This window comes from Mus caroli, unplaced genomic scaffold (assembly GCF_978045245.1).
Source record: "Mus caroli unplaced genomic scaffold, Mus_caroli_1 scaffold_3, whole genome shotgun sequence".
Classification (NCBI taxonomy): domain Eukaryota; kingdom Metazoa; phylum Chordata; class Mammalia; order Rodentia; family Muridae; genus Mus; species Mus caroli.
This window is the reverse complement of record NW_028227258.1, coordinates 17,001,574-17,254,683: the sequence shown is the minus strand read 5'-3', so window position 1 is coordinate 17,254,683 and position 253,110 is coordinate 17,001,574. Positions and strand designations below refer to the sequence as shown.

At 39.8% G+C, this 253,110-nt stretch overlaps 2 protein-coding genes, 1 long non-coding RNA gene, 1 other non-coding gene and 2 pseudogenes across 5 annotated transcripts; 4 read left to right on the top strand and 2 right to left on the bottom strand.

Annotated features, from left to right (window-relative positions):
- Positions 1-14,470: 14,470 nt before the first annotated feature.
- On the top strand, positions 14,471-33,180 carry Gtf2b (general transcription factor IIB). Its single transcript, XM_021158136.3, has 7 exons — positions 14,471-14,575; positions 20,769-20,875; positions 27,770-27,903; positions 29,242-29,388; positions 29,521-29,650; positions 30,908-31,189; positions 32,778-33,180. The coding sequence occupies exons 1-7, from the start codon at positions 14,559-14,561 to the stop codon at positions 32,909-32,911; spliced, it is 951 nt and encodes a 316-aa protein (XP_021013795.1). The 5' UTR covers positions 14,471-14,558; the 3' UTR covers positions 32,912-33,180.
- On the bottom strand, positions 22,160-22,264 carry LOC115030671 (U6 spliceosomal RNA). The gene has a single exon (XR_003836277.1). It is a non-coding gene; the product is annotated as a U6 spliceosomal RNA (small nuclear RNA).
- A 14,703-nt stretch (positions 33,181-47,883) lies between the features above and the next one.
- Positions 47,884-144,626, bottom strand: Pkn2 (protein kinase N2). Of its 2 annotated transcripts, XM_021157819.3 has the most exons (22): positions 144,243-144,626; positions 111,045-111,345; positions 96,566-96,720; positions 87,973-88,090; positions 86,653-86,798; positions 86,350-86,563; positions 78,777-78,962; positions 77,495-77,604; positions 68,163-68,306; positions 67,777-67,852; positions 66,941-67,115; positions 66,611-66,737; positions 66,053-66,183; positions 65,862-65,937; positions 65,693-65,784; positions 59,719-59,895; positions 57,246-57,308; positions 55,987-56,063; positions 55,084-55,226; positions 50,763-50,870; positions 50,476-50,556; positions 47,884-50,387 (listed from the first exon to the last, which is right to left on the bottom strand). In XM_021157819.3, the coding sequence occupies exons 1-22, from the start codon at positions 144,288-144,290 to the stop codon at positions 50,184-50,186; spliced, it is 2,952 nt and encodes a 983-aa protein (XP_021013478.1). In that variant the 5' UTR covers positions 144,291-144,626; the 3' UTR covers positions 47,884-50,183. The 2 variants fall into 2 exon arrangements, with proteins under 2 accessions (XP_021013478.1, XP_029330791.1); XM_029474931.2 differs by lacking the exon at positions 68,163-68,306.
- On the top strand, positions 51,459-51,577 carry LOC115030794 (small nucleolar RNA SNORA17; annotated as a pseudogene).
- LOC147005434 (uncharacterized) lies at positions 144,442-145,247 on the top strand (annotated as a pseudogene).
- A 9,648-nt stretch (positions 145,248-154,895) lies between these two features.
- LOC115030630 (uncharacterized) lies at positions 154,896-161,371 on the top strand. Its single transcript, XR_003836235.2, has 3 exons — positions 154,896-155,056; positions 160,523-160,733; positions 160,857-161,371. It is a non-coding gene; the product is annotated as an uncharacterized LOC115030630 (long non-coding RNA).
- The last annotated feature ends 91,739 nt before the right edge of the window (positions 161,372-253,110 follow it).

Genomic DNA, 253,110 nt, shown 5'->3' with positions numbered 1-253,110 from the left:
GATGATGATGGTGGTGGTGATTTGCTATTTGGGAAGCCGGGAATGGAAGCTGAGCTTGGTAGGGCATCCCAGAATTATCCAACATTTTTGAGGCACAGGTATGAGGATCAAGAGATTGGAAAACAGCACCCTTTGCTGTGAAACTCTATCTCAAGCAAACAAAAGAATGACCAGACACTAAGTGTCCATTACACTAAGAAGGGTTAAATTATTGTACATCATTGGGCGTGGTGGTGCATGCCTTTGATCCCAGCACTCAGGAACAGAGGCAGGTGGATTTCTGAGTTCAAGGCCAGTCTGGTCTACAGAGTGAGTTCCAGGACAGCCAGAACTATACAGAGAAACCCTGTCTCAAAAAAAAAAAAATGCCGTCAAGGCAAAACAGAAGCTAAAAAGGAGAGAGAACTGAAAAGATGGCTCAGGCTTAGGAGTGGATGCTGCCTTTGAAGGACCAGGGATTATTTCTCCATCACCCTTGTCAGATGGTTTACAACCACCTTCAAATCTATCTCCAGGAGATTTGACGCCCTCTTCTGGCCTCTGCTGGCATCTGCACCCTCCTGCACAACCCAAACACAGAAATCCACATTTACACATAATTAATACTAAAGTAAAAACTTTTTTTTTTTTAGGAGAGAAGCTTTCTGCATGGCCATGAAATTATCTCAAAGATATATTAAGAGAAAGAAACTTACAGAATAACATCTTATAATTTAGCTTTTTAAAAGGTTACCTTCAGCAAATGACTATGTAAAACTAAATTCATGGCATTTTCTGTATCTACTGTGTTGTATGATTTTGCTCTAATAATTTATATGAAAACACCCAGTTATAAAACTATATGGAGTTAGCTTTGGGAAAGGAGGTGGGAAGGAGTTGTGACCAGCAGCGCTGAGCAGTGTAGTGAGGAAGGATTTTACTTTTCTTAGCTTTTGTACAGAGACACTTTATTTCGTTTTAAAACCAGTTTATTTGGGGGAGGATACTGCTCAGTGGTAGAGTGGTTTCTTGCCACAGTTTATTTACTTGACAAACAATGATTGCAAGCCTACCATATTCATCAGTCCTATGTACGAGCTGTAGCTGCTAGGAATACTGTAGCAAGCAAAAGAAACAAAGTTAGTACCATTTACAACCCGCATTCCAAAGATGGGAACAGGGCAACCGACAGGCAGGTTAAAGGGACAGTAGTTGGTAAGTGCTAAGGAGAAAAAACACAATGGGGAAGGCAGAAGCTGACGGGCCAGGTACGGAAGGACATTTTTTGCAATGTTTTTGCATTCTTGCTAGTAGGAACAAATAAGAGTACATACCAGCAAAGCCATGCAAAAAAGTCAGGAGGGGAGTAGTCTGGCCATCTTGCTTTTGCCTGCTAAGTGGACATGTCTAGTCAGAGTTTGGTTTCCAATTTAAAATGATACTGAAAGGATGTCTCAACTGGTGTTGCCCAAGTCTGGGGAAATGCACCTTCCAGAATACTATCATCAAAGAAAATGGATCCATTTCTAGGGACTATTGCTACAACAGTGAATAAATGTAATATGAGTCTGGCCTCTGAGGTCCTGGCTACACTGGCAGGTGTTTACATCCGTGTCTGACATAAATATTGTCGAAGATGTTCCTGATGGCCTTGGTTGTGATAACAAAGATCCGGAGGGGACGTTTCGTCCATTATTGATGAGAGTAAATAGGCTATAGTGTCTAGTCAAGGATTTTGGCTCAAATCTGTTGCTTGAAAAGAAAACCTGAATGAATGAGATGTTTGTGTAAATGAAACATGACCCAGTGAAACGCAGCGTGCACAGCACGGTGCATTAAGACAATATGGGTGCGTTTGGCATGGATTTAAATTATGAAAATTAGACATGAGGTCATGTATAAATATTAATACCGTCTTCCTTGTGCTGAGAGTTTTACATTTTCAGGAAATGAGGGACAGCATCAGGCTGTCTACAATGACTGTCTCAAATTAAGTAATCTGTTCTTCAATTTCTGTGATAGACAATTAAACAGAGACGCATCGTTGGCTTGTCCCTCATCCAAAATGGGATCATACCTGATTTGGATTGTCTTGTTTTGTTTTAATCTGGGAATGTTTGTGTATACATAATGGGGTATCTTTAGGATGGGATCCGATTTCAAAGACATTCTCTAGTTTTATATATACAACATACACATAGCCTGAAGGTGATTTCATATGTTTTACATAGTTATACTCATGGCAGAACAAAGTCTCGTGTATGAAACATTCTGTTGGTGACATACTAATAGGATTTGACATCATTTGGGTTTTGGAACATGTCAGTACTCAGATAGTCATACTGGGTACCCTTAGTATGTATTTGCATATTATTAAACTCAGCTCAAAGAAATTAAGATAAGGAGTTGCTATATAGGTGAGGGCAAAAGCTCCCTGAAGAAGTGAGACTGTAGGCTTGCATCCAGCTCTAAATACTTTTTCTTTCTTTCTTTCTTTCTTTCTTTCTTTCTTTCTTTCTTTCTATCTTTCTTTTTTTTTTTTCCAGTTCCCAATTAAAAAGTGCTTGAGAGTCTGATCTGTCACAGTCCGGTTTAGTTGTGTGAAAGCGAGCCCAAGCTAAATTTTTTTTTCTTTTAATTTATTTTTTATTAGGTATTTTCTTCATTTACATTTCAAATGCTATTCCAAAAGTCCCCCATACCCTCCCCCACTCCCCTACCCACCCACTCCCACTTCTTGGCCCTGGCGTTCCCCTGTACTGGGGCATATAAAGTTTACAATACCAATGGGCCTCTCTTTCCAGTGATGGCCTACTAGACCATCTTTCGATACATATGCAGCTAGAGTCAAGAGCTCAGGGGTACTGGTTAGTTCATATTGTTGTTCCACCTATAGGGTTACAGACCCCTTCAGTTTCTTGGGTACTTTCTCTAGCTCCTCCATTGAGGGCCCTGTGTTCCATCCAATAGCTGACTGTAGGCATCCACTTCTGTGTTTGCCAGGCACCGGCATAGCCTCACAAGAGACAACTATATCAGGGTCCTTTCAGCAAAATCTTGTTGGTGTATGCAATGGTGTCAGTGTTTGGAGGCTGATTATGGGATGGATCCCCAGGTATGGCAGTCTCTAGATGATCTATCCTTTCATCTCAACTCCAAACTTTGTCTCTGTAACTCCTTTCATGGGTGTTTTGTTCCCAATTCTAAGAAGGGGCAAAGTGTCCACACTTTGGTCTTTGTTCTCCTTGAGTTTCATGTGTTTTGCAAATTGTATCTTGTATCTTGGGTATCCTAAGTTTCTGGGCTAATATCCACTTATCAGTGAGTATATATCATGTGAGTTCTTTTGTGATTGGGTTACCTCACTCAGGATGATACCCTCCAGATTCATCCATTTGCATAGGAATTTCATAAATCATTCTTTTTAATAGCTGAGTAGTACTCCATGGTGTAAATGTACCACGTTTTCTGTATCCATTCCTCTGTTGAAGGGCATCTGGGTTCTTTCCAGCTTCTGGCTATTATAAATAAGGCTGCTATGAACATAGTGGAGCATGTGTTCTTCTTACCGGTTGGAACACCTTCTGGATATATGCCCAGGAGAGGTATTGTGGGATCCTCCAGTAGTACTATGTCCAATTTTCTGAGGAACCACCAGACTGATTTCCAGAATGGTTGTACAAGCTTGCAATCCCACCAACAATGGAGGAGTGTTCCTCTTTCTCCACATCCTTGCCAGCATCTGCTGTCACCTGAATTTTTGATCTTAGCCATTCTGGCTGGTGTGAGGTGGAATCTCAGGGTTGTTTTGATTTGCATTTCCCTGATGATTAAGGATATTGGACTTTTTTTTCAGGTGCTTCTCAGCCATTCGGTATTCCTCAGGTGAGAATTCTTTGTTTATCTCTGAGCCCCATTTTTTAATGGGGTTATTTGATTTTCTGGAGTCTACCTTCTTGAGTTCTTTATATATATAGGATATCAGTCCCCTATCTGACCAAGCTAAATTCTTATTAAGCTGAGGTGTAGCTTGTATCACATGACTCTGGAACAGCATTCTGAAATTTTGAAAGATTGTAGCTGGCGTTTAACATAACCCGAGGAGGAGGAGGAGGAGGCATGTTCAGAATGGGTATTTATCAGAGCACTTCAAAATTAAATCGTGTTGTGAAAAGACTGAAGTAGAACAGGCGACCCAGAGGTGAGCAGGTATCATAGAAAACTGCATACAGGGGAGAGCACTAAGTAAGAAAGTGGGCACAGCCAGCTCGCTGTAATGGAGAATCCCGCCAGCAGAACCACATTAATTTTTCTTCATTATTGTGAAGAACAGTATAGGTAATTCTTTATAAGTTGCATGAGTAATGCACGCGTGTTGAAGGGGGTCGTGTGTGCACGTATGTGTTCACTCTGATCACTCTTACCTTACCTTTTGGGAGGGACATGGTCTCTCACTGAAACCAGCAATGACCAAATGGCTAGCCAGGCCTGTTAGCCAGCTCCAGGGCAATCTGTGTGTGTCTCTGTTCCCCTGTGCAAAGGTTAGTGACACCTGTGCCAGGTCCGGCTTTGTCACATGAGCCTTGGGGATCCAAACTCAGGTCCTGAATCTTGCATAGTAGGCTCTTCACTGGCTGAGAGCAGCTCCCATGCCCCCCGGGTAATTGAATTTTAAAATACAGCCTTTCCTTCTTTGCGTAGCATATAAACCTGTAGTGACTGGGTGTCTGCTCTCTGCGGATGGATTATTCACCAGGATACAAAGATGCTCCAGCACTCTAGTGGTTACTGCATTTGCTTTCCAGCAGCTGACCGAACAGAATCCGCCTCGGAACACATTGTTTAGGAAACGTCCTCGGGACAGGGATTGGCTTTAAACGATAAACTGCACTGGGATGCATACCGTTTCCTAATCCAATCGTAAAGCAGCTTCCTGATTTAGAACGCCGCAGCTAAAGTTACAAGCACCCTACTTTGAGCATTTGTCTTGCTGGTAGGCTTTGTGCAAACGTGGATAACATTGCGCGGGGCATTTCTATGAATACAGTATTTCCTATTTCCATTCCCTCACTCCAGTTCTCACAAGAAGGATTACCGGCCTGAGGAGCTTTAACAGATAAATGGTTTTTGGAGTCTTTCCAGGTCAATTTGGAATGCTGAGAAGTGACTGGGGGAAAGAAAGAAATGGCATCGCAGTCACACCCTGCGGGCATATTTCAACACCTTTGGAGTTCTGAGTTTCTAATGAGATGAGAGTATTTGGAACTAGGTAGTCTCTTTTAGTGTGTGGTTTTCATGGACACAATAGTATCTAATATTAAAATTCAGTCTCTGCCTGGAAAGATGGCTCAGCGGTAAAGTGGAAATCAACGCTTGTAGTGGCTATTCCTGGTTGTCAACTTGACTGTCTGGAATGAATTACAATTCAGAATTGGAAGGCTCACCAGTGATCCTAATCTGGAGGCTGGGAGATACAAGTTTCTGGCCTGGATCCTGGCATGGAGATCTTGAGGCATAGTGGCAATGAATTCCAGAAGATTAAGACAGGGAGACCTCTGATTTCAAGGTCATCTGGGACAAAGCAAGTCCCAGATCCAGGCTTGGTGGCACACACCTTTAATCTGGGACATACCTTGTGCTGGAGACCTACACAAGGACATTGGCAGAAGGAAGGCTCACTCCCTCTTCCTTGCCTGCTTGCCTTGTGGGACTGAGTAACTGTTAGATCCTTGCACTTCCATTCACAGCTGCTGCTGACCACTGCTGGGGAGTTGGACTACGGACTGTAAATTCCCTTACTATAGAGACTACCCATAAGTTCTGTGACTCTAGCGAACGCTGACTAATACACTGCCCTTGCAGAGTTCCCAGTACACACATTAGGCAGCTCACAACTCTAACCCCAGGTCCAAGGATCCAGCAACCTCTTCTGGCTTTCAAGGGTAGCTGCAGCTCACAGTACCCAGGTGCACATAACTAAAAACAAAACAAATGTTTGCGGTTGTTACTTTTTAAAAAAAAAAAAAAATATATATATATAGCTTTAACAAACAGGCCAATAGTGGTGGATCATGGCTTGAATCCCAGGACACAGGAGACAGAGGCAGAAGAATTTCAAGTCTGAGAAGAGGTCACTTACAGGAGTAAGAGACTCTGTGACCAAAGAGAAGGAAGTCTTTCTGAATGGGCACGGGGACAAACAGTTCCAAAGGCTCCCCTTCAGCTGCTCGTCATCTGATTACTTGATTCTTGGGAAAGATTGTAGGAGCAAATGTTATCTAGACTAAATAAATGTACTTAAAAACATTTGGAGGAAATTATAGTCTCACCATTCAAATTCATCATGATTTTATTATTATAAAACTGGAGACTTATTATTTGAGAAAAAAATATGAACTTCGAGATACAGGAAACAAGGCAGGGAGTGGCGGTGCATACCTCTAACCCAGCACTTGGGAGGAAGAGGTAGGCAGAGCTCTGTGAGTTCCAGGCCAGCCTGGTCTACATAGTGAACAGCCAAGGCTATATAGAGACCCTGTCTGAAAACAAAAGATACAGAAAAGAACAGTAAGTAGGGAGGCAACATCAACCTGCAAGGCTTAGCAATTTACAAGGCTAGGGTGTTGTGGGGGTAAGTGGGGGGGGGAGAGATGCATGTACAGAAAAGCTGGCATCCGGCTGCTGCAAAGTGCTTTGCGGAGCAAGACAAACCATTTCCTAGAAACTCCCCGACTAGGATGTTAATTAGCCAGGCTCTGTGGGAGGTGTCTGTGGGACAAGGTCAAATCTCAGTAGGGGATTTGGGGGGGGGACTACCAAATCTCAGTAGGAGGGTGTGTGTGTGTGTGTGTGTGTGTGTGTGTGTGAGTGTAGGGTCTAATCTCAGTCGAAGGTCTATCTGTGGAACTTCCTAATTTCAGTTGGGGTCTTCTCAGTCCGGGTGCAGTCTTGGCAGAGAAGAAGTGGCAGTTGGTACTTTGTGCATACAATGGCCACATTAGTACTTGGATGGGAAGGCTTTGCCATTCTCCTGAGTCTGAAGCTTGAGAGTCTGACCCAGCCATGCTCACTCATGTCAGTACTGCACATTCTCTCGGGACTTCATGTACTCTCCACAGCACCCTTAATGTAAAACATCTTTTTGAAAATCAGTAACATGAACAACCCCTTTCGGGGTGCTGTTTTTTATCACATCCATTTAAAAGGGTCCAAAGAAAACTACCGTTCTATGAACACTGAAATGCATCTTCCCCTCTGATTCTGTAGGAGGGCATGCGGCAGGTGACGGCTCTTAGTTACAAGCCGTTAACACTTAGTCTGCGTGTTATCACCTAGTAGGTGGAGAAGTTGGAGGCTTTCACAATGAAAAGCCGGGTTCATTCTCCTACGGAGAACAAGCCACAAATGAGATTTCCAACCAATCAACAAACAAACAGAGCAAGCAAATTCAATACCACATTTGCAAGAACGCTTATCAGTGAAATGTGAGCCAGGGATGTTGTAGATAAGAGACCACTGAGCCTGACAAGCGCAAGTGCCCTCGTGCAAACTACTGGCAAGGGTATTTTGGATTACAGCTGCCTCATGAGACCAAGAGCATCTGATTGCTGGGGGGAGCGCTCTGATTAAATTCATCTTTGGATCTTTGTTACAAGGTATTTGAACCTGTTTCTAGTTAGGATATGGCTCAGCCCTTAGCGTTCACCTCTAATCAAAGAACAAAGAAGGTACAAGTTAGTTGGTAGAAAGAAGCACCCATGTTTGAAAGTGATATCTATATCAGGTATGAAAGTGAGTGGCAGAAAAAGTGACAGAAAATCAGAGAAAGATCTGACAGAATAAGAAACATCCAACTCTCGTGAGAAGAGAGAGGAAAGGGAAGCTACTTAAAGGAGAGACAGACAGCACAGGAGAGGAGAGTGCAGTCCGGAACACAGGAGAATTCCTGGAGAGCAGTGCAGGAGAGTTGAGAGGGAGAGTAGAGCAGCACAGAGAGGGAGAAGGAGGCAGGATTACCAGGAGAGTTTCACAGAGACAGATTGAAGAGAGAACAAGCTAGACACAGGGAAAGACAGGATGAGCAAGAGAACGAGACGGAGCTGGAAGGTTAGAAAAGATTGCTAGAGGTAGTTTGAGGCCAAGCAGAGCATTTCAGAGGCCGAGAGAAAAGTCAGCTGGAGCTTGAGCCAGAACAGGTGAGTTGAATCAGCCAGCTAGAGATCAGAAAGAACTAGGAAGGGGTGAGCTTGATCAGGAGTAAGTCTCAGAGCCTAAACCATTGTAGGCCTAGGTAAGATTAGATTGTACAGAAGGTAGAAGCTTCCAGGACTAGGCCTAGGTTAGTAGACAGGCAGGAAGCCTCCGAAATGACAATTCTATTAAGCGAATAAAGGCTAGTTTTACAGACCTTCAACTCCAAGGATCTAAACTTTGGTCCAAAGTCTGTATTAGTAAGGCAGCGGGCATGGATTCTGAAGCCAGTTTGTAGGGCTTCTGGTTCCAGCTTTGCCATTTACAAGGTGTGGGGCTTCAGGCTGACTACTTAACGATTTTACACTTCAAATCCTCCATCGATGAAAGGGGACAACCATAAACGGTTGTTGAAGATTTAAGGAGATAATGCCTACAGCTTTATATAGTTCTTGGCGCACAGTAAATTCTATTAGGCTGGTTGCTGCTATTATGAATCTGATTTCTCCATTTTCATTTCACCTCCTCCTTAAAATAAAGCTTCATAGACCATATTAAGGAATCAAAAAGATAATGGACATTTCTACAAATATAATTTGCATTTCCCAAGGTACGGTAATTTTAAAGCCCGACAGAAGGAAAGGTAATGAGACATAGCAAGAGGAAGAAGTCCTCATCCTGGAGTCTGGCTGGGCGTCTGTTCTTCCTCATTCAAAAGAGGATGCCTAGGAATTTCCTAACAAGTGCTTGCCGGTCCTTGGCAACGCAAGATTATCATCTTAGCCAAAATCCCCATCCCAAACCCCCAAACCCTTCAAAGCAGACGTTTCTGTACCAGTGTTTTTGACAGTGAGGGTTTGAGATACATGCCTATGAACTGTCAGAATAGTCTGTCACAGCTGGGCGTGGTTTAAGGTTTTAATCCCAGCACCGGAGAGGCAGAGACAAGAGGATCTCCAAAAGTTCGAGGACAATCAGGGCTACATAGTGAGGATTAGGTTCAGCTTGGGTTGTTTAATAAGCCCTTGTCTCAAAAAAATAATCTAGGGGCCAGAGAGATGGCTCAACGATTAAGAGCACTGACTCCTCTATCAGAGGTTCTAAGTTCAATTCCCAGCCACCACGTGGTTGTCCACAACCATCTGTAATGGGATCTGATGCCCTCTTCTGGTGTGTCTAAAGAGAACTAATGTATACTCACATACATAAAATAAATAAAGAAGTGTTAAAAAAAAAAAACAATGAATAATCTAACAAGACAGGATGTGGTGGAACACACCTTAAATCCCAGCACTCCAGAGGCAGAGGCAGGAAGATCTCGGTGAATTTGAGGTCAGCCTGGTTTGCTAAGTCCCAAGACAGCCTTGACTACATAGAGAGAACCTGCCTTCAAAGAATAAAATAAAATAATAAAAATAAATTTAAAACATCAAATGTTAGTTTAAAAATAATATGATAGTCTTGCATATTAATTTACATAAATACTTAATTATCACCAGAAGTTGTAGTCAAAACTAGTCTGAGTCACTGATTTCTAGGTGATAAAACTCAGTTTATTATGTGTGGTCTTAAATTCAAGATCAGAAATAAAATCTAAACACAAGCTGGGCAGTTGTGGCTAGAGCCTTTAATTCCAGCACTTAGGTGGCAGAGGCAGGCAAATCTCTCTGAGTTGGAGGCCTGCCTGGTCTTCATGAGTTCCAGGATAGCCAGGACTACACAGGGAAACCTAGTCTCAAAAAAAAAAAAAAAAAAAATCAAAACAGAGCGATGTTGCTATGTTGCTATGATTTTACAAACTGTTACACTAACAAAGGAATCCTTGCAAGGCTGCAACAAATGTTAAGACTTTGAAGGTGGGCGGAGGAAGGTTGGCAAGTGCTCGGCCTCTCCCTCCCAGGTCTGTTTTGTTTCCTTAATGGTTTCTTCCCTCAGCAAGCACTAGGCTCTCTGCTGTGAAAGCACTTCTGCGAATGCACTGCGTCCTTATTTAGTCCTCAGAATACGCCCAACTGCCATCTTTCCTGCTGCTCACCACCTCAGATGCTCTCTGCGGAAATACTACTGGGTGTGGTGGAGTCCCGCAAACCCTTTGTCCTTGTCACGGGTAAAATGTGTCATGACAGGTTTTGAACTCGTCTCAATCTTAAGGAGGAAAACATCCCATGGAAGGAGTCTGATTTTTAACTTGGCACTAACACATGATGGGTGGAGGTGGGGTAACAGGCTTCCCCATTCCGAACCCGGAGTTTAGTTTCTATGTTCCTGTCTCTCACGCTTTTTCAAAAAGTAAAATTATTTTCATTCAGTATACTCTGATCATGACTTCCTCTCAATCATCTCCCAGATCATCTCCACTCTTCCAACTACAAGCCTTCTCTCTCTCTCTCTCTCTCTCTCTCTCTCTCAAGAAAACAAACAGCCTGTAGCAGTGGTCCACCGCTTTACTCTGAACATTTGCGAGACAGAGACAGGTAGATCTCTGGGCGTTCCAGGCCATCTTATTCTACATAATGAGTTCCAGGACAGTTAGAACTATGTAATAGAGAGAGCTTGTCACAGGAAGAGGGAGAGGTAGAGAAAGAGAGGGAGGGAGAAGGAGGGGAAGAGAGAGTAGAGGGGCAAAGACAGAAAAAGAATAAATTTAAAAAGACAAACAATGATAAAACAAAAATGAACAAACTAAAAGGAAAAAAAGAAAAAAAAAAAACTAAGATTACAAAAACCCAAGACATGCACACATACACACATATCATAAAAACTCAAAATTGGAAACATGATATGCAAGCAAAAGGCCAGGGGAGAAACGCCCTAACAAAGCTATATGAAACCAAAACAAGCAAAAACAAAACAACCAACCAACCAAAAACTCTAAAAAAAAAACCCCACCTTTGGGTTACTTTGTGCTGGCATTTACTGCTAGGGGTGGGGGCAGAGGACCCTCACTAGGTGTGATTCATACTTTTTAAAAGCTAATTAATTATTTATTTTAATGTTTTTGAGAATGTGTGCATAGCCTACTCTGAATTCCGTTATAATTGGGTAAACAGTGTTTTCTTAGGCTGTGCCTTATCCTTGGAGACTCCAATTTACAAACCGCTTTTGAGTCTATTTTGTTGGAGGTGAATGACTGCATCCCCTGGGTGGCTCTGTAAACTACCCAGACAACATAGAATGATAAACGACTTATTCCTTGGAGTATAAAAGGAGCTACTCCATACATCTATGGGGTGAATTGAGACTGTAGGGGCACACAGGTGAACTAAAATCCTATCTGGGAAGCATAGCCTAAGAACTGCCCAGACACACTAGACCCAGGAAAGAGTATAACTCCCTTACTTGGACCCAGTAAGGCAACAGACACCTAACAAATTGACATCATGGCCACACAGCAACCTGCCATCTGATACCTGCTATACAAGTCAAGGACCAAGAAGCAGAGGACTTCTTTACTACCCCCATTCAGCTCAGCTGCAAACCCTTTGTTATTCGTCCTGTTCATTTACCTTTCACCTGTCAGGACCTGTACCTGAACCTATTTTCCCTTCAGCCCAGTTCAGCCTTCACCCTGCATCTGGAACCCTCCACTTCATACTCAGACCCTGACTTGAACAGATTCAGCTTCAGCTTCAGCCAAGTCTCTCTGTCTGCTTTGTTGTTAACACAGACTCGCTCTCAGACTACTTCAAATGCCGCGTCAACTCTGATCAGCGGCTTTAACATGCTGATCCGTTAAGCCACACATATGCATATAGGTATACAGAGATAATTAACCGAACGATAGGATAGTTAACTTTAGTAGCTGGGGTTGGAACTAGAGAAACTGCATTCATTGGCCAGATTAAAACTGGCTGGATTAAATGACACCTAAACTGCTGCCATGGAAACCACTGAGTCTTGCTAATTTACTGTTATTCAATACATTCTCATACCGTGGAAAAAAACCAGGTGTCGCAGTCACTCTCCTCCCTCAAAACAGAGTCAAAGGCCACATGTAAAATGGTTTCCTAGAGCAAGATATTACAGGCATCGATCATGTGCTTACAGCTTTCCATAGACGAGACTGGCCTCAAACTCATTATGTATCTATCCAAAGACGACCCCCGAGCTCCTGCTCTTCCTGCCTGAGTGCTGACAGTGCAGTCTGCACTATCACACCTGTTCCCTGCAGCGCTGGGGATTGAACCCACGCCTTCATGTCTTTTAGGCAGTCTACCAAATGATCTACATTCCCAGCACCTCTTGTTCTTTCAAAGGAAGCTAGTAGCTTCTGTTCAGCTCAAGAAAACAATGTCTGGCAGCCAGACAGCAGTGGCACATACATTTAATCCCGACACTACGGAGGCAGAGGTAGGTAGATTTCTGATTCAGTGGCCAGCCTGGTCTACAGAGTTCCAGGACAGCCATGGCTACAGAGAATTTCTGTTTTCAAACAAACAAACAAACAACAAAACAAAAAACAAAAGAATACTGAAAAGAATGGGTAGGCTTAGAGTTTTCAAAACCTTCTTTAATTATGGTTCTTTAAGACTTCAACCTCTGTTGTAGTCCGGCATCCACCAGAGTTAGGGAAAAAGAAAGGTTAATAGGAAATAGGGGTTGTGGACATGCTTAGAAATGGTTCTTTGGAGCTATTCAAATATCCGTTGTCAGCAGTCTGGTCTACTAGCAAACTACCAAATCAGCAACAGCAGTCCAGTACACCAGTCCAGTATATATGGCAAACATGAATCCGTAGCAGCCGCTAGGTCCAGAGGAAACCATGAGGTTCCACCTATCAGCACAAGTCCACAGAAGCAGGAAGAAGCCGCTGGAATACCACCATAAATTCTTTGGTGCATTTCTCACTATGAAGTCACAACAAGCTAAGATCAGCGAATAAAGCAAGGCGAACCAATGCAAGAGCACTGTCTGCTGTCTGTTGGGTTATACTCTTTCCAAACATATGTCCTCTCAAGCATCCACTGTAGCAAAACATCACACGCCCTTTCACTAGGCAGTTTTCAGAAAAACATCCTGTGCCTGTTCTCAGCAAAACACCCTCACATAAGACAGTTTCCAGAAAAACATCACATGAAACAACTGAGTCTCTAACAAAACCAGAAATTCCCACTTCAACAAATGTCTGCTTAATGGCATTTGATTTCCATTAACAAATAAAATGCTTACTGAGTTTTCATCTCAGTGGAAGATACCCGACTTGCAGTTACCTTAATTCAGACTTTGTCGGGAATGGTTTATTTACAAGAAAGGAGCATTGTTGCCTTAAGGTAAGAGGACGAGCTGAGACAAGGTCTAGCTCTGCAGGTCAGGCTGGCTTGGGATTCATGACCTCCTACCTCTGCACCCTAACTCCTAGAATTACAAGGGTGACCCCCAAGACCTGCCTTGTGAGTTTAGCTGATGAATGCATCTGGGCCCTTGTATAGCCGTTAGCTGTTTTATTACATTTCCTATACTCAGTTTTCAGTCAAATATTCGATGATGATTGGGGAAAGACAACAACATGGGTCATAGCAGGGCTGTCTCTTGCAATTCTAGAAGGGTTTGTGAGCCAGACACCCTCCATGAGATAAAGAGCATGTAGGAACTTTGAATCATGTTGGCCAATGCCAGAGCTTGAATTGATACCTACTCCCGAAGACAACACTAATTTCTCTTTTTATTCCAAATTCTTTAGTCAGGGCAAATGAGACATTTAATCAGAGAGGGAAAACTGACTTGAAAATAAAGGAAAGGAATGGTTTGATGTGAGGGCTTTGCCCCTTTCAACCAACCTGGTTTCCTTGTGTGTTGGTTATTTTGTGTTTATTTAAAGGTGTTTTGTTTGAGACGAGGTCTAACTCCAGATCCTCCTACCTTCTTGGTGCAAGAATACTTGAGAGTATCACCCGAGGAAGCAACTCCCATTTTAATTTCTTCTGTTTGAGAGCTAGCTCAGGCGCAGCACATTCTGAGGCTTCTTGGGTTGATTTTTTGTTTTGATTTGTTTGAGACTGTGTGTCTGTGTCTGTGTCTGTGTGTCTGTGACTGTGTCTCTCTCTCTCTCCCTCCTCCTGGCTGTTCTGGAGCACCCTGTGTGGGCCAGGCTTCACCTAAACTCACAGAGATCCTCCAGCCTCTGCCTCCGGAGATCAAAGCCAGGCTTCACGCCAGGCTTTGAAGATTTTTGCCTATCAACCAGCAGCTGGGAGCCACGCAGCAGCAGCGGAGAGAACCAGGAAGTACACAGCCCGCGTCGTCAGGGACCGAGCACTTTTTAGCCCTCCTCCCGACCCGTAGCCGCGCGGAGTGCGCGCGAGCGACTCGCGCATAAAAGCCCGGCTCGGGGCGTCTAGGAGCCAGTGCTGCTTCCTGCTTCGGACGGAGCTGTTGGCGGAGCCGCGAAGATGGCGTCGACCAGCCGGTGAGTGCAACGGCCTCGGAGCGAGTGGAGCGGGGCATCGCGGGGCCCAGGCTCCTCCAGAAGGCCGCCGCGGGTGTCCCTTACCCACCTGAGTCATCGCCGCCCGGGTTTGACCCTGCGGATCCGCACGGCCCCGGCCTCAGTCTCCGGACCCTTCAACCGTCTTTGTGTCATGTTGATATTTTCTGTGTATTTTCTCCCTTACGGCCCATCCAGCCGGAGGGGGATGAAACCCCCTTTCCGAAGGGCTGGAAAAGCGACGTTCCAGGTCCCTGTCGATCTGACAACCGCAAAGAGAAACGTAAGCATTGGTTGTCTGGTGGCAAAGGGTCGCCAGCCCAGTGCCCGCCCTCCCCCCAAGTGGAAACGAAAGCACATACGGAGACTTGATTCATTCTCCTAAAAGACCCCCTGTCCCCACCCCGAAAAGTATCATTGCGTACTCTGAAGGAGATGCTGTCTTCAGAAAATTAATTACATATGCTGGAAGTCATTTTAAATGTATTTTAAAAACGTAGTTTGCTTAATATCTACAGGAAATGCGTGTTGTGACCGCAGAGACAGCCTTTAATCTTGTGACCTGCAAAATGCTTTGCAGACCCTAATTATATCTCTTGTAACCACTATGAGGTAGATATTAGTATACTGGCATATGTGTAAACTGAGTCATGCCAGCGTGTTGACCTTTCACGCGCCTACTATACCTATTATGATTATCAGTCCACTGGTCTCCAATTAACACAGAATGTACTGAAAGTATCAAATTAAGTTCTGCTCTTTTGGCACTTTTTTTTTCTGAGGTGGTTACTATGTGTGGAATTGGTAAACGTCACCGGGGGAAGCCATTATTTACAGAAACTTGGCCTTTCTGGGAACCTCCAAGTCTGCTGTTATAAAAAGTGGGAGGTGGGCATAGGAAGCCTCATGAACTTATTGCGTGGAAGCAATGGGCAATCTTGTTTACTGATTTTATGATTTAATTAGATTAATTATGATTTAATCATTCTATCTGGGTGTGGTTTTGTCACGTAAGGCTTCCTTGTATCGACATAGGAACCTTCAGCTTCCCAAAATACTATTGAAATTTCCCATGGGTGATGTGGAAGCTGAATGTGTTCATATGTAGGCACAGCTTACCATCTTACGGAAAAGGAACTCCTGTATTCTTGAAACACAAGTTGTAGTGTTTAAATAGTACACATAGTAAAATCACTGGTTACAGTTTTTAAACTTTTCTTCACTTAAAAAATCCCTTGAAATTAATTTCTTTTCTGGACAGCTAGTGTTTGATTTTGAGTTACTGGTCTCGAATCTTCTGTCTCCACCTTGAAAACTGTGGGATTGCAGATCTGCCCAGCCCTCGTCCAGCTCTTAAGTCTGTGTCATTCCTGTTACTATCAAGTTTTGCCACCGGTGTGAATAGAGAGAAGTTGCCTGAGAGTTTGTCATACCTTGAGGGCGAGGGCGGTATGTAGGCACTAAGCATTGGCACTGGTTGGTGTTCTCGAGGAGAACATGTCCAGATTGATGCCCACTCTTTACTCTGACTTCAGTAAGTAACTTTTTGGCTGCGATCTGTAAAATGAAGATTGTGCCTATCTTTTAGGATGTTGTGCACATTGAGCGTTCAAATGTCTGTGGGGCAGGGGAGAGGGCTCCATGGTTAGGAGCACTGGGTGCTCTTCCAGCACCACATGGCAACCCATGACCTCCTAACTCCAGTTCCAGGGCATCTCTTCTGTCTCTGTCGGCACTAAGACACACATGCAGATAAAATGTCCATATCTAAATAATTTGTATAAATAAATAATGTTTAAGGCAGTATCATTTAAATACTCTGCAAAGTTTTTCATGTTTCCCTCTTTTAAATGTTAGGGATTGAAACCAGGACTTATATATACTAGGCAAGCATCTTCCCACTAAGCTCCATTCCTAGCCTCTTTACCTACTTTTGTCTTTGAGGCTGTAGTGTCAGCTGTCTTGGAACTCCAATGTATAGTTATCTGCTGACAGCGATTCCCAGCCCCTTGGCCTACTATTTAATCTATCTATCTATCTATCTATCTATCTATCTATCTATCTATCTATCTATCTATTGAGACAGCCTCACTCTTATAGTTCCTAGGGTAGCTTTGAATAGGTAGCATGCCTAGCTAGTTCTGCTTCCTGAATACTGACATGTTCCATCACAGCTGGCTTGATAGACTTGTTAGTAGTGCCAAACTATGTTAATCCTTAACATACTGTTAGGTTAATTTCCTGCTTTGTTTATTGAGAGCCACTCTTAGTTTGCTAACATTTTACTTTATTTCTGTAGCTTTTTGATTTTTATGAAATACTTAATTTTATTTTTTATGATTTATTTTTTTTCTAACAAATTTGCAGAACAAGTATAAAGCAATTTCTGTCCTCTCCCATTTTTCCAATTAGAAGACTCCAGGATATGTTTTAATTAAGTAAGTAAATCTGGTGATTATTTAGTGAGTTTTTTTTAAATCAGTTTTCCATGTGACTTAGTTGTTGGTAGTTAGGGAGAGGGACCTACCGTGAAGGGCACTTGTTGCTTCTGCAGAAGACCTGCACCCACATGGTAACTCGTTCCAGAGTATCCCTGGGAACTAACCATTCAGGCAGTACACCTGCACACACACAGGGAAACCACCTATAAAACAAAAATAAATATATCCTTAAAAATAAATCAATAAAACACAATGTGGTTGTTAGAACATTTTGAATTGTACTAGCTAGCAGGAGAAACTTGATCCAAAACCACAGAAGCATAGTTAACTATAAGAACAATTGATTTTGTGTTTTAGGTGTGTGCTTTCCATGACTGTAATATATAACCATTTATTGTATCATGTAAGTGAATTTTAAAAGAAGACTCACCCTTTGGAGAACTAGTAAGATTTTGCTGAGAATCTTTGCTACTTTTAAAAGCTTGTTTTCTCAAATCATTTAAGGTTAATCAACTTCCTCAAACTGTTTTATTGTTTGAGATAAAATAAGTAAGAAAGTTACTAATATCATGAGCTGGGCCTTGTGGCACATCCCTGAGATTTCACCACTCAGGAAGCTGAAGCAAGAGGAGTACTCCTAGTTTTACACCAGCCTGGGCTGTATAGTGAGTTTGAGGCCAATAGGACTACAGACAAAAAGAAAAGAAAAAGAAAAGTATTAATGTTACTAGTATCATAAATCTAAGTTAATGTGATAGCTTTAAAGTTATATTGTTCTGTTTAAGTTAGTTTCTGAGATTAACATGCTATAACGGATCTCATCGTTACATTCTTACGGTAGTATCATTGCACCTTATTAGTCACTTATCCTAACCTCCACCTTCTTTCTGGTTCACTTATCCCAAACAGTATTCCCTTCTGCCCTCTCTCTCCCTCTTTCCTCCCTCCCTAAAATCACATCCTTCTCTCTTATCGGCACCTTTTTATCAGGTCCTATATTCATATGTAACATGTCTACATATGTGTGTGTGCACATGTAAAGTTGAATACAACAAATTCACACAGGAGAGAAGCATGCTGTCCTTGTTTTTGTGATTCTGGCTTATTCAATTAATCTGTTTTCCAATTGCGCCTATTTTCCTATGATTTCAGTCTTTCAGGCTATGTATCCACACCACATTTTCTTTTTTTTTTTTTTTTTTTTTGGTTTTTCGAGACAGGGTTTCTCTGTATAGCCCGGGCTGTCCTGGAACTCACTTTGTAGACCAGGCTGGCCTCGAACTCAGAAATCTGCCTGCCTCTGCCTCCCGAGTGCTGGGATTAAAGGCGTGCGCCACCACGCCCGGCTCACACCACATTTTCTTTACGCCAGGCTGATTCCATTTGATAAGCTGTATTATTACTATGCATAAACGTGGGCGTGTGAGTATCTGTGGTGTGTTCACTTAGAACCTTCAGGTATCTGCCCAGGAATTGGGTAGTCTTAGATGGTTCTGGTTTTAAAAATTATATAGTATTTAAGTATTGGGGGGAAGGGCATGTGCCAAGGTGTGAGTCAGGACAACCTGCGGGATTCTGCTTTCTCCAACTTGGTTAGAGGATGACTTATGGGAGTTGGTTTTCTCCCTTCACCACGCGCTATGATTTATCTTGTGCACCTAACCCTTTAAAGGGTCTCCCCACCTCCCACCCCACCCCCACCAAGTTGCTAGTCAACTGGTATAGCAGATAGGCTAGAGTACTTGTTATAGTGAGCAGATAGGCTAGAGTACTTGTTATAGTGAGCAGATAGGCTAGGACACTTGTTATAGTGAGCAGATAGGCTAGAGTACTTGTTATAGTGAGCAGATAGGCTAGGACACTTGTTATAGTGAGCAGATAGGCTAGAGTACTTGTTATAGTGAGCAGATAGGCTAGGACACTTGTTATAGTGAGCAGATAGGCTAGGACACTTGTTATAGTGAGCAGATAGGCTAGAGTACTTGTTATAGTGAGCAGATAGGCTAGAGTACTTGTTATAGTGAGCAGATAGGCTAGGACACTTGTTATAGTGAGCAGATAGGCTAGAGTACTTGTTATAGTGAGCAGATAGGCTAGAGTACTTGTTATAGTTTGGAGCTGCTAGTATTGGGGCTATTTAAGCAAACTGTTGGGGGACTAAAGGAGGAATAGTTGGGAGAAACGTTTGAAGGGGCTGGGCTGGGAACTGGGAGGACAGGGAGTTAAGAGAACTGGTTACTATTTGTAAGAACTGGAGACAACATTAAAACAAACAAAAAACCAGGGGGGGAAAAAACAGTAAAAAAACCCTCACATTTTAAAAGTCGCAGTGGCTGAACTTAAGCCATCAGGCCTGGCAGCAAGCACTCTATCCACTGAGCTCTCCAGCCCTACGGTTTGTTTTTTGAGGAAACTATTGTGATTTCCATGGTGGCCACCACAGTTTATCTTCCCATCAGCAGTGTGTGAGAAATCCTTCTTTCCCTCATTTGCCATCAAGTTTGTTGTTTCCTAGGTGATGGCCATTCTGTCCGGGATGAGATAAAAGAGCAGTTGGCATTTCACTTCCTCAGTGGCTAGAGATACGGAATACATTTTCAAATATTTATTGGCCATTTGTATTTCACCTTTAGAGAACTGTCATTTTATTAGTCTAGCTGTTGGTGGGATGGTTTGTCCTTTTGGTACTCAGTGTTTGGAGTTCATGGAGTTCTGGACAGTAATCCTGGGCCACTGGCAGTGGCTCTCCTCCTGGAGTGTAGTTTCTTGACTCTGCCGGTTGTTTCCTTTGCTCTAGAGATGCTGGTTAATTTTTTTCTCTCAGTCACTCTTTTCAGTTCTTGGGATTATATCCTGTGCTATAGGAACATTTTTAAGAAATTCCTTTATCATGTCTGGAAGTGGTCTTACCTGTTTTCACTTAGTGCTTTCCAAGTATCAGCTCTGCACTGCTCTCTTTTCAAAGACTATTTTATGTGTCTGTGTGTGTTCTTGGTGACCTCAGAGGCCAGAAAAAGGTATCAGATCACGTGGAACTGGAGTTCCAAGTGATTGTGAGCAAGTGCTTGGAAATGAACTTCTGGAAGGAAGAGCAGTAAGTACTCTGAGCCTCTGAGTCACATCTATTGCCCCAAAGTTCAGATCTTATGTGAAGGTCTTTGACCCATTTTGAATTGATGTTTGTGCAGGGTAAGAGATAGGAATCTAGTTTCCTTCTATGTATGGTTAGTCAGGTTTTTTTATTTTGATTTGTAGCTTGTGAAGATATCTGTGTCTTTTGTCTGGGCTGTTCTGGAAGCCTGGGCTCAAGGAATCCTACTGCAGCCTAAAGTGCTGGGACTCTAGGCATGTGTCAGCCAAAGCAAATTGTAAAGACTAACCTCCTCAGTTCTGGCCTCGACTAAGTGAAGTCATCAGCCCTTAGGGTCAGCACAGCCACACCTGACTGTCTGTCTGTCTGACCTAATTGTCTTTCATGTAAACATGTGTTGGCTTTAGTGTGTCATGCTGAATCTGCGGTAAGGGGGCTAGCAATCAGGAAAACACTGTTATTTTCTAACAAGAAATAAAAAGCACAAACCAAATAATTACATATAAATGGAGTGGGTATTGTAAGTTATTATTATACTAATCAAGAGTTTCAAAATCTGTACCTTGCCTATTACCAGAAAAACAATAAAGACTTGTTTCGTATTAGTTGGGAAATATAAAACTTGGTTTTGTTTTCCATGTAGTTTGGATGCTCTCCCAAGAGTCACATGTCCGAATCATCCAGATGCAATTTTAGTTGAGGACTACAGAGCTGGCGATATGATCTGTCCCGAATGTGGCCTAGTTGTAGGTAAGTAGCTATTAAGGTTTTAATTTAAATCGTAATATATAGTACTTTGCTTTTGTACAGTTTTTCAAAGTTTTAATGAGTACATTTTGACAGATCCCACCCCACATACATAAGTCACAGTTATGATAAAGTTAAAAAAAAAAGAAATAGAAATGAGGAAGGGCCTCCAGAGATCCCGTGTAGCATTGCGTGTATATGACCACTGTATGTTGTGTAATGTAGGTGGAAACTTACCAATATGAAATGGAAAGGCCAACTGTGCTTGTGTCTTTAGTTTTAAATGGAAGCGGAAGGTGTGTGTGAGAGATTGATAATCAAATAACTAACAAACATGTAACTTTTGTGCCATTTGTATGCTCTCTAAAATAAATATGGTAGATTTCAGAATAGTAACATTGAGCCTCATCCTGTGCCTTGTTAAAAAAAAGATTTGTTAATACTTACATATGGTATCATGATCTGATTACCTAGTTCAAATGGTTATTGTTCAAAAATGTCACATTCTAACATTTTGCTTTTAGGTCTGAGGATATAGCTACTTGCTTGCCTAGCACATACCCACTCCTATCTCACTGCCCTAGCATTTTCCTAAGTTGGGGCATCGAGTCTCCACAGGACCAAGGGCCTCCCCTCCCACTGATGTCAGACAAGGCCATTCTCTGCTACATATCTAACTGGAGCCATGAGTCCTTCTGTGTGAACTCTGGTTGGTGGTTTAGTCAGTCCCTGGGAGCTCTGGGGCATGTGGTTGTTTGATATTGTTGTTCTTCCTATGGGATTGCAAGCCCCTTCAGCTCCTTCAGTCCTTCCCCTAACTCCTCCATTGGGGTCCAAGTTCTCAGTCTGATAGTTGGCTTTGAGCATCTGTATGTGTATTGGTCAGGCACTAATAGAGCCTCTCAGGAGACAGCCATACCAGGCTCCTGTCAGCAAGCGCTTCTTGGCATCAGCATAGTGTCTGGGTTTGGTGTCTACAGATGGGATGGATCCCCAGGTGGGGCAGTCCCTGGATGGCCTTTCCTTCAGTCTCAGCTTTACTTTTTGTCTCTGCATTTCCTTTAGACATGAACAATTCTGTGTTCAATATTTTTGATATGGGTGGGTGGCCCCATGCTTCAACTGAGGAGTGTGCCCAACCTCTAGATATGATCTCTACAGGTTCTCTCTCTTGTTGGGTATTTCAGCTAATGTCATCCCAGTTGCTTTCCTGGCATCTGGGACTGTCTAGTGGCTACCCCCAGTTCCTCTACTCTACACAGCTCCATTCAGTTTCCTGATCCTTTTAAAAATATGGAACGCTTCACAAATTTGTGTGTTATCCTTGGGCAGGGGCCATGCTAATCTTCTCTATCATTTCGATTTTAGTTTATGTGCTGCTGAATGGAGTACTGTTTTTATTTTTTGAGAGAGAGTGTTGAAAGTAGAGTCAAACAAGACAACCAGAGTAAACTAGAATTGGCCAGGAAAGTCCTAAGGGCCACTCAGATTGGGAGATTGGAGAAATTCATTCCACTTTGGCAGGAGGACCAGTTGCATAACTGTTTGGTGTGTCATGATCATCTATTTGACTTTCATTAGAATTATAAAATAACTTAGAAGTGCTATGATTTGGAATTAGCTGTTTTATCACTGATTCATGTGTGTTGTGGTGTGTATGTGTGTGCATGTGCTTGTAAGCTTGCAGAGGTCAGAGGGTAAGTCACTCTATTGTTTTCCAACTTATGCCCTTAAGACAGCGTCTCTCAGTGAGCCTAGAGCTTGCTGCTATTCAGCTGGCCAGCAAGCCTCAGGAATCCCCATGTTTCTACCCACACTCCACTGCACATGGTCAGCAAGCCTCAGGAATCCCTGTGTTTCTACCCATACTCCTCTACACATGCTGATGTTTTAAAATGGCCGCTCACAATCTGAACTTAGGTCCTCATGTTTATGGAGCAAGGAAGGCCTTACAGCGTCTGAGCCATCTCCTTAGTATCCCTGGCTGGCCTGTCACTCAGATCTGCCTGCCTTAGTCTCCTTAGTGGGATGATCACCACACCTGGTCCTGACCAGTACCTAAGATGTGTGGTGACTAAGCAGGCCAATAAGGCAGAGCTTCTTTCTGTTCATAAAATTGGTCAATCAAACCATTGTGTAGCAGTCCCTGTCCCCAACTACATTTTTTTTATTTTAAAAATATGTTTTATTTATTCTTACCGAATTCCATACAAGTATATCAACCCCATCTCTGATTATTCTCCTCCAGCTCCTTCCAGACCAGTGTTCCTCATCTTGCTCTTTATATATATATTTTAATTGGGTATTTATTTCATTTACATTTCCAATGCTATCCCAAAAGTCCCCCACACGCTCCTCCACCCACTCCCCCACCCACCCACTCCCACTTCTTGGCCCTGTTGTTCCCCTGTACTAAGGCATATAAAGTTTGCACCACCAATGGTCCTCTCTTTCCACTGATGGCCGACTAGGCCATCCCCAACTACATTTTAATAGTGGGATTGTGTTGCTGTAGAACTTCAACAGTAGATGGCAGTACAGTATTTAGGGCATCAGTTTGTTCATAAAATTTGACCTTGTCCATTGCTTGAATGTTGATTTATAATCAGCAAATTATTACATTTGCAGTCATATCTGTTAGAAGATAGAGTTGAGACTAGGGAGTGGACCTGAGTGGTAGAGTGAATGCTTATCTTGTTTAACCAAACATTGTTCAAATATCAATTCTGCTGGAAAAAGAATGAATGGCATGCCTTGTGAATTGGGATTTCACATTAGTATTGCTTAAAATTAGCAGTTCCACTTCCAGTCAATGTCATGTCATGTTCACGACTAAAGTTAAATTCATCTTTTTAAAAGCACTGTAAGTCAAGTAGATTTGAAAAAGAAATGACTCATTTTGACCTTTTCTTCTAAAAATTCAGTTGTCAAAGGTAGGTGCTAGAGAAGTAGGTGAACTAGGGAGAGTGATCAACGGTTCTCCTCGATTGCTTCTCAAACACACACAGATGACATTTATATCTTTAGAATGTGTGCGTGCGCATGTGCTCCTGTGTGTGTGTGTGTGTGTGTGTGTGTGATCTTCATTTATGTGAACTGCTCTTTAGATGCCACTCTTTGTCATGGATTCTACACTGCAGTGCAGGAACACATGCTGGGGAGGACTTCTTCTTCTGTGGACCTTGAGTAAAGCCAGGAGGGTCCTTCTAGGGATTGAGATGGCCACACTGATAGTTTATGTCCACCTCAGTGCTACTGTTGAGGGCTATCTGGTCTAAGTTTACAAAAATCAACATGCAGTTTGAGGGGTAAAGTTAGAATGTTTGTTTCTAGGATACTTAGGGTATGTTTGTGCTTACTATCTGGTAGGCTTCTTGCTCTCAAAGGCTGATTACACACAGGTTTCCTCTTAGTCAGAGATCACAGTATCTAAACATTAGGGCTATTTTATATCAACTCTGTCCTTGAAAACATTGTGGGTTTGTTTGTTTGCTTAAGATTTTACTTATTTATTTTATGTATATGATGAGTAAGTACACTGTAGCTGTCTTCAGACACACCAGAAGTGAGCATGGGATCCCATTATAGATGGTTGTGAGCCACCATGTGGTTGCTGGGGATTGAACTCAGGACCTTTGGAAGACCAGTCAGTGCTCTTAACCGCAGAGCCATCTCTCCAGCACACCCTTGAGTACATTCTGGATTGCAGTTTTCTCCCAGGGAAACTATTCTAATACTGCCTCATTGGATTTTTAAGTGGCAATCCCTTTATATATTCAGATTTTTTTTTTTTTCTGAATAGCCCTGCCTATCATTTACTCAGGTACATGATTTTTGGACGAGTTACGGTTTCATGATGTGCTCTTTGAGTTGCCTTGGAAATGTGATTTTTTTTTTTTAAAGATTTATTTATTTATTTATTTATTTATACACTGTAGCTGTCTTCAGACACACCAGAAGAGGGCATCAGATCTCATTAAGGGTGGTTGTGAGCCACCATGTGGTTGCTGGGATTTGAACTTTGGACCTTCGGAAGAGCAGTCGGGTGCTCTTACCCACTGAGCCATCTCACCAGCCCGGAAATGTGATTCTTATAAATGCTGCTGGGTGCAGTTTTGTCTAAAAGGGAGTGCTTGTTAGTATAAGGCACAGATTCTTGACTGAGTCACTTAAATAAGTCTATGTATTTGGAAAATATACCTAGTAGCCCATTGCTGGGCTTTCCTGTTTATCCTATATACTAGGCCACTTTATCATTTAGTTTTAAAGTCTACTTTGACTATTTAAAAGTGTAGTATAAAACAATCAGTAAAAAGTATTTTTATGCCAAAAGGAAAATGTTATGAATGAAGGATTTTGGCTTGCTGGTGCGTTGTCTCCAAATACCGAGGTAGAATCACAGTAAGTGTGGAGGCATACCCGCAAGCCTCTTCACCTGCATCTTGACATCTTGATTTCTCTCCCTTGAAATATTTGCTATCTGGGCCTGGTGGCAGAGGTCTACAATCCCAGCTACTAGGGAGGCCGAGTGTTAAATTCCTGCCTGGGCTAGCACGAGTCTCAGGCTGGCTTGCACAATTTAGTGAGACCTTGGCACAAAGTAAAAACAAACAGGGGACTTACACTATAGTTGAGAGAACATTTGACCAGCTTAAGGCCCTGAGTGCTTGAAAAAAATAAAATTATATGTGCATACTTTACATGCAACTACACATCTGTAAATGACCTTTGACCTTTTCAGATTTGGCACTTTGGGGCACAGGCCTCATTTCTGTGCATGTTTTTGTTTTTGTTTTTCTGACCTTCCTTGGAGCCGTGCTCAGGCTGGCATGCTAAAATGCCTTGTCACTGTCGCTGGGGTCTTTGCCCTTCTCTGCTTTTTCTCAGTGCATATGGACATGACAGGTGGGGACACTGCCTCGAATGTTGGTGGTCTTTCTCACTCAAACGTGATTGTCCAGGCAATACACTGGTTATTCGCATGTTCTCTGAAGTTCAAAGAAAATCGAATTTATAGAAGCCTTCATTAACACATCATTCCATTATATATTTACCTACTTTCTTAAAGTACATCACTAGGTTTAGATTATAATTGCTCTTCTGTATATCTGCTAATTACTGTATTCTGTAAAAGATTTGACATGGTCTGCACTGAAGTGATCTTTCCCCTCCATTGTCCTTGTCACTGAGTAGGTGCTGCAGAGCCTGGGAACTTTGCCGTCTAAGGGCAGAACACCTCTTTAACGCCCCTGGAAATGGAGGAATCATCTGCTGCCTTCTTAGTTTTCATAGCAATAAGCAGACAGCACTGAGGACTTCTGTCTGCTTTTAAGGAACTTAACTCATTTGTTTTTTACAGACTTAAAAATGTGAAGCTACTGGGGCAGCTAAAGCTGAAGAAATAAGTATAAAAATAAAATAATTGGGACCATCATGATGGCTCAACAGATAAGAGTGGTTCCCACCAAGCCTGACAAACTAAGTCACCCACCTGAACCCACATGATAGACGGAGAGAACTGTCCTCTAACCTTTCTGCATGTATGATATATGCACCCTCACACACATTCAGAATAAGTAAATGTAGTCAAAATTAAGATTTTTATTTTAAATTATTTGTATATTTGTCTGTAGCAGATGTGTGCACAGGAGTCAACACGTTCCTGTGGAGAGAGTGGAGCCTCTAGAGCTAGTTATAGGTGTGGGTGCTGAGGACCAAATTTAGGTCCTCTGGTAAAAAGACATGTGCTCTTAACTGCTGAACCATGTCTAAGGTTCACAGTCTAAGGGCAGAAGAAAACCTCTCTTATCACCTTTGGAAATGGAAATGATCCCTCCATCTAAATCTTATTAATTAAAATTTCCAAAGCTAAGCAGCAGCTTGGTCTCATACTTGTAACCGCTGTATTCATTGACTGTCCATACAGAAACTTTGTAGTGACTGGCAGAGATGAACATGGTGAGTTTCAACTGTCCTGTGGCAGAATTCATTGAAAGAGTTTAGTGGAATAAATTGGAATCTGATACACATTTCAAGCTGTGTGATCTTTGGCCAATTAACCTCGTTTGTGAAGTACCAGTGAAAGTGGTACCTGTGCTTATATAGCTCTGGGGATTCAATGATAACTTTTACTATGGGCACACTGATCAGCATGTGTTTCAGTGTTCAATGCTATCTCTGTTTGCTTCAAAGATGTTTCCAGACAGTGAGCTCTTCCCGCTAAAGCAGTGCCAGTGAGCCCTATTCATGTCATGTGTTTTGATATCACATACCTAGCCACAACCTCTTCTAGAAAAGTACGCCTGTCTGCCTTTTTAAATTCTGCCTTTAAAATTTTATTCTCTCTCTTTACTTGTCTGTCTTTCTCTGTCTTGTCTGTCTGTCTTTTTCTTGAGATAAAGCCTGGGGAATTCACCGGGATCCAGATATTTACCTGCCTCCTCTACCTGAGTGCTGGGATAAAAGGCTTGCACCACCACACCTGGCTTCATTATTATTCTTTGTTGTATCACATAAGGATAATTTTATTATTTTGCTTTGATCTATGAAGCAAGGTCTTCTTATGTATATGCAGTCAGTTTAACCTTGATTTCTTTATTATGGATCAGCCTCCCAAATGCTAGGACTATAGGCATAGACTACCATACTAGCTTTTTCTTTTTGCTAATTTTTAACTAATTTTTTCTTATAAGATTCAGGACACGAATAATGATAGCATACAGTTTACATAGCTCATTACTGGACTGGCATAGTTGGGAAATGCTTCAGAGCAGACATGTAAGACATGGTATCTAAGCTGACTCCCAAGTGTCCATATTAGGATGCTAACCATTAGCCAGCCTGGGGAGCTGAGTCCTATGGCTGGCTGGGTGAATTATTGTGTGCTTACTTTCTTAGGGGACCGAGTTATTGATGTGGGATCTGAATGGAGAACTTTCAGCAATGACAAAGCAACAAAAGACCCATCTAGAGTTGGAGACTCTCAGAATCCTCTTCTGAGTGATGGAGATTTGTCCACCATGATTGGCAAGGTAATAATTCCACTTAGCAGGAAATGTCAAGGGGAGACTAGCTAATAGAAAGTTAGGACTTTTGCAAAAGTGTCACTAAGTGTCACACACTAAGACCCTTGACTTGGGAATAAGATTCACCAGTGTTAGTATTGTGAAAGTCTGTCAACTTTTTTTCCCCCACTGTCGCACTTCTCTGGCTGTGAAATGAGTTCCTTGGTCAGAAGCAATACTGTGTGAAATACCATGACGATAGATAAGGCATTCTGTCAGTCCATGAATGGTGGTTTTAGCAGAGGCCTTACGTGCAGGAAAGGCAAATCCATAACCAGAATAAGTATCTACTCCAGTAAGAACAAAACGCTGTCCTTTCCATGAAGGAAGTGGTCCAATGTAGTCAACCTGCCACCAGGTTGCTGGCTGGTCACCTCGAGGAATGGTGCCATATCTGGGGCTCAGTGTTGGTTTCTGCTGTTGGCAGATCTGGCAATCAGCAGCAGCTGTAGCCAGGTCAGCCTTGGTGAGTGGAAGTCCGAGTTGCTGAGCCCAAGCACCTCCATCTCGACCACCATGGCCACTTTGTTCATGTGTCCATTGAGCAGTGACAGGGATGGCTGGGGAGAGAGGCTGACTGTCCACAGAAGAAAAAATTACAGTCTTATAATCAAAATTAGAAACTTGGCCTGGGATTAAGAGCATTTTGCTGCTCGTTTGGAAGACTTGGGTGAAATTCCCGGCTCACAAACTGTAACTGCAATCCTAGGGGATTCCTCTGATTTCTCTTGGCATCAGTAATGCACTGGTACACAGACACACACACACACAGGCAGACACCTATTACATATTTTTACAAACAACGTTACCATCTTTGTATCAGTTGTGTAAGACTTTTTATGAGGAGATCCAACATCTGTTTACCCCAGATGGGGAACCAGTGATGGACCCAAGTAATGATTCTACCAAAGGCCATACATACCCCACCATAGTCACAAACTTCAATCCTAGAGCTGTCTTCAGGCAGCAGGTCAAGCTGGAGAATCTCTCCAGGCTACGTAGCCAGTTAAGGGCTATATAGTGAGAACCTGTCTCAAAGAAATAAACAAAGCAAGATTGTGTAGTAGGAAAGCTCTAACATGGCATATAGTTCCATTTTCTGTATTCTTGAACAATTGCCAAGATTTAAGTATTTGTGAAACCAATGTCTTTAAAGCATGTTCTCATGGAAGTTTCTGCTTGAGTCACGGGCTCCACTGGACAGACTCCCGGGGCGTATGGAATCAGAATGTTTACGTTACATTTTCATAGACACTGTTCACATTTTCCAAAAATGTTGACCAAGGTTAAATCTTTGTTTTATAGGGTACAGGAGCTGCAAGTTTTGATGAGTTTGGCAATTCTAAGTATCAGAACCGGAGAACAATGAGTAGTTCTGATAGAGCAATGATGAACGCATTCAAGGAAATCACAACCATGGCGGACAGAATCAACCTCCCTCGCAATATAGTTGTAAGTTCTTGTCCACCTCCTTTAAGCCATTCTGACATTTATTTTGCATAATTTAATGAACACATAAAATTTTGATACTGTAAGTAATTAAATGGCCTAGACTTAATTAAACTAAGTTTCTCTGCTTTGAAGGATCGAACAAATAATTTATTCAAGCAAGTGTATGAGCAGAAGAGCCTGAAGGGCAGAGCTAATGATGCGATAGCTTCTGCTTGTCTGTACATCGCCTGTAGACAAGAAGGCGTTCCCAGGACGTTTAAAGGTAGGCTTCAGTGTACCAAGTAGAGCTCAGACAGGCAGGTCGATGCTTAATGACACCGCACAGTGAAGTGATCCATGTACACACCGTTTGCAAGTGGCTCTGTATGTTCTTTGACAGAAAAATGTACAAGACAGGCTTCTTTGCCATGTTCTTTGCAAGCTGCTTATGCAGGTAGCATTTTAATCCCTGTAAGTCAACAGTATAGCTGACTTTTTTTTGTTTGTGTTTTAATTATTTATTTTATGTATGTGAGTACATTGTAGCTGTCTTGAGAGGTACCAGAAGAGGGCATCAGATCCTATTACAGATGGTTGTGAGCATGTGGTTGCAGGGAGTTGAATTCAGGACCTCTGGAAGAATAGCCAGTGCTCTTAATTGCTGAGCCATCTCTCCAACCCCACAGCTGACTGCTTTATGGGAGGCCTGACATCATATGCTGCAGAGGCTTTTGAAGTTACATACATGGCTGGTGATGAAAACCATAGCCAGCATAGGTTTCACATTTGAGGGGTCAGGTCTTGGAAGGGGTCAATGTAATTAGGTTGTTGTTTCATTTTTGTTTTGTTTTTTGAGGCTTATTGTTTGCAGTTTTATGCAAGCTAAGGACTTCTGAGTTAAGTGCTGGCTTTTGTCAAGCTTGTGTTTACTTGGGGGTGGGGGGCGGCACAGGACAAACTCCTCCAGTGTTGTGGTGATACATACACTGCCCTTCACTGACCAGGTCCAGGTTGGGACTATATTCACCATATCCAATGAGCATTTTCATAAGCTTTCCTAAGTCACAGTGAGAGGGATGACTATCACATCTTTTTGCTGTAACAGCTCAAACAGGGGTAAGAGTTTAGCTTATATAACGACAGCATGCAGACAGTTGCAGGTCATCCATGTGCATGCGCAGTCTTCAGCTTGAGTGTTTTCTTTCTTCTCCTTAGAACATTCCTTACCAGGCTGTCAGAGAAGTTGACTCCTTGGAGAAACTTATTGTATAAATTGAACTAGATAAGTTTGTGTTTTGAAAGAAAACAGTCCAGAGTGTGGTGAAAATATAAACCAATATATTTTGAATAAATATGCTCCATAGGAAGTACTGCTGAGAGGATTTAGGGCCTCATCTTTAAGCCTTGATTGAATTTTTTTTTACAACCAGAATATTTTAATAATTTAGTAATAATAAATAATAATTATTACTTAATTTTATAATAAAAAATTATAAAATGAATTGTCTTACAAATTCTTTAAAAATACTTTCTCTTTTAGAAATATGTGCTGTGTCTCGAATCTCTAAGAAAGAAATTGGCCGCTGTTTTAAACTGATTTTGAAAGCTCTGGAAACCAGCGTGGATCTGATCACAACTGGGGACTTCATGTCCAGGTTCTGCTCCAACCTTTGCCTCCCCAAGCAAGTGCAGATGGCAGCTACACACATAGCCCGCAAGGCAGTGGAGCTGGACTTGGTTCCTGGCAGGAGCCCGATCTCTGTGGCAGCAGCAGCTATTTACATGGCTTCCCAGGCTTCAGCTGAGAAGCGAACACAGAAAGGTAGGCGCTTCATCAGGACATCAGCCAATGAGATGGCAAGGCTGGGAGTGTAGGTCTTACTCATAATCTCCCATGAAAAGGGTTAACTATTCAGATCCTTGAAGTATTAACCCATAAGGAGGAAGGATTGGACATAGTCCTATTCACCAAGAGATTATTTGCTTAGTGTGCTTGAGAGCCTGGTTTTTATTCCTAGCGCCTCAAAACAAAACAAATGCCTGAAGAAAATACAGCAGTTTGCTTATAGTGATTATTTAGAGGCATATAGCCTTGTGTACAAGGCTCCTTTTCCAAATTAAATTATTTAATTTTAATATGTGTCTTTTGTGAAGGGATTTACTGGAACCTGCACAGCTTATCAGTGGTTACTCTCCTTGGGTGATGCAGATATAGGCCAGATTACACCAGATTAAAGTAGATAAAGGCTAGTTTATTAGGAAGCACCTCTCAAGTGGGTTCATCCATCTCCCAGGTGGAGGTCAGTGAAGTTACACTTCCAGGCTAAAACTGGCTTTATGTTTAGGCAGAGCGATGACATCTCAGCTAGGATCTGGGATTGTGGTTATACATGGCCAAAAACCGAGTCCCTAGGCGGGCACTCTTGAGTGGAAATCAATGACACGTTAGCTCAGTTTTTTCCGTGTGGAAGTGTTTGGGGAAGGAGGAAGGAGAGGTTTTCCTAGCTTGAGCAGGGCTCCCTACCTAAGAGTTATATCACCCCTTTCCCAGCCACTATTAATTGTCAGTCATCTGCCAGGCAGGGATGGGGCCTCATAATCCTTCCCCATTTGTGTGGTTGGTTTTTATTTGTTTTGAGGCAAGGCCTCATCTATCCCAAGCTGGCCTCAAACTTGCCATGTAGCTGAGGATGATTTTATGCTGTGCTTGGGATAAACACAGGCTTTTTGTACATGGTAGCATATTGTCTTGGCCCTGAAACAGAGGACCTGACAAAAGTGTCTGCCACCACAGGGACATGCCTTGGGTTGCTCCACATATAGCTGTTCTTTTAACAAAAGTCCCTGCTGTTCAATTTTACCAAGAGTCTCAGGAGCCAGATGCTGTGGTGAAAGTCTGCTAGTTCAGGGGGTAGAGAAAGCACCCAGCTGACCTTCCTACTTCATTGGTGTCCCAGAAGGAAAAGGCTCCTTCTCCACACACTCTTGTCTTAAATACTCTCCTTTCAACGATCCTCCTTTCCATTTATTCCTGTTCACTCCCTGCTAGTTGCTTACTTGCAGGATTGACTTCATTTAGGTAGCCCTGAGCCACACCACAGGTACTTGTTTACAGTAAACAGAAAGCTCTAGGGTCAAAGACTGAGACAGAACAGTTAGAAATAGTTCACAGTGTCTGAGTTCACAGTGGAATTAAATATCCTGCAACATATGTCTTTTAGTATTTATAATATACCTTTAAAGAGGCCAATGACTGTTACTGTTTATATTGACTTTGACTCCTGCGTATACCTGTTATATTGTATTTCCCTTATCAATTTTAAAAAGTGAAATTGGAGTGTTGTTTTTCTTCTTGGTATAGGAAAGAGGTGGAGCAGATCAACTGAATGTCTTGTTTTTTTGTCTGTTAGAAATCGGGGATATTGCTGGTGTTGCTGATGTTACAATCCGACAGTCCTACAGACTGATCTACCCTCGGGCTCCAGATCTCTTCCCTTCAGACTTCAAGTTTGACACCCCAGTGGACAAATTACCCCAGCTATAAGCTGAGGCAACTAAGTGTCACACTCTTAATGTACATGGAATATGGAACTTTGTACATAGCCACACAGTGCTGGTTGAGCCGTTAATGAGGAAAAAGGAGATGGTACCCATTCCAGAGCTAAATATTATTGCTTAGTCTTCTGTATGTATATACTAGTGCAACATATTTAATGACTTAAATTTCTTACTGAATCTGCTTTCTTTTTTAGTGACCTAGGAAACAGTATTTTGGAAAGTATTGAAATATGTAATTCTCAAATAAAAATTTAAAACCAAAGTTTTTGTTATAGTATTAATGAAATTTATAATATGCAATTATAAATCCTGTACATTATTACAGGTAATATAGCTGAGAGAGCCTTGCTTTTCATCATTTTTATCTAAGAAGCTTGGGAACCATCGTTAATATCTCCAACACACACAGTGTGAGAAAGAGCATTCAGAGGACACAGAAGAGGCCATGGGAAGTTATAAGCATCAGTATGTGAACTAGTTAAAGCTGTTTTCACTAAACTCAGTCAGAAGGGATGGTAGTAAATTTGGAATGTTTATAAGTCATTTTCACAGAACCAGCTTGTCTCTGGTTCTTAGTTATGTTATTGGGATTTGTATGACGATTACTGGGCCCTCAGAGTGTTTAGAAATTATTTAGTCCCACATCATTGATAATATTCAAAGTATTTTACATGTCAGTGTAAAAAGGTCTCTTATGTAGGCACTTGAAGAGAAAACTAATGAAATTTTGCTGTTTAAGTTGGAATAGGTAACTTGCCTCTTAGACATCACTAAAGTAGACTGGAGGTAACAGTACACAGACACTAGGTCTTCGAGGCAGGTTCAGATCTTGGTCCATAGAAGACTTCTCCTTCTACTGTCAGTCTGCTGTTCATGGAAGGACCATGGGCATGGGACCATGAAGAATAATATTTCTTCCTTAGGTGAAACATTGGGTGCTTACATGGTATTGCACAAAGCTAGGTTAAACATGGAGAGACAGATGCTGGATGTCTACAGTCCAAGTGTAGGACTGACTGCACACTTGGTGATGCAGTTTATTCTAGGTAGCTCAAGCCCATCTCCTACCCTAGAGTAAGACCCATGTATAGTTTCTTACATCACACAGCTAGCGCCCTTGTCTTCCCTAGACTTTAGTGAGGATCACATGGGTCCCAATTGAGAGACAACTGCAACCTGCAACCACAACTAGGTTTAAGAAGTGTGGCTTTGGGGCTGGTGAGATGGCTCAGTGGGTAAGAGCACCCGACTGCTCTTCCGAAGTTCAAATCCCAGCAACCACATTGTGGCTCACAACCACCCATAATGAGACCTGATGCCCTGAAGACAGCTACAGTGTACTTACATATAATAAATAAAAAATCTTTAAAAAAAAAAAAGAAGTGTGGCTTTGGCAATTATTAAGATCAGCCCTCAGGAGAGCTGGAAAATTGAACCCCCAGAAGTTGCCTAGAATTTCATTTCCTTCAGCTGTTTTGCTGTGTTGGCTTTCTCAAGGCTAGGGGAGCAGCTCCATGCTGTAGTAAATGCATAGCACGTGTGCTTGTAACCCCTAGTTTCCACCCTACCTACCAGCTAATCTGTTGTAATAGGGCATTCTAGGTTTTTTCCAGGTGTGGAATGTTAATTAGAAAAATGTAGTTAAGCTCTCTTCCGGCCGGACCAGCACAGAGGTAGCTAGAGCGCAGGGTCAGCTGACACCCGCCAGCTACCCAGGACCCCCGCCACAGGATTTTGAGACTGCTGGTGAGTGGAACACAGCTTCTGCTCCAGTCCAATCACGCGGGACCTGAGACTGCTTTGGTTGGGGAGGCAGAAATCCGGCCTCAGTAGGGCCACAAGCCTCTCCGGTCAGAAAAGCACCGGGGTAGCTAGGGCACAGGGTCGGCTGACACTCACCAGCTACCCACAACACCCACCACAGGATCTTAAGACTTCTGGTGAGTGGAACACAGCTTCTGCTCCAATCCAATTGCGCGCGGGACCTGAGACTGCATTAGTTAGGGAAGCAGAGAACCGGCCTGAGTAGGGCCACAGGCCTCTTCCGGCCGGACCAGCACCGGAGTAGCTAGAGCGCAGGGTCGGCTGACACCCGCCAGTTACCCACGACCCCCGCCACAGGATTTTGAGACTGCTGGTGAGTAGAACACAGCTTCTGCTCCAATCTTTAAACAGTGACAACGACAACAACTAACCCCAGAGATTACCAGATGGCGAAAGGTAAACGTAAGAATCTTACTAACAGAAACCAAGACCACTCACCATCATCAGAACCCAGCACTCCCACTTCGCCCAGTCCAGGGCACCCCAACACACCAGAAAAGCTAGACACGGATCTAAAAGCATATCTCATGATGATGGTAGAGGACTTCAAGAAGGACTTTAATAACACACTTAAAGAAATACAAAGGAACACTGGTAAACAGATAGAAGACAGTAAAGAGGAAGCACAAAAATCCCTTAAAGAATTGCAGGAGAACACTGCTAAAGAGTTACAAGTCCTTAAAGAAAAACAGGATAACATAATCAAACGGGTAGAAGTCCTTACAGAAAAACAGGAAAACACATCCAAACAGATGATGGAAATGAACAAAACCATACTAGACCTAAAAAGGGAAGTAGACACAATAAAGAAAACCCAAAATGAGGCAACACTGGAGATAGAAACCCTAGGAAAGAAATCTGGAACCATAGATACCAGCATCAACAACAGAATACAAGAGATGGAAGAGAGAATCTCAGGTGCAGAAGATTCCATAGAGAACATCGGCACAACAATCAAGGAAAATGTAAAATGCAAAAGGATCCTAACTCAAAACATCCAAGAAATACAGGACACAATGAGAAGACCAAACCTACGGATAATAGGAGTGGATGAGAATGAAGATTTTCAACTCAAAGGACCAGCAAACATCTTCAACAAAATTATAGAAGAAAACTTCCCAAATCTAAAGAAAGAGATGCCCATGAACATATAAGAAGCCTACAGAACTCCAAATAGACTGGACCAGAAAAGAAATACCTCCCGACACATAATAATCAGAACAACAAATGCTCTAAATAAAAACAGAATACTAAAAGCAGTAAGAGAAAAAGGCCAAGTAACATATAAAGGCAAGCCTATCAGAATTACACCAGATTTCTAATCCAGAGACTATGAAAGCCAGAAGATCCTGGACGGATGTTATACAGACACTAAAAGAACACAAACTCCAGCCCAGGCTACTATACCCAGCCAAACTCTCAATTAACATAGATGGAGAAACCAAAGTATTCCACGACAAAACCAAATTCACACATTATCTCTCCACGAATCCAGCCCTTCAAAGGATGACAACAGAAAAAAACCAATACAAGGACAGGAACCACGCCCTAGAAACAACAAGAAGGTAATCCCTCAACAAACCTAAAAGAAGACAGCCACAAGAACAGAATGCCAACTTTAACAACAAAAATAACAGGAAACAATAATTACTTTTCCTTAATTATCTCTTAATATCAATGGACTCAACTCCCCGATAAAAAGACATAGACTAACAAACTGGCTACACAAACAAGACCCAACATTTTGCTGCTTACAGGAAACTCATCTCAGAGAAAAAGATAGACACTACCTCAGAATGAAAGGCTGGAAAACAATTTTCCAAGCAAATGGTATGAAGAAACAAGCTGGAGTAGCCATTCTAATATCTGATAAGATTGACTTCCAACCCAAAGTCATTAAAAAAGACAGGGAGGGGCACTTCATACTCATCAAAGGTAAAATCCTCCAAGAGGAACTATCAATCCTGAATATCTATGCTCCAAATACAAAGGCAGCCACATTCATTAAAGAAACTCTAGTAAATCTCAAAGCACACATTGCACCTCATACAATAATAGTGGGAGACTTCAACACACCACTTTCACCAATGGACAGATCATGGAAACAGAAACTAAACAGGGACACAGTGAAACTAACAGAAATTATGAATCAAATGGATCTGGCAGATATCTACAGAACATTCTATCCTAAAACAAAAGGATATACCTTCTTCTCAGCACCTCATGGTACCTTCTCCAAAATTGACCACATAATTGGTCACAAAACAGGCCTCAACAGATACAAAAATATTGAAATCCCATGCATCCTATCAGATCACCATGGACTAAGGCTGATCTTCAATAACAAAATAAATAATAGAAAGCCAACCTTCACGTGGAAACTGAACAACACTCTTCTCAATGATACCTTGGTCAAGGAAGGAATAAAGAAAGAAATTAAGGACTTTTTAGAGTTCAATGAAAATGAAGCCACAACATACCCAAACTTATGGGACGCAATGAAAGCATTTCTAAGAGGAAAACTCATAGCACTGAGTGCCTCCAAAAAGAAACTAGAGAGAGCACACATTAGCAGCTTGACAACATACCTAAAAGCACTAGAACAAAAGGAAGCAAATTCACCCAAGAGGAGTAGACGGCAGGAAATAATCAATCTCAGGGGGGAAATCAACCAAGTGGAAACAAGAAGAACTATTCAAAGAATCAACCAATCAAGGAGCTGGTTCTTTGAGAACATCAACAAGATAGATAAACCCTTAGCCAGACTCACTAGAGGGCACAGGGAAAGCATCCTAATTAACAAAATCAGAAATGAAAAAGGAGACATAACAACAGATCCTGAAGACATCCAAAACACCATCAGATCCTTCTACCAAAGGCTATACTCAACAAAACTGGAGAACCTGGATGAAATGGAGAAGTTCCTAGACAGATACCAGGTACCAAAGTTGAATCAAGATCAGGTTAATGATCTAAACAGCCCTATATCCCCCAAAGAAATAGAAGCAGTCATTAATAGTCTCCCAACTAAAAAAAGCCCAGGACCAGATGGGTTTAGTGCAGAGTTCTATCAGACCTTCAAAGAAGATCTAATCCCAGATCTTCACAAACTATTCCACAAAATAGAAACAGAAGGTACTCTACCCAACTCATTCTATGAAGCCACAATTACTCTGATACCTAAACCACAAAAAGACCCAACAAAGAATGAAAACTTCAGACCAATATCCCTTATGAATATTGATGCAAAAATCTTCAATAAAGTTCTTGCTAACCGAATCCAAGAACACATCAAAACAATCATCCATCCTGACCAAGTAGGTTTCATCCCAGGTATGCAGGGATGGTTCAATATACGGAAATCCATCAACGTAATCCAGTATATAAACAAACTCAAAGACAAAAACCACATGGTCATCTCGTTAGATGCGGAAAAAGCATTTGACAAGATCCAACACCCATTCATGATAAAAGTCTTGGAAAGATCAGGAATTCAAGGCCCATACCTAAACATGATAAAAGCAATCTACAGCAAACCAGTAGCCAACATCAAAGTAAATGGTGAGAAGCTTGAAGCAATCCCTCTAAAATCAGGGACTAGACAAGGCTGTCCACTTTCTCCATACCTATTCAACATTGTACTTGAAGTCCTAGCCAGAGCAATTCGACAACAAAAGGAGATCAAAGGGATACAAATTGGAAAAGATGAAGTCAAAATATCACTCTTTGCAGATGATATGATAGTATATATAAGTGACCCTAAAAATTCCACCAGAGAACTCCTAAGCCTGATAAACAGCTTCGGTGAAGTAGCTGGATATAAAATTAACTCAAACAAATCAATGGCCTTTCTCTACACAAAGAATAAACAGGCTGAGAAAGAAATTAGGGAAACAACACCCTTCTCAATAGTCACAAATAATATAAAATATCTTGGCGTGACTCTAACTAAGGAAGTGAAAGATCTGTATAATAAAAACTTCAAGTCTCTGAAGAAAGAAATTATAGAAGATCTCAGAAGATGGAAAGATCTCCCATGCTCAGGAATTGGCAGGATCAATATTGTAAAAATGGCTATCTTGCCAAAAGCAATCTACAGATTCAATGCAATCCCCATCAAAATTCCAACTCAATTCTTCAACGAATTAGAAAGTGCAATCTGCAAATTTATCTGGAATAACAAAAAACCTAGGATAGCAAAAACTCTTCTCAAGGATAAAAGAACCTCTGGTGGAATCACCATGCTGGACCTAAAGCTCTACTACAGAGCAATTGTGATAAAAACTGCATGGTACTGGTATAGTGACAGACAAGAAGACCAATGGAATAGAATTGAAGACCCAGAAATGAACCCACACACCTACGGTCACTTGATCTTCGACAAGGGAGCTAAAAACATCCAGTGGAAGAAAGACAGCATTTTCAACAAATGGTGCTGGCACAACTGGTTGTTAACATGTAGAAGAATGCGAATCGATCCATTCCTATCTCCTTGTACTAAGGTCAAGTCTAAGTGGATCAAGGAACTTCACATAAAACCAGAGACACTGAAACTTATAGAGGAAAAAGTGGGGAAAAGCCTTGAAGATATGGGCACAGGGGAAAAATTCTTGAATAGAACAGTAATGGCTTGTGCTGTAAGATCGAGAATTGACAAGTGGGACCTCATGAAACTGCAAAGCTTCTGCAAGGCTAAAGACACCATCAATAAGACAAAAAAAAAACACCAACAGATTGGGAAAGGATCTTCACCTATCCTAAATCAGATAGGGGACTAATATCCATTATATATAAAGAACTCAAGAAGGTGGACTCCAGAAAGTCAAATAACCCCATTAAAAAATGGGGCTTAGAACTGAACAAAGAATTCTCACCTGAGGAATACCGAATGGCAGAGAAGCACCTGAAAAAATGTTCAACATCCTTAATCATCAGGGAAATGCAAATCAAAACAACCCTGAGATTCTACCTCACACCAGTCAGAATGGCTAAGATCAAAAATTCAGGTGACAGCAGATGCTGGCGAGGATGTGGAGAAAGAGGAACACTCCTCCATTGTTGGTGGGATTGCAAGCTTGTACAACCACTCTGGAAATCAGTCTGGCAGTTCCTCAGAAAATTGGACATAGTACTACCGGAGGATCCAGCAATACCTCTCCTGGGCATATATCCAGAAGATGTCCCAACCGGTAAAAAGGACACATGCTCCACTATGTTCATAGCAGCCCTATTTATAATAGCCAGAAGCTGGAAAGAACCCAGATGTCCCTCAACAGAGGAATGGATACAGAAATTATGGTACATTTACACAATGGAGTACTACTCAGCTATTAAAATGAATGAATTTATGAAATTCCTAGCCAAATGGATGGACCTGGAGGGCATCATCTTGAGTGAAGTAACACAATCACAAAAGAACTCACACAATATGTATTCACTGATAAGTGGATATTAGCCCAAAACTTAGGATACCCAAGATATAAGATACAATTTACTAAACGCATGAAACTCAAGAAGAATGAAGACCAAAGTGTGGACACTGTGCCCCTTCTTAGAATTGGGAACAAAACACCCAGGGAAGGAGTTACAGAGACAAAGTTCGTAGCTGTGATGAAAGGATGGACCATTTAGAGACTGCCGTATCCAGGGATCCATCCCATAAGCAGCTTCTAAACGCTGACACCATTGCATACACTAGCAAGATTTTGCTGAAAGGACCCAAATATAGGTGTCTCTTGTGAGACGATGACGGGGCCTAGCAAACACAGGAGTGGATGTTCACAGACAGCTATTGGATGTATCACAGGGCTCCCAATGGAGAAGCTAGAGAAAGTACCCAAGGAGCTAAAAGGATCTGCAACCCTATTGTTGGAACAACATGATGTACTAACCAGAACCCCGAGCTCTTGTCTCTAGCTGCATATGTATCGAAAGATGGCCTAGTCGGCCATCAATGGAAAGAGAGGCCCATTGGACTTGCAAACTTTATATGCCCAAATATAGGGGAATGCCAGGGCCAAAAGAATGGGAATGGGTGGGTAGGGAAGTGGGGGGCGCTATGGGGGACTTTTGGGATAGCATTGGAAATGTAACTGAGGATAATATGTAATAAAAATATTAAAAATTAAAAAAATATTCATAAAGGAAAAAAAAAGAAAAGTGTAGTTAAAAACCAGGAATATAGGATTTGTTTTGTTTTGTTTTGTTTTTGAGGTAGAAGTAAAACAAAATTCTATGTGTGGTTGAGGTCTGGATACCAAATTAAGAAAGAAAAGTCCATTCTGAGGGTAAGGGCAGGCCTGAGTTTGATCCCAGAACTACTCAGGCTTGAGAATGTGCACAGGCCTGTACTTACTCAGTGTGGCAAGATCAAAACTATTACTGTAGGCTCGGGAAAGGGTTTGAAAAATTATTTTTGTGTGGACTCTTAACTCTAAGATGATCATCCTTAAAACCTGGATTCAGGCTGTTTAGTTACATTTTAGCAAATTGTTAATTAGTGAACTTAGCATGGGACACTTTCTGCATAGGTAAAGCAAATCTATTCTGTATATGTCAGCATTTTAAAATTTTACCTGATGTGAACACATTGCACCTGCCTTAAAGCACTGGGTGTTACTCCCTTCATTGCTGGTTTGTTATTACTGAGTTCAGGTAGTTGGCTGTCAGTTTCGTATACTTTCAGTACAGGTGTTTTAGGGAATCTTCTACTCAGACCCAGTTTACAGCCAATTCAGTCTTTATTGTAGTTGGCTGAGATGACACTCAGGTATATGCAGGGGCCCAGGGGTCTTCCCCAATGTCCAGAGCGTAAGGGTTTTGAAGGCAGAAACCATGTCCTGGTATCCCACTAGGCCACTGAGGGGAGTAGGGGGTGGCTTCAAGTAAGCAATTTTACAGAAGCTAAGATAAAAGGTTAGCTGGAGGGGGTTCTAGACAAGCAGGCAATTTAATAAAAGCTAAGTCAGCTGAGGCATCTTGACCAAGAGTTCCTAGAATACTAGAGTTGGGTAATTTTCCATGGGCTTCTCCATCAAGGAGGTCAAATTTTAGTAAAACTTGAAATGGTCTCAGACAAAATACAAGATGGAGGAACCTCTCTCCTGTCCTGTCCTGTCACACTGGCCCTCTCTCCACATTTAATGTCAGAGAAGCCTCTAGAAATTAAAAGATCTGCCCATATTCTAGTAGCTGAAATGGGACTGAGGTCTCTTGGATAGAAACAGTGTGCTCTTTCTATGCAGCCAGACCACAAGGGATAATTTCATAAGAAGTTTGCCTCAGTACTGAAGTCAGCCAGATCTTTCAAGTAGAACTCTGTAAAGAGAATATTTAAAAGCAAACCTTACATACAAGTTCTTAGAAAAAGTGAATTCTGGCCAGGTGGTGGTGGTGCACGCCTTTAAGCCCAGCACTCAAAATGCAGAGGCATGTGGCTACATAGAAGTCCTGTCTTCAAAGCAAAACAAATAGCAGTACATTCTTTTGAGGATTGGAGAAAAGGAGTAAAACCCTTGTCATTACAGGTGTGACAGTATTGCTCTACAGAACACGCATGCAAGTTGGGGGGATGTGAGAGGCCACCCTGAATCCCCAAGAGTTGGCTAGGCAAGCAAGCAGAAACAGATGAAGTCTGGGTTCAGCCAAGAGACCGTGTCTCAATATATAAGGTGGAGAGTCACCTGAGGTCAGCCTTGATCCTCCGCGTGCACGTCCACGCACGTGGGAGCACAAATATGTATGTAGCACACTATATTCATGCAGAAAGAGGTTAACTTTTATCAGCTGGGTGACAAGGAGTTAATAGCTAGAAATTTCCCTTTAGTTATTCTTGCAAACTAAAAACTCCTGCATCTCAATGCCTCTTGATAGTATGCCTTTGTGTTCACAGCAGTAAATATACATTCTCCAGGGCTGTCTTTGGGGCCTGTGCTAATTTTCTATCACAGGTGTGAGATTTACTTTAATTATCATAATGAACTACTAAAGGGGTCAGCCTTGTACCCATCTGGTCCTAATCCAGGCAAAAGGCTTCTATGCCCCAGGCTAATATTTCCAATTGTCAGTGGCCCTGACTTTTCCTGATGCTGGATTTTAATCTCATCTACCATTTGTGGAGCTGCGGAAAGACTTCCTGACCCCCTCATTATGCTCTCCCTACACATATGCCTCAGGATGTCAGGACTAAGTGGCATCACAATAAAGACATCATCAATTGATCTCCAGGTCAGAGAGAGACCCCTGTGTCTTTCATGTCATTCCCTCAGTGCCCATTCCCGGTCTGTGGGAGGGGAGACGTGGCCTTTAAAGTAGTTTCTAGAGGCTTTTGACAGACTTTAAGATATCTGTTTTCCCTCACATACCAATCACTTTGACTCCCTGTAAGTGTGTCTGCTTCCCTACATACCAAGTAAAATACCTAAATAGAAATTGCTTAGGAAAAAAATTTCAACCCTATCTACCTAGAGGTAGTGTTTAGAATATAGGAGGTAGTATGGAATATAAGTTCAAAACTGAGCCACACTTCAGATGCAAGCTTGCTACCCAGATGGCAGCTGGCTGAAAATTGAAGCTCTCACTTTAATTTCATTAATTTGTTATAGCAGAGCTCAGGGAAGAATGTTTATTTTTCTTTTTTAATAATAAAAGGACAGAGGTGAACAGTCTGCTGGTCAAGGCTGGTGGAAGGGCACAACTCCAGACCCTCTTTGGGCACTTTTTTTTTCCAGGAACCTTGGGTGTCAGCTATCACATTTTAACTGCTCTTTGAGTTGTGTGACTTGGGTTTTCTGAACAGGCTCTCTCTATGGAGCCTGGAACTTGAAACTCTTCTACCTCAGCCTTCTATGTGGTGAGATGATAGATAGAGTCAGCAGGCTCTTAGGTTTTATGGCAGCATTCTTATGTCAGCTAATTGATGTTTACATTGGTATCCATATCCCTCAGCACTTCTCCCTTTGCAGGTGTCAGGGCTACCAGGTCTTAGGTTGGAGGTCTACTGTCTGTCTAATCATATGGTTGGTTGCCCATGGCAAGCATCATCTCAAAATACTCACTCAGGAAATTACACTATCTTAGGAGCTGCCACAAAAACATCCCAGTAGTTTTAGGGGGCAATGTAAGACACAATGTAAGAACAATGTGTAGGGGGCATATGTAAGACAAGTATAAGAACAATGTCAGACACAACAGTGTCACAAAGGCCCACTGCAAAACAGCTTTTCTCTGGTAGAACAATTCTTATGCCTTCCTTGGTTTGTACCAGCCTGCTTCTCTCAGGCCTTATTGATGAGATGCTTAGGTTTAAAGCATTTGAGACAGAAAGACTGCTGGTATGCATACAAAATACTTCTGGATAATGTGCTAAGCTTCATGTTCATGCCAAAACATGGTTTTAAAGCAACAAGGACGACAGAATTAAAGCCACTCAAACCAAAACCAGTTTAGTGCTCTTAGTGAATTCAGTTTGAAAACTCAGTTTTTACTCTGAAAAGTCTAGGGAGTAAAATTAATGGAGTTCTCAGGTGAACATATGCCAATTACGCTAAACCCCTCACGGAAGGTATCAAGCCAGATTAGTTGGTCTGAGTCCTCAGAGTCCCCTTAACAGTCTCAGTCAGTACAATTTTGGTTCCTTTTGACTTTATAGCTAAGAGAACTGGAAGACTCAACAATGGACTTCAAGCCTTCTAATATTTATTAACCCAGCAAGTAAAACCTCTACATCCAGCTTCTGTTTTCTTTTTGCACACCCATCTACATTTCACTACACAATGGGGCTGGAGTTTTGGCCATGACACCAGCATTTTAGCTTTGACTTTGAGACTACTGTTTTCTGTGGATGCCAGATTGTGTTCTAGAGATTTTCAATGATGCCTCTAAAAGATTTTTTTTTTTTTTTTTTTTTTTTTTTTTTGGTTTTTACGAGACAGGGTTTCTCTGTATAGCCCTGGCTGTCCTGGAGCTCACTTTGTAGACCAGGCTGGCCTCGAACTCAGAAATCCGCCTGCCTCTGCCTCCCGAGTGCTGGGATTAAAGGCGTGCGCCACCACGCCCGGCTCTAAAAGATTTTAAAGGTCACCAAATACATGGTTAAGCTGTGAAGGCTTTGCCTTTCGTTCGAGGATCTCAAGATTAACTCTAGAAAGGGACAGACCAAGTGGCTAGGCTGGGCTCTACACTGAGGACTAAAAATGTTAAAAGGTTGATGGATGAAATGTTCACATACTCCTAGCAAGCTGAAACCTTTGGAATTGTCACTGTGACAAAATACTTAGTAAAAGGTCATTTACATGAGTCAGTCATGGCGGGAAGCAGATTGTAATCATGAAAATAAGAGGCCAAGGTAGCAGGTTCTATCATGGGGGTAGCCAGGAAACATGGAGGCTGACTGGGGAGGGGCAATAAATCTTATGCCTGAGACAGTGACCCACTTCACTCCACAAGGTCCCATCTTCAGAATGATGACCTCCAACTTCTCAAAGCTGCACCACCATATCAGCCAGTGACCCACATACATGAATCCACAGGGCATTTTCTATCCAAACCCCAACACTGCCCAAGCTCACATTAGTGGTTCAGTAGCATAATCAGGACCATTTTTCTTGCTAATTCCCAATATGATTGGGGGAGTTTCACAAGAGCCATCACATATGTGAGAGTTCATCACTGTTTACTGCATATCATTCACTCTTCCAGGTAACATGGTCTTGTAAAGATCCACAAAAATCTACTGGGATTCTGACTGGAGTTGTGCTCAAAATGTATAGACTAATTTGAGAGAAACATCATACTATAAATGAGTATGTATTTAGATTTTTTTAATGTCTCCCAATAAAGGATTTTTCTAACTTATAGGCAGCTGGTTTTGCTGCTGTTCTAGTTGTTTCTAGGTTATTTCTTATCTTGATGTTATGCTGACACATGACAGCTTGAATAAATCACTACTGTTAGCAAGTTGTGATCCTGAGAGTTTTCTCTTGCCTAGCCTCTCCCTTAGCCTCTTCCTGGTCCTCAAGTGTCATGTGCTGGCCTTCAAGTCTATACATGGGCTGACCTACCTATTTCCAAGTCCCACTTGCTAGGATTCCATGTGTGCCCTAGATGAGGGGGACTGAGCATTCTAGACAAGTTCTTTAGCTGCTGAGCTACATGCCCAGACCCCTGAAGTTTGCCCAGTAGACAATCACAGCTATCTGGAATAATGGCTAGTTCGTTCCTTTTGATAAACAATACAGTAATGATGACAGGTGTCCTAGCTTTAATCCCCAACTGAAAATGTTTCCACAAAGGAAGGATATAAACCAGTGGCCCTCAACCTTCCTAACCCTGTGACTCTTTAATACAGTCCATGATGTAGTGACCCCCATTTTTGTTGTTATTTCCTAAGTGTAATTTTGCTGATATAAATATCTGATATGTAGCCCCTGGGAAATAGTTGTTTGGCCCCCTAAAGCGGGTCTCGGTCTACAGGCTGAGAACTGTTGATGTAGAGGATGATGTAATTGGTTATATTTCTTAATGTTTTTAATAGACACTATCTGTCAGTTTAAGAAACTACTTCCTTTGCTTAAAAAAAAATCAGGAATGAGATCTCTAATTTATCTTTTTTTTTTATTTAATCTATTAATATGGCAAGTAGCCTTATGGACTTCCTAGTAATAAACTACACTTGCAATCCTAGAATGAGCCCAATTTGCTAATGAAGCAGTATCTATTTCAGATGCTGCTGACTCTGACTTGGTCGTATTTGATCCAGTACATTTACTAGTAATAGGTAATAAAATAGGTATCCTCCCCTATTTTATTTAGGTTATGTCAATTTCATAGCACAAAGTGACTTTTTTCATTATTAAAACTCTGAGGTTCAAATCTCCCCCTAGACTGAATTTATTTATATTTAATGCAATGTCATATCAGTGTTTATTTTAGGAGGCTGAATGACATGATGTAGTGCTGGCTGGCACAGGCCCCAAAGTTGCCTGCTACCTGCAGCAGTCTTCACTCCCGTCCACCCGACCGATAATGCCTTAGTACTAGGAGCTATGTGCACACACACCCTCAACTGTACTTTTGGGTATACTAACTCTAATTGTGGGTGCTAAAGCCCTTGCACACCTAGACTACAGCTCAAGACTGTCTCCATGTTTAGGGATAAAGGGCTGCCAAAGTCATTCTTACCTTTAATGAGACCAATAATGCTTGAGTGTTTCTAGTGTCTTAGGGATTCCACCTAGTCAGGCTCTGAATAGCATGACATCAGGCTGCGATTCTGACATTCAGACTTCCACCTTATTTAGGTACTTACCTCTAATCTTGTACATGACCATATGAAATTGTTTTCTTCCTCTTTGGGTTTTCCTTACCACTCATTTAGCTGCTCTGGGAAGATGGGCAGTACTTACACAATATTGTCAGATTTGAAGGTAGAAGTTAGTTTTCATCAGGCCAGCATATAATAACAATGCTCATTATGTCCCAAAGATAAATTTCTAATAGATTATACTTTTAAAAATGTAATCACTACAAAATGGCTATTAATTAGTCAATTTTCTCAAATGTTAGATCCAATACTAAAATGTTACCCTATAACACAGTGGTTCTCAAAGTTCCTAATGTTTCCGCCCTTTAATACAGTTCCTCAGGTTGTGGTGACCCTTAACCTTAACGGTATCTTGTTGCTACTTCATATCTGTAACTTTGCTACTATTATAAATTGCAATATAAGCATCTAATATGCAGCTCCTGTGAAGTGGCCATTTGAACCCCCCTCTCCTACCCCCCAGGATGAGAGCCACTGCTCTAACACGAGGAAGCTCCCATGTTATACTTTACCATTAGCATATTTGCTTCTTAGTCTTGGAAACATCATTGCTTCGCTACTCCTGGCAACTTTCCTGGTCTTGGTGTGTAGTGACAGTGGCCATTCTATGCATGGATGAAAGAAGCTGTACAATACAGACCTAGATGAAATCTCCCATTATTCCAAGTGAAGTGGACAATGGGCCTTCTCCAGGATGAAAAGAAAGCTAACTAAAAATAATTTTCTTGAGACCTCAAAGTACAGCTAACTTTTTTAGCCAACTATTTTAACACAAGGACAATTCTAAAAGGAATGAAAACTTAAAACCAAAATTACAAATTTCAATCTATTTTAAACTTTAATTTGTGCATTTGTGGTAATTTATGACTGCAAAACCCCCCTTTTCTTAGAATGATGTAAAGGCACATTTCATTTGGATGCATAGGGTACCATTCTAAAGTATCCGCTTTCCTTACAAAGTGCTTGAGCAGTCAATACACATACAGTAATAGCAAAATCTATTTACACTCTGAAAATTTAAAATCTGGCTAAAATATATATATATATATTTATTTAAACTACAGAAAAACGAGTGCTTTTTTTTCAGCATAATTGTGTGACTATGCCCTCACCTCTAAATTTTTTAGTGATTGACTTCAATTAAAAAAATTTTTGTACACTGTGTATATAACTCTATGTCAGTTTTTAATGCTAAAAGCCCATTTGAAACGTTGCTTTCTATGCATATTTCAGAACTAACAAAGGTATGCATACTGTACCTCAAAAGTAGTTAGTGTTTTATTTTCAGACTGTGTTAACACTGTTCAAATTAAAGCTAGACAATTATGCTATTTTTTTTTCTATTGTTCTTTTCCAAGGCAACTAACTGGCATTTTAAAGCAACTTATAGCAACATATTGCTTCTCTTTTTAGAAAATTTTCTTCCAAAGGATCTTAAGAGAAAAATAATAATGAATTTGGAAGGTAATATAAAGAATCTCTGGACAATTGTAATCATTCTCAGAGTACAATAACAACAGGCCAATGTATGTCAGCAAAGCTGTTTCAAGCTCAACTCTTCATTACTCGTGCACTTTCCTGCTTCTCACTAACTCAGATTTGGAAAATGGTAAGAGATGAGCTCACTGTGATTGCATGGTTAATTCAAGCGTGGTTAGTTACAATCTGCTGTTCCTGAGGTATCATGGCCCTAACATGCTAAGCACAGAGTTATTAATGATATTACTGAACTGAGGGAGAACAACGGAGTGACAGGCTCGGAGAAAAAAAGGGAAAACAAACAAAAAACCTAATAAAATTCCAGCCGAGTGAAGGTCATGATTTGCAAAAAGACCTATGATAAGAGCGGTAAAAAGCCACGAACGGATCCTCTGAGGATGTGTAGAGTATTTGATCAAATTATTTGTGAGACTTTTGAGGTACAGCTTTAGTGTTATAATAACTTTTTATAAAATATAGACTGTTTTATCAAAAATATTTATACATTCTGTTACAATATATTGCTTTAGCCCTCAGTAACTGCCAATATAAAATCTGGATCCAGCGGCCTAAACTGTACAAATGCACTTAATGGAAATGCTGGAGTTGGAGGTGTCTGCTTGGCCACTGTACAAAAGTGATGACGTGGTGAAATTAAATAATATGCCTACAACACAGAATACATTACAACTTGTACATATACATGTTCACAGCATGTATACCATGATAATCTCTATGGTTTAACAAAGATAGAGTTTCCTTCTACAGCAGACACAAGACCAAAATGTCTAGGTTGAAATACGTGTAGAATGCATATCAATAAAGGGTTAATCAGGTTCACTGACTTTGGAAGACCTGACTGAACATCCTCCACGGTGCCTTGACTTTGGGAATGCATACAGTTAGCATGGTATCTTGGTTCCAGCTGCTCAGAAGTCCTCATTGTTACTGTTAAGTGAATGCTGATGTCCCTATCTTTTTGCAGCACTGTTTAATACACAAGCTCATTTGGCAGGTAGCTCTGCTGGAAAGCTAGGAGGCTCTGCTACATGGTTGGTAAAGTTAAGGCAATAAAGTGTTCTCCTGATAAATATAGAAAATTCATCAAATAGACATCAATACATTCTCATTCTTTTCTTTAAATCAAGCCACCAAAGGTGTACAAACTGCCACATTTTTTCATATTATAGTGATTTCTTAAAAAAATAATTGCCTTAGTGAAACAGAATCACACTTTTTATATTACCAGTAATAGCATCCAAAGCCCTATTTTTTCTTTTGTAAAATATAGTTAAGTGATTAATCTTCCTTCCACTTAAGGCAGGCCTAGGGCAAAGATGGGGACTATAAAAGAGTGGTTCTTCTTCTTTTTAAAAATAGAGTATTGATGTAAAAGTATTTATTTGTAATGGATTTTCATGGCCAATGTTCACTCAGCCTAAACTCCATGAAACTGCTTCCAGTGTTCAGATTTACGTTGAAAACATTAAGGTATAAAACAGTACTGTAACCACATCTTCATGTGCTTTATATAACCTCAGAAGCTCCTGGTGGAACGGAAAGCAAATGCAGGGCTGCTGTTTTCAAGAGGTCTTCTTGTTGGTCAGTCTGCTTGGTCTCAGGGTCTAGAAACTTAACACCAATCAGCAACGTAGTCAAAATCGCGGAACATTTCCTGCTCCTCTTCCAAGAGTATCCTTGGTTCTCGAGGTGGAGTCAGAATAGGTGCTTCTGAGGTAAATTCATCATCAAAGTTACTAACATCTTCCCGTCCTCTAATGGTAGGTACAAATGGTGGCTTTACTTTTTTGTCCATTAGAGCACTCCAGTCGGTTAGCTAGATCACAAAATATCAATCAGCCAGTTTAGTTTTGTGTTCCCAGTCACTCAAGTTTCATAAAAGAACTCTGAGCTTTTACACTTACCCGGAAAAACGGGTGCTTCTTGACATCCTCTGCATCCTTCTCACCAGCTCCCAGGCGCCGCTCAGGATTTCTCCTTAGCAGCTAGGAAGTTAAGATAAAACCAACAAAATGTGTTTCACCAACAGTGACTCTCACTACTTTCAAAGACTTAGAATGTTTTGTTTAGATTTGTCTAAAGCATGCAGTATCTATGAATTTAAGACAACTTCAAAAACTCAACTGGGAAATTCTTTTCAACAAAAAGCCTAAGTTTAAATAAAAAAAAAATATTGATCCTAATTTCTTACCCTTCTCATTATGGAAATGGCTTCTGTAGATAAGAACCTTGGATACCTTACTTCGTCATTTACAATACTGTCAAAAACCTCTTCTTCATCATCACCAGGAAAGGGAGACTAGACAAAATAAGATAATAAGAAAGAATTAAGAAATAAAAACTAAACGTGAAAGTCCTAAGATAGTAAAACATCATATATTCAAAGGAGACCCAGGATTCAGGCAATGACAATGAAATGAAACAAAATAGGACCTGGAGATGAGCTGTTAGTGCCAGCCCAAAGTGTGAAGCTGGGTTCAATCTCCAGGAACTGTGGTACAAGCCTGTCATCCCAACACTTGAAAGTTAAAGGCAGGATGATGAGAAGTTCAAGACTATCTCTGGGCTACATGAGACCATGTTTCAAACAAACAAACAAACAAACAAACAAATAAGCAAGCAAACACTTTAAGAAGTTTTGATTTCAAGCTGAGCATGGTGGCTCATACCTATCAGGAAAACACTTGGGAGACTGAAGTAGGAGGGCCACAGGTGAATCCAGGTCAACATGGACTGTATTGTGAGGCCCTATTTCAACCCTCCCCACAAGAAATGGAGAGGATGTCCCAATGGGACAAAAACAAAAAAATGAAAACTAAATAGTTTAGCCAATCTATATTTTCAACAGGAAAACAAACAAAAATCAGAAACACACAAACAAGAAAACTCTGCCCCTAGAAGCACTGCAGGTGCAGGCGTATCTGCTGTTCACATGTGCATCAAAAGGTGGCAGACAGGAGAGCTCTGACCCATGAACATCCGAAGGATCAGCAGTAGCCTTACATTTTCTGAAAAAAAGTGAGCTTAAGATGACCATAAGTCCTGTGCTGGGCTGGCCCCAATAGACTGGGAGCAAGCAGGAGACAAGAAGAACCCTGCCTGCTGCAGGAAGGAGCCTGAGACAGATGACCCTCGAATGTGGTTGCTTGTATGAACTGGGTGAGGAACCAGCTCTAGATGACACTGGTGCCATGGTGCCTGGACAGCAATGAGGTGCAAGGGGTGGGAGGAGGGCAGCAGGCAGACTATGTCCAAGATGACCCTTGCCAGAGGCATGATGGGGGTAGGGGTAGAGTGCCATGGTTTCACAGGATTCATGAGATGACCCCAGACATTCAGAGACCTGAATAGAGAGAGACAGAACTGGAACTTGAGGGTAGTGAGGAACACCCTGATGTAGGCTGCTGGTGATGCTACCTGTAACCATGATGTGGACCTGGCCTTGTACATAGGTTAGCCCTGTCACTTGTTAGACATAGGGTGGCATGGGTGAGGAGAAATGTCCTCCACTTCTTACCCCATGCCACCATCTGGGCAGGCAGAAGAGCCGGCCCAGATGTCATCAGAGCAGGAAAGCTGGAGAGCTGGCTCTGTCTCATGCCTTCCTCCCCTTCCATCTATAGCAGGGAGGAGAGCTGTCCCCCAGTCATGAGTGGGAGAATTGACCATGTTCCTTACCAGCTGCAACACTCAGGAAATCAGGCCCTGCAGCTTATTTGGACAGCAGGGTAGGGCTGCTGGAAGTGTGCACATACATGCCTGGAAAATGTGACAGCAGGAGAGCCAGCAGGAGAGTGGGAGACCCAGAGGGCTGACCAACCCAGATACCTCTCAGGCCGAGATCTAGGGCTTTGAATTGGTCCAAGCTAACATCTACCCTACCGATGAACTGCTGGAGTGCATGAAGGGGCTGGTCCTGTAGCTCCAAAACTATAGGAGCTCCATGACACAGGATATCATATAGGGCAATGACAGGATATCATAGAGAAGTTCAAGTAGGGTCCTAGTATTGATAGATTAGCAGAAGCCAGAGGCCTTGTTTCAGACAAGAGTCATTTCAATGAACATTTGCCAGCAAAGAAGTGTGTACAAAAGGGTATACTGTGGGACACACTGTGACATGCTACACAGCTTCCATAATAACATTTTTTTCTCTGTTGCAGGGGATATTGTAAGGGTGGAGGGAGGATATGAGGAGAGGAAGAGATGTGTTGGACTGGGGTGTATAATGTGAAATTCTCAAAGAACTAATATGTTAAAAAATAAACATTATCATTGAAGCTTTAATAATACTATAGAACCATAATGCAGACCAATGGGTTTAATTCCTTTCCTAGTTACCTTCCTGTGGAGGCTCTAAAGATAAATGGAATTAAAAGGCAACTATAATGGAATAGCAATACCTCCTGGGTATGTTTAAAACTCAACCAATTAGAAGCCCTTTTAAAAACTATGAAGCAGGAACTTCCTTGCTTGTTTGTTAAGCCACTAGCTTGAACAGAAGAAGTAAAAAAATCAATAGCCTATTAGTTCAACAAGATCTACCACAGTACTTTTTGCATGTTATCTCTAACATAGAAAGCTCTTTTAGAGCGTGAGGTGGGGTTAGAAACACACACACACACACACATATATATGGACAAGGTGTGTACCACGACTCTAGGCAAAAAAAATGAATTATAACAAAGTGCAGAGTTTTGGATCAGAATTAAATCTTAAATGTAACATTTAAAAATATAGCAGCAGGATCATTTCTTTTCAAAACTAGAATAGAGACAGAGTTTAAGTATGCTACAGCCTCTAGAAACAGAATCATGAGTCTTCTGACACCTTAGAAAATAAGACCAATGTATATATTAAGGCTAAATCAATTTTTCCCATTCCAAATACCCATAGCAGCTTGTGTAAACAGAGGTGAAAAATTCAATCTGGATCTTTATTTTCTTAGGAAAATAAATGAGGTCGGATGGATTTCATGTCTGATTCCAAAGCACAAACAGATTCTAAAAATGTCAAGAACAAAATAATCCCAATCCTACCTCACAAGTGCTCCGTGACACATTATTAACCACTTTGTATCTAATAAAATAGATGCAAAAAAAAAAAAAAAAGCTAACATGTACAAAACACATAGCTCTTTAATGAGTCATTCCTTCCCTCCTTTTTCTAGAGAATCTAGTCCAATGTGACACACTGAAAGGACTGTCCATTGGATGGAACTGTTCATTATGGTTAAATGCCAGTAAGCAACACACAGGCTAAAACTTCAGAACCATTTGACACTAAAAAGATGTCCGTTCCCTTATCCAGCCGCTAAATGATTCATGAGTTGGATATACAAGGAAGGTGGCTAGAAACTCCAGAATAAATTTCCAAGAAGTTAAATCCCTCTCAAAGGTTTCAACTGCCTTGTTAAATAATATACTCATTCTATATTCCACTCCTTATTCTTAGCAATTCATAAAAAATATTAGGCCCCTTATTTTCATTTACTTCCTGTTTCACTAATTGAAAAAACTTCTATATATAATTCAGTTATACTCAAAATTAATTTTGTTAATATACAGAAAATGGGGAATGTGTTGATGGCCAGTTCTGTTCTATTGTTTAAAAAGTGGGTTGTAAAAGGGATTCTTGTTTGTTTATCTTTAAAGATAGTGTTTCTCTGTGTAACAGACATGAATGACCTGGAATTCACTTTGTAGACCAGGGTCTCAAACTCAAATTTTGCTTGCCTCTGCCTTTCAAATGCTGGGATTAAAGGTATATGCTAGCATGCCTGGTTTGTAAAAGTATTTTTAGTTATGTATAAGTGTGTCTGTCTGGGATCAGTGTCCTTGAGTACAGATGCCTGTGGAGTTACAGGTGGTTGTGGGCTCTCACAATAGGGTGCTAGGAATTAAATTGGGGTCCTCTGCAGCCATAATACACTCTTAACTGCTGGGCCATCTCTCCAACACTGCTGTTGTTTTTGAAGATCACAATTATTTCTGATATATGTACAGTGAATTTTATATTCATTTATATATATTTTTTATTCAGATGATTTATTGATTGACTGATTGATTGATTGTACATTAATTCAATGACAAGGTGTTTTTGCCAGATTGGTCTCAAATCCATATTCCTCCTGTCTCAGCCTCCAAACATGGTAGGAATATAGATGTGTACCACCACACCAACCTATAGGGTATATCTTTATTAGTCTTCTGTTGTTCTACCCTATAAAATATCAGTTCTGTTAAAATCACAAAACATAACCATTTTACAACACTTAAATATAAGAAGCTATTTGAGGACATTCATAATGCAGTCCACCCATCATATAAAAATCTAAACTAGGCTAGCAAAGATATTGTAGAAACATAGCCAATCATTAGCACTCTATGAATATCTATCAAACTGAGTCCCATCTCATGCATGACATACATGTACATGTCTTTATAAAAAGTATGTGCTTGATCCTTCCAATCATCCTCCATCTTGCCACTCTCCTCCTCCTTGCTGCTTACCTCTCCGACGAGCATTTCATATATAAGTACACCAAGGCCCCACCAATCTACAGCCCTTGTGTACGATGTTTCTGTTAGGACTTCTGGGGCAAGAAACTCAGGAGTACCACAAAATGTGCTTGTCCTATCTCCATACCCCATTCCTAAAGAAGATAAATTCAAGTGTTAGCAAAGAAAAAAAACTAGGCATGAAAATTAGAAGATGTGCTTAGGAAAAACATTGACATTGCTGAATGTGATGGTCTAACTCGAGCATATCAAGACTTAGCCAATCTGTTTTACCCATCAAACTACTGACTCACTAAACATCCACTAGTGCTAACATATCTAAGAAATGAGTTTATGTACTAAGGAAACAGAGTTAATAACAGCAATAAAGTAAAGCTACTAGTGTACAGAGGAGAAGCATATACTTAATTAACATTAAGTATAAAGAGAAAACTATCTTATTGATAACATTGATCTTTATACATTCTCCTGTGATCTTCGATTCGAACTGTCATATTTAATTCTGAATATATAGAAAATAATCTTGAGATAGTTACATCTATTTTTTCCAATTTAAAATGTTAACAGTTCTAAGCCTGTGAGTCACTGGGCACATGTGCTTCACCCTGCACATCCCATCAACAAGCTCGTGCTTAGTGGCTTCTTACAGCCCGGGCAGACTGTCAGCCACACAAAGAGAAGCTGAAGCTCATACTGTAGATTCTGGAGGCAGGAAGCATTTATAACCACAGGACAAAGTCTTAATGTGGTTACTGGTATATATAAGCAATCCAAATGTTGCAGTGGAATAAATTAAAATTAAAAAGTACATTGTTTGCACATATAAATTTGAAAATGATCAAAGAACAAAGGAACAATAATCTATTAGAAAAGGAATTTACAAAGCCCAATTACCTTCTTTGCAAAGACCAAAGTCAGCAATTTTCACAAAGCCTTCTGTATCTAGCAACAAGTTATCCAACTTCAAATCTCTGTTCAAGATGGAAACATGAAAATAAATCAGTAAACCATAGTATAGAACATATTTTTTTTTTTCAAGAGGAGCCCAATTTTGTCTTCTAAGAAATGTTTTTTCCAAGTTATGGCTGGAGATGCTCTCAGATTTTTCTTCTCTTTGTATAGTAGTATAATTTTCAAGTAATTTTTTCTTGTTATATAGATGAGAATATTGTATTTCTGTAAATGTAGAATCAGGTTCAATACCTTTTATTCAAGTTTAAATTTTTATTTAGGTTAATCAGACTTAATCACAATTTGAAGTTTTTCTACACACATGAAAGAATTTAAGCTAATGTTTATTTTTCCAGGCAGTTTCTCTATGTAGCCCTGGCTGTCCTGGAACTCACTTTGTAGACCAGGCTAGCCTCAAATTTAGAGACTCACCTTCCTTTGTCTCCCAAGTGCTGGGATTAAGACTATAATTTAAAATGAACAGAAAGCTATTCAATTACAAATGAAGCTAGTTTACAATAGTTTTTATTAAGTAAACAGAACCATGAGGGAATCTTTACTTTAAAAACATTGTCAGACACTACAATAAACCACTACTTGCAGATGCCTTTTTCTGACCAGCTTCCTCATAATGAGGTTGTTTTCAGAGCAGCACTACTCAGTGTATGCAGGACCAGAGGCTGGCCCAACCTGCTCTGCAGTGTAAGGAGCCAATGCCCAGATAGAAATGGGTCATAACACTAATTCCCTTTTTAGTTAAGGTGATGGCAACCTTTTCTTATGTACTTATATCTTATTGTGCTGGATATCAAACTCAGGGCTTCACACATCACAGTCCATGCTACCCAAGATACTGTAACGAAGGAGCAGCCTGGTACTTTACATGCTGGCACAATCTGTTTTTCTCTATGTGGTAAACTGGTTTATAGAACTTTCTGCAGTAGACAGTTAAATGTAATTACTAGGTGAATACTATCGGTGAACGTGTCACCACAGGCCAACTCTTATGCTCACTATTTTAATTAGGAAATGAGTAGAGGGCCAAAACCAAGAACTCCATCACACAATCTGTATGTTAGGGGAGGATTCTCTCATCACATTTAGGAGAAAACTAAAAAGTTGGTTAAGTACAAAATATCATTGTTATCTTGAATTCTAGTCACATGTAGATAAGCTATTATAAACAAGAAAAATATACTTACCTATAAACAATTTTGTGTTCATGTAAGTACTGCAACCCAAGAACTACACATGCTGCATAAAATCTGTTGAAAGAAATCAAATGTTTAATAAACTTCTCTGCTCTTGAACCCTTTTATACTTCAATGCATAATTCCGTGGTTAAGTCCTCAAATATTTATTTATTCCAACTATCTATAATATATTGTGCTATTAGAGAGGAATTTTGAAATTGAGAAAATTATATGGTTGAATGGGATTCTTTTGGCCTGGTAGATTCACTGAGGTCCCGAGAGGCCTTTAGGTTTGGCCATGTGGGAGGAATGACATTGTGTGACAGATAAGGGATGGAGAGAAAGGGCAGCAAAGCAGCAGCTTTGTTAGCAAGTACAGGCCACTCAGATCTCTGAGAGAAAACCAATAGCGGCGCTGCAAGTTTGACAACCAGTGCAATCCACTGTGGCTAATACACAGGATGGGAGTCTGGGGAGCAGAGCAGATAGCAAGCTAAAAAGAGCTTTTTAAAAATCAAAACCAAATATACAAAATAAAAAGTAATTTCCATATAGGTAAATATCTACTTAATATTTCAATAAAGGTACTATATATGTAGTTCAAGCTGGCCTAAAGTCAGGATTCTCCTGTGACCATTTTCTGAATTGAGGGTCTGACTGTGCCTTCCACCTTAAAGGTTTTAAGTACCTAAAGAGATTCTACTCCACCTTCTGCTCTCTGTGGGCACTGCATGCATGTAGTGCACAGACATACACGTAGGCACTTACACATAAAATAAAGGAAAACCTTTCAAGTATTAAATATTTAAAAAATAAATTATTAGTGACCTCCTACTGCTTGGCTTGCTTTTAAAATACCTTACTATTCATTAGAATTAATTCCTGCTTTCTTATCTGAAAACCAAAAGCTCTGACACTATCACCATCTACACATACCTCTAACGCTTACATGGAAAACCTGATGTGTGAAAGTGAAACTGCCTTAGGAATGTCAGTTGAAATAACAAACAAGATAATAATTCAAAAGTAAAAATCAATCAAGCTCCTCTTGGGTTTTCTATTTCAATGATGTGGGGCTATTGTGGAGAGCGCTGACTAGATTTCCTAGACGTGTGTATGCTATAGGTGAGAGAATGAGAACTGAGAATGGCACTCTGTTGTCTGGCTTGAACATTAGAGAAGATAAGCTTGCTACTAACTAAGATGAGGAGGGCTGGAAGAGCAGCAGCTCCAGGAAATAGTAGAAACACAGAGAGGAAAAGCAACTTGAGATGCCAGTTGAGAATTTTGTGAGCCTTACAAGTGGAAAAATTGGTCCCGAGCTGGATACTATCAATAGCTGGGTGACTAGAGAAGAGACTGGGGTAAAGATGTAATCTTGGTAAGTCTTAGCATCCAGGATATATGGGAGAACTTTTCTAGGTTTCCTCTGGAAAACCTAGAAGTTTTAAGAAGGTATAAAATGAGAACAATAATTTAAAGTGCTTGAATAAGCTAACTTTAATATAAAGTTTAGTTTAACTACAACAAAAAAATGGTTTATGGAGAAGTCTCCATCTCTTTCCTTAGAGGCACTAAGAATACAGGGTGAGCATCCCTAACCCTGAAATCTGAAATCTGAAAGGTTCTAACACAGCATTCAGAAAGATGGTGTACACATCTACAATCCTATAATTTGGGAGGATGACAGTAATGATTTTTGAGGCCAGCCTAGGATACACACCAAATTTAAGGATGGCTTGCATAGCATAGGGAGACCTTAGAGGGGAAAAGGGTACAGAATTTGGAGAATTTCGTGACTGGGAATTTGAAATATTTGGCCAAATTTTAAAATCTGAAGAACCGAAAGTCTAAAACACTTCTGGCTTCAAGCATTTTGTGCAATGGACACTCAACCTATACTATTTTTTTTTTTTAACATTCTTTGAGAAATATGGTAAGCACAGACTTACCTTTAAAAATATACATGTAAGTATTTTAAATAAATAGGAGATATCAAATTTTCTATATTTCAAAAATTCATTGTACTTTGAGTATATTTTTTTTCTTTTTCTTTTGTGTGTGTGTGTGAAGATTTATTTATTTAATGTATGTGAATACACTGTCACTGTCTTCAGGCACACCAGAAGAGGGCATTGGATCCCCATTACAGACAGTTTTGAGACACCATGTGGTTGCTGGGAATTGAACTCAGGACCTCTAGGAAGAGCAGTTAGTGCTCTTCACTGCTGAGCCATCTCCCCAGAGTATAATATACCTTTAAAGTTAGTATTCCAGGATACCATAATCTAAACGTAACCTCAGTTGTATCTAAATTATCAAGTATGAAATAATGGTAACTCACAAAATTTTCAACAAGGACAACATAGACTATAAACATAAAAAAATGTTTTCAGCAACCCCCCCCCCCCCCCAAATTCTAATACTTCTTACAGGGTTTCTATTCCATTAGGGAAGAGTGAGTCAGAGGCCTAATACTCACACAGCTCTGGGTTCAGAGAAGACATCAGCATGGATGTGCATCATCAGGTCGCCACCTGCAGCATACTCCATCACGAAGCAAACATGCTCTTTTGTTTGGAAACATGCAAAAAGGTTCACTAGAAACGGGTGCCTGACACTATTCACAGTCTCAAAAATTCTTTTTTCACACATCAGGCTGTAAGAAAAAACAATTAACAAAACTTGACATAAAATTTCAAACTTTTATGAATTTAAGAATTATAAAAATGTCTTTTAAAATACTATAAGAAATGTTTTATTTAATATATAATGTTCACTGAAAATACATTAATAAAAATTAAAATATTCATAGCAAAACTTAAAGATTATACAAATGACATGAATATAAATTCCTAGCACAAATGGGGCTAATAATTATAATTAATGTAAATTACATTACATACTATAAATTAAAATTTATATTAACTATAATTACTAGTTATAGTTATAACTAGTTTTAGCTAGTTATTATAGTTATTTACTTATTGAAACCCAATTAGTAAATAAAGTTCGTGACCATAGTAATTTCAAGGACAGCATTTATAATTCATCAGCTCGAATATTCAAATTTTTATCTCATAAAATGGGATGCTGAGAGACACCGATAGCCTTATGAAAATTTAATCTAGAAGACTTACTGGAAAACAGAATTCTACATGTTTCAAAAAGAAACCCTTTGAGAACCACACAATTTTCTGTGCTATCATAGAAATGTCTGTAGCAAGCCCTATAACAGGAGGAATTCTTAAAAGGAACATGGCAAAACTCCGTGAATGTGGAACATTTATGTTGCCTAAACAGCAAAAGCAAAAAGATTTTCCCTTCTCCTGAAAACTATTTAATAAATTAATTTTATTTAAAACTCAAAGTAAAAGAAAACTGTCAAGTATTATTCAAATGAATCCTGAGTGAGCTTACTAACTTTATTTAGTACCCGATCAAAGTAAGGGCCAATAGATAAACCTTGCTAAGAGAGAATATAGATTTCTAATACCAAGTAAGCTTCATTTCTGTTGAAACTCGAGAGACTGGAGGCCCCAGGGAGTTTAGAGGTCAGGTGGGGTATGGGGTGGGGGCATCCATGTGGAGACAGGGGTAGGGGGTGGGGTGGAGGTGTGGGATGTGGAACAGTTGGAGGGTGGATGGGCTGGGGTGGGGAATGGAATACGGAGTGTAAAAAATAAATTAAAAGAAAAAAGAAAAAAATTGATATTCTTTTTAAAAAAGCTTTAATACTTTTATTTTAACATTAAGAAGTCAAAGCCAGTGTGATGTCTCAGGGGGTGAGTAGACCAATGCCTGGAACATAAGAATTTAAGGTTAGAGGGTAAAACTAATACCATGAACTTCTGTGACCTCCATGGGTACACCCACACATGATTATGGTCATCAATCATCCTAAAATATTTTTAAATGCTTACACTTTGATTTTTGTTTTCCATATAACACTGCGGCATTCCAAATGTCAAGGTAAACTATTGATATTAGAATCATATAGTACTAATATTTCCTTTTGGGCATTTTTAAAATATGATAAAGTTGCCAGGTGTGGCATGTCTTTAATGTAAGATATGTCTAATCACAGCACTTGGGACACAGAGCTAGCCAGATCTCTGTACGCTAGAAGACAGCTTGGTTTGTATAGTGAGTTATTCCATGACAGCCAGAGGTATGTAGAGAGACCTGTCTCAAAAAAAAAACAACCAACCAAACAACCAACCAACCAACCAACCAATCAATCAATCAATCAACCAACCAAAAAAACCCCAACCTGCCCTTCAGAAAAGATGAAGTCTTTTCTCTGAGTATCACTACATTATTAATGACTTGAAAATTTAAAATACGTAACAATTCAACTTTATTCAAACTTGAATATTTCTAATTACACTCATGTATTTGAGTGTGTGTGCTAGTACAGCCCTACTGCATGCATGTATGTAGTCATCAGAGGGCATCTTGGGAAAGCTGGTTATCTCCTTTTGCCGTGTCCCAAGGATAAACTCCGGTTGTTAGTTAACAGGTGTGCTGGTAAGCACTTTACCCACTGAGCCATCTAATCAGCTCCTCAAACTTTAAATCCTGTATCCTTCAATTGCTATAAGACAGTATAAATCCAATTTCTCCTTAAAACACACACACACACACACACACACACACACACACACACACACACACAAAAGCCTAGCCCTGGACCTATCAGTATATAATGATATTCTTCTAATAAACTGCTATTGTCGGTAATGTTTATTTTTAGATTAAACTTATCTAGTCTCCTTTACTAAAAATGCTTTCTTATGTCTTATTTCCCCGAGTGACCAGTTTTGTTCAGAGTTGACCAGTTTAGTGTTTGTCACTAAAAAGATATGAAAGAATGTTTATACCAATTTTTAGAAGATATGAAATAAATAAACGAATCTTCGTAGAAAATCAAACTATTAATGAAACTAAAGTTTCAGGATTGAACATCATATAACCTGAAAAGCTTTGTTACAAAACAAAACAAACCCCAAAACACCCAAAACAATTTCTGCCTCCACCGTTGTTTTTACTATCTATCACTTGATATGAGTGGGAGTAACAGTTCCAACCCTGCCCACGGTGAGTAAGTCTCAGAGCAGTGCTAGGAAAACAGTGACTAGGCTGGGCATGATGCTTTCATCTAAATATATGTGAATTTAAAGAAACTAACTTGCATTTTATTGTAATCTATGCAAAGTGGCACATTTCTTTTTTTTTTTTAATTAAATCTTTTTATCTTTCTAAAAATTTATTTTCCCTTTCTCGCTCCAGCCCACTCGCTCCAGTCCAAAGGTTTATTTATTATATGTAAGTACACTGTAGCTGTGACACACCAGAAGAGGGTATCAGATCTCATTACAGATGTTTGTGAGCCACCATGTGATTGCTGGGATTTGAACTCAGGACCTCCAGAAGAGCAGTCAGTGCTCTTAACCACTGAGCCATCTCTCCAGCCCAAAGTGGCACATTTCAAAGTAAAATAATATAAAAGTAATATAACCCAGGTAACAAAACAAATTTAGAGACCCAGGATCAATGAAAAGGGGGTTGAGGGACACAACTGAATACCTGGTACACTCCCTTTCTGTAGCCTCTGCACATGAAGGCAGGACAATTGCAAGCTGCAGGCCAGCCTAGGCCACATGAACTTTGTCCTCCCCAAAACAGGAACAATGACAACAAAGAGAGAGTAACACGGAGTAACAAAGAACTTGATGGAATTACTACAAGGAAAAGCTAAGAAGTAAATGTAAAGGATTCTGCTTAGTTATAACTAGTTTGAGTTATTTTCTAGCCATACTTTCAAGTTAGATATCATTTAAAATATATACTGCCCCCTCTTTGGATTTATTTATTTATTTTATGGGCATATGTATGCCTGTGCGAGGGTGTTGGATCCCCTGGAACTGAACTTACAGACAGTTGTGAGCTACCACCTGTGTACTGTGGTTAAACCCAGCTCCTGTGAAGAGCAGCTCTTAATCACTGAATCAACCTCCCAGCTCCAACTGGTCTATATTTTTTGAGTGGATTCTTTTTCATGAGTTGTTCTAGACATGATAACATTTTAAAATTACCTTTTTTTGCACTACCTTCCCTAAATTTCTCCAAGAGTGTGCTTTTATTTAGCATTTCTGAATCCCCTTTTTGGTTTTTATATGTGAGATCTGTTTCCATATTACCCCAAACTAGAAAAGTTTAAAACTGAATTATTTGGGTCACCTGTCAATTTTTATTTAAAGCTAGGTTCAATTTTACCAGGGGCAATGGCCTAGAATCTGGCTCTTGTTCTAGCCTCTGACCTATACTTTTGGATTTGCGGCATTAGGATTATTCCCCCTGAGTTAATTAGAAAGCATCTTTTTACAAGGATCTGGTTCAATGTAGCAAAAAGTAGTATAGATTAAATACACTTTGAAGTGCTTGAGGCCAGAGCTGCTTCTGATCACAGGTAATGAGATAGCATAGCAATGGGTCCCAGATCTTGATATAAAATTCATTTATGCTTCAAGTGTACCTTATATCGAAAATCTGAAAGTAATTTTACAATAATATTTTAAATAACTGTGTATGAAACATTTGTGGATTTTAGCATCACATATCTTCAGTTAAAAAGTTTAGATTTTGAGCATTTCAGGTTTTAGACTTTCCTTTAGATTATGGATGGCCATAATATTAACTAGTTTCTTATTGTTTTAGAAAACAAATGAGTCCTATCTATTTTTAAGAAGATGCAGTTACTATTTTTTCAGGCGTAGGTGTGTACTTCCTGAGTTTATATGCACTATGGGTGTCCAGAGGCTTGTGGAAGTTAAGAAAGTCAGACTCTTGAAACTCAAGTTTCTGGCAGGGCTGCTTGATAGGGGATTTGGGAATCAAATGTAGATCCTCTGGAAGACAAACAAAGTGTTCTTCACAGCTGAGCCATCTGTCCAGTCTCTGCAGGACTTTCTATGAAGATACTTAGTGGTCTAAAAAAAGTACTACTAAATATCACATGAAACCTTTTCTTATAAACATGTCATTTTTATAAAATAATTCCACATATATATGTGTGTATATGAATGTTAAAATATATTCTTGATCGAGGCCAGCCTGGTCTACAAAGTGAGTTCCAGGATAGCCAGGGCTATACAGAGAAACTCTGTCTCGAAAAACCAAAAAAAAAAAAAAAAAAAAAAAAATCTTGAATTCGATTGCTTTATTCCTAAAGTCCCTGTGTTTTAATAGCCATAAAAAGATGTGTCCATGATAATTCCCATAATTAAACTCTTTGGAAGGTAAAGCCCTATACTAAAAATAAATATGAATTAAAAAACCACTAAGTGGAAAACTCAAAGAAATGGCTCAGTCATTAAGAGCACTGGATTTTTCCTAAAGGACTCAGGTTCAATTCTTGTTACCCATGGCAGCTCAATTGTCTGTAACTCATGTCCCAAGGGACCCAACACCCTCTACTTAATATGCACTGCTAGCACAGGGGACAGAAAAAAACCACTCAGACACAATGATAATAATAGTAATGATGATGGAATTTAAGCTGGACATTAGGGTGGACTTTTGAATCCAGAACTAGTGTGACAGAGGCAGGTGGATCTCTGTGAGTTCGAGATCAGTCTGGTCTAATACAGTGAGTTCCAGAACAGACTATGTAGAGAGACCCTGACTAGGAAAAAAAAAAAAAAAACCAACAACAACAACAACAAAAAAACAAAAAACAACAGAAAAAGAATGGATTATTGAGAAGAAAAAACACAAAAGAAGGTCTAGCAAGATGGCTCAGCAGGAGAAGGGCCTTGCTGAGAAGAAGACTTGAATCTGATCCTCAGACTCACATGGAGAGACGCTGGTTTTGGTCTCAACATGACTGACATATGCCTCTGCATGTGTGCACATATATACAGTAAATATATTTTTTAAGATTTAATTTAAATTTTTACTTAGTCACTTTACATCCTGCTCACTGGCCCCCTGCTAGTCACCCCCTCCAACAATCCTTTCTCCAATAACTATAATTTTTAACACATAAAGGAAAATTCATAAAGGTATATTTTAAAACACAGACTATATTAGCCATTGAGTTACTTATAGATTATCAGGAAATGACATTTTATTTGCTTCACAGGTGAAAATGTGATTAGTTTTACTAAGTAAATCACAAATCAGTAATAGTTACATTTTAATACTTTATCAACACTGTAACTTATTAAAATTTAACAGAATTATTTTAAACATTTCCCCGTCTTTACTTGGTATCACCAAACCTGGCTTAAGGGAAAGAAGTGACTGAAAAGAAAAACAGCATTTAATTAATGTCTATTTTTGCCATAGAAGATAAATTTAGCATTATCAAATATTTCTAGGAACTCAGATCTATTGCTGTCTACTCTCTTAATCTCTAACCACAAGGAAAAACTTCATTTTAAAAAACTGACCTGTCTACTTCATCTCGTGCCACAATGTCTCCTTTCTTTAAGGCTTTTATTGCAAACATTTCATTTGTGTGTTTATATTCCGCCAACAGCACCTGAAATAGAATAAAATAACTGAGTTCTATTTGAATTTCCAATCCTATATGTTATTTCTAAAGTGCTGACAGATTACCTTTCCAAAGTGTCCTCTCCCCAAGACAGCACAGCACCTGAAGTCTTGTAGACTGAACTGAAACCTCTGCTGAGCTCTGAAACAGTAAAGATTAAAGATGAGGTCATCAACTCCACTCCAGCCACCAGCCGGCTGACAGACTGACGGACGGACAGACGGACGGCAAAGCAGCGTGCCTGCTCATCCCTTACCTTTTGTCATCAAGCTCTCCAACACCCCAGCAACTTCGACCTGAGTCAGGAATGCTCAGCTCATATTCAGATTTGGATTTTGGACGCAGGTTATTTCTGTCATTCTCAATATTGAAAACAGTTTCTGAACCCTGTAAAATATCAAATGCTCATTAAAATAGGATACTTCAGAAAACAAACTGTTAGATAAATGTCAGAGAAATAATTCCAAAAGTATGAGAAAAAGTTTCAGATTGGCTCATTTGTTCTTATTGTTAAACAAACAGCTCTCCTTCCCCCAAGCATATTATCTTCTTCTAATGTCTGCGAAGCATTGCATTCCTTTTGGACTCTGAATACAGAGGCAAATGGTAACAGTGTTCCAACAGGAAGAATGGGCTATCTCCTATCAATTTCATCTACCTGAGAAAATTCACTTATAAAACACAAACATAAAGGAACCAGGAAACCATAAATTCATACTTCATACTGATAATTTTAATTACAATGTACACTTTAGCCACTATAATAGTTTTATTTTAAGAAGAAATTGTACAAGGAATGTTTAGAATGCCTTGCCTGTCCAGGTATATCCAAAACTCTCAATTCAGAAGATTCATCTATCTCTCCAAGGGAAGAAGCACGAGGTGGGGCTGGAGGAGGTTCAGGTTCAAGATCAAAGTCCAATTTGGTTACTGTAGAGTCACTTATAGAAGACAAAGCAATTTACCAAAGCTGCAATCAAAGTCTTTATTTTTATGTAGCTGCAAAATAAAAGCAAACTAACTTCTTTTAAATAAGGAGCAACAGTTCTGCAATTCCACTTGGAAAGACTGAGACTGAACACAACACATTAGACATCCTAGCAATGGCTATGGAAGATACACTCAAGCCTTCTAAGACAAGTACCTGGCTGGAGGTGCTAGATCAGGAATGCGTGCATCAACGACTGGCACTGTCGCAGGCACCGGAGTCTGAGGGCTGAATGTGCCAGAATGATTTACTGTAGGAATAGCTCGTCTCACTAGTCTTCCCCAAGTGGCAATATTAATATTCATCTGAGGAGCTCTGAGAAATGTTTTGCCTGTAGACATAGTGAATGACGAAAGTAGGATAAGTAGTTTCTTTATACATTACTGAAAACCATAATTAGGGAAATTCATAATTCATCAGTTTAAAATTTATGAAGAACAAATTTGTAACTTAAAACCTTGTTTTTAACTATTTTGTTTTCTATTAAAAGCAAGTGTAAATAGCACAAACAGTTTTTAAAAATAGATCGAGAGTTTGATTTCTTTTTTAACTCTAGTATTACATGTGGTTAAAGTTTAAGTCACCTGTTATGATGAACAACAAGTCTTAGTGATATATGAGTATGCTTCAAATAAGCTCAGAAAGCAGAGTGAATGGGAGATGGTAAGAATCGTGAGTTGATTATTACTGAAATTCAGTAAAAAGTCAGGCATAGGGGTATGTGCCCCTAATCCAAGCACTTGGGAGACAGAGGCAGAGGAATCATTTTAAGGATGTCCTTAAAGACAGCACACTTTGAGGTCACATAGGCTACTAGACTGAAAATAAAACAAAAGCATGGAGTTCTGTTATTCCACTTAAGGATGTGTTTCAGTCCTCCTTTAAAAATGGTTAGGAATGAACAACTAAGAAGAAAGAAGCCACAATTACTTTCAAATTATGAGCTGGATTTTTCTATACATAAAGTACTATGCTTAATCCTTAGTAATTACCTTGTTGTTTTGAAAAAATTTTCTTTTGTCTTTGGAGTTTTGGTCGTCTTTCAATAACTGGATTAAAAAAAGTAACCTGCAATAAGGAAAATACAAGTTGATGTCAACACTGTAATGGACTATGATTCACTAAATCTACTAGATTCCTAAGCTGGAGAACTTAAAGGCACCTTAGCTACAGTCAGTCCAACCCCTTCCTTTTCCAGATGAGAACACAGACCTAGAGGAGACATGAGTTTCCTCAAGGTCACACCCTTATGCAGCAGTGCAGCCAAGAGCTCAACATATCTGTCTCTCAGCCTAACACTCTTGCCATTTCTACATCATGCTGACAACACATACAATTTCTACTGTGGTTATGCACATTAATAAAATACATGTATTACCTCTGCAAACAAAGTACCCTGTGGTTCCAAATAGAGACACATGCCATGCCGCTGGTTGTCTAAAAAATCTTCTAACCTCAGAAATTTTACAGCACACAGAGATCGCCAATCACGCCAATAAACTGAAATTTCCAGTTCACGTGACTAAGATAATTAAAAAAAAAAACAAAACAAACAAACAGAAAAGACATCATTGGACACACACTTGAATAAAATATCACAAAATATATGAACTACAAATACAATAAACAAATTACACACCAAAGTCACACTATTTAAAACAACACTTTGTAATGTTTTTAAACTATATATTACTTTTTCCAGTTTTAACTTAAACTTATATTCAGACAATTTCTGCTAATGCATTTCTAAAGTTTCAAGGCCAGAACCCACAGTGAGAACAATCAGTAATTACAGAAACTCCTCTTTCATTTAGAATCTCAATCTTTCAGCTTTTTCCTTTTCACATGCCATTGCCTGGTGGCCTGATGCTAAGATGTCTCACTGGGTGCCTCTGAAAACCCATGTCTTTGACCCACTCTTAGGCCACACAAGAGAATATACTGTGCTCATCAGAAATGAGAAAACATACTTAAAGTTTTAACAACTTACTACTAAATATACCTTAGACAATAGTTTATAAGTTGGAATCAAGTCATGAACTGATTTCTGCAATGTTATAATTTATGTACATTTTAATTAGAAAACACCAGACTCTTCTACTGTTTTGTTTTTAGGAATTATGCAGATTATCCACAATGTGATATAAATGATTTGCCTTTAGGTTCTACAATAAATTATTTCTTTTATATAAAGATTTTCAATTTGTGAAAATAAGCATCTTATTATGTAAGTCCCTAGTATACATAATAGATTTTTACTTTAAATTATAAAACTAGTTGACAAAAATGAAAACATTTATAAAACTGCAACATGAAATAAATATGAGTCAAAACAGAATCTGCAGAAGTCCTATTATGACATGGTCTTGAGTGTCAGTCATCCCCACATCCCTGCTCAGGATGCTGAGGTTTATCCCAGGTGACAGCAGAGCTTCTGGGAAGTGGATGAAACTTGAAGAGGTAGGGCTTTAGTGGGAAGGGAGGCCACTGAGGGTGTACAGCTGAAAGGTATATTAGCATCCCATCCTGTCTTTCTTGGCTTCTGGCCGGCTGTCGAGAGGTGAGCAGCTATCTTCTTTCATGTGCCTCCACTATAATGTGTGTCTCATGCTGAGTCTAAAAACACTGGGACAAATGACTGTGAATTCCAAACTCTGAAACTATAAGTTAAAGTAAAACTTTTCCTCCTTTGAGATGGTTGTTCTCATGTGTTTTTGTCATAGTGACAATGTCTGGCTAATACAGACTCACTGCAAGCAGAGGAAAAAAATCAGAAAATAAAACTTCTGATATGATTTCAGGACTTCGCCTCATTTCTGACTCATAATTAGTATGGCAAAAATACCTTGGAACTAAAACCATGAGAATATAAGTATTTTAAGATTACCAGTGGTATATTCATAATTGATTACTAATACTATTTATATTCTATTCATTAGAACTACAAGTATTTTAGGGGCTGGAGAAATGGCTCAGTGCGTAAGAGCCCATGCCTGGCAGCACAAAGAGCTGAGCTGTCAAGTGTGGCTATGGGAGCCAGTAATTGCAGTGCTAATGTTGGGAAGGGCTAACAGGAAGATTGATGGGCTTCTCTTGCCAGCAAGTCTAGTTAAAATATGATGAGCTCCACGTTTAGTGACAAATCCTGTCTCTAAAGAAGAGGTGGAACGAGACAGAACAGGAGCCCTGACCTTCCCTTCTGGTGCCTGCATGTTATGCATAGGTTCACACACCTGAGAGCACCCGCACCCATGCATGCACATACATACACAAAGTTGAAATATCTTGAAGTACTTTCTAGAAATAAACTGGAAGAACACGCTGAGGATTGGTAGATTTTTTTTTTTTTTCAAAATCAGGGGAATAGAGGTCTACTGCCTGCCTTCTCTCTTCCTCCACTATTTTGAGCATGAAGACTTGTTAAGGATCAAGATGTCTGAGGCAGAGGGTTACAGATGAAGCAGTCTGATGAAGGGGCACAAATGCCAGTGATGGAGCCACTACTGTCTGCTCTTCACATGGATGAAGTGGAAGGCAGACCCAGCCACTTCATTTTCAGTTGTCCATTCTAGCAACTGTATGAAAACTAACGTGTGAACTGATTTCTTTTCCCCTATGTCTAGTCTGTATGTCAAATTGAAAAACAAATTAGAAATCTAAGATCTGGTATGGAATGTGAAATCACAGAGCTAAGATAAGTCTCTTGGAGTTCTACAAGGCTTCAGAGACAAGAACCTTTACTTTTTGTTACTTTGTACTGTTCCCTGTCCCTGTGGACACTCTTCCCAAAACTGAGAGGTTATCTATGACCCAGATACACTATCAGTATAACTTATGTCATGAACTTTCAGGTTTCTGTCACCCCTAACATCCAGTGTCATTTAGGAAAGTTGGCTAGAGATAGAATGGTAGTTGCAAAGCACCATCGAGAACGACGGCTTCTAGACAGAGATGCCACCACTGTCTAGAATGTAACCCACAGGTGAGTGTTGTAGAGCAAAGAGTTACAGGAAACTTTAAATGACAGGAAGAATGTCATCTGGATAGAGTAAAAGTACAATTCAAAAGGTCTGGGAAATAGGATCTGAGTTACATACGAACTGGCAATATGGGCTAACTATAGCAGCTCCTGCTTCACTTTGCTTTATTGTGAATTTGAATTTAGAATCAAAGAAAACTGCAGAGTATGAGTAAGGAATCTGTGTGGCTAGAACATAATTAGAAAAAGACAAGAGGCACTGAGTCAGCTGTCTGTGTAGCTGAGGTAGGAAGTGTAATGGCTTGAGGAATGACTTGCTGAGAAGACTAGTGTGCATGGGAACTCATGAGAGCCTTCCAGACCCACTTTATGCAGTTTTACTACTAGTACCGCATCTCCATTGTGCTGCAATGAAATCTTTACCAAACTTCCTTTTCAACAATAACAAAAAACACAAAAATTTATGTGGAAGAAATGAGGGTTCATTTGATTCCAAACTTTGGAAAACTATATTTTGAACAATATACAGACATACCATTTCTTACTTGTAAATAAATAAAAGTTAAATACAAGCATTTAACACTTGTGCTCCCAATACTGACATTCTAGGACATAAATATAAATACTAATTAATAACTACTTTATTGTTTTGTATCTGAGACCGGTCTTACTGTACATATCCTAGACTGTCCTTGAACTCTCCTACCTCAGCCTCCTGAGTGTTGGTATTACACGGATGCCCCAGGCAGCACATTCTAATGAAGACAACTGTGGGAGAGTTGTTGATTTTTGATGTTTTTACCTCTAACAACACCATGAAAAAAGTACTGGAACACAAAACTGGTAAAATTTGAGAGCTACAAGTTAAGAAGAATGAATTTCCCCCGCTAAAAAGAAAAAGGGCAAAAAGAAGAATGTTTAATTCATGCTAAAGTTAAAAATATTTAGTTTTGGAAATCCATGAAATAAGAAATAGTGAAATTTCTACAGGAATGCATGTAACAATTATCTGTTTATTGTTCTTTAGTGATTTTCTGAGGAAAAAGTGGGGTTTTTATATCAAGCAAACAATCTGACAGGATTTAGGCTTGAAAAGTCAGCGAGCTACAGAAGGGTAGGATAGCAGGTAAACAAAGGAAGGGAACTCCTAAGCCTTGTAGGACTGCAAGTCATGGGTAACTCCCTATGGTACTTCACACACCTCCCACAGTCTCCCTTTTATTCCAAATTCATTCTTCTGTTGTCTGACTGGACACTTTTTGCTCCCACGTCTAAATCTGAATCTATTTCCCAAACAGAACCAGTGGGCAGACTTTCCTCCTGGTTCTTCCCTCATGGTTGTCCAACTCCCTCCATCAAAGCCAGACTTAACATTCATTTGTCATAACCCTGCTGCAACCGGCTCCAGCCTTCTCTCTGCATTTTAGAGGTAATTGTCTTACTCATTCTGCTAGAAACTTGAATTCTATAATCTGAAGTTCATAGTTACTGACTCTGGAAAATTCAAACAATGGCTTCCCTACATTCCTTCATTCTAAACTTAGTGTGCTGCCCTTCTTGTTCTGTCCATGTGTCTTGACTGCCATAATTCTTTAAAAACTCTTTTTGTGTTATACCCCATATAATTTCTTTAACTCATCTTCAATTTTAAACATTACATTCTCCACTCTTAGGAAGTTCTATTAGTTCTCTTCCCCAAGTGCCTGAGCATCAACTACTGACCAATCACTTTATTCTCTGCCTCTGCTGGTTAGCCATGCTTTCACTCATTTAAAAGTCCACCTATCTGGTTTATCATCCAGTATCACTCAAGCTTTCAAACACTTTTATTATTATTTCTTTAAGCGTTTAACATCAACTGTATTCTCTAGCTCAGAATCCCATATCTATTCTGCTCATCCAGCATGATTATATCCTCTCCTATTTTCAGATTTTGGATTCAAGCTCATGTTGAGTAGAATTCAGCTTTATGATTCCACAAAACAATTTGAAGCTTTTTATTTTGCTGAAAATGATTTATTTTTCAACCTATCAATCTTAGGACCTTTAATGCAAGAAACACTTCTAATTTTTTTCTCTTATAGAAATGAAGAGCAGTGCTAAGTATAAATTTAAAGACCAGAGAGATAGAAAAGACATTTCAAAATGCCTTAACAATGATTTAGAGCAATGATTTTCTAATAACATATGTGACATGGAGAATTAGAGTTAGCTGTATGAGCTGTGATGAAATATGTAACAATACATTTCAAGTTTGCCCCTCCTTCCCAGAGTTGCTGCGTGCTTATCAGGAATCTATTTATGATGTCAATAATGTCGTATCCTCAAGCTATGATGAGTTGAAATAAAAATCATAAAGGCTGAGAGAAACTGCTTTTAGGTGTTTAAATAAAAAATCTTAACTTTTATTTTTATTCATGAGTGTGTGTGTTTATGTAAACATATGTATATAGGTGCCCTCAGAGACAAATGTTGTAGGATCCCCTGGACCTGAAGTGGTGGGTGGTTGTGAGCAGCCAAATGTGGTACTGGGAACCAAACTCATATGCCTTAGAGAGTAGGAAGCATTCTTAGCCACTAAGCCAGCTTTCCTTTCCAGTAACTATTTAATTTCAGTTTAAATTATTGCTTTTGCATAAATTATTCATATTTACCATATTAATACTTGTGAATACCAACATAAAATAACTTATGCGATGGAGAAAAAGATGAGAAATTTAATTAATTGTCTTGTTTTCAAATAGTTTATACTGTTATAGGGAAAATAAGGATAAAAGGGCAGACACAGGCCATGAGGGCTTTGCTTGATCCGAAAAGAAATTACATCTTCATTCTGAAAGCTATAAGCTAGCACTAAAAGTCCGATATATAGGAGGAGAGTACATGAGCTAAATTATATCAGGCAAGTACAGTCAGTTAAAAACAAGGACACCAGAACTAATTATCCTGTGGATGCAAACCCAGTAGGTGTTTGGATAGTAAGTAGGCTTCATCTTAGCTCTACACTATACATTTTTGGAAACTTGGACAGGTCACTGTAGCTACTCTCAGATTTGGTTTGCTCATTTATAAAACATACCCAATAGTATTAACCATTTGGGGAAAACTATAGAAATGCAGGCATAGCACCCAACTTAACCTCAGAACACATTAATTTTTATTATTATTACTATAATCTGCAATTAAATAAATCTACTCTAGCAAAATGATGGGCAGATGTAGAACAAGACAGCTAATTATGTGAAAAAGAACAAAGGCCTTCCCCTCAGAAAGACTTGCCTCTGTGCAAAAGTTTGTATAAATTCTGACACTCTTTTGCTGTGGGGTCTTTGAAAAGTTACTTCAAGTCTCAAAAATCACACTCACCTCTAAAACAATTAGAATAACTGTACAGATCTTATAAGATTACTGAGGATTATATGGGACACTACACATGTCTTTTATGAACTTAGAGGAGTAAAAGACACTTCAGTTTAGTGCGTGGGCATAAATATCTTTTTCAAATCTTTGTCTGTGAAAGAAACCAAAGAACTAGGAAGAGGCCAAAAAAAAAAAAAAAACCCAAAAAAACCAAAAAACAAACCAACCAACTTTTGTTCTTTAAACAATGGGAAGAATGTGAACACATGCAATAAAAATCAGAGGTGACAATAAATGAGGTTAATATAGGTGACAGGAAGGATAAGAAATGGAATAAGATTTCAAGACAATAAGGAATAGAACTGAGGGTAGCTTCATTATAGACACTATCAGGAAAAAGAGAGACTTCTTTACCTAAAACCAAGATATAGAAAATTTAGTAGATGGTAAGAGGAATGAGAAATCTGGGATCTGAAGTTGGAGACCACAAACATTTGTGTGCTGCCTCACTTGGGTGCTGGAAACCAAACTTGTGTGGTCTCGAAGAGTAGGATGCACTCTTAACAGCTGAGTCATCTCTCCAGCCTTTAATGTTCTTAAAGGCTTGTGCTAGACAAATGTTTGGCAACTTACCCATACCCCTAGCCTCTCTCTTATGATCATTCCACAAAGCATGAAATTTCTACAATAGAATTTTGTTTATGTTAAGTAGACTTTGAAATAAAAGATGAGATTTGGCTGGACGTGGTGGTAGGCAGAAGCAGTACAGCCAAGACTACAAGAGAAACTTGTCTGAGAGAGGGAGAGGAACATTCAACTATTTAGTTTCCCATCACTCAAATAATATTTTCCATTAGATTCAAATCAACAGCCTTATCTCAAAGCCTTGCTAAGGCTAAAGAAACATTATTCTGGTTGGGAGAAATTACACTGCTTGAAAACCTGAGGCAGGAAGACTACATGTTTAAGATCAAATTGAGCTAAAAGTGAGACCCTGTCCAAACAAAGCAAAACAAAACAAAACACCCAACAAGACAAAACAAAGAAACAGCCATAACAAAATGATCTCTTACTTTCCTTGACCTCATAGCCCGTAACTAACTGGTAATGTGGTACCTCTCTGCCTCTGCTGTTTTACTTCACATCATACCGCTAGCTCACAGGGGTTTGTTTTGCTGGCAATACATCAAGCTCCCATATGTGTTAGGGAGTTATTTGTTTCCTTTTTTTAGCATACTCTTTGGATCTTAGCAATATGTTTACTTTTCCCCACACCAGGTTTCAGGTTAAGTGTGATTTCCTCTGTGTAAAATAGTCTCTCACTTCTGATCCTGTAATACAGATGATCCTGTTATACAGCTGATTCCTTGTTATAGCTCTTATTAGTCACTTCTGATCCCCTATAATATAGTTCTATTCCTTCACTTCTGTGCAGATTTTAAACTCTATTTACTATTTATCTTCTTTCTCTATAGGACTCTGACTGTTTTGACCAATTACTTCCAGCATCAAGGATGATGTTTAGCATAGATTATAAAATCAGTGAATATTAAGCCTGTGAGTTATACTGCAGCTATGTATCTCCGTAAACTGTATTTCTATAAAATGCCTGGCATATATAAGCTGATCAGTATAAACACAAAGAATGGTCTTACAGATGGATGGGACTGACTTCTGATCTCTAACCAGAGGAACTCTAGAATTTATCCTTCTCCAAAATAATTATTTTCAAGCTCTTGTGATAATATTTTCTTTTCTATTTCCTTGCTGTGGATTCACATCCACTTTGCCTTTCATTTTCCACATACATTTTCTTCTATTCCTACTCCCATAATTTGCTTCACCTCTCTCCCCACCTTACGGTTCTATCTCTTGAATAGATACCTAACAATGTACATGCCCTTCATCTCTTCTCCATCACATTTATTGTTCACATAAATCACGTCAGGTTTCTTTATATGAATTTTCCATGCATGCTACCATGAAACACAAATACCTTAGTCTAGCAAAGTTATCTTTTAAAAGATGGAATCACTGGGCTAAAAATATGTTTTAGAAATGAGATAGTAGACTATTATAGATAGCTCTGTTGTAATAGTAAAGCCTGAAATTAATGAGATAGATACTGAAAAGCCAATGAAGTATAAATTTCTTAAGAGAACTTGAGAGACCAGTTTATGTTGTTCTTTGTCAATCTGTACCTGGAAGTCCCGGGATGCAACAGTAATCAATAAATATTTGATTAAATAGGAGATTATAATGACTGAATGATTCTGAACTGAGAATAAATTCTAGGATGAAAGCATTTGCTGAAAATCAGACTGGTGCTCAGGTACAGAGATTAGTTAGATTAGTAAAATAGTGAAAATGTGTATCTGTAAAAGTTAACTGGCAGACGTAATTTTGAGACAATAAAAGCCCAAACCAGGATGTTTACTTTGAAGATAATCAGATAAATTAGAAGCACCTTACAGATAGAAGCTAGAGGTAACTGGCAGCACTTCCACAGCTACCATAAACGTTTTCACTGCTATCTATAACTTTAAAATATGATAGATAACATTGATCTCCATGTTAAATAGTAAAATCTATTACTTTATTTTAGCTCACAATACAATAAAGGCTGAGTATTTTTCTCCTAGATCAATGGATAGATTTAAATCTAAAATAAAGTTCTTTGCAGATTTGAAGTTATTTACATCATTCATGAGAGACATTTTGACAGATTGGCAGCTAGGAAAATGAATTGTAAGAGCTCCGTTCAAAATCAAGTATACAAATCTTGGGACAGAAGAATCACTGCAGTAAATAGATTGAATATTACTCAACATACAATTCACTACACAATATACAAATAGACTGTATATTACTCAATAGCTGAACACAGCAGTGATTAGGCGCTGAAGTCCAAGTACAGGATGAGGAAAGAACACTGGAGATTGAGTCAACTGAGGTGACACAGAAAAAGGAATACAGAACAAGGCCAAAGCATACACATATATTGTAATATGTGATTTCACCACTGCAACATTTCTAGTTGTATAAACTACACATTTTCAAATTATTGTACACTACAGCTATTTGCTAAACAATCAGATATATACCTATGTATTAAAGACAAATTTATGTACAATCCTTCAGATGAGAAACATAAAAATATGTACACACTTCTAACTTTATAAACTTCTGGCATATGAATATAATACTGCAGGATCTCTGACGTAGAGGCCAGCCTGGCCTACACAGTGAAGTCCATGCTTATCTGGGCATTTAGTGATACCCTGTCTCATCACAAAATAACAACAAAACACAACTTCTAAAAGACTTAAATAAAAAGAACACTATTTTCAAGTAAAGAGTCCTGATCTTACCCTGTCTAGTTCCAGTGTAAACTTCTGGTCCCACGACTGATTTGAAATGGGTTTCCAGCTAGTTTGACCAACCACAGTATTATCTAGCTTCAAAACAGCACAAACATCATCTGTAATTACAATTGTAAGTTGGGTTAAAAACTTTAAACTGTTAAAAGACAATTATCACTAATTTATAGCATGAAGAAACTGAAGACTCTTTGAAAAGGATGTTTTTATAATCAATATTGAACTGTTTGTATTTTAATTGGCTTTCTTTAGTATTAATGAAATTATCTATTGGTTTTGATAAAAACAAACACTAAGTGCTATTTTGCATATTTAAGAATATATCACCCACCCTGCTTATTCCTGTATCTACATTAGTCATCTATTGTCTTCTACTGTGTTTGTTAGATAGAGAACTTACTGACTCAAATGATTCTTCACCTTTATTCCTCTCCCATTTTCCCTCTAAACACAAGAGAGCTCCTCTAGAATGCTGCCCTGCCACCTGCCTTCCCTCCTAGTTGTATGTTTAGGTGTGCTTTATTTATCAATATATACGGTGACATCCTCAGCATGCTCCTAAGCCTTACTCTTGCTTTTCCCAACACCGAATGCAGCCCATCTCAAACGCTGTCTATCCCAGCACATAATCTCATTCACTAACAAGTTCAGTTTTTTTTTTATTACGTATTTTCCTCAATTACATTTCCAATGCTATCCCAAAAGTCCCCCATACCCTCCCCCCAACTTCCCTACCCACCCATTCCCATTTTTTTGGCCCTGGTGTTCCCCTGTACTGGGGCATATAAAGTTTGTGTGTCCAATGGGCCTGTCTTTCCAGTGATGGCCAACTAGGCCATCTTTTGATACATATGCAGCTAGAGTCAAGAGCTCCAGGGTACTGGTTAGTTCATAATGTTGTTCCACCTATAGGGTTGCAGATCCCTTTAGCTCCTTGGGTACTTTCTCTAGCTCCTCCGGTCACCAAACCATTAAAACAACCAAGATGGAATGTACCAGGAGGAAAAATCTCAGTGTCTACGGTTTTCATTTTGGTAAAAAGAGTGATATTCAGGGTTTCATTCTTTCAAATGTTTTTATTTATCATGTAGTTTCATTTATTTTCAATAGAGTAAAATGTGTTTTGTTTGTTTGTTTCCTACTATAAATTTTAAAAATGTAAAATAATGGCAATTGAGCTCTTTGGTCCTGTGTGAACACTTCCCATTTTGCCTGTCCCCATGAGAAGGCCCTTCGAGTGTGTGGCAAGACTTTAAAAGTACGGTTACTGAACTGGACAAGTCATCCGTTTTCAGGAGGTTTCGACTACTCCCACTTTTACTCTTGCTGGTTCTGCTCATAAAAGACGATCTGTTGTCACTTGGACTCCACCCAGGTAGTGCTACCGACGTTGCTTTGGACCGTCCAGGTACATTCTCTAGGATATCTTGGCACCCCATAAGACGAACTTCCAAAGTACCTGTTAATAAACAAATATACAATAAGAACAACAATCGTGATATACAAAGTCATGTCTGTTATCTGTTCAGAAAAGGAAAAAGAGGATGATTTGCTAAAATGACAAAACTCTTTGTACAGAGAATCTGTGAGGAAAGTACCACCCTTCTTAAGCTAAACAACTGAAAACTCTTAATTATGTCAACAGCAACAATTTCTATACAAGAAAAACCAGCACCAGTCTGATTGGTAGGATATACCTGCTACTCTACAACTTGAGAGGACTTTGGGGATAGCCTATGATTCACAGAGCCTTCTAGTCCAGCCTGGGTATCACAGGAGATTAAAACAACAACAGAAGAACAGTTCTTACCAAAGCTAACTCTAGGGCACAAATTAAGTTACATAAAAACACATATAAGAATATTCCTTTTAGGGGCTGCAGAGATGGCTTAGGGGTTAAGAGAACTGACTGCTTTTCCAGAGGTCCTGGGTTCAACTCCCAGCAACCACATGGTGGCTCACAGCCATCTGTAATGAGATCTGATGCCCTCCTTCTGGTGTGTCTAAAGTCAGCTTCAGTGTACTTACATATAATAGTAAGTAAATCTTTTAGAAAAAAGAATATTCCTTTTATAATCAAAGATTATGCAATTACATGGCATCAGCATTCCAATTAGATACAAAGAATTCTGAGTGGCCCCATGAGAAGACCAGCAGTCTTAACTGACCTGGACCCCAAAGATCTCTCAGATACTGAGCCACCAATCAGGCAGCACACAGCAGCTGATGTGAAGCCAATGACACACATACAGCAGAGGACTGCCGGGTCTGGCCTCAGTGAGAGAAGATGCACCTAACCCTTGAGAGACTTGAGGCCCCAGGGAGTGGGGAAGCCTGGCAAGGTGGTGTGGGGTGGGGTAAGGGGAGGGATAGGGACATCTTCTTGGGGGAGGGGAGAGGAACGGGATGAGGAACTGTTGGAGGGCAGACCTGGAGGGGGATAACGACTGAACTGTAAAAAGATTTTAAAAGCATTTAATATCTTTGAAAAAAGAGATGAGGAAAATGTCTATTTTTTAATAAATGCTTAATAAACTACACTTAGTGTGATGCATCTAGTAAAGCGCAGAATAAATCTGGGCTGTGCTATAATTTGTGAATATATATCGTAATTATTAATTTTATATTTTTTTACAACTTGAATCGAAGCTAACAACTCCCTTAGATAAACATAATCATAGTAGAATAAAAAAAGACAATACTTTTATTTTATAAATAAAATTTGAAATAATACTTAAAAAATGTTGCCTTGATGTTCACATTTTAAACAGTACAAACACTTGAAGAAGACTATTTAGTAAAACTGTCCAGTTATACTTTTAAATGATTAAAATTTAATATTTACAGTTTTTAGTTACTAAAAAGAAACTGTAAAACTTGCATTTCTAAATAAGAAGTAGGAGCAAAGTTCCCCAATTCAAACAATTAGCAAAAACAAAAACAAAAACAAAAACAAAACAAACAAGCCCACACCAAGCAATCAAAGCAAGGCATGGAACTGTTGAAAGACACCAGGTCACAGGCAGTGAGGGTCAGTGGTCCCTGAAGGATGAGAAAGTCCTAACTAAGGCTAATCCTATGATGGTCCCAAGACTTTCTAGAACATGCTGCCTTCGGCAGAATCTAAATCATAAGGAGGCCAAGACAACTAGAGAGGTCCTTAGATCTCCATGTTCCTTTCTGTCACATTCACTCAGGTACTAGCCAGCCCCTGTCTGAGAATGAAATACTAGAGGCAGGGAAGGAGATCCTAAGAAAAGACTAGAAAGAACAATATTCTCTATCTACAGGTAGGAACAGTGACCCCACCAACCACAACTGAAAAAAACACCTCTAATTCACAGCACACTACAGGGAGTATTCACAAAGATTTGTGTTGCAATAGTAAAAGTTAATTACTCCCAAATGATATTCTTGTACACAGCAGACCCTAAAAATTATCCACACAAGATCAAACACTTCCGACGTAGCTGCGCCCTAGAACAGAGCTAAGAACGCTTACTTGGCAAGGCAAACTCTGCAGTGCCTGCCTGCCAATCAAAGGTTATTAGGTGAGTTTGTTTTGTATCACTACATTAAACATTAACACATAATGACTTAAGAGACTTGAAGTAGATGTCAGTTAGCAGACAAGGACATCAAAATAATTACATCTATATTCCATCTGTTCAAAGGTTGAAAAGAGACATCGAAGAAATGAAAAAGTTCCAAAGTACAAAATTTCTAGAGACAGAAAGGACATTTGTCTAAAATTTAACAATTATGCACTTGTTGGACTTGGTGGCTGTTTGAGCACTGCAAAAGAAAAGGTTGCCTGACTTAAAGAAAACAGCATCAGAAAGGATTAAGTTACCAGGGAAAAGCACTACCCATATGTGAATTATGATTTGACTTAGAACCATGTAAGTTTAACTGACACTTTTGATAAAAAGCAAACAAAAAGGGAAACAAATAGGTATTTTTAAAAGTTGGCTTAAAGCTCTCAAAATTTTATGAAGCTCATGAATACCAAGTCAAAGAATTGTAAAGTTTATGTTTTAATTTTTCAAAATGTGATAAACAGAAAACACTACAGGCAGCAAGAAAATAACACCACATACAGAAGAACAGTGATTAGGATAACAGGAGCTTTCTCATCAGAAACAAGAGCAAAACTACATTCAATATTTATATCTGATGCCTAAAACCCTCCTGTAATACTGTCCTAAAAAGTGAGTACAGGTCACAATGGTACAAAGATATGTATTTATTAAGAAAGCCATTAACCTGTATACTTAAGATGGGTGAGTCCCACAGACTAACTAGGCAGTAACAAACTTGTTAAGATGGGAAGGAGACCAGTTTCCATCTTTGTTCCCAGTTTGTTAGGTTGTGGAGCAACAAGAGAAGCTTAAGCAGTGGCTATGCTTTCTCTGTTAGTTTTAAAGAAACAACTTGTTGTGCTTGTGTTTTATTTGTACTGTTGTTGTAATAGCAAACTCTCCTCATTTCCAGTAAATACTCAGCTGTAAAAGTTTCCTGGGCAAACTGAAAACATCTGGTTACTCCTTCAAATCCTGGTGGCTTATTAAATATTTCATTAATTTCCATGTATCAGGACATGACAATGCTTACCACCTGCTTTCATTTAGGGCAAAAAAAATTCCAGAGGGAGTTAAGATCTTTATTAAAATATCTAGAGGTTTTATTCTTTTATGAGATGGCATAATTACAATTGCTTATAACCACATTAGAAATAGGGTAAAACTGCATAAACTTCACCTTCATAAACCATAATACAAAAATGTAACACAAGTGAATCTAAGAACTAAATATATTCATAAGCAGTAGCCATGAATTCTATTAGAACAAGTAAATACTTTTTTCCCAATTCAGTATTGCAACAGGTATCGCTGTTTGAAAATGAGGTCTTCTATGTGACCCAGCCTGACCTGGAACCCTTGGTCCTCCTTTCTCAGCTTCCAGGGTTGGGATTACTAGCATGCACCACTATGCTGAGAGAAAAATGTCAAAAAATTCTATAGAAAACAAAACTATGATACAAAAACAAAAAATTGGATTCCTCCATAAAAACAAAATCCAAAACAGTCTTCACCATGAAAGCTGCTGAGAAGGGAAATTAAGGAAAATTGTTTACATTTCTGTAAAAAGACACAAGCTAGAAGAACCAAAGATGACAGCAGTGAAAAGGTGACACAAATGACATACACAGCACATACTAAGATGAATACCAGGAGTTTCTGGTTTATAATTCCTTCTGAAACTTCACTTATGATTTAAGACAAATACCTAAAACCACCGTAACCTCTTAATAAGCAAATCATGTACAAAAATGTAATTTAAAATATCAGAAAGGGGAAGTTGTACCTGTTTAGAGCAGTTTTTGTAGGTATTATAGACATGTAAGCATGCACACACTCACACTCATATACACAGGACTGTATGCACATACACACAAGTACTCATGCACACACAGCAATGCACCTCTAAAAAGGCTACACATTTTATAACTCAAAGTATGACATCCCGGAAAAAGATGAGCTGTAGAGCTGGGAGTGGTGGTAAATATCTATAGTCCCAGAACCTGGGGGAAGGGAGAGGAACAAAATCATTAAACAAACAAACAAACAAACAAGGTGAGGGGCTGCCTGGCAGGCTTGTAGATTGGAGACAAGGTAGGGACTGACAGGTATAGAAGGGAAATATAATAGCAGATAACCATCGTTATCTATACCTGGAAAATGTGCACAGAGTGAGCTATATATACTATGGACCTCAGATCATAATGACGTGCTAGTGCAGACTCACCAACTTTAAAAAAAAAAAAAAAAAAAAAAAATCTGTGATGCCTGCCATAACTCTACTACTCAAAAGTATTACCATAAGTCCAGTGCCATCTTGGAATACTGACTGCATCAAAACATTACACCCCTAAAACGCAAATGAGAAAAAGACGGGGGAAAAACCGTACACCTAAATACACCTGTGCCAGTTTAGTTTGAGATGTTAGTAGCAGGGGAAGTGATGAACACATAGAACTTGGGCTTATGAAGGATCTATTACTTGTACAAATTCTATATGTGCCTATTATAATGTCTCTAAGAAAATCAGGTTATTAATTAAAACTAATTAATAAGTAAAAGACAAATGAGAGAAAGATTAGAAAAATCTACAAAGAGGTCATATCATAGAAAAAATATCATTTGTAGACCATATAGAAAAATAGCAGAGGCAAATGTTTTGTTTAAAAAAAATTTTTTTTTTCAAAGTTCTTTTTTTTTTTGGTTTTACGAGACAGGGTTTCTCTGTATAGCCCTGGCTGTCCTGGAGCTCACTTTGTAGACCAGGCTGGCCTCGAACTCAGAAATCCGCCTGCCTCTGCCTCCCGAGTGCTGGGATTAAAGGCGTGCGCCACCACGCCCGGCTTTTAAAAAAATTTAAAAATTACATTAACTGATGGATTGTTTGTGTATTCATGTATGTATGCATGCATGTGTTTGTATACCATAGGACATCTTGTAAAATCACTCATTTCGCAGGCTCTCAATTATGCTCTGAGATAGGGGTCTCATATTTGCACAGGCTGGCTTCACTCTCTAGTAAGCGCCTTTGTTATATTCAAGAGGTTTTTAACCCTTAGTTTATGGGAGGGAAATCTAAACCTTTTGAGCCGTTGTCAGTATAGAAATTTCTGTTACTCATGGTGGTGCCTCAGACCACACTGGAATTTATGCTAACAAGGTGTCACACAGTAGGTCTCTAGACAGCTTCATAAGGGAGGAAGACATTCCTAGAAAGACTAATCATAATAAGAGGGGTTGGGACTTTGAGTCATCTAAGACTGATGTCCTGACCTCCTATGCAGGGCCATTTCCCTCACACGGTAATGATTCACCCAGCCACACCCACATACTAAAGTCCCAATAACATGAGGACATCTAAAGCTCAAGAGAACTGCCTGGGTGGTAAAAGATACTGACCTAAGAACCAGAGCGCCCTGTTTAAGTCCCTCTGAGGGCTTGCATTTTGCCTTTGGCTCATCCCACTCCCCTCCCCCACCCCCTTTAAATTATTTTTGTAGGTTAACACACTAATGAGCTTCGTTCCGACCTTTTCAAACACGTGTGTGACCGTACCTCATGCTTGCTCACTTCCCTCCCAGTGCTTCCTGGCCCCCTTGATTGGTTCCCTTCATTTCACCCTCTTCTGCTTTATTACATCTTTCATTCTTCTCTTCTTCTACCCTCTTAAGAGCTCTTTATCCATTCTCACGATCCTTTTTCTGGTTTCATCTCTTACACACATACAACATACTCTTAAATCTATGTTCCCCATGTAAGATAAAACATGTGGTATTTGTCTGAGTCTAATTTGTATCCTTTAATATAAAGCTGTAAATGGAAAGTATAGTCCTACATGAGTTTGTTAAATTGTCTCAGAGAATGGAGCTTAATGAATCTGTCAGAAGTGCAGATGACCTAGAATCTGTTGTATATGTATATGTCTGAAGTAAAGGCAAGTGTATAGAATAAGCTTATAAAGTTTAACATAATTTCCAATAATTATCATTAGAATTATTATATATATTTGGCAGTTATTATAAATATAAATGGATAAAACTATATAGTTATAAGACACTGACTGATATTAAAATGATCCAATTCCACCTTAACACAAAGATTCATATTATATCCAAATATAAATTTCATTAATATAGAAAAGGATATTTGCTTCACATAGTAACCACAGGAGAGTCTGGAGATGTCCTATTTAATATCAGACAAGTCAGACTTGTCATCAGTTTGTTTTTTTTAAAAAGACAAAGAAGTCAATTCATGAGAAAGATATAACAATTATATGCATAGATAAAACAGAGCCAAAAACTGAAACACATACAGAACTAAAAGAAGAAATAGAGACAGCTCCAGAAAACTAGCCAGGAATCTCTACCCCGCTTTCAATAACAGCCCTATTAGCATAGCTATAATAATTTGAAAACCAACAACAGCAAAGGAAATAACAAGGGCTTGTGAGGATGCAAAGAACCTCTACGTGCATTGTTTTGGAGAATGTTAAGTTGCATAACACATGTCAAAGTTTGATGACTGTTCAAATTTTAAATACAAAAGAATCATATGACCTAGCAAGCACATTGCTAGATGTGTGTCCTTCTACATTGAAAACAAGTGTTCAAAAAAAAAAAAAAAAAATGCTTCGAGAGGTATTATTCACCAGATCCTGCTGGTAAAAAAGAACGTAAGTATCCAAAACAGAACGTGCTATAAAACTATAACATGGACATCATTCAGTCAAACAATGAATAAGTGTGCTCGGTGAAATGAGCCAGATATGTAAGGAAGGCCCATTTCCATGAAACCGCTAGATAAAACAAGAACCTAAGTAGTGGTGCTGGGGCCTAGGAAAAAGAATGGCATTGAATGAGCACTGGTCTTCTTTAGGGATGATGAAAATGTTCTAGAACTTGACAGTGATAATAATGGTTGTATATTATATTACAAGCCTCTTAGAAAGCTTTCTTTCAGAGCTTGAACCCTTGTGTATGCTAAGCAAGCACTTTTCCACTGAGTTATGTTCCCACCATTTAATTTTTATTTTTAGACAGGGTTTTACTAAACTGTCCAGGCAAGCCTTGAACCTGTATCCTCCTGCCTCAGTATCCCACGTAGCTAAGTTTACATGCTGTGCCATCAGCCCTAGCAAATAGTAAAGTTTACTATATGAACCTAAAATATAATTGAAGGAAAGACCTGTACATATGCCTCTGACTCCAACTATTAATCCATACTCTGATATCATAAAAAACAAGACAGTTACATGCTACACACCGGTTAGCGCTGCTGGCTTGGACAGTGTGCTATACTGGTTCTGCGTGGACAGCATGCTCTGTCGTGGACTCAGGGTTGGTGATGCAACAAGTGAAAGCTCCTCAATGACGACACTGCTTTTGGGGTGATTCTTGGGGAGTTCATTTAACCTTTGCTCTAGTGAATACTTTAAAAGGTCCAACTTCTGACTTGATTCATTAAATCTCGCTTGTGCCTTGTTAGGAAAAGAGATATTGTTGTCATTTAAGCCAGGATATTCTTCAAATAACATAATAAACAGCTAAAAATTGTTTTTAAAATTACTTCTGAAAGCGCTTTTCTGTCTGTTACTTTTCCTGAGCCAAGTAATTTCATGACATTCTTTGCACCTTCGGCTACTGCAAATTCTATCTTAAAATGATGTCTTAATTCTTCCATCCGAAGCTCAAGAGGGCTTATCACAGGTTTTGCTAGGAGAAAAAAAGAAAGAAAATTTACTTATTAATTGAATCATTTTAATCTACTGATTAAAAAATCAGGAGAAAGAAATGAAATATTGATATAAACACAATAGTAATAAGAAGTAAAAGGTTGGAATATAGAATGTTGTTTTAGCCAGCCATTACGCATCTAAATCACACATCTGTCAAAAGGCTTTAGATCTGAAAATACTGCTATATATGACTTAATGAGATAGAAACATAGTGGATATCCACACTAGCAAATAGGGACACAACCACCCCTGGAACAAACTGTTTGAAGGAAAAACCGAGTCTGTACTGATAATGCAAGACTTTTGTTCTTGTCAATATTTCCTAAACAGTATAACAATTTATATCGTGTTTTCATTGTACTAGCTATGATAAGCAATCCCCAGATGACTTAAAAGTATATGAGAGGATGCACAAATATTCTCTGCAGATATTATGATTTATTCCACTTACGACTTGAGCATCCATAGAACTGGGGATCCACTGGGGACTTGAACCCCATCTGAAGATACTGAAAGACAATTGTAGTTTCTGGCTCTACTTTTAACAACTAGCTCAAAAGTCGCATTGGAATTAAAAAAAAGAAAGAAAAAGAAAAATGCTAAACAAAAAAATAGTTTTAAATAGCCACCCACTTCTTAAAACATTAGTTAAAAATATCTGACTGCTTATTGAAATATAGAAATATGTTCTACATATGAAAGACAAAGGGCAAATCTGAAAGCAACCATCCCAAGTAAAAGTAAACAAAACCAACCTCCCAACCCGAAACCTTCTTCCCCTTTAGCCCTGCGTGATTGCCTCGTTTCCTTTTTTAAAGTTTTTTTTTGTTGTTGTTGTTGTTTTTAAAGATTTATTTTTCCATTTTATGTGCATGGATTTTTTTTTTTTTTTGCTTGCATGTATGTATGTGCATCACATGCATGAATGGTGTCCACAGAGGGCAGAAAGGGTCTTGAATCCCTGGGACTGGAGTTAGAGATGGTTGTGAACTGTTGTATATGCTGGGAATCAAACCCAGGTTCTCTGCAAGAGAAACAAGTGCTTTTAACTGCTAAGCTGATTCTCTTGCCCCAACTGTCTCTTTTTTAATGACATTTATTTAGCACCCTATGCTTGTAAAAGACAACAAAATTTAAGTGTACTGCATCACCATTATCAAAAGCCAGCTCATTGGTCTGGACGGCCTGAAGAATCTGCATCCGGATGACTTCTATTTTTGTCTTGCTATCCTGTAGCAGTTGCTGCGCTGTACCATGGAGTTTCCGATCCTATCAAAAATGAAAAGGTAAGCAGAGAAAAGGATCACTCTTTCTTCTATTCTGAAAAGATCAACTGATAACCCAGCAATTGAAAGGGTTAAAAGAACTATGCACAATCTAAGAATAATGTTTGTTTTTTGAGACAAAGCCTTACTATGTAACCTTTGTTGGCCTGGAACAGAGACTAGCCTGACTCTGCCTCCTGCAGTGGTGGAATTAAAGATACGTGCCACCATGGCCAGCTTCTAATCACACACACACACACACACACACACACACACACACACACACACACACCCCTCACCTAGACTTAAAAGTATTACAGAAAAACAACTTTCTGGTTCAGATAACTTGAAATAAAATAAATGAATTGTACTGATTGATCGACTGACTGATCACATTACTGGGGATTGAATCCAGGACCTTATCCATAATAGGTTAAGTATTCTACCATTCACTTAGCTAGAGGTACAAAATGTTTGATTCATATATAAATATATCAAAATGACCACTATAAGCAGTAGTGGTATATCCATAATCTTCTATGTATGCTTTTAGTATATATGAGTCATAAAGGAATCTAAAAGCTCACCTCTAACATATTTTTCAATACACACTATTATTAATTCTGTGATGCTGAGCCTCATTCGGCACTGAGCTAAACCCAGTCTCACAGTGATAATATTAACTAGTTTTCAAGCTATATTTTAAATCTTTATAGACCTACTCATCTGCCCTAAACACTTGTAGCCCGGGACCCAATTATTCCCATTTCTCCTCTCACCTTGTCCTAATACAAGGGTTCTATTTATTCAACTTTCTTTTCAAGGGTCCACATACAAATGAAATCATACAGCATTTTTCTCTCTAAGCCTGGTAAATTTCACTTGTTGTGAAGCCCTCTGGGTTTAGGTATATTATTACAAATATAAAAATGTTACAACTTAAAATTAAAAATTATTTATTTAATTTGTTCTTGAGATAGAGTTTCTCTGTGTAGGCCTAGCTGCCCTGGAACTTGCCCTGTAAATCAGGGTGACTTCAAACTCAGATATCTGCCTGTCTCTGCCTCCCAAGTGCTGGGATTAAAAGCATACATCACCATGCCAAGTGAAAAATTAAAATATACTGTTGTCGTTGGTGGTGTGTGTGTGTGGGCATGAATGTAGTAGCCTGAGGACAACTTCTGGACACTGGATCTCTTGCTAGCATGGGCTGCTAACCCTGCACTCAGAGCATGGTTGCACAGCAAGCACTTTCACCTGCCCAGTCCCCAGACGCTCTTCTTTTGAAAGGTAGCATAGTATTTCATTGCACTTGCATGTATATCATACAATTTATCCATTCATCAGGTAGTAGATACTCTTTGAATATTAGTAATATTTTTAAAAATTCAAAATTGCTATTTTTCTCATCATTGTTTTAACCTAAAGAGGATAAATGTTCCTTTAGTATGAACAATAAAAACTCTTAAAATCAGAACCACAGTATCCAATGTTTACCTTAGTAATGAAACTCCAAACAAATTTAAAAATTCTTCCTGTCTTACTAAATTTTGGTAAATGACTGGAGAGACTGCTACTTTCACTGAGAACCAGAGTTCAATGCCGAGCACACATGCTGGGCAGCTCATAACCATCTATCACACCAGTTCCAGGGCACCATTGCTTCCCTCTTGCCTCTGTGGGCTCCTGGACTCTCATGCATACACCCACATACATATCCATATAATTAAAACAATACATGTAGATCTTTACATTTGAGTTACAAGTTCATAGAATATCAAATACATGGGCAAATATCAATCAGACATAATATTTGTATTTCCTTAAATTAGACAAAAGAACAGGAAACAGGAAAAACATTTTTCCTTTTCTTTTGCTTCTTGAGTGTTAAGAACATGTTTGCTCTGAAACTCATAATTTAATCTGACATGAATCAAACTGTCTCATATGTGAAAATAACTACTTTCTGAAAGCTATTAGTTTCTTCCAGACTGTAAATGGAGATACAGAGCTTCAGCATTAGATAATACTAAAATTATACCGCCCACTACGTAATTATAGTTAAAAATATTTTAGAGCAACAAAAGAATAGTTCAGTATCTCAACTTTAAAATGTAAAATTATGACTAGTAAGAAAACTATGTAATACTATGCTTTTCAATAAAGCCATACCTTCATTATTTTATCACAATGATAATAGTTTTCTCTCTACCTCCCTTCTCCTTCTCACCTCATGTGAGACAGCTTCTTATGTATCCAAGGCTGACATCAGACTCATTATGTAACTGAGGATAGCCTTGAGTCTCTAATCTTGTCTCCAACATGCCTGGTTTATGCAGAGCTAGGGACTGAAAGAGGATTGTGTGCATGCCCGGCAAGCACTGTACCAACCAAGCTATGTTCTCAGCCCAGAGGCTCTGTAAACTATTTTAATATAATACACAAGGGAAACACTTAGACTTCATTTTAAAACCAAATGGACTTCTCGCCCAGATTGGTTATAGAAGACCTACACAAATGTCACAGTGTACAGAGTCTTTTAAAATTGACTTTAGACATCACCTACCATCTTTAGGAGTGTATAGTTAACTACATATCAGTTTTAGGCTTTCCAGTATTCAATAAATTTTTGTTGTCGGTTTTGTGCTTTTAGACATTCCATGGAATTTTATTGAACATCTATTATGTAGAAAGCAATGGATAAAGCTGGCTAAAGGTATACAGGCTGGTTTACATACTTGAGAACTGCTGACTTTTATGGTGATAAAGCCTTTGGGAGATTTTCATTACTTATTAGGGTTAGCCATAGAAAATGCCAATATTTAACTTATTTTGAACATTTTGAACTGAAAAAAAAAAACTTCTTATGGTCGACCTAATAGACTAATTAAAGTGAACACTAACAACAAGCACTTTACAATGCTTGATAATTATTTTGAATGCATATTTCATATTATAAGCAAAAATAACAATACATTTTATATTTTCAACTTTCACATTGTTCTTTTTTTCTTTGACTGAAAATAGATACTTCCCAACAGGAAGGACTGCAGTCTCCACAGGAGGCCCAACCACATCAACTAACTTGAGAGCCCTTGAGGCTCTCAGGACACTTTACCACCAACCAAAGAACATACACGGGCTAAAACTAGGCCTCCCTGCACTTATGTAGCAGATGTGCAGCTTGGTCTTCATGTGGGTCCCAAACAACTGAAGCAGGGGCTATCCCAAAAGCTGTTGCCTGTACGTGGATATGTTCTTCTAGTTGGGCTGTCTTGTTTGGCCTCAGTGGGAAAGGATGTGCCTAGCTTCACAGAGACTTGTCATGCTGGGGGTGGGGAATGTCAAGTGGGGAGGAGAAGCGGGAGAGGGGCAGTGAGTGGGATGTAAAGTGAATAAGTAAAAAATAAACAAACAAACAAATAAATAATAAAATGTTTATACATACAGAGAGAGAGAGAGAGAGAGAACAGATTCTTCTCCTACATAATACATCCTGACCACAGTTTCCTCTCCTTACACTTCTCTTAGCTCCCCAAGGTTACCTCCAGGTACACTCTCTCTCAGTTTCCATTCAGAAAAGAGGACACCTCCAAGAGAACAACCCAACAACCAAATACAACAAAATAAGATACAATAAGACAAAGCAAAATCCCTCATATCAAAACTGGACAAGTATTTATTGTTCTTTACTTAATAAAAAACATTGACAAGGCATAGTAGTGCATGCCTTTAATCCCAATACTTAGGAATGAGACAAACAGATCTCTGAGTTCAAGGCCTGGACAACACATTAAGTTCCAGCCACTCATACCTACATAGTGAGAAACTGCCTCAAATAGATAGATGGATGGATGGATGGATAGATGAATTAATAAATGAAATTTAAAAATAGTTTTGAGGAAGCCATGCTGGGATAACATATGTCATACAAATATATAACTATGCAATAATTGAGCCCATTACTATCTCAGCTTTTCTATCATATTTGTAGCTTACTTTCCATATGTTAATTACCACCATATACTGTTAAAATTTTAAATATGGTCTGTACGAGTCCTAACCCATGAAGCTTCTAGTTTGAAAGGGAGGTAAAGGGTTATTTCCCAATTAGCAAAAAGTATGCTAAGGCTTGGGAATACAAAGGAGGGAGGAAATCATTGTAAAGAACCGTAGATCTGAATAATGGGTTTGTGTACTATCTGAATATAAGGACTGGGCACATCTCCTTAACAAGCCTTATCAAAACCTTCAAAGAGTCAGTGATGCTACATGGAGCCACAAGTGCTCAATTAGATAACGGTAAGAAGTACTACTCCTTACATGATAACATACGATTAAGTGTATCTCATCCCCTGGGTCTTTGTATTAATAGTAAAAACATCTTAGTCATATAAACGATAAAGTAGAAAAAGCTATAGTACACACAGGTAGGAAGTCAAGAAAGAACAGTGTTCAACAGCAGCCAATGGAAGATAAGTAGTAACGAATGAGTGGTAGAGCAGCATTTAGTCTTGTAAATAAGTAATGAGCTTTGTAACAGAGTATGTCAGTACACCAGGTGGAAGCTCTACTAACACATAAGAGCAGTGAAAAGCAAAGCAATGCTCGTGCCCTACATACCATTTACATTCTAATGTTAAACACACGATAAAGAAACTGATCATGTGGCGTGCATGGGTGCACAAGCCTAGAGGAACCAACACTTAGAAAGCAGAAGAGAGCAGCATCACACGCAAGCTTGGAGCCAGCCTAACTACATAGGAAGTTCAAAGATAGCCTGAGCAGACAGGGATCTAAAAGAACAACATTGTGAAGGATGAAAGAAGGAGGATCTGGGGAAAGAAAAAGCTATCCATATCACACATAAACTAATTCAGGTTAGTGGTAATGTACTAAAGGAGACAAGAGTTGGTATTTCATTTGGGACAGTAATAAAGAGCTTTCTGTGAAATGATAGCACCAGAGGGGGAAAAGGGGGGGGAGGGGTGCTAAGGAAATGAGGAAAAGGCATAAAACTATTTCAGAGAAGAAAATACCTACGCAAAGGTCCTGAGTAGAGTGTGCTGGCTATACACAAAGGGTAGGGAAAAGTCGGTGAGGGTACAGGATAGGAGGACCAAACTGTTTCTAGAAGATTACACAGGGGCAAATTTTATGGGACTACAGAACCAGAATAAGGAGTTTGGATTTTTGTCTAAAGTATGATGGAACGTCATTCTGGGCTTTGACCAGGAGGTTGAAAATATCTGACCTAAATTTTGAAAGGGCAAGTCTAGATATTACCACATATAGAATAGGGGATTTTATTACACAGAAACCAGGAACTAAACTGCTGAAGAGGATTGGACTGTGAATCTGAAATTAATCATCCCTGCCCCCAAATTGCTTATTCCCTCTCTTGTGAATTTCTTATCAACGTGAATAGCACATTCAATTCACTCTGCCTTCATAACCACTTAAGGGTCATCATTGACTGTGTTTCTTCCCCGTCCAGATACCAATAGCTTGATTCTATCTCCTTTATTTTTGCTACTACTTCAAGACATAAAGAGTCATTTAACCTGACTCCTATAAAAGCAGACTTTTTAAACTTCTGACCTCCTCACATACACACACCCACTTGCATATACACTTGGATGTGCATATGTACATATGTACACCATACACACAAAGAGTGAACTCTATTCACTCTTAAGTAAATTAGGTTAAAAAATATGCTACTGACTTGTGTTATACCTCTACTGACTACCACAGTTCCTTAACTAGGCTGCTCAGACCACCATCAGACAAAGTAGTGACCCCTTTGTAGAGTTTCATTTCACAGCCCATGCTGGCAGTATAGTAATGGTCTTCCTATCTCAGTGTCCTAAGTGTTGGAATTACAGGCATGGGCTACCAAGCTTTGCTGAATTTAGTTTTTAAGTATCAAATTGCTTTTCAAATTCCTCTGTAAAGACATAAAGGATTTGTTATGGCACTTCAGTGATTCTTCTTCAGGTTTGCAATCACTTGCACAAGCCACTATTATTATTTCCAATTCTTTATACATGCTATTGCTTTTTTAAGACAGGTTTTCTGAGAGCTTATATCCCAGAACCTACCATGAGTATTAAACTAATTCCTCTCAATACTCCACATAATTTCAACTCAATTTTATCTCTAATCTCATAAAAATGTACTTTGATTCTTTGAGAAGTTAACAGTTAATATCAATTCCAGACAGAAGAAACACGTTAAGACTGTCTTGGAGACTACAGCAGTTGCTAATAGGCTTTGGTCTTCTAATTAAGTACCATCAATTATGTGATTTCCTAATTAAAATTCAAAAGCTACTGGAATATTAAATATCTGTCTTAGCACTATGTTCAGATGTGTTTAGTTTGGACCTATGATTTTTGTAATTTATCCATGTACTTCTTTGATTTTAGTATGTTCATAACAGTTAAATTTATCAGTTTGTCCTTAGTCTTACAGGTCTCAAAGACAACTAGTAGAATACAATGGAACTGATGGCCCTTTTATCCACACTTCGACCTTAAATTAACCTATCAACTTGAGACTTTAAAAAAAATCTTATGACAGATAGCACTAATTGGCTTAATTCAATATTAAAATGCTTGCCATCATGTAGCGGAACATTCATAACAACCTTTGATACAAATAAATAAACTTTCCTATAATAAAGTCCAAGAATAAAACCAAGCTAGATACATTAGCAAATGACTATAACCCTAGTACTTGGGTAAGAGGATTGTGGATCTGAGGCCAGTGTGTGCTAAATAGTGAGACGCTGTATCAATAAAGCATTAATCAGAGAAGACTTGGTGAATGCACAGATTTGTGGTTCCTAAAAATGCCGAGAGCCAGTGGCAGTTGAGTGCTTATTGCTAACCAAGACATCTATATAACAGGGGAGCACTGTGGAAGGTGGGGTGTACTGAAATGTAATAACAAGAAGACAGAGAGACATGAATTGTCATCTGTGAGGCAAGACACTGCCTCTGTAAACATAAATCCATATACACTTTGGTGGCTCTAACAGATAGGCCTGTCAATAGACAGGCAAGGCTAAAATGTTCATGGGGTCCTCTCCCTGATGAGCTATCTATTGAACATTAGAAGCATACTCCACTAAGTTTTTAAAATGTTGTTAATCTAGCTAATTTTCATAATTAACCTTAAAACCTTACTTATTATGCACATATTCTTTGTTTATTGGAAAAGTGGGCAGGAAGACATTAGGAAATCATCCTTTTCCCTTTTGCTTCACATTCTTTCCATGCTGGAACAAAAATAAATACCAAAGAGCTTTTATTTTGAAGTTTTAATATCTAATATATGGATACCTACATATATGTGTGTGTGTGTGTGTATGTGTGTATGTGTATATATTATATACATGTATGAATGGATATATACAAACACATACAAATAAAAATACTGGGGCAGAGAGAGGTTTTGATGTGTAAGGATACCTGCTGCCAAAATCTGGTGATCTGAGTTTGATCCCTGTAATTCACATGGTAGAGGGTAAGAGCTAACTCCTACAGTAGTCTTGTGACCTCCACAATCATGCTGTGGCATGCATACCTGAACACACACACACACCATACACAAAAATAACACACACCCCCAAGTTTTGAAAAATGAAGAAACACTGATGTTCATAGATAAGAATGTTTAGAATAACTTGAGATTAGATATGTAGAACTTATAATAAATGCACCTCAGATTTTCAGAATCATAAAATCTATGGAGCCTTATGTTGGAATGTGGTTCAGAGGTCCCTAACAGTTTGTTGCCCTGCCACAGTATATCTGCAAGCACATGTTCTCATTATGAACTGCTCCCTCAACACTGATTGCAAATGGTAGTTACAGTAACAGTCTGAAGAATGTACAACAGTAAGCCAGTAGCGCAAGTGATGCTAGGATGTCAGCTTTCATTTGCCCTTTCCCAGAGCCTGCTTGGTCAGAAAACCCATTTTAGTCTAGTTTTTTTTTTTTTTTTGTAAATAATTTTTTTGTTTTGGTGTAATTTTAGGATTATAGAAAAGTTACAGAGAACTCCATGTTCCTTATCCATTAATTAGGTTTGGAGAGACTACACAATTTTTATACTATTGTTTTAAAAACATTTCTATTTTTTGTCTATATTTTCCAATTGTGCAGCTAAAATTGTCTCCGGGTCACTAGGACTCTAAACTTACCAACTGAAACCATAAACATGTGAAAAATGGAGCACTACGTGGAATGAAAACGACTCCCATTTACACCAGGAGAGCTTTGGAAGGCAGCAATCACCTGCTGACATTAGCAGAGAGCTCGGATTGCCAGATGAACCAAGTCCAGCACTCTGAAAGGCTGACAATGAGAGTCAAATTCCTCCTATTTTGGATCCTGGGATGACAAATGAAATTTTAGGGGGTAGGCAAACTCATATATACGGAGCATATAAATACTAGGGATTTCCTTACCTTTGAAGAGCCATTTGAGTACATCTGTATCATGTTCTCTGCACCCTGCTTTACTTTAAGTTCTATATCCAGTTGTTTCTGTAAGGCCATCAGTCTATTGTTGCTAGTAGAACTACGAGAGTCACTATTTGGAGTATCTGGAGTCCTCGGACAATCTGTGTACAAAATATCACGTGATTGTTACTAGAATCAACTGTTGTTTAAAACTGGGATGTCAGGGTGAATCTGACCAAAATATGTTATCTGAATGTGTGAAAATGGCACAATAAAATCCATTATATCATACAATTGATATACATTAATAAAAATTATCATTGAAAACATAATGTGTAAGTTAATGTAGAGTTTGAAATAAGTTTCAAGTCACTTAAATGAAATCTCCTTGTGCTTACAGATAATAAAGAGTTCAACCAACTCAAACAAAGGCTGAACTACCTTAACTCAGCTCACTCCCTACAGAAGTGACCATTACATGAGTAAGGCCAATGTGGGCTATCTGGTGAATCTGAAACCAGTTTGTGGTAAGATGAGTTATGCCTACAAGTTGTTCAAATACTACACTTAAACTATATACATGTAAACATAATTTGACTATTCTATTCAATAACTAAATTCTCCCTACGTCACATTATTGATGAGAATAAAATATGCAGATATCACACACCCTTTGTCACATTATTGATATGAGAATAAAATATCTAAATATTACATAAATTCTACCCTGGTAATTCTCTGCAAACAGAACTTAGTATGAGTTAAAAAGAACTGAAGTATATAGAAAGTACCAAGCCCTCTGCTGGAGAGAGATCAGGAATGTATTGTTTGTAAGACAGCGGGTGATGTTTAGCCTGGGACGAAGGGAGAAATGATCCCTGTCTAAACATCTGCCTTTAAATGAAATGAAAGCTGTCTTCTTCCTGTTTCGACATGGGTCTGAGAAAGAACCAGCGGATGAAAGGTGATGGGGACCTAAGTTGTATCACGAGATGAATCCTGGTTGTTAGGGCTGCCTACAACAGCATGGTTTGCCTGACGATGTAATAAAGTTCTTTGTCTTTAGAAACATGTATACAAACTTTATTATGTTTTGTTAGAGATGCTGTATATTAAATCCTTTTCTATTACTGCAAGTCAATTACAACACTAAAATATTTACTGTGTAGAATAGGGAGATAAAAAAGACAAGGCAAACATAACTATTACAGGAAAAACTGGATTTGGGATTAACAGCAGAAACTGGAGTAACATATAGACGCCAGGCCATTATAAAGGGAATCTTGGACTTGTTATAAATTTGTACCTGTATATAAACGAGTACAGAGAGGATGGAGACCCACTGAAAACATGAAATAAGGAAACAAACAACAGGATATTTTTGATAAAACCACAACTGAATAAATGTTTCAAAGATATTTTATAGGTTTAGAGCATGGAAATTAGCGTTACTTTTAGATCAACCATTTCCTCTTATAAATATCTATTTTTATTTCTTGTGGAATGTGTTTTTGTCTGCATGTATGTAAGTCTACACAAGCATGCAGTGCCTTTATCTGTTGAGGCCAGAAGTGGGCACTGGACCCCCTAGAACTGCAGTTACAAGTGGCAAAGTGTGTGCTAGGAACGAAACTCAGGCCTTCTGCAGAAGCATCAAATGCTCTCAGGCATCTTCCCAGACCACCTTGATGTGTTTGAGATTAGAAATGTGGTTGACATTGAGTCTTTTCTTCCTGTGTAGGGAAATGTTTAAGATTCTTACCTACATCTAGAGAGGTTGTACATCCTGATCATGTGAGCTTCGGTGCCTCATGCGTGACCTATACTCTACTAAAACATGTTGTTCACAAAATACCCCAGGGAAGCACATACTGCCTAGCTTCTTTTGCTTTGCAATAAATAATCAAAACAAGGTCTGAAGGTCATCCAAGTGGTGTGCAACCATATAGCAATATAATGATCTAGCTGGATGACTACTCAGATCATAGATTACCTTTGGTGTTCATTTATAGCTAGCTGACTCTATATTCAAAATCCATAAAGGTACATTTGTACAGCCAGAGTGTCTGCTTAATGGGACAAAGCTATTTACTTCATTTAAAACAGCTGGGGGAAAGTCAGTTGAAGTAAGCCTAAGCAAATCTATTAATAAAAGTATATTACACAGATGCACTAGTCACTTACCCATTTTCTTAAGCTTCTATCTACAAGTCTACAAGGCACTAAGTACTATTCAGTGACCAACATTTTGGTTTTCATTTGGTATTCATAAACTGTTGGCTTATAAACAAAAGTGCTTCAGAATCCTGCCACCTTCCCTACCTGCTTATTTATATTTTCCTAAAGTCCCTCTTTCCTCTCTACAGGAAGACTTATCTTCTATAGTCACCTGAAACCTACTCAAAATATAATGGAGCTTTCTTATTTTGTATATTCAAGGTAACCTTTTTCAAATGCTATCAACTGAAGAAATTTTGCTTAAATATTTAATAAACCAATGTCAACTCAGGTTAGGTTTCTTAATGCATTACAAGCAACTGACATGGGTAAGATTGTTGGGTGTGACAGCTTTTTATTAAGGTGAAACAACACTGGTAGTAATATTTGTTCAGAATTGCTCCTGTTTTGTGCTTTATTGTCTAAAAGTGGTGCACAGCACCTACTAGGAAATGAGACTTTATTCTGAATATTCTCTGTGCCTAAGGCACACGCAGCTGCTTTTTAAATTGTCCTTAAACTTGTCTTTATCCTGCATCAAGTCTGTAAGTACAATAAGGTACACTGTCAACCATTACACACATCAGACTGGCTAAAAACAGACCCGTGATACCAAGTGCTGGAGAGCATGTGGTATTACAGAATTCCCATGCATTGGCAATTCACATTTAAAGACACTATAGCACATATCATTGCAATCTTAGTCCTAGCCCTTTATTAAAGTGAAGTGTAAACTTTTACTCTTACAAAATTCCATTCATGAGTATTTATAGCAATTTGGCTTACTACTGCCTAAAACATAACAGTAACTCCAATATGCTTGGTCAGTAAATAAACTGTGATACATCTATACAACTGCCTACTCAGAAGAATTTTACAATTATTGATACTTACATACAAGTTGGATTAATCTCAAAGCAATAGGCTAACTTTAGTTCCTTTTTTTATTAGATGTTTTCTTTATTTACATTGCAAATTTTATCCCCTTTCCTCATTTCCCCTCTGATAACCACACTATTTGGTCCCCCCTCCCCTTACTAACCCATTCACTCCCACTTCCCTGTCCTGGCATTCCTCTACACTAATGCATCAAGAGACCAAGGGTCTCTCCTCTCATTGATGTCGTCCCACAATGCCATCCTCTGCTACATATGCGGCTGAAGACATGGGTCCCTCCATGTGTACCCTTTGGTGGGTGGTTTAGTCACTGGGAGCTCTGGGGGTACTGGTTAGTTCACATTATTTGTTCCTCCTGTGTGGCTGCAAGTCCTTCAGCTCCTTTTCTCTAGCTCCTCCATTGGGAACTCTGTGCTCAGTCCAATGGATGGCTGTGAGCATCCACTTCTGTATTTGTCAGGCACTGGCAGAGCCTCTCAGGACACAGCTATATCAGGCTCCTGTCAGCAAGCACTTGTTGGCATCTACAATAGTGTCTGGGTTTGGGAACGGTATATGGGATGGATCCCCAGGTGGGAGAGTCACTGGAGGGCCTTTCCTTCAGTTTCTGTCCCCAAATTTGTCTCTGCAACTCCTACAATGGATATTTTGTTCCCCCTTCTAAGAAGGACTGAAATATCCACACTGTGGTCTTCCTTCTTCTTGAGCTTCATGTGGTATGTGAATTTTATCTTGAGTATTCCGAACTTCTGGCTAATATCCACATTTCAGTGAGTGCATACCGTATGCACTATTATATGCATGTCCTATTGTGATTGGGTTACCTCACTCAGGATGATATTTTCTAGTTCCATCCATTTGCCTAAGAACTTCATGAATTCATCGTTTTTAATAGCTGAGTAGTACTCCACTGTGTAAATGTACCACATTTTCTGTATCCATTCCTCTGTTGAAAGACATCTGGGTTCTTTCCAGCTTCTGGCTATTATAAATAAGGCTGCTATGAACATAGTGGAGCATGTGTCCTTATTACATGTTGGAGCATCTTCTGAGTATATGCCCAGGAGTGGTATAGCTGGGTCCTCAGATAGTACAATGTCCAATTTTCTGAGGAACCGCCAAACTGATTTCCAGCGTGGATGTACCAGCTTGCAGTGGAGGAGTGTTCCTCTTTCTCCACATCCTCAACAGCCAGCATACGCTGTCACCTGAGTTTTTGACCTTAGCCATTCTGACTGGTGTGAGGTGGAATCTCGGGGTTGTTTTGATTTGCATTTCCCTCATGACTAAGGATGTTGAACATTTCTTTAGTTGCTTCTCAGCTTTTCGATATTCCTTGGTTGAGAATTCTTTGTTTAGCTCTGTACTCCATTTTTTATTAGGGTTATTTGATTCTCTGGAGTGTAATTTCTTGAGTTCTCTATATATATTGGATATAAGCCCTCTATTGGATGTAGGATTGATAAAGATCTTTTCCCAATCTGTTGGTTGTCGTTTTGTCCTACTGACAGTGTCCTTTGCCTTACAGAAGCTTTGTAATTTTATGAGGTCCCATTTGTCAATTCTTGATCTTAGAGAACAAGCTATTTGTATTCTGTTCAGGAATTTTTCCCCTGTGCCCATGTCCTCGAGGCTCTTCCCCACTTTCTTTTCTATTAGTTCCAGTGTATATGATTTTATGTGGAGGTCCTTGATCCACTTGGACTTGAGCTTTGTACAAGGAGATAAGAATGGGTTGATTTGCATTGTTATACATGCTGACCACCAGTTGAACCAGCATCATTTGTTGAAAATGCTGTCTTTTTTCCCACTAGATGGTTTTACCTCCTTTGTCGAAGATCAAGTGACCATAGGTGTGTGGGTTCATTTCTGGGTCTTCAGTTCTATTCCACTGACATACCTGCCTGCCACTGTACCAATACCATGCAATTTTTATCACAATTGCTCTGTAATACAGCTTGAGGTCAGGGGTGGTGATTCCCCCAGAAGTTCTTTTATTGTTGAGAATAGTTTTCACTATCCTGGGTTCTTTGTTATTCCACATGAATTTGGAAAATGCTCTTTCTAACTCTATGAAGAATTGATTTGGAATTTTGATGGGGGATTGCACTGAATCTGTAGACTGCTTTCGGTAAGATGGCCATTTTACTATATTAATCCTACCAATCCATGAACATGGGAGCTCTTTCCATTTCTAAAGACTTTGTTTCTATTTTTATGACATTGTTAAAACTAAAACTATTCCTAAGTAGTTGCCATTGAATATGGACTTGAGGAGAAGTATAACTACAAGGCTTAGTAGTAGTGAAGTTTGGGGACGGGAGTTGGCAATAAAGACATTCTTCTGCTCAAGGATTGGTGCCACACAGTATCCATCTTTTCTTTTTTTTTTTTTTATTACATCAAGTACGGCACTAAAATTAACCCTTCACTGACCAACTGAACTCAAGTGATTCTGTTTTGAGACTTCCTTCTCAGTAAGTGTAGGTTATGGTATGTCCACAAAATGTTAACTATCAGGACAGTACAGAAACACAAAACAAAACAAATGAAAACCCAAAACCAAAACCGAAAAAAAAAACCCAAACTTTTTTTGAAATTACATCCAAAAATTCAATTAATGGAGCTGGAGAGATGACTCAGCAGTTAAGTAATGGAGCTGGAGAGATGACTCAGCAGTTAAGAGCATGTGCTGCTTCTTGCAGAAGACCCAGGTTCAGTTCCCAGGACTCAAATGGAAGCTCACCAACACCCGCAATTATATGTCCTGTTCTGTCCTCCTTGGGCACAAGGCATGCACATGGTGCACATATGCATATGGACAAAACACTCATACACATTAAATAAAAAGATAAAAATAATTTTTAATAAGAATTCAAATATTAAGGATCTACACACTTAGCTGTATGCTTATGGCAAACAGGAAACAAATCCAGGGATAGAAAAAAAAAGTGATTTATTATTGGTCACAAAGTCACCCTTAGTGAGCTTACAATTCAAACTTTGCTCAGGAGTGAGGAATTCATTAGACAGTAGGAATACTAAGCAATTATATAACAATCCATTTCATAGATTCACCTTTTATACTATACTACATATAAGATTCAGTTTTAACTTTCATGCCACATTTGTGATAGCAGCAAAATTAAACTTACACTTCTATTGATCCAAGAATGGTTTAATAAATTATACTTTAGTTAGCAAAAACTTAAAAAAAAAAAAAAAAAGCTAAGATTAACTTTCACTTGGGAAAAACAAATACAAACCTCAATTTTGTTACTTGCTTACAAAAAGCAAACAAAAAATTCCTCATATATTGTATTTTGAAGGTATCAAAAGATAGAAAAATGACTTCAGATGAAAAACATGGGCCAGTGAGATAGCTCAGTGGATAAAGCTGTTAAGTGTAATCCGAAATATATCCCTCGAACTTGTAGCTTGTGCACTCCCGAACCTCCCCCTATACAATACAATAAATCATTTTTAAGAGATGAAAACAGGGAACTTAAAACATGCTGTGTTTGTTGGTTTTGTTGTTTTGAGACAGGGGTCTAGGCCTCCCAAGTGCTAGAATTAAGGCTTATAACACCATGGTTAAAAGAACACAAATGGTATGCAGTCACTGATAACGGATATTAGCCCAAAAGTTCCAAATAACCAATATACAATTCACAGACCACATGAAGCTCAAGAAGAAGGAAGACCAAAATGTGGGTGCTTTGGTACTTCTTAGAAGGAGACAAAATACTCACAGGAGCAAATATGGAGATAAAGTGTAGAGTAGAGTCTGAAAGAAAGGCCATCTATAGACTCTTCCACCTGGAAATTCATCCTATATTCAGTTACCAAACCCAGACACTATTGTGGATGCCAAGAAGTGCATGCTGAAGGAGCCTGATATGGCTGTCTCCTGAGAGGTCCTGCCAATGCCTTACAAATACAGAAGCAGATGTTTGCAGCCAACCATTGGACTGAGCGTGGGGTCCCCAGTATAGGAGTTAGAGAAAGGACTGAAGGAGTTGAAGGGGTTTGCAACCCCATAGGAAGAACAACAATATCAAACAACCAGAGCTCCCCACCCCACAAACTCCCAGGCACTAAGCCATCAACAAAAGAGTACATATGGCTCCAGCTGCATATGTAGCAGAGGATGGCCTTGTTATGCATCAATGGGAAGAGAGGTCCTTGGTCCTATGAAGGCTTGACAGATGCCCCAGTCTAGAGGAATTGAGAGAGGGGAGTTGGGGGTGGGTGGGTGGAAGGAAAGGGGATAACATTTGAAATGTAAAATATCAAAAATAAAACAAAACAACAACAAAAAAACCCCACCATGGTTGACACGTGTTGTAGTGTTTGTTGTGTGTTTTGAGACAGAGCTTCACTGTGTAGCTTTAGCTGGACTGCAACCCACTATGTAGCCTAAGCCAGGCTGTCCTGAACCCCTGATCCTTCTGTCTCAGGTATCTAACTGGGCTCCAAAAAGCCTGACATCATTTTCTTAACCTCTTCTTTAATAATGTTTCATTTAAGAGACCAAGGCTCAGAAATGGTTCTTTCCCAAACAGATCCTTTAGAATAGGGTGCTAATTTTTAACTGCGGCTCCATCTTATAGAAATCTATAATCTTTCATGTAAGGTACATTTTGTCTCAACTAAGCATACTTCTAATTTCTATGTGTGCTAAAATTAACATTCCATAAGATTATTCTCTTTGTAAAGAGAGAATTCTCATTTTAAAAAGTATTATTATAAAAGTAGTATATATATAGTATTATATATAATTATTTATATAACTATATATATAATAATATATAATTATTGTGTACAGTATATTTCATGTATATACCAGGAATATCCAAATTAGGCTAATTAAACAGCTACTTGTGCAAATAACTTGTCTCCTCTTTATGGCTTGTTTTGCTTCCGATAATGCTCACTAGGTTAATCTATGTTTCAAATGACAGCTCCACCATTTAATGGCTTAATGGTATTCCCCACATATATAAAACCATGTGAGGAGTGGTGGTACTGAGGATTGAGTTTAGAGCCTTGTGCTTAGAAGGAAAGGGCTCTACCAAGTGAACTATATACACAGATTGAAACCCTAGTTTCAATCCATTTGTTAACTTCAATTGTTTGTACAGCATAGATATGGTAAAAAAAAAAAAAAAAAAAAAAAAAAAAAAAAAAAAAAAAAACAAACTACTGCAAGGAACATAGGGGGCAGTGTACCATCTCTTTCATGTACTGATTTCAACTCCTTTGAGCAAATATGCAGAAGTAAGACTACTGAATCTCATGGCAGTTGTATAGTGGTACAGATGGAATGGAGGTCTTCCCCACACTTTTACCCCTGAGCAGCTTTTTCTACCTTTTGTTTATGAGAAACCTTCATACTCTTTCCCATATTAGTTCTCCTAAGTTGCAGTAGCACTAAGAACACAGAGATTTCCTCCTTTCTGCATCCTTGTACATGTACCCTTTAACTTCTAAATAAATTACCCATCTAAGAGATGGGAAAAAATACCTCTCCATGTTTTTCAGGTACAGTTCTGCAATGATTAGCTATTAAACACTTCAATTTCCCTTTCTTCTAAGAAGTGCTTATATTTAGGGTGTGTTTTGTTGTTGTTTTTTGTTTGTTTGTTTGTTTGGTTTCGGTTTTTGTTTTGTTATCTCCTGCCCATATTTGTGGTGATTGGTAGAGCCCAGAGTCTTATATTATCAGTGAACCACATCTACAGCTCTATGGGCAAGGAAGCACCTGCCTTGCAGAACTAAAGTATCAGTGTAGGGGGACACCCAAGGGGGCCCCCACCTGCCCAGAGGAGAAGAGGAGTTGGGGATGGATTGTGGGAGGGGAGCAGTGAGCAGGATGTAAAGTGAATAAGTACAAAAAAAATTAAGTTAAATTTAAAAATATCCACAAAAACAAAAAAACTAGGATAATGTTCTTTTTTTATTGGTAGTCAGAATTTCTTGAATAATACCTTAATATGTAATTTGCATATATTTTTCTGTAACCTGTGTGTTGTCTCTTCAATCTGTTGTTTCCTTTGTCATGTAAAAACTTTTAAAATTTGTTGCAAAACCATTTATCTATTTTTATCTATTATTATTTTCAAGAAGGCCCTTCTCAGGCTAAGGTCATGAATATTCTCTCCTAGTTTGCTTCTTGTAGCTTATAGCTTCAAATCTTAAATTTAAGTCTCTAATTCATTTTTAATTGATTCAGTGTAAGGGTGCATTATGTGTCAATTTTTATTTTTTCACATATTGATACCCAGTTTTCCAAATTATTTATTAAAGAGGTCTTTTCTGTTGAGCATTCATTTCTAACACTTTTGCCAAAATTGACAATAAATGTATGAACTTATTTCTAGGCCAGTTTACTTTATTAGTTGATGTCTGTTTTATACCAATATCACGCTGTTTTAATTAATATAGCTTTAAAATAAACTTTGAAAACCAGTAATATGATACTTCTAGATGTTCTTTTTTTCTAAATGGTCTTCTGTGGTTCCAAACAAGTTTTATGGATATTTTTCTATTAATAGCTCTGTGAAGAATGATACTGGAGGCTGGCAAAATGACACAAAAAATGAAGGTGTCTACCATGCAAGGTGATGACCAAAGTCTGAACCCATAACTTATGATGGATGGAGAGAACCATTCCTGAAACTGTCTTCCGACCTCTACACACATGTGGCTCACACATACATAAGCATGCACATCCCACTCACTACCAATAAAAGAATACTAAGATTTTGTCAGAAACTCCTATTACATCTATAGATATCTTTTGCCAGTATGGACATTGAAATATTATCATTTTACACCTTCTAAAGACTCAAGCATGCTAGGCAAAGCCTTTACCACTGTGTTATACCCTCGACCGTTTACTTTGCATGTTGTGACATGGTCTTACTAACTTCTGCGGGCAAGCCTTAAATTAAATTCACTTTGTTGACCAGTAGATCTTGAACTTGCAAATCCTCCTGTCTCAGCCTTCTAAGTTAGAAGAGTTTACAGGCCTGTACTACCTTGGTTACAACACTAATTATTCTACCTACGAACATAGGACATTTTTCCCTCTGATTTATGGCATTCAAATTTCTTATAGCCAATATTTAACAATTTGTATTATATGGTTTGTCCATTTCCTTGATTAGATTAAGTCTTAAATATGTGAAATTTTACACTATTAATAAGTAGGATTTTTTAAAATAATTTTTTAAACTCCATATTTCATTTCCTGCTCCCCATCCACCCTCCGACCACTCCACATCCCATACCTCCTCCCCACCCCATCTCCATGTGGATGCCCCCACTCCCCACCCCACCTGACTTCTAAACTCCCTGGGGCCTCCAATCTCTTGAGGGTTAGGTGCATCATCTCTGAATGAACACAGATCCGGAAGTCCTCGACTGTATGTGTGTTGGGGGCCTCATATCAGCTGGTGTATGCTGTCTGTTTGGTGGTCCAGTGTTTGAGAGATCTCAGGGGTCCAGATTAATTGAGACTGCTGGTCCTCCTATAGGATTGCCCTTCTCTTCTCCTCAGCTTCTTTCAGCCTTTCTCTAATTCAACCACAGGAGTCAGCTGCTTCTGTCCATTGGTTGGGTGCAAATATCTGCATCTGGCTCTTTCAACTGCTTGTTGGGTCTTTTGGAGAGCAGTCATGATAGGTCCCTTTTTGTGAGCGCTCCATAGCCTCAGTAATACTGTCAGGTCTTGGGACCTCCCCTTGAGCTGGATCTCAATAAGCAGGATTTTAAAAAAAAATTTGTTTCATTTATCATACTATTAATGTAAGGAAATGCTACCAATTTTGTATTCTAAAACTTTACTAAATTTCATTATTAGTTCTAAAAGGTTATTTTGGGGGGAGATTTTGGTGAGTTAGATGGAAGTCTCTAGGTACGAAATAATGTTGTCAGCAAGCAGAGACAGATAATTCATTTCTTCTTTATGCATTTTAGTTCCTTTCCTCCTTAATTGCTCTGGCGAGGACTTCTAGTACTTTACTGATGAGAACCCTAAGAGTGGCTTATCCTGTCTTGCTCCTGACATTCTAGGAAAAGCTTTCAACTATTTACCATTAATGTGATAGGAACTGTGAGACTATCTCTCATATATGCATGTGTGTGTGTTGAATACAATTCTTACTACTTCTAATTTGTTGAATTTTTATCATGAAAAAGGTTCAATTTTATCATTTGCCTTTATGGAACTACTGAGATAGATTTCCCCCTGTATTTTAAAGTATATGGAAAATGAATGGAAGATTAAGAAATTCTGGGCATAAATAGCAAATATTCATTTCATGTGCCTTGGAATAGCAAATGAACACCTTAATTTTTAATACCAGCCCCAAATGTCCAGGCCTTTATAATAAACAACATTTCAGCATTATATAATTAAGAAGTCCACCTGATAAAAATCCTTACTTTACAAATAGGTAAAACTGTTTACTGTACACAGCAGTAAACAATAAAAGACCCTGTACTAAGGGTCTGTACTAAGCAAGGTAAAAGGCAAGGACTGTCACACAAAGCTGTCTCTTCTGGCCTCCATGTATGTATCATGGCATGTTTGTGTATGCCTGTGCTGAACACACACAAACACACACACACACATAATGCTGATTTTAACAAAATTAAGAAATTTTATTCCAACACACTAAAGTATTAAGCAAAGTACAAACTGACATTGTATACATCTGTTTTCCAATTATCTAGAAAGTAAATATTAAATGTTATCTTTAAAAAAAGCCAACCAACCAACCAAACCATTATCAGTAGAACATAATTTTGGTATTATCCTAAAACTTAATTTTAGGCTTATCCTCTGTCTTATTTAATATTTAAAGTGAAATGACAAAATATGCTTTCATAACAATTACAAAAATAAAGGTACGATTTCAATTTGCTGGGGTTTAAACACTTATAATAGTCACAATTATATGCTGCTATGTCTCAGTTTCTAAAACCCTGGAGAATAGCTGGGCTTGGTGGCGCATGACTTTAATCCCAGCACTCGGGAGGCAGAGGCAGGCGGATTTCTGAGTTTGAGGCCAGCCTGGTCTACAAAGTGAGTTCCAGGACAGCCAGGGCTATACAGAGAAACCCTGTCTCGAAAAAACAAAACAAAACAAACCTGGAGAACATGAGGAAATGTGTGAGCCTTCACTGGGCACACAATTAGTGAGTAATAAACATGGATGGAAATAAATGACAATAGAACAATAAATGAACAAAGTAGCACAGAGAGGAAAAGAACAGTCAGAGAAGGATTCACAATGTTATCAACTTGGCTTCTTAGGGAGCCCATGAATTTGACAGTAGGGCTTAAAGAAGGTCTTTTTTAAAATAAATGTCTGAATAAATGGTCAATATCCTAAGAAAAGAATAATAGTGGCTTCTAGGGCTGAGGACTGAGTGGGAACTGACTGGGACAGAAAGGAATGGAATCACTGAAGTAATGGAGCCTTCTGAGTAGACCTAATGACATCTCTCTAGAAACATTGTATATATTTGTTAAAAAGTCATTAAATTATATATTTCAACATATATGTAAATCACTCACACATTTATCATATGGGTTTTTATTCCACTAAAATTAAATTTTTAAAGGGGACTAACCAAATGGGCCACATTTTGTGTTACTAAAACATTCATAGTTGAGTGAATCACAAGTCAGCTCTCAGCATTCCATGCTTTCTCTAAACAGAGTTGAAAGCTCTAGCAGTTTCTTATTTTGGAATTCTAAAGACGCAACAGGCAAGACATGTAAGACTTGGCAGAGATCCAAACACAACAGACTATCTTAGTTTATAAAATAGTACTACTAAAAACGGAATTTTCATAATACACGTTTCCATTTATAATATAATTACTAAATTTATGGGTAAGAGACTACCAGCTGAGGAGTAGAAATAGAAAGTGTTGTATAACTAGTTTGACTATTTTGAGCAAATTAATTCACACCTTTGGGACTGTTTCAGTTGTGAAACAAAGACTGGATTCCTATTATTTATTTTATTTTAAAGATTAAGTTCTTGCACATGGTTGAAAATCTATATACAGAAACTCCAAATAAGAGTTATGAGTCCTACATGTAGACACCAATTAAGTAAATGAAAAACACTAAATACTGTATTTTCTGACACTTTTTAGACTGTTAATTTTACATCTATTATATCTTACTACCTAAAGACATTTGTCTAAAATCTCTGATGCTAGTGTTTTACTTTTTATAAGTGATTTTTTCCTTTATTTTCTTTCTGCAAATGGAAGGATTATAGAGCTTAATTTACTTACATTTTTCTTGAAAAGCTATATAATAAAAAAGCAATGCTGCCTTTAGCTTTAGTCTGAAGGAGGCAGGCTGTTTTCCTATCTTCACTTCTCGAATTACTGAAAAAAATGTCTATTATCTGTTGTTTTTTTTTCTGAAAGAAAGAAAGAAAGAAAGAAAGAAAGAAAGAAAGAAAGAAAGAAAGAGGAAGGGAGGGAGGGAGACAGGAAGGAAGGAAGGAAGGAAGGAAGGAAGGAAGGAAGGAAGGAAGGAAGGAAGGAAGGAGCGAGCTGGAGGATGTGTGTGGGGGGGGTTGGGGGTGGACAGGTCTGTAATTTTAGCATTCTGGAGGCATAGACTGTGATTTTGATACCAGCTTGGATACAGAGTGAGTTCTAGGACAGCTAGGGTTACAGAGAGAAATTCTTATTAAGCAATGTGCCTGAGAGCTTAGGTGCTTAATTCAGGTTTATAGTGCACAAAGCACCAAGGTAATAAGTTTGATTAATGACTGAAAATTCTTTAGTATAGATTTTTATAGAACACATCTTTCTTTCATATTTATTTATTTATTTATTTATTTATTTATTTATTTATTTATTTGGGAGGGAGTAAATGAAGTCAGAAGAAAATCAGTCCTTCCATTATGTGGGTACTGGGAATTAAAAGGTCTCAAATCTTCAGGCACCAAAACTCAGGCCGAGGAACAAACACGGTTCCTCTCTAGGCCATCTTGTTGGCCCCATGGAATGAATTTTTCACTTTTGAATCATCTGGTCCACCTTGCTAAGAGTATGTGGTTGACTCAATACAAAAGAATACTAGAAAATAACTCCCAAGTCCTGTCCTACTCACTAAAGATAAATACAACAGTTATTTATCTCTAAGTAAATGCTTCAGTTTCACAGCCATAAACTCACTAACCTGAACACTACAGAAACAAGACCCTAACCACAACAGAAAACAGTCTCTACCTTTCCAACAGCTAAAACCACCAGCATAAAACAGAATTCTCTGGAAGGATATCTGTCCTGCTAATATATCACAGAAACAGCCAACAGAACACAATACCTGTGGAGTCCTCTGGATCCGATACAACGATGTGTGCATTTAATTCTTGTAGCTTGTGATGTAATTCTTCTAATTTTTTATTTGACTTTTTCAAAATGTTGTCTACATAAGCCAAATTTTTCTTATCTGTTGTAACTTTCCTCAGGTTTTCAGCTCCTTCTTTGATTTTCAGTTCTTTCCTTATTTCTCTCTTTATTCGATCCTTGATGTCGTCCAATTTCTGTTGCACCATTGTATCTGAAAAGTCTAATTTCTGAACAGCACTCACATTCTCAGAAAATGGAAGAGTCCGGGAATCTCCCTATAATAAATAAGTAAATGAAAACTAAGTAAACAAATATACAATAATGGAGTCTAGAAAAGCAAATGTGCAACATTAAGGATAAGTGTTTGTATCTTGAAGAGACTATTTATTTATTAACTGAGTTACATATAACTTTCTCCTTAATAGGAAACACTTATTTCCCTGTATTAAAACCATATGGAAGCATAAGTTCAAATATTCTATCCATTTACTAAGTAATATTATTTGACAAATACACTTAAAGTGAGCTAGGTATGATGCTTCGTATCTTTAATTCCAAAGGGAAGCCGAGGCAGTATTGCAAGGTTCAGGGACAGTTTGGGATATACAGCAAGACTCTATCTTAAAAAAAAAAAATCTAGCTACATACATAAATTACAATACATTTACATATAAAGACATCACAGGATTGTGTAAAGATGGTTAAATTGTCACTCACAAACTCTGGGCAAGTTATGCAATCTTTTAAAAGTCAATTTATTTATCGATAAAATCAAAATAACAGTATCAGTGGCCTTTCAGAAATATTTGGAAATTCAAGACATTATAAGAGAAATTTCAAGTATAATTTTGACTCACTAATCCCTTAATAGAAACATTACTAAATTCTAAAGGTGAATAATATTCTCCTCTATAAAAAATCACATGAAAATAAACTAGCAAAATCTTTCTGGCCACTTTTTATCATATTACCATATGTATTAGTCTTTTGAAGATGATAATCAGAATTCTATATATTTCATGGCTAACTTATCAGATAAATTTACTTGCCAATACAAAAACATTATTAGCAGAAAAAAATCTTTAAATTGTCTTAAAAGCTAAAATAGAACCCATACAATTATTCTTTGTAAAATGGGACATCAGTTAAGCAGACTCAAACTACATGTAGATAAGCCAAAGTTACAGTTTAGCTACTTTTTATTCATCTAACCACACAAATGATAATGGATATTAGTTTAACAGCACTGCTTTGAATATTTTTAAATTCTGAGGGCAATCAATATAGTGGTTTCCTCTGAGAAGAGCTGGGTTTGTGGCTGAAATGGAAAAGAAGATATTTCACTGTGTAGCATGTTTACGTACCTCTGAAAGTACACATTACACTTATAGATAAGTACATCCTACTTAAATTTTTGGCATATTATATTTTACATCCAATCTTTAACTTATAATAAAAATATGTAGCATCTATAGTTGGGGGAAAGATGGGCTAATGGTAGCATCTTATATAAAAGATGAAGGAGCTGACTTCTATTAATTTGTTTCTAACATTCTCAAAGATCTCCTTGACATTCTGACAAACAAAACATACTATCAAAAACAAACAAAAGGCAAAACAGAAAACCTTAACACGCATGTCTATATAATATCTATTCTATACTCCATGCATCTCACCTTAGCTAATTCCTGGAATATGCATATTGGCTTTAAGTTTCTTATTTTTATCTAAGTGTATTTAGGATGATCTTCATCCAGGTCTAAAATACTGTTGAAGTTTTTCAGTATTCATTCATTCACTCATTTGTCTGTTCACTCATTCAATCATTAACTCACTCACATAATGAGTGCTGGTAATAAAACTCAAGGTGCTTCACATGCTAGCCAAGCTCTCTACCACTCCCCCACTTCTCCAGTTCCGTCAACAATTATCATCCAATGTGAGTCTCGTCATTTTATCTTTCAATTCACCTTAGGTTAGGTATTGAAATCACCAAAATATGACAACTGCCAACAAATAAGAAATTCCTACTGTAGAGTCTTATGTAAAGTAGAATGAGGCAAAAAATACTTTAGACAAAAAAAGACTTGAATCCCACTCCACTAGGTATTTTTATTTCACTTCTTTTAAGCTCACTAGATAATATCGCAGAAATTTTTAACTTTTTGTTCTTAAATTAACATTATGCAAGTCCCTTAAACTTTCTTGGTTCGTGGTATCCTTATCATTTCAGTAATGCTTTTTCCTCTTTGCAGGCAAATATATATATATATATATATATATATATATATATATATATATATATATACCCAATAGTTCTATTTAGTAAATTCTAAGGCCCAATTATCTTAATATTTGTGTTTTAACAACTTAGTCATGGTATACAGTAACAATATAAATTGAAACAAAAGTTTAACATTTATGTAACAGTTTAGAAAGCTATTAAAATAAAGATTAAAAACATCTCACATATTTGATGTTGATTCTTTGAAGACCCTTGCTTATTATTACACTTCAACTCTTATTTCTTTTCAAATTATTCTCCAAACTCCAACATTAACAAGTTATGGGAAATTCCTCTGAGAGACCATTTTTCTTGGCTCCATCACCATGCACGTTATACCTTTGGGATATGCCACCTCTCTGCCTCCAACTATTTCTTCCAAGTTCCTTCTTGGCCTGGGTAACTTTTTGTTTCAAAGTTCATGACAACCTTCCTGGGAAAGAATTTCCTGCCAATGTTCTCCCCTGGGAGTTAAATGACTCTCCTATGTGCTGTACTAGGGATCGTGTTTAAATAATTATCCCTTTTGTTATCTGATCACTCCAAAGGCTAAGAGAGCTTTGAGAGCAGAGCTTTTTTTTTTTTTCCCAGATAAAACTTTTTTTTAAAAAGAGAGAAAGTAAAAAGATGTCACTTAATCTGCAAGTGTGCATGCACACACACATTCTCTCCATTCTCTTTCTCACTCTTCTCTCTTCTCTCTCCCTCCAAAGAATGCATGCTTCTGTCTTTCTGACAAAAGTATACTCCCAAAGTTCAGAGGCAACCTAGGATTCCAGCACTGGAAAGTCAGGTATGAGCTGTGACTGATAGCAGGTTGGCTCTCTCTGCTTTCCATAGAGCTGACTTTTTAGTAACCATAGTTTTATTCCCACTCACGTTTTCTTGCATTTCCAATAACCAAGATGAGGTGTTTAATCAGCTAAACAGTGATACTATCCCCAAAACACCAATCACAATGCCAGGCAGCATTACTAGGCAATGAAATAATACTCTTAACCTGAATAAACTAAATTAGCTACCAAAAAATGTAGATAAGCAGTAGAAAATCCTTAGTGTAACTTCTGCCTTAGTATTTTCTGTTCAGGGAGAACTACCTTAATTACCAGCCTCATGTTTTTATCCACTAGTTCAGAACTATTTTTAACTCCATAAATGTCATGCTGCCTCACAAAGTTGATGCTTATTTCATGTTTCTACAGAAAGTGCAGTGTAGTAGCATATGCCTATTATCCCAGGACCTGGGAGGCAAAGACAGAAAAACTGAGACTAACTGGCCTGGCAGCAGTTCAGGTAGCCTGAGCTACATGGTGAGACCTTATCTGGAAAAACAAAGTGGCAAGGAGTTGTCTGGCTCGTTCTACATCCTGGATTTGATTCCTACCACCACACTGTAAATAACAAAACCAAAGTTGGATCCAATTCCTAATTGCAAAGCCCCTTTTTATATTCATTAATATGCTCTGAAAGTATGAGAGGACGAGAAAAACTAAGAGTCCATGAGCTAATTGTAAAGATTCAGCTAAAGTCTCAGCTGTGCAGCTCATCCACCATCACTGAGTGCACATAAAGACCCATACTTCCCACCATATCACTGAAAATGCACGTTTAGCCATTTCATGCTAGTCAAAATCATCTAAATCTTGCTGCTTACATACATTCTAATTTTATTTTGCTTTGCTAAGACTCGTGTTAAAAAAAAAACAAACAAAAACCAAACCAAAAACAAAAAACAAAAAACTACTAATCTAAGTCAAACATAAACCAAATGATTGATTAAAAGGTTTTCATTATCAACCTCACTGACTAATATTGAAGCTGAAATGATGTAGTTTAAGTAAAGAGGTTTTAATTGGTAGAATAAAAACAACTAAATGAATAATAGACAAAGTAAAAGTTACAAGGATGTCAAAGGAAGCAAAATAAACTTAAAAACGTAAGCGAATAAGTAATAGACTAGAAATAGATTAGTATAGCATCAGACAGATAGCTGAGGAAAATAAATTCCTCACACAGAAATAAAAGTGTACCTGAACTATTTTCATTAAAGAAAACTGCTGGTTTGACAAAAAAAGACTACACCTTTTTGCCCATTTGACAAAGATGATTACACCATTTTTTTTGTCCATTTGACAAAGATTTTTAAAAATTATATTGCTGACTATACACAGCTCTAAGACTAATAAGCCTTAATAGAAAGTTACTAATATAAATAGAAACCTACAATTTCTTTTGATGTAGTAATTCTAATCATAGAAATATGACAAAAGAAAATAAATAGTAATTATTGTTAGCTAAAAACACCACAACTATAAAAGAATTTATCTTCATCAGTAAAAAATAATCAGGATGCTACTTAAGTGTCATCACAAAAGCTTACAGAATAAACACATTTCTCTTATTTATGGCTTTCATTAACCAACTCACAACAGTATATCTGACTTGGCATATTGCTAAGTATACATAGCTTTATTTCAAATGTTATGTTTAATATAAGAAGAGAAAAAGATATTGAAATAGTCACAACTATCTCTGGATCAAAATATTAACAGTTATTTTTCGTCTGTTCATCCAAATTGTATATATTCTCTCTGCCTTGGAAATAATTTTTTCTATTCTTCTAGCCTGCCTAATAAGAATATTATTTAGAAGTAACCAAAAGTTACACTCACTTTATTTCAATTCTGATAGATTTAAGTTTATAATGGTAATAACAGGTATTTGCTATTTAAGCTTTTTATATTCAACACATTTCTTCGGTAAGAGACAAAACTATACATTCTTCCTTAAGAAGGCCATATCATATGCTAGCCAGGTCTTTGAAATGAAAAAATGTGTTGGTTTGGTTTTTTTTAAAGCTATATTTACCAAATATGTACTTTATGAAATAAAAAAATTCTGGTTTTAGCCTAAAACATAAGTTGACAGTTTCAATTTTCTATACTTCAACAAATTCACAATACAGTTAAGAAAACACTGAAAAAAAAAGAACAGGACCAGATTTGAAAAACAAAATGAAGACTGAGACAATCAGTTGTGACCAAGTACTTCACTTAAGTGGAGTCAGGAAAGGATGTTTACTCCTCACTGGCAAAGTTGCCAGAGACGTGACAAGGCCGTCACATTTTCTGTACTTCAGAAATATAAAACAGTCTGACTACCTGTGAAAACACTGCGCACCATGACTTACACACCGTCCTCTTAGCTCCAAGAATTTAAAAAAGACCATTTGGTCTAATCACCTTGACTGCAGTTTGAGGAAATCCTGGCTGGGTTCAGCACACTCATCTCCTGACTTCAGTGCTCTGGTCTTCTGTACCTTAAAGACTGGCCCTTTGGAATACTCATATACTCTATTTGAACTAAGCCTTAACCTAACTGATTTACATTACAGCTTTGAGTCAGGGACACTGGCAAACACAGGACTTCCTCTCTTATTTCACCCTAGCCTAACCTTTTATACTTCAGAAGCACAATCTCAACTATGAGCCCAACATCTGTTCAAATGGTAGCCCCATTAGGAGCTATCAAACAAACATGGGAACCCAAAACCTTCCCTCTTCCCAGTTTGCTAATATAGAAAATAGGGGTTTGGTTTTCCTATATTTTAGCTTTTAACTACTTATTAAAAACAGCACTCAGTAGTGAAAATATAAGATAAAATTGACACTTTTTTTTTTAAAGTATTTAACTTATTTAAGAAGAAACACATGAAAACTAGCTCCAAAACCTTCCCACAAATGCAGGCTACATGGTTATTTCAATGAAAAGAGTGATGCATTCAAAATCGGAATGTCAGGTATAAATCACACTAAAGCTTCAACATCTTCAATCTCATCATCACCACTACCTTAATAGACTGTCTCTCCGGCTTTATAATGGTTACGCCCAGGACTAAGAAATAAGTGGTGCACGCCTTTAATCCCAGCACTCGGGAGGCAGAGGCAGGCGGATTTCTGAGTTCGAGGCCAGCCTGGTCTACAAAGTGAGTGCCAGGACAGCCAGGGCTACACAGAGAAACCCTGTCTCGAAAAACAAAAAAAAACAAAAAAACAAAACAAAAAAAAAAAAAAACCAAGAAATAAGCTTTCACAGCAACTGTACCATTCCTGGCACACGGCACTGGGCAAAACAGACGGTGCTGGGTGCTGGGTTCCTTCCTAACATCTGCCCCCATTATCTTTACTAAGACAATACTCATTTTGGTTAGATGTATCCAAGTGTACAGATAAAATTCTCACTTCACTAACCTTTCTTTTCTTTTTTTTTTTTCGCCAAGATAGCCATTTTTTATTATATTAAACCATTCAAAAAAAACAAAAAAAAAAAACAATCAAAACTAAAAATAAAATGGCATTGTTCCCTGGATAAAATAAAATAAAAAAATAAATATATACAAAGTTGAAAAGACTAATAGTATTACATTTTTTTTTAATTTTTAATATTTTTATTACATATTTTCCTCAATTACATTTCCAATGCTATCCCAAAAGTCCCCCATAGCGCCCCCCACTTCCCTACCCACCCATTCCCATTCTTTTGGCCCTGGCATTCCCCTATATTGGGGCATATAAAGTTTGCAAGTCCAATGGGCCTCTCTTTCCAGTGATGGCCGACTAGGCCATCTTTCGATACATATGCAGCTAGAGACAAGAGCTCCGGGGTTCTGGTTAGTACATCATGTTGTTCCAACAATAGGGTTGCAGATCCCTTTAGCTCCTTGGGTACTTTCTCTAGCTTCTCCATTGGGAGCCCTGTGATACATCCAATAGCTGACTGTGAACATCCACTCCTGTGTTTGCTAGGCCCTGGCATCGTCTCACAAGAGACAGCTATATTTGGGTCCTTTCAGCAAAATCTTGCTAGTGTATGCAATGGTGTCAGCGTTTAGAAGCTGATTATGGGATGGATCCCTGGATACGGCAGTCTCTAAATGGTCCATCCTTTCATCACAGCTACGAACTTTGTCTCTGTAACTCCTTCCCTGGGTGTTTTGTTCCCAATTCTAAGAAGGTGCACAGTGTCCACACTTTGGTCTTCATTCTTCTTGAGTTTCATGCGTTTAGCAAATTGTATCTTATATCTTGGGTATCCTAAGTTTTGGGCTAATATCCACTTATCAGTGAATACATATTGTGTGAGTTCTTTTGTGATTGTGTTACTTCACTCAAGATGATGCCCTCCAGGTCCATCCATTTGGCTAGGAATTTCATAAATTCATTCTTTTTAATAGCTGAGTAGTACTCCATTGTGTAAATGTACCATAATTTCTGTATCCATTCCTCTGTTGAGGGACATCTGGGTTCTTTCCAGCTTCTGGCTATTATAAATAGGGCTGCTATGAACATAGTGGAGCATGTGTCTTTTTTACCGGTTGGGACATCTTCTGGATATATGCCCAGGAGAGGTATTGCTGGATCCTCCGGTAGTACTATGTCCAATTTTCTGAGGAACCGCCAGACTGATTTCCAGAGTGGTTGTACAAGCTTGCAATCCCACCAACAATGGAGGAGTGTTCCTCTTTCTCCACATCCTCGCCAGCATCTGCTGTCACCTGAATTTTTGATCTTAGCCATTCTGACTGGTGTGAGGTGGAATCTCAGGGTTGTTTTGATTTGCATTTCCCTGATGATTAAGGATGTTGAACATTTTTTCAGGTGCTTCTCTGCCATTCAGTATTCCTCAGGTGAGAATTCTTTGTTCAGTTCTGAGCCCCATTTTTTAATGGGGTTATTTGACTTTCTGGAGTCCACCTTCTTGAGTTCTTTATATATATTGGATATTAGTCCCTTATCTGATTTAGGATAGGTGAAGATCCTTTCCCAATCTGTTGGTGGTTTTTTTGTCTTATTGATGGTGTCTTTAGCCTTGCAGAAGCTTTGTAGTTTCATGAGGTCCCACTTGTCAATTCTCGATCTTACAGCACAAGCCATTACTGTTCTATTCAGGAATTTTTCCCCTGTGCCCATATCTTCAAGGCTTTTCCCCACTTTCTCCTCTATAAGTTTCAGTGTCTCTGGTTTTATGTGAAGTTCCTTGATCCACTTAGACTTGACCTTAGTACAAGGAGATAGGAATGGATCGATTCGCATTCTTCTACATGTTAACAACCAGTTGTGCCAGCACCATTTGTTGAAAATGCTGTCTTTTTTCCACTGGATGTTTTTAGCTCCCTTGTCAAAGATCAAGTGACCGTAGGTGTGTGGGTTCATTTCTGGGTCTTCAATTCTATTCCATTGGTCTTCTTGTCTGTCACTATACCAGTACCATGCAGTTTTTATCACAATTGCTCTGTAGTAGAGCTTTAGGTCCGGCATGGTGATTCCACCAGAGGTTCTTTTATCCTTGAGAAGAGTTTTTGCTATCCTAGGTTTTTTGTTATTCCAGATGAATTTGCAGATTGCACTTTCTAATTCGTTGAAGAATTGATTTGGAATTTTGATGGGGATTGCATTGAATCTGTAGATTGCTTTTGGCAAGATAGCCATTTTTACAATGTTGATCCTGCCAATCCATGAGCATGGGAGATCTTTCCATCTTCTGAGATCTTCTATAATTTCTTTCTTCAGAGACTTGAAGTTTTTATTATACAGATCTTTCACTTCCTTAGTTAGAGTCACGCCAAGATATTTTATATTATTTGTGACTATTGAGAAGGGTGTTGTTTCCCTAATTTCTTTCTCAGCCTGTTTATTCTTTGTGTAGAGAAAGGCCATTGATTTGTTTGAGTTAATTTTATATCCAGCTACTTCACCGAAGCTGTTCATTAGGCTTAGGAGTTCTCTGGTGGAATTTTTAGGGTCACTTATATATACTATCATATCATCTGCAAAGAGTGATATTTTGACTTCATCTTTTCCAATTTGTATCCCTTTGATCTCCTTTTGTTGTCGAATTGCTCTGGCTAGGACTTCAAGTACAATGTTGAATAGGTATGGAGAAAGTGGACAGCCTTGTCTAGTCCCTGATTTTAGAGGGATTGCTTCAAGCTTCTCACCATTTACTTTGATGTTGGCTACTGGTTTGCTGTAGATTGCTTTTATCATGTTTAGGTATGGGCCTTGAATTCCTGATCTTTCCAAGACTTTTATCATGAATGGGTGTTGGATCTTGTCAAATTCACTAACCTTTCTTGCACCTACAAATAACCACAAAAATAATTCTTGTGGAAGAGAATCAACCTCTTCTTGGGTGTGAAGTTCATAGCTTCTTTTCTTTTGCATGGAATACAGACCCAAAACCTGAAAATGTAGCAACCATTTGTGACAATGAAGTACAAATAGGACAAAAGTCAATTCACCATGAATGACAGAGCAGAAAAAAAGCTGAGTTCTAGACATCCTAATTCGTCTGGTATACAACTCCTACACTGTCTACCCTTGGCCTCAATCCCCTTCCTCTTCTAAATAGTCCCTCTTCTATTTTCATGTCTTATATGTTTGGTGTGTATGTGTGCATGTGTGCTTCTTTTATCTAGGTTTGGTATTATGAGAGAAAATACGAGATTTGTCTTTTTGAGTGTGGCTTATTTCACTTAACATGAGAAAGTAAAATAACACTCCTCTATCCACTTTCTTGCAAATAACATAATTCTTCTTTGCAGCTTGAGTAAAACCCTACTATGTATATATTCTGCATTTTCTTTGTCCATTTATCTACTTACAAACATCTATGTTGACTATACATTGACTATTGTGAAAACGTCTTTACGATGCCCAAATTTTCTGCTATATGTCGACCTACAGTCCTTTGGCTATATGTACTCAGAGAGGTACATCTTCATTATATGGCTATTCTACTTTCAATATTCATATTGACTGGCACAGTAAATGTGTTAATTTACATCCCTCCACACAAATAATTTATGATGGTTTCTTTTCTCCAGCATTATAAATACTGATTTGACTATAGGAAAACACACGAGGACCTCTTCTAACAATTTAAATCTTTAGCTATTACTATGATTAAATGAAAATTCAGGGAAGAATTTGACAACAAAATGATAGAGCTCTGTTAAGAAAAATGCAGGGAAGCCATTTTGAAGGGACAGTACACTAATACAAATGGCACTGAGTTACCCTCCTTCCTTTCATTCTGTCTCTGGGGTAGCCTTTGACTTGCTCTTTCTAAAGGTATGCGGTAGAAGCAACAGCAATATGGCATTTAGGAAATTTTCAAGGTTGGCCTTAAGAAGACTCAAAGCTATTTATCATCAAAATTGTGATTATTAAATGTTACACAAATCCTAGGCTCTTCTGCTAGCAAGAGCAGGCAGCCCTGGAAAATGAGAGGTGCCACATGGACAGAGTTCACTTAAAAAAGAACAAAGTACCCCATTTGTCCCAGCTATTATAACTGAGATGCCAGACATTGAACCCATAGTGGTAATTCCAGCTTGCCACCAGCTGACTACAGCTGCATCAGTGAACTCAGCTCAGGCCAGCAGAACAAACACCTAATGATCTGTCAGAATCACAGGATATTTGTATGCAGAAAAAAGACCTATGAGAGTGAAGCTATAGTTGATCCAAGTTCTAAGTAGTCTCATTAGTTGTAACTAATTACTTTTCATAGAACCACAATGGAAGTACCACCATTTGAGAAAAGGAATGTTAATACTACTATAACAGAAAAGTTAACAAGCAGTGCATTTAGTTTTCTTAACATCTTCCCACATACCATCTTTATGAAAATACAAACTCTACAATTCTTCCCCCAAATAAAAGATACATACTTGATAGAAAAATATATACAAATATTGACTAAAATACATGTAATAGATACTATTCCTGGATACTTGACATAGAATGGTGAAAAGAATCTACATTGTAAGCTAAGCACAAGTTCACAGTGATATACACAATTACAATCTATGGCTATATAGATCATGTGTATGGCAATATTAATTATTTTAATCTTCTCCCTTTGCTAATATGTAAATTCTTACTCAGTGAGAAATCTGACTCCTACTGTCCACCACACCTTAATATATAGAAGTACAAACTATTGAACTCAGTAAGAGCATAGTGGTTATACAGCTATCCATTTTTCTGCAAATTAATCCAATAAAAATCTATTTAGAAAACCATAAGCTTTATACTTAAATATTGCCAATGAAAAGACAAGTCACAACTACAAAACCATGTGTATACAATAAAGGAAAATACCAAAGCAGAGAAAAGGGTTTTGTCAAAAACACTCTCAAATTTTAGGTTAAGATGTTGATGAAAGATATAAGACTCTGTAGAAGTAATATTTATTTTAAGACTTGAGCAATGATTAGGAGTTAATCTAAAAGGAGAGACAGAAGAGCTGTCCCTGGTTGAACTAAAATAAAAGCCAGAATTATTATATCATTGGTTCTAGAAAAGATGAAATTGTTATCTTTGAGCCTAGATAGTCAGTCCAGCCAAACAACATATAACTCGAAGACCATTGAGAGATGAAAGGGAATAAACCGACCAGATAGTCAATTCTCTACATATTCTCCTTATTGTAGATTTTCCCTTTAAAGCCAAAGGAAGGAAAAATTAAATGGAAACAGACAAATAAAAGAGACAAATGATCAAAGAACACCAGAAGTCCCAGCTCTTTGGCCAGAGAAATGAAAATGAAGAGAGAAAGTTTTTGGCACCACTAATCTACTAATTAATTTTTTTTAATGGTTTTTCGAGACAGGGTTTCTCTGTATAGCCCTGGCTGTCCTGGAACTCACTTTGTAGACCAGGCTGGCCTCAAACTCAGAAATCCGCCTGCCTCTGCCTCCCGAGTGCTGGGATTAAAGGTGTGCAAAGAAAACAAGCTTTAAAAATAGTAAATATATCAGAAACAGCCAACAGAAACCACAGTCTTAAGTAGATTCTGACTTATAAAGCTTAACTTATTTTTATGTTAATATCATTAATAATTCATAATATACCTAGATTTAATAATCATTTAAAATCACACATATTATTATATTCTGAATAATTTAGAATATAACTTACTTTGTTTTTGACAACATTATTAGTAGTCATATAATCCTCCTAAACATAGATAAAGAGAGTAGGAAGCGGCTGGAGAGCTGACTCAGTAGTTAGGAATACTTGTTGTTCTTATAGACAACCCAGGGCTTGGGTCCCAGTACCCATAAGGTGACTCTGTAACTCTAGTTCCAATGCCTACCATTCTCTGCACATACCAGGCACACACTGTGTACATAGACACACGCACTGAAAACACTCATATATATACTAAGTATTTATTAAATGAGTTTACTAAGTATTTATTAAATGAAGAAGTGTGGTAGTTTGAATAACAATGGCCCCCACAGCATCATATATAGAGTGTTTAGTCACCAGGAAGTAGAACTCTTTGATAGCATTAGAAGGATTAGGAAGTTTGACCTTGTTGTGTCACTGGAGGTGAACTTTGAGGTTTCAAAAGCCCAAGCCAAGCCTAGTCTCTCTGCCAATAGATTAGGATGTAGCTCTCAGCTACTGCTTCAATGTCATAAATGTCTCCACACCCTTACCATGATGATAATAGATTATGCGTCTGAAACTATAGGTAAGCCTCCAATTAAATGCTTTCTTTTATAAAACTTGCCTTGGTCACCATATCTCTTCAAAGCAATAGAACACTAAGACAAGGGTTTCTGAATAAGAAAACCTAAATTATAGTCATAGTCTATCATTGATTTATTGTAGGATTTTTCAAATACTTCAATTGTTTCTTTTGTAAGATAGTGCTAGTTGAGCTACATCAATTTCAAATGATTAAGAATTTGAACAAGATAACGTGAAAAGTATGAATGTCATAGAATACAGGGTAATATTATAAGAACTTCCTCCTTAATAAATTTTGTATAAAATATGAAGTAAGGCTGAGCCTGGTGGCATATGTCTCTTAATCCCAGTACTTGGGCAGTGGAGGCATGGATCTTTGAGGTTTCAAGGCAAGCCTACATACTGAGTTCCAGACCAGACCATGGCTAAAAAGACAGACCGTGTCTCAAAAACAAAAACAACAAAGAGAAGAAAACATGAAGAGAGTCCCAGAAAAAACTGTCTTCTAACATTTTAGGATTGTAAGAATTTTGAGAACTTAAATCTCAGGCCACTTCTAGGAAGCCTTCTTTCATTAGCTCATCTTCAGGCAAACTGTTCCTAATTATTTGACATTTATACACTCTGGCTAACTTATCAACAGCATGGTTCAATACTATCCAATGACTTCATAGAGTCCATTACACCATCCTGATTCCTAGAATCAGTTTCTCATTTCTAGCTGCCTCCATACTCTTCACTATATAAGCGTTTTATGGATTTTTTTAACCCAGCACGCCTCAAACACCTCAACAGTCTTTCCAGATCTCCTTATTTCTGTTAATGAGATGAAATCCTTAAGTTATCCATTGTCAATCCTTTAGAATCGGCTTTTAATACTTTCTTTCCTTTCCGCTTCAATATCCAATCAATAGCCAAATTCTACATTATCCACTTTTCATTCCCTCTGCAAGAAACCTTTATATATTCTTATCGCCAAAGGAATAATGTACAAAGAAAATGTTTTCTAAGATTTGTCGTTGCTCAATTTAAGACCTAGGTTAATTTTTTTAAGGCCTCTTAAGGAAAAAACTACATAGTCTAATAAATCATAAATTTAAGTCTCAACATAGTGTTTATACTCAGTCAAATGTTTATATACTCCTATATCATCTTTCCTCTCAGTGGTATTTAAAATGGTATGTGTATTCCCAATATTAACTTTCATTTGGTTAAAAAACTTACATTCTGGTGTTTTGAAACCAGAATCAATGGTTTTCTTCTTTAGTGGAAATTTGGTCTGTGTGCTTACCCCCCCCCCCCACTATCTTACTTCAAGCAGCTCTTTAAAGTGTCATCCACGGTTGCCTTCAAGTCCCACTATCCTAGTCTAATTATTTAATTACTCAACAACTATCTGTCATATTTTAATCTTTGTGAGAAAAGAAAATATACAATACTATTAGATATGTTGCTAATTATTATATGATCAAGCCTCAGAACAATACTTGGAATACAGCAAATGTTTATAGGGATTGCTTAAATGAATAAAGAAATGGTCACATAAAATTAACATACAAGCAACAATAAAGAAAAAGAATCACACTAGCCTATCAACTTTTCTATAAACAATACTCAAAAGAAAAGTCACACATGAGGTATAATATACTGTATCATTAAACAGAGTGAAGTTTCAAATGTGGCACATTCCATTGTAGGTGAAGCTGAACAAAAAAAACCTATAGAGAACCTGCTAATACCCACAACTCATTTCCTTATTCTTATTCATATAATACAGGAAGTACAGGTTTAACAGGTTCAACCACACATACCGAATTAGAGAATAACCGGTAGGCCACCACTGTGTATGTACAGAATATAAGTAGACCTTAAGTGTGGGGTGGGAAACAAAAACCAGGGCTAATGTAGCTCTGTGATAGACTGTTTGCCTAGCATGAACACAATGTTTGATTCAGTCTCCAGCACACATAAGAAAACACGCACACACAACATACTTGGGAAGAGGGCAGAATAATAAATATTATATCCAATAAGCTACTGAACATTAGTAAGGTTTCCTTCAAACACAAAAGACAAGTGTAGCAACAATGATCAATCCCCACCCCTGCAAGAACATTTACACTTTGAATTACACAGGTTACTTTTGTCATTATCTACTGTTCTGACATAATGTAAGACCAAAAATTGTCTTCCCTTAATATTTTGGCTAGGAAAATATAATCATGTAACTCATACAAAATTAATCAGAATAGGCAATAAGTGAATAAAAAAAACAATTGAGGAGATACAATTAACATTACATCCTTTCGTCCAAATAATTGGAAACCTTTAAAAGATAATCTTATAAGAAAAGAAGCTATAGTATAGAGAACAGTTTGGCAGTACTTATGAGATTAATTTGACAGTACTTACCTTTGGAGAGCCTGCAATTCCGTCTAGATAAGTAATAAGCTGACAATGAAAACATAGGACTGAGAAGTGGGCTCACTAGTCCAGCATTTGCCTCTCACAGACATAAAGGAACTGAGTTCAGTGTGTGTGTGTGTGTGTGCGCACGCATGCATGTGCATGTGGGGGTGGGGGGAAAGAGGGAGACTATTTGTAAAACAAAAAAGTTTTGATCATGCCATAATTTGTAGCAGGAAAAATACTATAGTCAATCTATATAGCCATAACATAAAAATGAAGAGTTACAATAAAGGTATAAATGAGATGAGAAATATACTGCTGCTAGTGCTTTAGATAAATACACATTTCCTAGATAAATACTGAAAACAGTGTCACTTCGATTTTATCACAATAAATCAATAAGCTACACATAAAAAGCTTGTATTAGGGCTGGAGAGATGGCTCAGCAGTTAAGAGCACTGACTACTCTTCCAGAGGTCCTTAGTTCAATTCGCAGCAACCACATGGTGGCTCACAAACAGCTGTAATGGGATCCGATGCCCCCTTCTGGTGTGTCTGAAGACAGCTACAGTGTACTCACACATACATTAAATAAATACTAAGTAAATTTTTTTTTAAGCTTGTATTAATATTCCAAATCTATCAATAATGAGATCTGATGCCCTCTTCTGGGGTGTCTGAAGACAGCTACAGTGTACTTACATATAAGAAATGACTAAATCTTTTTTCAAATATATATACTGATTTTAAAAAGAATTACTCAGAAGTTCTGTATGGATGAGGACTATTGGTCAAGTGTGGTGGTCTGAATGAGAACACCCCCATAGGCTCCTACATTTGAATGCTTGGTCCACAGTTAATGGAACTGTTTGGGAAAGGCTGGGAGGTGTGACCTTGTTGAAGGTGGTGTTGCCTGGGGGTGGACTCTGTGGTTTCAAAAGTCCATGCAATTGCCAGTTAGCTCTGCCTATGCTTGTGGGTCAGAATATAAGCCCTCAGTTACCACTACAATGCCATGACTGCCTGCAAACGTGCCCCCTCACTGCAATGGTCATGACCTCCCCCCTGTGAAACTGTAAGCCCCTAATAAACTCTTTTTCTTCTAACAGTAGCCTTGGTCATGTTGTCTTAACACAGCAATAAAAAAGTCAGACAGCAACAATAGTGAGAATGTTCATTAAGATCAATTACATAAAATAAATGCTATATTTCACTTAATCTGTACAGTAAACTAACAAGACAGAAGGAAGACAGAAGTGTTATACAATTATTTTTGTATTTTTGGTCATGAGCCTAACCTTTAGTAACTGAGGAATCTCTCCAGCTCATATAAAAAAATCAGTAACAGAAATTTAAGAAAGTAGTAATTTAAATCATGAAACTTTTACATGCCATAGATTTTATAGTAGTAAATGAAAATAACTGTCATTTTATTTTTATATAAGATGATCAGATAAATACTCTCCCACAAACAGTTTAATAACAAATTTATCTTTAATAAATCAATTTTTACACAGAATACCACTAGATCATTAGTCAGACTTTCTAATTCAAGATTTTTTGTCTTAGATTTTTGTTTTTCTCAGGACAGGGTTTCTCTGTTCTGTTCTGAAAGTTACACTGTAGATCAGACTGGCCTGGAACTCAGAAATCCACCTCCCAAGTACTGGGATTAAATGCATGTACCACCATGTCTAACCTTACTTTTTAAAAGCTATGCAGATCCTTAAAAGAACATAGCTTTTATTCCTAAGAACAAAATATTTCAAATTGCAAAAACAATGCTAAAGAATTAAACATAATTTGAAGAACAAAGCAAAAAAATTACTGAATACATCTCCATCCAGTGGAAAAAAAACCAAAAACAAAAACAAAACCACTCATAAAAGCCAAGCTGCTAGCCAGAGCAATTCAACAACAAAAGGAGATCAAGGGGATACAAATTGGAAAAGATGAAGTCAAAATATCACTTTTTGCAGATGACATGATAGTATATATAAGTGACCCTAAAAATTCCACCAGAGAACTCCTAAGCCTGATAAACAGCTTCAATGAAGTAGCTGGATATAAAATTAACTCACACAAGTCAATGGACTTTCTGTACACAAAGGATAAACAGGCTGAGAAAGAAATTAGGGAAACAACACCCTTCTCAATAGTCACAAATAATATAAAATATCTTGGCGTGACTCTAACTAAGGAAGTGAAAGATCTGTATAATAAAAACTTCAAGTCTCTGAAGAAAGAAATTAAAGAAGATCTCCGAAGATGGAAAGATCTCCCAAGCTCATGGATTGGCAGGATCAATATAGTAAAAATGGCTATCTTGCCAAAAGCAATCTACAGATTCAATGCAATCCCCATCAAAATTCCTACTCAATTCTTCAACAAATTAGAAAGGGCAATCGGCAGATTCATCTGGAATAACAAAAAACCTAGGATATCAAAAACTCTTCTCAAGGATAAAAGAACCTCTGGTGGAATCACCATGCCTGACCTAAAGCTGTACTACAGAGCAATTGTGATAAAAACTGCATGATACTGATATAGCGACAGACAAGAAGACCAATGGAATAGAATTGAAGACCCAGAGATGAACCCACACACCTATGGTCACTTGATCTTTGACAAGGGACCTAAAACCATCCAGTGGAAAAAAGACAACATTTTCAACAAATGGTGGTGGCACAACTGGTGGTTATCATGTAGAAGAATGCGAATTGATCCATTCCTATCTCCTTGTACTAAGGTCAAGTCTAAGTGGATCAAGGAACTTCACATAAAACCAGAGACACTGAAACTTATAGAGGAGAAAGTGGGGAAAAGCCTTGAAGATATGGGTACAGGGGAAAAATTCCTGAATAGAACAGCAATGGTTTGTGCTGTAAGATCGAGAATAGACAAATGGGACCTCATAAAGTTGCAAAGCTTCTGCAAGACAAAAGACTCTGTCAATAAGACAAAAAGACCACCAACAGATTGGGAAAGGATCTTTACCTATCCTAAATCAGATAGGGGACTAATATCCAATATATATAAAGAACTCAAGAAGGTGGACTCCAGAAAATCAAATATCCCCGTTAAAAAATGGGGCTCAGAGCTGAACAAAGAATTCTCACCTGAGGAATACCAAATGGCTGAGAAGCACCTGAAAAAAATGTTCAACATCCTTAATCATCAGGGAAATGCAAATCAAAACAACCCTGAGATTCCACCTCACACCAGTCAGAATGGCTAAGATCAAAAATTCAAGGTGATAGCAGATGCTGGCCAGGCTGTGGAGAAAGAGGAACACTCCTCCATTGTTGGTGGGATTGCAAGCTTGTACAACCACTCTGGAAATCAGTCTGGCGGTTCCTCAGAAAACTGGACATAGTACTACCAGAGGATCCCGCAATACCTCTCCTGGGCATTTATCCAGAAGATGTTCTAACCGGTAAGAAGAACACATGCTCCACTATGTTCATAGCAGCCTTATTTATAATAGCCAGAAGCTGGAAAGAACCCAGACGCCCCTCAACAGAGGAATGGATACAGAAAATGTAGTACATTTACACAATGGAGTACTACTCAGGTTTAAAAAGAATGAATTTATGAAATTCCTAGGCAAATGGATGGACCTGGAGGGCATCATCCTGAGTGAGGTAACTCAATCACAAAGGAACTCACACAATATATACTCACTGATAAGTGGATATTAGCCCAAAAACTTAGGATACCCAAGATATAAGATACAATTTGCTAAACGCATGAAACTCAAGAAGAACAAAGACCAAAGTGTGGACACTTTGCCCCTTCTTAGAATTGGGAATAAAACACCCATGGAAGGAGTTACAGAGACAAAGTTTGGAGCTATGACGGAAGGATGGACCATCTAGAGACTGCCATATCCAGGGATCCATCCCATAATCAGCCTCCAAACGGTGACACCATTGCATACACTAGCAAGATTTTGCTGAAAGGACCCAGATAGAACTGTCTCTTGTGAGACTATGCTGGGGCCTAGCAAACACATAAGTGGATGCTCATTGTCAGCTATTGGATGGATCACAGGGACCTCAATGGAGGAGCTAGAGAAAGTACACAAGGATCTAAAGGGATCTGCAATGCTATAGGTGGAACAACAATATGAAGTAACCAGTACAGCTCGCCCAACCCCAGCTCGTGTCTCTAGCTGCTTATGAATCAGAAGATGGCCTAGCCAGCCATCAGTGGAAAGAGAGGCCCATTGGACGTGCAAACTTTATGTGCCTCAGTACAGGGGAACGACAGGGCCAAGAAGTGGGAGTGGGTGGGGGAGCATGTGGGGGACTCTTGGGATAACATTGGAAATGTAAATGAAATAAATACCCAATAAAAAAAAAAAAGCCAAGCTGCTGAGTTTTCAATTGCCTTTCTTTGTAGCCATCCCAGTGAGGAGTAGGGGTAAGATGTGGTGGTCTACCAAGCAGAGTAAGCAAGAACACAAAATAAAGCACCACTGTTTTTTAAAAATTTATAGTCCTTATATCTTTGTTGCTGGTTTTTTTACCTCAAAAAAAAAAAATACAACCCCCTTTTTTCATTTTCTGCTTTCATATATTGGTTCTCATTATTCCATTCTCCTTGGACTTACTGCTCCTCAGATATGTAGCTTAAAGGTTTTAAATTTATGAGTATGTGTGTGTGTGCATGCAGTGTACTTGGAGGGCAGAAAACAGCAACAGATCCTCCGGAACTAGAGTTGCAGGCAGTGTGAGCCACCTGAGGGTGATGCTAAGGACCACATTTTTATCCTCTGCAAGAGCAGCAAGTGCTCTTTTAGCCCCTTAAGTCATCCCTCCAACCTGTTGTTTAAATCTTAACCAGTAGCTTTTCATGATTGTCTCAGCAAGAGGACTTAGAATCTAGAGTGCCATTGTCTAGGTCAGTAGTGTTAATCACATGTCTGTCTATATAATTTAACTTTAAATGTAAAGTGGCTAACAAGTGTGCTTAGTGGTTATCAAGCACAACAAGCTTACTGCTGAGCAATGCAGTTTTAATGGGTAATGGCCAGGTCCATTTCTTTCAACAGATCATAGTTCTTAACATAGCATACCTGGCAATGCTAAGTACTATAAAGTATTTGGATTTGTTTTTGTTTGTTTGGTTTTTGGTTTTTTTTTTTTTTTTTTTTTTTTTTTTTTGGCCTTTGAGACAGGGTTTCACTACAGTACCTTGGTAGACATGAAGCTCAAAGCAACCTTCCTACCTCAGCCTCCTAAATGAATTATAGGTGTTGAGTCTGTGCCTAGCAAATATTTGATTTGATAACAACTAATCACTATATTGGTAAATTAGTTCTACCAATACATGTTGTTTGCTTAACATTCTTGAAAAGCAGTAAAAAAGCAGAAAGAAATGTCTACAGCTCAAGAGTGGCTGCAACTCACTGATTTTCTTCGTACTTAACCAGTTCCTCAGTCCATCAATCTTACCTTCAGCTGAAGAATTAACTGCCTATGGATTCTGACTTTAACTCTCGACTGTATGGGCATTTACACATTAGTTAATAAATAATAGGGTTGATTTAGATTCCTTTTCTGGGCCATAAGTGGTGTGCTTGATGGCTCCATTTAGATATGTATTTTCTTTTAACAATGCAAGCCCTTAATTGCCCTTTTAATTTAAATAAAGTCCTGAATAAAAAACTTCATTTGGTGTTCAGTTGGCATTGTCTGGGCAAGAAGTGAGTTACTCAAATGTACAAATCCTATCAATACAACTTTGGATAATAGCAACAGTTTCTCTGGGGACAACTGAAATGATAATGGATCTACTTTAATTTTATGACACTTCATTTCATTTTTCGTATCTGAGTGCAAAGGTAGACAGCATGTATTCTAAATTACTAAGTGAATTGTATTCTTGCTTATATAGAAAAAGCTGCTGCAAGTATAATGAGATAAAATGCTAATATTCAAAGAGCCAACTATGAAAGAATTTGCTATTTCAATTATTTCTTTTTTTCTTTTCTTTCTTTCTTTCTTTCTTTCTTTCCTTCTTCTTTTTTTTTTTATGCAAAAGCAACAGGTTTATTTTCTGGTACATCTATAGTAAAAAAAACCTACAAAGAATGGACAGTTTCCATTTAAATATCTTTCTTCATTATAGAAGGGACTTTTCTAGATATCCACATATACTGTATTTAAAAAATCATGTTTCCTCTACTACACACTAGTATTACTAATAGCTAATTACAGTTTCTCTATACTAGTATTCGTATTAGCTCATTAATTTTAATTGTAGTTAAGAACTAAGAAACTCTAAGAAACTAAAAAAAACCAAAGCTTCTACTCAAATAAAGAACTGGTCTGTAAACTGGTATTCTTTCTTAGCTCAACTACTACAATTAACCAAAGAGACCCCCTACAGAGGAGCTTATAATAAGTATATCACAGACAGATACACAGGCACAAGCGCATGGACACGCGCACACTCATACAGGACCACCACCACCATCAAGGTAAGGATACAAGAAAACAAAAGCTTAATCTTCTATTCCTATTTTTATCCCTCTTTAAATTTTCCTTAAAGTAATAACCCTTTATTATGTAGTTTTTCAATGTGGGATACTGAGGACAGAATAGTCTTAAAAGCATGTATTTTACTTCTTAAAATTGTTCTCAGAAGGGATGGTGAAATAGCTCACTATTAGATTATTTCCAGTATGTGTAGGACTGGGTTCAATCTCTCTTAAAAACAAACAAATCACTGAAGGTCAGCATATGTTCATATGGATCCAAAGTCAGTCTCTCAGGTTAAAATATGGGAAAACACATCAGAGCGACAAAAACTGAGATTGGTTCAATTTTCTCATATTAACTATTAAAAAAAAAACAAAAACAAAGCAGTTATCACACACATTCACACAATCACTATCATAGTTATCACACACATTCACACAATCACTATCATAGTTATCACACACACATTCACACAATCACTATCATAGTTATCACACACATTCACACAATCACTATCATAGTTATCACACACATTCACACAATCACTATCATCCTTAGAAATAAGGGATTTTGTTCTTCTGGTTTATGAGGGTTTTTGTTTTTTTTTAAATTTACTCATTTTATTTTGTGTGTGTTTTGCCTGCATCTATGTCTGCACACCACATTGCTGACTGGTGCCTTTGGATCCCCTGGAAGTGGAGTTACAAATGGTTGTAAACCACCATGTTGGTGCTGGGAACCAAACCCAGGTCCTCTGCAAGAACCAACCACTTGGCATCTCTTAACCACTGAGCCATCTCTCCAGCCCTGAAATAAGACTTTTTAAAAGTATTTAAAAAAACATAGCCAGCAAATTAAAAATATCTTCTAAAAATAATTTTACAAGTCAACAAACTAATATTAGTAAAAACCAAACGAATCCATGATTTCAGAGAATCCTGCTGATACTTCCCTCAAGATGTCATTTGAGACTGTTACCAGAAATGCTTAACTTTAATCTCTGTGACAGAAAAAATACTCAAAATACACATTTTCTAAGACAACTTGTTTTAAGAGAGGAATGTGGGAGAAGCACTAAACAAATGGTTACTAATTACTTGATGTTTTCCATACCTGAGATGAATCCTGTATTCCTCAAAGAATCTAGCACCTATTCCCTTAACCAAGAAGATGGCTACAAAATGATTTCAGATTCATACTATTTTTCTATACTATCCATACTATTTTTCGAAACAAAAAATCCATGAGTTTATATCTTAATATACTAACCTCAAATATATCTATAATTTACTTCTCATCTGAAAGTATTACATTAGCATTTATATAATACTCAGCTAGGTGGTAGCTTTGCATGCCTTTTTTGTCCCAGTGCTCAGGAGGCAGAGGCAGGCAGATCTCTGAGTTCAAGGTCACCCTGGACTCTCTAGAGTGAGTTCCAGGACACCTAGGACTACACAGAGAAATCCCATCTTGAGATACCAAAATAACAAAACAATAAACCAACTGTTAACATTGACACTTCTCAGCTGGACTGTAAATAAAACATAAGGACTCGGCTAGGAAAGCATATTTTGTTTGTTGTGTTTTGTCTTATTTTGTTTTCTAACAGGGTTTCAGTGTAGCACTGGCTGTCAAGAGACTAGCTCTGTAGACCGGCTGGCCTTAAACTCAAATAGATCAGCCTGTCTCTTCCTCCTGAGTACTGGCATTAAAGGTGTGTGGTACTACCACCTGGCTTAGGAAAGCATTTTTAAACTGAGTAATTCAAGGGTAAGCAGAAATATAATCTATAAGGGACTTTTTGTCTCATCTAAATTGACATAAATCAATTAATTTTTTTCTAGAACAGGTCTATAAAATTTCTATGATAAAATATTGTACGATAAGCAAAACTGATTCTATCCAATATAACAGCCACTGGCCAAATGTGGCTATTGAGCACTTTTATTAAATTCCATTAATTTAAATGTTAATAGCTACACATTAGTTATATCCTAACAATTAAAATAAAAAGTTAGCTGCCAAACAGCCTCAGACAGGTCACAAGCACTCAGAATATGAGATAACAGCTCTACGTGTTATCTCCCTTGAAGACAAGATGTACAGGTGGAAAATAGTTATATTAATTTTGATCCTGCAGCCCTAGGCTATGTTAGTGTCCTAGTTAACAAAAAAGTTACTAAAGTATAAAGATAAAAAGTAAATTAGTTTTGAAAAGAGAACCATATAGAATAAATATTTGAAAAGAGAACCATATAGAATAAATATATGTGGTTTTGTACAAATATATACAGTGGGTTTCTGGTGTTTGGTTTTTTGAGAAATAGTCTCACACTACATCCCTGGTTGGCCTGGAACTCCCCACATGGACCAAGTTGGCCACAGACTCACCAAGTTGCCTGCCTCTGCCTCCAGGGTGCTGGGATTAAAAGCACAACACAAAACTTTTTAAAAATTCAAATGTTTATAAAGTATAAAGTTCCAAAAAGCCACATTAATTGTTTAAAAAGTATACTATTGCACCGATTTAAAGACTTTTATATTCAGCATCTATAGAACCTTCAGCAGTACACAGTGATGTCTCAAGCCTTCACATTTAGTCATTACCCACTCAGGGGCTCACCTGGGTTCCTAATGTGACAAAATACTTCTGACAGAATATGTAACAAAAATCTAAAGTCACTAAAGGAAATGACGTGCTTTTCATGGATAGAAATGCAGATATATTCAAAGAAATACAAACACACAGTTACACAAGTCTAATGATGTAGCAGGCTACACATCAGCAAGTGCCAGGCTCAGGGGACAGAATAGTGGGGTTTTTCAAGAGTCCAAGTTTAGGTGACATAAAAATCAAAGCTGAATTTCAGAGGAGTTCCTACTGCTTGGTTATTTTTTGTTTTGTTGGTTTCTAAGCAATAGCAATAGAGCTGGCTTTTAGCATGTCACATGAACAACAAGGGTAGCAAAAAACAAAAATAAAATTGATACAATAGTTTTCCTTCCTTAAAAGACAATTTTAGTGGAAAGGTACAACAAAAAGCACGGCTCTCAGGTTTAAAGATGATAGAAGGGAAAGTTGAGGGTAAGGATGGAAATAACACCACCAGGAAAAAGACTGCATCTGCCAGGATAAAATTAGCATAGACTAGAAAATAACATAGAACATCCTTTTCCTTATTATTCTGTATTTAATTCTGAAATGCTAGAATCACCAAGTGTTAAGATACTACCAAAAAAAAAAAAAAAAAGAAAGAAAGAAAAACAATGGTTTACAAATTGGGAGAGGAGTAAATTGGGAGATATTTGGGATGCTGGTAGGGAAAATGGAGGGTGGATATGATATTTCATTGCACATTCAAATAAAATTCTCAAGATTATTTTTTAAATAGTTTAGGAAAGCTTGTAAGATACCAAGTGAAAATGAATTTATTACTCTTTGGCTTTAAAATATCATTTTTTTTAAATTTAAAACAGTTTATCACTGAAAGATATTTGTCCCTGCTATAGTTTGACCTGTCTCCCAAAGGTTCTTGTGCTAGAAACTTAGGCCTAGTGGTAGTGCTGGGGTGGCCTACAGGAGAGTGGGTCTTCTTTGTCCCTTGACTAATGAGATGATAGTTGTTAGAAAACTAGTCCACTCCAAATATGTTCCCCCTTCTGCAGGTTCCCAGGTCCCCTTTCTGCTTCTTTACCATTACAACTGATCTGTGACATAGCCTGGAGGATCACCTGTTAGGACACTGAATTGTCCTGTACAAAGTCAACAGCTACCAGAATCATGAGCCAAATAAACTGTTTTGCAAATGTGTATATTGTGTAACAGGTCTAGCCTCTTTTAATGTATACAATTTAATTTATAAATATAGAAAACACCTCCAATTTCATTTGTAATAGCTTCTTCAAGTGATTTAAGTTTTATATAAACTCTAAATAAAGATAATTTTAATGTTAGTGGTAACTATGTCAAAGACTTTAGTACTCTCATGACTAGGTGGCAAATTTACAGATGGATTTCCAGTTCTCCTGACAAAAGATAATTTTTCACAATCGTTTTAGTACCTTTGAAAATTTTAAACGTCTTGGGTATTTTTAAAAACTCTAAAAATATATATCCTTGAAAATCCTGGGGTTTTACAGATTGACTAAAAACAAAAAATAAAAACTCTACAATGTGGTAGACAATAATAGAATTATATAGAAAACTGTAATGAGAGAGAGGAGCCAGAAGATATTGAGGTTAAAGGTGACATGGACTGGGTATATACAATCCTGCAGATTGGGCCTAATTAACTCTTGACACTAACAAAGGGCAGTTTAAGAGAGCAGCTCACTCTTAAAACCAAAACACTTAAGACTGAGGCAAGAGGACAGATACAAGTTCAAGACCCACCTGAGCTTCATAGTGAATTCCAACATAAGCTACACAAAACAAAGACCTGACACCAAAAAACTACAATGATCATGTGTAAAAATGCACATTAAGTACTTTGTAATTCAAAAGCATTCTTCAAATATGTCATTATAAGTACAACATATTACTATTAATATCTTCCACCTTATTCTCTTCATTTTGTATAAGATAAACTTTATAACCAATCTCAGTGGTTATTTATAATAACTCTAGTATAATTAACATAATAAAACAAAGACCTACTACTGTGCCAGCCTTAATGAGTCTGTCTTTATAGCAACTTGATAAAGCAAAGTTCATGCTTGATATGTAATTTAAGATCCTCCATCAGGTATAAGTCAATTCTTTGTTTAGTTTACTCTAGAGATTTATTTATGAGTATTTTGCTTGTTGTATGTATGTATATATGTGTGTGTGTGTGTACATATATTTGTATGTATGTACACCAATTGCATATCTGGTGACCATGAAGATCACAAGAGGGTGATGGATACCCTGAAACTAGAATGATGAGCCATTACATGGGTAGTAACAACCAATGCTCTTAACTGCTGAGCCATCTCTGCAGCCCCTGTAAGGCAATATTTCAAAAGGGCAAACCAACCCTAAGTATAGAAATTTTGTGCACAGTTTCTATGAGGTTTTAACACAGTAAAAACTCAAACTACAACAAAAATTTATAATGAACATTCTCTCTTGATGTTGAAGTACAAAGATAGGGTTTATGTAGAAACAAAATGGAAATTCAAATATGCGAAACAAGAAAAAAACTGGGCACTTAGTTCTACAACAAAGAACAAATATATCCAGTTACAGAGTTCATATTATTTAGTAATTTAGAATACTGCCACAAACCTTTTTCTGTAGTACAAAAATGTACAGAACCTTTTGTACTTTGTAGCTATATACAATCTTACTTCAAATTGATAAAATACCTCAAAGTCTCTGGGAAATCAAAAAGGCAGGCTATGAATTTATTTAAGCAGATCCATGGAGTCTGCAAGTGGTGGTACAGTTCAGTATTTGCAATGCACAAATAAAGTCAGCATGTTAAATTTTTCAATAAATGCTCCATCCTAGAAATTCATTACATAATGTAAGATTTCAAACATTCATGCACACAAACTCATCTTGCTGTTATTTTAAGTTAAGACCGTCATGGAACTGTCTCCATGTTAAGATAGCTATTTTCACTATCCTCTCCCTCTATAAGACAAAAGAAAGGGGGGGGGGGGATAAAGTTAATCTATGAAGTATGATCAATTATCTAGATACCAGGCCAGCAAGTAACAGACAGTCTCACTATGTAGCCTGAGCTGATCCTCAAATTCCAATACCCTTGCTATACCTCTAATTAGAGAATGTGCCATCATGCCCTGAAAAATGAAACTATCTTAAAATTTACACTTGATGAGGGGAGAATTGCATTTATCAGGTACCTTATGAGCAGCTGAAAGAATAAAGGGATGAAAGTAAAATATCAAGACAGTAGTGAGGAAGTAAACGATTTCAAAACAGTTGTTAGTACAAGAGTCAACGTTAAAGGCTGAGATAGTAACTAATAAAAAAGGACTAGATTTCTAGCATAGTCAGAAGGAGAGTAGATTTTAAAATTTTAGAGAAATATAGTGGATTGGTAAGAAGACTAAAAACAATTACAAATTGCAAATGGTTGGTTACAAAAGCTAAATTGCTAATTCACTAAATTTACTAATTTATAAAAGTATGGTCATGCATTCCTGTAATCTCAGTACTTGGGTAGTTAAGATAAGTACATGAACCTGGACTCCATAATAAGACCCAGTCAAAGAAAGACAAAATGGGAGAGGGAAAGTGGGAAGAATAAACTTTTTGATTCTACATAAATATAATTGTTTTGTATTAGAGTTAGAAGATCGCCCAATTTAGCAAATACTATTCAGGAAGACAGACATTAGTATTCTCAAAATTAGAAGCATCATAAGCAGACACAAAAGTACAAAAAACTTGATTCACACATCTGCAAATAGTCCTAGCTTAATATATCCTAGCTTAAGACAGACAGAGAGAAAGGTCTAAAAATATTTACAAAGGCCAGAAAACAGAAGATCCACTTAGTTCTACAAACAAAAGAAAGTTATTGAATTTAAACACGTGTATTTTTTTTCTAGCTTATACACCCTTCTCAGAAAATAATTGCCATCTCTAAAATAATTCCATTCCCTAAGCACCATAGTTGAATGGACCAAGGTGAATAAAGCCAATCAGATTTTCTCAGTCAAAGCATTGGAAACCAGTGTACAATATACACTGGTCAGTTAGCCATGGCTTAATGGGCATTTGAGTTGTAAGGTTAAAAAGATAAAACAACATGGACTCAAGAAAAAGAAGAAGGGGGTAGGGAAGGAAGGTGTTCAGTTTCCTGTTTAGTACTCAAGGGACCTGGTCGCTCATATTCATTCATTCATTCATTCATTCATTCTCTCTCTCTCTCTCTCTCTCTCTCTCACACACACACACACACACACACACACACACACACACACACACCAGTTAGCCATAGACTTGTGAAGGCTTTAGAGAATGAAAAAGAACAGTAAGGCAAAACAACTTCTGGTTAAGATGTGGTAGGGATGGGGTACAGGGAGAGAAAGATTAAAATCTCAGAGATTAAAGAGAAAAAGTTGAGTAGGTTTGCAATGTGGCTTACCACACATCACTCAATAGAGACAATGACAAGATAAGGCATTTCTTTATTACAAAGAATAGGTTAGACTTAAGGAAAATGTAAAGCTTAAGCTATAAATGGAGAATATTGTGGAATTCAAACAAAAAGAAATCTTCTAAGGGTGCTGGAGAGATGGCTCAGTGGTTAAGAACGCTTGCTGCTCTTCCAGAGGATATGAGTTTGGTTCCTAACATCAAGTCAGAAAGCTGACAACCTTCTGTAACTCCAGCTCCAGGGGATCCAAATGCTTCTTTCTGGTCTCTGTGGGCACATTCAAATGCACATACCCACATCAAACACACACCTACACATGATTAAAAATAATAAAGGTAAGTTTTACAAGGGAAATAATCCATAGCATGAGAATCAGAAACATCATCGAGACAATGTATTATGGCCTTTTGACTTGTAAAAGTTAAAAATGACAATATCAAGTATTGAGAAAGACCTTTAGTCACATGTATTTGTTAGCATGAGTATAAATTCATATTACCCCATTGGGAGTTCAGTATCACCTCTTAATGCCAAAAGCCTCACACCTACCCTCTAAAGCATAGAGCCTCTACATACACTTTTAGGTCTTACACAGACATACATGGGGAGCATGTACAGACAGTTTATAATATCTTCACTCACAAGTATGGAAACAAAAAAATAAATACTAACAAGAGTTAAATATGCAAATATTCAACAATGGAAGATATCCACTCAACTAAATATATAGCAGTTATACTGAACTCAGAGATCCCATCACTTGGTAGGCAGAGGCATTTGGCTGAATCTATGAATGAAGAGCCCAAGGATACAAAGGTTAACTGTAATTGAGTATGACAATAACTATAATAAATTTCTCATAAAATGATCAAGACAGTCCTCATTATAACGTAACAAATGAAACCTTCCTATTAATATTCCGAACATCTTCTAATGCCAACATTGAACTAGGTTGTAAACAAACTTAAAATTTAAACTATGAAGTCACTTGAGAAAGCAACCCAATGTTAATTTACTTAACATTCTTGTTTGTTGGTTTGTTTGTTTTTGAGGCAGCATCTCACTATTTAGCTCTGGCTATCCTGATAAATATATAGACCAAGCAGGCCTTGAACTCAGAGCACTCTCTATGCTTCTCCCTCTGAGTGCTGGAATTAATGACATGTGCCACCATGTCTGACAACTTAATTCTCTTGAGCTTAGTTTCCTAATTCATAAAATAAAACTAACATATCTTACCCTACTAGATCTTTGTGAGTATCAAATAGGTATAAAAGATACCTAAGAGCAATGTCTGATATGTAGCAAATAATGTTATTTGCACTTTCATAAAACTCCCTACCAGTACAAATGTTATTGTGCTATTCTAAAAAGTAAAAATCACCCTGTCATGTTTAGGTCCTTCAGCAGTTTTGGCAGATATTCAAATGACATTAACATCTATAATTTAAGGGTAACTACCTACCATAACTTTTCTCTTGAGTAAATTTCCTTTAACCAAACAAACACTTTAGGAACTTTGATGAAGGAGATGAATCAACAGTATCAACAAAATTATTTTAAATAGTTTCTTCTACTCAATATTTGGTTCTGTGTTTTCTTGAAGTAATATAGTCATCTGGAGATTCTTGATACTTTTCATTAATCCCAGTTTTCTTAGAAATAAAATTTAGGGTTTATTTTTTTGTTGGTGTTGTTTGTTTGTCTCACAGAAGTAAGTTTCCTGCTATGATTCAAATTTTAAAAAGTAGGATTATTATATACAAGCTAGAAAAGGTTTAAATTTTTAAAAAGCCTGCTTTTGTTTTTATTTTAACAAATATTCTTCCTTAAGCCTTCAAGTCTCTGCCTAACAAAGTTAATGTGCACCCTATTAATGCTGTCTTGTTTAATAAGCCTCCACCTTATTAGTGAGAGTTAAAAATGATACTCACAGACACATTATAGTAAGGATGAAAACAAGATAATGTGTTTCTGATTTACAAAGTTGCCTTTCTAGAAGCAAAGGTTATTAACAAGTCAATTCTGGTTCTAGCAAAGTATTTCAAATTCTGCAGTAAGATTAAAAATGAAACTGAATAAATAAATAAAGTTTGTCATCGACATTGTAATCAGTATCTAGAGGGAAACAGTATTAAGACAAGAGATGGTGAAGTAACAGTGCTCAGCCACTAAACACATCTTACAACTGGTTACCTACTAAACACTTCGTGTGTTTGCCAGAAAATCACTAAGAGCTAATTTTCCATCTAAATAAATTCAAACAATTTAGAAAATTTAAAAAATGACTCTTTGAGTAAACTTTTGGCAAATAACAAGTCAATGTACATTTTCATGACTAGACGAAATAAGTGAATAAAAGAGGTGTAAATTTATGGCCATGTATCTTAAGTGATGATAGGGAACAATATAAATATCTTAGTAAACATAATAAACTTTAAATGCAATAACTTCTACTAGAACTGAGAATACAAAGAAAAGCGTCCTCGATATATAATACAATGTAAAAGTTACTATTAAAGTACCACTTGGTAAAAACTAGTTTTTAGAGGAAGCTACACTTTATTATAAAACATAACTGCATTGGGTGTTCCTTTGATTCCACTTTTTAAATTGTCATATTTAAAGGCTTTTATCATTCTTTAACTGCTTGTTACTGCTAAAATTGACCTTACTAATAAAAAGGTCCTAAATATAACTTAATAAAAAATGCTTTCCGTTACAATGCCAAAATAAGTGCCATTTATGCCAACCCCCAGAAAATATAAGGATGCCATACACTTTATAATTCTAACACCACTGATTTACAAAAAAAAAAAAAAGGAAAAAAAAGGTGCCATTTTAATGGCATTTTCTCATCAAAATCAACGTGTGCTTTTCATATTTCAAAATAAGGCAATATATGCTATTTCAAAAAAAAATTAAGACCAAAAGTACATGCTTACTTTTAGAAGCATGTAAAATTTTTAAAAAGGATCTATTCAGTTAGCAAATGAGTGTTGTGAAGAGCTGCTTACTAAAAGCTAATTGTAGTTAAAAGGTTATATAGTGGCATTTTCAAATGACAGGAAATTCAACTTTACTTTTCCAAAGGATTCCACAAGTGCAGTAGTGCACTAGTGTACCCTGCTGAAGTCTGTAATTTTTAAGATATTGCAAATATCATAGCAATGTGTAAACTTATATCTGATTGCCTGAATATACCAGGCTTATAACGAGCTTTAGAAAGAAATGCATTTCAAAAAGAAATTTAAACATTTAAGCAACTAGTAATTTTGTCGTCATTAAAAAAAAAAAAAAATCAACCCTCTGATGCAACTGTTAAAACTGCCCAACTTTTCCAAAAGAAATGCAAGTGTCTCCGTTCTCACCTCTAATCTTTGAGTAGCCAAAATATCAATACGTTAAAACAAAACAAACCCAGTTTAGAGACAAAATTTTAATCCAGATGTCAACATCTCTTGAATACTCCAAAGTAAGGAAAAAATAACCAACAGGATAAACTTAAAGTCTCCTACTCCGTAGAGATCTCAAAACAAAAATCGTGCTTACTTCATCAAGTATTTAGCTGGGAATAGGAAAGAATAATGTTGCTTCGACACCGACTACACTAATTACGCCATCTATTTTGTTATCTTCTGCGGACATGTGCTGCCTAACGTTTTCACTTAATGAACTGTTCTCTGGTTTGTAAACAACTTCTGTAGCTCTCTCTCTCTCTCTTATGTCCAAACCGGAGGGAAAATGAAAGTCTGGGGCGGTAGGGGGGGAAGCATCAATATCTGAACTTCCGGATGTGAGCAGGGGGAGCCATCCGAGGGACCACCTCTCTCTCTCACGGAGTTCAAAAGGAAAAGTTGGGAGAGAGACGCGGCCCGCAGATCACGCTACGGGCTCTCGGTCACCTGAAGGGGGCTGGCAGCGCAAGGCCATCACTTCGGAGCGAGCCCTCGGGGACTCAAGTTCGGGGGGCGCTCTTTGTGCGGTCGGAGGGGAAAGGGAGGGAACCGCCCACAGCCTGGGAGTCATTCAAAGGAGTTCGGGAGCGGGGCTGGGGGGAGGGCGGGGCGGTGACACCCGGAGGGGACCCGAGCGAGTACTCGGCCCCGCCCGCGGGGACGGGATCCCACCGCCCGGTGGCTTCCGAGAGCGCGCGCGGGAGACCGGGTCCCGGGGCGGAGAAGCGGCTCCGGCCTGACACTCCGCGAGTTTCCACACCTAGCGGGCCAGGGGCGCGCTGCGCCGCGCCGCGTCCCCGACCCGGACCCCGCGGCCGCCTTCCCCTCCCGGGTTCCCCGGGCGGCGCTCCCGCAGGGCCGCGGCCCTTACCTGCAGCTCGGTGAGGAGGATCTCCCCCCGGTCGGGGTTGGACGCCATGGCGCTCCACTCGGGCCTCCGCACCTGAAGGCGGGCAGCGGCGCGGCCGAGGGAGAAGGCGGGACGGGAGAGCCGGGCGGGGGGTGAGGACCGGAGAGAAAGCAGCAGCTAGGGAGTCATGGAGGCGCGGCCCGGCTTGCAGGCGCGTCTCATGGAGAGCGGCGGGGAGCGAGGGCCCTCGCGGCGCGGCTCCCCTCGCCGCCCGCCGCCGCCCGCCGGACTCTGTTCCCTCAGCCGCTCCCTCAGGGCGACGCCGGGAGCCGACTCGGAGCTCTCGGTGAGAGGCGCAGCGGCCGCGGCGGCAGCTCCTCCTGTCGCACCATTTGGCTGTCACCGCGTCGCAAAAGCCGCCGCGCTTGGCGGCTGCCGGCGCACGTGACGGCCGCGGGCCCCCGCCCCCGGCTGGGCGGGCTCTGGGAAGCCGGGGTTGGCGGGGACCCCGGGGCTTGGCGCGCGGGGCGGGGCGGACTTTGGGCGGGCCCGGGTGACAGGGAGGCGAAAGGCCCCGGGCTCGCGTCGCCGGGAGGCGGGAAGTCGGGCGAGCAGGCCACACCCACCGCGGCTGCGCTTAACGGCTCTGCGCGAACGCTAGGTCTGGCCTCGGGCGGTCCGCAGGTTGGGCCTCGCTTCGGCCCTCCCTGCGGGGGACCGCGCCCTCCCTCCCGCCCGCCCGCCCCTTGCTGTCGCTTCCTCCCTCCCCCACCTGCCGAAGCGTGTCCACCTCTCGCCTTTGGCTCGCGCGACGTCGCCACCAGTAAGGTGCACGGCGAGCCAAACCCGCGCGGAAGAGGCCCTTGGGAGAAGTGGGCGTGGTCAGGGCGCCAGCCACTGCTCCTTGCAGTCCCCACGGGCTGCCTTTTCCTCGAGCGCTACCCTGAACTCTGTGGTTGGGGCTAGAAAACTACTGAGCTCAAAGCTGACTTAGCTCATTTGTTGATTTTTTTTTTTTTAACTTAAGTTTAATGGAAAGAGATGAGGCAGAATCAACGTCGGGAAGGAACCAAAGCCGACTTTACTTGGGGAGGTATAAATGAGAACTAACTACTTAGTTGCAGAGTCTACTTAGTAGCGAGCCTTAACTAGCTACTTAGCAGCCTATCGGAATTAGCTACTTAGTAGCAGAGTACTTAGTAACATAGTGTAACTTGTGGGAAAATGGACTTCCACAAGTAACACTTATGTCTCACCAGTATCAACAGAGACTCTTAAGCTGTAGCTTTTGTCTAATCAATGAGTGGACACTCTCCGTAAACGCTTCCCTTGGGGTTCTGAAGATTAAGTGCATATAATATAGCTGGTTCAAAGCAATGTGGACAAAGCGGTGATGGCTATTTAGGTGAGTGTGAGGAGTTAAATGGCAGGTTTCAGGTGGGTAGCTACAAGTCTGAGAAGCACTTTACCTTTCATGTGACATTGATGCAGGCTCCTGCAGATATTTCTCCAAGAGTCATTGAAATCATTGAAGTCAGAAATCATTGAAAATCTAGAGTTCTGTGACTCCGGCTCACAATATATTGACAAAACTTTTCCGTTCTGTACTTCAAAAGTTTTACTATTTATATGTTTAATGAACTGCCTGGGCTTGTTATAAGTAACAAGTGCCTTAATTATTAAGTTACATAATCAACTTTAGAATGCGTTTAATGGATGAACACGGTTACTTCGCCAAGTGTCGTCTTAGGAATACTGTTTCACTCTAGAAACTGATTATAGCTTAAGTGAAATATTTGTAAACATACATCCAGTTTCATCATACTGCAGAATGTGAAATACTTTGCTAGAGCTGGAATTGGCTTGTTATTAACCTTTGCTTCAAGAATGGCAGATCTGTAAATCTGAGACACATTACTTTGTCTTCATACTTACTATAGTGTGAGTAACATTTTTAACTCCTGCTATTAAAATGGAGGCTTAGTAATCAAGGAGGCAACAAGGAACTAACAACATTTGGAGACGCCAAGATATATGGTTACCTTCCCTAGTAACCAGCAGAGAGAGTTAGGCCCTGCAGTTATGAGCAGTAGTAAGAAAGAGTCTATAACAAGTAAGTGGGGAGTCCTCTTGAGGAAGCAGTGTTGTGTCCAAAACACTATTACAATTTTAAATGGTAGGTACAAAGTGGTAGGGGGAGATAATGCTAGTATGATTTTTATTGTAAAGTATACACAACAAAACTTATCATTTAAAGTGGGTCACTAGATTCCTATTGATATGTTTGTTTTTTTAATAATTTACTTTTCTCCAGGAAAGAGATGAGAAACTTCATATATACATAACAAGTGGCTAACTATTAAGTTAAGAAGTATTTGCGCAATGCCAGGTGTGATGGTACACTCCTTGAATCCCAGCAATTGGGAGGCAGCAGCTGGCAGAAGTCTGTGAGCTTGTGGCCAGCCTGCTCTACATAATGAGTTCCAGACCAGCAAGGATTACATAGATGCTAGACAAATAGAAACACAATAAGATTTCTTTAGAAAAACAAATTTAGATATAAAAAGAAAAACGAGTGTTCTTTAGAAAAACAAATTAAGGTCTAAAGAGAAAATGTTCACATTTCAGCAGCATGGAAATTTGAACCTAGGAGACAAACATGTAGCCTAGCTCTCACAGTAAGTACAAAATAATAAACCGCAGCTTAGCTAATTGGGAAGGAAATCGTACTTTTACTAAGTGATGTAGGAAAAGAACTAAGTCTTAGAACTGGCATTCCGTTTGCCACCTGGGCTGGTTTTAATCTACACTGTGCTTTAAAATAGAATCCTCATAAACTGAATTCAAAGAGCATTATGACCCTCAGATAGTTACCATAGGAAAAGACTTCAATCTTTCATAGTCCTAGTGTTAAAACCAGTATAATAACTTTAATGTTACAAATCATCTGCAAGTGTGTAAACAACAAGTGCACAGGTCTTTAATAGTATAGGAAGTTTTTCTGAAATTAGTTGTGTTGGGGAAACTAGTACAACCCAAAGGGAAGACAGAAGACCTGCAGGATCAGAGTTTGGAAAGCAAATTAGCTTAGGCTAAAAGCTACCACTCAGCTCATAGTCAGTCTCATTCATTCTCTCTCTCTCTCTCTCTCTCTCTCTCTCTCTCTCTCTCTCTCTCTCTCTCTGTGTGTGTGTGTGTGTGTGTGTGTGTGTGTGTAGGTGGGGATGGGGGAAGATAATCAAAAGTGAATCACACTTATCAGAGGGGTGCATGCTTAAAAAGTTGTAATGGAAATGCTTATCACTTTGATTCAGAAGTGTTGTGTTCAGGTGTGTTTCAGCCCTGCTTATAAGTGTTCTTAGAAAAGCCTAAGTACTCCGGGCGGTGGTGGTGCACGCCTTTAATCCCAGCACTCGGGAGGCAGAGGCAGGCGGATTTCTGAGTTCGAGGCCAGCCTGGTCTACAAAGTGAGTTCCAGGACAGCCAGGGCTATACAGAGAAACCCTGTCTCGAAAAACCAAAAAAACAAAAACAAAACAAAAAAAAAGCCTAAGTACAGTTCACTTCATTGTAGTCTAGTTTTTATTTAACAAGAACAAAAACACAAGGTAATTTAAATTTCTCTTCGTCATTAAAATACCTAGTTTGTGTCACTCATTATACAGAATCTTTTAAATTTTTCAAAGATATTTTAAAGATCTTTAAATAGAGATAAACACACACAGTTTCAATTGCCTCTGTCTTCCTCTTTTTAATGCCCTTTCAGAACTTTTTAGGAAAGTTCTTTTAGGGAAATTGTGGTAGAATTAACATTGTGCTTTTTCAGTCCTATTGAAACAGACAGCTATTCAGATGAACTGTCTGTCCAGTGTCCAGAGAGTAAGTGGTAATGACAGGAAATCTCAGGAAGACAAAGTGAGCTCCCTGGCCAGCCAGTGAGACAGCACAGTCATGAGGGCGTTTTCACTGCAAGCCTGAGAAACCTGTATCCCCCAGATCCCAGGTGAAAAAGCCAGGCACAGTGGTACACACTTATGATGGGAATGCTGGGTTGGGGGTGCTGGAGGAAACAGGCAGATCTCTGGGGCTCATTGGCCAGCCGAGCTTTGTCAAGTTTGCTGAGTTTCAGGTGAGTGAGAAACCCTGGCAGCTGAAGAAAGATTAACCTTTAACCTCTGGCCTTCACACACGAGTGTGTGCCCCTACACAATTGTGTGTACACACAAATACACAAGAAAATTTTAAAAGAATATCTTGTCATCCCCTTTCCTTCCTTAAGAACGGCCTTACCAAAATCATTCTTTTGTACACCCTCTGCGGATAATTGAGAAAAAGCATGAGGTCAAGGGCAAAGAAGAGTGAACTCAGCTGTGGTGGTTATGGCAGATAGGTTTGAGATATATCAGTCCAGCCCTCACTGGACTCACTACACTGGAAATCTCCCCCCTGAGAAGACATCTCTGAAGCCATGATGGCTGAGCTTAATTTAGACATTCCAGTAAACTGGAGTACTGAGATCCATTTACAGTTGAGTCTGCATGGGAATTTGAAGATGCAAGACTAGAGAGAAAGTACTAGGGCTGGGTGGCATTTTCTACCCTGTGGTTCTAAAACATATCCAATCTCGGTCTTCATGGAACTTGCTGTTTTGTGAAATAGACATAGTAATGACAAGTTAAGTTCAGGCTTATTTTATTTTGCTTTTTGTGGTTCCTAGGTTGGCCCAGGGCCTTGCCAGTATTAGGCAAGTGCTGTACCACTGAGGTGCACTTCCAGCCCCCCTTTAACTTTTAACTGGAGACAATCTCGCTAAATTGCCAAGCTGGCCTTGAACTTGCAGTCGTCTTGCCTCAGCCTCCTGAGTTCTAGGGTTACAGTCATGTGCCACAGTGCCTTTTTGCTCAGGTTACTTTACACAAAGGTCAAGCAATCCTTTTCTGGATTCTTAGCACTGCTGGTAGGATAAATGTGGGGGAAAGAAGAAATGTTAAAACCAACTCCAAGGAGAAAGAATAGAACCAAGTTTCTAACTACTGAAAGGAGAACCAGCTACAACAAAGAGATGGGGCAGTATGTGAGCTCAAAGACTATGCACCTCCGGCAGAACAAGCTGTGCTATCATAAGGTTGTCTCCTGCTGTATGCCCCCGTGGCTCTGTTCTTGTCATCTTCAGTTTGAACCCAGACCAACAGAGCAGCCAGACTTTTGTATGCTGACTAGCAAGGGTCAGGGTACATAAGCCTGAAACATAGAGGAACACCACAACCAAGGAGCTGAATGCAGGTGAGTAACGGATGGATTCCACACCACATTAAGACTTATCCTAGCAGTGGCAGGAATTTCCCATTTTAATAGACACGCTGGAACACAGGAAAACAACAGGTTGGAAGCAAGAGAATGAAGTTTGAGGAAGAAAATTAGGTCCATTCAGTTTTCCACCTCCAAAGTTGTATTTTATAGGGTCATGGCAGTGAAAATGCTTTTAAAAACACCCACTTTATTGATAGGTAAGAAGGCCTGGCTTAGTGATACATGCCTTTAAAAATCTCAGCACACTACAGGCAGAGGCAGGCAGAGCACTGGGAGTTCAAGCCAGACTGCACTACATAGTGAGACCTTGCCTCAAGCAACAACAAAAAATAGGAGCATAAAATGACGCGCAAGCGGAAGCAGAGATGAGAATCTGTGTTGTCAGGAAGGGAGGTAAAGCACAAAGCTTGCTCCTTGTGTCTTCCAGGAAGTCCTATTGTGATGTTTATTTTGTTTGGGGGTTCTTTGAGAGTTCCTTAATCTTTAAATGTGAGCATGCGTGCATATGTATGTGTTTATATGTATGTGTGTGTATGTTTGGGTAGTGTGTGTGTTCCCATACTGACCTAACTGGATTGTCAAGGGCATAACCACCAGTGAAAGAGTAAGCACAGTTCTGACTAGAGGGCACAAAGCATAGAAGCACACCAACACAGTTTATCTGATGCAGCTTTCGCTTCTGAAGACTCCTTCACTGTCTGGTACTTGTTCCCAAAAGATCCCAACCCAAGCACATGGACAGATTATAAATAATAATTACATCTTATGCCCGATGGAGCTTGCCACAGTACTTTGTTTTCACACTTTATAGGCACTTAGAGTGCATATAATATAGCTCTTCTCTTGGGCTTTAATCACTAGAAAGGCATGCATGTTTTATATAGCCCAATATAGTATTTTACAAGTAGTAAATAACTGTTTTTCTCTATATTTCTGGATGTATAACAGTGTTAGCCAGGAACTCACTAGCCAGAGAATGAAATATCCTTGCCTTGGGTGTTCAGTGTCAGAGCTTCTAAAGTTTGGAGCCTCTTTCTTCCACTCTAGTCTTCATCGGTCTCTGGCAGGCTCTCTTCACATGCTTGCTACTCTTCTTTGCCACATACATTTCCACAGCTTCCACATTGCCTGTATTTCTTGATAGTGCCGACATTGTTGTGGACCAGGAACTCAATCCGTGGCCAGTCATTAACCCACTTCTCCAGCATCTCCAGAGCTCACTGTCTTTGTAGAAATGTCACACTGTACACTCTGATGCCTTTCACTTCCACACTGAGTCCACCTCTCTTTTCCTACCCTGTAGAAACAAGTGAATCTCTTTCCTTTTCCTGTTATACTTTGATCATTCTCAGACCCTGATGCCTCGGTGGTTATCCCAAATAAAATTATTGGGAAATTTCTTCCAGGTATATAAAAAGTTCTCCATCAGAAAATTCCACATTCTTCTTTGATACATGCTCACTGAAGTCTAAAGTAGTGAAAAGGCATTTAAACCACAATTGGGAAATTAAAGTTTGGTTTTTACAGTTTATTTTTCCTTTTATTGAAAATCTTATTTAATGATAGATTTTTGTTTTTTTTTTACCATGTAATAACATCCTGATTATGATTCCCCCTACCCAGACTCTCCCCAGTTCCTCTCCACCTTCCTTCCCATCCAGATCTACCCCTTGCTGTCATTAGAAAATAAACATGCTTCTAGAGAATAATGATAAAATAAAAGATAAGACTATCTAACATACTGCAAATTGACAAAATAAACAAAAAGAAGGAAAAGAGCCTAAGAAATGGCACAAAAAAACCTACACTATATATGCAGAGACCTACTGGCTCCCTCAGGAATCCATAAAAGCACACGACTGGAAGCCATAATTTATATGTTAAGTGTTTAATATATCCTCCTCAGTCTTGGGGACTGAATGTCCACCCTAACTTTAATATCCTGGAATCCTAACATCAGATGTGATGTCAGGAGGTGGGCCCTTTGGCCAGTGCTTAGGCCGTAAGAAGAAAGCCTAGGTTACTTTTGTTGACACTGACCAAATACCTGACAAGAAACAGGGAGGAAAGAGTGATTCAAGCTCATGATTTTATAGCAGCTGTGGCTTCATCCATGACGTTGGGGAAGAGTGCCTTGGAAATGGGTAGCAACCACTAGTAGCCGTAGACTTACTGCCCTGCGTCTTACATGTGCATAATGTTCTACCTCCATAAACAATGCAAACGTGTCAGCCCATGGGAGAAATTTCATATCAGTAACACTTCATGGATGAGGTGAGTGTCCTCGCAGAAGAGACTGGAGAGAACTCCTGTGTTTTTGTGTACAGTGTGGGTACACTAAGAATCCTGGAGTCTTCACCTGGAAAACAGCCCTCATTGAAACACAACTCATGTGAGGGCAGAATGCTCTGGGACTTCCTGACATCAGAACTGTGAGAAACTAAAATTTCTATCTTGGTAAGCCATCTATTCTGCGTTTTGTTTTAGCACCTGGAAATAATATAAACATTGGGGATGTCTTGGATTCTTAAGATATCATCAAAGACCTGATGGGTTACATCTTCTGAAGTCAAAACTAAGGAAGGGTGGGTTTTTGTTTGTTTGTTTTTTTAGATTTATTTATTCTATATATGTGAATACACTGTTGCTATCTTCTGACACACCAGAAGAGGGCATTGGGGATCCCATTACAGATGGTTGTGAGCCACCATGTAGTTGCTGGGAATTGAACTCAGAACCTCTGGAAAAACTGTCAGTGCTCTTAACCACTGAGTCCCCTAATGAAGTATGAAAACACAAGACTATACAGGCTTATATGTAACCTTTAAAATAATGGTCTTATTCCCTCTCTCATCTCCTAAAAGATGTCATAAGGGTGAAAAAGATAATTGCCATTTTAATACTGTTATAAAAGTGGGTTGGAACTTGCATATCTTTTGCAGTCCCCCAAACCACAGTTGGAGAATAGCTAACCTGTAGGGCTGCCTCTGATGACCAGACTTGCAATATTCTGTGTGAATGAGATCTCCGTGCTTTCAGAGCTTCTGACTTTCTACACTGTCTTAATCATTTTCTGTTGCTATAAAGAAACGATTGAGACTGGGTAAGGTATAAAGTAGAGACATCTTGTATCTTACGGTTCTGGAGACTGCAAAGTCCACATCCAAGTGGCTGGACCTAATGAAGACCTCATGCTGCTTTAACTCAAAGAAGAAAGCAGAAGGTCAAACATTCCTATATAAAAAAGACAAAGAGCAAGGTGGGGAGGAGAGTTTATTCAGCTTACATTTCCACATTGTAGTCCATCATTGAGGGAAGTCAGGACAGGCTCTCAAACAAGGCAGGAATCTGGAGGCAGCATCTAATGCAGAGGCCATGGAGGGGTGTTGCTTACTGGGCTTATCATGGTTTGCTCAGCCTGCTTATAGAACTCAAAACCACCAGCCTAAGGATGGCACCACCCACAATGGACTGGGCCTTACCCCATTAATCACAACTTAAGAGAATGTCCTATGTGCTTGCTTATAGTTCAATCCAAATGGAAGTTCTATTGGATGGTTTTATCTCAACTGGACATAAGCTATAGTCATCGGAGAGGAAGGTGCCTCAAGTGAGAAAAATTACTCCCTTAGGTACAGCTGTAAGGCATTTTCTTAATTAGTGATTTAGAGGTGGAGGGCTCAGCCCATTGTGGGCAGTGCCATCCCTGGCCTGTTGGTTCTGAGTTCCATAAGAAAGCAGGCTGAGCAAGCCCTGTGAAGCAAGCCAGTAGGCAGCACTTCCCCATGGCCTCTGCATCAGTTCCTGCCTGGAGCTTCCTTCTCTGCTTGAGTTCCTGTCCTGACTGCCTTTGTAGCAGCAAGGTAGAAGTGTGACTTTACTAAACTCATTCCCAACTTGCTTTTTGGTCGTGGTGTTTTTGTTGCAGCAATAGAAACCCCCAACTAAGACTTAAGTATTTTTTAATTGAGGTTCCCTCCTCTCAGATGACTTTAGTGTGCTGTCAGGTTGACATAAAACTATCCAGCACACCCTCAGTTAGGATAACCTGCTGTAGGGCTATCTGATCCAGTTCCATGAGAATTAACTAGGTCATAGTCTCATGAGAAAGGCACTAGTCCCTTCTGCTCCCTATTCAGGTATTAATTTATTGAGATGGGGTCTTATTACGTAGCCCATTCTGGCTTCAAACTCAATCCTCCTGCTTCAGTCTCCAAAGTGGAGTTAGGGTTATTGGTATGTGTCACCGCACCCAGCAGTCATTCTTTTTTTTTTTTTTTGGTTTTTCGAGACAGGGTTTCTCTTTATAGCTCTGGCTGTCCTGGAGCTCACTTTGTAGACCAGGCTGGCCTCGAACTCAGAAATCCGCCTGCCTCTGCCTCCCGAGTGCTGGGATTAAAGGCGTGCGCCACCACGCCCCGCTGCAGTCATTCTTTTAATGTCCAAATCATCTGTTATATAGTAGGAACCAAATTTCAACATGGGTGTTAACTGGGGCCATACCATATTCAAACCATAGCAAGTGCCATGGGTTTTTCCCATGAGAAGTTAATACATGAAAAATTTGAGTTGCCTTTGTCAGAATGAAAAGGGAACATGAGCAGGAGAATGCCTATGTAAAATATGCCCATTATACCAATACTTACTTTAGAGCAAACAGCAACTGTAAATGGCTGTGCAGATGAATAGGTGCAAAAACTTCTGACCATGCACAACACCCAGAGTGCTGAGGACAAAGAACCCCTTGGGGCACTTACTTCCTCCAGTTGGCTCCTCAGCACCAGGCTCCTATGTGTATAATGAAACTGTGGTAACAGACTCCCAAACATTGGCTGAGAGAACATAGGGATGGCCTCCTCTCCTCCCTCCGAGTGCACTTTGGATGTGTCTATGTCCTCTCAGAGCTCCCTGTGTTTGCAGCCTGCCTAAAATGGCATTACTGGGAACTGCTGTGGAACCCTTCAAGAATGCCTACTGTCAGGGAGATACTTCCTGAGAGTAAAGGCAATTCTCGCGTAACCCTGTGGTCGTTCTCGATTGAGGTTGCTTTGGAAGAAAGAAGGCTAACTCTACTCACCATCCTTTGCATCCAAGCTTCACATATGTATTATATATGCTCTAGAGAAACAGAACTAAGGTGTGTGTGGATGTACATATATTATTCACATATGTGATATATATGAAGATTATTAGATTGGCTCCTTACAGGCTGTGGCCTAGCTAGTCCAACAATGACTGTCTACCAACAGAGAATCCAAGAATCCAATAATTATTCCATCTGGAGGCTAGATGCCTCAGCTGTCCTTCAGTGTACATTGGAAGTTTGAAGTTGGCTCTTCTTTTCCTTTCTTTAGGCTGCCACTAGAAGGTGTGACCAAGATTTAAGATGAATCTTCCCATCTGTCTTAGTCACTGCTCTACTGCTGTGAAGGGACATCACAATCAAGGCAACTCTTAGAAAGGAAAGCATTTAATTGAGGACTTGCTTATAGTTTCATCATGGCTGGGTGTATTGCAGCATGAAGGTACTGTGCTGGAGAAGTGGGTGAAACCTATATCCTGATTCACAGGCAGATCAAGAGACACTGAGCCTGGAGTAGACTTTTGAAACCTCCAAGCCCAACCACAACAACACACCTCCAACAGGGGCACACTTCACCAACTTGATACTAAGCATGCAAATATATAACCCAGCAGGGCCATTTTCATCCAAACTGCCACACTACCTCAGAAGATTTGAATTTACAGTGGGTCTTCCCACTGCAAGTGGTTTAATTAAAAATACTTCACAGGTGTACTCAGCTACTTGGGATTTTGTTAATACAGTTGTGGTTAAACTGACAACTAAGACTGGCATCACCTGTGACCACTTACTCTGACGCCCTTTGCGGCCATTGCAGCCAAGGAGTGACCCTCATTACAGAGGGGAAGTGATTTGAACTTCAAGCCTTGAGAACTGTGAGCTTTATTTTTTTTGTTTGTTTGTTTAATTAAATGCTTTTCTTCATAAATAACCCATTTAAAAGAATTTTGTTATTGTAATGAAATGTTTGTGCATTGGACTGCACAGAACAGCGGGGGTGGTCAGGCTGACTCTGGCCTGGAAGGCCAGTAAGGGACTTTAGTCTTCTCTTCCTTGTTGTTCCACTAGTCATTACAGCATTCTTTGCAGTTGCGTATTTGAAAGCAGGACAGGGAATTCCATGACCTACTTTCTGAGAAGAAAATCATGAGAGTAATAATGTTCTATGTCTTGAGGCTAAGACTCAAAAATAGACACTCCCAGTCACATTTCACTGTAAGAAGGTAGTCACTTGATCATATCTACTTACAGATGGAGCTGAGGAATGTCTCTGAGCAAATGTCATGGGCCTATCCACAGCTCCTCCTCGGGTAGTCAAGGTTTTCATGGAGACTTAAGAGTAGCCACTATATATTCCGTGAATTTTGCTATCAGCAAAGCATTCAACTTTTCAAGCTTTGTAAGTCCAAATCAATAGCTACAGGATTCTCTAAGACCTACAATAAACTGACTGTGGCAGTTCAAAACTGTTCTAAGTACTTGGAACATGGTCTCTTAGCTGGAACCATCTTAGAACCCAGAGATCATTCTGTAAGAACATGAAGCCTCAAGGAGAGACCATGTACCGATGCTGTGGTCAGTAGTGATAGCTGAGCCAAGCTGTTAAACCTGTCATTAATATATCTCGGTTCTCATCGTTTCTGGCTCTGGGTTGTTTAAATCCTCCAACTTGAGGCTATCAAGGAAAGAGACAAACAATCCTTCCTCTACCCTGTCCAAATTCCCAAACCATATAATATTTGAGCATAATAAAAAGGTTTTCTTAGTTTGATTTTTAAAGGGAGCGAAGGACATCGGGTGCAATTAACCTTTAGGGAGTACAGCTTTAGTTGTATATTTAAGTACTCCCACTTCTCAAACGTGCCCTTGAGAGAATTTTCTAAAATATTTAAAGTATCTACCCAATTAAGAATTAACTTTTATAGTTTAATCGCTCATTTTATGACATTTGCTGAATACTATATTTTAGTGAGGGTGCTTTAAGTTGTACGTTATAGAAGCCAATTGTATTGGCTGTTGAGTTTCTGTATAGACTTATAGCTTTTTGTGTGAAAAAATAAATACCATCAGACTTGTATCCCAGAGCATTCAATATCAGAGACTGCTGATAAGTAGTATCACATGCTTATAAAAACTTGTTTAATTGATATTTTTAATTTACAATAAGCCGGGTTATAAGTACCCATTCTTTGTGTGCACTCATATCATGAATTCAGGTGTGGCTAGAAAGACATTTTTCTATTTTAAAATAAGAACCACTAGTTATAAGCACTTCTAAAATATAAAACAAGCTAAAGTACATTGCTTTATAAAGATTTTTATGAAAGGTGCCCTATTAAAGATGCTATTTTGGAAAAGTGTATTATAGTCATTTGCATATTTATTTTTATATACTGATAATTCACATGATCTGTGTATTGCTTTAACAGTTTAACTATAAGCTGCTCAGCAAATGAAGTTTTATTTTTAAGGTATCTAACTACATACACATAGGCAAGCAGTTTGAAATCCAGACTCAGTTGTGTTGCTGTGCTACCCATCATAGGAAATCCTCCCCAAGTCCTTCTTTAGAGAACTGTGCAGAGGATTCAAGTAAGGTCCTTCTTCACTAAAATGAGGCTTATGAAAACCCAGCAAGATGTATCTCGGTCCATGTTTTAGACTGTGCTGAAAACAATCTGCTAAAGACCTCCAAAGCAGTTTAGACAACTTTGACTTAGCTGCAAGCCATGTGAACACCTAGTCACTTGACTTGAAATTGGAGCTGTAGACAAGAGATTCAAGATTTTCCTTCTGAGTTCACTTGCTAAAGACACTTCCTATTTTTTATGTGCTAAGAATGGAAAACTAAGAGCTATTTTTAAACAAAGAATAAAAATGATCAATCTGACAAATTGAGTTTTTACTAAATCTGTTGTATTGTAGACACTATTCCATTGGCAGTAGGGACATTTTAAAGGATTTCACACAGAATTTGAATTCTTGGTTTTGTTCTGTGTTATATTGTTGGTCTTACTATAAATTCCTCAAAAATATAGCTTACTTGCTTACCTGTATTATCAGCATTTCCCCATGCTAACAAAAAGTCTGTATTTGAAGTGACTATTTACTTAAACATTCATGTCATCTTGACTTGATCTACAAAGAACACAATATCTAATACTGAAGAGTTAATAAAATCATTATGGTAATAAAATATCTTATGATCTCTGATATCAAATCATACTCAATTTTGAATTTCACTATATTTAGTAATAAAAGGGGAAAGATAAAGACGTTTATCATGATGATAAAAATATGCATTTTAAGACGGTTGTTGGTAAAGATGTTATTTACATCGAGTCTGTAATATGTTAAAACGCCGTAGATGTCATTTACATACAATTACACAATGTTAAAATGCAGTTATATTTGCTTAAACAGCAACAATTAGTTAAATTCTCAATTTTAACTCCTGGGTTGGATATGATGTGACGATAGTAATAGAATAATAAATTGAATGATTTATTATAGCCTATTAAGGTTTTTACATAACTTCTATTTTTCACTTTTGAATCATATTTCTAAACCCATTAACCTCCCACTGTCTTTTTCTCCTACTGATTCACGGTGTAGTCTAACATCTCAGAATGAATCATTTTTCATTAGGGCATGCTTCACTTGCCCTAGGTACCATGCCAAAAGTTGATCTCAATTTTTGCCTTCCCGATCACTTTAATGCCAAAAGAATTTAGGTTCCCTGGCTATAATGATACATGCAGTCAGCTCGTTGTTTTTCTTTGAAAGGTTAATGAATCCAGTAGCAATAAAGACCTATGAAAACTAAAGCTCATTCAAAGTGTTAAAGATTTGATGTCTTATCCACACGCAGTTCATAAAGAACATCCTTGGCCTAAGGCAGTGTTAATAGATGAAAGATAAGACATTCCTGGGAGAGATTTGAAGTGTGGTAGACAGGGCTTTCTCAATATTTTTTCCTGCTGCATTTGCTGTGAAACTGATGTGGTCTCTGGTGGCGACAGGTTGTGGAGAAACTAGCAGTTTCTAATGTAAGTGGCAAGATGTATTCCTTAGTATACCGTTGTGTCTTCCTTCTGCCCTTACCTCTTCTCCATGTTCTCTATCCAACATCATTAGAGATTACCTGAAATTCATTGAAGACATGCAGGGTAAAGGCAGCATTCATGGTATCCAGGCAGCTAGGAGAAGGTTCTCAAAACCTACCCCCACAGTGACACACTTCCTCCAACAAGGCCACACCTCCAAATAGTACCACCTCTTGGCCAAGCATATTCAAACTACCCCAAATATCAATGATATTTTTGTCACACAACTAGAGAAAAAACACTTAGAAATCTTTATGGAAGCACAAAAAGTCCCAAAAGTTGCCAAGGCAATCTTAAACAGAAAAGGCAGTGTAAGGAGTCTAACAATGCCAGTTTCCAAGTATACAACAAAGCTATAGTAATGCAACAGTGTGCTCCTAGCACAAAAACCAGACAAGTAGATGAACAGCTCAGAAAGGAGCTCCCAGGTAGAGCTCTCTGAATTTTGACAAAAGTGGCAAAGGTGTTATGCTGAAGAAAAGACAATCTTTATAATAAATACTGCTTTAAAAAATGTTGCGGGGGGGTGGGGGTGTTGCATCTGGAGAGATGGCTCAGTGGTTAAGAGTGCTGGCTGCTCTTTCAGAGGACTGGGGTTCAATTCCCAGCAACCACATGGCAGCTCACAACTGTCTGTAACTTCATTCCAGGGCATCTGATATCCTCACACAGATGTACATGCAGGCAAAACACAGTGCACATAAAATAGAATAAAATGAAGAAAAAAAAAAGAAATGAAAAAATGTTTGTGGAGCTGAAAAGATGGTTCAGTGGTTAAGAGCACTTACTACTCTTCCAGGAGATTTGGGCTCAATTTCCAGCACCAACATGGCAGCTCACAACTGTCTGTAACTCCAAGACCTAACACCATCACACACAAATACATGCAGGCAAAACACCAATGCAGGTAAAATAAGAACAAGTATTAAAAAATATTTGCATGTAGAATACTAAATCCAAGCCCACATATCTCATCCTGTGCTAAAGTAGATTCACAATGGTTCCAGGTTAACGCAAGTCCTGAAACTTTGAGCCAACTACTGGGAAAGTGGAAGAAATGCTTTGCGTTCTCAGCCTAGGCTGTGGCTCTGTGAACCGGACTTCAGTAACTCAGGAAAGAGAGCACAGGTTGGCAGAATAATGACAAACTAAAAACTTCTGTATAGTAAAGGACATAATTGGCCAAATGAAGACTCGCTTGCAGAATGAGAAAAATCTTTGCCAAACACACCTGAAACAAACAAAAAAAATATTATCTAGAATATTTGAAGAACCCCAAACACCAAATCTCCCAAATTATCCAATCAGCAATCGGATTAATAAATCAAGTAGGCACAGTTCTCAAAAGAGAAATATAAATAAAAATCGATATTTGAACAAGCACTCAACACCCTTATCCAAGATTTGAATTTTCCATCTTACCTCAGCCAGAATAGCTGCACCAAGAAAAGAACAAATTCTGGTGAGGTTACAGGGGAAAGATTGACTTTTTATACTCAAGGTAACAATGTAAACTGTGTAGTCACTATGGACAATTGGAATAGAGGTTGCTCAAAAAAAAAAAAAAAAAAAAAAAAAAAAAACAGCTGTACTTAATACCAAATGACCCAATAACCATAACATTCCTGGGTGTACATCCAAAGGACTCTACGGCAGCGTATAATAGTGGTAGAAAACACATGTTTACTGTGGCACTATACATAATAGCCAAATTATGGAACCAGGCAAGTGAGTCTTGATAGGGAAATGGATTAAGAAATATGGGCACACACTTAAAGGAGGATGATATTGTGTCTTTTCAGGAAAATGGATAGAACTGGAGGGCATCCTATTAAGCAAAACAAGCCAGACGCAGACAAATAAATAGCACATCTTCTCTCTTGTATGGAATCTCAACTAGAAGATGAAAACAAACAGAACACACATAAGTGGAAGGGAGTGTTTGAGAAGAGGGAGGACTGAGTACCAGTGCTCAGCGGGCCAAGAGGATGACGAACGGTGAACACGAATGAGGTACCTGACATGTATGCTAGAAAGTGCCTAATAAAATCCATTATTTTGTACAATTTAAAAAAGAAAAATATATTGCCAATACAAACAACTGTCACTTTTGTGCTCTTTTGTGCTTTCTTTTAGAACCCTATTACTTCTGCCCTCTTCCCAGAAGTGCCGGAGGCGACCTGTACTCCATTGACCCAGAAACCCCTATCAAGTCATGTAAATCAAGAGGTTCAAATCTTTGTGTTAATTCCCAGAAAGCCTTCTAAGTGTCTGAAGGATGTGACTTTAAAGAAGCCATGTGTGCCTTTCTGGCAGTGGAGTGGAGAAGTCTATAGGTGCACCCAGGCCAAATGGTGGGACTGGACCCAAAAAGAAGGCTGCATGTTTGCTACACAAGCTTAAAAATGCAGAGAGTGATCCTGAAGTTAAGGGTTTAAATGTAGCTTCTCTGGCATTGACCATAGCCAGTGAACAAAGTCCCTACGATGCACCCATGAACTTACAACAAAGCTCATGGCTGGATTAGTCCGTACATAAAGTCCCCGGTCACATTGAGGTGATCTTCACTGAAAAAGAACAAATTGACCCGAAGCCAGAAGAGGAGGTTGCAGAGAAAAAAAAAAAAAAAACCAAAAAAACAAAAACCAGTATCCCAGAATAAACTAAAGAAACTAAACGTTTTTTTGCACAGGGATAAACTCTGTGTAGAATAGATGCAGATAAAATTTAAAATAAATAAACGAAGCCCTATCACTTTTACTACTACAAAATATCTCAAATCAATTAGGAATTTTTTAATGAAACCATTGATGCTGTCTGGAAAAGCACTGAAAAAGATTAATGAGTCAGCTATCCCCTGGTCTAATAGGAGAGTTTATGGAATCCATTCAGTTGACTCTTGCTGAGACTCCTCATTCTCCGATGAGACTCTCTAGAAACATTTCTTTTTATGTGTATGGGTGTTTTGCTGCCTGTGGCTGTGTACTGTGTGCATGCAGTACCTGCACAAGTCAGAAAACGGTGTCAGATACTGTGAGGCTGGAGTTGCAGATGGTTGTATACTGTCCAGTGGGTGCTGGGAATCAAGCCTGAGCCCTCTGGAAGAGCAGCCAGCTCTGGATGCTGCTGAGTCATCTCTCCAGCCTGTCTATATGACAGTTTAGCTGTCACTTTCCCAGCTCAAATGCAGTTTGGCCCTGATGTCTGCTGTGTCCTCCAGCCATTTGCTACTAAGAGTCCCGGAAGCAGGAAGCACAACCTTGAGACCCTGGCTCAGGCATGCAAGTGATTTCACTGCTCTTGGAGATGAGCCACCCATTCAAAGATGAGCAAAACCCCCGCGGCTCTGGCGCGGTTCTCGGTTTCTTTGTTTTTCATCTCATAAATTTAACTGCGCTCCTTTGATAAAGAGGCTGCTTCCTTTCAGGTTTAGATGGAAGCTTCCCAACATCAATCTCAACTCCCCTCTGCCTCTGCCTCGGTGTGCAGCCACCTCTTCTCCTGTGGTTACAATTTGCACGGGCCATATTTGGTTCTGCACTTTCCTTTTTCATAGTTTGTGTCCTTTGATGCAAAATGAATCCCGTAGACAGCCAAACACGGTCTATCCCTTTCCTACATTCTGCCGGTCTCTGTCCTTGAGAATATGTACTGTAGAGTACTATAATTGCTAACAATAAGAGGGTTCCCTTTGTCATTTTGATGATTGCTTTCCATATGCCTTCTTGCTGCAGTCTCTCAATCCTGTATTATCTGTGCATAAAGCTGACTTTTTTGTTTCTTTCTCGCCTACATATGTTTTTAGTTGTTTGAGATCTCATGCATGCACAGCATGTTTTGATGAAATCCTACCTCCCCTCCACTCCTGCCTTACCTATTCCCTCTATGCTTCTCTCCCAACTTCATGGCTCTCCTTTTTAAGCCCACTGAGTATATTTAGTGATGCTAGTGTGTGCATGGATGTGCACGGAGGGGCTACAACCCCAAAGACAACTGTTCTCCCTCTGCCAGCAGCTTCCGGTTGTCAATAACTTCTCAACCTGTGTGCCTGCTGGAGACTCTCTGGATGGTGCACCCACTTGAGTCAAAGGAGCAAGGTACCCACTGTAGAGAATTCGGGGGCTGGGGGACAAAGAGACCCAGGCCTGGAGCAGAGGGGTGTGGCCTGGAGAAGGGGAGTGATTGCAGCAAGGGTGAGTCTGAGATGCAGCTCAGTCTGCAAGGAGGAATATGGAGTCTATCTCCTAATCCAGCATCCTAGTCCTAATCCTTCCTGGTAAAGTCCTTGAGAAGCTAGGGATATAGGCAACATATCTCAACATAGTAAAAGCAATATAAAGCAAGTCCACAGCCAACATGCTAAATAGAGAAGAACTCAGCATTTCTGCTGAGTCAGGAACAAGACAAGAATATTTACTCTCTCCATTTCTGTTTAACACAGTGCTTATAGTCTTATCTAGAAAAAGAGACAGAGATGAAGGAAACAGAAACAGGAAGGGAAGAAGTCCAAGTGTTCTCATTTGAAAATGACATGATTTATGCAGAAAAGACCATAAAGACTACACCAGAATATGCCTATATATTTTGTATTCTGTAAAATATAAACTTAATGTTAAAAAAAAAATCAGAAGCCTTCCCATATATACCAAGAACAAACATACCAAGAAACCAGAAAAACAATTTCATTAAAAATGGCCGAAGAAATATCCATAATGAATTTAAAGAAGTGAAAGACTTGTACAAAAAACAAAACAAACAAAAGAACCTTTTTAAAAAGATGTATTTATTTATTTTATGTCTATGAGTACAGTGCAGCTGTACAGATGGTTGTGAGCCATCATGTGGTTGCTGAGAATTGAACTCAGGACTTCAGCTGGCTCCAGCCCCGCTCATTCCAGCCCAAAGATTTATTTATTATTATATGTAAGTACACTGTAGCTGTCTTTAGACACTCCAGAAGAGGTCATCTGATCTCATTACAAATGGTTGTGAGCCACCATGTGGTTGGTGGGATTTGAACTCAGGACCTTCAGAAGAGCAGTCTGTACTATTACTACTGAGCCATTTCTCCAGCCCACAAAAGAACCTTTTAAGATACTGAAGAAAGAAATTGAAGAAGACACTAGAAGATGAAAAGACAGCCTGTAATCATGAATAGGTAGGATCAATATTATGAAAATGCCCATCCTACCAAAAACACTCTACAGCTTCAATGCAATCCTCATCGAAATTCTAACTCATTTTTCACAGAAAAAATATTTATTTAGTTTGTATGGAAACACAATGACTCAAGATAGCCAAGGCTGTCCTGAACAATAAAAACACTACTGAGAGGTACCATCATTCCCTCATTTCAAGTTATACTGCAGAGGTGTGGTGATAAAGCCAGCACGTTCTTGAGTAGAATCACATTGATCCGTGTAATAGACTTGAGGTATCATATATAAGAACCCACACTCCTATAGCCATCTGTTTTTGGCAAGCCAAAAATATGCACTGGAGAAAAGACAGCATCTCCTGCACATGGTGCTAGCCAAGCTGAATGAAAACACATATAGTAGAATAAAGACTGATCTTCGTGTTTTATCTGTACAAAATTCTACTTCAAACGGATCAAGGACCTCAACGTAAGACATTAGAAGTGAAAGCAGGAGACGTACTTCAACTCATAGGACAGGAAAGGACTTTTGGAACAGGACCCAAATTACACAGTTACTAAAGGTGACAATTGACGAGTGGGACCTCATGAAGTTAGCAAGCTTCTGCACCACAAATAACACTAGCATTTAAAAGACTTCTACTTTAAGGACAGACTGCTCGATGGAAAAGAAAGAAGTCTTTACCATCTACACACTTGACGGAGCCTAATAGTTAGAATATAAAAAGAGCTAAAACCACCACCAACCTGAACACTAAGAAGACAACCCAATTAAATTGGGTTCATATGTACACATGCATTTAATCCCAGAGTATCTGGGAGACAAAGACCTGGACCTGTGAGCAAGGTCTACAGTAAGATATAGAAATGGCTGGGGAAAAAAAAATCTTTTTTTACTTACATACATTATTTATTTATTCAAGGTCTGTGGTAAGAAATACAAATGACTGGGTAATTTTTATTTTTTTACTTTATTTATTTATTTATTTATTTATTCATTTTGCATCCCTATTGCAACCCCACCTTTCTACTCTCCTCCCAGGCCTGCCCTTACAAATCCCCCATCCCTCACTACTCCCCCTACTTAGGAGAGTTGACTCTGTAGGTCTTCTTGTGGTGTCCTTGACCCCTCTGGCTCGCTCAAGTCCATCCCCCACTCATCCCCAAGACTTCCGAGGTACCACTTGATTTTTAGCTGTGGGCCTTTGCATCAGTTTCCATCTGCAGCTGGATGAAGCCTCTCAGGAGACAGCTGTGCTAGGTTCCTGTCTGCAGGCATAGCAGATTATTATTAATAGTGTCAGGGGTTGGCTATCTCACATGGGATGGGTCTCATTGGTTGGCCTTTCCCTCAATCTCTGCTCTGTCTTTATCCCTGCACATCTTTGTAAGCAGGACAAATTTTGGATTGAAGGTTTTGTGGATCGTTTGATGTCACGCTCCCTCCACTGGAAGTTCTGCCTGGTCCCTGCCTACAGGAGGGACCTTCAGTCAGTCTCTGTATCCCCTGCTGGTAGGAATCTCAGCAGCTGGGGCCACCCCCATAGACTCCCCGTAGCCTTCCCCATCCCAGGTCTCCAGCTAGTCCCAGAGATGGCCCCCGCCAATTTCCATTCTCTCTCCAGGCTCCCTCACCATACTTGACTATTCTCATTCCTTTCCTCATCCCCTCATCCCCTCATCCCCTCTCCCACCCAGTTCCCTCTCTCCATCCACCTCCATTGACTTTTGTTTTTCCTTCTGAGTGAGAGTCACACATCCTCCCTTGCACCCTCCTTATTACTTATTTCTTTGAGTCTGTGGGTTGTAGAATGGTTATCCTGCACTTTATGGCTAATGTCCACTTATAAGTGAGCCCGCATTGTATGTGCCTTTCTGGTCTGGGTTGTCTCAGGGAGACATTTTCTAGCTCCATTTATTTGCCTGTAAATTTCATGATGTCCTTGTTTCTAATAGCTGAATAGTATTCCATTGTGTAGATGTACCACATTCTCTTCATCCATTTTTCAATTGAGGAGTTTCTGGCTATTACGAATAAAGCTGCTATGAACAGAGTAGATCAAGTGTCCTTGTAGGTATAGTGGAAAAAATAATTTTTTAAATGTTCAACATCCTTAGCCACCAGGAAAATGGCAACTGAAATTACTTCGAGATTTCATCTTACCCCAGTCAGAATTTCTAAGGATAAAAATAAGGCATGGGATATGAGGAAACTAGTTGGCAGGGGGTTGTGCTACTTGCATGAGGTATGTGGCTCTACGTATGATCCTCAGGTAGCATGAAAGGTGATGGATTCATTAAAAGAACTGACCTTGGCTCACAGTTTTGAAGGATGTAGTTCATGATCACATGAGCTTATGATGAAACCTGTGATGAAAACAACATATCATGGTGAGAGTAGCAAGTCCACCACTCTTCAAGAGAGAGAAGGGAGAGAAGGAAGGAGAGAGAGAGAGAGAGAGAGAGAGAGAGAGAGAGAGAGAGAGAGAGAGAGAGAGAGAGAGCTACTCTCCTCATGACCAGGGATCAAGAGAGGGAGAACAGGAACTAGGATTCCCAAACCTTCTTCACACATAGAACTCCATTGACTTACAGACTCCCACTTTAGGGTCCCACCTCTTCAGGTGTCACCATCTCCCATAAGTACCACAGATTGGCGATCAAGCCTTTAACTTATGAGCTTTAAGTGGGACAAATAATAACACCTCGTTTTAAAAACTTTCTCGCCGGGCAGTGGTGGCACACACCTTTGATCCCAGGACTTGGGAGGGAGAGGCAGGCAGATTTCTGAGTTCGAGGCCAGCGTGGTCTACAGAGTGAGTTCCAGGACAGCTAGGGCTACACAGAGAAACTGTCTCAAACAACAACACCAACAACACCCAAAAAAACTTTCTCGAGGAGTCTTTTACCTACTCTGAAACAATTATATGGTCATTTCTGAACCATATAATGGATGGTCCAAAGCAGCTGTCTATGATTTGTCTCATGCTCTAGCAGAGGCATGATTTTGCCTGCTGCAGATGGTTTCTGTGATTGTGTAATGTTTAGAATTCTGGAAACCTTTCAGAGTGTATAGAAATGCTAGGCCCTGGAGAGGTTGGGTGGGTGACTGTGGGCCATTCGGGGAGGTTGGTTGTAGTTTGTTAATAGTCATGCTCAAGAAGAAATGAAAAAAAAGAACTTAGATTCATAGATCTCTCTCCTTTATCTTTCTTTCTCACCTATCTAATGATAGGGAGTGACACAGGGATAAAGGGTGAAAAAAAGAAGAATCCACAAAGCAGAAATGACCAGCTACACCTTTCAGTTCAGTGGAGTAGGTCAAACAATCCCAAATGAAGAAGCAGAAGGAGAAAAGGTATCCTTCCCAAAACTCACCATGCATGCTGTATTACACTTGTCCTTATATCTCCATCCCCTGTACTGCTTTATAGTAACCTTGAGTGTGAAGAATTTACCTTATTAACTTTATACCCAGCCACCCAAGGACATGGCTTGGCATAGAATCGGCCTTCAGCAAGTATTTGTTGAGGAAAGAAATGAACAAATAAAACCTGTCAATTAATGTCAAGAGAAGTGTGTTAGGAAGCTAGGATAGGACTCTAAATGACAGATGACAGGCGCCATCACAGTAGTGGAGACCATGATCACTAAGCAGCTCTAGGTTTGGAAAGTTTGCATAGTTCTGGCGTAGGCAGAAACTTAATGCGATATGCTCAGTTCGGGCTACAAATATAATTAATTGCCATGTAAATATGTTGCATAGGCAAGCAAATACTTTCGACAGGTATTTCTCAAAAAGTCTATTGTAATTTACTGTTTAATCATCTTTAAATCTGCAAGATTTATTTGAAAATGTGGTTCAAGATGCTTTGTAGAAATTCAAATCATCATCAGAGAAATGAGATAGACTAACACAAATGAAGGTGGACCGTTTCAGGTATAATGGCTAAAAAAATAAAATAAAATAAAATAATTTCCTAGGTCTCAGCTTTATCAGCTCCTTCTCAAAGCAGAGCCCTGAGAAGGATAACATAGAGATAACATAGAGGATAACATAAGAGAATTCTATCAAGGAAAGATAAAGCTAAAAACTGACATGATTAAAGTTCAAAACTGAATTTTAGGGAAAAAAAGAGATGAGATTGCAGGGGAGGCAGGGGGGTGGTAAAAACCACCACACCCCAGTTTAGCTGTGCAAAGAGAGATGAGAACATTCTCTTCAGAAACCACAGGACCACGTTTAAAGAAAGATGCCAGACGAGCCACCACTGTTACCTGTCTGAAGAGGAAATGATTTGTTTAAAAGGTGAAGAGAATAAAAAAACAATGTCATGAAATGATAGTGGCAAAATGGAAGATTTTCTTCAAGTGACTCATTTTACACTCAAATTTTGACTATCATCTCTACAAGATAATAGTCTATCCCCATGTTTCTTAAACTGATATAACCTCTGACACGATTCTCAACTACTTGATCTATTTTAAAGATTTAGAAAGTTAAGATGTACTGGGCCTATTTATGTACTGGATTTTAACAAGGACCTGTAAGATATGAGGGCAAAAACTATCCCATTGTAGTCATGTCTGCATCGCTAACACCTGGGAGAGTTCACAACCCACAGCGGGGACTCTGTGCTCACTGAGTGAATGAAAGCTCTCTTAAGTTATGGATCTTTACAACTTTCAAAGTAGTTTTAGACACAGTTTCATATAATCCCATAATAGCCCTTTGATGTTATAATACATTTATCAGATGAAAAAAATAGATTCAAAAAAGGGAAAATGGCTTCTATGTCACAAACATTTTGAATCCAAACCTTCCTTGTGGCTTAATTCAGTCTAATGATAGTGTCTCAATTCAATAATGAAGTGTGTATGTGTGTTTATGTTTGACATGTGTGTGTATGTGTGTGTGTGTGTGACTCCCATATATGAATGTGATATATGGGTGCCACAGGGGCCACATGGAGGTCAGATGGCAACATGTCAACCTCAAGTATCAATCTTTACAGTCTACCTTATTTGAGTCAGGGTCTCATCTTTCTGTTGTCTAGGCCAGATTAACTGACTGTGAGCTTCTCAGAATTCTTCTGTTTCTCCCTCCTCTTTCTCCATTGGGGTGTGCTGGGATCATGGGTGCTCATGCTATGAATTCAATTTCTATGGAGGTCCTGAAGTTTCTGATTCAAATCTTGCACATGGCAAGCACTTTATCCACCAAGCCATCCCCCACCCTCTATTGTGGAATATATTTTAAATCCTTGCAGATGCAGCAGTATACACACAGTGGGGTTAGCCATCAGTTTGCTATAGGTTTGTCCTTCCAGCTCCATCATTCTTTTTTTGTTTGTTTGTTTGAGACAGGGCTATACTACTCTATATCTCAGACTGGCCTCCAGCAATAACCCCCAGAGTGCTAGAATGCAAACATGCACTATCATACCCAGAATGAAATGCTTTTTAAAAAGGTTTTATTTAATTATTTTGAGAAAGAGTCTCACTATGTAGATCAGGCTGGCCTCAGACTCACAGAAATCTGCCTGCCTGTGCCTCCTCAAGTGCTGGAATTAAAGGCATTCAATACCATGTCCTGCATACCAAGCCTTTTAGAGAAACTAAATTCAGGAACTGACACACACAGAATTCTATCTCATTAGTCACTGTGGAAGAATAGTAAGGCCGTTCTAGCCAATAATGCTACTCAGAATGCTTGTCTGAGGTTAAGGATATGCTCAGTGCTTTTCTGGGACTTTTAAACTTAGAGGTAGAAAAAAGAAATTGACCTTTGAAGCCACAGAGCTTTGAAGTATGCACAGGTGGGTCTGCTTGTGGCCATGGAGAGACTTTAGCTAGGAGAAAAAAATGAAGGAAGCCAACTGAAAGAATGTTCATAGATCAAGTATTGCTAATGGGCCATCCCTAACTCTAGAGACGTTGAACCACAGGAAATTGCCATTTCGGGTGGGTAAAATGACTAGACATCTCTTGTCTCAACACAAATGCAGAGGTCACATATTATTCTTATCTAAACTCTAGGGATTTTCTTATCATAATCCTGTCTTGAGAAAAATGGAAAACCAGAAGCCTAGAGATGTCAGAGCACTAGAAGGGCTGGCAGTGCAGCTCAGTGGTGGAATGCTCACTTATTAAAGGCATTGGGTTTAATCTACAGTACAGAAAGGACACGGCCTTGTCCAATGTCAATGCCAATGTTATACAGTGTAGGATTTCTGATGGTCAATTTAGGATTGTCTCTAAAATGCATAATGACTAAATTTTAAAATTGATCATTTTCAAAGTTTGTACCCAGTTGTTTCACACTGATGCTTCTGTTTCTGTCTCTAGCTTTCATTGTTCTTGTTTTTCCTATTAAGCCTACGGACAAATATATTACAAACTATTCTGGAGAAATAATTTCTAGGTTTAAATTTTAAACTAAAAGAAAATATTCTGGGAGAAGTTTAACATAGTCGTCGAGGCAGCAAGATTCACAATGAAACATTCTAACTCTATTTTGGTCCTTCCTTTGAATTAGATTTTCTAAAAGAATGCCACACAACTTGGAGGCTAGAGAGATGGCCTAGCAGTTAAGAACACTTGCTGCTCTTCAGAGGACCTGAGCTCTAATCAGCTTAGAACTACTTTAAACTCCAGCTCCAGGGGATCCAATGCCCTCTTCTAACCTCTGTGGGCAGACACACACACACACACACACACACACACACACACACACACAATTAAGGAAGAACTTTATGGACTCCATTGTGTATAACAAGCATCTGGAGTTGCCTCTTCTTCTTCTCTTCTCTTCTCTTCTCTTCTCTTCTCTTCTCTTCTCTTCTCTTCTCTTCTCTTCTCTTCTCTTCTCTTCTCTTCTCTTCCCTTCCCTTCCCTTCCCTTCCCTTCCCTTCCCTTCCCTTCCCTTCCCTTCCCTTCCCTTCCCTTCCCTTCCCTTCCCTTCCCTTCCCTCCCCTCCCCTCCCCTCCCCTCCCCTCCCCTCCCCTCTCTCTTTCTCTTTCTCTTTCTCTTTCTCTTTCTCTTTCTCTTTCTCTTTCTCTTTCTCTTTCTCTTTCTCTTTCTCTTTCTCTTTCTCTTTCTCTTTCTCTTTCTCTTTCTCTTTCTCTTTCTCTTTCTCTCTCTCTCTCTCTCTCTTTCTCTCTCTCTCTCTCTCTCTCTCTCTCTTTCTCTTTCTCTTTCTCTTTCTCTTTCTCTTTCTCTTTCTCTTTCTCCAGGACTTTACTGTGAAGTCTGGATTGCTGGCTTTAAAACTCCCCCTAGCCTCCCTAGCACTAGGCTCACAATCACACACCCACCACAGCAAGGTTGTAGTTGCTTTCTAAACATGCATATTCCTGAACACTCTGGCAATCCATTGAATCAGACTCATCAGGAGTGGGCCATGTCTCTTCATCCTAAGCTTATTGAGTGGCCTTAGACACAGACGTTTAAGCACTGGTGTCACTCTCAGGCAATCAGCCCCATAGTGGAATGTGTAAGCTTCGATTAAACCTCTGAATTAAAAAAAATAATACTGGATACCATAGTTACCAGTTGGCCTTCATGATTTCTATGGGAACCAGGTTTAGAACTAACATTTCATACAAACATTTATTCATCAACTCTATTGTTTAGGCGATCAGCTATGTATGTACCTCCTGGTACATCTTTGCCCTTGAAACAACAACATCTCTAATGAACAGCTGAATATTTCTACTTCAAATCTCAAATATCTTCAACTAATGTCATTATTGTTTGCCCTGATTCTCCCTTTGGTCTATACTATTTTCATTAATGGCCTGACAAGTCTGATTCAGCCATAACTTTCAGCAGCAGCATTTTCATGTTTTTCTTCTCCTCTAATCAGTCTCCTAGTTATGTTAAACCCATGAGAAGAATCTTACACACCAATTGGTTTCCTTTTAATGCTCATCTCACAGCCCCTTGGTTCCCCTTGGATGCTCATCATCATCTGTTCTAGGGTGGAACTAGGGTGGAAATAACCTCTGTAGTCATTTGGTTTCTGCTGTTGTGATAAAGCAACCCCTGCTCACTGATTTGCTTTTCATAGCTTACCCAGATTTCTATTTTATTTTGTTTTAGATTTATTTATTTATTTTATTTATGTGAGTACATGGTAGCTGTCTTCAGACACACCAGAAGAGGGCATCGGATCCCATTACAGATGGTTGAGAGCCACCATGTAGTTGCTGGGGATTGAATTCAGGACCTCTAGAAGAGCAGTCAGTGCTCTTAACTGCTGAGCCATCTCTCCAGCCCTTACCCAGATTTTTAAATGCACCTTAGGACTACCTGCCCATGAGTACTACTGCTCAGAATGGACTGGGTCCTCCCATATCAACCATTAGTCAAGAAAAAGCCTCACAGACATTCCCACAAGCGAATCTCTTAGAAACAAGTCCTCAATTGAGGTTCGCTTTCTGAAGGAGATTCTAATTTATGTCAAGTTGACAAAAACTAACTAATACAACCTTGTAAAAGGTTGACCTGTCTCTCACTGCCACTTCATGATATTTGTCTTTCTATTATTGTCAATCAAGTTCAAAAGAGGAAAGACTTGTTTGGGTCTATACTACCTCAACATTTAGGGCTGTGTTTTTTTCTCCTCATTTCTTTAGGCTCGTGGTAAAGCAATGGCTTATAATGGGAACGAACATATGAAAGAGCTTACTTCTTGTTGGCTACAAGCCAAAAGAGACTAACAATTGACAGTCCTCTCCAAGAACATGCCCCCAGTGTTATAATGCCTTACATGTCCTGTCTCTCAAAGGTTCTACTACCTTTCAATATGGCCAAGGTAAGAATGAAAGTGAGTCTTTAATGCATGGAGCTGTGACTAATATTCCCAATCTAAACCACTGCATTCCATCGTAGGCACCCAAGGTTTCCTGTTGGCCTTACCATGCAAAAAGAATTAAGTCTTTCCCTAAGCATACCGAAAATCCCAACTGTTCCAATATTGCTCAAAACAAACGAATAAACCAAAAAAAAAAACCAAAGTGAACAAACAAACAAAAAACAAGTCCAAATTCTCTTCTGATACTTAAGGCAAACTATTAGTTATGAGCACCCAGGAACTTAAAAGGAACTTACATACATCCAAGACAGTGGCGCAATATAAGCAAACCTACTCCAAAAGCAAAGAAAATAGAGTCAAATGAAAGCAAGATCAAAACCTAGCTGGAAAAACACTAAATCTTACAACTCTATGTCTGGCATCTAGGGTACACTCTGGCCTTGGGTAAAGTTATGTCTAAGGACCTTACGGCTACAGGCATGATCCAAACTATCCCATCCTGGAAGCATATTTCTAATAGGCAAATTAGATTGTACCGCTCCTCAAACAGCCCTCCGTACCTGTCAAATTACAATTCCTTCGCTTGACATAGAACTTTAACTTTTTAAGTTCCAAGGGCTATTTTCTGGTTTTACTATAAAAAAGTATAAAGTTTGAAATGCCTTGATACTGTTGGTCCTAATCTCTCTCTCTCTCTCTCTCTCTCTCTCTCTCTCTCTCTCTCTCTCTCTCTCTCTCTTTCTCTCTCTCCTTCCTCCTCCTCCTCCTCCTCCTTTCCTCTTTTTTGATTTTTTTGAGTAGTATCTCTTTACCTGGCTGTCCAGGAGCTCACTATGTAGTTCACCCTAGTCTTGAACTCACAGAGATCCTCCTGTCTCTGTCTCCTGAGTTCTGGGAACACTCAGCCATATACCACCACAGCCACATCATCCTTTTTTAGAATGATTTTTTTAAGGTATATGTTTATGTGTGTGCAAGTATATGGGAATACATATATGTACACGAGAGGGGTCAGTTTCCCTGGAGCTAGAGTTCCAGGCAATGTAAGCCATCCAATATGGGAACCAAGTTAGAATCCTTTGCAAGAGCCGCACATACTCTTAACCTCTGGGCTGTCGCTCCAGCTCCTCATCTGTTTTCTTTAAGGCATGCTCCCGTGAGCACGTGCATGTGCTTGCTGTATCCCCTGGAGCTGGAGTGATAGGTGGTTGTGAACTACCTTATGTGAATGCTGGCTTGCTCCTCTGGACGTGGTTAAGAGAGTGCTTTAACCACTGAGCCACCTCTCTAAACCTCTTAATCCATTGCTAGTGCCTTTTCCCCCTGCTAATCTGCTTTGCTAATCTTAAATAAACGTACCTTGATTTCAAACATCTTTATGTGAACTTACTCCTCTACATGAGCGTCAGTGTGAAAACTCTGGAGGCTCTTTTCTCAGCTGTTGGGCTTCTTCGTGCCCATTTCATGAGCTAGTTAAGAGACAACTTTGTTTTTGATTCAACACGGTTAGGCTTTCTTTCCAGATTGTTCCTGCCCTTTAAAGACACCATAAGCACATAGACATGAATATAAACACAGTAGATAGTTCCCAGTTATAAACATAGCGGATCCCTCTTGCACCGTGCACCGAGGAGTGGTAGCATTCTAATCTTGCCTGGCTAGTCCTCGGCTCTACCTCAAAGCCCTGTGCATTGCATTTTGGAGTAAGGTGCATTCCTTAGTTTTCTCTGCTGTGAATAACTTAGTCTCTAACATCTTAAACATTTGCCCGAGTAGTTAGAGAAATGACTCAGTCGCTAAGAGTGCTTATATCTCTCCCAGAGGACCTGAGTTTTGGCCCTTAGCACCTGTGACTCCAGCACCATGGGTTCTGATGTGCTAATCTAACCTTCATTGGCAAAAACACATGTGGCATACACTCATTCAGAGCTCACACATACAGATAAATAAAAATAAATTAAAAAAAATAAAAATAACCTGAGATGCTTGTTGTCAATATTCATAAAACCTGGAAGCGTATTTCAATAGTAATAAATTCTACTTTCAGAACAGGAAATTGGACATCCTCACAGCCAACTCATTTTAATGATTAATAAACCTGATGTCTGCCAGTGGCAGAACTTCACAGCACAGGTTAAGTCGGATTCATCTTGTTTTGTGACTGATGGTCTGTGTACCGTTGGCTACTTCTCCATTACCATCCCTTCTGTAATTTCATCGTCTGACATTTTTCAAAACAGAACAAAACCACCATCTTCATCTTTATGATTCTTGCTTTGCCTAGGTTTGAAAAGTCCATGTTTCTCTTAAAGTGGTAGCTTTTAGACTTTAAAGATGCTGTAGTCGGGGTCTCTAACACAGAAACAAACAGGGACGCCCTCCTCATGGTCTTTATACCCTACTTCTCAATGTTTCTGGACCAGAAAAACCTCCCAGCTCCTTCCTGGCTCCTCCCTGGCCTCCAGTTCTTCTTGTTGACCTCAGAGTCTCCAGCTGACATCAGCCTGAGTTGCTGCAATCCCTCCCATAGCTCCCTCTTGATAACTTTTATTGTTGTTTGGAGTCATTCCTGTCAGTGCTCTAGGCAGCACTCCTCCTTGCTCCTCGCTGCTGTTTCTGTGATAGTCTGAGGTCATGGGAAATTCCTCTCCTCTCCTGCTCGACAGTTAATGGTTACCCATGGTTAGACAGGTTTGAGAATGCCACTTTAATCTTCTCATCGAAGTCGACCCAGGGAGTACTACACACCAGGCCCGGATCATTTACTTTTGCTCCACCAGGTATCTGAAAGAAAAATCTAAAGGAGGACTTTTCACCCACATACATTCAAACTGCAAACTCCAGCCCCTGAAGAAAACCATCTTGAGAAGAAAGGTAGAACCATGCAAATGAGAAACTCTTTCCATGGCTTTGTAGGAGAGGCTTAGCAGCCATCCAGAAGGTGTTAAAGTGTGTGAGCTAATCAATAACTCTGGCAGCCAGAGCTGTGCGCCAGGGGAGGACCTGCTGCTAGCCACAGTCACTTTGTGACTTCTGACTTTTGAAACACTCAGAACACATCAGTTACAAAAGGAACACTCTGCCCTGAGCATTTGGCCACGCAGCAGGGTTTCTTGTAGGTATGGGTGTGGGTGGGCCCTACTCTTATTTATGAGAAAATTAAAAATGTTTGTTCACTAATGTGTAACTATTGTGATCTTTCACGTGATTGTTCATTTAAAGCCAATAAACATTGGGCGCTTTTCATTTTCATTTTAAGATGGAGTTTCTTTATCTAGACTTTGGCTAGTCTATATCTCTATTCCTATGTAGACTAGACTGGCTTTGAAACCACAGATATCTGCCAGCTATAGCTTCTTTTAAAGACCTATCATGCCCAGCTTCTTCTCCTTTCCCTCCTCTGTCCTCCCCTTCCTTCGTTCCTCCCTCTGACCTCCCCTCCTCTCCCTCCCTGTGTTCCATTTTTTCTTCTTCTGCTTTGACAGGGTCTCACTTTGTAGTTCCAAGTAGACTAGAAATGTCTACATAGCCCAGGCTGGCCTTGTCCTTGCCGCCATCATCCTGCTTCTTCCTCCTGTGTGCGCGTGTGCCTGTACTAATATTTTTGACTGTTAAAATCTAAATTTTATGTATGGAACTGGACACGAGCTTTGTTGTGGTTAACTGTAGACCCTGTATTACCACCACTTCACTCCTTTTAAGAGACAGAGAAGCTAAAGCTCCAAGTACACTGCACAATCAAAAATAAGTTCTTTCGAGTAGTTCTTTTTTCTCTATTAGTTCAAAAAATTGTAGAAAGTAGCTATTCCGGCTGACAGTTTTTTCTTGAGGCTGTTATATATCAACCTTTCCCTGAACATAACATTGAAAGCACAACTTAAACTTTTATTTGATGTCACAGGTTCAGAGGAACAGGGGGAGTCAGGAGCTCGCCATGCAAACTCTGGCTCTGCCATTTAACAGCTGTGCACTCTGGGCAACATAATAAATCTCTCTGGGCCTTGGATTACATTCAACCTAAACTACTTTCTCTGCCAGATTGTTGGAAGTACACGAGGGAGAAAAATTAGAGCCTGGATTATACACTATTAAAAATAGTAACATGGCTGCAAATTAGTTTGTGATTCGAACAAGAAAGAGAGGTGACATTCTTGAGTGATGGTTCCACATCACGTGGGTGCATGCAATATTTAACCTCTTTTGATATTCATAATAACCTCGTGCATTGTTATAGTGTTCTATCATTAGTATTGGTCATTATTCCAGTTTCACACTGAGACAGCACAGTTAAGAAAACATAAATAAATTACTCTACATGAGCAGTGATGAAAAGAGAACCAAGTCAGCCATTTTGTAAAAAGAAAGAAAATCAAGGTGTAGAGGGTTGAACCCCATCTGCTGCCCTGTGTTCACAGATGGTGTGAAACCAACCGACAGACACAGCCTTTTCTCTGTTACCTTTTGGGGATCAGGATTTCTTTTTGTTAGTCTGCTTTTTAGTTATTGGTACCAATTAAAGGAGTATCTGACTAGATTTTTGTTAAAATTCATAGAGTATCCACTTCAAGAGTGTGGTCGTGAGTGTTATTTTAAGGTCTTTGTTGTTTAGTTTGGAGGTCATTTTTGTTTTGGTTTTGTCACGGTTTGTTATTTAGTTAGAATTTCATGATATAGTCCAGGATGACCTTGAACTCAGGATTTGTTGAGTATCCCAATGGCTGTGTTTAGAGATGTGCACCATCACATCTGGCTTAAAAGCTTTCTCTTTTAGAGATACACTCTCGATTATTTATGAACAAAGGGACATATTGCCTAAAATCTGTTTCTGAGGTACCTGGAGGTGAAAGGGATTGGGTGTAGTTTTAGGGTTTTGAGGAAATAAAATTCACAAGAACCAAGACATTTCGAATCTAGGAGTCAACATTCTATTTTAAGTCCCTTTGATTCCAAAGCTGACATACTGTGTGTGATCAGGTGGGACACTCATACATTGAAATTGGCAATGCAGGTGCTGGGCTTTTTCTGCATGGGATAATGGTGTTTGGAAGCTGCCTGTTAGGACGCTCTGGCCTGCTGTATCTGAGAGCAGGTTTGTCCTGTGGGTAATACCATAGTTCCGGCCTTTCTCACTACTTCCTGGAAGCATCCTGACTCATGCAGTTCCCCCTTTATTTTGCAGTTAGAGACACTGAAACCCCAGCTAAAGCCTCCGAATCACTACTGGTGCTCTGTTGCTCAATTCTCTGAGTCTGGTGGTGGTGTCCAGTGTCCACTGGGCACTTACAGGAGTATTCTCTGTAGGTGATTGCCTCACCACCCTTACAGAATTACCCTTTACTAAGCTTTCTCCTGGTTCCCCAACCTGCACTGGAAATTGTCTACTCACAGAGGTGTTATGAAGTAATTTTGGGGTGAATTTCTGGGCCCTCTACTTCCCTATCTGGGCTTCTTCCACAGCTTCGGTTATACTGTGGATTCACAGAACTTGAGTCTGGGGAGATGATTCACTGGGAGAAGTGGTTGCTGTTTAAGCACAAGGACATGAGTTTGGATTTCCCAGTGCTACGTAAAAGCTGAGCATGGCACAGTGTTTGTAACTTCAGTACTGAGCAGGGAGGACGGAGACAGGGGGATTCCTGGGGTTGTCTGGTCAGCTAGTCAAGTGGAAACAGTGGGCATCAGGTTCTCTGAGAGACTCACTCTCAAAAACAAAGGTGGAGAGTACTAAAGGAAGATATAAATGTTGACTTCAATGATCACACACAAGAGACGGTTGTAAACACACATGAATGCACACAGAGTACATTTTAAAAAGGACTGAAGGAAGGAAGGAAGGAATGAAGGAAGGAAGGAAGGAAAAGAGGAAGGAAGAGAAAATATTTTATTTTACTTCCTGTCAAGAAAACTGGAAAATGTCCTAGTTTTTATAGAGACTTTATACTTTCCATATTTAACTTCAGTCCTAAACTGCAGGACTAATATGTCAGGATGGTAAAATATTATGTCACTATAATTGATTTTGATGTGTAGCTATGTACAGCCCAGGCTTGCTTTGAACTTTAAGCAATCCTCCCATGTGAGCCTCCTGAGTGCTTATACTTTGTTGTGATGTCTTATTCCTTGTACATGAATATTTGATTTTTCTTAAATGACACCCCTAAAATTGATTAGCTTCAAGTATCATAAAAACCCGAACCCAGGCTTGTCCCAGCTCTTTTCCCTGGGTACCATTTTCAGACCGAACTGCTTACATCTTCCTCTCATGAGTGTGACATGGAATTATCATCTATTAAGTTGATGCTCAAGAAACGCACACTTGAGTTGCGAGAAAATTCAGTGGAAAAAATCTCATAAGTATTTTAAGTCAGTAGAATATTCTGTGGATGGCTACCCTCATTGCTGTCTTCGGCTTTATGTTACCTACAGGTTGGACCCACCTGCAAAAGTTTGTGGAGACCCGATAAAGCCTTCTCACTCTTTTTCCTTCTTTTAAGGAGAGGTGGCACAAACTGCCAAAGCTTAGCTCAGGATGCTGACGTCAGTAGGACCAGCTGATAGAGCATCAATGTCAGCTCCTAGGCAGGACCATATGATCACAGCTTTTGCTTTTCTCATGTGCAACATGCAGTAGTGTCTACATGATACTCTTGGTTACGAGAACCAGCTCATGTATGCCATGGGCACACATGTGTCCAGAACTTTAATGCTAGTGGGGTGGAGCACCAGCTCTGCTGCTTTTATGATGTCTGCTCCTTAGCTGAGACCACCCGAGTGAACGTTTCCTATGCCAGACTTCCATTGGTAGACACCAGGATGCTCTCTCATATTAGGAACCCTAATGGCCCTTGGGGTCTTGGAGCCTATGACCTTACCCAGTAGGACAAATGTGCATTCTATGCAAACACTCAGTTGCTCACAGCCAGACTGTTCTCTCAGGACTCTACCATTAAGGTACAATAACTTTATTTTATGGATTGGAAATTAGGAAAAACATTGGACATAATTATATCTCAACAAGGGTAATAGAAAAATATATTCAAAATCTGAAATATCCTGAAAAAAATCTGGAAAAATATGTAATTAAAGAGATACTTTCTGATATTTTAAATGTCCCCAGGCTGTTGTGAGCTTTAGCTGTATCTTGCTGCTTCACACTGTAAATCTTCCTTTATCTGATTAGCTACAGTCCCTTTTCTGCTGCTCTGGGGCGAAGCTAGCCATCTTGAGCAGGACTCTGGAGCAAGGATGTTTGGTCAGAGATCTCAGATGTGCCATTTTAGAGCTGTGTAGTCTCTTCAAGGCACTTAACTTCCTGTTCTCTAGTGCCCTCAAAAGGGTACATAAAAATAGTGTCTATCTCATGAAGTTTCCTTGGTGACTACGTGTCCTGGTTGATTCCTTTATCAACTCAACACAAGCTAGAGTTATCTGAGAAGAGGGAGCCTCACCTGGAGAATATCTCCTGTGGGGCATCTTCTTCATTACTGACTGATGCAGATGGCAGTGCCCATTGTGGGTGGTACCAGCCCGGACTGGTGTTCTGGAATTTATAAGAAAGCCAGTCATTAGCATTCCTCCATGACTTCTGCTTCAGTTCCTGCTTCCAGGTTTCTGCCTTGGCTTCATTCCTTGGAATGTGACCTGGGATAGTAAACCAAGTATACCCTTTCTCCACGCAGGAGTTGCTTTTGGTCTTGGTGTCTTATCAATGAAAATCAAACTAAGACACTAAGTGAAATAAAAATGCTTAAAGCAGTGCCTCAAAACGTGAGGTTCTGGGGCTCGGGAGATGGCTCGGTCTTTAAAGTGCTTACCTGATTTCAGATTGGATGGAAAGAGGGGGAGGGTCTGAAAAGCCCCTCCTAGGGGAGGAGTTATTGACAGTTGATGGCCCCTGGGGGGGGCGGGGAGAATTGATTCTCTTTATGCATGTGTCCCCGTAATATGTCAATCACACCCCAGTGAATGAACACACACCGATGAATTATGGGCAGTATAAGCTGGATTGGTGGGATATAAAAAAAGAAAGAGGATAGGCAGTTGGGGACATGAAAACATGAAGACATGAGAGTGGGGAGTGTGGGAGAGTCTGGGAGGACCTAAGGGGAAGGAAGAGTGGCGAAGGGCGAATACGATAAGAATATATTGTATGCAGCCATAAAATTTTCAAAAATTAATACAAATGTACTTTTAAAAGGAAAGCTGTGTGTAAAAACATACATCTGTAACTCCAGCACTGGGGAGGCGGAGACCAGGATATCCCTGGGACTCGCTGGCCAGCCAGTCTAGCTAAATCACGAAGCTCCAGATTTCATGAGAGACTCTGTCTCCAAAAAAATAAATAAAAAATGTAGTGTGATGAAAAAGACACCTGACAACCCGACATTGACCGGTAGCCTCCACACACACGTGCACATACATACATGAACACATATCAACATGAATAAACATATGAGGTACCCATTAAAATAAACTATTACTCTGTGTGTGATGCTTTCTCTTTTTTTGTTACTTTGGCCATATTATGGCCTTAGAAACCAGACAATGAAGCTTATTCAGACTCTAGATAAGATGAAATCAAATGATCTTTGAATGTCTAGCCAGAACGCCTGCTGGGAAAGGCGGGGACTGAGCCTTAGTGCTGTCTCATTCAGGCAGGAGAAAGTTTCAGTGAGGCCGTGGGCTCTTCCAACGGGATGCTTACCTGACCCTCTCCTGATTCACAGGGTCTTGACTCCCATTATCAGCCTAGACAGAGAATTTTAACCTTATAAATTAGAATTCTGTAGTTCTAGTCTTTAGGATAGCGATAGCAGAGGAAATAGGCTCAGCCTGGATATAAGCATCTAACTGAGGAGAAGCTAGGTTAGACTTCCTGTTGTCCAGGACGCTTTCAGAATGGTTCTGTAGGGTTACGGCGGGGAAGGATAACATTTGCTGTCCAGAAACTGGTGTCATTACTAGTCGATGGTGAGTAAATTCTGTCCTCTTTCATTTCATCAAATTCAGCTTTATTAATTCCGGCTGTCCACAGCAGACATGTGGAATGGTGAGCCTTTCAGGGATTGATTGGTCTGGTCTAATTCTGAGACACTGCAACCACCAAGATGAACGTGAATGGAGTAGGGTGCCCAGGACATATTTATTTATTCATTATTATTGTCCAGCACTGGAGATTGAACCCAGGGCCTCATGTGCATCAGGCAAGAGCTCTCAACTCCACACATATTTGTTAAATGAGTGGACAGTTGCTTTGGTTTTAAAAGGAAACAGAAAAAAGCCTTGGGCTCGAACCCTCCCCTTCCAGTTGTACCTGAATTGAATCACTAAGCTGATGTGGCTTCCTGTGCACACTAGCAGACACCGTGCCTGGCTCTTTCTGGCCAGGAATTGTACACAGAAGCACAGCCCAGGAAGCCGTGTATGCATGAACTCTGCGGTACTTGCTCTGGCAGGTCAGGGGTCGATTTACTCAGTTTGACTGGATAAGCAACACTGTAAGGTGATAGATTAAGATCGTAGAGAAAACGGTATTATGATATTTAAGGTGAATTTTTATATTTGCTTACAGTTTTGAGCTCTAATTTCTCTCGGATTGTAGTTTTTTTAAAGTTCCTTTCATCTTGCAAAGCCTTAAGCTCACAGGCCTGAATGTACAAACTGTGATGTTATTTTATTGTATTTTTCTACTAGAAATTCTGATATCCTTCCAAGCATCTCATAAAGAAAGAAACAAAGAGGACTGTAAAAACATAAACAAGTAACCTAAAATCAGAATGAAATTCAAAGTTTTGCTGTGAGTGGAAAAACATTTCTTTTAAATTTAGTTGCTCCATCTAGTGGCAAACCATCATATGATTTCGGCTTTTTCCATGTTAAAGATTTTATTTCTACTAAGTAGAAAAAAGGAATTCAGTAGATTTACTGTGTCTCTTAATTTAACAGAAAATTACTCCAATGTAAGAGGAAATGTCACTGATGAGTGAATTTAAATACACTTAAGGATATATTTGTACACACTCAAATTTGAAATAATTGTTTCCCTCCTGAGTCCAGGAACAAGCATCAAAGTGATATCTATAGTGTGTGTGTGTGTGTGTGTGTGTGTGTGTGTGTGCATGTGTGTGTGTATGTGTGTATGTGTATGTGTGTGTGTGCATGTGTGTGTGTGTGCACATATGTGTATGTCTGTGTGTGTGAGTGTGTGTGTATATGTGTGTGTGCGTATGTGTGTATGTGAATGCATATGTGTGTGTATGTGTGTATGTGTGCACATGTGTGTGTGCATGTGTGTGTGTGTGAGCATATGTGTGTGTATGTGTTTATGTGTGTGTATGTGTGTGTGCATATGTGTGTGTATGTGAGTGCATATATGTGTGCTTGTTTGTGTGTGTATGTGTGTGTGTTCTTTATACACTTACATGTCACACTAAAACCAGGAAAGTTTGTAGCCTTCCTACAGGAATGAAATGCTGATAGAGAGGTCAAACCTTCTGCTTTTTCTCTCTCAGTCTTTAATAACAACTGAAAAAAGCCTCAGAGGTTCATATTAGATATCTGTCATGGAAAGATATTTACAAATAAAGATTATCCACTTAACTAAATACATCAAGCTATTGTCAGTCACCAGGACTATCGGCCAGCCAGGTTACTTGAATGGAGATTCTGACCAGCACCCTTTAGCTGTGTGTATGTTGGTTACTCCCAGAGCTGTGGGGCTGACTTAGACAGGACATGAAGAGCAGTTGAACTGGCAAGGATGGGTGTCCATCACGTTCACCACTGACTTATTTCACGTGTGTCTTTTGTTTTGGTGTTGACTGGATAAATAATTGAGTTATGGAAGTAGCCAGGTGTCTATTAGGAAGCCACAGGAGCTCTCGGGCTTTTCTCAGTGAAGCACTCATTCCGGAAAAGATTCTTCGAGAGCAACCCAGACCCCGGTGCATGACGTTATTTATGTGGCCAGTCACTCACTCCCCAGTTCATCTTCCTTCCTTTCTGAGAACAGAACCAATGTCCTTGCTCCAGAGCAGGTGGTATCTTAGCTTGCTTCCTATACAGAGCCTCAAAGTCAGGGTTCAGTTCTAGTATCTCCTGGGAGCAAACCTTTGTCAGAAGAAGTAGAAAGGCAGCTCCCTGAATCTAGTTTTGTACTCAGTGCTCTAGATGAAACCGGTCAGACAACAGTGTTCATAGTCCTTGGGTGGGGGGGCGGTCTGTGCCACAAAAATACCTTTCCTTTCTAGCATCTGGCTACAGATTCTTTTAAACAAAACTTTTAATGGTATTACATACATAGATTCTACTTTTTATTGATTGGTTGTCAATTTTACATCATGTACCCTAATCCCACTCATCTCCCCTTCCAGTTGTATCTACCCTCTGCCCTTGTAACCTTTCTCTCTCTCTCTCTCTCTCTCTCTCTCTCTCTCTCTCTCTCTCTCACTCTCTCTCTCTCTCTCTCTCCCCCCCAAAAAATAACAAAAATATCTGTTGGCGAAAGCTGTAGTGTGTAACAGTCTATCACACAGTATACCCTTTGGTTCACACATTTTTTTTTTCCTTGCAAATGTTCATTGCAATGAGTCATTGATCTGATTCAAGGCTTCTGCTACACTATCAATACCAATACTGGATCCTTACAAGGACTCCTCTTGATTACCCTGTTGTTGCCCTGTATCATGGAGAACCTGCAGGATCTGAAGGATGTCCCCTTAATGGACTCCAGCAGTTCATAGATGGGGTAGATGGAGCTGGCCAACTCAAAGCCCTTGATCTGGGCCTCAATGGTAGGTGAGTTAGTCATTCTGCCAGTACACCAGTAGGCCTGCTCTCTAGCACCGCCCTGGCTAGCTCACCCAATGCTGTAGCCGGCAAGCAGCAGACCAGCTCTTCTGTGCTCACACCCACAGACCTGCCTCTCTCACACTCTTGCCACCGAGGCCGGCTCTATTATACTGCCTAGGCAAGGTGCATGACCATTCTCCTCAGTGGAGTGCTGTAGCAGGTGAGTTACATGGCCAGCTCTACCCCTCACATGATCCTGGAGCCCAGCTCTTGCAGGTAGCAAAGGGCAAGGGGATGCAGGGCATCTCTCCTCACTCATGCCACCTTACGGAGAACAAAAGGTGGTGCCATTTATTTGGAGTGGTGCAGCTGCCAAGGGGTGGGGCCAATTCTCCTGAATGTGGTGATCAAAGAGGAGTGGGGCCTACTCAGCCCAGTGCTCAGACATCAACATGGCCTCCTCAGACTGCAGCCCAGACCAGAGATATCTGCATGGCCTTTGATAGTAACCAGGGCCTCAGATATCAACACAGACCCCAGCTACGATAGGATAGTGGACCCAGACATGGCCCCTGGTGGCAGCATGAGTCTGGATGTCACCATGGCCTTAGGTGAAAGTACAGGCCACTCAGATAGCATGTCTTCCTCACGGCAGCATGGCTCTCAGACACCCACATCCACATATGACATCCTAGACCATAGACCTCCGCATGGCCTTTGATGGTAGTGTTGGCCACTGACAGCAGTGCAGACCCCAGCTGCAGCAAGACCACAAACCCAAAGATGGCCTCAGTGGTAGCCTGGGCCAAGATACCACCATGGCTTCAGGTGGCAGCATGGGCCACTCAGATCAGTTTGGCCTCCGGCATCAGTATGACCCCCAGACAGTATTAACATTGTCTCAGGCAACAGCCCAGACTATGGGCATTAAATGGTCTTTAGGGGCAGCATGGGCCACAGATGTGTCACCATAGACTGCAGCTACAGTAGAGCCATGGACTCACCCTTGGCCCTTGGCTGCAGGCTGGCCTCAGGAGGTTGTGCAGGCTCCCCATATCCACCAGTTCTTCACTTCCATCGACACTGCAGCTCCACCTTCCTTCACGGTGTGTAAAACTCTCTGCTTTACCTTCTCTCCATCTTTCTACCACATACTTTACCATCTTCCCCATCTCTCCGTCACACATTTGTTCAACGTAGTGGGCACTTGGGTGTCTTTCTTCTGAGCACTTGTTACAGATTCTTTTAACCATATCACAAAGTACTTCAGTATATAGACTATGCTGCCTCATTCTAAAATTAGCTTCACCAATTAATCGTTGACCAGTGTTGGGAAGATCCTGGCCCTCCTTGAGCCTTTGTTTCTTTGTAGAAGAGAAATCTGAGAATCTGTCTCCAGTATTGTCTTGTAAATTAAATGAAGTAATCCGTGTGAAGAACTTAGAACAGTGCCTGCTATGTAGTAAGTGATTCGATGATCTAATGTTATATGTAGATCCTCATTATCCTGTGGAGTATGAACTGCAGGATCCAAATTTACAAACATTTCAGGACAGGGAGGCTTCTTCCCCACTCATCTCTTAATGGCATTTACTGCTCTCTCTCTCTCTCTCTCTCTCTCTCTCTCTCTCTCTCTCTCTCTCTTTCTTGCCTTGATCTTAAATTTTCTTTGCTTCCTCCCAGTAATTTACTTCCAAATTTTTCTTCTTAGATGGCACTATCCACTTCTGAAACTCTTTTTTTTTTCCTGTTAATACCTTCTCATTTTTACCAGGGAGTTCCTCAAGGAAGGCCATGAACTATATTTATTCTGTGTAGGCTGGGCTGGGCTTGAACTCCCAGTCATCCTGCCTCAGCTTCCTTAGTGCTGAGAGTACAGGCGAGCATACCCACACCCGGGTTATTCACTTGTATTTATGACACTCTACACAGAACTAGGTCCATAGTAGATGCTTACTAAATATGCATGCAAAAATTTGTGAAAATCCCATCTTCTGTATGTGAAGACTGTCTTAGAATATTTTTATTTTCATTTACTTAGCTACTAAAGCTGGTTGCTAAATTCTAGGCCCTGCACCAATATTCTCATTTATAATATCATGTAATGCCACCAATACATTTTGTTGAAATTTTGTTGGGACAAGATCTTCCGAAGGCTAGTCTTAACATGGCTTTATTTCAACCCTCTTCTGTTAGCCTCCCAAATGCTGAGGTTAGAGGTAAATGTCACCGTACCAGCTTTCTATCAGTTTCTTCATTTAAAAAAATTGACAAAATTATATATTTTTACTGGTGTGCCAATTATAATGTGTGTTTCTGCATGTGCATAACTTATGGGGATGGCTAAAACAAGCTGGACATACATACAAGTATTTTCTACAATTGATCTTTTATTTTCTGCTAACAGCCCCTAAAATCTACTCTTGTAGTGATTTTTAAGAACATTCTACATTGCCACCAACCATAGCAACCATACTGTATAGGAAGTGTTTTGAACTTAACCTCCTGTTTAACAGAAAATTTGGATTTTTAGAGCACAATTTTAGACATTTACCCTATGTCTTCAGCTCCCAAATCTATTTTCTTCTTCTATGAGATCGATATTGTTTTAGATTACATATATAAGATCATTTGGTATTTTGCTCTATGTGCCTGGGTTATTTCACTTAACGTCACGTTCCTGGGTCATCGTGTTGTTGCAAGTGACATCAAATCTTTCCTTGTGTGTGTGTGTGTCTGTGTGTGTTATTTTTTTCCTTTCATCCATCCATGAACATGCACTCAGGTTGATTCCATATTTTGACTGCAGTGACTAAGTGTCTTAGTTTGTTTTCTGCTGCTGTGATGAACACTGACCTAAAGCAACTTGGAAAGTAAAGGGTTCATTTCAACTGTTAGTTCTGGGTAATAGTTCATCACTGAGGGAAATCAGGGGCAGAGCACAGGGCAGGAACTTGGAGGCAGGGACTTAAGCAGAACCACTGAGAAGCTCAGCTATGGGCTTGCCTCCTCAAGGCTTGCTCAGTTTGCTTTTGTGTACAGTCCAGGACCACCCGCCCATAGGTGGCATGCCCACAGTGGGCTGGGCCTTCTCATAACAATCATTAATCAAGAGAATGTCAGCTGGATGTTGTGGTACAAGCCTTTCATCCCAGCACTTGAAAGGCAGAGGCAGGAAGATCTCTGGGTTCAAGGGTAGCCTGCTCTGCACAGATTGCTCCGGGACAGCCAGGGATACACAGAGAAACCTTGTCTCAAAAAATACAAGACTTTCTAGCAGCTTTTCTGATGAAGGCAGCTCTTCAACTGACATTCCCTCTTCCTGATAACTCGATTGTTGTCAGGTTGACAAAATGAAGAAGCAACACAAGGGGAACCAGGCATCTCTTTGATACTCTGATTTCATTTCCTTTGATTATATCCAGTAGTGGGGTTGCTGGCTGCCTAGTCATTTCAATTTACAACTTAGGAAGTCAAATTTCAGAAAATCTGAATTCCTTGCCTGAAGTGTTAGTTCTAATGTGTCTTGCCAGAACCTCCCTACTGGATAGCTCCTTCACAGCTAGTGTAGCCATGGCTCTTTGGTCTGTTGCCTGCTGTCTATAGGCCTCTTTGCTGAACTTCCCCAGGGTACATACAGGGGCCACATAAAAATGATTACAGAGTAAGTTATGCTATGTCCTTGTGAGATTTGTCTGAACTGTATCTGAAGGAGTTACCTTGAACTCAGACGTAGGCTCCAATTTTTCTACAGGCTGCTGAAGTGTTAGATTGTTCAGTGGGGCCCAGTAAAGGAATCCAAGAACTGTCACCCCAAGTATGGCAGGACACCAAAGCGTACCCAAACTGGTATTTCAAGAGCAGTGGGAAAGCTCTAGTAACCTCTGAATTCCAAACCTGAACATTATTTGTTGTCTCAAGACTTTAAAAGCCTCCTGCACAGGTTACACAAATAGGTCATGGACTTCAAACAGCCGTGGGCACCTCTTACCTATATAATAAAAGCAGCCCACACCGGTTTCTATGCTCTGGAGGTATCAGCCTGAGGCTCAGTGACATGCACACATATGAACTGCAAAGAGTTGTCACTAGCCCAGGGATTAGTGGTCAGTCCCGAGAGCTGAGGCTCTTCAGCTTATTCACTGGTGAAGAAATTGTTGTTCAAAAAGATTCTTTCTCTTCTTTTTTGATACTGTACTCTGGCTGGGACCCTGGACTCTAGTAATCCTTATCATTAGTAAACTCAAACCAGTGCTTGCTTTCAATCTTTCTCTTTCTCTTTAGGGTCCCTAAATTGGGATTTAAACAAAAAACAAAAAAATTATGCAAAAAAACCCATTGTGCATACTAATTCTTTTGTTGAGGTGAGATAGTAAATTGAAATAACCAAATCTCTTAGACGGTTACATGTAAAGGGAGCTAGACAAGGGAGAGAGGGAGAGAGAGAGAGAGAGAGAGAGAGAGAGAGAGAGAGAGAGAGAGAGAGAGAGAGAGAGAGAGAGAGAGAGATATTAGCAATCCTGGAGGTAACTCCCACCATCTCTTTTCAACTGACTTTCTTCGCATCTGCATAATGTGAGACCCCAGGCTCTGTGAGAGACAGTCTGCCCTGTGTCACTGTCCCCTCCTGGAGACATTGCCTTAACACAAGATAGGGATTCATCAAGTACTTGTTGATCAACTCATGATGTTTCAACCTGTGCCACCCAGTTGTTCTATTCAGTGCCTCAGACTTGAGGATGTCTCTGTTTAGCTGTCCTGACTCTCTGTAAATTCTATCATATTTTTTTTGTTTGATTTTCATAAACTTGGAGGCTTTGCATCATCTCTGAACTCTCTCATTTTCCCAGTTTTGATAGTTATTGAGGCTCCTGAAGTGCCCCCACCTGATCCTGCTCCCCCAGACCTTGAACCCCCCCCCCCAACGAATACTGCTTACAGCCTTTGTGTCCCCATGGGACCTCAGACTCCTCTTTTAGTTGTGATCATTGCTAACTGTTTTTAAGTCTGACATTGCCCCTCCCCAAACTGTTTTGTTCATAACAGAAACATTTTTGAAAATTTCAGCCCCTTATCAAAAAAAAAAAGCCATTGGGGGTTTTTCCTTGTTCCCTTCTGGGTGCAGACTTTGATTTTGTTGTAGATGATCTGTACTTTAATTTGCATCTAATACATCCGACTTGATCCCACAATGCCACTATAGGACATCCTTTGTCACACTTAACCTGGTTCATTGGCAGGTCCTGAGGACACCAAGAAGACTTCTTTTCCCCTCATTTTATCGTTCCTGTTGTCTTAGCACCTTCCAGATGGATAGGTCCTACCTCATATTTCTGTTCTACATGATTTTTTCTATATTATTTTTGTATGTGAGAGACAAATGCTTCTCCCTCCCACTCTGACCCTTACACAAATTTTCTGGCCACTCCAACTAACACACTCTTTAGGCCGTGAACACGGGCTGTCTTCCACTGTTTTCCAGAGAAGTAGGAGGATACAGCACAGTTTCCCAACACAGGCAGAGGGGCCAGCAGCTGACTTCAAACTTGAATTCAGATGATTTGAAGTTCACCACTCCCAAGCTCAGCAACTGTAGCCAAGTAGCTAAATCTCTCTGTGCCTGCATGGCCTCATCTCTGCATCAAGGCTAAGAATAATGCCCATCTTAGAAGACAGCTGAGAGGGCTGAATAAGTCACTGTATGGGAAGCAATGCCTGGCACAGGGCAGCACTCTGAATGAAACCAACTGCCATTATCATCTTCTTGTTTGCTGTTATGTGCCGTGCCGTGCCATGCTTGTCTTTTTTTTTTTTTTTTTTTTTTTTTTTTTGGCACTGGAGATAGAACCCAGGCCCTGACCCATACCATGCAAGGACTCTACCAACTGAGCTATGTCACCAACCCTTCATCACTGACTTGTAAATCCTTCGAAGTCAGGGATTTTCATTATATACATCTCTTGGCCTTGAAAAGGAACTCCAGAAGAAGGCAATTTGGTGTAGAGGAATATGGGTTCCAGAAACCAGGCTTGTCAGATTGGGCAGGACTTTCAACTTCTTTGAGACACCATTTGCTTACAGGCAATATACAGTACCATTTTTACCTACAATCTCTCCCATCAATAACTTGTTTATTATCTGACTTCTTGCTTCCATATGGTTGATGTAAACACAACGAAAGTTAAAGCATGCAGATGTCAAAGCCATTACCATTAAGGTGCTCAGCTAAATGCTTTTGGATGAATGAAATCAAGTGTGTGGCTTTATCCCCACCCCACCTCCAATGTAAACTTCATAAAAAAAGAATGGGAAACATTTCCTTTTGATGTATTTACTCAGTAGTGGCCCACTTTCCCCATGAAGCCCACCTCCCACTCCCTTCATCTTAGGGCATCATTACTTGCATTTGGATGGCAGGTGTGGAATGTGAATAGAGGCAGCTGGATCAGGGTGTGCTGGTTGGTAGAGAAATACTAAGGATCAAAGAAAATTTTATCGTGTTTAGTTTTAGGTCCCCCCCCCCCCCCGCCTCTGTGTTTATCAGGGTGCTTACAATCTCCTTTCAGAGGTAAGAAGACAGGCTAGACTATGAGGAGAGAGAGCAGAGTAAATGGCATATAGAAAACGGAACAATTATCATGGGAGAAACAAAAATCAGAAACCAGAATCTGACAAAGGAACAATAAAGGTATTAGATTAAAAATAAATAAGCCATAGAGCTATACAAAATGAATATGATTTTCCAAGGGAAGAGACTGTGACTCATTTAGTCTTTGAGAAACAGAACATTACCAAAAACAGTAAAAATAATGAGTACAGAAGGGCATATGACATGGGGTGCAGTGGGAATTTGCAGGCCGACTTCTGCGCTAATTATTAAGCATCCCAGTTCTCATTCTATATGCAAACTAAGCATCCATAAACTCCTCAGTAGCAGGAGGAGACATAGGAAAATATTCAAATACCAAAGTAACTATGGAGATGGAAGGAACAAAGACGGATTCTTGAAAGTCTCTGGGTAAAGATAAAAGGAACACAGAATAAAGAAGATCTCACAGCAGGGCTGGTGACAGATCTGCAAATCAGGAAGTCAGGAAGATGAAGTGGAGCAGAGCCAAGTCTCCTCATCCGGGGAGATGGTCCATAGATTCTAACTACCCAGTTAACTTCCAGTGAACTCACTCAGGAGAGCAGGACTGGAAACATGAAACATCAGTTTAATTCTCTCAGTAAATGATGCAAAAAAAAAAAAAAAAAAGAGAAGTGAGAATTTGGAAAACGGTCTTACATTTTTAAGATCCTATAAACCACTTGAATGTATCATCCTGTAGAAGAACAGTCCTGGTTTAGCCAGATTTTAGGTATGGATATTAGCCCAAAATGTCAAAAGATCACACTTACCATGTCTATAAGTCTTATGGTATGTATTTATACCAGGTCTATACATAGATATACTACACTCTTTAGAAATTTCTGCTTTGGGTATGTACTCATGCATGTGTGTGCTGTATGCATACTTGTGCGTGCTTGTGCACATGTGAAGAGGCCTGAGGAGGATGCCAGATGCCTCACTCCATCATTCTCTGGCTTGTTCTCTTGTGACAGAGCCTCTCACTGGAACTAAGGTGACTGTTGTAAGTGATATCAATAACTCTGCTAGTTCTTAATATGCCCCAGCCTAATAATTGGAAGAGGGAGAAGGAAGGAGGAGAGAGAAGAAAGCCTCCACGGCCAGGAGAAACAGACCATGAGCATGTGGCCAGGAGAAGTGCTTCCTGTGGACATGATGGTGGACCAAAAGGCCCAGGAGAGGCTCAAACAGCAAGTAACTTAGGGAGCACAGCTGGGAGTTAGCCCATCTGTCATACAGAAAAATAGATTAGGGATAATTGCCCAGTAATTGTGCTAAGCTGATTAAATAAATCGATAGGACTATGTCTTGGTTATTGGAGGGGGTGTTGGCTGGCTCATATTAAGAAGTAACAGAATTATTAATATCATTTGCAATAACAGATGACAGCTGTCTAGCCCCAACGGTCCTGCCACTTTTGACCATCATAGTGTTTGATTTATAGGCCTGCGTGACTATACCCAGATTTTCCTGTGTGTTGGATATTAGGACCATGCTTGTATAGCAAATGTTCTTATTCATATAGCTCCTTCCCAGACCCCAAACTTTTTTTTTTCTTAAATGGAACCAAATAAAAAGCAGTAGGCCACTGAATTAGAGTATTGTATATTTTACCTGCTTCAATACAACAAACTCTTCTAAATTTAGGGGTCTTTACTCTTCACATCATTTATCCGTATATATATAAACTTTTTTTCCTGGGGGGGGTCTTCACTCTTCACATCGTTTCTTATCCATATATATATATATATATATATATATATATATATATATATATATATATATAAAAACTTTTTTTTCCTGCACACAAGATCTAAGCTTTCATTCCCAGAGAATTTCATCCTTTTTTAGCCAGACAAAATCGCAGTGTCAGCCCAGGTCAGGGCGTGGTGAAATCAATTACTGCTCTTTGTAGAAAGAGGAGTAAATAACTTTTTGTGGTCATTTTTAATCCATTGTAAGTGACTTAACTCAAGTACAAGATGGAACAAGAGCCATGAAAGAGTTTTGCTTCACTCAAAGTCGGTTGGATTTATTTTTCTTTCAAAGTTCCATCACTTTTCTCTCTTTCCAGTATCTTAATGACTTGTGCCCTCACAAGGAAATCATGCCGAGCATAGGTAAGCATAGGCTTGGGGACTTTCACATTCCATTTCCTTTCTGCTTCTTACATTTAACATTTCAGGTGTGTTTCTACTACCAGTTCAATGACATATGAAGCGTGCTGGATTTCCGAAAGGGAGATTTCTCCGACTGCCACAAATCTTGTGATAATATTTGTCATTAGCTCAAGCATTGATCCATAGTTCAAAGGAAATTTACACTTCAGCTCAGCAAGACAAGCTTTTATATTCTTAAGTCTTTGTACCAGAGGACCCAAAGAGAGATAGTCAAACAATAAAGTCGGAGGGGAAAAAACTTTCACCCAAAGGTTGAACGAATATTCTTCTCCTTCCAAAGTTCTTTCAGATAGCTCAAGGACATTCTCGTAAGAACTCAGCAGCCTTATGCCCCAGAGAGCAGCTATTGTTTGTGGTGTGCAATCTCTTTGGTAGCTCTCCAGCGTTTGGTTTCTCTTCGCTAAGCAGAGCCAATATGTGTAACATTGTTCTCTTCCTGTCTTTGGCCTGATAGCCATTTCCGTGGTAGCCCCTGCACCGCTCCCTACCACCTAGGCTAATTGGTTCAGAACTGTCACCTGACCTGAAATAGGCCAATCAGTTTGCCACTCTTATGGACTAGAAATGTTGAAAGAAGACTGTTGATGGGCAGGCTGGTAGCTGAGGCACATAACAGAAGCAGAGGAAAGAAGCCCTCACCTCTCGCAGAGAAAGTATCCAGGGGCCCCAACTTCCCTGTGCCTTGGTTTAGCTTTCCCTTAAAGTCTTTCAGATATTCCAGAAATCTTCAAATGCATTCTCTCAAACAAGTAGAGCTGTTATTTATTACTGAAAGAAACCTAAGTGACAGAGCCACAATCCTGACTGTGTGGTTAAAGTAAGTGGTTTATCTAGATGCCATTTCATTCTTTCTTTCATTTGACAGTCATTTATTGGGACCTATTACAGGTCCAGGATAGAGATAGGCACTCAGATAAGACAGGAGGAGTAAGTGTGGGGAGATGGTCCTGCACACAGGTAATTACTCTAAATTACGACCATGCTCTGGTGGACTTACAAAGCGATGAGAGCGAACACATGAGAGTGTGAGTGAATTTATTGGGAGGTCGCAGAACCAGGGTTAACCAGCTCGGGCAAGGATATAAGTTAAAGACTAAATCAAAACTACACAGAAAATTCTGATTACATTCCAGGAGCAGCAAATGAAGAGTTTCTACAGAGACTGAAAACCAGCTGTTCTCAGTATCGACTCCGCTCTGCAGAGTGGAAACTGATTTAACCGCAGCATGAGAGACTTAGATTATAAATGGAAGAATTTCCTGACATCGAGAGTTGTTAATGTTGGGGAGGTCATAGAATCTTTTCCACTGGAGGTTTTCAAAATAACATAGCTCTTCATCTGCCTGGATGACATTATTGTGATGCTGTCTAAAATAGGGAGAGGAAAGACAATCACTCAAGGTCTTCCCTCAGCTTAGACATTTTTATATACTGTCATTTTTAAAGACTTTATTTTTTAGAGAAATTTTAGTTTCTTTGAGAGAAAGGTACAGAGATTTCTAGTATACCTTGCACCCAGACAGGCACAATCTCCTTTCTTATCAATGCTTCCACCAGAGTGGTACAGGTATGAAAATTGACAGATCTTTAGCACATCAAGGTTTCTAATTTTCTATTGTAAGTTCAAAGCCAATGTGTAGAATTAGAGATTCAAATCAACCATTAGCTTTTTATAGCACTCATAGTTCATATCTGTTCTATTATGGTGTCTTAGTCAGGGTTTCTATTCCTGCACAAGCATCATGACCAAGAAGCACTTGGGGAGGAAAGGGTTTATTCAGCTTACTCTTCCACATTGCTGTTCATCACCAAAGGAAGTCAGGACTGGAACTCAAGCAGGTCAGGAAGCAGGAGCTGATGCAGAGGCCATGGAGGGATGTTCTTTACTGGCTGGCTTCCCCTGGCTTGCTCAGCCTGCTCTCTTATAGAACCCAAGACTACCAGCCCAGAGACGGTCCCACCCACAAGGGGCCTTTCCTCCTTGATCACTAATTGAGAAAATGCCTTACAGTTGGATCTCATGGAGACATTTCCTCAACCGAAGCTCCTTTCTCTGTGATAACTCCAGCTGTGTCAAGTTGACACAAAACTAGCCAGTACGTATGGCTAAATATATTTTACTCATTTTTTAAATCGTATTTTCTTCAATATGTTTGATTTCATTTATACATTTTCATGTACTTGTGTATTTACTTGTCACAGAGCCTGTCAGAGGGACCTTTCCCTCATGCTTTGTATGGTCACAGGTATGTATGAAATGTGAACAAGCTGGACGATCTAGTTGTAGTTTGTTAAGATCATTAGGCCATTCTACTTGGACTTTCTGTGAAGGTTCATTTTCTATGTGAGCCTGAACTGGCAATAAAGTATCATCTATCTATCTATCTATCTATCTATCTATCTATCTATCTATCTATCTAAACATCATGGTGGGCATTTCTATAAGGGTATTTTAAAGTAAGACTGACTTTTAAAAAATAACTAGTATGAAACATCATATCTTTTAATGTAGTATACCCTCACCCAGTCAGTTTAAGTCTCAAATAGAACAAAAATATTGATTCTCACGTTAGTGAAAACTTCCTGGGAAGTCAGCTTTTCCAGCTCTTGTATTCAAACACATACATACATATATCTATGTTCAAACATATACACATGCACATATATCATATAATCATGCATATATATACAGATATAGATGTATATGTATGTATTTATATATACACATTTATACACATATGTATGCATACATACATATACACATTCTGTTATATTCTTTCTCTGGACAATTTTGACTAATATAGATTGGTATTGATGTTACAAGTGTTTTTAGAGGGACGGAAGTTTAAGTAGAGGACTTCTGAACTGGCTTTGGGATTTCTGGAATGGGCTGCTGAATTTGAATGCTTTCGAAGGTACTAAAGAAGCACTGATGGACCAGGACATGATCTGGCAGTAGAGATGTGCACACTGTCACTATGGGGTTGACATAACTGTTGACTCTGACTTCCTGATGATTGCCAGAGGATAGAGCCTGGAAGTGTAAGACTACTCATGATTGCTCATGAGCTAAACCTCAAACAGTAGGTCCCAGGATAGGAAGCATAGCTTAGCATATGTCCATTGCAATGCCTCTGGCTTCTGCTTCTCTATCAATGTTGGAATCTCACTGGGACTCCTGTTGCATATCCTGTTGTTGTTTTGTGTCATGGGGATCCTGTAGTTTTGGATCTGTAGGACCAGCCCCTTCATGCATTCCAGCAGATGGGGTAGATGTTGAGGTAGACCAATGCAAAGCCCTGGAAATGAGCCTGAGAGGTATCTGTGCTGGTCAACCTGCCTGTTCTTTGGCTCTCACATTCCTGGGGCCTCATGCCCTCAGGGCAAATCACTAGAATACCTTCTCCCAACCAGGACCAGCTTTACCCTGCTGCCCAGATAGTAACTTTTCAATCGATTTTTCTTTATGCAAACTATTAGAAGTGGTATCTATCTATCTATCTATCTATCTATCTATCTATCTATCTATCTCACTACAGACACACACACACACACACACACACACACTCTGTCATGTGCTCACTTAATTCTTTTGAGACTAACTGTCAAATACCCCAAATGTTCAGGAGCCTCTGACCCTCTTATCTCCCATATTCTGAGGGCTGGGATTGCAGACATGCACTATCATGCCTGCTGCATGAACTGTCGGGTATGGAACCCAAGGCCTTATGTGTGTTATGCAAACACTCTACCAACCAAGCTGCATCCAGGCCTTCCGATGCGGCCCAGGAGCACCTGCCCTGCTGGCTTGCTTGTGAGGAGCACCAGAGGATGAGCACCTCTCTTACTGCTTGGTTCATTTCATAATCGTTTCCTCCTCTCACACTCTCTTTCCTGGGCTCCATCTCACAGATAGAGAAAATCAACCAAATCCTTCTCAAGGCTCCATTTCCTTGAGGACTTGGGTTAATATATCTATCATAAAATGTTTTCCTCATCTCATATCTCTCTTCGACTACTCTCCTTTGAAACTTAGAGAGAGAGAAAAAATCTTTTCTTTATCTCTGTTTTCTTACATGCTTTCATTGTTCAGTCTGGCTTCTCTCTACCCTTTTCCTAAAACTGCCTTTGCAGAGATCAATAGTGACTCCCTTTGCTGTTAAATCCAAAGGATAATTTTCGGCTCCTTTATCTTCCTTGGTCTGTCTGTAGCACTGGACTCTGACCCTAGCTTGCTTCTTCAAACATTGTGTTGCCCTGACTTTTAGACTATGGACTCTCTTGGTGGTTTTTCTTTTTTCTCATGCTATTATAACTGTTCTCAGGAACTTTATGTATGTTGTAAATATTGATGTTTCCCAGGGTTGTCTCTTCATCCCCCTCCCCCTGATTTTCCTTTCTCTGTATAAATTACCCCTGGGAAATCTTAACCATTCATATACATAGCCTTAAAATCTAGTAACTTTCTAAACTATATTTTAAAGCTAGCTCTTGAATACTTGAAATGTTAAGATAAAAAGCTCAATCTGTTTTCTGGATATTTCTTCTGTCTTCTATATTCCGGAGGCTGCTGAAACCCAACGTGTCTAAAATTGGACTTCAGGGTCTTTTACCATTTGTATCCGAGCCTGCTTCTGCCTTCTCACCTCAATGATACCTTCGCTCTTAGGTCATAAACTGAGTGCTATCCTTACTCCCTACCTCAGGGCCTGAAAGGTGAGTGAACTCACCCTATTATCCCCAAATTTTCTTAGCTGAGCATGGAGAGCTGCAATATATGGAGTCCGTTGGTCCAAGAAAGCCAGAATGTTTTGCTCATAATCCCTTCTCTCTGCAAATATGATATTGAATACAATATAATTTTGTATATTGTGTATTTTATACATTTTTACTTCTGTAGTCCTGGAGATCGAACCCTGGGCCTGCGGGCCTGCTCATAATAGGCAAGAACTCAAAGAGTGGTAACCAACGAGGATGTGAATGTCTCGGTAACCCCTCAGCTCTAATAAGATCAGAACACTGGGCCGTATCTAACCAATGGAGACCTTTTAGTGCTAGCTTTTCCAAGTGTCTCCATGGTGTGTTCCTCTCGTCCTCTCTGTCTCCACAGCTCACCAGTTCATGCCTCTTGCTTCTCTCCTGGAATGCTGCAAAGCTTCTCACTTCCCTTCCATCTCTTCATTGCCTCCTCAGCCCGTTCTCTTAATTGCTGCCAAAGTAATTATTTCAAATTATAACCCAATGATGTCATTCCTCTTCTCAAATCTTTTTAACTGTTGCCCATTTGCACTAAGAGAAGTTGCGTAATGTTTCAGTCTCCTCTCATGGCCCCTCCTAAGATTACCCTGTTCCTTCACCAGAACTATTTGTCTCTATTTCACTCTCTCAATACACCATGTCAGCCAGACAGCAGCAGACGTCTTCCACAGAGCAGCCCTGGTTGTAATTTTCTGCCCTCACGGACATAGAACTAACTTCTCCTGCATGGCTTCATTCTTTCCCTCTCATTCTCAAGTTGACTTTTGTAAGGGCCTAAGTGAGAGTCACAGGCTCCACAGGGAAGAGGACAGGGCTAGCCTTCCACATGGTACAGTAACAAGCGCTCCATACTTTCTGTTGCTGCTGTTGTTGTAAGTCCCTTTTTAGCCGTGGTTCTCCAGGGATGATTGCATTTGTCTCCACCCCCCCCCAACTCCCCACGAATACTTTTCCTGGATCCACCCTTCCTCCCACCCCAGGCTCTGCATATTCATCTCTTTATTATACTGAGCAATTTGGCTCTACCCAACTCCATGAAAGGGCTCAAGAAAACAAAGTGTTCTTTTGTTTCTGAATGTAGTTCTTGCTCAATAACCGTCATTTTTAGTTTGAGCATGTCCCTTGAGATCCTCAACCCAAGTAGCTCATTAGAAACGTCTCTTTGAAAGTATGGAAACACTCTTACAAGAATATCACACAAGCCTCCAAGACAGTAGAAATGCCTCGCTGCTAGGTCCCAGGCACACTGGCTCTCCTCCCGTGCCTGTCATATTCCTTGTTCTCTCTTATTACATGTGTGTATAAGCTGCCAACTTCTCCTGGAACGCTTTGAAGATAGCCAGTGTTAGCTACAGTTCATGGACTTGACTCGGACAAAACCAAAACAAAGCAAAATAAAACTCTCCCTAATTATATCATGACTGAATTCAGCAGCTTCACTTCCATCACAGGATAAAGTTCACTGCATTGGTCTCCAGGGGATTAGAAAGAAAACAAATTTCAGCTTCTAAAAGTGCTTTTCAGGGCTTCCAGTGAAGGCTTGTACGGGACATGAAAGGACTCCAGGAATTAAACAGCTTTCAGTTTGGTTCTAAATTCAGGAATTAATATAATTAATCAAAGCTGCAGCTCACAGTTCCTTTGAAAACAATATGCAGAGTACGTGGCCCCTTTACGAAGTCCACACAATCTTATTAGTTTGAAAGTCAGTCATATTCAATTATCCCGTTGATTTTTTTTTAAAAGGAGTATTTTTATTAATTCTCTGAGAATTCCATGTTATGTATTTTGCTCACACTCTCTCATCCTGTAACTCCTCCAAGACCCACACCCACTTCCACCCATGTTCTTAAAAAACAGAAAAACACCGTAACAACCTCAAATTCAATTTGTATTGTTTAAATACTCTAGGGTATGGGGACCTGCTCTTGAGGGTTGTGGATCCACCAAGGCTCATCCCCTAAAGGGAAACTGATTCTTCCTCCCCCACACTCCTGCAGCCAGCAAATGCTAATAGATTTTTACATAGGCATAGAACTTTGTGCCTGCCCACTCTTTCCTTCTATAGCAGAGGTAGCAGAAGACAATGGTTTCTCTGAGGAGCCTAAGTGTGATGGAGCTTTGCTTCCAGTCCCCACTCGGCTTCTTTTAGCCATGTGAACTTCATGATACTGACTTCTAAGCTGTTCCCATACTTGTAACAAAAGCATAACTCCATCCTAGGATTTTCGTGAGGATCAAGTTAGATACTCAAAAAGTTTTCAGCAAAGCCCTTGCTATGTATCTAACCCTCAGAATGTATCAACTTCAAAGAATTCGTTAAACATTTGGAAGAACACATTAAATATTTGTAGTGGAGAATCCAGGCTTAGGCTAAAATAGAGAGAGAGGAAAGGGGCAGCCATTGCATGGGACTCAAGGACACAGCTTGAGAGATGGTCCACTTGGTCAGGAACAAAATGGAAAGAGTTCCATTTTAGAGTGGGCAGCTGGGAACACCACTACAATAAGGAAACTATTATGCCTTAGACACCTGCTTGGTGCACCACAGGCCACACCCTCTCTAGCTTCTAGTCCTTGCCCTTTTGTCCTTTTGTATGTGTGTATGAGTGTTCATGTGCATGTTATCAGGTATCTGCATGGCTCTTCTTAGTTAATTAAAGACTCGGCTAGAATGATGCTCTTTACATTGAGGCAGAATTGCTCCCCCCCACTGGCCCTTTAATTTCCTATCTTCAGTTATGATGCTAATTACATAGACTACTTTATATTTCTTCTCAATGTCTTCCACTGAGACTGCAATACATGTTCTCATTTATCCACTATAGTATGACGACTTGAAGGCAGAGGATATCTTTTGTTCACCACAGATATCCTTTTGAGTTCCATGACCTTAAAAATATTTACTATTATTATGTATGTATGTATTATGTATGTGCAATGGTGCATACACGGTGGTCAGCATAATGATAATTTTGGTTTCTTTAAAAATGCAGAAATGTTATAGGATATGTTATCATTTTAATCCCAGGTGTGGGACATGGGCTGCTTTAGATTGTCCACAACAGCTGACTCTGATTTGCCTTGCTCTCTAGTAGAGGTGTGAATTTGCCCCATGTAGATAGTTTCTGCAAGTATATGAGGTTGGAAACTCTGGGGACTCTTGAGAGGGTATACAAATGCTAGCGCCCCTAGAGGGGTTGTAGTGGCCATTGCTATTGCTGTTGTGGTTGTTTTGGTTTATCAAGTGGGTGTGCACAAAGAGATAATACCAATGTACTGGCTGGTTTTGTGTGTCCACTTGACATAGGCTAGAGTTATCACAGAGAAAGGAGCTTCCCTTGAGGAAATGCCTCCGTGAGATCCAGCCGTAAGGCATTTTCTCAATTAGTGATCAAGGGTGGGAGGGCCAATTGTGGGTGGTGCCATCCTAGGACTGGTGGCCTGGGTTCTATAAGAAAGCAAGCTGAGAAAGCCAGGGGAGCAATCCAGTAAGCAGCACCCTCTATGGCCTCTGCATCAGCCCCTGCCTCCAAGTTCCTACCCTACATGAGTTCCTGTCCTGACTTCCTTTGTTAATGAACAGCAATGTGGAAGTGTAAGCTGAATAAATCCTTTCCCCTCCCCAACTTGTTTCTTGGTCATAATGTTTTGTTCAGAAATAGAAACTCTGATTAAAACAACCAAGAAACTGGATACCCTGATAGGGAAGATAGAGCTTGCCCCAAGATACTCAACTCTGCTAATCAGCAGGAAGTAGTCTAACAATATTGATGCCCCCCTTTCCCCTTAGCCTTCTTTCTTTCCTACCTGGTGATGGGGGTGGTGGCGGGAGGGTAGATTATGGGTGGAGAAGGGTGATAGAAAAAGAACCCTATAAAGTAGCCAAAAGTCTGGCTACAGGTAGGTCAGAGAGTAACTTCGTGGATTGACTTCCCTACCTTTACATGGTTTTCAGGGATTGAATTCAGGTCAGCCAGCAGGCTGGTGTGCAAGCTCTTCACCCAGTGAACCATCTCAAGGACATTCGGTTGTTTGGTCTTCACAGGCCCTCTGCATGTCTAGTTGCTGTGCTGTATCCTCAGAAAGAAAACATGGTGTTCAAAGAGGCTACATGACTTGCCAAAGGTCACATCACTAGTGAATCTTAGAACAAGGGTTTGTGATTCCTAAACACGCATCTCTCCACTATATCACATAAACTAGTTTAGAACACTCTACCTTTATCCTGAGGAGTTGGGGACTTATAGATTTTTAACATTATGCAAAATAAATTGAACAGAGTTTAATGAGAACAGAAATCCCGGGGCCTAGCAAACACAGAAGTGGATGCTCACAGTCAGCTATTGGATGGATCACAGGGCCCCCAATGGAGGAGCTAGAGAAAGTACCCAAGGAACTAAAGGGATCTGCAACCCTATAGGTGGAACAACAATATGAACTAACCAGTACTCCCAGAGCTCGTGTATCTAGCTGCATATGAATCAGAAAATGGCCTAGTCGGCCATCAGTGGAAAGAGAGGCCCATTGGTCGTGCAAACTTTATATGCCTCAGTACAGGGGAACGCCAGGGCCAAGAAGTGGGAGTGGGTGGGTGGGGGAGTGTGTGGGAGGCTGTGGGGGACTTTTGGGATAGCATTGGAAATGTAAATGAAATAAATACCTAAAAAAAAAAAAAAAAAAGAACAGAAATCCTTTGCATACAGTTAAGGAAGGAGGAGTTCTTGCACATCTGAGATGACCAAATTGTCCCTATACTGCTTTCTTCTGGGCTCATAGTAACTGATAGAAATGAAGTTCTCCTGAACCTTGGCACTCAGTGCTCCATCCTAAGAGTTTGAAGTCTCAAACATAGAAGAGAGGACTCCTCTAATCAGCGTGTTTTCTTCACTAGAGTATATAACTCTTGGCAATATACTTTGTCAGATGGTCAGCATCTGTGAAAGGTAGACAGACATCCATGCTTGTGTGTAATACAGAGGAACCTGGGCTGTTCTGCTGAGGTTTGCTTTGACAAATCTTTTGAAAAGTACTTGTAAGTGTTGACATATGCTTCGTACCATAGATCCATGCACATACGATTCAGCATGAAGGAAACAAGTGGAGGTGGTGGTATGGGTTTGCCCTGCAGCAGTTGGCCAGCATGCTGGATCATGAACACCTGAACACACTAAACAACAGATCTAGGTGGAGTCTACTCTGTGTTGTAAGAAAGAGATTTGCCTTAGTGACTGAGTTTCGGCACCACTGGTCTATGCTAGAGTCCACGGAAGAGAGAACCACCATCAGGTTTAATTTCAGAGCAAAGGTCTCTAATTATTGCTATATCAAATAGAACTTCACTGTGGCTGTGCATATTAGGAAGTCCAAATCATAATGACTGAAGTAAGATGGATCTTTATAATTTTTTTATATGGAACAGAAAGCCTAGAGGAAGCAGTGACCGGTTGGGTTTGAGAGTGCATCACACACCAACTTCTTTGCAGCTACACTTAGGCTTTAGCGCTCTATCAAATGTGAAAGGCTGCTGCGCCACGTGCTCTGTCGGCACTGAAGAATGCACAGAGAAAGACCAAAGGGCACAAAGAACATGCTTCCCACATGTTCTCTTTAGGGGATTTCTCTTTTCCTACTTTCAAACATGTGCTTATATCTCTTAGATCTTTAGATACCTCTGCCTGACAAGAGGGTTAGAAAGTCTAGGCTATTGTTAGTGGGGTGATTTTGCCTTCATCTGACAACAAACAATGGTTTTGTTAGAACACTGGGAGAATGGATGGGTGTTGAACCATCTAGCTGTCTTATGCACCAAAGAACCTCAGCTTAGGCCCACAGACCCCCTGGAAGAACATCACACCCTGATTAGTCTTTTGGTTCTTCAGTTTCATGATATAATTTGAAGAAGTTGAACGAGTTTATCTTTCTGTGCATGTATGTGTGTGTGTGTTCTTGTGGGCACCGTATATTTAAAAAAATATAACCCACAGGATTAAGAGTAGGTGGGAAGGGAGAATGGTGGTGTGGGGTGGAAATGTTATGTTTACAGTGTGGTTCCATTGGAGAGAAGTATGCGTAACTTGCATACTTTATTATTCAACAAAGCGTATGTGGTTAAATATAGATGGTAATGAAGTGCGGTTAAAAACAAAGTTCAGGATAGTTTGCACTTAGGAGAAGGAAAGGGCCCACAGAGAATTTAAATGCTGTTGTTTTTAATTTGTATGGCGTCTTCAAAGGCATCTGTGAAGTCAGTGTCCTTCATATCTCCTGTGTATTTTATAACTTTACAACAGTTTAAAACAAGTAGCTGGGGGGGGGTGCTGGTGGTGGTGGTGGTATTTCACCGCTTCGGGTGCTTGAGTAAGCCTAAAATCATGTAAGTTATTTTGAACCACTGCACTTTCCTACCCTCTTTGTATCTGAACCACAGAATCTGCTTATAAACAGTTCCAAGGAAATAAGAAAGTCACTTTATGGTTACCATATGTTAAAACAAGATTTAAAATGTGATGTTGGAGTCAAGATACTCATCCTATTATTTTACTAACACAAGCACACACAAGGAGTGACATGGTTCATTCCTTAAGTAAGGCTTATAGGGTTCTGGGTACCACGCTAATTATTGGGGGGATTGAGATGACCTTAACTTGTTCCCTGTCCCAGTTGGCTCACACGATAGTAGAGAAGATAACAGGTACTTAGTGATAATTGCTTTTGTAGACTATTTCTAAGCATCAATATGACTGTGTCAGTGTAATAAGGTATAGTTGCCTGTCTGGTTGCCCTTTCCTTTTTCTTTCTTTCTTTCTTTCTTTCTTTCTTTCTTTCTTTCTTTCTTTCTTTCTTTCTTTCTTTCTTTCTTTCTTTCTCTCTTTCTTTCTTTCCTTCTTCCTTTCTTCTTTCCTTCCTTCCTTCCTTCCTTCCTTCCTTCCTTCCTTCCTTCCTACATTCTATAAAAGAGAGGGTCTCTCTATATAACCCTCACTATTTTGGAACTTGCTGTGTAGACCAGGGTGGCCTTGAAAACTCTCAGAGATTCACCTGCTCCTGCCTCTCAAGTTCTGGGATCAAATGTGTTTACCACCATGTCAGTTCTGCGTTCAGAGGATGTTTATGCAGTTTTCCTAGACAAGCTTTGAGTTAACTGCTGTATTTTACAGTCTTTCCCAGGGATATGGAATTTTATTATCTCACACAAGCTAGGGGTCTGGAGAATAGACACCTTCTTGTACTTGCATTGAGTTTAGTTCAGAGGCAATCATGTATGAATAAGAAAAGGATCTACTTACGAACTCTAGGGTAAGACTAGCACAGTTCAGAAAGAAGGGCTTTAGGCACAGAGAATCTTGTTGCTAAAGTTCAGGGCCACACTGCCAACATAATAGCCATTGGCACCCTGTGACTTAATGGCTTTGGGCAGTATGGACATGGGACAGATGACATCTGTAGTCAAGAGGCTGATCTCAGGTGACTACATTACATGGAGAGGTGTTGAGGGCAAAATTTCTAAGGAAAGATTCATTGGAATGTCATTCCTTCAAAGATTTAAATAGTCTACAGATTATACACACACACACACACACACACACACACACACACACAGAATCGGATGTTTGAGAAATGCTGAGACTCTCTCTCCATTTCTTTTGAAGACTTACAATGTAGAGCAATAAGGGGCTTCATAAAAACCAGTTTAACTTTGTTTAGGAAGTTGACAAAATGTGAAGCTGTCAACTGACCAGGATTTTGCTGCTTCGATTTTTGTCTCGTATCCTGTGCAGGAAATATTTAGTGTCTACTGTAAGAAAACTGAGAAAACAGCCAATGAGTTAAGAATTATCCTAGGGAATGCGAACGATTTTTACGTAAAAGAAAGAGAAATGTGAGGCTGGGTTACTGTCTGGGGTCACCTTAGTAAGTAATGCGTAGCTCAGGAAGCTTAAAATGTCTGAAACATGCATTGGAGAAGCAGTGTACCACCTAGTGGCGGGTCCTGAAAGTGCAGCCATGGAGTTTTCCACTCTCTAGAAATGCAGAAGAAAAGCATCATCCTCGAATCCCAGATCCCTGAAAAACAGATGAAGTCTAAATAAGACATCCAGTTTTCAAAAAATTTAATTGAAAAACAGAGATCGCGTGTTAATTGTATACTAGAAGTTACAAGTTGGTAAATAAAACGATAATAAATCAAAATGATATTTTCCCTCATATTTTAAACAAATTTATAAATAACCATAAATATTTCATACCATAATTTTACTGTAATTGATGTTTATTGTGAATCGCTTTTTGTATCTCACATAAAAATCATATGTATTTATTACTGTAAATGGATGAACCGTTTTAACATTATTGAATACTATTTTCATGTATGGATATAGGATATACTATAATTAACCTTTACCCATTTATTTGAAAAATTTCATGATTAGCCTTTACAATTAGGCTTTTACAATAGCCTCTGTATTTTTGACTTATTTATTTCATTACAATTAGTTCTTGGAAGAGAAAAATCTTTGTCAAGGATGCACACATAAACTTTAAAAGTTCCTCTCAAAGAGAGGGTGTACTGAGCTTCCTCCCCTTGGAGTGGTTTTGTGATTTTTCTTCTCACACTCTCCTCTGCTGACTGGCGTACGGGATCAAATGTGTCTGTCTGAAGAGCAGGAGGAATCCTTGTTTTAGTGTGGATTTCTTTGATTAACTTCCTTCTGTGCTAGAACTTGTTTCATTTTTAATGTGTTTGCTCCTGGCTGTCTGCTTCCCGTTCCTTTGTGGCAATGCGGCTGCCCCTGTTCTTTCTTCTCCCTCCTGGGGTCTGGGGCTCCTTCACACTGGCTCACTCAGAGAATCCTTTCAGGTGTTTTTATCTGTTATTTCATTTTAATTTTGAACTAATTCTAGACTAACAGAAGCTGGAAAGTAGTGCCTAAAGTTCCTGTGTGCCTGTTACCCAGATATCTATCGAGAGTCACTCTTAATATCCCTGGAACAATGATCAGAGCCAGGAAATCAACAAGGTACAGTGCTTTTGTTCCGTTTCCTGTTCAAAGAACTGATCTCAGATCCCGTGATTTGTTATTGAACAGTTATTTCTTTGATGTTCTCCATCCTCTAATCATTGATCATTTTTAAGCTCTTATGGCCTTCCTACTTGATTCACTACATATAGAATATTCGTCTTTTTCTGTTTGTAAATGTTTTCTCATGACTGGAGTGAGGTTGTGCATTTGAGGCAAGAACCCTACAGAGCAACAGGCATCCTGCAACTGTACATCTATCTATCATTGTGCTCCTTGGTGTTTGTTGGTGTGACACAGTTGGGAAGGTGGAACCTCAACTGAATAATTGTCACCATCAGATTGGTCTGCGAGGGGCTTGTTGATTGTTAACTGATGTAGGCGGCGCAGAGGAATTTTAATCCAGCAACAGGGCTGCTCTGATCACTTCCAAAGACCTTCTAGATCTGTGTGATCTGGCTGGAATGCAGACATGCTACACACCTTTAATCCTTCTAGCTGGACTACAGACACACCCTTAGTACACAGAGGGACAGACAAAGGGACGAATCAAAGAAAGACTTCATGTAAGGGAACTCATAGATAATAGTATAACTAGTTAAAGTTGTTATCATGATTTCCTTACTATAAGGCTTTGTTGTTTCTATAGTTCTCAGGGGAACTTTGAAACTACACAGTATTTGTCTATGTTCAGTTTATCACATCTGATTGTATACATAGCATTGTATCCTGTTGGTATCAATGGTTTATCTATGTGGTATTATTCTGTACATGCATCTGTTTTTTGAGACAAGGTCTCTAGCCTAGGCTGGCCTTGGGTTTCTTATACACTAAGGATCACCCTGAACTTCTCATCCCCACCTTACACGTGCTGGGGGCTGAACTGTGGATGCTGGGTAAGCTTGCTACCAAGTGTGCCATACCCTTAGATGCATTTGCCTGTTCCCTTTGTCATAGCTATGTGTTCAGATTGTGGCTGTGCCTTGGTTCTTCCCTCATGAGCCAAGAAATTATTAATTAATTAATTAATTAATTTTACAGGAAACCACAGCTGAGAGACTTTTAAACTTTTAAATAGATTTTTGGAGTTTCACAAAGACTTTGGATTTTTAAGAGAAAGTTTGAATATTTTAAAGAGACTTTGAACTTTAAAACTTATTTATCATATTTTACGTGCTTTGGTGTTTTGCTTGCAGGCGAGGGTATCAGATGCCCTAGAACTGGAGTTATAGACAGCTGTGAGCCACCATGTGGGTACTGAGTACTGAACCCTCTGGAAGAGCAGCCAGTGCTCTTAACCACTGGCCCCTGGTTTTGAATTTTAATTTTCATTTATTAATTTAGTGTCTCATATATTACATCCCAACTGCTGTTTCCCCTCCCTCATTTTGTCTCCCACCCTCTCCACCCAACCTTACCTACTCCCTTCCCTTATATGCCTCCTCCATTTCTGTTCAGAAAAAGCAGGACTTTCAGGGATATCAACCAAACATGACATATCAAGTTGCAACAAGATCAGGCATCTCCCCTTGAGAAGGCAACACAGTAAAAAACCAGTAAAAAACATGGCTTTGAACTTTCTAAGTGTTTGTATTTTTTAAAGACTGTAGACTTTCAAAATTTTGGAATATTTTATATTGGAATGCTCATATTAATGTGAGATATTGGGAGATGAATAAGAAAGGGAAGGTTGTGTCTTTGTAGTGATGTATGTAACAAGTTGACAAGCGGTCAATTGTGCTGGCTAGTTTATGTCAACTTGACAGAAGCTAAAGCCATGGGAAAGGAGGGAGGCTCAATGGAGAAGATGCCTCCATACTGTCAGGCTGTAAGCAAGCCAATAGGGCAATTTCTTAGTGACTGATGTGGATGGGCCCAGCCCATTCCTGGGCTGATGGTTCTCAGTTGTATAAGAATGTAGGCTAAACAAGGAATGAATAGCAAGCTAGAGAGCAGCACTGCTCCATGGCTTTTGCCTTCAGGGTCCTGCCCAGTTGGAGTTCCTGTCTCGGACTTCCTTCCATGATGAACAATGATATGGAAGGGTAAGCCAAACAAACCCTTTCCTCCTCAAGTTGCTTTGGTCATAGTGTTTAATAGCAAGCCTAACTAAAACAAGTTGGTGCCAGGGTAGTGGGGTGTTTGCTGTGAAAGACCCGACCATGTTGTTTTTAGGATAGGGGAAGACTTTGGAACTTAGGGCTAGAAGAGCCACAGAATGTTGAAAGCTCAGTGGGCTGTTGTGTAGAAGCAGGTGATGGCAGCTTTATGAAGTTTCAGAGGGAAGTTAAAAGACTTTAGCCTGGCTCTTTGATATTTTGAATTATGACTGTGATTCTGGTTCGCTGGGGCTGAGAGTCAGCCACGATTAACAAGAGACCAGCACCATTAAACAGAAACCTTTGCTTTACTGGGACAATTGGTACAGGAGCTGAGAAATTAGCAATAATTAAGAAGGGAAGGATTTGATGGGAGCATTCATTTAGGGCCAATAGTTTCAAAGTCTCTCTCTCTCTCTCTCTCTCTCTCTCTCTCTCTCTCTCTCTCTCTCTCTCTCTCTGTGTGTGTGTGTGTGTTCTTCAGGAGCCAGAGCCAGAGAAGTGACCTAAGCCCCTTAAAGGAGCCCAGAAGACCAAGAGTGAATCCCAGATAATTGGACAGTGCTTCATGTACTATTGAAATTTGGTTTTGCTTTGATTTGATTGTGACTATGCCCTGATTATTCCACTTGAAATAGAAAAGCTTTAACTTTTTTTTTTTCTTTAAAGGAGCCCACAGTTCAGAGATTTTGAACTTTAAAACACTGAATTATTACAGTGTTTGAATGTGTAAGAGCATGAAACTTTTTAAGTTTGTAAGATATTTTATATTTTGATATCAGCACTAATGCTTAATTTGGGAGTTGAACAAGAAAGGAAATGTTGTGACTTAACCATGATGTGTGTGTCAAGTTGACAAGGGGTCAGTTGTGCTGGCTGGTTTAATATCAATTTGATACAAGCTCCTTAGAGGAGGGACCCTCAGTTGAGAAAAATGCCCCCAGGAGACAAAACTTAAAGCAGACAGTCAGATAGGGCAATTTCTTAGTTCTAGGGGAGGGCACAGTATATTGTGGGTGGCTCAGCCTTGGGCTGATGACCATGATCCCGTAAGAAAGCAGGCTGAGCAAACCATGCTGAGCAAGCCAGTAAGCAGCATCCCTCCATGGCCTGGGCATCAGCTCCTGCCTCCAGGTTCCCAGTGCTTGAGTTCCTTCCTGATTTCTTTCAGTGATGAACAGTGATGAGGAAGTGTAAGTCTGATAAAACCTGTCCTCCCCTGGTTGCTTTGGTCATGGTGTTCCATCACAGCAATTGTAACCCTAACTGGCCCTCAAGCTTCCAGGGGTCCTCCTGTCTCTGTCTCCCCTCTCCCTACAGGATCACTAGGATTACAGGTGTATGATGCTGCATCTGGCTTTAGGTGGACTTGAACTCCAACACTAAGTATTTGTAACTTATTTTAACTGAAGGGCAAGTCCAAGGTCATACTATGAGAGGTAAACTTTTTTTGTTTCAAGTCTAACTCTCAGGCCCATGCTCTGTGCTGTCTCACCTAGACTAGGAGGGAAGTATAATACAGCCAGATATCTGTGCCTGTGTTCACTGCCAATGCATAACATAGAGAAGAGAAGGAGATACCCACGGAGCCATCCCAGGTCAACAAAATTTCTTTGTTACTAAGTTTTAGCTTCAAATTTAACATATCAATGTTGGAAAGTGTGTATGTTAAGTTATAGATGGGGTCAAGAGAAGACAGACATGTAGGTTAGCTATAGTAACTTCTCTCCATATTTAAGACAAATGATCTAAGGTGTTCATTATATTGATGGTTATATCAGTTACTTTTCTTGTTGTGACCAAAGACCCAACACTAAACAAATTGTAGGAGTAAGACTTATTTGGGATTATGATTTCAGAAGGGGCACAGGATTTCATGGTAGAAAACAGATGATGCTGGGATGTGATGTGTCTGTGCTTAGGTAGCAGAGAGTACGCAGAAGTGTGGCTGGGCTATAAGCCACCAAGGTCCACCACAGTGATCTGTTTTTCCCTACTCGCAGAGGTTCTATAGTTTTTCAAAACAGAACTACAAGCTGGGGGCCACATGTTTAGATAGATGAGCCCAAGAGAATATTTCATATTCAAATCACTATTGTGGTGGATAGGAGAAGTTTCCCATGTCAAAAATGGTTCAGAATTGCTTGATGAAAGCCCTAAACCTGTGGAAGATCTTTTTAAGGAACATTGGAGGATAAACATCGTGGGTTCCTGCCTATTTACAAATGGCCAGCTATGAGCTTATGACTGTTGAGATTGCAATGTTCTCCTCTGTCCCCCCTCATATGACTTTCTCATATCTGTACAAGCAGTAACATTCAGAGAAAGATTTCCATTGTACACAATACAAATTGGCCTATGTTAGGATCATGTTACCCACATGATCTTAGACAAATCAGGATATTCATGCAGGGCTCACATGCCCAGCCTGTTTCTTAGAGCAAGGTCAGTTGGTAAAACACGAGTGAAGGAGATCTACCAAGCAAGACACACATGCAGGGTATTATTCACGCTCGTGTTTCAACCCTAGGCTCACAGGTGCTAAGTACTGGTCATCGTGATACCAATTTGTATATAATGGATGAAGGATTCATACAGAGTATATGGCATGTGCTCTATAGATTCTCTTTTTGTAATATACGGTATTGGGTTTGATTCATTTTCCTGGTGCAACTTCCCACTACACTTTGACAAACAAGGAATGAGCTGCTTATCTGGTGGGGATTTATAGCACAGGGAGTTCACAGTCTTGGAAGATGTCATTGGCAGTGTAAATAGCAAGGTTAACATGGTTGTTTGCGAAATAAATACAAACTTCAGTTAGTATTTCATCTTGAAAACCAGCTTAAGAGTGCTTTAGATAACCTCTTATAATTGAAGTCCTTATAGAAGCTTGGCCTTTATATTGAGTTTCGTCAAATACAAGGTCAGGCAGAAATTCTAACATTAATCAGTCCAAACTAGTGCCTATTGTCTTCTCCCGAAGTGTACTCGCCCTCACACTCCTTTTCTCTCGTCTCCCCTTTTCTTCTTATATCTCACATGTTTAGCATTTAAAAAAATATAATTTTCATTAAGTTAGATTCGTCACAGTGGAAAGGAAGGCCCTGCCTTTTGGTTGAGTGAATGCCTTCTGAGTTGTTATATGCAGTCAAAAGCAGTTCATTCTGATTTGATAAATGCATTGAAAGCACCTGAAATTGTTTCATCCTCTGTCTTCCTTCCCTTTTCATCTTTTAGAGCAATCAAATGAAATAGTCCCCTAGCTTCCCTAATCGAAGCTGTCTGTCTGCTCTGCCCCAGTACTAAAAACGCATGTTTCAATAAGTGTTCCTATGTGACAGTAAGTTTTCCAACCTTTTAAAAAGTACCTTATACAGAAGTTTCAAAACAAGACCCCTAAATCCAATTCCAGCACATTTTCCAGTTGTATACTTACCATCAGGAAGGATACATGTCTGTATCTATGTGCAGTGAATTGTACATATTATTACATGTGTATATACTAGGGTGATTGAGAGAAGTATCGTTTGATGTTAAGTAGGACACCAATCATGGTAGCTTTTATCTTTGCTTTTTTTATGTCCATTGTTTTAAGGCTACTACACTCAGGGAATTAGGGCTTGAAACAAGATTTAAATTTTAAGATGGCTCATTGCCTATCATATATAGTATATATATAAAAAGAAGATATCGTCTGCATGTTAGACCATTGGGTAATAGTTAGATTGAAAGACATTTGCAGCTTGGGCTTTTATTTTGTGAAACTACACAGTACACCCATTCTCAAATGCATATCTTCATTCACACACACACACACACACACACACACACACACTCTTTTTTTTTTGATTTTTAATATTTTTATTACATATTTTCCTCAATTACATTTCCAATGCTATCCCAAAAGTCCCCCATAGTGCCCCCCACTTCCCTACCCACCCATTCCCATTCTTTTGGCCCTGGCATTCCCCTATATTGGGGCATATAAAGTTTGCAAGTCCAATGGGCCTCTCTTTCCATTGATGGCCGACTAGGCCATCTTTTGATACATATGCAGCTAGAGACAAGAGCTCCGGGGTTCTGGTTAGTACATCATGTTGTTCCAACAATAGGGTTGCAGATCCCTTTAGCTCCTTGGGTACTTTCTCTAGCTTCTCCATTGGGAGCCCTGTGATACATCCAATAGCTGACTGTGAACATCCACTCCTGTGTTTGCTAGGCCCCGGCATCATCTCACAAGAGACAGCTATATTTGGGTCCTTTCAGCAAAATCTTGCTAGTGTATGCAATGGTGTCAGCGTTTAGAAGCTGCTTATGGGATGGATCCCTGGATACGGCAGTCTCTAAATGGTCCATCCTTTCATCACAGCTACGAACTTTGTCTCTGTAACTCCTTCCCTGGGTGTTTTGTTCCCAATTCTAAGAAGGTGCACAGTGTCCACACTTTGGTCTTCATTCTTCTTGAGTTTCATGCGTTTATCAAATTGTATCTTATATCTTGGGTATCCTAAGTTTTGGGCTAATATCCACTTATCAGTGAATACATATTGTGTGAGTTCTTTTGTGATTGTGTTACTTCACTCAAGATGATGCCCTCCAGGTCCATCCATTTGGGTAGGAATTTCATAAATTCATTCTTTTTAATAGCTGAGTAGTACTCCATTGTGTAAATGTACCATAATTTCTGTATCCATTCCTCTGTTGAGGGACATCTGGGTTCTTTCCAGCTTCTGGCTATTATAAATAGGGCTGCTATGAACATAGTGGAGCATGTGTCCTTTTTACCGGTTGGGACATCTTCTGGATATATGCCCAGGAGAGGTATTGCTGGATCCTCCGGTAGTACTATGTCCAATTTTCTGAGGAACCGCCAGACTGATTTCCAGAGTGGTTGTACAAGCTTGCAATCCCACCAACAATGGAGGAGTGTTCCTCTTTCTCCACATCCTCGCCAGCATCTGCTGTCACCTGAATTTTTGATCTTAGCCATTCTGACTGGTGTGAGGTGGAATCTCAGGGTTGTTTTGAGTTGCATTTCCCTGATGATTAAGGATGTTGAACATTTTTTCAGGTGTTTCTCTGCCATTCGGTATTCCTCAGGTGAGAATTCTTTGTTCAGTTCTGAGCCCCATTTTTTAATGGGGTTATTTGACTTTCTGGAGTCCACCTTCTTGAGTTCTTTATATATATTGGATATTAGTCCCTTATCTGATTTAGGATAGATGAAGATCCTTTCCCAATCTGTTGGTGGTTTTTTTGTCTTATTGATGGTGTCTTTAGCCTTGCAGAAGCTTTGTAGTTTCATGAGGTCCCACTTGTCAATTCTTGATCTTACAGCACAAGCCATTACTGTTCTTTTTTTTTTTTTTATTGAGTATTTTTTTTATTACATATTTTCCTCAATTACATTTCCAATGCTATCCCAAAAGTCCCCCATAGCGCCCCCCACTTCCCTACCCACCCCTTCCCATTCTTTTGGCCCTGGCATTCCCCTATATTGGGGCATATAAAGTTTGCAAGTCCAATGGGCCTCTCTTTCCAATGATGGCCGACTAGACCATCTTTCGATACATATGCAGCTAGAGACAAGAGCTCCGGGGTTCTGGTTAGTACATCATGTTGTTCCAACAATAGGGTTGCAGATCCCTTTAGCTCCTTGGGTACTTTCTCTAGCTTCTCCATTGGGAGCCCTGTGATACATCCAATAGCTGACTGTGAACATCCATTCCTGTGTTTGCTAGGCCCCGGCATCATCTCACAAGAGACAGCTATATTTGGGTCCTTTCAGCAAAATCTTGCTAGTGTATGCAATGGTGTCAGCGTTTATAAGCTGCTTATGGGATGGATCCCTGGATACGGCAGTCTCTAAATGGTCCATCCTTTCATCACAGCTACGAACTTTGTCTCTGTAACTCCTTCCCTGGGTGTTTTGTTCCCAATTCTAAGAAGGGGCACAGTGTCCACACTTTGGTCTTCATTTTTCTTGAGTTTCATGCGTTTAGCAAATTGTATCTCATGTCTTGGGTATCCTAAGTTTTGGGCTAATATCCACTTATCAGTGAATACATATTGTGTGAGTTCTTTTGTGATTGTGTTACTTCACTCAAGATGATGCCCTCCAGGTCCATCCATTTGGCTAGGAATTTCATAAATTCATTCTTTTTAATAGCTGAGTAGTACTCCATTGTGTAAATGTACCATAATTTCTGTATCCATTCCTCTGTTGAGGGACATCTGGGTTCTTTCCAGCTTCTAGCTATTATAAATAGGGCTGCTATGAACATAGTGGAGCATGTGTCCTTTTTACCGGTTGGGACATCTTCTGGATATATGCCCAGGAGAGGTATTGCTGGATCCTCCGGTAGTACTATGTCCAATTTTCTGAGGAACCGCCAGACTGATTTCCAGAGTGGTTGTACAAGCTTGCAATCCCACCAACAATGGAGGAGTGTTCCTCTTTCTCCACATCCTCGCCAGCATCTGCTGTCACCTGAATTTTTGATCTTAGCCATTCTGACTGGTGTGAGGTGGAATCTCAGGGTTGTTTTGAGTTGCATTTCCCTGATGATTAAGGATGTTGAACATTTTTTCAGGTGTTTCTCTGCCATTCGGTATTCCTCAGGTGAGAATTCTTTGTTCAGTTCTGAGCCCCATTTTTTAATGGGGTTATTTGACTTTCTGGAGTCCACCTTCTTGAGTTCTTTATATATATTGGATATTAGTCCCTTATCTGATTTAGGATAGATGAAGATCCTTTCCCAATCTGTTGGTGGTTTTTTTGTCTTATTGATGGTGTCTTTAGCCTTGCAGAAGCTTTGTAGTTTCATGAGGTCCCACTTGTCAATTCTTGATCTTACAGCACAAGCCATTACTGTTCTTTTTTTTTTTTTATTGAGTATTTTTTTTATTACATATTTTCCTCAATTACATTTCCAATGCTATCCCAAAAGTCCCCCATAGCGCCCCCCACTTCCCTACCCACCCCTTCCCATTCTTTTGGCCCTGGCATTCCCCTATATTGGGGCATATAAAGTTTGCAAGTCCAATGGGCCTCTCTTTCCAATGATGGCCGACTAGACCATCTTTCGATACATATGCAGCTAGAGACAAGAGCTCCGGGGTTCTGGTTAGTACATCATGTTGTTCCAACAATAGGGTTGCAGATCCCTTTAGCTCCTTGGGTACTTTCTCTAGCTTCTCCATTGGGAGCCCTGTGATACATCCAATAGCTGACTGTGAACATCCATTCCTGTGTTTGCTAGGCCCCGGCATCATCTCACAAGAGACAGCTATATTTGGGTCCTTTCAGCAAAATCTTGCTAGTGTATGCAATGGTGTCAGCGTTTATAAGCTGCTTATGGGATGGATCCCTGGATACGGCAGTCTCTAAATGGTCCATCCTTTCATCACAGCTACGAACTTTGTCTCTGTAACTCCTTCCCTGGGTGTTTTGTTCCCAATTCTAAGAAGGGGCACAGTGTCCACACTTTGGTCTTCATTTTTCTTGAGTTTCATGCGTTTAGCAAATTGTATCTCATGTCTTGGGTATCCTAAGTTTTGGGCTAATATCCACTTATCAGTGAATACATATTGTGTGAGTTCTTTTGTGATTGTGTTACTTCACTCAAGATGATGCCCTCCAGGTCCATCCATTTGGCTAGGAATTTCATAAATTCATTCTTTTTAATAGCTGAGTAGTACTCCATTGTGTAAATGTACCATAATTTCTGTATCCATTCCTCTGTTGAGGGACATCTGGGTTCTTTCCAGCTTCTAGCTATTATAAATAGGGCTGCTATGAACATAGTGGAGCATGTGTCCTTTTTACCGGTTGGGACATCTTCTGGATATATGCCCAGGAGAGGTATTGCTGGATCCTCCGGTAGTACTATGTCCAATTTTCTGAGGAACCGCCAGACTGATTTCCAGAGTGGTTGTACAAGCTTGCAATCCCACCAACAATGGAGGAGTGTTCCTCTTTCTCCACATCCTCGCCAGCATCTGCTGTCACCTGAAGTTTTGATCTTAGCCATTCTGACTGGTGTGAGGTGGAATCTCAGGGTTGTTTTGATTTGCATTTCCCTGATGATTAAGGATGTTGAACATTTTTTCAGGTGCTTCTCTGCCATTCGGTATTCCTCAGGTGAGAATTCTTTGTTCAGTTCTGAGCCCCATTTTTTAATGGGGTTATTTGACTTTCTGGAGTCCACCTTCTTGAGTTCTTTATATATATTGGATATTAGTCCCTTATCTGATTTAGGATAGGTGAAGATCCTTTCCCAATCTGTTGGTGGTTTTTTTGTCTTATTGATGGTGTCTTTAGCCTTGCAGAAGCTTTGCAGTTTCATGAGGTCCCACTTGTCAATTCTCGATCTTACAGCACAAGCCATTACTGTTCTATTCAGGAATTTTTCTTCTGTGCCCATATCTTCAAGGCTTTTCCCCACTTTCTCCTCTATAAGTTTCAGTGTGTCTGGTTTTATGTGAAGTTCCTTGATCCACTTAGACTTGACCTTAGTACAAGGAGATAGGAATGGATCGATTCGCATTCTTCTACATGTTAACAACCAGTACACACACACTCTTTATCTCTCACTTTTTTGTGGTCTTCTTTTCCTCTGCTCCAGAAAGCCTTTACTCATGGTATCATGGCAACCCATTCTGTGATAGTTTTCAGTGTTGTGCATGGCACAGGCCATTTCTGAGAACTAGTAGTAAAAGAAAGCAGCACTTGGGTCATCCAGTGACTGCTGGGAACATGGCAGGACGGTGATTGCAATCACAGAGCTGGGCTAGAGGTAGTACTCCAAGAAGGCATGCACCTGCTATGTGACAGTGGTGTTTTATTTGTTTATTTATTTTTGTCCAATGATGAATTCTGAAATTACAGCTTTATTTGAATAGTGACCCAAAGTCCATCAGCCCCATTAATTGAGTGGTGATAATAATGTCTTTTGTTTTCACACATGTCTTATTTTCTAGGCATACTCATGGTCATTATCTTATTGAATTTTCTTAGTACTTGGTGTAATAAACAGGTAGGTGATAATGGCATTCTATTGAACTTGGGAACCAGACCCTGCTTTTGCCTGCCTGGGACCCTGGCATGTGTTTTCTCATTGAATGAAGTATGAAGCTTTCAACCATCACTGTGATGCATAGGATATCCTGTGAGCTGATTCCCTCTCTCCTCCCCTCAGCCACTGCTCTTTCCACGGTTGCCTTTGTTTAGTTTCATGAATGTGGCAAGCTTTTTCCTTTTGTAGACTTTTCAAGTATGAAGTTTTCTGTCTGTGAATCATTTTTTTCCTCCTTGCTAACTCTTTTCCATTTTATTTACATGGAGGCATCATTTCACATGGCCTAGGCTGTCCTCAGCCTCTCCCTGTAGCCCAGATTCCTCTTTCTCCACCTCCAAGTGGTGAGACTACAATGCTTCATTCATGTCCTGCTGGGAACTGATTGCCTGAGCTCTGTCCCCAGCCCTCTCATCCAATTCTTTGAATCTCCACTTAACTTGTAGTTCCTCTGCGTACTGCAGGCATCCCAGACCATGCCAGGGCTTTCGGTTACACACATTCACCACACCCTGGCTTCTTCTTTCCGAAAATTTGCTACTCAAATAATTATTTGTATCATTTATCTAATGTCTGGTTTTGTAAGAGGCTTTAAGCTTCATAAAGGACAAGGTTGTCTGTCTTGTCCTGAAGGACGAGGCTGTCTGTCTGTCTTGTTCATGCTTTATACTCAGGCCAAGTGCAATCTCTGAAACACTGTGAGTACTGCAGAGATAAACAAGCTAACAAACAAATATAAAAACAAGTTAGCAAGCAAACAAACAAATAGGAAGTCATGGAAAGAGGTAGAAGTGAGTCTCTATTCCTGATTTAGTTTCTTTCTATACCAACACATCTGACTTGATTGTCAACATGGGCAAAGTTCTAAGAATCTGTAAAGACTTCTCAGTAGAAGGAAAACTCTGAATGAAAGAATCAGGTGTTTCTGTGAAAGGAGAAGGTTATAAAATGGTGACAATAATGTTGATTTCTTAGATGGGAAAATGCATTCATAATGTAATGAAGCAGCTGCTTAAAGAGTTACAGAGCCGCAGAGCTCAGCTCTCTATGTGGCCCACTGACTTTTACGTTGAACTTTTCAAAGACAACTGGGAAGTTTAAATTCTTAAGTTAGGGATTGAACAGCTATGTGAATTTTGCTTTCAAAACTGTCCTCAAATCTCATGTGGTAAGGTCCTCTGTTGTTAGAGAGAGTGTATCAGGGAAAGATTGCTGACTCTAAGTACAGCTCTTACAGGTCTGAATCCCTGGGAAGAAAATGTCTGAGATTAGCATTCGGGAGGTTTGCTGGGGATGACTCCCGGACCAAGGATTGTAAGGGAGTGAAGAATACAGATTGGGGCCCAAGAGCTGCATTGTTAGTCACAAGAGATACAAGCCAGGTCCCCAGGAGATATGGAGCTGAAGGCTCCAAGGCCAGTCCAGGTCAAGGGCACTAAACCGTATATCTAAAAATCCTTTGTATACCGTGCCCTTGGAATGGAACACAGCACTGAAAGAAATGGCATTCCCTCGCTGAGGGCTGCCTCCCAAGGGACGATTAGCTGTGACCTTTAAGTGCCTGGCAGCTGGAGAATGATGCTGTGGGCCTGAAGAGAAGGGGTGGCTGAGGGTACTCTAAAGTAGCTCCCCGAGGCTGCTGCCTGTGCTTCTCAGACCCACATTCCTGGAAGCCTTAGGAAAAACTTCATCTTTTGGTGGGCTTCTTTTTCAGATGAGCCATTTCAGGTAGGTCTGTGGAGGAGGCCGAGTCCCCTTGCTACAGCTGCCCACAAGGCTAGGCAGTATCCAGCCACAGTGGTGTCCTGATAGATTGCATCATTTGCTGCTCCCTGCTGGGGCCTTCATCTCTACCATATCCCACGAGGTAGCTTCCTGTCCCTGGCAGAATGCTGTGAGGCTCAGCTTCAAGGACCTTAATCATTCTGCCTTCCAGTCTCATTTGGTTCCATTCTCTCTGGGCCCAGCTGGGAGCATGTGGTGAAGAAAAGCTGTTTACTTCACGACAGCCAGGAAGCAGGGACAGGGAGGGAGGAAGGGACTGTGGAGTAAACATGCCCCTTACTGAAGACCCCCTGCACTGCCACAAGTGACCTACTTCCTAGGCCCCACCCCTTAAAGTGTCCACAGGCTCCTAATCCCCTATGGAGCATTGGTTCTGTTAATCTATTCATGAAGTTGAGCCCTCACAATGTAATTATCTCCCAAATGCCTCCCCAACCCCATAGTGCAACTGTATTGGAGATTAAGACTTTCACACACAGGAGCTTTTGGAGGACGTTTTTTAGGTCTAAACTATAACAACCAGGATGCAGAAAGTCTGTATTTTGGATGTTATCTATTTTCCAGTGCAGATGGTATCCCCCTCGCCCCCCAGAATCCCAGGATCATACATCACTATTCTTGCAATGAGACTTGGTGTCTACATGGTATATTATTCTGTGAAGGCATAGGATGTGTTGTGTCCTGTGGCCTAAGTGGCAAGACTGACTGCATCATGAGTTGGACACGCTGAGTGGTAACTTGCACAATTCTTGGGATATAAGTCAGAGCAGTTATCTCTAAATGTGGAATTTGCTTTCTCTAGAACTTAGAGGCCCAGACAGCTGATTTTTATTTTGGCAAATACAAGATGCTGTAAATTAATGACCAAATGATCAAGTGTCTCTTGCATACCTATGCTAAGTCATTCTTTTAGCCACAGTAATTGATAAAAGCTGACGTAAGATCCAGAAGTCATCGGCATGGAGTGATTGATCTCTGGTGCTGCTCTGGGTGAAATACGAACACGGGACTGAATTCACACATGGCTGACCGGCCTCTGTGCTTTGATTGTGTTATTCACTGGCTACAGAAACCTGAGGCAATTGCTTTACATCCATGAGACCTGTACCCTTTGCCTGTATATTTGGTACTAAAGCTATGCTGCCTTCCTTAGTGTTCTTAGAGGAATTAACTGGAAACATTAACAGTGTAAACATTGAAAACATTGAAACTTACAACATACACACATATGGATGTTTATTATTAATTATTATTATTTATTATTATTACTATTACTAATATAGTAGTTCTCTTACCTGTCATTAAAACAATGAACGCAATGCAGTGACACATCAGAATTGCTACAAGAAGAGAGAGCAGGGAGTTTGCACAGACTGCTGGAAATTATAAATTATAAAACATTAGCATACTAAGGGACATTCCTGGCAGATGTTTTGGGGACATTTATTATGTTTTAGGCTATTAGAAAAAAATTCAAATTCCAAATCTTCAACTATTTGCATATATACATATACGTGTATATGTATATATATATTTGTATATATAATGTAATATTTACATTTTACTAAGTTGGGATATTTTACAGTATTTTTAAAAAGGATTTATTTATTTATTTTATGTATACAAGTGTTCTGCTTTCATGCACACAAAAAATGGGAATCAGATTTTATTACAGATGGTGGTGAGCTACCATATGGTGGCTGGGAATTGAACTCAGGACCTCTGGAAGAGCAGTTAGTGCTCGTAACCACTGACCCATCTTTCTAGCCCCGATTGTATTCGCTTTTATACCTTTAAAAAGGATCATTCACAAATTCTGTTTCTCCCAAGGCTCCCTGTCAAAAGGATGTTTATCCCGTATTTATTTCTATCAATCTCAGTTAATTACTCAGAGATGAGTGTCCCATGTCCACATTATAGTTCATTATTTCTTTAAACTACACCATTAAGGTGATGGGCTTGGTGAACATAAAATGCCTTCACTGGGAGGAACTAGTTTATATTCCCACATAAAGACATGCTATGCAACAGCAAACAACAATAAAAATCATTGTTCCAAAAATATTTTTTGACCCTGAAGCATAGATGGTTGCTGAATGGTCAATATTCCAAATGCTTTCTTACCATCTTGTGAGTGTTCAAATCCAGATCATTTAAACTGCTATTTGTATGATGGGACTATTAAAAAAAACCCATATATTTGTAAACACAAACATACAAATACATGTGATTCATTGCTGTGTGTCTGGCTCACCAGAGAGATCTCCAGAGTCTCCTTTGTCTGTCCTTCTCCATGTTTTGTTGGTTTGAGACAGAAATCAGATAAGAGAACAGAACAGTTCACATTGTACAAGTTCACCAGCTCACTGCAGTGACCAAAACGTACCAGTCACTTGTCTGTTTCCTCAGGCTGAATGCCACTAACCTCAAATGTTCCATGGCAAAGGGATGTGTTCAGTATAGCTTGTGTTCACCATTTACCATGGATTCAGTATTATAGGAGACTAAAAATAGGAAACAACTGTTCCTATGATGATGACACATAGCCCAGCAAAGGACTATAAACCATGCATAAAGCAGAAGGCAGTGTACTGAGGGCCTCACAAGAGATTTCAACTCATTGATGGTTCAGGGTAGAAGGGTATGCTCATTCTGTGTGTTTGAGCTGTTAGGAGATCTAGAAACCTTGAGGTAAAAATATAGATAGACAGGCACCTTAAACTCTATTGTCCATTGGCCTCTTCTTAAGAGTCATATTTTAAGTGAATAAAATAAAAAAAATTAACGAAGGGGAGCTTTTATTATACTAAAGCAGTTGTTACAATATAAAATTATTATAGGGTAAGAGGAATACTTTGTGTTATTATTTTAAATAAGCTCCATTCTAATAAAAAATTTGATTTTGAAGTGGTGATTATAAATGATTCGGCAAGGCTGCAGGCTCTGTAATGTAGAATGAATGTGTCCAGTCAGAACAAAGTCATACACACATCTAATATGTACTTCGTTACTGACATTCATAACCGAAGGAAATAATTCATTTCTGTTAGAAGTTAGTGAAAATCAAGATGTACATTTTTTTTCATCTAAGTTCACAAGTATACCTTACTTTTATGTCTGAGCTCTTTTTGGGGCAGGGGCGGTTTGTGAATTGCACTTTAGGAACTGCTGCTAACACCATTATTCTGCTAAAGAAATATAGTAATAGAATGACTGCTAATGACATATTGGTGTGGCCATAGGTCAGTGTCTTGCCCAAGCACCATCAGAGAAGCTTTTTGCAGTAGATGGGAATTAACACATATTTACAACTGGACAATGTGTAGAGACTGAGATACCTTGGAACACTTAGCCCTAAATGAGATATCTTCATCAACATCTCCTTAACCCCCCAAAGTTCAGGGATCTATGCAGAAGAGGGTATGGGGAAATTGTAAAAGCCACATATGGTAGATGGCTCCAAGAAAACAGCCTTTGCAGACACAACAGGGCTGATGCACATATGAACTCACAAAGACTGTCATGCTCAAGACCTGTTCAAGTCAGACAAAATTCTACCATGAAAAAAGAGGAGTGGCCACAAGGTTCTACACCCATTCAGGTAGTGTATTTGTAGCTTCTAGGAGCCAGAGAATCAGTCTTTTGTTCAGTTGAGTGATACTGGGTATCTTAACTACACTCAAGGGCAGGCCTCATGCTTGGGAGTGGCTGGCCAGCACAAACTGTACCCAATCTGACTTTGTTTTTGGTGTTCGTAGGTAACTTTTTTTTAAGAGATAAAGAATGTGAAGTTGGGTGGCTTTGGGGGAGGGCCTGGGAAGAGTTGGGGGAGGAAAACATTAAAAGATATTGTATGAAGTTCTCAAAAAGAAAAAACAAAACCCTGTTGATCTACAAGACTGGATAGGATGCTGATAGAGAGGTGGAGAAAAGACAGAGAAGTGACAGAGCGGAGGAGCATTCAGGCAGGATAACCCGAGGCTCCACCTTGAGGGCAAAGCAGTACAGGAAGAGCCTGGGAAGTTGGTAGATAAAGGCAGAAGGTATGTGTTAGTGGGATGTGGTGTCTGGGGTGGGAGAAGAAAATGATGGACAGACAGGAAAAGATGAGAGGGTTACAGGCATGGTGTGGTAGGAGAAATTGCATGGTGGGGGTTGCCACTGTTTCTTTGAACAAATAAATATATTGCTGTTTTAGGAGCATTATTTTCAGTAGAACAGAAACATGAATAAAAGGCTGGAAGAAGGAAGTCTCTTAGCAGTCTCTCTTGCCTCGGTAAGGTGAAGTATGTTGAGAATGCATAGGGCATGAGCAGAAACTAAAAAAAGAAGAGAGGGAAGGCCATGGTTGAGGGCTGGCAGACTGAAAGGACTGACTCTCTAGTCAACAGTGGGGTGCTGAGGGAAAGGGAGCCAAGGTGCTTGGTGCTTCTTATCCAGGGACAGTAATGATGGAGTGAGCTTATAGGTGGGATGAATCTGCTGAAAGTCCTATGTGTGGGTGGGCTGTTTATACACAAGTGTTCAGCAGGTAGCTGAGTACTTCAGTGCCAGAGAAGGAGATTTAGTAATCTTTAGGAAAACAGCAGAAACCAAAGGAGTAGAAGAAATTGCAACAGAAGAGCAAAGGTGCCTAAGAATGACCCTTGTGTGACTTCTCTGGCTGTGCAAACCATCACCATGTTCCAAGAAGATCTGCCCAGCAATTCTGCACATTCAGTCCCCGTGTCTTCAGCCCCACAGTGAGGAATGTGCCCTCTGTGCTTCAGACACTTTTACTTCTCCAAGAGCAATAACACACACACACCCGCCTGTGTGAGTACAAGAAGTTGTATTTCCTATGGGAAGGCCAATGCAGATATGAACGAATGGGCTCAATTTTATATCAGGAGCAAAAGAACGGAACTATGTGTGTACCCAGTACAGAGCAACAGAGGAAGGGGAGCGAGTAACCTCAGCTAGGGTCAGGCAAGGAAGGCTTCTAGGGAGGTGATGGTGGAAATAGCTTTGTTTGTTGGAGGAGAAAGACATTGTAAGTAGCGGGAACAAACTGTGCTAAGGCTGATGCGTTCAAGGAATGGTTTTCCTTCTGGGGTTTCTCATGAGCAGCGGCAGCTTCTGTCATACATCAGAGTTTGAAGTATTTATAAGTCCTGTCTCTCTGTGATTAGTGCTTCTCTTCTTTCTCCTTAAAGGCCCCACAAATTTGGCTGGGAAGTTCTGCTTTATGCTTGATTCAGATCTCTCCAGTTGAAATTTAACTCCCCGTTCTCTGATTTGGTCATTTTAAAAATGAAGATGCTTTGGATTGGAGAGCTAACTTGGTGGCTAAGAGTCCTTGCTGCTCTCACGGTTCAGTTCCCAGTGCCCACGTGGCAACACACAGCCATCTGTAACTCCAATCCTGGGGCATCCAGTGTTTTCTTCTGACCTCTTTGGACACAGAGAATACACATAGTGTGCTTGCACACATATGCGCAAAACTCCCATAGACATAAAATGAGTCTCAAAAGACTGAAAATTATATAGTAGGTATATTTTGTTAAAGGAACCATTTTTCTTTCTTTCTACTAAGGATCTGGTAAATGAAACATTAATATAGGCTAGGAGGGCAGCAAGATGGCTCAGTAGGCCAAGGTATCAGTTGAGTTCAATCCCTGGGACCCACATAGTAGGAGGAGAGAACTGACTTCCAGGTTGTTCTTTGACTTCACACACACACACACACACACACACACACACACACACACACACACACGTAAAAAGAAAAGCAGACAGGAGAGATAGCTCAGTGTGTTTGCCATGTAAACTTGAGAATCTGAATTTGATGCCGGAACCCATGTAACCAAGCTGAGCATGGTGACATGTGTTGGAAGCCCATCACTGGAAAGTGAGCAGGGGACTCTGGTGGATTTCGAGGGCTCCCTGTGTCTAATCAGCAAACTTCCTTGAGAATGAGAGACCCTGTCTCAAACAATGAAGGGGGAAGTATATCCATTGTTGTTCTTGAGCCTTCACATACATTCATACGCATGTACACATACATGTACATGCAAAGTAATGCTACCTTTCATGGAACACAGTTTATCCCAAATCCTCTGCATGCTGACTGTTTGCTCCCAAATTACATTCATAATGGAGTGTCCTTTTGTGGTCATTAAGGTGGTAGCGAAGCCCATGTTTTCTGTGGCTGTGTGTCACTGCTATCTATTTTATGTCCCAGCTGGCTCGAATTAGCCTCAAAGTCAAGCCATTGAGCACAGACGTGTCATTTTTAAATATAAATGCTAATGACATAAGAGTAGGCTTATTTTTGCTGCTTCGTGTTTTTATAGCACTGTGTTCAGCCAGGCTCTTTTCTTCTATCACTTTCTGGGGTCAAAGCTCTAACACTGGCTCAGAGCTAACAAAGAGCAGAAGGCATTCTTTGGAAAAATAAAGGAATCAGAAAGAACTCTGAGGTCTGACAGCAGAGTTCCCCTCCAGCATACCATCAAATAAAGACATTTGTCTTTTACACATTTGATTTTGAATTTGGTCAGGAGCGATAATTTCCCTGTGTTGTCTCAGAGTCCTGAAACTTTAGGAACTACCCAGCCACAGCTTTCCCAGAGAGAAACCTGGATGGAGTCATTGCACTGAAAACCGAGTGTTCAACATCAACCCAATACAGCTGGGACACTGTGCAGAGTGGACACAAATAACTGAGAGGCAAAGAATGACTAGACAGGAAGGTCTCAGCTCTAGACTGACAGGAGCCTCAGAAGAGCAAGTGGAGTTTTATAACTTCTTGAGCCCTGGATAAGCATATCTATTTTAATAAGCTATAAAATCATACTATCGCCATATGTCAGGTGTTTATATCCCTTTAGAGACCTAGCCATACAAATGCCAATAGCCCAAGTAGAGGACGTGATCAGAAGTGGAATGGATCTTCATACCTGAACTGCAGTTCTGCTTGGTTTCCTGCTGTCTTACACATGTGATGAGGCTGGAGAAGGAAGGAAGGCCTTCTCCTGTAGACCCCGACTTTGGATATGCAAGGACCGCCTGCAAATACGCCCCTGATTTTTTTTTCCTTGCACTCCTAGAGAAAATGGCCTTTCATACTGACTCATATAATTGGCTGAGCTGGGCGAGCAGGTTGTTGTCCTTGGTCTTGATTAAACACTTAAATCCAGATTGGCTTCTGCGTGGTGGCCTATGTCTCACATCCTGTGTGAGGAGTAGGAAGACAAACAGGAGAATAAACATCCTTTTCTTGAGACAGGAATGCTGGACATGCAAACAATACCTGTTACCCTTTCACCCACTGCAAAAATGGACAAACAAACAAGATTTAATCTCCGTTAGGAGATGACGCCTCACAGTGACTGACACTGTACTCACATGCTGAGATACATTGTGAAAATCATTCCAGAGATCTGAGGATTCTAGGCTGAGTTTCTTTGTGGATAAGCTAGTGTTTACTCTCTGGTCCCTAAATCCTATTAAACAACCCTTTTCTTAGCTCATTGGGTTTTATACAAGATGCTCCTCTGGCTCTGACATTTAGGCTTTCTGGAAGACAGTGACAGCCACAAGTGCAGGCTTAGTCTTTCATTTCTCCTCTCAGAAAGATCTGCATTTGTCAAACTCACTGGCTGGGACATATGCGTGGCCTTGATTTTCACTTCCTGTCCTAAAGTAGCCAGTTGGTCCCCTCTCTAGTTTAACCTGCCCACCCACTGCTGTGGTCTTAAAACCATGGCCGTGGGACAGTTTGTTCTCCACTGGGCAGGTATCCAAGGCCTGCAGCATAGCCTCCATCATTTACCTCCAAGTGACCTCTCCAGAGTCACCTTCCATCCCAGAAGCTTCTCCGAGCTGCTGTGTTTTCAGAATACATGAAGAATGTGTATACCTTTGTAGGTTCTCTGCACCTGGAATTGGCGACTCCCCTCATTGATTCCAGACCTGACTTAGATATCCTAAAGTTTACGGAGGTGCCTTCAGGATTTCTTTTCTTCATATGGATAAAGTCCTTCCCTGGGCTAACAGAACACTTCTCTACTACTTTCCATGGCACCAAGATTGCCATTGCTCAACCGAATGCTATAAAACAGTGTTTGGCACAATGAAAATGCTCAATAAATAATATCATATTATACCCAAGTCAAACACTTGTATCTGTGAATTTTCATATAGGCATATAAATGAAACCTCCACTAATTTATAACTGTGCATGTGTGCATGGGCATGGGATATGCACATATGAATACAGACACACATGTACCGCTGTCTGCTTATGGAGGTCCGAGCACAAGGCTCAGTAGTCTACTCATGCTTTCCATTTTGATGGAGGCCGGGTCTCTCATTTCTGTACCTCTGCTGCATATTTCCTCGTGGCTCATGAGCTTCTGGGAGGTTTTCCCCTTCTGCTGCCCATCTGAATGGAGGAATGCTGGAATTACAGATGAGCACAGCTACCGCCAGCTTTTTGTGTGGACTCTGGGGATCTGTACTTCAGTCACTGGGCTTGTGTGACAAGCGCTTTTATCCAGAGTCATCATCGCAGCCTCTACTTATAAGCTCTTTAAGAAAGAAAAGTAAGAAAAGTTTTTTTTGGGGGGAGATACACAAAATAGCATCTGTTGGAACCCCGACTCTGTGAATCTATTGTTACAACTCAGAGGGAAACTTGTAAGGAAACTGGCGGCCCAGCTGTGCACCATACATTCCATGGCGGCGCTTTATGCCCCATAGCTGATTCAACCCCTGCCACTCACAGCTATGGAACAAGGGCTCATTTGGCTTTACATGTGAGGAAAGGAGAATCTGGGAATTTAAAAGTACACCCTAACTCAACATCTAGAAAAAAGGGAAGCTGGAACCCACCCACATGGCTGACCCCAATTCTCAGGTGCTAGCTCTCATGTTGTGGTAACTGTCAGTGACATCACATCGTTCCTGAGGGACTAGTATATGAACAAACTCGTAGTGAGGATTGAACCCAGTGCCTTGTCCATGTGAGGCAAGGGCTGTGCCACAGCTATAGCTACAGCCCCCCATCCCCGTGCTCCCTTTCCTTTGAGAGAAGGTATGTCTAATTAGGCTTCCCAGGCAGACCTGGAACTATTTTTAAATAGCTGGTATTATAGTCTTATGCCATTATGCCTGGCAAAAATGGTCTCTAAACATTAATAATAGAGTTCTCAGGGAAGCTATCAAAAATGAAATGAGATAGGCATAGTTTTAACCTGAAGTTAGTTACTGGGTGTTTTTTTTTTTTTTTTTTTGCTTGTTTTGAGAGATGTCTGTATCTCTTCAGGTGATGTCATTGGAAATAACCTTGGAGTTGCAAATGGCTTTGTCCCTTTGCAAAGTTGTAAATCCCCAGTGGGAACAAAACAAACTTTTGATGGTAACATGAATGAATGTGTTGCCAGGAAATCCTAGCTGTATACAAACCCTTGCACTGTCATGTCTGAGTCTGGTACATGCTTCAGTTAGAGGTGCACCGCAGTGTGTGTGTGTGTGTGAAGTGCATGTGTATGTGTGTGAGTGCGTGTGTGTGCATGTGTGTGAGTGTGTGCCTGTATGTGTGTGTGTGCACACATGTGTATGTGTTGGGCAGGAAGAGGCTGAAACATATATATGCTGCTGCTTCATTTAGTCTGAGCCTTTCCAGGGACTGTAAACTTACAGTTGAGGTTAGAACCCGGCATTTGTCAACGTGCCAAGCAAAGTGAGAACAACCGGTGTTCGTGCAGAGGCTGAATGTACACAAGGAAGCTGAGCCCTAGACTCCAGTTCACACTCTCTGCCTCAGCCCCTTTTTGTTATACTAATTACATAATCTGCAAAGTTAAGACAGCCAAATGATTTTACCTGTCTTGCTTGCTAGCACAGTTTGGAGCAGGGTTGCATTTTGTTGTAGGCAGCTTTTAATGTGTCTTCAAGGAGGAGCTGTAAACGACAGGAGAAGCAACCGTTGAGAAGATCAGGGAGAGTGAGGAGGAAGAAGGTTCCAAGAGGCTAAGGGACGAACAGCCCGTGCTCTGGGTCAGAACTTCACTGTGCTTCTGGTAAGCTTACCAGTCGGTTGTAGGTGACCTTTGAAGGTCCCGAAAGCTTAGTTTCTGCAGCTATAAACGGGGTTGATGAACAGTTCTGAGATTTGGGGTGAGTGCATGTAAAGTGCTGGCATCTAGGAAGTCCGTGAGGAATGTCAGAGATGGCTATGATTTTTATTTTATTGAAAAATGAAAAGCACCGGAAGCCACCCTGCGGAGAATTGGAAGCAGGCCCCGTGCGATGCGCGCTGCTGATAGCCCCTCTATGCATTTTTCTTACTGCTTTGCCCTTCTTGCGTCCTCTGTTTACTTCTGGTTAAATTAATGCTTCAAACTCCCACTTATCAGCGCCCCCCACCCCACCCCCCATTTCTTTTCATCCTTTTGATAAATTCAAACGAAGCTGCTGGAGTTGATCAGACAAAATAGTCCCAGGCTTTGTCTGGAAGTCATGGTCGCCTTTCTTCCTTTTGCCGCTGCTCCAACTTTCTTGCTTCTGGTCCTTTCACTTGCTTCTATTGGTAATAAAATGTACTGTGAGACAGATTACCAAATGTATCACCTTGACACCTCGGTGAGCAAAGACTCAGATTGGGATAATAGACTTAACTGAAATGTCTTCCTGCGGGTGTCTGTTATTAACCAAACAATTGCTATCCCAGAACACAACTGGTCCGTACAGGCCCTTTAGACGAAGTACAGACAGGCCCATAAGATGTGGGCCGAGGAAGACCTCTCCTGAGAGATTCATTAGATTTTGATTAGCCTCCAATCCATTTGTTCTGAGCAACACAGAGGCTTTCTCCCCCTGGCCAGGATGAGATTCCAGCTGTGACAGAGATGGACATTTAATTTGTTTGTGATTGGGTTGTTAACACTGGACATTTGTCATCTGACATTTCTTCTTTGTTCCTTATCTCCAAATTTACTTCCAGCAAGGATGATTTTAAGAATAACTTAGGTTAAAAATTGATTGTGAATGTGTACTCTGTGGGTTTCTATTTTATTTTACTTCACAAGAATAATAATTTTGGGATCCAGCGACTAAAATTTCCAATGCTGTATGGGCAAAGCTCACAAAACACCGAAGCATCCACATCCTGTTTCTCAGAGAAGATTTAATGGCAGGCCTGCTCACTGAGGCTCATACAAGTTCATTACTGTTATAAAACAGTATATAGGAATTCTACCAGTGTCCAACACACGGCTATTAATGGTTTTCAAGTACACATATCTATCAAAGAATGAAAGGCAGTCTGTCTATGTTTGCCTTGCTTTTTCTGTGTCTGTGGCTTTTTCTTTCCCATGATAATTTTCTGAATTTAAATATTGAGCCCCCGAAAATCTCCTCATCATTTGTACTTGTTCTCCACAAAAGAGTGTTGGAGCAATTCACTGGCCCTGGGATAAAATCTGTTCTAAGCCTGCAGCATCATCTTTAGTTAGGCTTCTCCTTGGCTTTGAGTAAAATTTCAGCTGAGACACAGGTGCTGTTTCTGTGCAGGGGGCTTAGCCAGAGTCCTGTGCCTTACATTCGACTTCTCCCAGGCAACTTGGGCGGAAGCGATGGGTGGCTGAATGCATGTTTAATGTTTACTCTGCCCTTCTCCTTGTTTTTTTTTTTTTTTTTTTTGGTAATTTTATGTCATCTAGTTGGTGGCTCACCATAGCTGAAATATTCATAAAAATATGAGGAAACTGAATTTTCATTTGTCAGTGGCTATCAACTAGAGATCGTTCCTGGGTTAGGGATGGAGGGCACATGTCCACTTCTCCCTTTAGCTCTAGAACACTGACTAGTGCAGACCTGTGCAGTCCCTGTGCCTGCTGCAAACTATCTGTAAGTTCTTATGTGCGCTGATCCTGTTGATTCAAAGAGCCTTGTTTCCTCTGTGTCCTCCATCGCCTCTGGCTCGTAGACTCTCTAACTTTTCTTCTGATGGTTCCCTGAACCCCGAGAGGAGGGATTTGATGGAGGTACCCCATTTAGCGGTGAGTGTCCCAAAGTCTCTCATTCTCAGCATAATGTCTGTACTTTCATTTGTGTTCCCATCTGCAGCAGGAAGAATTGTTTCTGATGATGACTGAGCAAGCTATAGTAGAATGTTATTAGGAATCATTTTATTGCTACTCTCCCCCTTAAAACACTAGTATTTGGTTTTCCTCTAAGTCTTTGGCTTCTAGTCTCAGGTTTTTGGTCACCTAAACACTGTCAGCTGTATGGGTAACATCTCGTAGAATGGGACATACTTAAGTCAGACATTGGTTGGTTACTCTAGTAAATCCTTACTCAATCTTTGTGCCACCACTGCACTGGTGTATCTCGCTGGCCAGACTCCATTGTAGGTCAAAGGTTTTATGTCTGGTTGTATTTATGTTTATTTTTGTAGCATTCAGGGGACCTTCCCATTCCAGAGAAGGCTCTGTGTAGGCAACAACTCAACTTCTCCATATCCAATGAGTCTTGTAGGGGTTGTCTTTAGCAATGAGGGCTTGCTGTCAGTTTGTGGATACCCAACCTATGGCTTGAGTTGTTCGAGGATTCATGAGAGACCTCTTTGGCCAGCAACTCAATTAGATATCACCCAATTTCAGTACTGGAAGCTTCATTTGTTGACAAGAGATGTCTAGTGGGGGAGTCTGTCTTTCTTTGACAATCTCATTTAGATCATTTCATATATGTATGTGTATATGTGTATCTTAGGAAGCTTCTACTGTACTACTCCTCAGATGGCCCTTAGTTTTAGCTGTCTCTTCCTGTATTTTCTCCCTTCTCCATCACCCATTCCACTTGATGTTCTGGTTCCAGCCTACCCCATCCATCCATCATCATCTCTTCTATTTCCCTCTCCTAGGGAGGTCTATTTCTCTCTACCCCACCACCATCCTTACTCTGTTCTTCACCTCTGTAGTTGCATGGATTGTAGCTTGGTTATCACTTACTTAACAGCTAACCTCCACATAGAAGTGAATACATACTATACTTCTCTTTCTGGTTCTGGGTTACCTCATTCCTGTGATTTTCTTCTAGTTCCATTTGTTTACCTATGAAGTTCATGAATTTTTTTTTTTTAATGGCTGAGCAATGCTCCACTGTGTAAAGAATGCACCATGTATTCGTTGTTTAATTCCCTGTGGAAGGACATCTAGGTTGCTTCTGATTTCTGGCTATTGTGACTAGCACAGCAATGAACATGGTTGAGCAAGTATCTCTGTTGTAGAATGAAGTTGCACTTGGGTGTACACCCAAGAGTGGTATTGCTGGATTTGAGACATTCATTCCCATCTTTCTGTGGATCCACCGCACTGATTTAAATAGTGGCTGTGCCTGTTTTCACTCACACCTGCAATGGATGAGTGTTCCCCTCTCTCCACATCCTTGTCAACATGAGCTCTCACTTGCTTTACTGACCAGAGTGACGGTGTAAGATGGAATCTTGAGGGCTGGAGAGATGGCTCAGTGGTTAAGAGCACCGACTGATTTCCCAGAGGTCCTGAGTTCAAATCCCAGCAACCACATGGTGACTCAAAACCATCTGTAATGGGGTCTGATGTCCTCTTCTGGTATGTCTGAAGAGAGCAATGGTGGTGTACTCATATGCATACAATAAATAAAGAAAGCTTTAAAAAAAAAGATGGAACCTCAAAGTTGGTTTAATTTGATGACTAAAGATTGAGATGTTCCTTTAGGTGTTTCGCAGACATTTGAGCTTCCTCTTTGGAGAATTCTGTTGAGATCTGTATTCCGTTTTTAAATCAGATTATTTGTTTTTTTTTTTTTTTGGTATCTGGCATTTTGAGTTCCTTATATTTTGTATATTATCCCTCTATCAGATGAGTATTTGGTTAAAAAAATCTTTTTTATTCTGTAAGCTGTCACTTTGTCTGAATGATGGGATGGGTCCCTTCTGTGCAGACACTTTTCAGTTTCATGACGTCCCATTTATTAATTGTTGATCTTAGTGCCTGTGTTAGCAGTGTTCTGTTCAGAAAGTCTTTTCCTGTACCAATGAGGTCAAGCCTATTATCCAGCCTATTTCCTCCTCTCTCAGGTTCAGTTAAACGTAATTTAGCTCAGAACCTTTTTCTTTTATTTTCTCTCCCTCATACTTTCCACATCTCTTTCTGTGTGGCTGGCTCCATCTCTGTCTCTTTCTCTGTCTCCATGTTGTCTCTTTCTGTCTCTCTCTGTCTCTTCCTGTCTCTGACGCTGTCTCTCTCTATGGGGGTCAGTGTACCCAATCAGGTTACACTCAAGGCTCATAATATTCTAAGTCCACAACTTTGGGTTTGGGCATAGTCATAGCTGTTCTTCTTGTCCCCATGAGGTCCATGGGCCATATACCAAGAATGGTTTAGTGTTAGCCTTAGTCTTTAAGAAGGCGAGAGACTGACCAAACATGGAGAAAAATGAAAAAATTGAGCATGTATCCTAAAGGACAATGTGCATACATACTGAAACAAACACCCATGGGTGCTACCACGAGGCTTTGTGCATTCTGGCTTTAGGGCAATTTCTGCTCATGATGTGGCAGAGAGAATGTTTTAGCTGGAGAAGGAAGGCTAGTCCTGACTTTGTTTCTAAGAACCCGAGTGACCCAATAAGTCATTTCATTTTTTTTTTTTTTTAAAACCCAGGTTGCACGTTTATCAATGAAATTTCTGGATAATTTGCCAGTTTTTTTCCAGTACTAAAAAAAAAAAATCCTATGACTCTCATAAAGGATGTCTTTTTTTTTTGTTGTTTATTTTGATGTTTCATTTGGCATCTGATTCCGTACAGATGTCTTAACTCAGGGTATTGTAGTTCTTAGAGATTTAATACATGGGATTTATCACTCTGCTAATGTCCCTTGGAGTGAAATGCTTGTCTGTGTATCCACCCACCCTCACATTCATAATATATATTACATCTTTTTAATGTCCATCATGAGAAGTGCCAGCAAACCTCAATGAAATATTACTTATAGTTACATCCATCTTCACCCACTCCATCAGGCTGGATGAAGTCAGTAAGAAACGACGGGCGCTTCAGAAACGGCATTTGCCATTTTCTCAGGCATCTGTGCGCTGCATAAACACACAGATCGAACCTGCTTCAGGTTTTCTTCACCTGGAGTTAGAAAAGTTTCTAACTCGAAAATAAATTGAAAATCAAACAGACAATTTGATTCTGAAATGCGAGGCTGGGTGTTGAAGCCTCACCATTGTCTCTGGTAGACAGCACAGCTGGGCTTCCTTAGTCTCTTTTGTCCCATTCCTGGTGATTGAGCAGGTGAGCTGCGGTGGGTTGGCTCTGAGGAACACAGGTTACAGGAGTTTGAATAACGGTGAGAAGGATGGACTGAAGATCAAGCAGGCTCTGGGGACTTCTGAGGATAGAAAAACCAGGCTTCTTTGATCTCCCACTCCATATATACTTCAGAACATTTCACTTTCCCCCCTTTTCTTTCTGTCCTTTTTTCCCCCTGCCAGCTGTCTGGACAGCTCATCTTACTTCTCTATAAAGACACTACAATCTCTTTTGGAAGTCTCATTTTAGCTCCAATGTTTCCGGATTTAAATAGTAAATTCACACCCGAAAGGATTCTGCCTTGACATTTTTGCACATGAAGAATAGTGACCACAACGGGTAGGGGCTAGGGAACAGGACATGGGTGTCTAATCTGGGAAGCTGTACTTAAAAGTTTGTATTGGACACGTGCCTAGGACACAAGTTGCCATTTATAAAATGACTTGGGGTTTTAGAGAGTTTTTTTGTTTTGCTTTGCTTGGTAACAGTCTGCCAAATTGCAAAATGACTTAAATAGGAAAAAGTGAGCAAATCATAAGTGTGTACAGATTTGTGAAAGCGTGCACGCATGCGGATGCCCACATGCTTGCACGCGCGTGCATGCACACACATACACACACACACACACTGGACATTTTATTTAATTTAGAATGCCTTAAGCACTCTATAGCCCATTTGTGACACTTTCTAAAATATAAGTGCAGCGGTTTTTATTTCACTCTCTCTTGTAACATGCTTAGAAGAATGCTTTATATTGTTTAATACAGAGACATTTGCTGTGAAAAGTTTTCTAAAATAGTTTTAGTTTAAGAAGTAACATCTGAGTTCCAGAACACACGTCTAAATGTGTTTTGGTAATTGCAGGTGTACAGTCCTAATATTAGAGGAAACTCTAACCATGATCTATAGTCTTTTATTTTATGTTTTTTTTTTAATCCAGGGTCATGGCAAGACACAGTGGGGAATCTTAATCATCTCTCTCATATCCTCACACTCAACCTCAAAGTCCATATTTGTGGTTTTGTGTGTAATGAGGTGATTTATCATGGTGTGTCAACCATAGAGAGTTCGGCATAAATGAATTTGGTTTCTTTTTTTAAAAAAGGTGTTTGTATCTATACATACTTTTACAATAATCGGACATTGCCCTTAATGGCGAACACACATTATTATGTGATTTGCATATGAAGGAACCCTGCATTACTCTTACTTGACTGACTGTCAGCTTCGGCCACTGCACCTGGTAGTCCCCAGGTCAGCCATTGTTCCCATGATGGGGCTCATTTTTCAAGGGTTAATAACATAGACCTTAACATTCACTTTGGGTTGAAACTTGGCAGCCACTATGTGCACACAGCCTTAAAGAACTGATTTTAAACAAAAATGCTTTAAATTGATTTACCCTTTTCAAATCAGAGTACGCCAGAATAATAGTACCTTACGTCACTTCTAATGCTTTGCACTTATTTAATGTGCAAAGCAGTTATTCCCAGGTGGTGGCTTGGAGGAGAGCACTGATGGTCCAAGTTAAAGAGAGAATGGTTTCCATTGAGAATTCTAAAAGGAATTTGCCAACTTTGACTCGCTTTCATACCCTTGCTATTTTCAAAGAACTGCTACAGGCCTTCCCTTTAATAGAAGAGGACATGTGTCCGCCATTTGAAAAGAAGCTTAAAGGTGCTGGAATTTTGTGCTTAATTGCACAGCATCCAGATCTTGGGAAGGACTCCTTTTAGTTCAGCATCCTTTAGTGCTAGTTGAACTGGGTTAATCTGTGGGATAGAGTTTACTCATGGTCTTTAGTGTTTGGGTTTTATTAGCTGCACATAAAAAAGAAAGGCCAGTCTGTGTTTCCCCTATAGCACACAGTTTTGCTATCCCATTCAAATTTGCATTTCCATTTTGTATTCATTTGTGAAAATACGAACCATTCATCCTCTTTTCTGAGTCAACAGAAGTTAGAACTCTGCACTCATTCTTCTTCTTTAAAATTACTTTGGATGTCAGCATATTTGTATATTTATATACAGCTACATTCAAAAGAAGAAAGATGCCGCCGGGCTATTCCTTTTTTTTTTTTTTTTGAGTTCATTTTTATTTATTTATTTTTTTATTTTTATTTATTTATTTATTTTTTTTATTACATATTTTCCTCAATTACATTTCCAATACTATCCCAAAAGTCCCCCATAGCGCCCCCCACTTCCCTACCCACCCATTCCCATTCTTTTGGCCCTGGCATTCCCCTATATTGGGGCATATAAAGTTTGCAAGTCCAATGGGCCTCTCTTTCCATTGATGGCCGACTAGGCCATCTTTCGATACATATGCAGCTAGAGACAAGAGCTCCAGGGTTCTGGTTAGTACATTATGTTGTTCCAACAATAGGGTTGCAGATCCCTTTAGCTCCTTGGGTACTTTCTCTAGCTTCTCCATTGGGAGCCCTATGATACATCCAATAGCTGACTGTGAACATCCACTCCTGTGTTTGCTGGGCCCCGGCATCATCTCACAAGAGACAGCTATATTTGGGTCCTTTCAGCAAAATCTTGCTAGTGTATGCAATGGTGTCAGCGTTTAGAAGCTGATTATGGGACGGATCCCTGGATACAGCAGTCTCTAAATGGTCCATCCTTTCATCACAGCTACGAACTTTGTCTCTGTAACTCCTTCCCTGGGTGTTTTGTTCCCAATTCTAAGAAGGTGCACAGTGTCCACACTTTGGTCTTCATTCTTCTTGAGTTTCATGCGTTTATCAAATTGTATCTTATATCTTGGGTATCCTAAGTTTTGGGCTAATATCCACTTATCAATGAATACATATTGTGTGAGTTCTTTTGTGATTGTGTTACTTCACTCAAGATGATGCCCTCCAGGTCCATCCATTTGGGTAGGAATTTCATAAATTCATTCTTTTTAATAGCTGAGTAGTACTCCATTGTGTAAATGTACCATAATTTCTGTATCCATTCCTCTGTTGAGGGACATCTGGGTTCTTTCCAGCTTCTGGCTATTATAAATAGGGCTGCTATGAACATAGTGGAGCATGTGTCCTTTTAACCGGTTGGGACATCTTCTGGATATATGCCCAGGAGAGGTATTGCTGGATCCTCCGGTAGTACTATGTCCAATTTTCTGAGGAACCGCCAGACTGATTTCCAGAGTGGTTGTACAAGCTTGCAATCCCACCAACAATGGAGGAGTGTTCCTCTTTCTCCACATCCTCGCCAGCATCTGCTGTCACCTGAATTTTTGATCTTAGCCATTCTGACTGGTGTGAGGTGGAATCTCAGGGTTGTTTTGATTTGCATTTCCCTGATGATTAAGGATGTTGAACATTTTTTCAGGTGCTTCTCTGCCATTCGGTATTCCTCAGGTGAGAATTCTTTGTTCAGTTCTGAGCCCCATTTTTTAATGGGGTTATTTGACTTTCTGGAGTCCACCTTCTTGAGTTCTTTATATATATTGGATATTAGTCCCTTATCTGATTTAGGATAGGTGAAGATCCTTTCCCAATCTGTTGGTGGTTTTTTTGTCTTATTGATGGTGTCTTTAGCCTTGCAGAAGCTTTGTAGTTTCATGAGGTCCCACTTGTCAATTCTCGATCTTACAGCACAAGCCATTACTGTTCTATTCAGGAATTTTTCCCCTGTGCCCATATCTTCTAGGCTTTTCCCCACTTTCTCCTCTATAAGTTTCAGTGTCTCTGGTTTTATGTGAAGTTCCTTGATCCACTTAGACTTGACCTTAGTACAAGGAGATAGGAATGGATCGATTCGCATTCTTCTACATGTTAACAACCAGTTGTGCCAGCACCATTTGTTGAAAATGCTGTCTTTCTTCCACTGGATGTTTTTAGCTCCCTTGTCGAAGATCAAGTGACCATAGGTGTGTGGGTTCATTTCTGGGTCTTCAATTCTATTCCATTGGTCTATTTGTCTGTCACTATACCAGTACCATGCAGTTTTTATCACAATTGCTCTGTAGTAGAGCTTTAGGTCCGGCATGGTGATTCCACCAGAGGTTCTTTTATCCTTGAGAAGAGTTTTTGCTATCCTAGGTTTTTTGTTATTCCAGATGAATTTGCAGATTGCACTTTCTAATTCGTTGAAGAATTGATTTGGAATTTTGATGGGGATTGCATTGAATCTGTAGATTGCTTTTGGCAAGATAGCCATTTTTACAATGTTGATCCTGCCAATCCATGAGCATGGGAGATCTTTCCATCTTCTGAGATCTTCTATAATTTCTTTCTTCAGAGACTTGAAGTTTTTCTTATACAGATCTTTCACTTCCTTAGTTAGAGTCACGCCAAGATATTTTATATTATTTGTGACTATTGAGAAGGGTGTTGTTTCCCTAATTTCTTTCTCAGCCTGTTTATTCTTTGTGTAGAGAAAGGCCATTGATTTGTTTGAGTTAATTTTATATCCAGCTACTTCACCGAAGCTGTTTATCAGGCTTAGGAGTTCTCTGGTGGAATTTTTAGGGTCCCTTATATATACTATCATATCATCTGCAAAAAGTGATATTTTGACTTCATCTTTTCCAATTTGTATCCCTTTGATCTCCTTTTGTTGTCGAATTGCTCTGGCTAGGACTTCAAGTACAATGTTGAATAGGTATGGAGAAAGTGGACAGCCTTGTCTAGTCCCTGATTTTAGAGGGATTGCTTCAAGCTTCTCACCATTTACTTTGATGTTGGCTACTGGTTTGCTGTAGATTGCTTTTATCATGTTTAGGTATGGGCCTTGAATTCCTGATCTTTCCAAGACTTTTATCATGAATGGGTGTTGGATCTTGTCAAATGCTTTTTCCGCATCTAACGAGATGACCATGTGGTTTTTGTCTTTGAGTTTGTTTATATACTGGATTACGTTGATGGATTTCCGTATATTGAACCATCCCTGCATCCCTGGGATGAAACCTACTTGGTCAGGATGGATGATTGTTTTGATGTGTTCTTGGATTCGGTTAGCAAGAACTTTATTGAGGATTTTTGCATCAATATTCATAAGGGATATTGGTCTGAAGTTTTCTATCTTTGTTGGGTCTTTTTGTGGTTTAGGTATCAGAGTAATTGTGGCTTCATAGAATGAGTTGGGTAGAGTACCTTCTGTTTCTATTTTGTGGAATAGTTTGTGAAGAACTGGGATTAGATCTTCTTTGAAGGTCTGATAGAACTCTGCACTAAACCCATCTGGTCCTGGGCTTTTTTTAGTTGGGAGACTATTAATGACTGCTTCTATTTCTTTGGGGGATATAGGGCTGTTTAGATCATTAACCTGATCTTGATTCAACTTTGGTACCTGGTATCTGTCTAGGAACTTCTCCATTTCATCCAGGTTCTCCATTTTTGTTGAGTATAGCCTTTGGTAGAAGGATCTGATGGTGTTTTGGATGTCTTCAGGATCTGTTGTTATGTCTCCTTTTTCATTTCTGATTTTGTTAATTAGGATGCTTTCCCTGTGCCCTCTAGTGAGTCTGGCTAAGGGTTTATCTATCTTGTTGATTTTCTCAAAGAACCAGCTCCTTGATTGGTTGATTCTTTGAATAGTTTTTCTTGTTTCCACTTGGTTGATTTCACCCCTGAGTTTGATTATTTCCTGCCGTCTACTCCTCTTGAGTGAATTTGCTTCCTTTTGTTCTAGTGCTTTTAGGTGTGTTGTCAAGCTGCTAATGTGTGCTCTCTCTAGTTTCCTTTTGGAGGCACTCAGAGCTATGAGTTTTCCTCTTAGAAATGCTTTCATTGCGTCCCATAAGTTTGGGTATACTGTGGCTTCATTTTCATTGAACTCTAAAAAGTCCTTAATTTCTTTCTTAATTCCTTCCTTGACCAAGGTATCATTGAGAAGAATGTTGTTCAGTTTCCACGTGAAGGTTGGCTTTCTATTATTTATTCTGTTATTGAAGATCAGCCTTAGTCCATGGTGATCTGATAGGATGCATGGGACAATTTCAATATTTTTATATCTGTTGAGGCCTGCTTTGTGACCAATTATGTGGTCAATTTTGGAGAAGGTACCATGAGGTGCTGAGAAGAAGGTATATCCTTTTGTTTTAGGATAGAATGTTCTGTAGATATCTGCCAGATCCATTTGATTCATAATTTCTCTTAGTTTCACTGTGTCCCTGTTTAGTTTCTGTTTCCATGATCTGTCCATTGGTGAAAGTGGTGTGTTGAAGTCTCCCACTATTATTGTATGAGGTGCAATGTGTGCTTTGAGCTTTACTAAAGTTTCTTTAATGAATGTGGCTGCCTTTGTATTTGGAGCATAGATATTCAGGATTGATAGTTCCTCTTGGAGGATTTTACCTTTGATGAGTATGAAGTGTCCCTCCCTGTCTTTTTTAATGACTTTGGGTTGGAAGTCAATCTTATCAGATATTAGAATGGCTACTCCAGCTTGTTTCTTCATGCCATTTGCTTGGAAAATTGTTTTCCAGCCTTTCATTCTGAGGTAGTGTCTATCCTTTTCTCTGAGATGAGTTTCCTGTAAGCAGCAAAATGTTGGGTCTTGTTTGTGTAGCCAGTTTGTTAGTCTATGTCTTTTTATCGGGGAGTTGAGTCCATTGATATTAAGAGATATTAAGGAAAAGTAATTGTTGTTTCCTGTTATTTTTGTTGTTAAAGTTGGCATTTTGTTCTTGTGGCTGTCTTCTTTTAGGTTTGTTGAGGGATTACCTTCTTGTTGTTTCTAGGGCGTGGTTCCTGTCCTTGTATTGGTTTTTTTCTGTTATTATCCTTTGAAGGGCTGGATTCGTGGAGAGATAATGTGTGAATTTGGTTTTGTCGTGGAATACTTTGGTTTCTCCATCTATGTTAATTGAGAGTTTGGCTGGGTATAGTAGCCTGGGCTGGAATTTGTGTTCTTTTAGTGTCTGTATAACATCCGTCCAGGATCTTCTGGCTTTCATAGTCTCTGGTGAAAAATCTGGTGTAATTCTGATAGGCTTGCCTTTATATGTTACTTGGCCTTTTTCTCTTACTGCTTTTAGTATTCTATCTTTATTTAGAGCATTTGTTGCTCTGATTATAATGTGTCGGGAGGTATTTCTTTTCTGGTCCAGTCTATTTGGAGTTCTGTAGGCTTCTTGTATGTTCATGGGCATCTCTTTCTTTAAATTTGGGAAGTTTTCTTCTATAATTTTGTTGAAGATGTTTGCTGGTCCTTTGAGTTGAAAATCTTCATTCTCATCCACTCCTATTATCCGTAGGTTTGGTCTTCTCATTGTGTCCTGTATTTCTTGGATGTTTTGAGTTAGGATCTTTTTGCATTTTACATTTTCCTTGATTGTTGTGCCGATGTTCTCTATGGAATCTTCTGCACCTGAGATTCTCTCTTCCATCTCTTGTATTCTGTTGCTGATGCTCGTATCTATGGTTCCAGATTTCTTTCCTAGGGTTTCTATCTCCAGTGTTGCCTCATTTTGGGTTTTCTTTATTGTGTCTACTTCCCTTTTTAGGTCTAGTATGGTTTTGTTCATTTCCATCATCTGTTTGGATGTGTTTTCCTGTTTTTCTGTAAGGACTTCTACCTGTTTGATTATGTTATCGTGTTTTTCTTTAAGGATTTGTAACTCTTTAGCAGTGTTCTCCTGAAATTCTTTAAGGGATTTTTGTGCTTCCTCTTTATTGTCTTCTGCCTGTTTAGCAGTGTTCTCCTGCATTTCTTTAAGTGTGTTATTAACGTCCTTCTTGAAGTCCTCTATCATCATCAGGAGATATGCTTTTAAATCCGTGTCTAACTTTTCTGGTGTGTTGGGGTGCCCTGGACTGGGCGAAGTGGGGGTGCTGGGTTCTGATGATGGTGGGTGGTCTTGGTTTCTGTTAGTAAGATTATTACGTTTACCTTTCGCCATCTGGTAATCTCTGGGGTTAGTTGTTATTGTTGTCACTGTTTAAAGATTGGAGCAGAAGCTGTGTTCCACTCACCAGCAGTCTCTAAATCCTGCGGCGGGGGTCGTGGGTAGCTGATGGTACCCCGGTGCTGGTCCAGCTGGAAGAGGCCTGTGGTCCTACTCAGGCCGTTTTTCTGCTTCCCTAACTAATGCAGTCTCTGGTCCCGCGTGCAATTGGATTGGAGCAGAAGCTGTGTTCCACTCTCCAGAAGTTTTAAGATCCTGTGGCGGGTGTTGTGGGTAGCTGCCGAGTGTCAGCCGACCCTGCGCCCCAGCTGCCCAGGTGCTTTTCTGACCGGAAGAGGGTTGTTGCCCTATGTAGGCCGGATTTCTCTCTCCCCAACCAGAGCAGTCTCAGGTCCCGCGCAATTGGATTGGAGCAGAAGCTGTGTTCCACTCACCAGCAGTCCCAAAATCCTGCGGTGGGGGTCGTGGGTAGCTGGCGGGTGTCAGGCAACCCTGCGCTCCCGCTACCCCGGTGCTGATCCGGCCGGATGAGGCCTGTGGCCCTACTCAGGCCGGTTTCTGCTTCCCTAACTAATGCAGTCTCGGGTCCCGCGCAATTGGGTTGGAGCAGAAGCTGTGTTCCACTCACCAGCAGTCCCAAAATCCTGCGGCAGGGGTCGTGGGTAGCTGGCGGGTGTCAGGCAACCCTGCGCTCCCGCTACCCCGGCGCTGATCCGGCCGGATGAGGCCTGTGGCCCTACTCAGGCCGGTTTCTGCTTCCCTAACTAATGCAGTCTCCCGGGCTATTCCTATACTGAAGATATCTTCTTGAGGAGAGATGAGCTGGACTAATGAGGACATAACCCTGTCAAATCCAAACTTTGATCAGCTTTTCGCTAGGCATGATATAGACAGAGTTCAGAGGACAACCTTAGATATCTTCCTGATGTGCTGTTCACTCTTTTTGACCTGGGAGTCTTTCATTGGCTTAGAAATCTCCAGGTGGGCTCTACAAGTAAGTCTCAGGGATCTACCAGTCCCCACCTCGCCGGTGCTGGGATTGCAAATAGGGCCATGGTTTTTTAAACCATGACGTCCAAGACTTGAACTTAGGTCATTGTGCTTGGAGGGCACAGATTGCTCTTTCTCCCTAGCCCTTGAAGGCAAAAATGCTTCAGCGAAGGGTGGGAGGAGAAGAAGAAACTTGTCCTAAGAGGAGACGAGGGAACCAGAGTGGACTGAGGAGAATTAGACTGGGGTGAAGTTGAAACCAAAAGAAGACTCTCGTGAAACATCTGGTAAAATTATTGCCAGACTTCACTGTGGTAGTGACATTCAAACAAATGACCATGGAAACCAGGGCAGTTTAGTAGAAAGGAGAGTTTCAAAGGGATTCAGTTGACATGGGTGGACATGAATGAATGCCAGTCTTGTGAAAAGCTTAGCTAGAGAGATAATGTCTGAAGGGGAGTTGGGGTCATAATGTGAGTCAGATACAGGATCAGAGATTTTGGTCAAGTGATGGGAGTTGTTGGAACTGTTTGTAAGGAAAAGAGGCAGTCGGGAGGGCCATGAGAGGTGCCAGTTGAATGATGTCCCAAAATGACCCCTGTCTTAAAAGAAAACAGAAAAAAAAAACCCTCCATATATTCTGTATGGCCTAGAACAGCCTTATAGGTGGGGGGTGTGTACAGGCAGGGGTGAGTACAGTGAGGTGGAAAAATAGAGAAAAAGATCAGTTTGGTTCAGCTTTCTCAGAAGAAGCTAGGATTGAGCCCTCAGTGAGGAGGGTAGGCAGGGGTGAGCCTCTGTGAATACTAGAGGTTGCTTACTGCCTGTAATCCCAGCAGCAGGAGAGGATCCCCATTGGAAGTAGATACATTGTCAAAGCCACAAGAGAAGGGACACGCAGAAACCAGGAATAGATAGGTTGTATGATTTTTATTTCAATGCTCAGCTGCTTATAATTAAGCTTGTGTCTTAAGCCACTTCACTTCTTCATGTATGTGTGTGTGCATATCCCACTTTCTTTTTTGGGGCTTATTCCAAAGGCAACTTTGAGGTGAGAGTCCTCATGAAGGCCCCACACAAGATAGTGGCACTGGGACTGGATACCATAGTGTTACTCTAAACCCCCATGCATCATCAGTTTGTCATACAGCTCATGCCACAGTCTATTCCCAAGCACATATATTTTGTTTTTATCTAAAGCAAATTCCACTTCCAGGGATGCATTATTTTGTTTTTGGAGTATTTTCGGTCACCCAAGAACAAAAGTCACTGCTGTGACACTCGTTTCCCGACAGAAAATACATTCAAGCAAGAACATTCAAAGTGAGTGGGTTTGCAGCACTTTGCACTTGGAATCAACGGGTGTGCTGCCTGTCATATGGTCAGCATCTGTATTAACTTCCAGAGACAGAGAGGTCATTTTTCAGAAAATAAAAGCTTATCAGATTCTGCACCTCCAGCTCCAGTGGAAGGCCAAAATGGGTTCAGGCTTGACACCCTAGCAGAAATCTTTTAGTGTATAAATGGAACTCTTGGATTCTCCGTCAGCTCCCCCACCTTCTAGCTTGACCTGGGAGGAACTGTCAAAATGGCTGTGGAGGAGTTGCAAGGCTGCAACAGCTCTTTTAGCAGCAGAGAATAGAAAGATCTCAAAGTGAAGCCTATTGTCAGGAGACTCGCTTTGCCCTGGCTCTCTTCCAGGAGTGAGGGAGTTTGGATTCAGCCTGGGTTGAGTAGCATTTAATCTCTAAAGTGGAGACAGGAACCAAATTGTTAACCTTATGAAGTTTAACCAGAAGAAAAAAAGCAATGGTAGTGAGTTAAAAAAATGTTAGCTAAGAATGTCTGGTTCATGACAATTGTAATGATACATATTCTCAGATTTCCTGCATTTAGAACACCTTTTAAAATTTTTTGTCTGTAGAATATCATTTAGATTTTTTATGTATGGCTGTCTGGAGATAGAGTTCTGATCTGTTTTATTATGAACATTTTGCAGATGCCCGCATCACTTTTATATATTTATTTGATTTGATTTGAAACTGTTTACAAATAGTTTCCCCTCTAGATTTCAGTTGGCATGAGACTTATCTCTACTAGTCTTACAAATGGGGTGACCAAAGCATATTGGTGATCTATCGCACAAAGAGTAACTCAGAACAGATGAGTGACTGTCATATAAACATTTATGAGCTAGTGCAATGACTGTCCTCATTTGAAAGCAACCAGTATCAACTTGGCCCATGCCACAGTGGGTGTGAAAATTGCAAGGTAAAATAAAACAGATGAGACCATTTAAGTTTGAAATGGAAGAACAGATCACCGGCAACAGCTATTTACTTTCACAGTCACTAAAATAGGGTGTTTTGTTGTGAAAACTATCAATACAGGGTGATGGATACCCCGCTTAAAGTGCCAATATGATGCCATTCTGAACTGCAAAACGATTTCATTACAAGTGTATGGGGAACCCTTAAACATGACATTACGATGAGACTATAATGTAAGATAACAATGGAAAAACAATTTCAGGGTAAGTATAAGGAGACTATAACCATGCAGCTAGAAGGCCACTGGAATGTGAGATTATAATAGCTCAACATTAAAACACCGAGAAAGACGTGGTCAATTGTATTCCTTTTTCTTAAACTGAGAAATAATCTAGACACCATTTCTGCTCATGAATAGTAAAGTTGTAGACTGTGTTGAGAAAGGATGCAGTTCATCTCCAGCATATCCAGTTCTTATTCCCGTCCTGCGGCACACTCTGTCCCTTTTCCATTTCCTGGGGTGGTGTTGGAGACAGTTTTTATCTGACCTTATCATTTTCGTTCAACTACACTGCTTTTGAGACGTGGCTGCAAGTTCTAAACCTCTTCTCCCACCTAAGGCCCGTGATATGGACACCTTAGCCCACCTTAGGCACATATGGGGTCTAATTGAAGATCAGCTAGCACAGCTGTCTGATGTTCTTTGTACCTCTTAAGTCCCCAGTTGTTACTGGACTTTATTGGACATCTCAGTATTAGAAATTTGTTTCCTTGAGTCTAAAAGGAGTTTTCAGTTTCAAGAATACTTAGAAAATTAAACTTGAATACCAACATAAATTAATAACAAGCTATTTACCTGTTAAAAGGGTGGTACATTAAGCCCAAATCCTCTAAGAACATCACCTTTAGACAGCCCTGAGTTCATAAGCTATTTCATCTACTTACTTGTGGGTAAGCCTGGCATATCCTTCCTATCACCTTTAACATGAGGTCATGAGCAGAAATGAGTTCTTAAGGTTAATTGTCACAGGGTCTAGGCCATGTGAGCAGTTGATAATTATTTTCTCTTTATAGACATAAAGAAGGGAAATGTTTTGATCCCCTGTACCATGTAAAACAAAAAGCCTGTGCCATGAACAAAACAACAGCAGAGAGAATGTAGAGTACAGGTAGGGAGAGAGAGAGAATGGGATCCAGTAAGTGACAGTTATACAAATGTTTCTTCCCAATCTCAGGCTTTCTTCTGATCCATTCCAATTCAGTCTAATGAGACAGTTACTGTCTTGATCCTCTAAGGTATGCTTGCTCAAGCCCTTTTATCTGCTGCTGCTACCATTCTCTACCCTCAGGCTATTGTGTTTGCTCATAGTCACTGGCTCACTTTGTATTGAGTACAGTGGCCTCAGTGATCATCTGGTCCTGGGCCTCTTGACTCTAAGCTTCTAGTCTGCAGGTTGAAACCTTAAATAATCTCTTGGATTAGACATTGACTGCTGCTCTGTTTCCTAATTGCTGAGGTTACACAACAGCATGCAAACATAAGTGTTGTCAGAACTCTAATCCGGTTTTAAATCTATTCATCTATGCTATATTTAAAGAACCAATCCACTGAGATCAAATGCAATTCTGTGAATATAAAATAATAGCTTGTCTCCCTAGATACTGTCTTCTGGTAAGGGTCTCGATGTTAACTATGGTTAAAATCCAAAGCCCTAATAGCATCCATCACAAAGCAATCCCACGAAGGGGTTACTAGGCTGTTACGAATACATTCTTGTATCACTCAGGTTTAATGGCCCCATTCACTATCCTGTGGGATAATTTCCTTAAAAGTCCATCCACAGAGATGAATCAGCAGGGGCCGTGAACTCCTTGGAGCAGGATCTATGGTGAGCATACTTTCTGCTAGCTTTTAGCAGTGCCAAGAATTGAAGTTGATGCACAAATTATTTGGGGAATGGATTTTAATGTAGACAACAAACCCGTCCAAAGCACTTAAGGCAGTGTGATCTGAGAATGTATGGGATTCAGGGCTTCAGTGTGATTTCTGGGCACACAGTCTACAATGAGCATCAACTGTGTAGCAGACAACATGGCAAAGAGCATTAAAGACCCATTAGGATTTTAGCCATAGAGTAAAGGATAGCCATACTACAATCCACAGACCCAACCAAGCTAAGAAACAAGGAGGGCTCAAGGTGGAAGTATTTCAATCTCACCAAGAAGGGGAAACAGAATAAACACTGTACTTAAATGAAGGTAGGTGACTGGATGGAACTTGGGCGGGGGGGGGGGGGCAGGGATAGGAGTAGGAGGGATCATATAGGAAGAGGACAAAAGGGAGGGAATTCTGGGAGAGACAACAGGATTCCAGGGGCATCTCTGGGATGATCTAGAAACCTAGGGCAATGGAAACTCCCAGAAATCTTTGAAGGTGACCCTAGATACGATTCCTAGCACTGGGGAATATGGAGTCTGAACTGGCCATCTCCTGTATCTAGGCAAGACTTCCAAAGGAGGGATGGGGACACTAACCTAGCCACAAAACCTTTGGATTACAATATATCCTGCCTGCAAGATGTGCTGGGGTAAATGTGATGCAGAAATTGTGGGAGTGGATAACCAATGGATATTCCAGCTTGAGACCCATACATTGAGAGGGAGTCCACCCCTAACACTGCCAGGAGGTTCAGAAATCAGAGGCTGGATAGTCCAAAGACCCGTGATAGAACCAAACACCAATGGAAAAAAAAATCAATGAAATTATTTCTAATGCTACTCTGCTATATTTATAGATTGGTTTCTAGCCCTATTATTATCAGAGGGGCTTCACTCAGCAACTTATGGGAGAATATTCCCAGACCCATATCCAAACATTAGGCAGAGCTTGGGGAATCCTGTTGAAGAGAAAGGAAGGATTGTAGGAGTCTGTCTTAGTCAGGGTTTCTATTCCTGTACAAACATCATGACCAAAAAGCAAGTTGGGGAGGAAAGGGTTTATTCAGCTTACAATTCCATACTGCTGTTCATCACCAAGGAAGTCAGGACTGGAACTCAAACAGGTCAGGAAGCAGGAGCTGATGCAGAGGCCATGGAGGGATGTTCTTTACTGGTATGCTCAGCCTGCTCTCTTATAGAACCCAAGACTACCAGCCCAGAGATGGTCCCACCTATAAGGGGCCTTTCCCCCTTGATCACTTATTGAGAAATGCCTTACAGTTGTATCTCATGGAGGCATTTTCCCAATTGAAGCTACTTTCTCTGTGATAACTCCAGCTATGTCAAGTTGACACAAAACTAGCCAGTACAGAGCCAGAGAGATCAAGGACACCACAAGAAAACTGGCAGAATTAACCAACATGGGTCCATAGTGACTCACAAAGACTGACCTGCCAACCAGGTAGCCTACATGGTACTGACCTATATGTTATATGGTACTCCTAGCACTGGGCTGTCTCTGACTCTGTTGCTTACCGTTGAGACCCTTTCTTCCTACTGGGTTGCTTTGTTTATCAGTAGTAGGCGAGAAGGTGTATAGTCTTACTGAAACTTGCTATACTGTGGTTGATTGATATACATTGGAGGCCTTCCTTTTTCTGAAGAGAGATGAAGGAAGAGTAGATGAAGGGAGGGGGGGAAAGAAAGGTGGGGAGGAGGGGCTGGAAGGAGAGACGGGAAGGGAAACTGTGGTGGGAATATAACAAATAAACAAAAGGATGGATGGATGGATGGATGGATGGATGGATGAATGGATGGATGAGTAAAAGACCCACCAAGAAGGGTTTGGGGAACAAATACATTTTAAAAAATATGTGTACAGTATGTTAATTCATAGACTTTACTTAATTCATTTAATCTTTAAAACAACTGCAGGAATAGATATTGTCATCGATATTTTAAAAGCGTGGACTAGGAGAAGTTAAGAGAGTTTTCTGATGTGACCTAGGTGGGAGTGTTCAATGTGGGCCTTTGACATCACCATGTGCTCATGGGCTTTTCCCATGTCTCCTCTCTCACACAGCTTCCATGTGTGAAAGGATACAACCCAGGCCTTTTACTTTCCCCACTTCTGTGATAAAATGGCAGAGAGAAGCAAGCTAAATAAGGAAAGATTTATTTTGGTTTAAGGTTTGAGTGCATGCAGTCTTTATAGTGGGGAAGGCAGGAGTGTGGGGTCACACTGTGTCTTTAGCCAAGAAACAGAGAGAATTCTCCTGGCTTTCTCCTTCTTCCTTTTCATTCAGGACTGGACTCCAGCTGTGAAGGGCACAGGCACTTAGGGTGTATGTGTGGCAGGGGCTTCTTTCCTCAGCTACGGTTCTCTGGAAACAGATGTATATGTCCTTGGTGTTTCTAAAGTAAATGAAATTGACAATGAAGATTAGCTCTTAAACTACTAAAGGTGAAGAGTTGGAAGAAATAGAGGCTAGCAAAGCAATCTATGATGAGATAGAAGTATTGTGCTGGAGTCAGAAGGCACTGTAACTTGGAAGACTTAGGACAAGCTAAACATCAGGAATCTCACTCTGTAGAGCTCTGGGGACTAGAAGCTAGTAGTGCTGGAGTCCACATGAGAGGAATGAGGAGAGCTCAGGGTTTGAAGGAGAATAAGTTCATCTTTGCCTGGCTTTCATCTTCATTTGGTGCATATCTTTTTTCCTTCTCCATCTGCTCTTTGGGGATGCTATTTTCTCCAACTGGCATGCCTCTCTGTCCACACAGCAGCATTGCCTAATGGAAAAATCTGTCCCTGGACTTGTTGCTATTTCCCAGATCCCTCTAGCTTCATTTGTCTTCTAGCCTGGATGACCCCTGTTCTCTCTCCACTGAGTGTTAACAGCCTACTTACTCTTCAGACCATGTCAGATCCACTCTCTGGGAACTTCTCATTCAGAATTAATCCTGCTTTCTTGCCTTTCTCTCTGTATATTGGTTACGGGTCTGGCTCATGTTTGGTACCCACTGTCTGCTATAGTGTAATATGTCAAAAGTGGGTTATACTCTTTTTCTTTGAGATTTGGCCAGTTCTGGGCACATCTATTATACTACTAGGTTAGACCTGATAGGAGTGCACTTACCAGAGAGATCTCTGAGGGATATTAATGAGAGGCCTGTTTGGGAGCATGGAGAGACTCAGTAAGAGGGAGCACAAAACAAGGTTACATTCAAGTAGTAGAACGGTGGTGTCCCCTTGAAGCCCAGCCTTCATTCTGCCCCCATGAAGTTGTGTCAGAGGCAGAACACAGTATGAGTTGGAAGAAGCTATAACTAAAACATCTGAGAAATGTTATCATATAAAATCTCTGAATTATTTTGGGGATTAGAGGATAGCATTGCTAGAGCCCTGATCTACTCACCAATGTCTGAACGTGTTTGTTTTAAAATTAATTATTTTTACTGTTTCTTTTTTTTTTGTAATTTCACATACATATGTCTGGCATATTGACTACTCTCACCTCATACCTTCGTACCACAGCTGTGTTTTACTCTCTGCGTTACTGATTTCATGTAGTCTAGGCTAGCCTGGAACTTGATATGTGAACAAGGGTGAACTTGAACTCCTGATTTTTCTGCTTCAACCTCCCAAATGCTAAGGTTACAGGTAAGCTCAGCTAACCTTAAAAAGTTTCCTATACAAAACTTGGCGCTATTTCATATCCATTAATTTGAAAGTATCCTATAATACAAGTGGCTATGAATTTATTAACTCTTTTTAATGAATTTTTGTTTATTTCATGTAACAGTCTATGCGTATTTGAAGGAAATTCATCCACAAGGGATACACACTCCATACAGACAATATGCAAATAGAATTGCAGACTTCTTGCCATTGAGTCTTCTGCTCTCCCAGAAGCCTTTAGGTTTCTTTGGGTGTGGTACTGCTATGCTGAAGCCTATAGTGGCTAAAATCAGACATGCTTACCACAGCCGAGTGCTCTGCAGGTATTGAACCATAAGAAAACTATACTCAAGAGGTGAATGCAGAGACTTATAGCCACTAAGATACAGAAGACAAGTGACAGATGTAGCCCCATCCCTAAACAAGTTATTTGTACCAATTTCTTTAAAGCTCATGGAATATTGCAGAAGAGGGGGTGAGATGTACATCAGAGCCAAAAGATGGACTAAAGAGCAAAACATGTCATTACTTAAGCTTGATATAATTATTGCAATCACTAACTTACATCATCTGTAAATACCTGGGCCCACATAAGACCAACCCTACTAAGAAAGGAAGAGAGGCTCATGGGTCCTACATCATACCTCCAACCCACTGGCTATCAGTAATTTCTGGGAGGGAAAATTGCTGTTGTGTGCTCTCTACTGAACCTGTCTGGCTCTGAAAGATAGTGCCAAACCTACAGTCACACATAGATAGCTCTGACTGATCTTGGTGGCTCGTAAAACAAAAACCAATAAAAATGGGCGTATGAAAGAGATTAATGTGGGGCAAAGACATGGAAAGGAATGGGAGAAGATGGGAGAGGGTGGGAATGAGAATGACATGCATACTGTATACATGTGTAAAATTATTTAAGAACAAAAACAAACAAACAAACAAAAAAAACCAAATAAAATAAAAGGAAAGAAAAA

What these genes read in the sequence shown, in the direction of transcription:
- Gtf2b (XM_021158136.3), top strand. An exon ending in CGTTCCCAGGACGTTTAAAG is followed by an intron (nt 29,651 to 30,907) that starts GTAGGCTTCAGT and finishes TTTCTCTTTTAG; the next exon opens with AAATATGTGCTGTGTCTCGA. An exon ending in TGAGAAGCGAACACAGAAAG is followed by an intron (nt 31,190 to 32,777) that starts GTAGGCGCTTCA and finishes TTTGTCTGTTAG; the next exon opens with AAATCGGGGATATTGCTGGT.
- Pkn2 (XM_021157819.3), bottom strand. Translation starts at nt 144,290, where the DNA reads ATGGCGTCCAACCCCGACCGGGGGGAGATCCTCCTCACCGAGCTGCAG. An exon ending in GCACGAGATGAAGTAGACAG is followed by an intron (nt 59,896 to 65,692) that starts GTCAGTTTTTTA and finishes TTTTTCTTACAG; the next exon opens with CCTGATGTGTGAAAAAAGAA. An exon ending in CTTTGGTCTTTGCAAAGAAG is followed by an intron (nt 55,227 to 55,986) that starts GTAATTGGGCTT and finishes TATCTTCTTTAG; the next exon opens with GAATGGGGTATGGAGATAGG.